Source organism: Amblyraja radiata, chromosome 29 (genome assembly GCF_010909765.2).
Source record: "Amblyraja radiata isolate CabotCenter1 chromosome 29, sAmbRad1.1.pri, whole genome shotgun sequence".
Classification (NCBI taxonomy): Eukaryota; Metazoa; Chordata; class Chondrichthyes; order Rajiformes; family Rajidae; genus Amblyraja; species Amblyraja radiata.
Genome location: NC_045984.1, coordinates 11513636 through 11801993, shown reverse-complemented (window position 1 = coordinate 11801993; position 288358 = coordinate 11513636). Strand labels below are relative to the sequence as shown.

The 288358-nt window shown below is 42.4% G+C and overlaps 2 protein-coding genes and 1 pseudogene across 6 annotated transcripts; 2 read left to right on the top strand and 1 right to left on the bottom strand.

The window, feature by feature from the left end:
* The first annotated feature begins 31086 nt into the window (after window positions 1–31086).
* LOC116989687 lies at window positions 31087–32115 on the top strand (annotated as a pseudogene).
* An 8312-nt stretch (window positions 32116–40427) lies between these two features.
* stk11 (serine/threonine kinase 11) lies at window positions 40428–128800 on the top strand. Of its 5 annotated transcripts, none has more exons than XM_033046541.1 (10): window positions 40429–40880; window positions 68837–68920; window positions 71497–71586; window positions 72697–72829; window positions 78986–79122; window positions 79709–79836; window positions 84839–84896; window positions 87330–87526; window positions 100199–100434; window positions 125802–128800. In XM_033046541.1, exons 1-9 carry the CDS (start codon window positions 40519–40521, stop codon window positions 100411–100413), a joined length of 1404 nt encoding a protein of 467 aa, XP_032902432.1. In that variant the 5' UTR covers window positions 40429–40518; the 3' UTR covers window positions 100414–100434; window positions 125802–128800. The 5 variants fall into 5 exon arrangements, with proteins under 5 accessions (XP_032902433.1, XP_032902432.1, XP_032902431.1 ...); XM_033046540.1 differs by lacking the exon at window positions 125802–128800 and adding an exon at window positions 101873–103572; XM_033046539.1 differs by lacking the exon at window positions 125802–128800 and adding an exon at window positions 101803–103446.
* Window positions 128801–159517: 30717 nt separating this feature from the next.
* LOC116989717 (CACN subunit beta associated regulatory protein) lies at window positions 159518–285577 on the bottom strand. Its single transcript, XM_033047313.1, has 9 exons — window positions 285440–285577; window positions 285045–285128; window positions 272776–272921; window positions 219695–219756; window positions 211121–211283; window positions 202256–202436; window positions 193144–193296; window positions 185525–185746; window positions 159518–161779 (listed from the first exon to the last, which is right to left on the bottom strand). Exons 2-9 carry the CDS (start codon window positions 285090–285092, stop codon window positions 160307–160309), a joined length of 2448 nt encoding a protein of 815 aa, XP_032903204.1. The 5' UTR covers window positions 285093–285128; window positions 285440–285577; the 3' UTR covers window positions 159518–160306.
* Window positions 285578–288358: the final 2781 nt, after the last annotated feature.

Genomic DNA, 288358 nt, shown 5'->3' with positions numbered 1-288358 from the left:
GATGCATGTGAAATTTGGAGACCTAGATATAGCAGGACTGAGTTTGTGATTTGTCTGAACAGGAGTTTGCATGAGATTGAACTCTATTGAATGGTGTAATTGGTGAATTAAGGTGGTTATAATCTTCACATCAATATTGGACACAGTCAGTAAATTTGACAAGTGTCCTTCAAATCCTGGATGGGAGAGTGCAGAAATAACTCGGCTTCAACTTTTGAACTTCCCTGAATAAGTTGGGTTATGCAAGATATTTTATTTTTTTAAATATTAGAAACATAGAAACAGAAAAATAGGTGCAGGAGTTGGCCATTTGATATGATCATGGCTGATCATCTAAAATCAGTGCCGCATTCCTGTTTTTTCCCCCATATCCCTCGATTCCATTACCAAGAGCCAAATCTAACTCTCTCTTGAAAACATCCAGAGAATTGGCCACCACTGCCTTATGTGGCAGAGAATTCCACGGATTCATAAATCTCTGGGTGGAAAAATGTTTCCTCATCTCTGTCCTAAATGTCCTACCCCTTATTCTTAAACTGCGACCCCTGGTTCTGGACTCCCCCAACATCAGGAACATTTTTCCTGTATCTCGCCAGTCTAATCCTTTAAGAATTTTATGTGCCAAAGGGCTGTATCTATTGGAAAAATAAATTCTAAAATAATCTTTGATGAGATGAGCGATTCATCGGATGTTGCCTGGTCTCTCTCTAAATGCCACTTTAGTGCATTGCTCAGAATTGGTAGCTGAGATTTAATGAGATAACTTCATGACTCAGTCTATTGCAGAAAATATTTTACATTAACTAACGTCAAATGAGATTTTATTTCACATGCCAAGTCATGCCACTGGAAAATATCTGCCAATACCACAGGCATAAAACTTTAACCATTTCTGTTGATGGAAGTTGTGAGTATCCCAGGATGTGGCTGGAAATATGATGTATCGTGCTGGACCTAGACCGGTGGGTGAATATCACTTGGGCGAGTAGCAGCTTGAATAAGCTGAGCCTCCATACTGGAGAGTGGAGAAACATATTTAGTCAGAGGGCAGTGAATCTGTGGAATTCTTTGCCACAGAAGGCTGTGGAGGCCAAGTCAGTAGATATTTTTAAGGTAGAGATGGATAGATTCTTGATTAGTATTGAGGTTATGGGGAGAAGGTCGGAGAATGGAGAGATAGATCAGCCATGATTGAATGGCAGAGTGGACTTGATGGGCCGAATGGCCTAATTCTACTCCTATTCCTTCTGACCTTATGGAGAGCTGTTACCCACAGCAGGACAGGCTGGAGGTGGTGGGTAGTGATAGACCTCAGTCCCAGAACTCACAAATGGCCTATGACAGCCAAAAAGTTTAGGATGAGGTTTAGGTTTATTAAGGTTTTTGTTTTGCACACTAACCAATCAGATACTCAAGTACAATCGGTAGAGCATTGAGGAAGATACAGAGTACAGAATATAGTTCTCAGCATTGTAATATGATTTCCATAGATAAAGTCGAATGTCCACAATGGGGAAGAGGTTAATTGGACAGCTCCCTAACTTCTGGAAAGAAGGTTCAGAAGCCTGATAGCAAAGAGGAAGAAGCTATTCCCGAATCTGGTGACACACACTTCAAGCTTCTGTACCTTTGGCCCGATGGGAGCAGGGAGAAGAAGGAATTACCGGAATGGGACACGTCTTCGATTACATTGGCTACTTTTGAAAGGGTTTTAAGTAATACCATATACATTTTAAAACTATTGAATTGTCTTTAAATAAGTAAACAAAATATTTGAAATATACAAAGCAAATATTATTAAAACATTGGAATAACTCAAGCTCTCAGTTCCACTTACCTACTCCCACTGGATCAGCAGCCTGAATGCATGGGATTGTCATTTGATGACCAGCCAAACCCTGCGTAAAGCTGAGAGGATCTCCCTCCACAATGTCAGTGTTCCACTGTTGGGCTCAATGCCGAGTCCACAGCAGCCACTACATCATCCCACCTTTGAGTAAACATTCGCAAACGTCCAAGATAATCTGAGCCACTGTGGTTCCTCACAAAAGTGTAAGTAGAATCACTTTTCCCCCTCAGTTAAATTCTTGAACATAAAATATCACATCAATCTATGCTCATTATTTATGACAACATATCCTCCCGAAAGTCCCCTTCAATCCATGTCAATGGCAGAGTGACCAGAGCACACCTACTTTGAAAATAAAAAATAATTAAAAAAATATATACCAAACTGCTGGAGAACACCGATACTCTGCAGTAAATTGAGGTCACGGGCAAACGAGCTGCAGATGGATCCAATTAATGGTTATTGGACCAATTCATCTGATCCTTGTCAGCCATACCCCATTATAAACTCAGGAGTTACAGCCAAGTCCAACTTACATTTATTGTCACATGCACCAATTGGTACAGTGAGATTTGAGTTGCCATACAAATAAAAATAACACAATACAAGGAGGAGGAGGAGGAGGAGGAGGAGGAGGTTGTTGTTGTTGGTGGTGGTGGTGGTGGTGAATGCAAGTTAGTTTCTGCTTCCCCATTCATGACAAGGGACATTCTAGTTGCTTTTGCTCATTGCTGGGAATCAAACCTATTGGGTGAGTTCAACTTACCATGAGTGCCAGTGTGAGCATTGCTGATCTGGCATCATGACTGATGACACAGCACTTAATTGTTAAATGGATAACATACAGTGCATTCAGAAAGTATTCAGACACCTAAACTTTACCACATTTTGTTACATTACAGCCTTAATCTAAAATGGATTAAATTATATATTTTTTATCATCAATCAACATACAATACCCCATAATAAAAAAGTGAAAACGGGTGTTTAAAATTTTTTGCAAAGTAATTGAAAAGAAATAACTGAAATGTCACATTTACATAAGTATTCAGACCCTTTACACAGTACTTTGTTGAGGCACCTTTGGCAGCGAAAACTGCCTCAAGTCTTCTTGGGTATGACGCTACAAGCTTGGCACACCTGTATTTGGGTAATTTCTCCCATTCTTCTCTGCAGATCCTCTCAAGCTCTGTCATGTTGGATGGGGAGCGTCGATGCACAGCTATTTTCAGGTCCCTCCAGAGATGTTCGACCAGGTTCAGAAGTAACAGAAATAAGCAATTCTTCCTCTTGTCGTGTTGGAGTGTTTGACCAATCCAAACTGAAACCCCATCATGTCAAAATATCTTCCTTTAAATATTTTGGACAAAGGCAATCTGAGTTCAACCCTACAGAAAAAAATATTTATCTTGGTAATTTTCACAACAAATCCCAATTTCTTTTCTAAATGTGAGTTTTTGAGTTATGGCAACTTTCTGGCAAAGAGGCTTGACGAGAGGTATCCAAATTCAGTCGCAACTTTGGATATTGTTCTGTTGGCAGCCAACAAATTAATGTGACTGAGGCAAACTTTTGTTACTTTTAGTCCAGAGTTCCAATTTGGAATCATAAGATTGTCAGCTCAAGTCTCACTCCAAAGATTGGAATACATAAGTCTTGTTTGACACTGGTGTAATGTTGAGGGTGGGTTGGTCTGACAGGGGCATTGTCCTCCAGTTTAAGATGGTAATTTCAGTCTGCTCTCTTGAATCTGATGTTATTTCAAAGAGGAACAGGAGACGTTTCTGGTCAAGACCTTTCTGGTTGGCTCCATCACTGGGCCTTTTCTATGGGTTCTTACAATATTTCTACATTGTCGTGTCAATATGTCTTTCTTTAATTTGGACATCAGTCATGGTTTCCTGAGATCTGCAATAGATGAATTCATACAATAAAAGAATGAGCTTTCCAGTTTCAGCCCATGTGTCATCGCAGATATAATAATACCCTTCGCTCCAACATACACCAATAAGATGAATTTCGAGGGTGACTGACTCTTTGATATCAAAGCAGCATTTGACTAAGTGTTGCATCAAGGAGCTCTGGTAAACAAAGTACATCAGAGAGAAAGTTAACGAACTAGAGACTTGGAGAGGTGGAGCCCACTGGGAAGCACAGTGCTGGTAGAGTTGCTGCCTCAAAATGCCAGACACCCAGGTTTGAACCCAGACCCGTGCGCTATCTGTGTGGAGTTTGCATGTTCTCCCTGTGACTGTGTGGATTTTTCTCCAGTGCACTGCTTTTCTCACACACCCCTAAGACAAGCTGGTTTTCAGGTTAACTGGCCTCTGTAAATTGCCCCTAGTGTGTAGAGAGTGGATGCAGCAATGGGATAACATAGATCTAGTGTGAATGGGTGATCCTAAATTTGGAAGAAACTGGCGAGGATAAAATGAAATTGGTATAAACAATTGCTTGACGGTCCGTGCAGACTCAATGGGCCGAATGGGTTTAATTCTCGGACTCCAGGACACGAGTAGTTCAGTCAATTTTTTTGAGCTACCAATAACCGTCTAGAAATGATGATTTTGATGCTGCAATCCATTTTCAGTTACAAAATACAAAAAAAAACTCAGCTTTGGGCAATTAAATTTCCAGGGAATGGAATGTCTTGAGAGCGATTACAAAAGCTGATGAGCTCACTAATGGGTTAACTCCCCAGTGAATATTCACCAGCAAAATTGGCAAACATATTTGTGCCTTGATGCACGTAATGTGAGCAAGGCAAAATAAAAATAGACCGACAAGAGGGCCCAGGAGAAAAAATTCCGTCACAGTTTACCAGTGCATAAGTGCTTTTCACATTCAATACTTTTTACCAACTGAAACTTCAAGGCCGTTCTAACTATTGACAGTCAAGCAAAAAGTTTGAAATAATCTGGAGCTGAATCTCATGTGAGGTTTGCTTTCTCCATGGCTTCAAGCTCCAGAAAAGTGCTACACCCCCGTATACTCCCAATGTTTATTCAGTCTGCAGCAGTTCACCCATCTTATTACCGGTAATACGCCCAAGTTATATGGGAAGTGTAGGCATGAATTGAAAAATACGTTGCCAAAAGAACCAATGCCTGCCTTTTAATAACCCACTAAAAATTTTAAATATCCCAGGCATGTATCAATTATCATCAGGAGATTTATTAAAAGAATCATAGAAATATATAGCCCATGGGTGATGGTATTGATTTATCATTGTCACATCCACTGAGATACAGTGAAGAGATTTGTTTACGTGCATTCAGAAGGTTCTCGATCCGAAACATCACCGATTCCTTTTCTCCAATGATGCTGCCTGGCCTGCTGAGTTACTCCAGCATTTTGTGTCTATCTTCGGTGTAAAGCAGCATCTGCAGTTCCTTCCAACACAAGTACATCAAGTAGTGCAAAGAGAAAAATACCAGAGGGCACAATATAGTGTTGCAGCATTATAGCATTAGTTACAGAGAAAGTGTAAGTGTATAAAAATCGTCTCAGGTTCATAGTGAGGTAGGTTTGAAAATAATGAACAACACCATAGCTTATGGAAGGACTATTCAGTAGTTTGATAAGAGCAGTGAGGAAGCTCTTCCTGAATCTGGTGGTATGTGCATTCAACCTTCTGTATCTTCTGCCCAAATTGAAGGGGATGAAGAGGGAATGACCTGCTGATCATGGAAGTTCAATTTAAGGTTGGCTGCTTTCCTGAGGCAGACGATGATGGGGAGGGGGGTCTGTGTGATGTGCTGGGCTACAATTTCTTGAGCAGAGCTTTGGCCAAATCTAGCTGTAATTCATGAGACCATTCAACCCATGGTTCAAATACATGATAAAAAATTGGGCTTTAGCTGTCCTACCTGTTCAACAGCCCTATAGGTTGTGGCTCGTTATGGACCATGCAGGTGTTTTATAATGATCTGGAAGGAGAAGTGTAAATGGCCTCATCTGACATTCATTTTAGTAACAAACAACCTATTCGATCCTGATCCATGGTGCTGTCTGTGTGGAGCTTGCATGTTCTCTGTACGATCAGATGGGCTCCGGTTTCCTCCCACATCACAAAGACTTCCAGGTTGCAAATATAAATATGCGAGTGAGTGGGAGAACCAAGGAACCAAGGGTGATGGGAATGTGGGAAGAATAAGGTGAATTAGCAAAGGATGGGCTGTGAGCGAGACACAAAATGCTGGAGTAACACAGGCAGCATCTCTGGATAGAAGGAATGGGTGACATTTCGGATCGAGACCCTTCTTCAGACTGTGACCTAGCACAGACTCGATGGGCAGAGATTGGCCATCTTCTACTTGTCATAAAGAAATACATGGAAAAAGAATACTGTATATATCCAGGTAAAAATTGATGTTTTCTCAGATTAATTTATCTAATAGAGTGTATAGATAAAAAAATCTGGCACAGTGGTGAAGCTGGTAGAGGTGCTGCCTCGCAATGCCAAAGACCCAGGTTTGATTCTAACCTCAGGTGACTGCGTGGAAATTCCACCTTCTCCATAAGGGGCAGAACGGTTGCGTAGCCATGGAGTAGCTGCCTCACAGCGTCAGAGACCTGGGTTCAATCCTGACTACGGGTGCTGTCTGTACGGAGTTATCCCCACACGGGGATCCGGTTTCCTCTTACTCTCCAAAGACATTCAGGTTTGCAGGTTAATAGGCTTCGGTAAAAGTTGTAAATTGTCTCTAGGGTGCAGGACAACGCCAGTGTACAGGGTGATCGCTGGTCGGTGTGCACACGTTGGGCCGCAGGGCCTGTTTCTGCACCGTATCTCCAAAAATAAATGTCCTACCAATCTAGTCCCGATGTCGATAACCTTCTGCAGAGCCAAATGTCTCTTAATGTCCAACTTGACTCCATCGTCTAGAAATCCCTCCAACTCATTTTTAGAGCAGTAAATTGGTCCTGGCCCAAGGAGAGATCCTCTCATCCCTGTGGATTTGTCCATCTGCTTTATACATCCACGGGCATCTTGTTACATGGAAACATTTAATTTCAGGCTGTATACGTTACCAACAACAGACCATGTTTGCCAAGGGACATCATAGGCCCTGATGGTGATTCATCACGAATACTGGGAGTCCTTCCCAAATAACAACCCTTCTCTTTCAATGGTTATGGTTATTTCCTTAAAACTTTTCTCAAAGGACTTACTTTTCAATCTAAATTATGTCAGTAACAGAACAAATAAAAGCAGGAAAAGTAGGCATTTCAGAGAGCAGAGGAAACTGACCACACTGTTATATGAAAGCAAACCTTTTTGCTGCTGTTATAAAGAGTTAGGCCAACACATAGGTAAGATGATGATAGGGTTATTGAGTTCATTTCCAGCTCGGGTTAAAAAATAACTTTAAAACATACAAGTTAACTAGTAAGTATTATGACATGTTAGTTAATGTTCCAGTTGCAGCCATTTTTTGGACCATACTGAAGTCTTGGATATCCAAATTGAACAAGTTAAACAATTGCAATAATGGCTATTTTCACATATTTTAATTGTGCAGTGCAGAATATCAATTAAAAAAGTTGAAACTAGCAGCAAAGGGTCTTAAAATTACATACAAAAAGCAAGTCACAGATTAGAAAACCATGTTTCTTAATAAATCCAGAGTGTGCTCATTTTTTATTTATTGATTATACATAAATGCCAGTATCAATTGTGAGGTGTATTTTGACATCCAGTGTCTCATTTAATCTTAATTTTGCTTTGATCTCTTTCTGTTGCAGCGTATATTTAACACTCGGACACTGTGTCTTTAGACTTTAAAGATTCAGTGTGGTAAACAGGCCCTTTGGCCCATCGAGTCTGCGTCAACCAGCAATCACCCCCTACATTAGCACTATCCTACACACCAGTGTCAATTTACAGTTTCTAGAAGCCAATTACCCTACAAATCTTTTACATCTTTGGAAGGTGGGAGGAAACTGGAGCACCCCGAAAAACCTGCATGGTCACAAGGAGAACAAACAAACGCTCTACAGCTAGCACCCAAGGTCAGGATCGAACCTGGGTCTCTGGCACTGTAAGTCAGCAGCAACTGTGCCATGCTTTGCTTTGAAATATTATAACATGCTTGACAAGTTCCAGTAAAAAGCAAGGTAGATATTTTTCCAAATTACTGTAACTTAAGTGAAGGAAAATGTTCAACACAGGAAAGAGGTTAGGTTAACGATGAACAAAATGTCATCATTGGTCGAGGTATAACATAGAACATAGAGCAGTACATCACAGGAACAGGTGCTTTGACCCACAATATCAATGCTGAACGTGATGTCAAGAGTAAATCTTATCTGCCTGCACATACTCCATATCCTTTTATTCCATGCATATATCTATGTACCTCTCTACAAACCTCTTAAATGCTTCTATCATATCTGCATCCACCACCATCCCTGGCAGAGGGTTCCAGGTACCCACCACCATCTGCGTAGAAAAACCTTGCCACACGCATCTCCTTTAAACTGTGTCCCTCTTTGAGAAGTTAATCTAATTTTTTAGAAAATGTGGAAGAATTGCTTTTACTTGTTCAATTTCAGGAGAGGTTTTGAATTGATTGAATTGAATACCTTTATTGTCATTCAGACCTTACGGTCTGAACGAAATTTCGTGCCTGCAGTCATACATACAATCATACAATAATAAACAACAATAAACACAAATTAACACCACCACAGTGTATCCTCCAAGCACCTCCTCACTGTGGTGGAGGCAAAAATCTTAGGGTTACTGTCTCTTCCCTCCTCTTCTCCCTCTGCGCTGAGGCGATTCCCCACCGGGCGATGGCACAACAGTCCCGCGACTCACCGAACCCCGCAAACGGGCCGGTTCAAACACCGCGGCCCGGGGGTGGTCGAAGCTGCCGCCCTCCAGTCCAGCACACGCAGCCGCTGGCCCGCGGCTCAACCCAGGACTCAGGTCACCGCCGGGAGTGCCGTTCTCCCTCGGGCTGGGCCACTCCGACGGGAGCGCCGTTCCTCCCTCGGGCTGGGCCACTCCGACGGGAGTGCCGTTCTCCCTCGGGCTGGGCCACTCCGACGGGACTGCCGTTCTCCCTCGGGCTGGGCCACTCCGACGGGAGTGCAGTTCCACCCTCGGGCTGGGCCACTCCGACGGGAGTGCCGTTCCACCCTCGGGCTGGGCCACTCCGACGGGAGTGCCGTTCTCCCTCGGGCTGGGCCACTCCGACGGGCCACAGCCCCTCACGGGAAAGTCTCTCAGCCCCTCGCCAGGCCGCTCTCACGAGAGCGCAGCTCCAGCCCCGGGCTGGGCCATCCTCACGGGAGCTCAGGGCGAGTCCTGTCAGCTGCCTCCAGAGTCCCGAGGTCGCCAGCTCCGCCATTAGGCCTCAGCGTAGACGGAGGCAGAGAAGGGGGATACGACAAAAAGGTCGTATTCCCCCGAAGGGAGAGACAGCAAGCCCCGTTTCACCCCCCCCCCCCCCCCCCCCCCACATAAATACGACCTAAAAACCAAAAACGTAACTAGACAAAACGAAAAAAACAACACAAAAAAGTAAAAGACAAACGGACTGCAGGCGAGCCGCAGCCGTTCCCAGCGCCGCCACTTCCGGATGAAATTGGAGAAGTCAATGTTTATACCGCTGGGGAGAAGGCAGGCACGGGTTATTGATAGGGGACGATCAGCTTGCCTTTTAAAACTCTGTCGAAAAATTACTGAAGGCAAAAGTACTTTAACCATATGTTGGTAGACAAAAGTGCTGGAGAAACTCAGCGGGTGAGGCAGCATCTATGGAGCGAAGGAATAGGCGACGTTTCGGGTCAAGACCCTTCGTCAGACTGATATGGGGTGGGGGGAGGGGGCGGGAAGAAGAAAGGAAGAGGCGGAGACAGTGAGCTGTGGGAGAGCTGGGAAGGGGAGGGGAAAGAGGGAGAAAGCATGGACTACCTGAAATTGGAGAAGTCAATGTTTATACCGCTGGGGAGAAGGCAGGCACGGGTTATTGATAGGGGACGATCAGCCATGATCTCAATGAATGGCGGTGCTGGCTCGAAGGGCCAAATGGCCTCCTCCTGCACCTAGTTTCTATGTTTCTATGTTTCTTTCTTAACCATATGTTGTATCATTAAAAAGAAATGGGATCTTATATCTACTCAAAATTACAAATGACATACGGTTATGACATTGTGGCCTAACTGGCAGAGTTGCTGCCTCACGGCGCCAGAGATGTGGGTTTGATCCTGATCTCAGGTGCTGTCTGCATGAAGTTTGCATGTTCTCCCTGTGACCATGTTGGTTTCCTCTGGGTTCTCTGGTTTCCTCCCACATCCCAAAAAAAGTGCAACTTTGTACGTTAATTGGCCTCTGTAAAATAAAAAGCCTATAATGTGTTGGGAGTGGATGAAAAAGAGGGTTAACACAGAACCAGTGTAAAACGGTGATCAATGGTTGGCTTGGACTCAGTGGTCCGAAGGGCTTGTTTTCTTGTTGTATCTCAAAACTAAACTAAACAAATAGAAAATGTATAGCCCTTCACTGCTTGTGTGACTTAGTGTTTGAAACTTTCATTTCTAACTAAAAATCCTTCTCTTTCAACAGTAATGGTTATTATTTTCTTGAAACTTTTTTTAACAGTTTTACTTTTCAATATAAATTATGTGAGCAACAGTACATGAAAAAACAAAGTAGTCCTTTCAGAGAGTTAGTAAGGTGATAGCTCCAACAGCGACCACACTGGCAAATAAAAGCAAACCTTTTTGCTGTAGTAATATAGAGTTAGACCAGCACATAAGTAAGATGATGATAAGGTTATTGAGTTCACTTCAAGCTCAGGTTAGAAAATTACTTTAAAACTAAAGGGCCTGTCCCACTGTACGAGCTAATTCAAGAGCTCACCCGAGTTTAAAAAAAAATCAAACTCGTGGTAAGCACGTAGAATGTATGGAGTGGGTACGTCGGAGCTCGGGACGTCTCTTAGCGGCTTGTAACGCTAACGGCAAGTACTCAGGAAACGCGATAAGCTCGGGAAGACTCGTGAAGATTTTTCAATATGTTGCAAAATGTCCACGAGAGCCCCGAGTACCAACGAGCGGCTATTACTGTAATTCTCCGAGTTCGAATTAGGGGAAACTCGGGAGCACTCTTGAATTAGCTCGTACAGTGGGACAGCCCCATAACAAGTCAGTTAAAGAAAGAAAGATGGAATGTCAGGACATAAAGGTGTTCAGTAGGCAGTTGTTGGGTATCGTGATCCAGTGAATATTTGTACATGAGAAACATCTTAATAGGTAAGGTCGTACAAACATGCTTGGCTGGTCTGTTTATTCAGACGTTAAGAATAGCAAACAGAGAAACCTGCAAAATGCATACTCATGAATAAAGAAGGGATATTGTGTGAGTGCTACATGTAAAATTCACATGCTTCTATTATGCCTTCAGTATATCTTAACATTGCATGTTGCTGATGGGTTAACATAATGGAATCACATAATTAACAGTATAAATGTAATATTTTTTAGAAAATCTAACACTTTCTGAAATGGCTTCTGGGCATAGTCAAAGTTTCAATTCTCAAACTCTCTATATGGGCTAAATACAGGAAAATGGGACTAGCCAACTTGGTCAGCTTAGTCCAATGGGCCTGTTTCCGTGCTGTGCAGTTCAATGACTTTGTGACCCGATGAGTCATTCCTCTGTTCGCGTGAATGCTGCATATGTTGCCTTTATTGTGTGGGACCAATCTCCTTGCGCAGTCTCTGGGAGTTGAGGATGGCTGGGCTTGGTAGGTACTGAGGTGGCTGCTGAGGCTGATGTGGGGAAGGAGATGCTCGATGGTGGGTAGGTTGGTGGGTAGTTTGAGGCAAGGTGCACTCTTTCTGCAGTTTGCTGTGGTTGTCTGTCTGCTCCTGATGAAGTGCCTTGAGGTTCCCAACACCATCCAAATGCTCATTCTCCATTTCAAGTGGCCGTGAACCAAGAAATCCCATTGTCCGACAAATTAAGATTACATGTCCGATTCGTTCTTTTCCCTTATACCCACAGACTTATATTGTTGTTTTGGCACGGACATTGTGGGCTGAAGGGCCTATTCCTGTGCTATACTTTTCTAGAGACACAAGGGACTACAGATGAAGATTTACGTTCTGTTCTATGGCCCTGTATTGTGTTAGAAAACGGATAAGGAAGACCCTGAAGAAGGGAAGAATCCGTCACCTATCCATGTCCTCCAGGAATGCTGCCTGACCCGTTGAGTTACTGCAGCATTTTGAATTTTGAGTCTTTCCAAGATATTTCACTGATTAGATATTAAAGAATTGAATTTATCCAGTCAGAAGCGGTGACAATGAGTTCAACATTACACAGCAGACTAACCACGCCATGACAGTGCTCAGCCCTCTGCAGTTTTACACGGGGCTTGCCCCGGAAACTGACTGCTTGAGATGGTGTGTAGAAAGGAACTGCAGATGCTGGTTTATACTGAAGATAGACACAAAGCGCTGGAGTAACTCAGCGGGTCAGGCAACATTTCTGGAGAAAAAGGATGGGTGCTGTTTTGGGTGGGACCTTTCTTCAGACTGATATCTTGAGATGGTGGAACACTTTCAACATGAAGTTTGTAAACTTGGTAATTAATTTTAGGATAACAATGAACAGAATTGGCACAATTGGTAACAAAAAAACCAAATTGGAATTGATAAACAGTTCCAGATTATTTTGGGGAGTATTTGAGAAACAGGAGCTGCTCCACTTTGTGGCCATGAACTGCTCCTTTGTTCTTACAATCCTGTTTCGCTGTAACTATCTGCTGTATTTTAAGAGTACAGAATCTTTATGTTCCTGTTCGGTTGAAAGGAAACAGTAAAAATTGGAAAGAGCCCTGGTTTTCAAGGGAAATTGGACATCTTGTTCGGAAAAAGAGGGAGATCTACAATAATTATAGGCAGCATGAAGTAAATGAGGTGCTTGTGGAGTATAAGGAATGTAAAAAGAATCTTAAGAAAGAAATTAGAAAAGCTAAAAGAAGATATGAGGTTGCTTTGGCAAGTAAGGTGAAAGTAAATCCAAAGGGTTTCTACAGCTATATTAATAGCAAAAGGATAACGAGGGATAAAATTGGTCCATTGGAGAAACAGAGTGGGCAGCTATCTGCAGAGCCAAAAGAGATGGGGGAGATATTGAACAATTTATTTTCTTCGGTATTCACCAAGGAGAAGGATATTGAATTATGTGAGGTAAGGGAAACGAGTAGAGTAGTTATGGATACTATGAGTTTCAAAGTAAAAGAAGTACTGACACTTTTGAAAAATATAAAAGTGGATAAGTCTCCAGGCCCTGACAGGATATTCCCTAGGACATCGAGGGAAGTTAGTGTAGAAATAGCCGGGGCTATGACAGAAATATTTCTAATGTCATTAGAAACGGGAATAGTCCCCGAGGATTGGCGTACTGCGCATGTTGTTCCATTGTTTAAAAAGGGTTCTAAGAGTAAACCTAGCAATTATAGACCTGTTAGTTTGACTTCAGTGGTGGGCAAATTAATGGAAAAGATACTTAGAGATAATATATACAAGCACCTGGATAAACATGGTCTGATTAGGAACAGTCAACATGGATTTGTGCCTGGAAGGTCATGTTTGACTAATCTTCTTGAATTTTTTGAAGAGGTTACTAGGGAAATTGACGAGGGTAAAGCAGTGGATGTTGTCTATATGGACTTTAGTAAGGCCTTTGACAAGGTTCCTCATGGAAGGTTGGTTAAGAAGGTTAAACTGTTGGGTATAAATGCAGGAATAGCAAGATGGATTCAGCAGTGGCTGAATGGGAGAAGCCAGAGGGTAATGGTGGATGGCTGTTTGTCGGGTTGGAGGCAGGTGACTAGTGGGGTGCCTCAGGGATCTGTGTTGGGTCCTTTGTTGTTTGTCATGTACATCAATGATCTGGATGAAGGGGTGGTAAATTGGATTAGTAAGTATGCAGATGATACCAAGATAGGGGGTGTTGTGGATAATGAAGAGGATTTCCAAAGTCTACAGAGTGATTTAGGCCATTTGGAAAAATGGGCTGAAAGATGGCAGATGGAGTTTAATGCTGAGAAATGTGAGGTGTTACACCTTGGCAGGACAAATCAAAATAGGACGTACATGGTAAATGGTAGGGAATTGAAGAATACAGTTGAACAGAGGGATCTGGGAATAACCGTGCATAGTTCCTTGAAGGTGGAATCTCATATAGATAGGGTGGTAAAGAAAGCTTTTGGTATGCTAGCCTTTATAAATCAGAGCATTGAGTATAGAAGCTGGGATGTAATGTTAAAATTGTACAAGGCATTGGTGAGACCAAATCTGGAGTATGGTGTACAATTTTGGTCGCCCAATTATAGGAAGGATGTCAACAAAATAGAGAGAGTACAGAGGAGATTTACTAGAATGTTGACTGGGTTTCAACAACTAAGTTACAGAGATAGGTTGAATAAGTTAGGTCTTTATTCTCTGGAGCGCAGAAGGTTAAGGGGGGACTTAATAGAGGTCTTTAAAATGATGAGAGGGATAGACAGAGTTGATGTGATCAAGCTTTTCCCTTTGAGAATAGGGAAGATTCAAACAAGAGGACATGACTTCAGAATTAAGGGACAGAAGTTTAGGGGTAACATGAGGGGGAACTTCTTTACTCAGAGAGTGGTAGGGGTGTGGAATGAGCTTCCAGTGGAAGTGGTGGCGGCAGGTTCGTTGGTATCATTTAAAAATAAATTGGATAGGCATATGGATGAGAAGGGAATGGAGGGTTATGGTATGAGTGCAGGCAGATGGGACTAAGGGAAAAAAGTTGTTCGGCACGGACTTGTAGGGCCGAGATGGCCTGTTACCGTGCTGTAATTGTTATATGGTTATATGGTTATATATGGTATCATAAACAAATCCTTGGCTGCTTAAAATCTAAATGGCAAATAGAATGTGTGTGTATTGCACCACACTGCTTTGTCGAGTTAAGATATTTTTCAAACTATTTTCCTTTCACTCCATTCTCATCTTTATCAGATATCAGACTGGAGGACTCCATTGGACCTGTAGCTAAGCCAAGAGTGTTTAACTTTCTCTATTACAGTCTTTGCTGGTTTCTATGCAATTACGATCAGTGCAACATGAGTGCAAGCTCATGAAAGTAAATAGTTTAGTCTTTGGTGCAGTAAAATGCAGCCACTGCATCATAAATCAGAAGTGAAAGCTCACACCAGTTAATTATATACTGTGATACCCACCAGCGGGCTGCTTCTCAATGGTATCCAAGTGCTGCTCTGGATATCCCTTCAGATGCAAAGTTTAATGATGCATTTAATGCAATGCAGAGCTCGCGGGTATTACTTCCAACTTCATCTCAGCATTCGTACAGGAGGGAAGTTCACTGCTCCTATTGTACTATGAAAGGAAGCAAGCCTATGCTGTGGATTAATAAATACAAAAAATTGCAGAGGAATCACATTAGTCAGGATTCCACAATATTCTGTCAATCGCATTGTTGTAGTTCTGAATACTTCATCTAAATGTACTTCCCGATTTCCGAAGCACACAAAAGTAAAATATGCAGCAAAAGTTAGAAACAACAGAATTCTTTGCATGGAGATGTAATGAACTGTGGTTGCTGGAATCTTGAGCCTGACGAAGGGCCCTGACCCGAAATTTCACCTACCATTCTCTTCACATAAACTGCCCAACGTGCTGATTTACTCCAGTACTTTATGATTTGCTTGGGAATTATTTGCATACTTTAATTGGTTTGTGGAGTTATCCCAGAAGTCTCGTCAACGAAGGCAAAGATTAGGGTGTAACCAGGATGAGAAGATCAATAGCAAATTCCCTGTTTCCGCTGAACTATTCAAGTTCACAACATTTTGATGTTGCAATTAACATCGGCAATCTCCGGCTAGATAAGATAAATATCACCAAGAATCTCACTTCTATTCAATGACAATGTTTGGAATGTGGCCATTGGAGGAAAAAAATAGAATCACGTTGCCTAGTTTCCAGACAACGTGACTTGCCCAATCGATGGCATTAAGAACATCATACAGCAATGCCTGTGCTTCTATAGTTTGATTCCATTGACGTCCCTTGCCAAGCATAGGCCAGGTGACTGTTTGGTGCACTCTGTTCACCAAGGCCTTCTGGAGCTCCTCGTTGATAACCATCCTAGCTCCCTTGCCTATTCCCATATTGATCTTTCTGAGCTGGTGGCTTTCTAAGAGTGAGGCCACATGCAAACTGGATGGAGAGTACTTTATATTCCAATTGGGTTAGTCTACATCCCAATGGTATGAACACTGTATTCTCCAATTTCAAGTAATACCCCTTCTCTTTCCCCTTCCTTCATGCTCCATCCTCCACCCTGGTGTGTACGTACCTCTCCCACATTCACCCACCACCCAAGTCATCTAGCTCCTTTCCCCACATATCTCTCTCCCACGTCCCATATTTCATTGTATCCCCCCTTTCCCTTCCCCCTTGTTCCCTCCCATCCACATTTTTCCCTCTGACTTCACATTTCACTTCTCCGATAGAGGGCATAGGCTTAAGGTGAGAGAGTAAAGATTTAAAGGAAACTGAGGGACAACTTATTCACATAGAGGGTGATAGGTATATGGATGGAGCTGCCAGAGCAAGTGGTTGAGGCAGGTGCAATTACAATGTTTAAAAGACATTTTTAAAAGAAGGATGTGCTGGCTCTGGAGGGGTCCAGAGGAGGTTTACAAGAATTATTATGTTAACCTATGATGAGCGTTTGTCGGCACTGGGCCTGTACTCGCTGGAGTTTAGAAGAATGAGGAGGAACCTCATTGAAACATACAGAATAATGAAAGGCTTGGATAGAGTGGATGTGGAGAAGATGTTTTCACTAGTGGGAGAGTCTAGGACTAGAGGTCATAGCCTCAGAATTAAAGGACTTTCTTTAAGGAAGGAGATGAGGAGAAATTTCTTTAGTCAGAGGGTGGTGAATCGGTGGAATTCTTTGCCACAGAAGGCTGTGGAGGCCATTAGTGGATATTTTTAAGACAGAGATAGATAGATTCTTGATTAGTACAGGTGTCAGGGGTTATGGGGAGAAGGCAGGAGAATGGGGTTAGATAGATCAACCATGATTGAATGGCAGAGTAGACTTGATGGACTGAATGGCCTAATTCTACTCCTATTCCTTATGACCTTATGACATTTAGATAGGACAGGAAAGGTTTGGAGAAATATCGGCCAAACACAGGCAAATAGGACTAGTTCGTGTAGGCAACTTGGTTGGCATGATGAGTTAGACCGAAAGGCCTGTTCATGCTATGACTCTTTTCTGAAACTTTTGTGCAAGACTCATCAAGCAGAATAAACATCTTCCTTGCAACCTGTCTGCTGAGCCCAGAGGGTGTATTCAATGCAATCTTCTCTCATTATTCTGGAGAATACGCTCCTAGTCTTCGATCTCTTTTCATGGTGGGAAGCCTTTCATCTCTGGAACCAACCCAGCATATCTTCATTACAACCCTCAATGAATCAAAGTACCACTTCAGTAAAATTGGACACTGCCTGGAGCAAACAAATCTTTTAAAAAACTTCAAAGTGACTCATCCTTAAAGCTCATGAGTGCAGCTGATACCACTTTGATGCTCCCTCTGTATCAAGAATGCTAGTCAGCATTGATGGAAATACTGCATGGAATCGTGTAATAAGGTTAACCCTAGCATTCTTGATAAACGAGGCAGATAAACGAGGCAGATAAATGAGGATAAACATCCTTCATTGGATTGCATGGATTGGGTCAGTGAAGAAGATCCAGCCTGATGTATAGTGGGGAACTACACTAATGATAGTTTACACCAAAGATAGATGCAAAATGCTGGAGTAACTCAGCAGGTCAGGCAGCATCTCTGGAGAAAAGGAAAAGGTGACGTTTCGGGTCAAGACCCTTCTTCAGATTGAGAACCAGGGGACAGGGAAACAAGAGGTATGTCAAGGACCAGAACAAATTGAAGCCAGCACCGATGACTAAGGTAAGGTGGAGCCAACAATGGTGCATTATTGGCTGTGGAAGAGGTGATAACAGTTAAACTTGCAGGACCTCTAGGGTGTGGGAGGGACAGAGAGAGAGGGAATGCAAGGGTTACTTGAAACTAGAGAAATCAATATCATGCTGCTGGGTTGTAAGCTGCCCAAGCAAAATATGAGGTTATATTCAACCTAATTAGTCACAATTCCATTCTGTGTAATAATTTGCAATGTTCACTGTCAACTCCAGAGATTTTCATGGACAATCAAAGGTACAAACTCCCCACAGAATTCTGTAAGCGCTCATTTGCTGAAAGTGATATTACTTGACATATTTTAAACTGAGCACCCACCAGCCTTTTCGGCTGCATTGAGAAAATCACATTATCTGAAAATGATTCAACTCTGATGAGTAAAACAAATTATCTGGCCATTATCTTATTGATTTTCAAGGGACCTTGTTCTGCAGAAAATTGCTTGCAGCATTTCCACATAAACGATAGTGTCTATTGTTCAAAAGTATAGATTTGTAACATTGTTTGGTTACAGAAAAGCCTCGATACATGCCAGGAAGGACACAAAGAACTGGAGTAACTCAACAGGCATCTCTGGAGAACATGTGTGAGAGATGTTTCAGGTCAACACCCTTCTTCATACCGCCCTTCCTCCACGAAAAGTCTGTCAACCAGTTCCACAGTTAGCAACAACGCATCTTTCTTGGGCTCTCACCATATGAAACCAACAATTGGCCTAACAGGGAACTTCCTTGCCTGAGAACATCCGTTGCCAATCCAAATTTGTCCTTTTTTTTTTAGCTTCCAGTCTCCCCCCCCCCCCCCCCCCCCACCCCCCACCCTCACTACAACCAATCTGAAGAAGGGTCTCGACCCAACATGTCACCTCCCCATTTTCTCCAGAGATGCTGCCTGACCTGCTGAGTTACTCTGTCATTTTATGTCTATCTACAGTTCTTTGTTTATACATCCTGTATACATGCCATCTGTTTCTTTGACCAGACTTGATCGATACAGATAAGAAGGCCATAATGTCTTAACAAAGAAAACGCCAAAATGATGTGTGCAATTTGACTTACAAAATGCAGGATTCGTTTAGTTTAGAGATACAGTGCGAAACAGGCCCTTCGGCCCACCGAGTACACACCGACCAGCGATTCCCACACATTAACACTATCCTACACACACTGGGGACAATTAATATTTATACCAAGCCAATTAACCTGTACGTCTTTGGAGTGTGGGACGAAACCGATCTCGAAGAAAACCCACGCGGTCACAGGGAGAATGTACAAACTCCATACATGCAGCACCCAGAGTCGGGATCGAACCCGGGTCTCTGATGCTGTAAGCACTGTAAGGCAGTGACTCTACCGCTGCACCACCGTGCTGCACCATTACTAAGCATCAACAACACTTGCTGAATGTAAACCATGTTATTCAGCAAACTGTCACTCAGTGAACATTTACATTTTCCATGCAGCTGAGCTGTCGATGAGATTCCAAGATGCACAGATATCACACTGTTTGAGTTGTGAGCTTCTCATTGCCGTAGAGTTGATGTCTGAACTGGCAACAGGCCCGGAGAAAGAAACACCCTGGAAAGAATCATTAGTCACCTTCTTAGATCTGCCTGGATGACGCCAAGATTGGCCAAACAAATAGGCCACAAAGAGAAGTGCATACATGTAAAATGTCTACCCCATCACTTCCTCTTCAGCTAGAGGGAAATTGTTTTCATTGTTGGTGTGGAAAGAATCGGATGAGTCACTGATCTTTTCACATCTTGTTTCAGCATTGCAATAACATTTATAATAAGATTTTCTTTTCAGACAACAAATTAAGCTATTGCTATTACAACACTATCTCGATAAATCTGGAAACATTTGAGCCAGGGGTGATTTCATACACACCATTTTTAATCCAAATGGCTAAAGCACCTTGAATTCGGGCCTTTTCCCTAACCTCTATTCACTAATCCATTACACCACCCTGAAGGCATCTGACTTCTCAGATGGAAACATTTCCCTGCATGTACAATGAATAGTCAGTAGATTTTATTCACCCAGATGCACCATTATGCTTAAAGGAGAGCAAATTCACTAAACTGTGTTTAATTCAGGTTGTATTTACATTGTTCTGGAGCACAAAACCAGGCCATGGTTGAGATTAACTGCAGGGACTCCAGGTTCTAATCACTTGCTGTCGTAGCCTTCCCTCCTCCAGCTATTCCTTCAATTGTTTTAAAGGACTTCCGACTTAGCTCGAGGATATAGATGGAGATATGAGAATACATCAGCTTGAGAGTCAGATAATGCTGAGCGATCACCATGCCAAGCATGAACGGCATGAAGGCTCTTTCTGATAATGGACCCAGTGGCCCTGACAGTGAAGAATATATCTTTAGTGTCAGCATTATCCCAGAACATTGAAAACCACATTATTTTGCCATTAGACTCACTGGCGCCAGAGATCAGGAGAAAATAATTAAATTGACATAGCAATATTGTTTTCAGGATAATTTCTAAAAATGATATATTGCTTACTCCTTTCAATTCAAGATAATCTAATCAAAATTATGTGTTTCATATTTTAGAATTCAGAATCTGCTGTATATTTATGTTACTTATTTCAAATTATTGGATAAATCTATTTTCCTTGTTATATAATGACTTACTGTGAATAGGTTGGGGTTAACAGCAAGTGGACCAAGTGTAGCCTATTACTGGGCATTGATTTTCAGGCCACACTCATCAGTCATGTTTCCGGAAGAGGTTTCTTTAATCCCTCGGCAGATGGTGTGCAGTAACTCTGATTAAGAGTCTCGGACTAAAATATGATCTCTGATTCTCTTTCCACCGTTCACCCTGAACTGCTGTTTCCAGCTGTTTCTGCCTTTATTATTAATACATTTACAAAGGCAGAGGTAAAGTCAGAGGAAAAGTAACGAGGCGAAAATGGCCTTCGGTGTTAGATTGAGAAAATATGTCCCTCTGTTTCTTTTCTCTGAACTGCTAGTTGTACAACACTCAGTTAGAATTATAATCTCGGCACTTCCATTGCTTGCTTTTGTTAGAGGATGCTGTTATCTAGTATAACAGGTACGTGTGGAGACGCAAGAAACTGCAGATGCTGGAATCTTGAGTAAAACACAAAATGCTGGAGGAATTCTGTGGGTCAGGCAGCATCTGTTGAGGGAATGGACAGGCGAGGTTTTGGGTCGGGTCAGAACCCAGGCTGTGTCCCGTCTCCCACCTCTTTTCCATTTATCTCCTCCCTACTACAATCAGTCTGAGCAAGGGTCCTGACCCTAAACACTGCCTGCTCATTCCCTCCTAGTGGCTCCCCGGCCTGCTGAGTTACTCTACCATTTTGTATTTTGTATCAGGCACATGTGGTTTGAAGCCTCCAGCAGATGATTTATGGTTCAGAGTTCTCACTCCTGCCTTTGAGGAAGAAGTTTCTAGGTTCAGCAGGTGATACGGGCGGTCAATTCAGTGCCGCTTTGAAGGACAACTGCATTGTCAGAGGTTCCAACGTTAAAAAGAGCTGGTAAACAATGGCCCCCATGTATCATCTCTCTATGACCAAAGTGTTGATTCTGCTCATGGTGCTATTGAGGCAGTTTTCTTGCTATCCCACTAAATCTTTATCTCTCAGAGAATACCATCAAAATGCTTTGTGGGTTCTACAAGCCACTGTCATTTTGTCATTAGTATAATGGTGATTCAATTTTAAAAGTAGTTTACAATGTCGTAAAAGTTAATATGCAAGAATGGAACGTTAATAAAATGTTCACCAGCGCTGGAATGCAAGATAAGGCCAGGAAAGGCACTGGCTCCAACCTGCCGAAAGGTCAGCTGCCGAACAAACTATAAAATGGACGGCCAAGAGACACATGGATCAGCGCATCCTCTGGGTTGTTAGAGAGCCAATGACCACAAGCTTACTGCTCTGTTTTTAGATGTTTTGTGATGAGGATATGTGAAAGAGTGGATAGAATGGACAACTCAACATCCAGATCCTTTCCTCAGGAAGAATGAGTGAGCGAGATTCATACAACACGGAATGAGACCCTTCGGCAAAGTGCTAGAGTAACTCAGCGGGACAGGCAGCATCTCTGGAGAGAAGGAATGGATGCAGTCTGTCCCGCTGAGTTACTCCAGCACTTTGTGTCTACCTTCAATTTAAACCAGCATCTGCAGTTGTTTCCTACTCTATCTCAGCAAGTTCCCTTTGCCCACTTTTGACCCATATCCCTCTGAACCTTTCCTATCCATGTACCTGAACAAATGTATTTTAATGACAATAACATGACAATAACATGACAATAAACTCACTTGAACTTGAACTTAATAGTTGTTATTGTACAAGCAAATAAGGAACTGTGTGACTTCCTTCCTCCAGCTTCTTCTTAAACCCATGCAATGATGGCTCTTGTATATCAGTGTGTTGATACTACATGAGATGCTAAGTCCGACTAAATGCATGTCATTCATGTGCTCTCTATTAGGTGCATATAATTCTATCATACTTTTTTTTCTATTGTTTATTTTATTATCTGTTTCAGCAGCATTACCAAGCACAGCCATGGTACTCGAGTCACATTTTCTACTGCTGTCCCCAGAGTTGATTACTGTGTTCATGTCAAAGTGCGAGTGTAGATATTTGGAGTGAATTATTAACAATGAATTACTGCCTTTCATTAACCACACATATAGATAAATATGAGACAATTGGGTGATGTAATTATTGTCAACAATTATGTACGCAGTAATTAAGATAAAACTGGGCAGCCGTGGAAGGCGCAATGAATTCCTGTTTATGTTACGATACGATAAAACTTTATTTATCCCAGGAGGGAAATTGATCTGCCAACAGTCATACGATATACGAAATATGAAATTAAAGTGACGAGTGGAAAGGATTGCGGATGTGCGAAGATTGGGGAGGAGGGAAGGGGGGAGGGGAGTCAGTTTACTCCACGGCAGAAGGGGGAGGAGTTGCACAGTTTGATAGCCACAGGAAAGAAGGATCTCCTGTGGCCTTCTGTACTGCATCTTGGTGGAACCAGTCTGATGCTGAAGGTACTATTAGTAGCTGAAGCAGCTATTATCTAAATGGTGGCCGACTAGGAAAAGGGGAGATGCAGCGAGACCTGGGTGTCATGGTACACCAGTCATTGAAAGTGGGCATGCAGGTGCAGCAGGCAGTGAAGAAAGCGAATGGTATGTTAGCTTTCATAGCAAAAGGATTTGAGTATAGGAGCAGGGAGGTTCTACTGCAGTTGTACAGGGTCTTGGTGAGACCACACCTGGAGTATTGCGTACAGTTTTGGTCTCCAAATCTGAGGAAGGACATTATTGCCATAGAGGGAGTGCAGAGAAGGTTCACCAGACTGATTCCTGGGATGTCAGGACTGTCTTATGAAGAAAGACTGGATAGACTTGGTTTATACTCTCTAGAATTTAGGAGATTGAGAGGGGATCTTATAGAAACTTACAAAATTCTTAAGGGGTTGGACAGGCTAGATGCAGGAAGATTGCTCCCGATGTTGGGGAAGTCCAGGACAAGGGGTCACAGCTTAAGGATAAGGGGGAAATCCTTTAAAACCGAGATGAGAATAACTTTTTTCACACAGAGAGTGGTGAATCTCTGGAACTCCCTGCCACAGAGGGTAGTCGAGGCCAGTTCATTGGCTATATTTAAGAGGGAGTTAGATGTGGCCCTTGTGGCTAAGGGGATCAGAGGGTATGGAGAGAAGGCAGGTACGGGATACTGAGTTGGATGATCAGCCATGATCATATTGAATGGCGGTGCAGGCTCGAAGGGCCGAATGGCCTACTCCTGCACCTAATTTCTATGTTTCTATGTTTCTATGTACTCCTCAGGTTGACCAACATGTCATCGAGCTGGTGAGCTGTATTGTCCAGGATGCTCCGCAGTTTGAGGCAGACATTAATAATAATAATAATAAATTTTATTTATGGGCGCCTTTCAAGAGTCTCAAGGACACCTTACAAAAATTTAGCAGGTAGAGGAAAAACATGTAAGGGGAATGAAATAAATAGTAGAGACATGACTAGTACACAAAGTAAAGACAGAATTCAATTCAAAACACAATATGAGGCAATTAATGCACAGATGAAAAGGGACGGGGACGTGGGGCTAAGGATAGGCAGAGGTGAAGAGATGGGTCTTGAGGCGGGACTGGAAGATGGTGAGGGACACGGAATTGCGGATCAGTTGGGGGAGGGAGTTCCAGAGCCTGGGAGCTGCCCTGGAGAAGGCTCTGTCCCCAAAACTGCGGAGTTTGGACTTGTGGATGGAGAGGAGACCGGCTGATGTGGATCTGAGGGACCGTGAGGGTTGGTAGGGGGAGAGGAGGTCAGTGAGATATGGGGGGGCCAGATGGTGGAGGGCTTTGTAGGTGAGGATAAGGATTTTGTAGGTGATCCGGTGGGAGATGGGAAGCCAGTGAAGTTGTTTGAGGACTGGAGTGATGTGATGCCAGGATTTGGTGTGGGTGATGAGTCGGGCGGCTGCGTTCTGGACCAGTTGGAGTCGGTTGATGTAGGTGGAGCTGATGCCAAGGAGAAGTGAGTTGCAATAGTCCAGTCGGGAGGAGATGAAGGCATGGATGAGTCTTTCAGCAGCGGGAGGTGTGAGAGAGGGTCTGAGTTTGGCGATGTTGCGGAGATGAAAGAAGGAGGTTTTAATGACATGGCGGATGTGAGGCTAAAGGGAGAGGGTGGAATCAAAGATCACGCCAAGGTTGCGGGCCTGGGGAGATGGGGAGACAGTGGTGCTGTCGATGGTGAGAGTGGGGTTATTGATTTTGCTGAGTGTGGCTTTGGAGCCTATGAGGAGGAATTCTGTCTTATCGCTGTTGAGTTTGAGGAAGTTATGTTACATTCTGCTACATTGTATCTGTTATTGCAGCAGAGATCTAGAGCTCCACATTAAATATCTTGAATCGCCAGTTCTCAATATGTCAATAATTGAGAATGGTTCTAACTGTTCAAAGGATGCAATTTCAAATTGATTTAATAACTTGTGTACTGTTGGGATATCTCAGATCATCGTGCAACCAGTGAAAAACCTCATTCATATGTGAGTCTTACTGAATCACTCATATGCTACTGACAAGGACAGCACTTGGTACTCATCACCAATTACATTTATAATGTCACAGAAGGAGACCAATTGCTGATCGGTTCCATTACTGCTCCCAGCGGAGCAATCTCATTAGTCCCCGGAACTTATTCTCCCCAGCACTTGTCCATCAATTCCACTTTGGTTCTCTTTTTGTCATTAACCTACATCTTGGGGCAACATCCAGTTGCCATTTCATCCAGCAGCTTGTCTTAGGGATGAGTGAGGAAACTGACGGATCTGGGGGAAGATCATGCAGTCACAGAGAGAGCAGGGGAACTCCACCTGGACAGCACGAGAGGTAAAGTTGGAACCCCACTGAATTGTGAGGTAGCTGGTCCACAGGCTGTGCCACCATACCACTCAGTCAACTGAGTTATGGAATCATAGAGTCATATAGCATGGAAATAGGCCCTTTGGTTCAACTCATCCATGCCACCCAAGATGGTACTTTGGGATTCAAACTCACTAATTATTTAAACCTGTTGGTGACTAATCTGCTTACAGAAAGGATTGTGGTATCTCCAAGAACAAGAGACCGAGAGAATGAGGAAATGAAGAATAAAAATTGAACTCTTTGACCACCAGACTGTGGTGCAAATTATGCATAAAAGCCACCATAGTTTAGTTTATAGTTATGTGCACTGAGAGACAGTGAGAAGCTTGTTGTTCAAGAAGGAACTGCAGATGCTGGAAAATCGAAGGTACACAAAAATGCTGGAGAAACTCAGCGGGTGCAGCAGCATCGATGGAGCGAAGGAAATAGGCAACGTTTCGGGCCAAAACCCTTCTTCAGTGAGAAGCTTGTTGTGCCATGCTAAGTGAAAGCTTTTGTCTTGTAGATGCTTCAGCACAATTGCACCACCTCATCAATACCAATTCGACTTTTCACTGTGTGATGATCCTCCAAGAAAATTATTTGATGTCCAAGGACTTTCCAGTTGAGGCTAAAACGATCTGAATTTGGCTTTGCCCACTCTGCTGCGACTACCACCTTCAATTGGGTAGTATGCTCACCGGACAGGAGGACAGCCAACCAATGCATCGGTTGCCAACTCTTTTGCAGATGTTAATGATGTATTGATTTAGCACTTCACCTTTGATGCTTCTCATTCATCAGCATAAAACCCCAAGAAAGAAAAGCTGGCGCGCATGTTCTACTTATTGATCACTTGGACGAAAACAACGGGGAAAAAAATCAATGCTGGGAATGAAGATTGGTGAAATGTTGCAACAAACAATTCCCTCAGAGATTCAATGACAGAGAGCTTTGGTTTTGACATTTAAACCCTTGCCCTTGTATGGGTAGTTTATGATTCTGTAACCATCGGCGTGTTTGCCGAATATCACAATTTTGTTAGAACATTCTGATTTTGAGAGGGGTTTAACTTTGTTCTGATTTTGAAATTACCTCCAAGCTTGCAATTACCCGAGATCCAGAAATCCAGATCTGTGTGTAAACCTGCTCCACTTCAGGTTAAGCCGATTTTTACCATTTTAAAGTTGATTTCTTTGGGGATGTATGAATTAATTTCTAGTTCTTTTGTTTTATGCACCTTGCAAATCTGGACCCAATTATATAAAAGGCATGGTTAAGATATCAAAATACAATGAGGTGTCCATGTTTCTGATTTAAGGGTACAGAGGAAAACTTGCGAACAGAAAGGCATGGTGGCGCAGCGACAGAGTTGATGCCTTACTGTGCGAAAGAACCGGTTTTGATCCTGACTACAGGTGCTGCCTGTACGCAGTTTGTATGTTCTCCCTGTGACCTGCGTGGGTTTTCGCAAGGAGCTCCGGTTTCCTCCCACATTCCAGATATACTGGTTGGTATAATAGTAAATTGTCCCTAGTATGTGTAGGATAGTGTTAGCGTACGAGATTCGCTGGTCGGCATGGACTAGGAAGAAACAAAGCTGATCAAAATTCCCTAATTCGTATTTGAAGAAACATTTGTTGTTTGTTCTGTGTTGCAAGCTTGCCATGCTTTGCTTCCGAAATTTAGTTTCAATGGACATTAGTTCATTGGGCATTAAACTCTTGAATTTCTGAAGTGGAATTCAACATCCCTATTCCATGACCTCATACATTTCGCACAGTCAACACAGGAGAGATTTTCATGTTAAAAGTGTGTTTTTGGTGAATAGGCAATGCATGGGAGAGTGGCTGCATTAAACCTTTTGACTCCCAAATATTGACTTGATATTACCTTTAAAATATGATATACCTTTAAAATTTCAAGTTGAGACTCATGCTTCTGGGTGCTCCTTTAAATTATAATTCTTTGAGATTATCGCAAAGATTGAATTGGGACAGGTTGTGTTGATATCTGTCTGCTTATAAAATAAGTAAACTAATACATAATGTACACACACGCTCATGTTGGAATCAAAAACAAGAATGATTTATTTCCAAGTCAAAGGTCACTGACTGATTTACTGAGCATTTGCGAGAATGAGCACAGCTCATATGCATACATTACAGGGATATTGTCACATTATTTCCTTTTTGACATTTTAGGGTTACATTTCCGACGATCCCAAACAAAGAAAATTTAAACACTTTTCATAATATTACACCGTAGTAATATGGTTTAACTTAACAGAGTAAAACAACTGTTCTGTCTTATTTCACAATTTCAATCATAGTCACACTTGTGACATTTCAATAACATGAACTAATGTTCATATGCTTTCTTCTCATAAGCAAGTAGGTCCATCACAGCAAAACACATTACTTCGTGACATACTTGCCGTACCTTTCCGGCGGTCTGACAGCTCTACCTGCCCTAGTCTTCGTGATGGTGTTTCTTTCAGAAACGTCTTTCTTTTCAGTTGGTACATTCTGTGCATCACTTCTAGTTTCGTCTCTTGTGTCACTTTGTTTTTGTTTTGATTTCTCTAGTGTTAAGAGTTTCATGAGTTGCCTCTTTATCCGGTGATGCATACTGTGTTGGTCTTTTCCATGTCAGCTGAGGTTGCAAAGGTGTCCCAGTCTTCTCCACGTCAGGTGGTTTCTGTGGAGTTATGTATGGAGGTAGTTCTTCGGTCTGCTTCAGATCCACTCGGTTACATCAGATTAGAAGTCCTGACTCTGTCTCGACTTCGTATAATCTCTCATCCAGTCGTCTCTGACCTGTTGCAGTTCTTCCCATACGAGAATGAGCACAGCTCATATGCATAAATTACAGAGATATTGTCACACAGGTCTTTAGGAGATCACATCAAGACATCGCATTAAGTCCAATACTGCCACTGACACAGGCATCTGGTCCAGCAGAGTCCATCATTTAATGTTGGGTGGACACAAGGAACTGAAGATGCTGGTTTAGAAAAAGAAACACAAAGTATTAGTGTAACTCAACAGGTCAAGCAGCATCCATGGAGGACATGGAAAGGCGTTATGGGATAGGCGATATGGGTGCCAGGGAGAAGGAAGAAGAATGGGGTTAGAAGGGAAAGATAGATCAGTCATGATTGAATGGCGGAGTAAACTTGATGGGCCTAATGGCCTAATTCTGCTCTTATTACTTATGATGACCTTAGGATTCAGACTCAAAACATTGCCGATACATGTCCTTCAGAGATGATGCTAGACTTGCTTATTTACTGCAGCAGATAATGTCAGGAAGCGTGAACCATGTCCCCTCCTTGACCCTGGATCCTGGATCACAACTGAATCAACTCAAACACTCCATAATCTTTCATAAGTGAAATCAGATATCTCAGAAATTGAGTCTGGTATCTTCTAGTTTATAAAGTTTCGAAGAGCAAAACAAGGAAGGCACTCGCACAAAATGTTAGGATTATCTGTATGTGCACTGGTATCATCATGGCATTGCAAGGAGCGGATAAGAGCTGATGAATGGGATTAGTAGGGATGAGTACTTGATGATCAGAATGACGTGGGTGGCCAAAGAACTAGCACAAATCTGTGGTTCTAATAATCCGCCTTTAGGAATCACAACAATGTTGTGGTTTGTTGTCAGTCTCCTACCTTAATGTCCTGGTATCCCATAAATCTGACAAAACTAACCCTTAGTCCAAGACTCATGGATTTGACAGGGTTTCACCAATGCCAGCTAGAATGCACTGGATACTCTGGGTCACAACATGGACATGTGGAATGTATTTTGCTTCTGTTCTATTCATATTTGTGGAGTCACGCAGCACAGAAACAGGCCCTTCAGTCCAATATGATCATGGTTGGTCTGTCCTAGTCTTGGTGCCAATTCCCCATTGTCCTGAATTATCTGATCTTCTTACCTTTTAAATGCTCCAATGTTATAGTATGTAGGGCAGAAAATTCCAGATATTCACTACCCTCTGCCAGAAGTTCCCATGCACCTCAAAAGTAAATCACTGCCCCCTAATCTTGTAACTATGTCCCCTTGTCTGAAATTCTCCGAATAGTGGAAACATTTCATTATCCAGTAACCCATCAGGTTTTTATAGCTTTCAGTCAGATCAACCTACACTCCTCCAAACTCCAGAGAATACAAATCTAATTTATTTTGCCACCCATCCTGGGAGTTAGCCCAGTGAATCCCTTTTGAACTACTTCCAGTTCCAGTACATCCTACAAAACTTGTGCACAGTGCACCTGGTGTGGCCTCACCTGTGCTCTGTACAATTGTAACAATATCTCCCTCCTTCTCAACTCCAACCTTCTTGCAATTCATGCACAATAACATTGATTCCTTAGTTCTCTCCTCATCTGCAATCTTTTTCCATTTAGATAGTGGCCTGGTTTTGGATTCCTCTTATTGAAGTGTCACAGTGGCAAAGCTGGTTCAGATACTGCCACACAGCACCAGAGACCGGGATTCGATCCTGACAGCTGATGCTGTCTGGGTGGAGTTTGCATGTTCTCCATGAGACCCTGTGAATTCCTTCCAGGTGCTCCTGTTTTCTCCTACATCCCAAAGACATGCAGATTTATACGTTCTGAAGAAGGGTTTCAGCCCGAAACGTTGCCTATTTCCTTCGCTCCATAGATGCTGCCTCACCCGCTGAGTTTCTCCAGCATTTTTGTCTACCTTCGATTTTCCAGCATCTGCAGTTCCTTCTTAAACAGATTTATACGTCAATTGGTCTCTGTAAATTGTCCCTAGTGTGTAGGGAGTGGATGAAAAAGTGGGATAACATAGAACATAGAACTAGTGTGAATGGGTGACTGATGGTTGGTGTGGATTCGGTGCGCTCCTGGGCCTGTTTCCATTCTGTATCCCTAAACTAAACTAAACTAGGTGCATTACCTCACTCCTTTCCACATTAAGTTCCATTTGACAAGTTTTTGCTGACTCAAACAACCTATCTATATCCTGTTGCAGAGCTCCAATATCTTCATTGCAACATGCCCTCCCACCTTTTACGAGATGGATGAAATCCACCTACTTTCCACAACTTTTGTTAATATGTTTGTCATCTTTGTTAAATAGGGGCTCATCACAAGAAAACTAGAAGAAAAATGCTGTCTTTCTTCTAATATAACCATGTCCTCAAAGATGCACTTCAAATGAATCTCAAAGTTCATTTTTGTTTTGTGAAATTGGCTGTACAGTCAGTACATCAACAAACATCCACTTTCAATTTAGAGTCTGTATTTTGTCTTGCAGATAAATATTAAGCAACCACAAAGTGCTGGCCATATGCTTGGGGAACTGAAAATATATTTACAGAGGAGTGAGTTGGAACAAATTCAATTGACCTCAAAGACTAATTACCAGCGGTGTCTATACTTTGTCACAGAGATTCATGTGTATGTCAGGATTTTACTATTTTAGCTATGGGTATTGCTGAAGCGAACACTACTACAATCTGCAATATTAAAGACGTTGAATCCAATTATAAAAACAGAAAACTGAGGTTGTCAACAGATCAAGCAGCATCTGTGGAGAGAGAATGCTTCAAGTCAATGGCCTATCATCTGTATCAGTTCATAGGATTTTGCTGAACATTGTAATATCCTTCAGTTCAGATCTTTTGTCCTCAAATATCAGCATGTTGCTTTGCTAAGCTTGTGAGCATCATGAGGAAAACAACTTTAACCTTGCACAAAACTGAAGGGCTTTGCGGCGATTTCGGTGGAAGTCCAGCAATTGGCGCTGGTTATGGGACTCCAGCAGTGATTCCTTGACCACCACAGTGGGAGGCGGTTTAGGCGACCTGTTTGATCTCGCTGGAGGAATGGACATACCGTCTGGTTCTTTCGTGGTACCTAAAACTATTTGGTTGCCGGCTGCAAAGGCCAAAGGTCTTGAGATTTCTGGTACATTTTCACGTTGTATGGGTCATATCTATATGGACCTCACTCCGATGAACAAAGCCATGCAAGTAATGTCAGACTTTGCCATCCAGTTTTAACAAAAATAGTTTTGGAATGGTCCCAGCTACTCCCCTGCAGGTCGATACTCCAATTACTCCCAACCAGACCATTGCGGCTTCTCTCCTTTTGCACACAGTTGGTGCAGTAATGAAGATGGATCCTCTCTCCAACCTGCAGGTCACAGTGAAAAATAATACTGATGTCTTCTATTTCAGTTGCCTGTACCCAAATAATATGTTGTTTTTAGAAGAAGGAAAGTTGGATCGACAGATCTTTTTGGCAACATGGAAAGACATTTCAAATATAAAATGAAGCACAATTTCAGATCAAGGACTGCCACCTTAATGCAGATGCCTTCACTGATAAGCTCTTTAATAATAATACATTTACTGTTGCAAAGAGGAATGTTGAAGGACACGATATGTTATATCAGTCTCTAAAACTGAGCAATGGAATCTGGGTTTTAGCAGAGTTATAAGAATCCAACTTGGCAACCCTAACTACATGGATTTGGAGTAATCATTGAAATGCAGAGCTACAGGGGTAACCCAACATCTTTACCAAGCATTTGAAATAATGTTGAAGAATTAAGCAATTTGATGACCTAAATCGGGCAGAAGATCTCGGCGGTTGTGGTGTTTAATTTTCTTTGTTTGTTTCAGAAGCCTACAAGCACTGATAATGGACAGAATTTATAAATGTGACACCTTGGTGCCACTGAAGAAGTTGCGTTATTGTGAAGGGTATTTCTCATATACTCAAGATCCGAGTATACTGACCCATTGGCACTAAAGTCTATTGTACAATCTTAGTATATATAAATCCATTATTCTGCTAATAACTAGCTGTAAATGCAAGATTCAGATATTTGCAATGTTGATTTGTCTCAGAACCCAGTCATATGAATGTAATATAATATCATGACATGGTGATTTGTGGCGTAAGTGAAGGGGCTCTGCTCTGTCCACCACCATTCCAGCTGGAGGGTAATTGTCCTTGTTTAAATGTGTACCTTCCTTCCATGATGATGTGCATGATTTTATGGTATGACATTTTGTGTATTTGTACACTAGTAATATGGTTCATGCTGAGAATAGCTGCATTGGGCTCCACCATTGCCGATAAGGTGTTGATCAGTAGTCATATGAGAAATAAACTGGACTTGTGGGGTCAAAAACTAAAGCTAAAAATAAAAAATAAAATGACACAAAAAGAAAAAAAATGAAGAAAAAAAGGGCGGCATGGTAGCATAGTGGTAGAGTTGCTGCCTTACAGTGAATGTAGCGCTGGAGACCCAGGTTCGATCCCAACTACGGGTGCTGTCTATATGGAGTTTGTACGTTCTCCCCGTGACCTGCGAGATCTTCAGTTTCTTCCCACACTTCAAAGATGTACAGGTTTGTAGGTTAATTGGCTTGGTAAATGAAAAAATTGTCCCTAGTGGGTGTAGGATAGTGTCAATGTGCGGGGATCGCTGGTCGGCGTGTACCCGGTGGGCCGAAGGGCCTGTTTCTGTGCTGTATCTCTAAATTAAACTAAACTAAACAAAGTTAATTCACAGAGAGGCAGCATCTGTGGCGGAACATGCACATAGGATGTTTCAGGTTTCTTTTCTGCTGCTCACTTAGTTTAATCTTGCTATAGGGCAAATGCAGCAATACGTTGAGTTGTATCTAACACATACAAATTAACAAATTACCCTCATTTGGCAATTGACTTTATTTAAGTTAAAATGTTAATTGAGAACATTTTGGTCTTCATTTTTCATTACATTCCTTCTCTTGAGGGAGTTAAGTGGCTTACAACAGAATTATCCCAGCTCGGGAGTTACACTGCGCACACAGATGGTTTCAACAGCATTAGTGAGGAGAATGTTTAAGCCTTGACTGCGCTGACAGTGCCTTACAACATGATCTAGATTAATTTGGCAGATACCCTTTGTATGTTGTGCACTGCACAATATATTCTTACTGTACAGGAGCAACAACACTCCAGGCCCTAGAAAAAGGTTCAGGAGCAATAATATATCTCCTGCAGAGTGTCCAGGAGGTGAAGGAAATATTTGAAACGTCTGACATTGAGGTCAATTCCTACAAAGGATATCAAAGTGTTGAGGTATGAATTTGCTTTTGAAAAAATGGCCAATATCTAATCATCACAGCATTTTGGACACTGCTAAAGCATTTGATATGACACGTGAAAGGGAGAGAGGGCTGTCCCCTGTGTGGCTCACGACTATGTCCGAGATACAGCCTGAACATACTGCGGTCGTCCAGTCATGTAGTTGGTGATCCAGGACACCAGTGGAGCGTCCACCAGCATCGTTGTTAGTTTTCTCCCTATCAGTGCAGGCCGGATGGTGTTAAAATCGCTGGAGAAGTAAAAAACATGATTCTCACAATGCTTCTCGGCTTATCCGGGTGATCATAGGAACGATGGAGCAGGTGGATGATGGCATCCACCACCGCCACCTTTGTTTGGTAAGCAAACTGCAGGGGGTTCAGGTATGGTTTAACCAGGGTTCGCTGGTGAGTGAGCACCAGCCTCTCCAGGGAGATCATGATGTGTGAGGTCAGCACCACTGGTCTGTAGTCATTAGAGGAGTTGGGACGCGTCCTCTTTGGTGCAGGAACCAGGCAGGATGTCTTCCAAATCACAGGAACCCTCTCCAGGCTCAGGCTGAAGATATGCTGGAGTACTCCGCACAACTGGCTGGCACACGCCTTGAGTGACCTCAGGCTGACACCATCGGGACCCACGGCTTTTCCTAGGCTCGTTGGCCCAGTCCTGATTGCTTTCCCTCCCCCTGCAAGTCAAGTCAAGTCAAGTCAAGTTTATTCATCACATACACATACGAGATGTGCAGTGAAATGACAATGCTCGCGGACTTTGTGCAAAAAGACAACAAACAACCAAACAAAGTACGAACAGAATGGAGCAGAATCACATATTCTTTTACATATTAAATATTGCGGGCGGAAGGAAAAAGGGAAAAAAAAACAGCAATTAAAAAAAAAAAAAGCAGTAGAGTGGTACAGTAAAGTTAGTCTCTGGTGAGATAGGAGTTTACAGTCCTAATGGCCTCTGGGAAGAAACTCCTTCTCAACCTCTCCGTTCTCACAGCATGGCAACGGAGGCGTTTGCCTGACCGTAGCAGCTGGAACAGTCCGTTGCAGGGGTGGAAGGGGTCTCCCATGATCTTATTGGCTCTGGAGTAGCACCTCCTGATGTATAGTTCCTGGTCAGCTTGTAGCCTGTAATACTCTTCATACAGCTCCCAACAACCCTCACGTTGTTCTGCTGGAGTTTCAGCTCCAGCTTTCTCCTGTGGTTGTGTTGGTTTTGCGGTTGCAGCACCTAGACTGTGGAACAGCATCCCTCTCCTCATCACAACTGCCCCCCTCCATCGACTCCTTTAAATCGAGGCTCAAAACCTATTTTTACTCCCTAGCGTTTTTGAGGCCCTCTGAGGGGGCGCTGTAAACAGTTTATGTATGTATTGTTAGGTCTGTGTACCATTGTATGTAGCACATTAGTATCTGCACTGATGTACAGCACTTTGGCCAACGTGAGTTGTTTTTAAATGTGCTATACAAATAAAATTGATTGATTGATAGTTTCACCTTCAGGTCTTTCTGCACCAGTTTCACCTCCTCCTTGTCGCCATTCCTGAAAGCCCTCTTCTTCTGGTTGAGAAGGGCCTTTACGTTCCTGGTGACCCAGGCCTTGTTGTTGGGGAAACAGTATACAGTCTCCTCCGGGACAATGATATCCACACAGAATTTTATATAGCTTGTGACACCATCAATGTCCTCTCCATGAGGATTACAGAGTCCAGTCCCATTCTGTGACATTAAAACAGCCCTGTAGAGCATCATAGGCATGGGCGAAAATCCTGGGGGGGAAGGGGGACACACCATGTTTGTCCCCTCCATGTTTTGAGAGGTGGGGGACAATCCCCCCCATGTTTTGTAATCCGGATTTTGACATTCGGTGAAAAGAAATTTATTAAAATCTCCGCTTTCCACGAGACAGTGGGGGTGTCACGGTTAAACGCTTGTCTCCATTAACATCGTATTAATACGATGTGTCACCAATTGTGTTTTGACCTTCAAGTATTACTGAAGGTATTCCCGGAGAATTTCTTAAAGCTGTCTGATGCGGGTACAATTACCATTTGAACTAATTGGATGTATTGGTGGATGGGAAAGATTTAAACGAGTATCGGATTTAAACGGGTCAGGTCATTAGGCTCCGGTCGAACAGGTTTCCTGTCTGGCTTGCAGGTTAGTCTCTCATTCAGGTCACTCACGTTATTTAGTATGTTTTTCCCTTCTCTCTCTCTCTTTTTACCATCTCTCTCTCTCCCCTCCTAGGTTGGTTCTTCTGTTTGCCATTATTTGCTTAAGTCTTATTTGTTTAAGTGTTATTTATCACATTGCAGCTTTTGAAAATTCAAGCGGGTATCAGACGCTTTCTAAGGGCTGAATCGGCCCGTTCGCGGGGCCTTTCATCGCCCGGCGTGACTTAAAATCAAACCGCTGCATCGAGGCTCCCGATGTTGAAGCCCCTGCCGACCGATTTTAAGCCACGCCGGGCGATAAAAGGCTACACCAATGGGCTGATTCATGCCCCATGATTCGGGGCGGACGAAGCTGCTGTTGCTGGAGTTCGGAGTCGGTCACCAACCAGGTCAGCTCCTGAAGGTAGACAAAAATGCTGGAGAAAATCAGCGGGTGAGGCAGAATCTATGGAGCGAAGGAATAGGTGACATTTCGAGTTGAGACCCTTCCTCAGATCTAGTTTGAGGAAGGGTCTGTGGAAGGGTCTCAACCCGAAACGTTGCCTCTTCCTTCGCTCCATAGATGTTGCCTCACCCGCTGAGTTTCTCCAGCATTTTTTTTGTGTGTGTGTGTGTGTGTGTGCGTGCGCACGCATGCGCGTGGCCACCAAGGAATTGTGTGCCCCCCATGTTTTTATAGCAATTTCCGCCCCTGAGCATAGGTCCCCCAGTGACCACGTCCTCACTGACCTTGTGGTCACAGGCAGCCTCTGGGCCATTGGCTTATAGCCAGGTATAAGCTTGTTTTGCTTCTAATCCAGGCAGATCATACCACAGATGAGAAAATAAGCAGAGTAGAAAATATATATTACAGCTACAGAGAAAGTGTAAATAAAAAAAGTGCTAGTGGCTCCAGTGAGGTACTTTGGAGCATTGGGAATTATGCCTTTAGGTTTATTATTGTCATGTGTACCAAAGTACAGTTCTGATTGCGTTAAAGCTTGAAATCTGGAACATCCAGGTTCAGGAACAGTATCTTCCCCACAGCCATCAGGCTATTAAACTCGCCATAAAACAAACTCTGAACAATAACAGCCTATTGCACTTTATCTGTTTATTTATTGTGTATATATATGGTCTACGGTATAGGGAGGTTTCATGGCAGTCGGGTCACGACCCATGACCCGTACTGTTGCTACGCTACACCAAATGGAGTACACGCGATGAACTGCAGGTAAGCACCAACATGGCCGGCCCGTTAAAACCCGCCGAAATTGTCAATTTTTGTGCTGTAAATAATTATGGAAATCAGGATAAGCATGAGAGACATTTAGCCAACTTCAGAATTCCAAGTGAGGAGAAATTACAGTAGATAGAAGCGAGAGCTGAAGGGACAACAACAGCCAAAGTGCTTGGCAAACATTGGCCGTTTGCTCACTGCATTTCATCAACTAAGGCATTATTTGTGTTTTTTCTTGATTCCTTTGGCATCTAAAAAGTTTCAGAAGTGATAAATCTGGCTGTAAATTTTTTAAATCGCCCATTGTTCTCAAGTGGGTTTTTACATACAAAAAGAAAGTGTCTCTGAAGCAAAATTTACAGCCAGATTTATCACTTCTGAAACTTTTTAGATACCAAAGGAATCAAGAAAAAACACCAATAATGCCTTACTTGATGAAATGCAGTGAGCAAACGCGATAATTCCCAATATTTTCAATTCCGATATCTGCACGGCCAATGTTCGCCAAGCACTTTAGCTGTTGTTGTCCCTTCAGCTCTCGCTTCTCTTTACCTTCATTTCGCTTCACTTTTGGAATTCTAAAGTTGGGTTCATGCCTCTCACACTTACACCGACTTCCACAATTTTTTACAGCGCAAAAATTCAACATTTTGCCGTTTTTTCACAGGTAGGAAAGTACGCGTTTCTTGCATTAATAACATATACCGGAAGTTACGGATATCCTTCAGATGGATTGAGCGGCTCCGTGCGTCAAGCCCTATGACCCAGTGACCTTCCGTGCAACCCCCCTATATACACTGAACCTTTATCTCCTGTTCCGTATTATGTTTACATATTCTGTTGTGCTGCAGCAAGCAAGAATTTCATTGTCCAATCTGGGACACATGACAATAAAACTCTCTTGACTCTTGACTTGATGTACTTTCAAAACAATCAAATGTAGTATTAATTTAAAAAAACAGAGAGAACTATGTTTAATCTAGAATGACTGCTTCTTTTGCTGGAGGAATTATCTTCAATCAATCAATCAATCAATCAACCTTTATTGTCATCTTGCAAGCAACAGTTGTACAGTGCAAAATGAAAAGACGTTTCCCAGGGAATACCGGAGCATCGCACATGAAATTTAAAACATTTCACACATAATAACACTAAAAAACAATCCAGTCCCTGATGGAACAGTATAAATAGTTAAAAGCAGGTAAAATAACAACGTTAAAATACAGTAAAACCAATCATAAAAATGTCTGGGGCAGCTGATTTGAGTGGCCAGTGCCAGTTATTAAAGTGGCCAGTGCCAGTTATTAAAGTGTCCGTGCCAAGCCGCAGAATCAGGTGACTGTGAGTACAGAGTGACTGTTTAGCAGCCTCACAGCCTGTGGCAGGAAGCTGTTTAGCAGTCTTGTAGTCCGGGCTTTGATGCTGCGATATCTCTTGCCTGATGACAGGAGGTCCAGGTGTATGTGGAGGGGGTGCAGTTTGTCCTTAGCAATTCTCTGAGCTTTTTTCAGACAGCGGCTCTGGAACAGTTCTTGTACCGAGGGTAGGGAGACGTCAATGATCCTCTCTGCTCCCCTCACTACCCTCTGCAGAGCCTTCCTGTCCGAGCAGTTGCAGGTGGAGTACCACGTATTTATGCAGTACGTGAGTACAGACTCCACCGTACCCCTGTAGAAAGTCCTGAGGATGTTGGTGGGGAGTGAGGCCTGTTTTAGTTTCCTCAGGAAGTGCAGTCGCTGATGGGCCCGTTTGACGGTCCCAGTGGTGTTCCTGGACCAGGTGAGGCTGTCTGTAATTTGCACACCGAGGAACTTTATGCTCTCCACTCTCTCCACTGTGGTGCCACTGATGTTGAGGGGTGTATGCTTTGGCTGCGCCCTCCTGAAGTCGACAACCATCTCCTTTGTTTTGTCGACATTTAATTCTAGATTATTTTTGCCGCACCAGTCCACTAGTTGTTTTACTTCCTCCCTGTACATTGATTCGTCATCTCCGCTGATGAGTCCCACCACTGTTGTGTCATCCGCGAATTTTATGATCTTATTGTCCCTGAATATGGCAGCATAGTCATGTGTGAGCAATGTGAACAACAGCGGGCTGAGCACACAGCCTTGAGCGGAGCCGGTGCTCAGCGTGATCGAGCCTGAAGTGTTCTTGCCAACACGGACTGACTGCGGTCTCTCTGTCAGAAAGTCCAAGATCCAGTGACACAGGGTGGTGTTGAGGCCCAGCAGGGTTAGTTTCTCCACAAGTCTCTGTGGGATGATGGTGTTAAACGCTGAGCTGAAGTCAATGTACAGGATTCTGGCGTATGTGTTTTTGTTTTCCAGATGCGTGAGTACTGTGTGCAGCGTGGTAGAGATGGCATCCTCTGTAGAACGGTTGGGGCGATAGGCAAACTGGAGGGGGTCTAACGATGAGGGGAGGCTGGCAGTAATGTGGGGTTTCACCAGGCGTTCAAAACACTTCATTATTATTGGGGTCAAGGCGACAGGGCGGTGGTCATTTAGGCAGGCAACAACTGGTCCCTAATTTTAAGCACAGGCTTAAATTTTAAGCTCATCAATAGGATATTTCTTCCTCTCTCCTCAGAAACCAATTATTTCCAGCAATGATCCATTATATTTCCCTATTTTCAGCAGCTGTAGTTTTTCCTTTTGCTTATAGTTTCAGTAAAATTTAGCTTGTCAAAACATAACCTGGAAGATAACACATTCTGCCCACTCAGTAGCGGTGGGTTGTCCTTGGGTCTCAGATAAACGGATTTAGTTCACTGTAAAACTTCATTTCTAATTAAGATACAGTTACCTGAAACGTTAATTCAACTTCTGTTGCCACAGGTGCAGACTGATCTGCTGAGTATTTCATGCATTTTCTGATTTCATTTTAGAGATCTAGCAACGCATTAAAAAAAAAATAATTGGTTGCTCAAGGTTGTTTTCAAAATCCACGTGGATACAAGAGACATTACTCTTCAATCCTGCATTGATCTTAATTTGTGGTACGTTTTCTTCCTTTTATTTGCATTTTCCTGAATGTTTGCTTCAGTGTTACACCTCATTATCTATGCAAGTAAAGGTTGCTGACAAAACATTTGAACCCAATTCAAAGTCTGACAATATCAGACATCTAAAAGTAATCCCTTCCATCTCTAGTAGGTATATTGAACCCCTGGACAAGCATCAGACACTGGGGACCAAATATCTTTGCTGGGGACAAAAGTGGACTCTGCATCAGAGTCGCCCTGGGACAGCTTGGAATGTTATCGCAGAGCGCTGATCTGATTTGTTAGTCGGTCGATAATTGACGTACGAGGTACCCAATGAACGCTGTCCATCCTTGCAGCGCCTTGACCAATAACGTCCGGGAACTCCGAGGTGGGCGGGACTTTCCCGCTGGTTGTGAGGTACCGGCGACGGGGCAGATGATTGACGTGTAGTTGGACCAATGGGCAACGGGCGAGGCCGGCGGCCCCATCGCCTGGTGACAATGGCGGTCGAAAGGTGGGGGAGCCAATAGGAACAGAGGACTGCGTCACAGAAGGCGGGACTACAGGTATGACGCACAACGGCAACTCCGGAGTTGTTCAGAGGCAGGTAAACAAAATGGCGGCTGCCTAACAACTGAACTCCTGCAGGAGGGAGGAGAGGCGATGCTGCATGGAGCGGAGCAACGGCAACAGCAGCCGGAGGAGCCCGAGGAATCCGAGCCGATCCTGGCGGCTTTCAGAGACTATCTGGAGATGGACGAGGTGGTTGACTACATCAGTGAGAACGACCTGATGGGAGTGGACACTTTCATCCACAGGATAGACTCTACCGACGTGATCTACCAGCCCAGGAAGAAACGGGCCAAGATAATCGGCAAGTACCTGATGGGCGACCTGCTGGGCGAAGGCTCTTACGGCAAAGTCAAGGAGATGCTGGACTCCGAGACCCTCTGCAGGAGGGCCGTCAAAATCCTCAAGAAGAAAAAGCTGCGGAGGATCCCAAACGGGGAGGCGAATGTGAAGAAGTAAGTGTGGCTGGAAGTGTAAAGACTGTGCACACGATGCGGCCCAAGCAGCCCGCTGACAGCCCGCACTGAGGAGGCCCAGGCTGCCCGGTCACTGACAGCCCGCACCCCAGTCCCTGCAGTCTATTCCTCCCCTCGCCTTCTCTCCACCCTCTCTTCCCTCTCCTCACTCTCCTCACACTCGAGCAATTCTTGTTCATTCAGAAGGGTCATCGAGAGGTGAAGCATTGGTCCCTGCAGTTGCAGTCTCCTTAGATGTTGGTTGGACTGTTACCAGAGGAATGGTGCTGCTTTTGTTGGTCTCTCTTCCGTGTACTAAAAGTGAGAAGGGGCAACGAAATAATGTTCTTGGACAGGACTTTATACAGACAATAGGTGCAGGAGTAGGCCATTCGGCCCTTTGAGCCAGCACTGCCATTCAATGTCATCATGGCTGATCATCCACAATCAGTACCCCGTTCCTGCCTTCTCCCCATATCCCCTGACTCTGCTATCTTTAAGAGCCCTATCTAGTTCTCTATTGAAAGTGTCCAGAGAACCGGCCTCCACCGCTCTCTGAGGCAGAGAATTCCACAGACTCACAGCTCTCTGTGAAAATGTGTTTCCTCATCTCCGTTCTAAGTTGATAACATTTTGGGAATGGAAGGAGCAAATTGTAGGGAAATTGTATTTTGGTCTGATATTTTACGAGACATGTTCATAAGGTTAAATTTGCACCATTTAGTTTTTTATTGAAACATCCACTTTTAGTGAAGTTAGAAAATGAATCATTTCAAAACCATGATTGTCAGATTTTTTTCAGTAGTTTACAGTTATTGTTGCCTTAACAACAGTGAAAGAAATTGGAGAGTAACACTTTATGTTTATGATTTTTTTAATAATAAGTATATTCAGTCACGTATGAAGCAACCTACCATCTTTTTTGGCATCTAAAATATAGTCACTAAATAGCTATTTAAGAATTAATAATGATGCATGTATTTTTTAATGAAATAGGTAAACATTCCATGTGAAAAATAATGTTTTTGATTAGGATAAATGCTATCAAGGTCAATTTGATTTTGTAAAAAATATTTCTCACTAAACCTCCCCCCTACACAAAACAAAAATGAGAACAAAATCTAAGTGTATTTTTTAATATTCATACTTTGGCGTTATTCAAAGCTTTTGATCGATTATTATGATTGTAAATTCGGAATTTACACGATTGCTTTTTGGCAACTTTGATGAGGAATTATCTTTGAGACCCTTTAAAGGCCAAGTAGATGATTTAAGGATGGTGGCAGGGTAGGGATCTTTGCATGTTTTTGCAAATTCGCGGTTTAGTAATCCATTAAATGATTTTATCATGAAAGTTGACCTTTCCACGTTTATACATTTCATATTATTTAACATCTTGCAATACATTTCCTATTTTTGTATTGTAATGCAAGTTAATTCAAATTCCTTTTCCCCCCCCCAAACTCTTGAGGCGATAGATCAGTTTAATTTCTCAAGGTTTGGCAAGCTGAAACTTTCAATTATATTTGGCTGCTTGATTAGAAAGTTAGTTTTTGCTCTGCAGTACAGAATTCAAAAGTGTAGAATTAAATTGTTAAAGCTGCTGGTCAACTTTGAAGATTTTGTTTTGTGTTTCATGATAAACAGGAACATTTAATGCTGTGGCTTGAAGTTAAGTATGTTTGGGATTTTTTAAAGCATAACAGATAAAACGTTTAATATGAGTCAACTACATTTAATCTTCCTTTGCCTCGTACCACTGCTGAAATCCCAACCAGTTGGTTATCTCCTGATGAGAATATTCCAATGTTGTTTGAGCAGCCTCTCACTTTCCACCCTGGACAAACTTCAGTTTGACCAAAGCTCTTGTATTATCATCATTCTCACAGAGTCTTGTTCATTTATCATGTTTAAGCATGTTTGTTTATGTTAGCTCTTGAACTAATATAGACCAATAGTTTGAACTTCATGTTCATCTTTCTATTTAAATCTGGCTGTGGCTTGAACTCTTCTGATCTCTGTAACCTTGCTCTAGTATCTTTGTCTGTAACTACTGCAGCTGTGTCATCCTTTGGCATCTCTGAATTCCTCCAGATCTGAATGGTCACTGAATTTTTTTTAATGCAGTTCTGTTTTTTTTTAATGAATAGCTTCTTCTGTTTAAAAAAAAATCCATATGTTCTTGAATTTGCTTAAACGCACCTCCACTGTTTCTTCTGTCCATTCACACTATTTGTGTGAACGGGTAAATCCAAGATACGGCCTGGAAACGTGCCGATCTTCAAGCACCCATTTATACTAATTCTAAACGGGTCCCATGTTTTCCAAACATTTTCTCAAAATATCCTTTGTATTCTGTCACTCACCTCTACACTAGAGGCAATTTACAAAAGCTGATTAACCAATCGACTCACTTGTTTGAGATGTGGGGGGAAACTGGAGCACTTGGAGAAACTCCTGTGGTCATATGGAGAGTGCAAACTCCACGCAGACAGGGCTGGAAGTCAGGAAAGGACCTGGGTGGCCATAGCTACGAGGCAGCAGCTTTGCTGCATGTGCCACCGTGCTGTTCTTGCATGTTCTGAGCTTACCTATATGTATCTTGTTGCAAAGTTTGTGGTTGTATCCATTGGACGAGTTGGGCTGAAGAGCCTGTTTCTGTGCAGCATGACCCTGTGACTTAAGTTACAAAGGTTCTTATTTCACCTTCTGTCCCCCTTTTTGTTGGTATAACTAGGTACTTTTATCTCACACATCCATTGGTTTCAGTCCTAAATTTCAGTTTTCATGGTTCTCTAAGATATTCTCAAACAATTTTGGCCTTGTTCCATGAACAGGCTTTTCTTTAGATGTGAATGTTGAAAGATTAATCTGGATTGGTTTCTGTATCCAATCTATGATATGTTTAGCATATCTGTGAAAAATGTACTTGCATGCTTGTGTAATAATCGGAATAGTATTTTAATACTCTGAATGGAAGATCTATATTTTATATGCAACTTTTCAATTCTTCTGACTGTATTCTATCCTGATGTCTTGCCGGATAATAGCCATTGAAATTGAGATACAAGATTTAAAAACTACATTAGAGGAAAAGAGCCATCAGCTATTACTGTTGGGGGAAAACCCTTCCTGTAGATTTTTTGGATTTTAAAGCTGTCAGGGTTTTTTTTAAGAGACATGACCCACTCACTTTCACTTAAAGATAGCCGAGTCAGGGAATATGGGGTGAAGGCAGGAACGAGGTACTGATTGTGGATGATCAGCCATGATCACATTGAATGGCAGTGCTGGCTTGAAGGGCCGAATGGCCTACTCTTGCACCTTTTATCTATTGTCTATTAAGGCCCAGTCACTGCTGAGGATTTGCTGCTTGAGACCATGACTGTGGACTTGGATGCAAAGGTCTGGGGAGATAAATCCTCCAAGTCAGCACCGATATGTGTGCTTATGGTATCCTGTTGGGGTACGAGGGCTACAAGGTCGGGCCCTCTGTCACCTGCGTTTACTGCTGTCGAGCACTGTTCTTATTTTGTTAGTTATTTGCCAGAACCTTTGTCTAGTTCTTTAAAATTCAAAAACTGGTGACATTACAACAAAGTATCCTCGTGTTCCTGATGAACTGCTAGCTTGGTGGCTGAAAGGAAACTTTAATCTACTGGTGAAAGTGCTATGAGAAGAATTGACAGAATAGCATTGGTGTGTTGATTTCTAAACCTCTGTTTATTGTGGTTTCCTTGTAAATATATACTTAAGTGGCCTCTTCTGTACATTTTGAAAAATGTTTGGTTAAAAGCTGAATTCTAGGGTGAACAGGGCACATAAATTGTGCACCTTTTGGTTCAGCTCAAGAGGCCATGACATGGTCAAGATGAAAGCACAATGACTCTTAGACTGTCAGATATCCTTATTGCACTTAATGCAGAAATTAGGGTACCATGTGCTGAGAAGTATGGAAATGAACTTCATGGTAATGTTGGCAAGCTGGTGGAATAGGTCAGATAGATGGCAAGCAAAATTTAGTGCTTAAAATATGAACTATTAGATTTTTGGTAGAAAAAAACTAGAACAGATATTGCAAACTAGGAGATATAATTCTAAAAGTGATAGAATAATAGTGATATGAGAATTTAGGAATCAGAGTGTATGTTGACAGTTTATTGAAAATGGCTGGATGGGTTGGGAAAATTATGCAGGAGTCTGAGTGCTAGAGCATGACAATCAGGATGAGCCTTTTAGCAACCGCTGGTTTGCCCCAACTGGAGTACTACATACAGTTCTGGGTACCATTTTCACTGAGGGTGCAAATTCTGTGAAACCGCTGCAGAAGAAATTTAGCATTATGATTCCAGGGATGTGAAACTTTAATTCTGTGGAGAGGTTGGGAATGCCCTTGGAGCATGAGGATGTAAGGCAATCTGATGGAGGAATTTAAAATAAGACAGAGTAGACTGGGGGGGAAAAACTCCCGTTGTTGGAACAAATTAGCAGAGATTTAACCCCCCCCCCCCCCAACAAAGTGCTGGACACAAGCTGCTGCTGCTGCACGTAAGAATTTCATTGTTTCGGTTTGGGATATAACAATAAACACTCTTGAGTAACTCAGTGGGTCAGACATCATATCAGACATATATAGGTTAAAGGTGTTTGACAAAAGAACCAAAAAATTACATGAGGAAAACTCCCCCCCCCCCCCCCCATGGTCAATAGTACGGTTCTGGAATGCATAGTGGCAAATTCCATTGGTATGTATAAATGGCAGCTGACTCGGTATCTGATTTTTTTTTTTTTTAAATTTTGAAAGGGGAGAAATTGTAGGAGCATGGAAGAGTAAGAGTAGTCGGAAGGTTCTTGCATGGTGCTGATTCAGGTTTAATGGGCCAAATTGTCACCTATGTTGTAAATGTTCTTTGATTTTGTTGTCACATTTATTCAATATGTTCTCAATGCAGTGTAAATGAGGAAAATAAGAGCCAAAGTTGCATGTTGTGCTATTCTGATTGTGGTTGTGCAGAAAAATAAGGTGTTGCAAAGTCTTTGGTCTGTGAAAATAATAAACGAGTTTGGTATTCCAAAAAAGGCAAGAAATCATGGGAATTGTCAAAGGTCATTTGTGATAAAGAAAAAGGGATTTGTCAAAGGTCATTCGTGATAACGAAGCACTGGCTGTATAAACTGTATAAATTCTTATCTTTATTCATAATTTATATGTAAAAATATATTTAATCTGAGGAACGGGGCTGCCAGGTAGTGGGAGAGCGAGGTGTAACAGTGAGAGAGAGGGGGCAGATGCGAGTGGGAGACAGGGGGAGAGATTGAACCGGCGGAGAGACATTCTCAGCACCTGAGTTGCTGCATGTGTACAGACCTGCGTTTCATCCGTAGTCAGGGACGAACCCAGGTCTCCGGCGCTGCAAGCGCTGTTGAATTGCTACTGAACCGTCTCTGTCCCCTCCCGAGTGTCCCTTCCCTGCCTGGGGATGGCCGGAGATGTCCGGGGTGATCCTAGACTGACGGGACACCGGCTTGGAGCAGTGGTGGCCCCAGGCTTACAGCCACAGCTGAGAAAACCTATTCCAGCTCAACTCTGCCTGTCCCGCCGGGTTAACTGACAGCCTTGGACTGATGGGATACCGGCCCAGAGCAGTGGTGGCTACAACCATTGCGGGGAAGCGCTAACTCCAGCTTAACTCTGCTCCAACTCCCGAGGAATCCGTTCCCCGACGGGCCGGGGATCGTCAGCTGCACCTCTCGCCTTATCCTGTCGCTGTTGGTTAACCCCCTCGGTGTCGGCGAAAGCCGAGCACCAGTCATCAATGGGGATACACTCAAAATGCTGCAGTAACTCAGCGGGACAGGCAGCATCTTTGGAGAAAAGGAATAGGTGACGTTTCGGGTCGAGACTCTTCTCCAGAGATGTTGCCTGACCCGCTGAGATACCGCAGATATTTTGTGTGTATCCCCGTTGATGACAGGTGCTCGGCTTTCGCCGGCACTGATGGGATTAACCGACAGCCACTGGATAAAGCGAGAGGTGCAGCTCACGGTCCCCGGCTCGTCGGGAACGGGTTCCTCGGGAGTTGGAGCAGAGTTGAACTGGAGTTAGCGCTTCTTCTCCCTGCTGGCGGTAAGCCTGGGGCTGCCACTGCTCCGGGCAAGTGTCCCTGTTCAGTCAGGGTCACACCAGACATATCCGGATGCCCCCGGACAGGGATGGGACACTCGGGAGGGGACGGGGACGGTCCAGTAGCAATTCAACAGCGCTTGCAGCGGGTTCAATCCTGACCGGGATCGATCCTGACTACGGATGAAACGCAGGTCTGTATACATGCAGCAGCTCAGCTGCTAAGAATGTTTATCTCAAGTGACCTATGACCTGGGCATGCGCTGTTGAAATACCAAACTCGCTTATTGAAGCTAATCTTTTTTTGGTGTTTTCCTCCTGGTAATGATGAGAAGCTTTTGAGTGAACGTCCAGTGTTTGATCAAATGGTTTTAATGCAATATAACATTACTGATTAAAAATACATTTTCATTTTAGATTAATTGTTTTCTGAATTTCATTGGAATTTAGTTACGCTCAGAGTATTGAAAAAGACTTGCTTTGCAAAATGCAAGACGAAGGAGCAAAAGAAGAATAGAAAGAAATATCCATCTATGGCACATTTCTTGAGATGCATCTGTGAGATATATTGGTCAAACATTTTCTTGTTACCATAAAAACTGTTTAGTCCAATGATTCGATGCCAGCTCCTAGTAGTCGAATCCCATTCCTGCGCTTTCCACTTAGCCCTGAAAATGTTCTCCTAAGTTTCCTATAACCATTGATCCTTGCTGCCAGTGAAAACAAGGTCATAGCTATTTTGTGTAGTTTTATTAAAAAAGTGGTTTCTCCTCTCATTCCCTTGTCCTCTTACTTGCATGCAAGTGGAACTGCCACAATGTTCAACATTTGCTTGAGAGCTCCTGAAATGTTGGAAGGCCCCATGTTTTTACTGTGTTGAACCATTTATTGCTAGAGAGTGTTGTCATCAAGCAGGGGTGTCTTGGTAGAAGACCTTTATTTTGCAGATATTACTGTAATGATCTCAAATGTTGAATGTGTACTACAGCTTGGTAAGTGGAGGTATAGGTGAATTTGGGCATTGGATGTGAACTGCCTCCTTGTGCCTCTATCGTCTTGGTACACCTAAAGTGCTGTATGTAAGGGAGGTTCAGGTTATAGATCCTGGGATAATGAAGAATGCACATTTATTTCCAAGTGTGTATGGTGTACAAATTGGGAATGGCTGTGCAATTTGTGGGTGGTGGTTTTCCTATGTATATGCTACCCTTGCTTTCGTTGGTGATGGAGGTCTTGGATTTGAGAGGCTGTTTTAAAAGAGCATAGGTGAGTGAGATACATTTTGTCCATAGTGCACACTGCAGCTACATATTGTCAGGTCGCAGAGGATAAATGTTTACCATAGGGGTTTGGGTGCTAAGATGGTGCATTCGATGGCATTGAGCATATTGAGTTTTGCCAGCACTGTGCTCATGCCAGCAAGTTGTGAAGATGCCTTCATGCTCCTGTCTGATGCTTTGGATGCTGGAAAGCCTTCTGGGTGTTGGATAGTAAGTCAATTACTACTGAACACCCAATCACCATTTGCTGTAAATGTCGTTAAAGATCTTTGTAAATCATTGATGCACTTGCTACAAATTAAAAGGTTCAGATAGTTTATCTGTGGTTCCCTGAGCCTGATCTGATCTGTCTTGTTGACATTGAAAGCATGTCTTTATGATGCACGTCTCTTGATTCATAATGTTGGCTGAAGCCCAGTTGGTGTTTTTTTGGATATCAATCAAGAGAGACTGATCTCCATTTGAAGTCAATCATTGAAGCAAGACCTTGGGAAGATGCAGAAATACCCATGTTTTTACTTTGTAGTATAGAACACCACAAAGTGCAGGCCCTTCAGCCACAACGCCACTGTGCTGAACTTGAGGGCAACTAATCTCATCTGCCTATATGTATATCCATATCCATGTGCCTATTTAAAATAGAAGAAGGGTCCTGATCTGAAATATGGTCTTTCCATGCACTCCAGAGATACTTCAGCACTCTGTGTTTTACCCAACATAATAGCATCTACATTTCCTTGTGTTTCCTGCCTATCAAAAAGCCTCTTAAATGCTACTATTGTACTTGCCTCCACCACCATCCCCAACAGTGCATTCCAGGCACCCACCCACCACCATTGATGTATAGAAAAAAACCATACCCTACACATCTCCTTTTAATCTCTGCCCCTCTCACTTGAAAGCTATGCCCTCAAATCTTTGACATTTCCATCCTAGGAAAAAAGGTTCTGCCTGTCGAGTCTATCCATGCCTCTCATAATTTTATATATTTCTCTTGGGTCTCTTCTCAGCATCTAGAGAAATGGTTAATGGCTAATGGTCAGTGAAAACAAACATTCTGGCCACTATTGCAGCAATGGTTGCACTGTTTACTCTGCAAATCTGTAAAAGTGTTTTCCATATTGCAAGAGTACTTAAATGGCTGTTAAGTGCTTTGAAATGTTTCAAGCTGGTATTACATAAATGTTCCTTTGTCAAGATAGATGTCTGAGTGCATGAAGGTTTTATGGAATATAGATGTCTTTGTTTCAGACTTGTAATATATATATTTTAAGGAAATTAATTTTGACATTTCAAAAATCAACGTATTGTAATTGAAAAAATTTTGGACTGTAGGATTTCGATAAAGAGAACTTTATCTTCCAGAGTGATACTTCATTTTCATAATTTGTTATCAGTAAAATACCGACCAGTCACTCTGACACTTAATAATTATTCTACGTTAACCAAACCAGATTTGTCTTCAGCAATGCTGATTACAGTTTCCATTATAACCTGTTACAGATCATACATGATCAGTTTAGCCTTCATCGTTTAATGATTTAAAAAAAAAAATAGACATGCGTTTAACCTTCTTTGACAGCTGTGAAACTGTATTAATGTAAAGCTGATTATCTTTGACCCTGATATTACAGAGCATTGTGCACTGTACTTGAACTGAATAAACTGTTCTTGTTTCACAATTCTATGACTGTATATAAATGCCCTTGTTTCCCAGGTCTACTGTATTTTAAAACAAGTTAAACTAGTTCTATGCAATGTAGTTTATCAGAAGGGAACAATTAAGTATTTTAATTTTGTTTTGCTGTTGTTTACATCAGCCTTCTGATTTTTTTTCAAACTTGTTATTTGTATAGAAACAAGGATGGTTTAAGTAAAAGTTAATATAGGGAAATTTTAAACCCTGGTTGGGGACAGAAGCCTAGGGTGTGCTTGTACTGTAACTATAACTATCATTATTGTTTGGATATACATCAGTCAGCTTTCATATGTGCCAAGCAATACATATTACTCTACCATTTGATACTTGAGCCATAAACATAAACATCCCGAATTCTCTCGTAACTTCTTTGGTTTTTGATTTCAACCAACTCCTTGAGTAAGTACTCGGATTAACCTGGATCTGTTACCACACCATTCTACAAGCAGTTAGATTGCAAATCAGCCATTGAATGTTGGAGCAGGGATGAGGGGCTAAATGGCCTGTTCTCTGCTTAATCCTGAATTTTGACAAAGATTGTCATTTTCATGAGTGCAGCACTGCATGTTTTTACTTCCACTTATTTCACAGCTGCTAGAATATTTGTGCATCTGGTCTTTAACCCCAAAAATTCAGAGTTTCAACCTTTGTTAACCTTTTTGAAACTGATTCGTATTCCCATCTTCATTACTATTTGCCTTCATTTGTTTCCTGTTCCAGTTATTTCAAGAGTTAGATTTTCATATCCTGCAACGTAAATTCCAGCCTGAATCTTTTTCCCTTTATTCATCTGATATCCTTTGCAAGCTCTCTTCAGCCCGCCACCACTGGCAGAAGCTTCATTTTCCTCAAACTACTTACTCTTCACTGGATGATTTTTGGTTCTTTCAAGTGCTTTTAGATGTTGTGTGCTGCTATTTGTACGTTAATAGAATTGAATTGTGGATTAGAATTGCAAGTTGTATTGTTTCAATGGCATTTACTGGAGCATTAATTGCTGAAGGCAGCTGAAGTATTTTCTCTGAAGTGGAAGTGAGCACAATTTTTCTTTTTTATCTTCAGATAACCATGAGATATTATAAAAGGATGAAAAGCCTTTAAGGAGGGGGGGGGGGAGGGGCTATGGGTAAAACTTCTACTTTAATATTTCTTTTAGGTATTGAAAGAGGCCATGTGCCTTTTTGAGTGTGATGGCTTTCAGAGCAATCTCATTCCTCCACTTCCCCATAAACTATTCTATCACACAGGCCCACTAACAAATCCCCACCAGCTGCCAATGCTCAGAATAAATTAGTGGCCTATTAACTTATCAACTAGCACCACTTGGTCATAAAGAAAACATGCAAACTCCACACACTCAACAACCAAGCTCAGAAATTTACCAGATCTGTGACAGCTATCAAACTTTGCAGTGCCACTTTCATAGAATGGTGAAGGTCACTGTCCCATACTTATTTTCCCATACATTCCCCACTGCAGGCAGTTTATCTGACATCCCCATTTGAACATGTAGGGACGACTGAACTATTTTCATACAAGGTATTTGCAGCAGGCAGAGAGCAGAAACATCTGAACAGCTTGGTTGGATTATCCTTTTACAAATATATTTTCTAGCAACAATAAATTGAGAAAGGTATTATGATTTAATGTTATAAATTATTGTGGTGTTGCAGCAAATACACAATAAAAAAAATATTTATAGAAAACATAAGGTGACAAATTGTTTGGCCTTGCCTTGCTATCAGACAAGTGTTAAGCAAACCAAAACACAATGGGCAAAATAAGGGCAGGCTTGAGCATGTGAAATGGAGAATTGGTCTGATAACTGTTGGCTTCAGAAAACAACATCTTCCAAAATGGGCCTCACCCACCTTTCTGATTTCCTCAAATGTTGCACATTAGGTTTTCAGTGTTTATGTAGAGCAATTTGTCAAACCAGGAGAATAATTCTCCCCCAATAAGCCAGGGTATATTGCATGAATCGTTGTACTGCTTTTGCCACTTTTATCTACATCAGTTTGTTAATTTTGGATCTGAAACAAATGCATTCAGATGTTATTTTTGCTTTAATTATTTTTTTCAGTTATGTTAATGTTAAATTAGGCTGGTTTCTGTAGCTTGAATTCCTTGGCCCAGAGACAAACAACCCCCCAAAATAACCTTTGGAATTTGAGCCATAAACATTTGTGATTTAAAAAAAAAGCTCTAGTGATCCCAGACTGCAGGATTACATGATTTGATAATGTTGCCGGTTTGTTTTCAGTGTTTTGTGGTCTTGCAACGGGGAATTCAGAGAGCTTCTGTTATGTTGATTGTCCTTTATACCTATTTCAGGTAATTGGTAGGCCATATTGTGCACACAGTTATTTTGAGTAGAAGTACATGATTATGGTCTGAGTATGTGCGAGTGGAAAGATGAAAATGTGTTTTTCATATGCTCTATTTTCCTCAATGCCAAGATTTGGTGTGGGGTTGATTGGTGAAATTAATATCCTTTTTTAAGAAACAAAGATAAGATTCAGATTCAGATTCAACTTTAATTGTCATTGTCAGTGTACAGTACAGAGACAACGAAATGCAGTTAGCATCTCCCTGGAAGAGCGACATAGAATATGATTTCAGTAAATAAATCTATTTACATGTATACAGACATAGTGTTTGTCCTGTGGGAGGAGTGTCCAGAGGGGGGGGTGATTGGCAGTCACCAAGGTACATTGTTGAGTAGTGTGACAGCCGCAGGGAAGAAGCTGTTCCTGGACCTGCTGGTCCGGCAACGGAGAAACCTGTAGCGCCTCCCGGATGGTAGGAGGGTAAACAGTCCATGGTTGGGGTGAGAGCAGTCCTTGGCGATGCTGAGCGCCCTCCGCAGACAACACTTGCTTTGGACAGACTCAATGGAGGGGAGCGAGGAACCGGTGATGTGTTGGGCAATTTTCACCACCCTCTGCAGTGCTTTCCGGTCGGAGACAGAGCAGTTGCCATACCATACTGTGATACAGTTGGTAAGGATGCTCTCGATGGTGCAGCGGTAGAGGTTCACCAGGATCTGAGGAGACAGATGGACTTTCTTTAATCTCCTCAGGAAGAAGAGACGCTGGTGAGCCTTCTTGACCAGAGTTGAGGTATTGTGGGTCCAAGAGAGGTCATCGGAGATGTTGACCCCCAGGAACCTGAAGCTGGAAACACGTTCCACCTCCGTCCTGTTGATGTGGATGGTGGTGTGCGTGCCGCCCCTAGACTTCCTGAAGTCTACAATGAGCTCCTTGGTCTTCTTGGAGTTAAGGGCCAGGTTGTTGTCAGCGCACCATGCTGCTAGGAGCTGGACCTCCTCCCTATAGGTTGACTCATCGTTGTTGCTGATGAGGCCAATCACCGTTGTATCATCTGCATACTTGATGATGGTGTTAGTACCATGTACAGGTGTGCAGTCGTAGGTGAAGAGGGAGTAGAGGAGGGGGCTCAGCACACAGCCCTGTGGAATGCCGGTGTTCAGGGTGAGGGTTGAAGAGGTGTGCTTGTCTAACCTAACAGACTGGGGTCTGTTGGTTAGAAAGTCCAGTATCCAGTTGCAGAGGGAGGGGTCGATGCCCAGGTTACCGAGTTTGGTGATCAGTTTAGAGGGTATAATGGTGTTGAATGCTGAGCTGTAATCGATGAACAGCATTCTTACGCAAGTGTCTCTGCTGTCGAGGTGGGAGAGGGCGGAGTGAAGTGCCATTGAGATGGCATCCTCCGTACTCCTATTCTTGCGGTAGGCAAACTGATAGGTGTGCGGTAAGATGATGTGAGAGGTAAGATTTGAATGAGAACGATTAGCAAATTTGCTGATGATACAAAAATGGGTGGTTTTGCAGATAGTGAGATGGTTGTGAAAGATTGCAGCAGGATCTTGATCGATTGGCCAGATGGGCTGAGGAGTGGTTATTGGAATTTAATACAGAGGAGTGTGAGGTGGTGCAATTTGGGCTGTCTAACAAGGGCATGACCTACACAGTGAATGGTAGACCTCTAAAGAGTGTTGTAGAGCCGAGTAGTTGTAGAGTAGAACAGAGGGATCTAGCAGTGCAGGTGCATAGTTCCTTGAAGGTCAAGTCGCAGGTAGATAAGGTGGTCAAAAAGGCTTTTGGCACATTGGCCTTCATCAGTTAGAGTATTGAGTATAGATGTTGGGAGGTCATGTTGCAGTTGCATAAGACCACATTTAGAGTATTGTGTTCAGTTCTGGGCACCATGTTATAGGAAAGATATTGTCAAGCTTGAAAGGGTTCAACGAAGATTGATGAGGATGTTACAGGAATAGAGAGTGTGAGCTAGAGGGTTGAGTAGGCTGAGTCTCTATTGCTTGGAGCACAGGAGGATGATAGGTGACCTTATGGACGTGTATAAAATCATGAGAGGAAAGAAATCGGGTAGATGCACAGAAATCCTTGCCCAGAGTAGGGGAATCGAGGACCTGAGGACATAGGTTCAAGGTGTAGGGGGAAAGATTTAATAGGAATCTGAGGGGTAACTTTTTCACACAAAGGGTGGTGGGTGTATGGAACAAACTGTCAGAGGGGGTAGTTGAGGCTGGGACTATCCTATCGTTTAATAAACAGTTAGACAGGTACATGGATAGGACAAGTTTGGAGGGATAAGGACCAAATGCAGGCAGGTGGGATTAATGGAACTGGGACATGTTGGCCAGTGTGAGCGAGTTGAGCCGAAGGGACTGGTTTCATGCTGTATCACTCTATGATTTCTACAGACACACAAGGCTGCAGTAACACAGCGGGACCAGCAGTATCTCTGGAAAGAAGGAATAGGTGATGTTTCAGGTCGAGACCCTTCTTCAATAAAGGTCTCGACCCAAAAGTTCACCCATTCCTTCTCTCTGGGGATGCGGTCTATCCCACTGTTACTCCAGCATTTTGTGTCTATTTTCGGTGTTAACCAACATCTGCAGTTCCTTCCTTCGACATGGTGTCTCCAGAACCCTGTGGAAGCTACCTGGCTTGAAGAGGTATTTATTCTAGGTTGAGTGATTTTATGAGGAATGCCACATGGTGATGAACACATTTTATTGTTAATGAAAGGCAAGAACTCAAACTGAGTAATTTTAATAGTATTTAGAATATTTACTTTAAGATGTAGAAGATTATTTTTCCCCATCCTGAAATCTTCTTTGTATTTAACTATTTACTTGCTTGTAGAAGAATTTTAATTCTCAAGCTTCACTTTTTTTTAAGCAATTTGTTGATCTATTTGTTCTTTTCAATTAATTTTGCAGAAATATTAAAATAAATGACCATAGGATGGGTTTTGTGGACTAATGTTTGAATCCACCTGTGGATTCATCTAAATTTGATAAGAATTCAAATAGCCATCAGACTACTTGCAGCAAGAATAAATAGAGAAATCAGAAAATTGTGCAGGACAGTAGTAATTAATTGTTTACGATTCTTCAGAGCAGGAGCCACTCTGCAAGTGGCTACCTATTCCAAGTACATATGTTATAACTTCTAAAACATTCTCAGGCAGCTCTACAGAATTATTTTGCAGAAAGTTTTTTCTTAATCTTTGAATATAGCTTGAAACACTTTCCTGGAAAGCCTTGGAGGACAAAATAAAACCAGCTTGTTGACTGGATGGACAGAATAATAATGACACTGGTTACAGACCTCTGCATGCATCCCATTTCTATTAACATACAATGACCCCAGTTTGCCATGTTAATTCATACTTTTATGATTATTGTGTAGAGTTAATTTTAAGACGTTATAAATCAGCAGAAGAAAATGTGTCAACTGACCCAGCTTCACTGTCGGTGCATTGTAGAATACTAACAATGAGGTTATTTAAAATCAGTCCCTTGGAGACATTGACGGTATGTGATGCTTTCTGTGGAAAAACAAGTGATGAATAAGCAGCTAAAAATATTTTCAAGCAAAGTATGTAATAAAGTTTATTTTTCAAAGACCCTATCCCAGTTTATTAGTTAATAATCATTGCCATATGTAATTGAAAACCCATCACCTTGACTCAAAGCATGCAAGGATGGTAATGTTACGAAATCCCAAAAAAAACTTCTTTAAACAATATAACAGTACAAACAAAACATGAGAAAATAAACATATTTAAATCAATACCTTTTCCATTTTCATTTTCAATAATTCTCAAATAAATGTAACTTTTTGAAGGGCCTCTGGATGCTTCTGTTTTTTAAATGATCTCCTGGGATCAATGATTGCAGAGACAGGCTATATGAGAATTGTAAACTGCGGATAATTCTAAATATGACCTTATAGCCCAGTAGTTCTAAAATTGTGGATACTCAAACACCATTTCTAAACTTAAATTGATATTTAATAGGCAAAATGCTGGTTTATTTTACTTTTAAAGAGTTACTCGTTTCATAATTGTCGTTGTCCAGTATGTTGGTCAATCCATGACTTTTTCTGAATATTTGTCAAATACTTTGGAATGAGTGAAGCCTTGCCTCTTTTGACTTGCAGATTTGTTTATTTTCAACCCTGTCCACATACAGTTAAAACAACTTTTGATACAGTAATGCAATATAGAAGTGGTCAGAAACTTCCCAAACTAAATACTCATTTAGGTTTACTAGGCATTTATCCTAGTATACCATTTACTTACTAGAATGTTCTTGCAGTTCCAGGATTTGTGACTATAAGTGCGTTTGTTCTGCTGTTGAAATGCCAGACGCCAAATAAACTTGGAAGGTTCTTGACAGCTCTTTAATTTATTTCTGTCTGCTCTTCCCTCTTGAAATGGTGTTGCCCAGCTGGAAGCCTAATTTGAGAACAATATTCAATTTCTCCTTTACGTTGTAATATGTATCAAAAAAAGACTACAATATATTAAGCATGGTGACTTGCAGTTTCTAGGGATATTGGGCAATATGTATTAAATTGTTCTAATAATAATAAATTTTGTTTTCGGGCGCCTTTCAAAGTCTCAAGGACACCTTACAGAAATTAACAGAAGAGAAAAAAACATATAGTCGGAGTAAAAAGAATAATAAGGACATCACCAATACACAAATTAAAGACAGCTCCAAATCGCTCCAAAGACAAAAAATCAAAAAACACAATGTGAAGAGAGAGCAGCGGCAGCTAAAGCGCGCCAGCGTCCGCTCTCCCTTCCGACAGCCATCTTGGACACAGACTAACATGTTTACTTACACACAAAAAAATCATCCCCCCACAGTGGATACCACTGTGGGGGAAGGCACAATGTCCAGTCCCCATCCCCAGTTCACCCAAAGTCAGGCCTATTGAGGCCAACGCTATTGCCTCTACGGAGGCCCGATGTTCCTGGCCGTTCTGGCCGGGTGGTGTTGCCCCGGCGTCGGGAGAGTCCTCACAGCGGCTGGGCCACCTGGAACGGCCGCTTCCTAGCCTGGGACCGCGGCTTCCGAAGCCGACAAGGCCGCGCCGGGTTGGAGCTCCCAGGCTCCCGATGTTTGAGTCGGCGCCGCCCGCTCCGCTCCGCAGACCCGCAGCCCGGAGGTGTTGATCTCGGCGGTCCAGCTCACCGGAGCTCCAGCGCGTCGATCCAGCGCGGCGACCCAGGCAAGGCATCGCCCGCTCCGCTCCGCGATAGCGCTCCAGCGCTGTGCCGCCAACGAAGCCGAGGTGCTGGGCGGTCCCCGCCAGGAAACGGCGCTCCACACCCGCTGGTAGGCCACGAGGACGGGTCGACGGGTCGACGGGGCAGCCCGGAGATAAAGCTGCCTCACCGACCAGGTAGGGACCTAGAAGTATAATTACCCCCTTCCCCCCACATTAAGAAGTCCATTTCTCCAACAGACGAAGAACAAGACTTACTAAAAACTTTAACAACAAAAAAGAATTAAACGGACGGCTGCTGGTTAGCAGCCGTTCACCAAGATGGCTCCAAGATGGTTCTGCACATTCATTTTATGAGCAATGGGACAGATTAAATATAATTGCATTCCCACAATGAGAAGTGTAGACACAGTGCTTGGTGCAAGCGGCATGCTCATCGTTATGATCACTGGCTGCACAGCAGTGATCTTATTTGAAGTAGAATGCTCATTCTAAGTACGCAAGCTTCAGAAATTACATGGGCGTTGATCAGAAGGGCATGTTAAATTTCCTTCCTCACATTAAGTTATGAGGCCCATCCTTTCTTTTGTAGTATGTACAATCCAGTGTCTTTGGGGAGTCTGCTTCTGAATAATCATAACATCCTTTGGATCATTTTCTGTGTTTTTTTTTGAGTAAGTGCCACTTACATTATGGTAGAAGTGCAAGGAGGAGGTTCCAAGAAGAACCACATCCTCATCAGTGGCAGAGGATAACATATAAATGCCAAAGACAGTGGTGAAATATTTCAAACCATGTTGAGTTGAAAGTGACAAGGAATATTTCCTCCTGAAATCTCCACCATCTCAGAAATTAGTCTTCAGTCAATTGGATTCACTCTACCTAATACTAAGAAACTGCTGAATGCACTATATATATGGCAAGGTATAAGAGATCGCATCTCTACTGTACTCTGAAAAATTGTCCATCTGAGCCTGCTGGCATTGTCTTTAGCCAAGATATAACACTGGCATCTGCCTGATAAAGTAGAAGGGAAGTAGAGGGTAGTAATGATCAACTATGGTCATATTGAAAGGCTGGGGAAGATTGACGAGCCTCGTAGTTTATTTGCACTTTTTTGTGTTAATCGTCTGGTCCCAGCACATCTTTGTAGTAGTTTGGTTTGGAGATACTGCTTGGAAACAGGCCATTTTGCCCACCCATTCACACTAGTTCTATGTTATCCCACTTTCACATTCCATTCACTACACTCTAGTGGCAATTTAGAGGCCAATTAGCCTGCAAACAATACAATACAATTATACAATTCAATTTATTGTCATATGTCGTTTCTGCAGCCATACATTACAAAACAAAAAGACCCGAGACACAACACAGTTTACACAAACATCCATCACATCGTTGTGATGGAAGGCAAAAAAACTTATCTCTGCACGTCTTTGGATGTGGGAGGAAACTGGAGCCTGGAGGAAACCCACATAACAGGAAGAACGTGCAAACTCCACACAGGCAGCACCTGAGGTTAAGATCGAACCAGGTCTTGACTCTGTGACAGCAGCTCTAACAGTTTTTGTCACTATGTTGTGCAGTGTGGCTATGTTCCTTCGGATAGTATCCTAGGGCCATTCATCTTTAGTTGCTTTGTCAATGACTTTTCTTCCATCGGTATGATGTTTGCACAGTGTTCAATAGTATTTGCAACCACTTGGAAAATAAAGCAATCTATGACTGCAAGTAGCAAGACCTAGAGAACATTCAAGAATGGGTTGATATTTGGCACTTGTGAGACACAAGTACTACACATCAACCATCTCCGACAAAGACTATGATCACCTTCCTCTCTCAGTTAATGGCGTTGCTATAACTAAGAACTCTGCATCGATGATTAATAGATCTCCAATGACCAGAAACTGAATTGGACAAGCCACAAATCATGTGATTTCAAGGATAGATGCTGAGAGCAAGATTGCGATTTAAATATGTGTGGAAATTCAAAGCTTGCTAGTACTTGTAGGAAGATTTGCCAGAAGTTGCATGCACAACTCCTGGCACTTCCTCTCAAAATCTTGTTCTGTGTGGGTATATTTCATTTTCTGTGTTCAACCACTTGCTGAAACCACTTTGTTATGAATATAGGGAGAATGTTTCCTCTTATGGGACAAATAATCTGTGGGTCACCAATTTAAAAATTATAGGTTTGTTCATATAAGACAAATGAAGCAAAACTGTTTTACTCAATGAAGGTTATGAAAATTTGGACTTCTTCCTAAATGGGTGGTGGAAGCAGAGTCTTTGCGTATTTTGATGTCCGATCAAGGCACATCCATGATAGAGGCAAAGGGTTACCACAGATCGACAGGAATGCAGAGTTGATGTTCCAATACAGTCACCCGTGATTATATTAAGCACAGGCTTGAGAGGCCCAGTATCCGACGTGCATCTAATTTTTATGTGTTTTGCTTTATTATGGTACACTTTATCAGTAAAAGTTACAATAAAATCCATTATTGGTGTTCAGAAATTATTTCTTGCCTGTGTATTTGCAAAGTTGGATTAAAGCCATCCGTTGGCTATCAACAACCATGTGTTTAGGAATGTTGGTTTGGCGCTTGTGCTGTTGAAGTTTTAAGCATAGTTCCAAGTGTTTTATTACTGTAGACAAATGAACTTATTGTTTTGCTTCAAGCGGTAAAGAAAATTGTCATGACCAAATAGGTAGAGTTGCAGTAGAAACCCAATGAATATGTATATTGAGATGATATTATCAAACCACAGACAAAATATTAACCAAGAAACTTGCGGCTGCTTTTTTTTCTCATTTTCTGTCCTTAACCACTCCTCCTATTGGGAAGATTTGAATTCCTAATGCCAAGATAAATGCTCACTGCAAACAATAGTTTTAGATACTGGACCTAGAACAAAGTTCAGTTATGTGAAAACTGACATTTATGTAGTAGGGTATAGTTTTTTGAAAGACTCTATGCATTTCTTTAGCTCTCCATGTTAAGTTTTACAGACTGGTTTTTAGTTTAAATTTTGTTTAATCTTTATTTCATCTTTTTTCTTTGCTTCCATTTTATAATTTTTGGCAGCTTTATTCACCTTCAAGTATCTAATAATAAAACACATGCAGCATTCACCAATTCACTGGTGGTAATAATGGAAATACCAAGTATAAAATACAGTATTAAAGAATGACCCTTGCATTATTTACCTGGAGGGTGGTGTGTGGCATTTTCTACACCTACAGTAAAACTTGAGCAATAAGAATTGTGAAGTCATTAATGTTTTTCACTTTCTTTGCAACAACTTATTTATATACACTGCTACCTTTTTGCAGTTTGTAAACTTTTCCAGCCATTATTACGCAAATTTACTGAAACGAACTAACAGTTGTATAAAACTGAATCAATGTCTGATGTCTACATTGATTTTGTGCTAATAGAATGATTTTCTACTTTGAATGTGATAGAGAGTGAACATTGGTCCAATACACATTTTTTAACATAAAACGTAATGTCTTTCAGCTAGCATTTCATATAGACTGTATATTGCAATGTAATGATGCTTGTCACAATATGCAGATGATCATTTGCAGGGATATCCATTTCGCTTATCACTTGACCTTGGCTTCTCAAAAATGGGCTGGGGCCATAAGAGGATCTCTCCATTAACGGAAGGTTGAGTTTGGCTTAATACAGAAGAAAACAGGATACTTGCAATAGGCTAGAATTGTGCTGCTTGAAACAGCATGGAAACAGCTCATTTGGCCACAGAGTCTGCGCTGACGAACAATCACTTGTACACTGGTTACATATGTCCCAGTATTGCATCCTAAACACTATATCACTTAACCTACAAATTTGCACGTCTTTGGAATATGGGAGGAAATCTGAGCACCTGGAGAAAACCCATGCGGTCACAGGGAGAATGTACAAACTCCGAACAGGCAGCATCTATAGTCAGTATTGAAAGCAACTCTACCCACTGTGCTATCCTCATATGGCCTAAAAATTGAATAAATCGAGAGCTTCTGCTTAATGTTGCAAGTGCATTTTAGTATGTTTTAAAAAAAGCTATTGGGAATCCCTACAAGCTATTTCAACTCAATTTCCAGTTGTTGGTGATGGTTGAGTTACAATATTAAGGTTATACTTTATAGGAGAACCCTGCTTTAGGCTGTTGGAGTTCATGGAAATTTACTCTTTATAGAATTCGCAAAACGAAATATCAACCGTGTATTTTTACAACTTCTTGATGCATTCAGAAGTTGGGAAGCTATTGGAGAGGATTTTTCAGGATAGAATTTACTTGTACTTGGAAGGGAATGGATTAATTCGGGAGAGTCAGCATGGCTTTGTCTGTGGCAGATTATGTATTACGAATTTGAGTTCTTTCAAGAGGTGACAACGGTGATCAATGAGGTTAGGGCAGTGGATATTGTTTACATGGACTTTAGCAAGGCATTTAATAAAGTCCCTCGTGTTGGGCTGATCCAGAAGATTAAGATTCACAGGATCCATGGTGACTTGCTCAGATGAATTCTGAACTGGCTTACTCGTAGAAGATACAGGATTGTGGTGAAATGAGGATGTACTGTGGGGAGCTATGCTCAAATGCCATTTTTACTGTTTTTGTGATATACACGACGGATGTAAATTGAACATAAATGTTAGTGAGTTTTCAAACGGCATCAAAATTGGTGGAATTGCAGACATAGAAACATAGAAAATAGGTGCAGGAGTAGGGCCTACGAGCCGAATGGCCGAAATGAGGAAGGCTGCTATGGAACACTGCAGGATGATCGATCTGATAGACATTAATCCAAACAACTGTGGAGTGTTGCACTTTGGGAGAACATATGTAAGTGGCAGATATATAGTTAATGTATTAACAGTATTGAGGGATCCTGGGATCCAAGTTCATAGCTCCCTGAAAATGTCAAGACGAGTAGATAGAGTGTTAATGAAGGCATATGGTATGTTTGCCTTGTAATAATCTGGAAGTCATGTTGCAGCTTCATAAAACTTTGGTTTACGCCTCAGTTTGAGTATTGTGTGCAGTTCTGGTTGTCCCATTATGGGAGGGATGTGGATGCGTTGGAGAGGCTGCAGAAGATGTTTACTAGAATGGTAGATTGGACAAACTTATTTTGGTCGTTGAAGGCTGAAGGAGACCTGATAGAAGTATATAAAATTATGAGGGGCATTTTATCAATAATGGCATTGATGCTATGATGACGTTTTGGCATAGAGTAGGTTCTCCCAAGATGTAAATGTCAAGGATTAGAGGACATGGCTAAGAGAGGTGGCGTTTAAAGGAAATATGCAGCATATTTTTTTAAATATCGAGAGTGGTGTGTGCATGGATTGCACTGCCAGGTGTGGCGATAGAGGACGATGCAATAATGGCATTTAAAGGGCTTTTGGATAGGCATGTGAATGTGCAGGGAATTGAAGAATATGGATCACGTGCATGCAGAGGAGATTAATTTAACTTGACATCGAGGACCTGTTCCTATGCTGTATTCTTTGTTCACTCATGTATTTTGCTGCTATTACTGTACAGCTTCTAGAATAGGATGGGGCCTCATGAAGGCACGCTTGGTCAGCAGTTCTCTGTGAACCTTGCGACCAGCCTCCAAATAATGCCGAGTTCCTCTGGAGCTGAAGTGTTGCCTCAATACATTATGTTCATCTTCTGCTTTGTATAGCTTGAAGTTGTGAAATTCCTTGTTTGCTTACTCTCCATAATATGCCTGACCTTTATACTAAAGTTACAAGATTTATCACCAGTGGAAAGCTCTTGAGGGCAGAATGTTGGACTGCTGCCCATCCTTCAAGCCTTTTGCAACATTCAAGGGATCACTCTGATCTTGCAATGCAGAAATCTGAGCTTCCACTTTGGCACCTCTGTAGTGTTTATTTATGGTGTGATGGAAGCTGAAGGCTGAAGCTGAAGATTGTTGAATTATCATTGAATGGATGGAGTGGCCCAAAACCTCTGTGCTGCAATGTTTGGGCATGATTGGTCCTGGATTCTATTCATCCTCTTCTAAACAGGCTCATTGGAGCAATTCAGACTTGACATACCTGAAACGCCAGATGTCCAGCAACCCTCTTCATTCCTTCAGCAATTTTGGATAACTATTCTGCAATCACAGCATCATATTCTTTAGTCATTTATCCATTCATCTTCCTCCTCCCAAGTCACGCCACCACCCTACTCAACTCTCCCTGCATTTTTGTTTCTGCCCCTGACTACCCAGTTCTGAAGAAGGGTCTTTATCCGAAACATCACTGTTCCTTCTCTCCAGAAATGCTGTCAGTCCCGCTGAGTTACTCCAGCATTTTGTGTCTACCCAGTTTCTGATGCTGCCCTGATCTGATTTTTTTTTGTTGTTGACCTTTTTGTTTTGTATTAGGATGGGGATACTGTCACTTTCCATAGTTTCAGCGCCATTGTCTCCATAATGGGGTTTTCAGTTTCGCAAAACTGCTTCCCTCTGGGATAGAGATGATATCTCAAATTTTGATCATGCTGGCGAACTGCCAGAGTGCATTGTTTTTCCGCGAAAGAGAATGGGAAATGTTTTTGAGAGAGTCATGGTATTTGGCTGATGTTGTGGTGCAATTGCTGGCAATATATGCAAGATGAAGGTTTAATGACTGGTGCTTTGGGTGGGTTGTGGAAGATATGAATGTTCAGTAGGATTCCGATTTGTGATTGTTGATAGCTGCGAGTGTATGTAGTAAACGGCACAATTCATGGAATTTGGCCCTGTATCCATTAGAGTTGGCAACTTTCTCTTCTGTTATGCATTCCAGTGACTTAGTTTCAACATAAGCATAATGGGAGATGGGCTTCACAAAGTCATAAATAAACAAGTGGAACCGCTTATTTTGAGGAAAGTTTTGGGATTTAGAATCTTGAGTTGTGTCTTTGGTTTTTGTATTAAATTCTCCAAAATGGGTTTGATTGAACAAAAAAAACCCATTGGCAGCGACCACTTCAACTTGGACTGTTTGGTTTGCCTAAATTAGTTGGAAAGGGCAGTAAAGCAATTCAAATAAAATTAGCCAATACCTTTGCAGAAATTTTACTCATCAAGACTCAATACAGTGGCTAATAAGAATAGGAGGAGTAAATATCAACGATTCTGTTTATAATCCCCCTTGAAAAAATATAAGTAGCGTTTAAAGCCAATGCATTGCGGTACATGGAACGCGATATAATGCATGAAATTGTTAAATACCGTATTTCCCGGCAATGAACGCTATTTAAAAAAAAAAGATTTTACCCAAAAATAAGGCACGAAACTTTACCTGCATCTTGGAGGCCGAAGATTAGGTTGTTAGCCAAGAAAGATAGACTTGGCTATCCCTCAGTACAGCAATAACCAAGAACGATGTTGCTGTACTGAGGGATAGCCAAGTCTATCCCTCATTGCTGGCAGCTGATGGGAAGTGGCTGTAAAAGGACAGTGCCACTTTGGGGGGTGGGGAGAGAGCTCGTTTCACAACATGTGGGGAGTCTGGCCCAGGTCAGCATGGCCTGGGCTGCACAAATTGGCTGGGCCGCCAGGGGTAAAGTTGTGGGGAGGGCAGGAGAGTTGCGAAGGAGGGGGTCGGGGATCATGCCAGCAACTCAAAGGTATCAAAGGTATTTTATTAGTCACATTCACATACACCCAGGTGTAGTGAAGTGAAATGCTTTTTGCCATTTTGCAGCACACAAAAAAAGAATACAGACATAACACCAATGAGAGTCTTAAATACATAGAACATCCCCCCACAATGAGGGAATGCGCAAAGTCCAGTCCCCAACCCCAGTTCACCCATAGTTGGGCCCATTGTTGCCTCTACGGAGGCCCGATGTTCCAGGCCGTTCTCGCCGGGTGATGTTGCTCCGGCGTCGGGAGAGTCCTCCCAGCGGCCTGGGAACCCTGGAACGGCCGCTTCCGCACTGGAGGCCGCGGCTTCCAAAGCCAACAAGGCCGCGCCGGTTGGAGCTCCACAACTGGCGTTCTCATTTAGAGATCCCAGGCTCCCGATGTTAAGTTCAGCGCCGCCGCCCGCAGCTGGTCGCTCCACAGTCCCGCAGCTCCGCGATGTTTTACCCGGCTGTCTCAGCTCACTGGAGCTGCAGCGCGGCGACCCGGGCAAGGCATCGCCCGCTCCGCGATAGCGCTCCAGCGCTGTGCCACCACCGAAGTGCCGCCACCGAAGTCGAGGTTCTGGGCGGTCCCTGACAGGAAACGCTGCTCCAGGCCCGCTGGTAGGCCGCGAGGACGGGTTGAAGCTGCAGCCCGGAGAAAAGCTGCCTCTCCGACCAGGTAGGGACCCTGAAAGGTAGTTTCCCCCCCTTCTTCCGCCCCCCCCCCCCCCCCCCCCCCCCCACATAAAAAAAGTCTAGGCCTCCAAACTAACTAAAATAAAAAATAAAAGATGAAGAGACAGACAGCTGCTGGCTGGGCAGCCGTGCACAGGACAGCGCTCCCTGGGAAACTCACTCATCGCTGCCGCGGTGCGGAGCCACCGCGTTGTGGCCGGGGAGGGAAGTAGCTCGTGTGGCTGCGAGCGGCCGACGGGACCAGACAGTGGAACTGGCCGGCACCCCAGTGCCTTCTGCCGGCCCACCTGCCAGCCAGCGACGGTGTCCTTCGGCACAGGCACAACCGGTGGAGATGGTGGTTGGGGGGCAGCTACTGGGGGGAAGGTTGGCTGCTCCATCCCGGGCTCGCTCCTGGGTGCTACAGCCAGTCCCGGGGCTTGCAGGCGACCTGGGAACTATAGCTAGTCCCGGGGACTCAAGGGATTTGGGAACTGAAGCCAGTCCCGGGGATGCGAGGGATCTGGGAACTGCAGCCTGTCCCAGGGCACGCAGGCGATGTTACCGACCCCTGGACAAACCAAACCCTTGATCCTGTCCCGCCATCCATTTCCTCAAAATTTAGCAACTTAAACACAATTTAGCAACGCAGGTGCATCTTCATTGCCGGGAAATACGGTTTTATGAATACCTTTTATGAAACAAGTTTTGTTTTAAAGCAATGTTTATTCAGTTAATTATTGTTTGAGTAGAGTGTTATGTGACTGAACAATGTGCAAAAGCTAAGTTGAAAATAGTGTATTCCAAGAAGAAGCGTATTCTTTGCACCTTTTCCGTCATCAATTCGTATAATTGAATTTATGTAGCTTCTAAACCTACACATTGTTGCACTTGAGCTGCCTGTTGGAAGGTATGGAAGAACCATAGTAACTGATACCATGTTGTTTTAATCCCTTAAACTCCATACATTATACAACCTTGTTTGCATGTATGAGTAAACATGGTATGTGAGACATTTCTAGGGTTGCATCCATTGTAAACTCCATGACTAGTTTAACATTCTCGTGGAATAAGACATTCTGTTACTGCTCTCTTGTGGTATGGAAAAGGAATTGTTGATATTTTTTTAACTGGACTTTATGTATAGCTTAGTTTAAGCTTAAATGTGCATAATTGGCTTTCAAATGGAATGTAGTTCCAGAAAGGAAACACTAAAACATATTTTGGATTGTTACATTTGTTAAGAAAATGTGGGAAAACGCTTTAAATCAAAAACATGTCCATTGCAAGGGAAATAGGCATTTAATACATGTTTTATTTAAATTTTAGCCCATCTATTCCCTACTTTTTCCCTGCACTCAATGGATGGTCATTTAAGGCAATAAAAGTTCAAATATTTGGGTACAGAATTTGGAAATTAGGTTATTTTTGCTCTCTTTAAAATGAAATAGTATTTTTTTTTTTTCTTGAAGATTTACTTCTGAACTTTGCATCATAATTCCTTATCATGGTGAAAATGCGAAAAAAATATTTAACTGTCAATCAACATCCCAATCTGGATAAAGCCTTTGCTCTCAGACACCTTCCTACTCTGCAATCTTCCTTCACATCCCTAATCTTCCTTATCATTGTCCGGATCCCAAACCTTTCCAGCTGGAATGATGATTTGTGCTGTTTTCAATTGGTACACAATTTGCTGTTTCCTCTGCAATGGCAAAACCAAAAAACCATTGACTACTGTGAAGAACATAACTCAGCATTGGTTGTCTATGACATTAATTTTCTGCCTTCATATTCTATTGTGCTCAAATGGAACTCCAAAAGCCACCAATCATCTGCTTGCATGCAGTGCAAACATCGGGATGCAATTAATTTTTTTTTTAAGTTCAGCCCATGGTTTTGCTACTACTACAGTATTTACATCACCTCTTGTCCCATTTGTTTCTTCCTTGGGGCCCTACTGTTTTAGTTTTTTCATTATCCTTTTTAGTTATTTGAATTATTTCTACCTTCTACTGAATCATGGGTGTTGTCATTTGCTATTTCCTCCTGCCTTCCTGTTGCACCCCACTTCCCTGCTTTTTGCTTTTTTAAATAATTTTATCTTTTTGTGGTAACGAAAGGCCAGTTGATTTTGTTACATTTACGATCTACACCGCACTGGCATCATATAAGTTATTGTGAATTCCAAATAACAGCCATTTAGAGGAAAAAACCCCATCATTTATGTACGTCAGTTTTTTTTAGCCAATGCTGCCATAAAAAATCAACTGCTCTTTGAGCTTCCTTATGCTGTACGTGGGAACTTCGGTTTGAGTATATTGCAACAGTAACCACACTTCAAATTGGAGGACTTGAAATGTGATTGCAAAAGCGATTAAATCAGCCTAATTTTTCTGAACAAAATGTGTTGGACCTTAAAGGAGCTTTGAAAAAAAAGTTTCATTGTCTCAAAAGAAAAGAAAACAAAAACATTGAAACATTGATTTTGTGGCAGCATGTCAGCAACTGCTTAAATAATGTCAGTTTTCTACGTAACTGTGAGCAACATTGACATTTCCACATGAACTTGGAAGTCCCAGAATGTGCTCAAGGGTCTCTGTTTTTAGTCATAGAGCAACACTGCATGGAAAGGGGCCCTTTGGTTCAACTTGCTCACGCTGGCCAAGAACCCCCATCTACCTGCCTTTGGCCCATATCCTTCTAAACTTTTCCTATCCATGTCTAAACCTTTCCCATCCATAACATTTGTAAATGTACTTTGATATCCGGTCATCCACACCAGGTAAGTACAAAGTTGGATTGACTCCAAACTGCCTCTACTTGCCACTGACACTGGGTGAATATATTGATACTGCTTTAACATGAAAGGCCAGGAATATATTGATACTGCTTTAATGTGGAAGGCCATGTAAACCTTTCTTTTAAACTTTTTATCTTTTTATTTTCAGGGAAATCCAGTTGCTCAGGAGACTACGACACAAAAATGTAATCCAGTTGGTAGATGTGCTATATAATGATGAAAAACAAAAGATATATCCTTTTTCTACGGCTGAAAGTATTTGGCACTAAATTCTTTGATGTACAGTTAAAATCAAAAGTGTTTTATTGCCATATGTCCTGAAACGGAACAATGAAATTCTTACAACAGCAGTACAATTTCTTACAATAGCAGTATAAACATGCAGCAGGTTGTACATTAAATTAAAAGTTACTGTATCATCTGAGAGATTCTTCAGAGCGGATTCGATCAAGTAATGGGTTTCAATGTATAAAATGATTTTGGAAACCATACAACTATTGCCTCTTATACTTGGAGGTAGAATGATATATGGCTTAATTAACCAAAAATGTCCACTAATTTCACGTGTATCAAAATGACAAATATCATGATACCTTCAACAACTAACAAGGGTTTTTTTTTTAAAAGGTTTGTTTTGTAAATGTGTTCCATTACATTCAATTGATCACTAGATGTTGTTAACATTTCAAAACTTAAAAAAAAAAAAAAAATCAGTTTCATTTCTAAAGATTAATTAAAAAATATACTGAGTATAAATATACAGAGCATGTGCTTTGATGACTAATTGCACAATTTTTCTTTAAAAAAAAACTGATTTTAAAAACTGCATTGCTTTCCTAATTTTTGTCTTTCCTCTGCAAAGCAACTCCATTTCTATTCAAATCAGCAGTGTAAAGATCTTGTGTAAGATCAGTAAGCAGATTCCCAGCAGAAATGGTATGGAATTCCTCCCGGATCCTATTTTATCACTGCACTCCCATATTTGGGAATATATAATGGGGAAATGTATAGTGAACAATTCTGTAGATTTGTGCCAGCAAATTTGGCACTTTATATGTTGCGCTCCTGATCCCCGAACTTTCTAGATTTACTGTAGCCAATTGCCAAGTCCTGTGCAAAACTGCCCACATTTACGGTCAACCTGTGGACGGGCATGAATTTTGTTCTGTAGCAAAAGCAATGATCATCAGATTTTAAATATATTAGAAATCAATGAATGCTGTTTTTCTGGCCTTTTTGAAAAGAACGAACAATCTCAGTTAATGAATGTTATTTTATTGGTGTCCGTTTCATTGGAAACATCACATTTACATTTGCATTTCTTTGTGTGACATTCCATATCGTTTTTTGTAACCTGCTGTGTGACCTAAAATTCAAATTTTTAGCATGAGCATTTTTAACTGCAATTATAATAAAGTATACATGGTTCCTTTGTATGTGTCTTAAGATTTTCATTATTGATCGGGTATGGATAGAATAGATTTTGGCAATGTTTCATTTGGAATCATTACCAGCTGGGAATTCTCATTTAAATGTTTAAAATACACTTAAAAAGCCAGTTTTAAATAAAAAAGCTAGTAATATAAAGTTGCAATGGTAGCAAAGATGGCAAGTGTTGGTAGCTTCATTGTAAAATAAGCAGCAATCTCATGTGACTACGCTTGTGGAGAGAAACCCGAGGTTACTATCTCTCACCAGGGTGTCTTTTTGCACTCTTTGCAGATTATGCTTTGAATATATTTGTAGTTTGATTTTAATTTTAACTGTTTCTATATTTTACTATAGAACAATTAGGCATTTTGAAATATAGTGCAGTTAAGTTAATGCAGCATTATAGAACTGGTGACAATATCTCTGGCCCGAGAAACTCTTATTGTCTAATTCCAGTGTCATTCCCTCAGAACAGCTTTTGAAAATGGCATGTTAGAAATAATTTTATGTTTTTATTTTTCCATTTGTTCTGTACATGTGCCCCAATCTTTATTTTGCATATGGTAGAATAGTTACAAACCTGTTATAATTAGTATTTTTTTGAATCCTAGTGTATTGTTAATTATATTTTTCATCATGATAAACTAAGCAGTAGGCCTGTCCCAGTTACCGGAAGACATGGATAATCTACAGAAGATGCTTTGCACAAGTTGAAACAGTTTAGGGAGTAGGATGCAAATGGACCACACATCTTGGAACAACTTTTCTTTTCAATGTTGTCTCTTCTTGACAAAATCTAATCTGATGTGTAGTTGCATGTTTTCCTGGGTTTGGATAGGACCAGAATCTATGTTCAAGCAGAAAGTGATCTTCCAACGTGCTATGAAGGAAAATATTTCCTCTTCAAGATGCACAACTCTTGTATTTTGAACATTTGTGACTGCCCACTTAGTAATTCACATTTTTCTATTTTTTTTATTTAAATGTGATATTAAGATTGGCCTTGGGTAAGTTTGAAATGGATTTGCGAAGTCTCTTATTGCTATATTGTTATGTTTCACTTTATTTAATATATTTCATATGAAGTGTTCTTTCAATAAAGTTATCCTTTAAAGGTAAATTTTGTTCACTTTCACCTTCCAAGGATTTAAACTAATAGTTAAATATTAAGGATAAGCTTTAAGGAACGAGATATAAATACAGCGCACGCCAAAATAATTATTTCTTGCACATGTGCTTATAAATTTTAAAAAACATTAATTTATTGACTAATGTATATTCTATGCATTTATAACTATTAGCATTTCAATATTGAAGCTACACAAGTTGTTGGTATGTTCATTAAGTTTGTGCCGATCTCTCCTTGACTTGACTAACGTATATGATAATGGAATACTGCGTGTGTGGAATGCAAGAAATGTTGGACAGTGTCAGCGATAAGAAATTTCCAGTTTTTCAAGCTCATGGGTAGGTAACTTTAATCCCATACTATGAATGACTTCTGAATATACAAATTTGACATATCGTTTTTGGAAAAGACATTCCAAATTTTTAGTGCCCAAAAATGATATTGTTATTCGTAGTCCTCTGTTAGTCATATCTCTGTTACATTTAGAAAGTGAAGCCACTGAAAACAATTGACTTCACAGAAAAATATATTTTTCACGATTCATTTTTGTTGCTATTTTAAAACTTCTGTATTCATAACCATATCAAAATTGATAAGAATTCCAAAGTGAAGTTATTAACATAAACATAAATATTTGGTGTTCACTATCACCACTGAAATAGAGGCATCAGTTGGAAAGCATTTATGAGACTTTCAAATTATTAGTTTTCTTGGCTGCCCATTTTTTTTTTGAAGCTTGTAAACTTTGAACTTTAAAACCTTTTTATTTTAAAACTTAGTGCCTGAGTGCAGATTTGCAAAGTTTAATTAACTCATAATGTAGTTGTTTCCAGGTTTTGAGTTCTGCTGCTGCTTGATAATATCGAGTGCCGTCTTGCATGGGGGGGATTAAATCTGCAATTCATTTTATCCCTGACCAGCAATAAATATTGAAATCCGCAGACCATTCTCAAGGTCAAGATTTGAGTCTGTTCTGTCATTACTATTGTTCGAGGACATCTGTTCCTGATACTTCATTTGATATTATCTGGGAATAAAAAAATATTCTCAACGGTTCATTAATTAAATAAACCTTGGTAATTTGTAAATGAGGTTGTGCAATGTTTTAAAAAAAAAAAAATCACAAAGGGTGTTAGATGTTAGAAATGGTAATAATTGATGTTTGAATTTGCTTGGCTAGAATTTGCTTATCTATTATACTTTGCTGTCATGAAACTAATTCAGTCCCAAGTTGTCAATGGATATAGTAAGCAGAAATAAAGGGTCCAACTATTATCTCTTATTATCTCGTATAATTATTCAGCCATTGTATAAATATGTTTTTGTATTAGTAAGTGTTTTTTGTCATTCATATTTAAGTTGTAAAGGCCAAAACATTCTTCATTAGTTCTGCTTGATTTAATTAGCTATCCCTCTGTAACATGTTTCTTTCGTAATAATTTTCACAGGTACTTCTGCCAGCTAATTGATGGTCTAGAATATTTGCACAGTCAAGGGATAGTCCACAAAGATATTAAACCAGGGAACCTTCTACTAACGACAGATGGCACTTTGAAAATCTCAGACCTAGGAGTAGCTGAAGTATGTATCCTTTCTCATATCATATAGTGCAATATATATATATACACACATTGTTCATTTAACTTTGAATAAATGCACGCTGGTATCAATCATTACTTTTTAAAACATGACTACTTCTCAGTCATTGCATACATTTAATGATAGCTCTTTACAACCAATTTTTTTAATCTTCAATATTTTCAAACTCAAGAAAACACTTCCAAACTGCAGACACTCATTAGCGTGAAAAGATGCTAATTGTAAACTTAAGGCTTGCGTATTTCGAAAAAGGACACAAACTGCTGGAGGTAACTCAGCAGGTTGCAGGTGATCACTCTAAGTCGAGTAAGATTGTCCTCTTAAGAAGGACACTAAATGCTGGAATAACTGGGTGAGGCAGCATCCCTCGAGATCGTGGATAGCTGATGTTTTGGTTCAAGACCCTTCTTCCGACTGGCTGTATTTAGCTTTGTCTTTGTAGGGACTGTCAAAACATGAGATTAGATACTGCCCAAAGACATTAAAGATATTTAAAGTTGCAATTTATTCTAAATCTAGGAAACATGGTGAATGTGTGGAGGTGAAGATGCGTCCTTTATGGCAACAAAGCTGTCCAGAATCATAGAATAACAGCACAGCAAGAAGCCCTTTGGTTGTGCTTGTACGGATTCTTTTCAAGAAAGTAGTTTTGCTACCATTTTATAGTGTTATGGTTATTAACCCAGATGCTACAGCTTTAGAGTAAGGAGGACACTCACAATACGTGCACGCTTGACACTTGATGTTTTTTGGACCCTTGGAAGGGTCTTTAAGACATTTGCAATCTTCCCTGATTTTCTGCACACTTAAATCTTGTGAATCTAGGAAACATTCCCCTTTTAAGAATTTGGATAATCAAGAGTGCTTATTTGTCTTAACCACTGTATATGAACTGGAATAATAGTTCTTATTTGCAGTAACTTTACATGCACATAGGATGCAACAACGACAAAGATAAATATGCAATAAATTATTGGTTATTCTTAGAAAACTAAACCATGATAGTGCAAAAACCAAAGTATGTATAGCAGCCACCTATCGTGGTCCGGTGCAGAGGTAGGTTGTGATCAGAGTTGTGCAGGGTGGTTTAATCCAAGGAAATTGTTATTGAACCTGGAGATAACTGTTCTCGGGCTCCTGTACCACATTCCCAGTGGTATTATGCGCATGGCCGGGGTGTTGTGTGTCTTTTAGATTAGCAAAGATCTCGCTCCATGAATTCAACATGTATCACTTTCAGCAAGTTGCATTTTCTTATGCTGTCCCTCGAGATTGAAGTTGACTTGCTTCCACTCCAACTAGTGGGTTAAAAGGTGACCATGAAGTTTGTGTGGTATCTGCCAATTCTTTCATGTGGGTCTGAGGGGCTGGATAACTAGGTAGTTTGAGATGGCATGTTTCTTGCATGCTATCTCAAACTACCCACTTACACCAGACCCCCCTCTAGTTGCATGGACAAGATTCTCGGTGCCATCCTGACCACTGCATCTCCACCTAAAATTGTATAATGCCAAGGATTGCCAGGAGTCGATGTAATGTTTTCATGAACATTTTGGGAGCATTCTTAAATTCTTTCTCCTGGTCCACCTGATAATCTCTTGCCACGATGGAAGTTGGAAGTTGTTCTCTTCACTGACACCAATCTCCCGAAACAGATACTCATCTGTTTCGGGAGATTGGTGTCAGAGAAGAGAACAAAATGGCCTTCCCAAGAACAGACCCAGTGTGGTTAGAGCCTCTGTGCTGTCTGTTGACCTGGGCAAACCATGGGGTGCAGTGTTTAAAGTTTGGCACTTCGAACTGCCCTTTCCCTCAGATGGCTAAATGCTGAGAGAAAAGACAGTTCTGGTCCACTGAATGTGATGGTGAATTTCATCATGCTGTCCACCTTGGCTAGATGGTGGCTCCTAAAATGCAGGAGTACTCCATGTTTTCTAAAGTCTAGTCACATATGATAAGATAGAACTTTACTCATCCCCGGAGGGAAATTGGTCTGCCAATTGGTCTGCCTCATTGTACAAAGGGCAGGTTAGTGGTGGACTGTTATATTGTGAAGTGCATTATCCATCCTCTTCATTGAAAGAGCTGAAATTACTTATGCACATTTAGAGATTGACTCCAATATTTCAGCAGTGAGGAAAGAACCATCGTTTAGATCACAGAAATTTTCACTCGCCACATTCAAATTTTGCTTTTCTACATGCCATCATTAGTTGGAGCTCTTAAGTCTCCAATTGAGAGGCATGGAAACAATCTCAATATGGATCTGAGCATATTGTATGATTTTGCAGAAGGATCTCAGTGAAATAATTGTATTAGAAATATATAAAGGTGTTCTCAGCAGGGATGCAGACTTTACCAGTTCAGTGGCATTGTCTTCTCGCCCAGTGCTTGAAGATGTTTTTCTGCCTGCTCCAATATTACGAGCTGCTTTTATTTTTGTTGCAAGTCCTTGAATTCTGTGCTAGACCAATTTTATCATCACGGCTCCCTTTTTCCATCATCAAAGCCTGTTCCAGGAATTATGTTGAGAATCAATTTCAAAATACTAAAGCAGTTCAAATAAGCTGAGAGAAGATGAATTTTTGGGAACTTTATACACAAGGCATTAATGCTCATTTAATGACTTGGAAGAGATCCACATTTGTTGTTGTGGTGTTTCCTATTGAAGCTCGTGTATAATCATGCTAGAGAACTCCTTTGATTATAAGGCAGAATTACCACAGTATGGAGTTTACTGGAATATTTTACTAGGGAATAGTTCATTCCATGCAGGATCCTAGATTAAAGCAATGCCATTCAGTTTTTGCTTGCTCCACAGATGTGGCAGCTTGGGTTGCTGCTGCCAAAATTGTCCAGAGCTCGAGGAGGCTTGGACTAATGTGTGGTGTCAGGTTAGCATTGGCATGCTAAGCTCCAGCGAGCTCACTGGAGCCCAGCATGTCAATACTAACTTGGCACAGCTTAGGAATTCGTTTCTTTAATTTACTGTCCCTTCAATGTCCTCCGAGTTCATGATCTTCCTTCTTACAAAGTGTTCAGCTACATTGATCGGTTCTGTTACATCCCATTATTCTGTCAGGTCAAATCAAATCCTACCTTGACCAATTCCTTCCCCCTCCCTACTCCTACTAGCCTGGCATAAATCTGATCTTGCATTTTTCCCAGGTTTATCATTTATTTTCTTAACTCTATTGTCTGAACTAATTGTGTCCATTCCTGCTTCAACGCCATTGCAGGTAAATTCTGAGAACTGAACTATACTCTCATATTCTTTCTGTGTCACTCCCTTTCAAAACACCTCCACCAATCTTCACAAATTTCCCATCGTTCATTCCGTTGCACATTTTATTCCTTTTTTTCCCCGTGAATCTATTTACATTATCAATTTTATCTTGCAGATTGAAGAAAGGGTGTAAACAAAAAAAAATAACTGCAGATGCTGGAAATCTGAAATATACTAAGAATGTGGAGAACACGCAGCAAACCAGACAGCATCTGTTGAAGGAAGCAGAATTAATGTTTATGGTTAAAGAGACCAGACAAAGGCTTCTAATGATGTTCCTTCCACCTAAAATTCTTACCTCTTTCTACAGATGCTGCCTGATCAGCTGAGTGCTGCAGGCATATTTTGTTACTATGCTGAGATTGTCCTGTTTATCAATCTAAATTGGATGCTGGGTACTCAGTCTGATAGCCAGGCACAGAAACCGGTGTCAAAACATGGGGGTGGGGACACAATTTCTTGGCAGAGACAGCGAACACACACACACACACACACACACACACACACACACACACACACACACACACACACACACACACACACACACACACACACACCCCCCCCCCCCCCCCACCCCCACCCACACCCACACCCACACACCAACCAACCAACAGCAGCTCCGTCCACACACACACCAACAGCAGCTCCGTCGGCCCCGAATTGAAAGGCCCCGCAAAGGGGCGATTCACCCCTTAGAAAGCGTCCGATAAAGTCTGGATGACAAAACAGGGGGGGGGGGAAATGTGTCCACCCCGTCTACCCCCGGGATTTCTGCCCAGGCTGATAGCACAAAGACAATGAAGAAGTGAGAGATGGTGTGATCATACTGTGTCTGTAACCATGTCCACAGGCAATATCTCCCAGCTATGGAAGAGGAAGAAACCTTACTTATCTCTTCAAAAGCAGGGTTTTGTTTCTGTTCTTACTCCAGCATTGTTTGGAGTCCTTTAAAGTTCCTGACCCTGCTAAAATAAATTTACTAGCTTATGGCCTCAATCAAGACATTTTTTGTAGACGGTAAGGAAGGCTGTCAAAGTATGCAGCAACATTTAAATCATCTGCAGAAACGGGTGATGTTTAATCAGAGCAAATATGAGGTGTTGCACTTTGGGACGACATATGTAAGGGGAGAATATGCAATTAATGGCATGACCCTTAACAGCATTGATGTCCAGAGGGATCTTGAAGTCCATAACTCCTTGAAAGCAGCAACACAAGTAGATAAAATGGTAAAGAATGCATATGGAATAGGGAGAGACTGAGTGTGTCAGGCAGTCATAAAGCAGCTTTATAGGACTTTAGTTAGGCTGGACTTAGGAGTATTTTGGCCAGTTCTGGCTGCCTCATTAAAGGATGGATGTGGAGGCTTTGGAAAGGATGCACGATAGTTTTACCAGAATGATAACCAGGTAGGGAGTATTAGCTACATGGAGAGATTAGGCAGACTTGGATTGATTTTTCTTAGCATGCCAGAGGTTGTGGGGATTCCTGTTGGAAGCATATGATATTATAAGGGGTATAGATAAGGTAGACAGTCAGAACCTATTTCTCAGGGTGGGAAATGTAATATGATAGGGCATAGCTTTGAGGTGAGAGGGGCAACGTTTAAAGAAATGGCTAGTAGGGTGCCGCAAGACTCAGTGCTGGGACCCCAGTTATTTACAATATATATTAACGATTTAGTCTAAGGAATTAAATGTAACATCTCCAAGTTTACGGATGACACAAAGCTTGGTGGCAGTGTGAGCTGCGAGGAGGATGCTTTGAGGCTACAGGGTGATTGGATAGGTTGGGTGAGTGAGCAGATGCAGTATAATGTGGATAAAGGTGAGGTTATCCTCTGGTGGCAAGAACAAGAAGGCATATTATTATGTGAATGCTGTCAGATTAGGTATACACCTGGAGTATTGTGTGCAGTTTTGGTCTCCTAATTTCAGGAAGGCCATTCTTGCTATTGAGGGAGTGCAACAACTTAATTCCCTGGATGGCGGGACTGACATATGATAAGAATGGATCGACTGAGCTTATATTCAGTGGAATTTAGAAGGATGAGAGGGCATCTTATAGAAACATATAAAATTCTTAAGGGACTGGACAGGGTAGATGCAGGAATAATGTTCCCCATGTTGGGGGAGTCCAGAACCTTGGGACACAGTTTAAGAAAAAGGGGTAGGCCATTTTGGACTGAGATGAGGAAAAACCTTTTTTACCCAGAGAGGTGTGAATCTGTGGAATTCTCTGTCACAGAAGGCAGTGGAGGCAAATTCACTAGATGTTTTCAAGACGGATATAGCTCTTAGGGCTAATGGAATCAAGGGATATGGGGAGAAAGCAGGAACGGGGTACTGATTTTTGATGATCAACCATGAGCATATTGACAATAGGTGCAGGAGTAGGCCATTCAGCCCTTCAGGTCAGCACCGCCATTCAATATGATCATGGCTGGTCATCCAAAATCAGTACCCCGTTCCTGCTTCCTCCTGCACCTATTTTCTATGTTTCTATGCTTAAAATGTGCATGGCACAGAGGGTGGTGAGTGCCCGGAACACGTTGCAGGGGTGATTGTTGAGGTACTGCTGTTTTCCATTTTCAATCATGTAACTTTGTTAATTAAGCTGGGAGAATCTATCCTTTTATCAGTCTTGGTTGGATTAAAGGCTCAAAGTGGGGACAGGGCCTTAATGTTGCATTTCGTCAGAGACGACCATAAATTGAAATTAACAGCAAATCGGCAAGTTGCAGGATGTAAAGTTTATGGTTAAAGTTGAAAATCACTAGTTCAAATGTTATTTTCTTTGTCCATATATTATCCTGAAAGAATAACTCCTGTTTTCAATTCTCATTATTTCAGGCACTACACCCTTTTGCAGAGGATGACACGTGTAGAACGAGTCAAGGATCACCAGCATTCCAGCCTCCAGAAATTGCAAATGGACTAGATACATTTTCAGGGTTCAAGGTGGACATTTGGTCTGCAGGGGTGACATTGTAAGACATGTTCTACTTAATTTTTAATGTATTAAAAAAGTAAAGAATTTGCATTTTGAAGGGTAATGTAACAACATTCTTATTTGGGAGAATCCTAAAGCACTCTAATAAGCATTTCACCAACTTTTGATTAATAAAACAGTTAGCATTTCAGATTGACCTTTCTTCAGACCAGGCATTAATGAAAAGTCATTGCTCTGAAGGGTTATCAGTTTTTCTGTTTCCTGAGATGCTGTGTAACTTGAGTATTTCCAGCAATTTTAGGATTCCAGGATCTGCAGTTTTTTGCTTTTGTATAACATTATGTGCCGAATGAAACAGAGCAGTACTGAATTTTGTCAGTGACTGATCAGACGAATCAATAAAAAATAGTGTCCAAAATACATTCTGCAAACCTGGTGGAGACATTTAAAGTTTCAATTCTCGCAATGAAATCATTGTTTTTACATGTTGAAATTAAATTAATCTGCCTATTTCAGAATTGCAAAATGTTAATTTCTTTGACTACACATTCATATAGAAAAATGAAAGGCAACTGAATTTTTATGCATTTTCACCTCATGATGAACTCCCTTAACTTTTTCAGGTACAATATCAGAACAGGTCTTTATCCGTTTGAGGGGGATAACATCTACAAACTATTTGAAAACATTGGGAAAGGGGAGTACGCCATTCCGGAGGAATGTGGACCGTTGTTGACAGATTTATTGAAAGGTGAGCACAGAAAAATTTTGTTTTGTGGAAACTTGTGGAATTTGTAGACATTCATTATCTTCCAGGCTGTTGCAGTCATTAATTATGTGGTTCCAAGCATCACTGTCCTTTTGAGTGATAGCTGTTTTGTAGCTGGTACATCATGAAGTGACATCTCGAATGAAAGTAAAGGAGACCGTGTTCTTGACTTTGAATGTGTTCTGATAACATAATGTCAGGTACTGTGTGCTTCAATTTCTCAGCAAATCATCATTTTGATTAGATTTTTTAATTAAGCGTTTTATTAGGAATAATAAGCAGAAAATTGAGGGCAAGTTATCGACTGACATAGAGAGTTATAAAAACTGCACAGAGCATTACAAACGCTCAACTGCCCTCCTTGGATGATATATATAGGGCCCGATGCTTGCGCCGGGCCATAAACATCAAGCAGGACACATCCCACCCTGCCAACCACCTTTTCACTCTGCTACCCTCTGGGAGGCGATTCAGGTCTCTGAAGGCTCGCACCGGTAGACTAAAAAATAGTTTCTACCCATGTGCGATAAAATAACTTAATTCCAACAGAGAACACTGGGGAAGCAAAATGTAATTCCAAGCAAAATGTAATTCCAAGAAATGCAACATTCTTTTTAAATTCTTTTTAAATACTTATTTATTATTTTTACTAATAAGTGTACATATGTGTCAATGGTTGTCGTGTTTGTATTTTTTAACCGGAGGAGATGCAATGGAATTTCGTTGCACAGTATTGTGCAATGACAATAAACGTATTCATTCATTCATTCATTCATCAGCACTTACCTCAATTTTCTGTTTTTTTATTTCTAATAAAATACTTAATTTTTAAAAAGTTTATAAAGTCATTTGAGGGTATTTTGAAATGGAGAATGAACTGAGTAGTAAATTATTTCCGCATGATAAATGAATCACCAGCTTTGAATATGACTGAACTTGAACGTCTCTCTGGATGATGCTTAAGTGAAGGGTACACTTTAGTGTAGATATTTTTATCCCTCTCTGATTGAATGCAATACCATAAAGTTGCAGTAGGTGGCATGCTCCGTTGATAATACGACAAATGTTTCAAAATATCTAAAATGCGATTACAGATAGCCCCTGCAAGACTGCCTTTCAGGTTACAGAAATTCGCCCTTACAGAATTAACAAATCGTTGCTCAAAATATTTAGTTGTAGAATGAAATGTGAACTTGGAGAAGTTATGTGGAAGAACAAGTAAAAAAATCAACACTATTTTTGACTTGCATTTCTTGACGTGTGTATAGATGATGTGGCATCACATTACAAATAATTGTGAACCTAACCCCCTCCCAGAGATACTGAGAGAGAGATTTCCTTTGAGGGCATCTCTTGACATACTAACGCTATATATTTTGTGAAAGAATTTCTGTAAAGCAAAATCAACAAAACGGTTGTGTTTCAATGCTTGGGAATTTCAGTCAAAGACACCTGAAAACTTTAAACTACAGCGATACAAGAATCCAGAAACATCGATGGGCAACCTAAATATGTCTCCAAATTTTGGGAATTGTTGGCTCATAAATTATTCTGGTGGATTAACATTCGTAGCATCTTGTCGCACATTTTGTATCTTCATTTGTGTTTCTCTTTCTGAGGTTGGTGATTTGCTGACTTAGTTTTTCCACACATTTTTACTGTTAAGGGCCTTCAGCATTTTAAATTATTTTTTGGAGAAAGTTACCCCATCTGCAACATTTGCAAAGAAACTAGTTTATTCCCTTTCAATGTGATTAAAGCTTATCAAAAATTGGTAAATTAATCCAATTGTTTAATAATGTTGAAGATAGACACAAAATGTGGGAGTAACTCAGCGGGACAGAGGCAGTATCTCTGGAGAGAAGGAATTGGTGATGTTTGGGTCGAGACCCATCTTCAGACTCCAGCATTTTGTTTCTATCTTTGTGTGAAAACCAGCATCTGCAGTTACTTCCTACGTGTTTAATAATATCTTTCTCGTGGCTTATATCCAAATGTCAGAGGTGGTAACCATGGGAAGAATGGTAGGTACTTTGTGGTGATGTTTCCAGCATAGACAGCAGTGATTTGATTTTTATATACACTTATGGATTAAAATGCAGATTTACCTTTGAGAACTAAAGAATTAAGGGATACAAGGATTATAGACTTTAGATATGGGCTATTTGATCCAACTAGCAGAGAGAGAGGTGACACTGAACTCTAGGTGGCATACTAATATAATTGACAGAGAGAGACCTATTAGTTAAAGCTGTGTACTTATTCACAGTTGTAAAATATTTATGAATTGTTTGCAAGCTTACAGGAAAAGAAATGCAATTGGTCTCCGATTGTTAAATTTGCCTTTTTATTAACTATTGTAACATTGTACAGCATGACACACTTTAGGCTGTTTGAAAGCGCTATTATCCACCTCTCTTGCTCGTTCTCCATAGCGCTATTAATTGAACATTGAAACAAGTGACCAGGTTCTGGCTGTCCCGGTAGACCCATTGTCTCTGCCTGTTCGTGCCCTACCGAACTCATTTCCACATACCTTGACTCCATCCTATCCCCCTTGGCTAAATCCCTCCCTACCTATGTTCAAGACACCTCAGACACTCTCCGTCGTCTCCGCGCATTCCATTCTCTAGGCCTCCATCCTCTCATCTTCACCATGGACGTCCAGTCACTCTACACCTCCATCCCCTTCCAGGATGGTCTCAAAGTCCTCCGGTTCTTCCTCTACTGGAGAAGCAACCTATACCTGTCCACTGATACTCTCCTCTGCCTAGCGGAGTTGGTCCTTACCCTCAATAACTTCTCTTTGACTCCTCCCATTTCCTCCAAATACATGGCGTAGCTATGGGCAGGCGCATGGGCCCCAGCTACGCCTGCCTCTTTGTCGGGTACGTAGAACAATCCTTGTTCGAGGCGTACCAAGGCCCCATCCCTGACCTCTACCTCCGCTACATCGACGATTGCTTTGGTGCCACCTCCTGCACCCACACACAACTGACTGACTTCATCCGCTTCACCACTAACTTCCATCCGGCCCTCAAATACACCTGGAACATTTCCGACATTTCCCTACCATTCCTTGACCTCATTATCTCCATCGCAGATGATAGACTTCTGACCGACATCCACTATAAACCCACTGACTCCCATGGCTATCTAGACCACTCTTCTTCCCACCCTGCTTCCTGGAAGGACACCATCCCCTACTCCCAATTCCTCCTTCTACGCCGCATCAGCTCCCAGGATGAGGTGTTCCACACCAGGGCATCGGAAATGTCCTTATTCTTCAGGGAACGGGGGTTCCCCTCCCCTACTATAGATGAGGCTCGCACCAGGGTCTCTTCCATACCCCATAACACTGCTCTCTCTCTCCCCATCACCCCCACTCGCAACAAGGGCAGAGCCCTCCTAGTCCTCACCTTTCACCCCACATCACATACAACATATAGTCCTCCGTCAGTTTCGCCACCTCCAACGTGACCCCACCACTCGCCACATCTTCCCATCTCCCCCTCTGTCTGCCTTCCGCAAAGACCGCTCCCTCCGTAACTCCCTTGTCAATTCTTCCATTCCCTCCCGCACCACCCCCTCCCCGGGCACTTTCCCTTGCAACCGCAAGAGATGCTACACTTGTCGCTTTACCTCCCCCCTCGTCTCCATTCAAGGACCCAAGAAATCGTTCCAGGTGCGACAGAGGTTCACCTCCTCCAACCTCATCTATTGCATCCGCTGCTCTAGATGTCAGCTGATCTACCTTGGTGAGACCAAGCGTAGGCTTGGCGATCGTTTCGCTGAACATCTCCGCTCGGTCCGCATTAACCAACCTGATCTCCTGGTGGCTCAGCACTTCAACTCCCCCTCCCATTCCGTATCCGACCTTTCTGTCCTGGGCCTCCTCCATGTGGGCAGAGTGCGCACCACCTAAAATTGGAGGAGCAGCACCTCATATTCCGCTTGGGGAGTCTGCATCCTGGTGGCATGAACATTGAATTCTCACAATTCTGTTAGCCCTTGCTGTCTCCTCCCCCTCCCAGCTCTCCTTCAGTCCTCGGGCTCCTCCTCCTTTTTCCTTTCTTCTCCCCGCCCCCTCCCATCCCCCATCAGTCTGAAGAAGGGTTTCGGCCCGAAACGTTGCCTATTTCCTTCGCTCCATAGATGCTGCTGCACCCGCTGAGTTTCTCCAGCATTTTTGTGTACCCAGGTTCTGGCTAGCTATGCCATTCACTAAATATAAATATAAATATAACTTGGAGTTTGTTGGCCTATCAAAGTTGTGGCTTGAGTTTTACTTGTCTTTTCTTAGGATAGGTCTGTTTCCAGTTCATCAGTAACTGCCCTTGAACTTAGCAGATTTCTCAGATTGCCATTTCGGAGGGGATCTAAGAATTTGCTGTTTTCGTAGGTCTGTAGTCGAGTATTGGCTAGGCAAGGAATTCCATAATGGCAGATATTTCCCCCCCATAACAGTGTTTGTCAACCATTTATACTTGTCTCAAATGACATTGCATCCTAGCTCAGACGCAAAGAAAAGGATCCAATAATTGAAGATGTAACTTTTGATCTGTTATTGCAAATTTTCTCCTGAGCAGAAAGTCAGAATTGAATAAATAAATAAGTCTTCCACAGTTTGATAAATTATTTGAAATTTTATTGCACAAAAGTAGGATATTTAACTCTGCGTACCTTATGCTTGATATCCTTCAACTCTCTTCCCCGTTGTACTTAGCAACCTTACTCTTAGTGAGTTACTCCACACAGCATCCTCAATGATGACATTTATCAAACAGGATTTGTCATTTTTTAAACTAAAATGACTACAGATCACAAACGTTTATTATAATAGTGACCCAAAGATGTATTCTTTCTCCACTAAGTGGAAGCATCCTCTCTATATCGGTAATGCACAAGCACGCTCGCACATGAAGTTCAGCAGTTTTTGAAGTAAGTGGTTGATTTATTTAATATTAAAAATTGTCCTTTGCAGGAATGCTTGAATATGATCCCGTGAAAAGATTCTCAATACAACAGATTCGACAGCACAAGTAAGTTTCTTAAGATCGACAAAGTGAACACTGTATCAATTAATAATTCACACAGGCTTCCTCGAACCAAAACAAATTCTCTATTTTAAGAGTACCCCAGAACCTTTCATGGATGTATCTTCAAATGCAATGAGTCTTGATGGTAATCTCATTGTTAAGACATCCTTTCACCATATTATTCAGCAACATGTATCCTCACTGCCTGTACACCAAGGTAATTCTCTATTCTAATCTTGGGTTTATTAATTGGAGCAAGGGAGGAGGTCATTTATCCTAGTGTCAGTTCTGATTATCTCCCTTGAAGCTATATACCCCAATCTTTTTACATTTGTGCTTTATATGAGAATTTTGCCCATGCTATATTTGGGTGCATCGACCTGAAATTTCGATTGTCCATTTTCCTCCACATGTTGTCTGACCTGCTGGGTTTCCCCAATTACTTCTGTTCCTCTCCACATAATAACTATCAATATACTCTTTTTAGTTCAGACTTTATCGTATTTCACATTGAGAGCACAATCTTTTCCTGATTTCCCCAAAGACATTTTTTATTTTAGTATTTAAAAACATGTGATAAATATTATTTAAGTAGATTGTCGCATTGAATTTTCTAAACTGTTAAAACTTAATATATGAATCAATTTTCAGATAGTGTATTTACAAATTGCAAATCAATAATTCCCACATCTTGTTTCCCCAGTCTCTACCCCCTTCCTTCCAAGAAAAGGTTGAACATTTTAATCCTCAAGCATGCTAGGCTAAAAAATATGAACTTCCATCAAATGCATTCTAGACTGTTGCCCTTTTAGATTAAAGGTGTTTTTTTTTAACCATCTCCTGTGGCTTAAGAATGATTTCCCACTGAGTTGCATATCAGTTAATTGGTTTTCAGAAGCTACAGTTAGTTGACAGGATGGGATGGATGAAATGAAAGCTGACTGACAGTTGCTGAATAATAAATAAGTTGACATAAGTTCTTTCCTTAATTTGCCACTGAGCAATTTTTAGAGCCAGTCTTGTTGTTTACCAGATGGCATATCCGTGTGGGGGGTTGCTTGTACTTTGCAGTCAATAGTACTGCCCACTGAGGCAGCCTGAGCAACCTTTCTGAATTTTGTCAGACTGAGCGTCATGTTTTGACGTGCGGTTTCAAAAGAGAATGGATTTTAAATAAACTGGAATTATTGTTGGTTTTGGATTAATTACGCAAGGGTACATAGGTGGAATTTCAATATCTAGGTTAAACTAAATAAAGGGAAAAATAGTCGAAGAAAAGTATAGGGCATAAACTTTAAAAAAAAAACAACTTGTATTTGGTAAGAAAACTGAATGGGAATGTGAGTGAGAAGACAACCTGTTCAAGTGTTGGAGATGTACATGCATTGCTTACAATATAGTAGAAAAGCATATCCAGCTCCCTAAACCTTTTCTAGCATTTTCTCTATCTCCGTTTATTTCGTGAAACCTTTTACTGAATCACAAAAAAATAACTTTGGCATTTAAAATTGTAGCTAACTTGGCACTTTCAGCCTTCGTGAACTTCCTGACTTTCTGATTGTGTGGACATTTGTTACATAATTCCACTCATAAATGACCTAGCTGCAGTTTTAAGATGACAATACCTTGCCCTGATTTCCTCACCAAATGAAATTGGTTTTCTTATCAACCAAATCTATTCATCTTAAACACCACAATCATATAATCCTTCAACGTTTAAATTAGAAATTAAATTGCAGTCCTTGCCAAACTGTCCTCTGCATACAGCATTTAAGTCAAAGCATTACTCTGGTGTATCTGTTTTGCTTTGTAAAGGCTTGTATGTGCTTATTTTCTATTGCCCAACACTATAATATTTAGATTTATGTAAATTTACCTCGCCATTTTCCTGAAGATGTAGAAACTGGCTGCTGCCTGAGATATAAATGTTTAATTACTGTGTCTATAGTACATTACAAGCCAGCAATTTTACAGTCCTTCAATATGAGAAGCCATCTAAAATTACTGACTTCCTGTGTGAAGAATCTCAGCCCAAGGGTGAAAAAATTAGTTGATGAAGCATTGCAGTGAGAGACTAGAAAAATGTAGGTGTTCTGCACAGGATGTCAAATTAATGTTGGCATTATAAATCAGTCAAAGGTAGTAGGCTTGAGCACTGTAATTTACCCTCCAGGGATTTGCTTTTGCTTCTGACAAAGGTAAATGTTGGAAATACTAATTGTGGACAAAAGATGAAACTGAGCTTGCTTAAAATCTTTATGTATTTGCCTTTTGGCTTTTGCATTATTCATTAAAATTATCCGCACCCCCCAAAATGTTTTTTCTCTTGTAAAATACAAACCTACACTAATATATTGGGTGGGAGGAGGCAAGGTACAAAAACCTGAAATGTCATTGGTTTAACTGATGTAACATTATTTTCTTCCTGAAATATAGTTGGTTTCGGAAAAAACATCCTCAGACAGAAAATCCCGTTCCTATTCCTCCAAGCCCAGAGACCAAGGACAGATGGAGAAGTATGACAGTGGTGCCTTACCTGGAAGACTTGCATGGTTATAATGATGATGAAGAAGATCTGTACAATGAAGATGTGGAAGATGAAATAATTTATACTCAGGATTTTACAGTACCGGGTATGTCGTTACCTCCATAATGTTATCATGCTGAAATTAAGTAAAATAGTAATCTCTCAAAAAAATAGCAGTTTGGCCTGAGTTATTATGATATTGTTTGCACTTTATATTGATAGCCATCGATATGGCAAATTGTTTGCTGAAGTTGCATAGACTTGTACTGCTATTCATGTGTCACTGAAATTATACCTCATCTGCATGAACATTATATTCAAGAACACTCAATAATCAGCCTGCTATTTTTGTTTAATATGGTATTTTAAATGAGCTTGTGCTCATCGTTTTGCAAAAAAAAGTTCTGGTATTTTGCAGCTGGCCAATCCCTTTGTTGGTTGTGTTGACTTATTCTGCCTTTCCCCTCACTTTCCTGGAGAACTTCAAGCTTTTCCTGTACTATTCGTGGTTTAAAGTCAGTTTATTCAGTTCCCAGGCTTTTGTAAATCAAGGCTTTTGATGAAAATCATTTAGAACTGATGAACTGTTGACATCATTGTCACATTTTCAACTTTTTGACTCGTCCAATTTGTTTTGTCAAATGATGGCCCAAGATGATGTTCAGAAGCTGTAAAGAAAATTTTATTTGAAGTTATAGCAAGAGCTGTAAAGCCTTTGAAACCTCCTGGTGGTACATGCTTCATTAAAATAATGCTTTCTTCTCTCTGATTTGGAGAGGTGCTTGGTACTAGACTGATAAATCATGAAGGCTATTTTTGTTTTTGCCATCGATTTAGTAAATGATTTAATCAATGTTTTGATGTTTTTCTCTAATTGTCCATCTTTAAAAATATTTTGCAAATGAATCCAAGTCGTGTTTAGATTGTATTGGACATGGTCCTGAGATAACTATGCCAGTAACTGCTAGGAACCCTTCTGAGGAGTACAGCCATTTATTTGGCTTCTTGGATGGATGGTAAACTCACCGCACTAATAGATATTCAACTCTTTGCTTGATAATACCGATAGTTCATTGAAAATGTGACAGTCGGTTTCCTCATATGATTGAAAATTATGTTTTTTAAAATAAAAAAATTAAAAAATAGTGTCAAATGAGGAAAAAGGGGATAGGTACAAAACAGTTTCAGAATCGCATACTTTCCGTCCCAGAATATTTTGGAAACTAAAGGTCTTTAATAGCTCCAAGTTTATTTTTGTTACTGCAAGCTAAATATACCAATGGCTGTACGTTACATTGTTCAGTAGAGTATCATTGCATGTCAACAGAAGTGATTGCTTTTCAATTTCAATGACTTCCCACAGTGAAACTAGCAGACTGATCTCCAAGATACAATGGTATGTGATTACTGAGGAGAAATCATAGAAGCTTAGACTGTTTGTATAAAGACAGACTTTTTTTTCAGCTCGTCATTTCCAAAGTAACTTTTAAATAGTTTTGTATTTCAGGTTATAACCAATTTGGCCCGCATAATACAAACAGTGTTTCCTAATTCTTCGGTCGTCTTATATCCAATTCGTGGTATGAAAATGTGTTATAGCAGAACTACTTCTATCCGGTCAGTGACAAATTAAATAAGAAAAAATGGTAGAATAGACTTTGCCAGAATTTTTAATGAATCTTATGCCCTACAGTTGGAATTTGATTAAAGTGGATATCTAAATCAAATGAATTAATAATATATCTATTATTCTCAAGAGTCCATAGTGTTTAATTGTCATATGTACTGAAACAAAACAAAAAATCTTTCTTGCAGCAGCACAACAGGTTTGTATAAAGTGCTCAATAGATAACATGATCAACAAATAATAAATAGTTCAATAAATAAAAAAAAACAATATAACAAAACAAAGCCCCAAGTGCAACCAAGGCAGTGTATAGTCTAGCTGCAATTCATAGTGTTCACTAGTTTAGAGATACAGTGTGGAAACAAGCCCTTGGGCCCACTGTGTCTTCGCTGAACAGCGTTCACCAGTTTATTCTACACTAGGGACAATTAGCAGAAGCCAATTAAGCTACAAACCTGCACATCTTTGAAATGTGGGAGGAAACTGATGAACCCGGGGAATACCCACAAGGTCATGGAGAATGTGCAAACTCCATTTAGACAGCACCCGTGGCCAGGATTGAACCCAGGTCTCTGGTGCTGTAAGGCCGCTACTCTCCCACTGCGCCACTGTGCTGCCCATATGATTGATCTCCTTCCTATACTTGAACTCATTATCTGTAATTTGTGCAACAGTCGTGGTGTCATTGGCAAACTTAGAAATAGAGTTGGAACTGTGGCTACACAGTCATGGATATTGGGGACTGAGTGCACTATCCCTGTGCTGATGGTTATCAAGGTGGAAGTGTTGTTGACTTTTTGTTCTGCTAATCTGCTCTGTTGATGAAGTCAAGGGTCCAGTTACAGTGGGATGTGCAGAGACCCAGTTCCCTCAGCTTGGTAACCAGTTTGGAGGAGATGATGTTGTTGAATGCTGATCTGTAGTAGTCTATGAACAATAGCCTGAAGTATGTGTTTTATTGTCCAAGTAGTCCAGTAAGAGCCAGCAAGAATGCTTCCCCTATTGGTCAGATCCTCACCTAGATGCAAATGTAATAAACACACTTCAAGGACACTGAACATAAAAGCTTTGGTTTATTGGTCCACCATTTCTTTACTTCCTGGCAACATGTGTCCTCCAACCTTTCTAACTCATAGTAACACGTGATACATTTAAATATTGTGTCGGTTACCATGACATCCCTTCCTTATCAAACCAAAAGGATATCCACATCACATTGTAAGCTGAACACTCCAGCACCATTAAGGATATGGCATTCGTTACATTGATTACACATTATTTCCACATGTCAAAACATCTCATAGTCCTCGTATCTCTTGGTTGGTCTTCTGACATTTTGATCTGACCACAGCCTCTGTCTGCACTGGTACTAGATTCTGATCTGTCATGTCCTGTTCCACCAGTTCATTTCGATTCTGGTTTTGCATTAGTCGCCACCTCAGACTTGTGCATTCTTGGCACCTCAATTTAGTTTTAGTTTAGAGGTACAGCATGGAAACAGGCCCTTCAGCCCACCGAGTCCGCACTGACCAGTAATACCCGCACATTAACACTATCCCACACACACTAGAGACCCACGCAGTCATGGGGAGAGCGTACAAACCCCGTACAGACAGCACCCGTAGTCTGGATCGAACCCAGGTCTCCGACGTGGTAAGGCAGCAACTCCACCGTGACCGCCCTTTGGTAGTCTTGATCTGATCCCCCCCAGTCTCAACTTCAATTTGCGGTTCCCCGGGCTATCGTAATGGTGATACTTTTTCACATGCGATGCGTTTCTATCATATGTGACTCCTGGCGATTGGTCCCCCTCCCCCCTCCCCTATTGTATTTCAGAGCTCTTATTTGAGGTTGTAGCCTGATGGCTGTAGGGATGAGGACGTTACAGTTTTCAGGCTCCTGTACCTTCTTCCTAATGGCGGTGGTGAAATGATTTGTATCAATATTTTACCATTTGATTATTATCAATATTTTACCTTGGTGCATCAGAGTTAAGGGCCTGTCCCACTTTCACGACCTAATTCACGACCTCTGCCGAGTTTGCCCTTGACTCGTACTCGCAACATGGTCGGCACGAGGTCGTAGGTAGGTCGTGATGCTAGTCGTAGGTACTCTTGGCATCAAGTAGGTCGGGGCATTTTTCTAGCCTGATGAAAAATGTCCACGAGTAAAAAAGGTTGTGAATTAGGTCGTGAAAGTGGGACAGGCCCTTGAGTGGAAAAATTCTAATGGTAACTGATCATTTATGGATGCTTGAACTTGGTTCTGGACTTTGAATCACAAGTTATTGGATATAGAGCTTTCACCGTGAAAATTTGTAAACACTGTAAATTCTTTGTGTTTCTTTGATCAATCTAACACGTTGGTTTAGGAGATAAATTAGGTGGTTTAGCACAGGTGTGCTAAACTTTATTTACAGTGATCTCCATAATGTTTGGGACAAAGACCCATCATTTATTTATTTGCCTCTGTACTCCACAATTTGAGATTTGTAATAGAAAAAATCATATGTGGTTAAAGTGCACATTGTCAGATTTTAATAAAGGCCATTTTTATACATTTCGGTTTCACCATGTTGAAATTACAGCAGTGTTTATACATCATCATCCCCCCCCATTTCAGGGCACCATAAAGTTTGGGACACAGCAATGTCATGTAAATGAAAGTAGTCATGTTTAGTATTTTAATGCATATCCTTTGCATGCAATGACTGCTTGAAGTCTGCGATTCATGGGCATCACCAGTTGCTGGGTGTCTTCTCTGGTGATGCTCTGCCAGGCCTGTATTGCAGCTATCTTTAGCTTACGCTTGTTTTGGGGGATAGCATATAATCGCGTCAGCATATAAAAGGCATGCTCAATTGGGTTCAGATCGGGTGATTGACTTGGCCACTCAAGAATTGACCATTTTTTAGCTTTGAAAAACTCCTTTGTTTTAGCAGTATGTTTGGAATCATTGTCTTGCTGTAGAATGAACCGCCGGCCCATGAGTTTTGAGGCAATTGTTTGAACTTGAGCAGATCAGAATTCATGCTACTACCATCAGCAGTTGCAGCATTAATGAAGATAAGTGAGCCAGTACCTTCAGCAGCCACACATGCCCAGGCCATAACAACCCCACCACCGTGTTTCACATATGAGGTGGTATGCTTTGGATCTTGGGCAGTTCCTTCTCTCCTCCTTTGCTCTTGCCATCACTCTGATGTGTTATTCTTTGTCTCATCTGTCCACAAGACATTTTTCCAGAACTGTGGTTGCTCTTTTAAGTACTTCTTGGCAAATTGTAACCTGGCCATCCTATATTTGCAGCTAATCAGTGGTTTGCATCTTGCAGTGTAGCCTCTGTATTTCTGTTCATGAAGTCTTCTGTGGACAGTGGTCATTGACAAATCCACACCTGACTCCTGAAGAATGTTTCTGATCTGTCAGACAAGTGTTTGGGGATTTTTCTTTATTACAGAGAGAATTCTTCTGTCATCAGCTGTGGAGGTCTTCCTTGGCCTGCCAGTTCCTTTGTGATTATTAAGCTCACCAATGATACAATGATACCAGTGCTCTCTTCTTAATGATGTTCCAAACAGTTGCTTTTGGTAAGCCTAAGGTTTGGCTGATGTCTCTAACCGTTTTATTCTTGTTTCTCAGTCTCATAATGGCTTCTTTGACTTTCATTGCCCTCCATAATGTTTGGGACAAAGACCCATCATTTATTTATTTGCCTCTGTACTCCACAATTTGACATTTGGCACAACTTTGGTCCTCATGTTAATAAACAGCAATAAAAGTTTCCAACGATGATGGAAAGACTGGAGGAAAGACTAGGCACTGAGAGCTCTCTATACCTACATGAAGGAGGCAATTAAACATACCTGAGGAATTCTGTCTTCTGTATCTTGTGGGATGATTATTCTTCTAAGAGGTTACCTACAAATATTTATGAATATTTTCCTTGTATATAGCTTAACGATCTGTCTTTTCCCATTTGTCCTATATTTATTTTGGATAATCGATAAGCCAAATTTGAAAGAATATCCAGAAGTTTAACTGTGGTTAGATCTGACTGAGGTTGTAATAATATTACACTCTAAAAGCATTTTGTAAAGCTCTCCTGCCAGAATATTTTTTTAGAAGAGGATACTTCTCTAATTTGGATTATGTGAACATGTAAATGAAGAATGTTTTACTGAGATGTGTTAAGTTGTATCACATTCCAACATGTACCTCATTACAAAATATGCTCACTTTCAGTATTGAGACGTATAGAATTGGATCTCTTATGTATCCCTTGTATATATGGTTGAATTGTTGACCCTCTATCACGACGAGCGTTCCGAAAGCCACACTGGGCCTTCCTTGATGTTCATATATGGTTTACAGTTATAGAACATGGGGTTGGTAATATAAAGACTTATGAAAACCTTTTAGTCTTTACCTAACCATTGTGTGTACTGCCAAGTAAAAACCTGGGAGCTTCCTGTCCTTTCCAGCTTGCCCACATTCCTAAAATTGGATGGATATTTATTGCTAGTTTGATTTTAAATTAATTTTATTGAAAATAAATTAATGTGATAGTCTAAGTACAGTTGCTTCAGGGTTGATTCATCATTGTTCTAGTCACTGCTGATTTCCATGCACTAAACACTGATTCATCCTCAATGTTAAATATGCAAGCAAATGAGTATAGTGAATATCGTGAAAGTAGGAACTGCAGATGCTAGTTTAAACCGAAGATAGACACACAAGGCTGGAGTAACTCTGGAGAGAAGGAATGGGTGACGTTTTGAGTTCAGACTAGTGAAATTTCATTACTTCCTGTCTTCCCTTTGTTCCCAAGAATCAAAGAAGGACCTAATCTCTATTATCCTGAAATCTCACCTTGTAGGGTATATTTTTAAACTCCTGCCTGTTTTCTCTCATTTGAAAATGAATACTCTTCTGTTAGAATCTTCTAACTTGTGAAATATTAACTGGAGACTACCACCTTGCCTGCATTCTTGCCCAAACGCTTTGAGTTTTGCTGTTTTGGTTGTTAAGGCATCAGATAATTTTAAACAAAGATAGACAAAGTGCTGGAGTAACTCAGCAGGTGGGCAGCATCTCTGGGGGGAAAAGGGTAGGTGATGTTTCGGGTCGGGACCCTTCACGTCACCCATTTTTCTCCAGAGATGCTACCCGACCCACTGAGTTACTGCAGCACTTTGTCTATCTTTGGTATAAAGCAGCATCTGCAGTTCTTTGTATCTGCAGATCATTTGAAACAGATGGCTTAGAGATTTAATAATATTAGTGTCGAGAGGAAGCTGGGTATCCTCGTACAAGAATCATTGAAAGCTAACCTGTTGGTATCTCGGGCATTTTTTAAGGCAAAGAGGATTTTCCTTTTTATTGCAAGAAGATTTGAGTACAAGAATAAAAGTGTCTTGCAGAAATTATGTAGGGCACTTTTGAGAGTGTAACTGGAGTATTGTGGTTGGAACACTGTTGAGAGGCTTTAATGTTTGGGTAATCTCCATTTTCAAAACTGGGACCAGTAATTTTTGATATGTGAGGGAAATAGATTGAAGGCAGTTGAATGCCAGGGCAGGCCTGACTGACTTTTTCCTCATTCTATAACGTATTAATTAGTGCAAGATAAAGTTCTCCTGCTATGAACCTTGTGTGGTTTCTTTTGCTTTTAGACTGATTCTTTTGTTCAAGGTTAGGAAAATAAATTGATTTAAAGAATGAAGATGAATGCAATTGAAGATATCTGACTTTAATATATATTTATTCAGAAATGCAAGTCTGAATTTACTTTAATTCACGACATCATTGGCACCATGAGCATGGTTTCCAGCAAGGCCCGGTGTATGTGGCCATCGTGTACCAGTGATGTAGTCCGTACTTATTTTGCTTTGAGTTTTCATTTAAGATGTTTTTGGATGAGCTTTTTAACAGTAGAGAATTGATCAGTTTGCACCATCGATGGAGGTAATTTCTCATCAAAAAAGTAAATATTTGACATTTTGATCCTGAAACATTAATAATCAAACATTATGTTGCTATTTCCAAACATGTATTCAAACATTTTATTGCTATTGAAAATCATCACTGGAATTTGAACTGCTCTTTTGAAAATAGAAGGCACAGTTTCCTTGGGTTTCTTAAAGTTTAATATATAATTAAGCATAGTTTTTAAACACTGACTAATGCTTCTGATTTAACTGGACAGTGAAGCAATTAACTATAATTTCATTCATTATTAATTGCATATTAAATTACCTTAAATACATGCCTAATCTTGCCAAAGAAAACAAAGCAGTTAATAAGTTTTAAAAAAAGTTTTTCTTACTATTGCTAGTCCTAGTTCAGCAGTTCTACCATATTACTACCCTAGATTTTTTATTACATTAATAATAATAATAATAATAAATTTTATTTAATGGGCGCCTTTCAGACATCTCAAGGACACGTTACATAGTAATCGGAATAACATATAATCGGAATATAACAAGTAATAAAGACATCACAGAGACACAAATTAAAAACAGAATTCAATCCAAAAACAGAAAATCAAAAACACAGTTTCATCAGTTGCTAATGTCGTAGTTAATAATGCATTTCATTAATTTTTTTGCCAGTGTTGCATTCTTTTGAATTTGTTCTTTGCGATTGTTAGTGGAGTACTCCTTGAAATTGGGAGTTTCTATTAACCGTTGAGATGTACATGGGCTCCCTGGGTTACGATGACCTGACATACAGAGTTCTGACTTTCCACAAATTCTTCCGTGGATTTTCAATGTAGTAATAATAATGTTTTGTGGTGTTTATTAATGACCGGATGCAGTATATATTTCAGTAGCTGAATTATGAGTTTTATTCAGGTGAATATTCAATGAAATAGTTATAGCAAATAAATGTAAAGTGGTACAATATGGATAGCTATAAAGACATTCGTTTATAATTTACAGAAAATTTGGCTTGCAGACAGTTCTCGAGAATAAACCTTGCGTAATCCGAAAACTTTTTTTTTTCGTGGAATAATGTCACGTGTCTTCAGCAGATGTCTTTCCATCTCCAGTCCATTGCATGAAAGACATACAGATTACTTACTTTTCTGGCAAGTTAACAAACAGCAATCACAGCGTTGATACAACTGAGACCTCTCACTTGAGTGAGAAGCATGAGGGCCTGCATAGTTTACCAAAAGACTTTGAGGCATGAGTGAAGAAACAAAAATGATTTGTGAGGAAAGTACCACAACGGAGAAGAAGTACTTAAGAACCACAGCCTGCGCTTTCCTCTACACTCAAGAAAATAAACGGCTTTTGAGTGAATGATAAAGATAAGGGAGCTTAATTTGATGTTAGAAGACTTAAAATCCATGGGTTATTAGCTAAACTAAATTGGAAACTCAGTGAACATGTGTAATTCATTAACTTTTTTTGAGATAAACAAAAGCAAGATTTTATGACCATATGGAGTTACCCAGAGGTAATTAAATTTGACAGATTCAAACCCCAGTACACTGCGAGGAGTGCTGATTACATATTTTAAAGATGGATATAGACTAAAAGATTGGTACCTTTAGGCCATAATAAATAGAGGAAGTTGCTTCTGTAGAGTAGGAACAGCAGCTGAAGTAAATCTTGAGGGCTTTACCTATCTGCAACCTAGTTAAACAACAGAACAATTGGAGTAACTACTTCCAGTCTATATTTCATAATATGTTTATCATATTTACATTGTGCATTACGTTTATTAATATTTAGTTAGCCTGCTGTTAATTCTGTAGCATTTCTGTCCTTTCCAGAAGTTTGGTTAGAAATTGGAATAATTGACATTAGGCAATAGGTGCAGGAGTAGGCCATTCGGCCCTTCGAGCCAGCACCGCCATTCAATGTGATCATGGCTGATCATCCACAAAGTAGTAAAGAAGGCATATGGAGTGCTTGTCTTCATCAATTGAGTATAAAAGTTGGCAAGCCACATTTCAGCTGCTTTGAGGCGACATTTGGAATATTGTGTGCAGTTGTAGTCATCGCATTATAGGAGGGGTATGGAGGCTTTGGAGAGGGGACAGAAGAGGTTCACCGGGATATTGCCTGAATTGGAGAGCATCAGCTACGAGGAAGGGTTGTACAAACTTGGACAATGTTGGACATTGTTTTCTCTGGAGTGTTGGAGGCTAAGGGGACGACCTGATAGAAGTGTGTAAAATTGAGGTATAGGTAGGGAAGATGATCAGTCTTTTTTTCCTCCAGGATGGAAATACCAAATACTTAAAGATATAGGTTTAACGCAAGAGGAACAAGGTTTAAAGGAGATTTGCAATGCAAGTTTTTTGTTTTTTTTTACACAGTTAATGCATGAAATCCGTTGCCCAGCGAGGTGGTGGAAGCAACATGATAACAATACTAAAGGGGAATTTATACAGGTACATGAACAGGCAGAAAATGGAGGAGTATGGACATTGTACAAATAAATGGATTACTTTAGATTAGCAGCATAGTGCATGCATGTTGAGCCGAAGGGCCTGTTCCTGTGTTGTTCTTCCCTATGTTCTTTGTCACATCTATCATTGACGTGAGCTGTTGTATGGAAACAGGAAAAAATACGCCTAAAAGATACAGATAAACAAAAACATGGACAACTCAATTTGCTGTCAACATGCGCAAAACAAAAATTTTAAAGAATGTATTTTCTCACACTGCCTTCAAGGACAGAAAATTCCAATCATTTACAGATTTCATTGAATGAATTTGTTCTTTTCTGTCTTAAGTGGCTGGCTCCGGCAGGGGAGCATGGAATTTGGAACATGACCCACGGTGCCAGTCTCCACAGAATGATCTTTCAGCATTAATTATAATTACTCCGGTAATTATTAACTGCCCACTTCAGTCTCTGCAAGGCAAGTAGGGTCAAAATGGTGTTTTTTTTAATGTCGACCATTTTGCGGCACTGGTAAGCAAACCACGCACATGTGACATCCAGCTTTGTGACAATATATCTGTCATGACAAGTGCAATAATTTCTGTACTTAAACCAAAGAAGGAACTGATGCAATGTGAACAATCCCTGCAATGATACAATCCATTGTGCCCTGACTATTGGTTGATTGATGATCTTAATTGTTAGTTAATAATTAATTAATGATTAGATTCAGTCTTCAATCGATTCATGAAATTGGAATTTGGAATGATGTTGAATTATCTTGCACATATGTGATTACAAAAAAATAATTTTGCAGATGACATCAGATATACATTTTTGCAAGTTATTGCCACCTCAAATTCATGTACGGTACTTTTATTTCCTGAGGAATAAAATACAAAGAGTGGAAAGGTTGCGTTAAGTTGAACAAGTTGGAAAACTGGTAGAGTGTTGAACACTTCGTTGTTTTATTCTGGTATGTGATATCCATGCAGAGGATATAGATGTGCTTTATGAACATACTGCGATGACTGGAGAAGTTTAGTTTTGGAAAAAGATGGTCCAGTTGAGATTAAGTTAAGAAAGAGGAGGCTGAGAGGCTTAATCGAGTTGTGTAAAATTATGAGAGGCTTTGTTGGGATGGTGTGGAAGGACCTGTTTACTTCAGCAGTTCATGAGGTGAATGGTCAATATGAAGGGGACATTGATTTAACATAATATAAAACCATGGCCATACATCATGGAACCAGGCCCATTGGGTTTCGCTAATCATTAAGCATCCGTTAATGCTAATTCTGCACTCGCCGTATTGTTTTTATTCACCCCACATTCTCATCAATTTCACACATATTTTACCACATACATACTGTGGGCAATTTACAGTGGCCAATTAACTAACCAACTGTTTAGTTAATTGGTTAACCAATCAACCAAACATCTTAAGGATGGAGATCGACACGTCTAGAGGACATTTAGGCAGTGACGGAGGAATGTGCAAACTCAACATGTGCAGCACCAAAGGTCAGAGTTAAACCCAGGTGACTGGAGCTGTCAGGCAGCAGCTATGATCACTGGCCACTGTCAAAGGGGAGTCCTGGAACTTCATGTAAATCCAAAAATGTGGTGGTTTGGAACAAATTACTAGAGCAGCACAATTCAAAGCATCAAAAACATTGTGAAGTTATAACATATGAGAGGAATGGAATCAATTTCAGTGGGGTTTTTTTGGCTGACAGGCACTAAAAGGTGGTAGAATGACGTACCGTGACATTCTTTTCACCTTACTGTCCAATCACACAATTAGCAATATGGATCTGATTTACTTGTACAGGAAGTGAGCTTTGCTGGCAGCATTGTTTGCCGTTGAAATAAATGCACTTTGAGAGTAGTTAAGAATCAATTGCGCTATTGAGTCTGAAGTCTCAGTTGGGACTGGTCTGAACATGAATAGCAAATTGCTTAACATAAATCAATGAACTTGAAGATTTTAACAATAATGGGTAGTTTTGTAGTTACCATTTAAAAGGTTTATTCTACATTTTAATCAATTGAATTTTCCCAACTGCAATGGTTGGATTAAGTCTCTGGATCACTAGTCCAGGCCTCGTAAATTGCCCGTCCATAATGTTACCTACTTCAGAGACCACACGCACCCAACCCTCTATTTACTTGAAAGGAAATTAAAATGTCTATAATTAGGTGGTCAAATTTGAAAATTGACTTCTATATATTACAATTTCTGCATGTTATTTAGTCTAAATCAATTCAGTTTAGCTTAATGCATCGAGGGTTACCTTTAGGCAAATGTGTGAGATGTATAACTCTTAACTAAATGGAAGTGTAAAATAGTGTTTCATGTGAGTTTCCAATTGCTTTGGATGAGATCCCTGGAGTTGATGTTGGTGTAGATACACTTTGATAGTTAACAGGTTAGATAATCTCTAATTAGAACAGGCATGACATCCTCGAGCTGTTTTGCAGATGCTCAATTTTACAAAGCGGATAACATTAAATTAGCATTTTGCATAGTTAAAGCCTTGCGCATATCCACCTGTCTGCTATTTAATCAGGACTGTGGATATTTCAAAGAATGACTTCATTGTAGTGGATCCCTTGGCTCTTTTTAATTCCACTGCCAATTGAATGGTCCTTTTATTGGTGATTTTTTTTTTCTACCCACAGAAAAAAAAAGCCACTTGGAATTGCCTTTCAGTTCTCAAAAACACATGTATTATTTTCACAGGACAGGTGCAGGTGCCTGAAGAAGAAATTGAGCAAAACGGCCAAAACAGGAGCAAAGGCAGCCACAAAACAATGTGCATGAATGGCACTGAGGCAGGACAGTTTAACAACAAGGTCAAAAATGAACGGAGGTCGAGCTCTTCTTCCAATCCATCCCGCAAAGCCTCCACCAGTAGCAGCAAAATTCGGAAACTCTCTGCATGTAAACAACAATGACCCATCTGTAAACTCTGTGTGGTATGTACTGGAGCTTCCATTAAATTATATTTGAACTGGACTCTATCTTTAATGGGACAGTCCAATTGTGTATATAAGTTTATGAAGGAATGGAGACTCTTCATTGATTCATAGCAATCAGAATAGGGCCATTAGTCTCTGTGAGATATGACTATAATAGTGAGCTTGACTTTAACTGTCACTTCATAGTGTGACAGATGGTTTTAAACTATGTCTTTCCAGTTCAAACATAATAAAGAGGGTACAATTGAACTGTAATTGAATGGAAACCCAACACAGTCACCACATGCCATATTCGTATTGCAATATATAACATTGTAGTATGATCTGATTGATGCTTCGCTGAAGTATATTTGGTCACTCGTATTTTGCACTGGGTTATTATTGTCATATCCTTTGTTCACTTATTTTGAGAACAGTCTTTGTTTCTCTCAGTATTTTTTGTATACTTGAAGGTGTGTTTTATTTTTCTGTAAACAAGCTAATTTTTTTAAAACAAAAATTAGCGATCCCGTTCATTAGTTTTACAAAGCGAATTTTCAGGTAATAAGTATAATTTGTACTTTTACAATATATTAGCGACAAGTATGTCACTCCATCCTCATCCCCAAGTTCCTCTTGCTATTCACTGTAGTTTAGGTTTGTTTCTATGTAAAATGTTATGTACAAAGAGCATCCGTAGTATTGAAAGAACTAGCAAGATCTGTCAATACATTAGGTCAGCAGTATGCCAGAAGCTCCTATAAGGGAGCCAGTATAATGCTTTCCGGCTTAAAGCACCGTTTGAGACATGATGTGATGGAATATAACTTTGTTGGATGGAAAACTATCCATTGAGGGCCAGCTGTCAGTTACGCACCCAGTTTGAGTTTCCCTTTTTTTTTTTAATAAGTGAGAAGAAAAATCTAGCACTATGTATAATGGTGGCAAATTAATGGTAGCTTGATGGTGAAAGATAAAATCTATCCCATTCTATCATAATAGTGTTAAGTACTCTGAGAATTGTTTGTGGCCAAGTTATACTTTAAACTTAACATGTGCCTCTGGAGGATTTGATTTGCAAACAGTGTTCGCTGCATGTGTCCCTTCCAGGAGTAACTCTCAATGCACAAACCCCGAGTGCTGTAACTTGCAGCAGCTACCCAGAAACACAAATAAATTAATCATAACATGGTACATTGGTAGACTTGAATATCTGATTGTTTTGGATCTTGAACATGTAACTGAAGCTTTATGTAAGAACCCGTCCACATTGTGAGGTTACATGGCGTATATTCTCAGAATTCCAATTCTTTAGTGCAGGATTGTAATTTTTTTTTTTAATTGAATGTGTTAAAGGAGCAGTACGTTATTTGTTTTCTTTAACAGATTATCATTCTCCCTTCTCCCTGTAAAACTGTCATTTAATGTCATCTGATTATTAACATCTTTAATACAGTTTCTACACTTGCCCATGGAAGAAATACCATTCTTCTGCACTGCAGCGGGATGACTACAGACATCTAATCTTCTCAAACAAATTGACAGTGCTGAACAAAAAGCCTGCTGATTCTTCCAGTTTTGTTTTCATGAGTGTTGGTGCATTTGACTGATTGTTAGTAATAGCATTAAATGTAGGTATTTTCTCTATCCAACCCTTATCCAGGACATTCTGCTCCTTTAAGTTGGAAAATTGACATTTTTTAAATTATCACTTCGGTATGTTGAAAAATTGTATAGCAAACCAGTTGTTGGTAGAAAATAGTTGGTGATTGAAAGTTCACAGCTGCTTTGAAAACCATTAAAAAAAAAAATTAAATGGAACTTATTTGTAAATGAATACCTTTTTGTTTTTGTATGATTTCATACAGAAATGCCATTGTATTTTACCTTTCCTTTCTATTTATTAACCACAGTAGACTGAGGTGTCATCACCATTGCATATAATGTGTGTTTATATTGTGCTTCCTAAAGGGTTATCACAGTTGTTGGATAGCACACAAGAAAATTTAAATAACATTTCCCCCAGTTTTCTAGTGTTGCACTGTGATAATAGTAGTATGCATGTTATAGTAGCCAAACTCCCAAAAGTCACACCGATTCCAATTTTGTAGAAATTTTGGTTAATACTTTGAGTGATCTTACCGACTATTTCTCTTGTTGCAGGTGTTGTATTGAATTAAATAAAATTATTTGAAAGCCCTTTGCATTCAAAAGCACCCACCTTTGTAACAGCTTAGTGTGTGTGTTTATGGAATTCATTGAAAATATATTTTAAAAATGGACACATTCTGCCTTCATGGCACTGCAGCAAAGTATTTTACCCTTTAAGGACTTGCCTCGTGCAACTAATGAAAATGCAAATGATGTTCAGGGACATCTAAGAGGAATTAAATATTAAGTCAATTTGTTGATTGGCATAGTTGTACTTTCTGTTCATGGGGACCATCAGTGGTAAAGTGGCACATTTGAAGATTTCTGGAATAGACCAAAAACTATTGCCTATTAAATAACTCTGTCAGTGCATCCTAGCCTAGAATTCCAGAAAGGTCTAATATCCGTGGACATCCCAGAAAACCTTTAATGCGAAACCTTTTTTGCAAAAATCAATCAATGATTTAAACCTGGAAGGAATTGTGATATCATTTACCATCCCCTTTAGATGCCCTACATATTGTTATTGCAAAAATAAGTTTGATTTTTTTCCATCAGTTTAGGATTATATTAGTTTTCTATGATTTTGAATTCTATGTAATATTAGTTTTTGTTTTCCCCAAATGGAGTTCAATTTAAACAGCTATGTTTAAATCATAATGTTTACTGTACAAAATGATGCAGCTTGTTGCCATTTATAGTACAGTTTCAATCTTTTTAAGTTTGTTCAGATGTAGGGTTTAATAAAACTGCTTTGATGAATGGACATTTGTATTTTAGAAGAGACTTTATGTGAAGTGATGAGTACAAATGTTGTGACGCAAAAGTTTAATTGGATTTAAATGCCTAATCCTAAAAATAAACAAAACATCATAATTTAACAAGTACTGTGATCGACTCGTTAGTTTTAGTTTTAAAGTTGGCATTGAACGAATGCACATTCTAAATGTAGATTTGTTTAGTTTTGTGCTTTAAACTGTGCAATAAAACATTTCAGTTTTTAAACTGTGGCTGGTGGTGCATGCAGTACTTCTAATAAGCCATATTGAAGTGTAGAGACACAGCCTCTACAAGCTTGTGGTTTTCCTTGTAACTAAAATTAAAGTATGTTTAATTGTTAACTGTTCAGTATGATGTATCATTAGGCACTGCACGGTAGTTATCTCTTGTAGTTGCATATTCAGTATTTGAAGCTAGCTTTGTGTTATTTTGTGACATTTTGCATATCATCTGAAAGCAACTTAATTTGCAAGAAGCAGACCATTGTTATTGCAAAGAGCCTTGGCTTAATTTTGGGGGAAAAAGTATATTAAATTATATTCTCTGACTCAACTTGATAGAGGATAGCTATGCAGGTCTCATTTAAATAAAATGACACTTCAACCCTCCATTAATATTGAACAAAAATTCTGTTGCTGGAAAATACTTTAAGATGCAAAATAAGTTATTGAAATGGAACTTTATGGTTGAATTAAAAAAATCAAAGCAGTTATTCAAGGCATCAGCAATTTGAAAAATTGTTATAAGGAATGAGATCTTGGTCTTTGTTTATTTAGAAGAAAACGTACTTCAATTTTATTAACAGAGTATAAGGAGCCACATCACCTAATAGTTTAAAGATATTCTATATGATGGCTATCAGTGCTTTTTCACTAAATGTAATTTGTGATTTGAATTTATTTTCATCTTTAATTGTTAGTTTGATTTTTGGATGAAGTGACCAACCCATTATAAATTCCAGGGACAAGTTATCAACAGATGACCTTAACAATGGGATGTATTGGAATTTTTAGAGTCAGATTGGTTTTGTTTTTCTGCATTCATAGCATCCAAGTGGCAACCAGATCTGCATTTGAATCTGTATTTGCATAGTGCCTTGTAGAGAAATTTTCCAGCAGAAGCAAGTAGACATTTGAATCATTGAAGTCCTTGAGTTAATGCAGGAGGAACCCCTTTTTTTACTCGCCTCAATCTCAAAGCAACCTGGAGAAAAGGGCAGATTTAAAATTGCCCAGTTTACAGTATTGCAATAATCCAGAAGCAGTTGGTTCAAATTCCTCTTTTGCAAGCTGAATTCAAAAATGTACCCAAGTGTTAGACATGTGCCTCAGGCCCAGTACATCGTGGCTGAAGATGTTAAACTGCTGATGCAGGAGATGGTTGCAGGGTGAGTTTTCCTTCTCTTCCAAGGTTCTATCCACATAGATCAATATTGTCACAAGCATGTAAAGAAACAGATCAGAGGTTTGAGACCATAAGTAACATTTCATTTGTTTGCATCCTTATACCTGTATAAAAACTCAAAGTTTTGCATTGCTTATTTGCTGAACAAGTCCTTGAGAAGGCAGTTCTCTGCAGCCTATCCTATGATTTGTAGAGCATTGGTAACTGCCTTAGGCTGACATTTACCCAGGTGTGCCTTCAATTATCTGGTAGAATTAAAAGTACCATAACAAGGATGCTGGTGAAGAACAATAGACAGTGACAATTAGAATGAATCAGAACCGTGTATACCATGGAGCTCATAGTGTACACCATATCAGCATTTGAAAAGTTAATTGGCAGTCTGACACATTAAGATAAGCTTATCACTTATCAAGTTACAAGTGAAGAAACCCTCAAAGTCTGTGCAGAATTGTTTTGATGTTCCCTGTTAAGGTCAAGTCTTAATTACGTCTAATATGGAATCATGTGCTTCAGAAGTTTAAAAAAAGTAACTAGTTCCACTGTCTGTTCTGAGGGCAGAACTGATCACTTTTTTTACTTTTGAAGCACATGACACCATAGAGATTCAAGAGTTTATTGTCATGTGTCACAGATAGGACAATGAAATTCTTGCTTTGCTTCAGCACAACAGAATATTGTAGGCATAAATAAATTCAGAACAGATCAGTGTGTCCCTATACCATTGAATATATATGTATACACACATAAATAAGCAGATGAAGTGTAATAGGCTATTAAAGTTCAGATTTTTGTTTGAGTTGAGTTTAATAGTCTGATGGCTGTGGGGAAGAAGCTGTTCCTGAATCTGGATGTTGCAAATTTCAGGCTCTTCTACCTGAAGGCAGCGGAGAGATGAGTGTGTGGCCAGGATGGTGTGGGTCTTTGATGATGCTGCCAGCCTTTTTGAGGCAGAGACTGCGATAGATCCCCTCGATGGTAGGGAGGTCAGAGCCGATGATGGACTGGGCAGTGTTTACAACTTTTTGCAGTCTTTTCCGCTCCTGGGCGCCCAAGTTGCCGAACCAAGCCACGATGCAACCGGTCAGCATGCTCTCTACTGTGCACCTGTAGAAGTTCAAGAGAGTCCTTGACCTACCGACTCTCCGTAATCTTCTCAGGAAGTAGAGGCGCATACTAGATATAATTAAGATATTTCATGTTAACAATATTGGTGACTAGACCCCTTGCTGTGCATTAATGCATTAAAGTGAAAATAAGGTGTACTGTCAGAACTATATTGATACCATATAAATAAAGTCAAGTATTGAAAGGTTGGAAAGGCACTGTGCTCTGGGCTTCGCTGATCAGCTGGGAGCTGGCAATCCACCAGAATCTTGTACCTGGGCCCACCACAGGTAAGAGCAATCTTTGAGGGCCGGCGACTGGCAAATTTGGAGGACAATACAGACTGGTATTGAAGTTCCAATGTCAGGACTTGGCTTTGAGATCATTCTCATCCTTTTGTGTTATCGCTGGTAAATGGCTATTGGGCACAATCAATTAGTGAACATTTTGAATAGAGTATGTATATTGATCAATGGAAGAGCCAATACGAATTATTTCATGGAAATGTATCTGAATGTTGGTCAAACCAATAAAATAAGAATCTGCCTACCATGTAATGCATATGGGAGCAGCTGTACCATATGCCGCATAAGTGGTGAAGAAAAAAGCTGCCAGCTATACTTTTTTTTTAAATTGAGCATTAAACCGAATTTATTCTTTACACAATGATTTTACTTGAAGGAAAAGATGGTTCTGAATTGTCAGAAAGCAGAGAGAGAGAGAGAGAACAATTAGTCTCTACTTTTTTCTGCGTACACCTTTTCTTTCAGTCTATTTTCAGGCGGTATTCTCTAGAGAAAGAAACCGTTGACAATTCAGGTCTTTCATCTCTTTTCCTCTTCTCTCTGCTTTGCTCTCCATTTACAGTATCTGCATCTTTCTACATTTTCAAACAGTGGTTATAACCCAAGTGTATGGCAATTGATTGAGTGACAGACCCACCATAGAAATAGGCCCTTCAGCCAATCATCGATTCACCTGTTCAAATTAGTTCTAGGTTATTGCACTTTTCTCACCCATTCCTTAAGCACTAAGGGTAATTTACAGAGGTCAATTAACCTACAAACCTGCACGTCTTTGGGGTGTGGGAGGAGACCATGCTGTTACAGAGAGAACCTTAAGTCATTATCGAACCGGGGTCTCTAAGGCAGCCGCTATACCTGCTGCACCACTGTACTGCAACGATGAACTTAAACAATTCTTCATTACTGTTATTTTTGTGTATAACCAGCTGTTAGTTAATTGCTTCACTGCAATGAGATTGCACTCACCATATTGTTATCTGCATCATCTGAGATGTCTGCTCATTGAAGTGTTATTTCCTGATATTTCATGTTGATCAATGGCTTCAAAGACAAATCCTTAATTGGCCCCACTCGGTTTCTATGTCGAGAATCTACAAAAAAAAGTCAAAATGTTTGTTATTTATCTGGATTTATAGGAGCAAAGTTCAGAAAATTAAGTTTGAGAGTAAAGCCTAAATTACTATGTGATAAGGTATTTGAAAATGCATTTCCCTTCCTAATCCTCCAATCAGCTTTAATAAATATTAATTGATCAATTGCAATTCCAAGAGATCCAGTTTGATGGATTAATTTGAAGTGTCTATTGCCTGGACCAGGAGGTAAAAGGCTGAGTATAACTATCCTCAATAGAGCACTATGCAAGAGTGCATGTGAAAACACTGATGCAATGGCACACATCTTGTCAGAAGTGTAAAATGAATGATCCACTATGCCTTTCTCTTGGAGTCCCTGCATCACTGAAACCAATCCTCAGTTACTTCAGTCACAACAGATGACAATCAGAAGTAGTCGAAAGAGCCCTGCACATGCTCAAATCCATGGACTGCAAAGAGTCACCAGACTTGAGGTGCTGACATTTTGTGTTCCAGAACTCGCTGTGTTTCTCACTAACGTTCGTGCAAATATAAAGTCGGAATCTATCTGATGTTGTGGAAATTACTTAATTATCTCATGCCACGAGTGAAAACAAATCAAGCTTGGCTAAATATTGCTCTTGGTGGTCAATCCATCATACAGTTGGGCAGGTTTGCTGGCAGTATAATCAGGTGACTGAGACTGATCACTGAACTCTGGATTGCATCAGGGTCTCTTGGCTCTAAACCTGATAGCAACCATGGTCCAAAGTGGGGCAAGAGAGTTGAATTCGAGAGATGTTGAGTAAATTACTGTCCTGGACATGGGACTAAACTTGACTTTTGACTATTCACTTCACCACCGCTACCACCAATGCACCACGAGTCCAAGGTGAACTGCAGCAACTGGCGGTGACTGCTAGATGGACTGCAACTTCAATCAATTTCAAGGCCATGGGGAGCAGGTACATGGGAATCTCAGTGCCAGCAAGTTGGCATCTCAATGTCAATGAAAATGGACACTTTTTCTTTGCTAATGCAGAGTTAATATCTTGGTAGTCCCATTGAAAATACTGTGGGGAAATATCCACAAAGTCTGCACAAGCCCAGGCAGATGGCACAACACCATCTACCACAACAGAAAAAAAAAATGGAGATTAAACGCTATGCACATATCTCATTTCCCCTCGATGTTGAGGTACAGTCTGTTAAGTTTCATCGAGGCCATATTGCATGGCTCAGTCGTAGGTAACTGGACTCCCAGGGTTATCATCTTTGCAAGTTTCACAGCAAGAATTTAGCAAGCCAAACCGTAAACACGGATGAGGTCAGAAGTCACACCAAACATGTTGTTGGTGGTGCAATAAAAATCAGGCGCTGGAATTTATGCAAGAATGTGCCTTTGTTCTTGGTGCAGTTTACCCTAAATTGTCATATTGACAAATTTTAAGTGATAATAAGATTAGCACAGAAGTTTAGTAACTTATGGCTTTTGCTTTTGTGTCAACCCCATGTACAAAAACACGAACACTGAGTTGGCCCGCACTTTGAACACTTGTGGAACCCGGGAGATGTTGATTAAATAAGGCTTTTCAGCCGCAGGGTCATTAATTCATTAAAGGTTTGGATTATTTTGTTTTAAATGTAATGAAACTCTTAATAGTTAAGTGCTTCTATATCGTTTAGTCATTTCTAGTTCTATAAACGATTGATTTTGTATGTTTTGATATTGAACAAATTTTCAGCGGTATTAATCAAGGAACACCAGATTATTGTTCGAATATAATTGTGTGTGCGTGTATGTAAGGTAGACGCAAAATGCTGGAGTAACTCAGCGGGCCAGGCAGCATCTCTGGAGAGAAGGAATGGGTGACGTTTCGGGTTGAGATCCTTCTTCAGACTGATGTCCGAGGAGTGGGCGGGACAAAGTTGGAATGTAATTGGAGACAGTAAAGGGCCTGTCCCACTTAAGTGATTTTTTTCGGCGACTGTCACAGTCGTAGCAGGTCACCGAAAAAGCGGTGACTGGACCCCCGCTACGACAACCTACCACCCAGTCGACGTCAAGCTACGGCAAGCTACCGACAACTGGCAACCCAATTGTCGCGACTTAGGACATCCACCTACGACCACACCAGCGACAACCTACGACCACACAGGCGACAACTGAAGTCATCCTAAATCCACCCGCAACAAGCTACGACAAGAAACAACCCTGTCGGCGACAACTGAAGACAATTCAGTCGCCGGTACTGTTGCCGGATGATGTAGGTTGTCGCCAATGGAATTCGCTGAGGTCATCGCCCAGCGACAACCAACGCATCCTGGTGATAACCTACGACAGGAGAAGACTGGCAACGTCAAGTCCACTGTCGCCGAAAGGTTTTGAACATTTCAAAATCCAGCGGCTACAAGAAGAAAGTTATGACACTTGAGGAGACAACTCACGACAATACAGGCATCACTCCACGACTATGTGGCGACAGCCTATTTTCCAGCTGTCGCCGAGAAAATCGCCTAAGTGGGACAGGTCCTTAGGACAGGATGGAGAACTGGGAAGGGGAGGGGAAAGAGGGACAGCAAGGGCTATTTGAAGTTAGGGAAGTCAATGTTCATACCACTGGGGTGTAAACTACCCAAGTGAAATATGAGGTGCTGTTCCTCCAATTTGTGCTGGGCCTCACTCTGACAATGGAGGAGGCCCAGGACAGAAAGGTCAGATTGGGAAATCTACCAATTTGACAATGCTTCGTTTCAGAGTACGAATTTAAAAAAAAACAACATAGAAACATAGAAACATAGAAATTAGGTGCAGGAGTAGGCCATTCGGCCCTTCGAGCCTGCACCGCCATTCAATATGATCATGGCTGATCATCCAACTCAGTATCCCGTACCTGCCTTCTCTCCATACCCTCTGATCCCCTTAGCCACAAGGGCCACATCTAACTCCCTCTTAAATATAGCCAATGAACTGGCCTCGACTACCCTCTGTGGCAGGGAGTTCCAGAGATTCACCACTATCTGTGTGAAAAAAGTTCTTCTCATCTCGGTTTTAAAGGATTTCCCCCTTATCCTTAAGCTGTGACCCCTTGTCCTAGACTTCCCCAACATCGGGAGCAATCTTCCTGCATCTAGCCTGTCCAACCCCTTAAGAATTTTGTAAGTTTCTATAAGATCCCCTCTCAATCTCCTAAATTCTAGAGAGTATAAACCAAGTCTATCCAGTCTTTCTTCATAAGACAGTCCTGACATCCCAGGAATCAGTCTGGTGAACCTTCTCTGCACTCCCTCTATGGCAATAATGTCCTTCCTCAGATTTGGAGACCAAAACTGTACGCAATACTCCAGGTGTGGTCTCACCAAGACCCTGTACAACTGCAGTAGAACCTCCCTGCTCCTATACTCAAATCCTTTTGCTATGAAAGCTAACATACCATTCGCTTTCTTCACTGCCTGCTGCACCTGCATGCCCACTTTCAATGACTGGTGTACCATGACACCCAGGTCTCGCTGCATCTCCCCTTTTCCTAGTCGGCCACCATTTAGATAATAGTCTGCTTTCCTGTTTTTGCCACCAAAATGGATAACCTCACATTTATCCACATTATACTGCATCTGCCAAACATTTGCCCACTCACCCAGCCTATCCAAGTCACCTTGCAGTCTCCTAGCATCCTCCTCACAGCTAACACTGCCCCCCAGCTTAGTGTCATCCGCAAACTTGGAGATATTGCCTTCAATTCCCTCATCCAGATCATTAATATATATTGTAAATAGCTGGGATCCCAGCACTGAGCCTTGCGGTACACCACTAGTCACTGCCTGCCATTGTGAAAAGGACCCGTTTACTCCTACTCTTTGCTTCCTGTTTGCCAGCCAGTTCTCTATCCACATCAATACTGAACCCCCAATGCCGTGTGCTTTAAGTTTGTATACTAATCTTTTATGTGGGACCTTGTCGAAAGCCTTCTGGAAGTCCAGATACACCACATCCACTGGTTCTCCCCTATCCACGCTACTAGTTACATCCTCGAAAAATTCTATAAGATTCGTCAGACATGATTTACCTTTTGTAAATCCATGCTGACTTTGTCCAATGATTTCACCACTTTCCAAATGTGCTGCTATCCCATCTTTAATAACTGACTAGCAGTTTCCCCACTACCGATGTTAGACTAACTGGTCTGTAATTCCCCATTTTCTCTCTCCCTCCCTTCTTAAAAAGTGGGGTTACGTTTGCTACCCGCCAATCCTCAGGAACTACATCATACTAAAGACAGCATCATTTTATTTTAAAAGTAATTGTACTCTAAATCTTTGCCAAATTGGTAGAGTTTGGATTTTGTGATGTGTAAACAAATTTGAAAAGGAACTTTTGAGAAAAAGTTCATTGCGGGAAACTCGGGGAAATTGCATAGGTTGACTCATCTTGTAATGAGAAATTGATTTTTCGCAGCGGGGCTTTATAGCAGGAAATTATTTGTTTCTTGTAAAAAAATAATAAAAAGCAACCTGCCAAGTAAACGTTGCAAGCTCCAAGAATTGTTGGATGCAATAATTTGGTGCAAAGAACTTGTGTGCCCTTCTATCATTGATTTTTCTTTTTTTTTTTAAAGCTGTTGCTTTGCACATTTCTTGTGCTCATCAGCAGCAACATATTGTTGCCAGTTTTCAGCACTTTCTGAAGAATATCAAAGCAAAGTAGAAGTAAGTAAGTTTATTGGCCAAGTATTCACATACAAGGAATTTGCCATGGTGCTCCGCCCACAAGTAACAACATGACATACAGTGACAGTTACGAATGACTCAGAAAACACTAAACATTAATAATAATAAAACATTAATGATAAAACACCATTGATCAAGCATGTGAACCAACAAAATACCAGATCAAAGGGAGGCTACAGATTTTTGGCTGTTGAGTAGAGCAACTACTCGTAGATAAAAACTGTTTTTATGTCTGGCTGTGGCAGCTTTGACAGTCCGGAGTCGCCTTCCAGAGGGAAGTGATTCCAAGAGTTTGTGGCCAGGGTGAGAGGGGTCAGAGATGATCTTACCCGCTCGCTTCCTGGCCCTTGCAGTGTAGTTCATCAATGGAGGGAAGGTTGCACCCAATAACCTTCTCTGCTGATCGGACGATTCGCTGCAGCCTCCAGGTGTCGTGCTTGATGGCTGAGCCAAACCAGACCATGATGGAGAAGGTGAGGACAGACTCTACGATGGCCCTATAGAATTGGACCATCATTGCCTGTGGTAGATTGTGCTTCCTCAGCTGCCGCAGGAAGTACATCCTCTGTTGCGCCTTTTTGACTGTGGAGTCGATGGTAACCCCCCCCCCCCCCCCACTTAAGGTCCTTGGAGATGATGGTTCCCAGGAACTTAAAATACTCCACAGATGTGACTGGTGTTGTTGATGGTGAGTGGGAAATCACTAAGATAATCACTAAGATAACACAGATCATCAGAGGGTTTAAGTTATAACCATAGATTTGAGTAACTGGGTTGATAAATTATGTTATATTTCTAAAATCCTACGAAAGTGTGAGAAGAATTCACAATCTTCCATCACCTACGAAGCAGTAGTTTTCTACACTGACCTTTCTGCCTATTCTCTCCACTGTACTTGCTTCGTATTGTTTTATTCTTTACACATTTACCCATTCCCTTTACTAAAGGGATTGTGAATTATTCTTCCCACACTCACTCTCTTAGGATTTTCGGAAAACAAAGTTAATCCCTCTCCCTTTTTTTTGAGATCTTAAATGTGTGCATCTTCACAATAACTAAACAAAAAGCTAATTTTAACAAGCTAAACCCCTTTGAATTTCAAACATTTTAATCATTTTGTATCAAGATAACCCAGTTACTCAAATCTGTTGTTTTCACGTGAACCCTCTGATGATCTGTGTTATCTTAGTGATTATCTACTTTTGCTTTGATATTCTTCGGAAAAGTAAGTGCCGAAAACTGGCAACAATATTCTGACTGTATCCTAACCAATGAGTTGATTATCTTTCAATTTTTTTAAAGTTTTTCATTTCACAGCGATATTGGTCTTCCCCCTCCAAAATAGGTGGATTTTATTTTTAATAAGTTGGCCAGATATTTTATTGTTATGTCTAGCTTTCTTGTTCAAGCTATGAATAAAAATAGAATGTGATATTTTTTGATAGGTGATATCATCTTGAATAGGCAGCCTTGGAGAGCTCCCAGTGTATGTCCTAGGGTAGGTAGTTTTCTTCCTCTCTTTTGAACAAGGCTTATGGCTGCAGTAAATCATTAGAAATGTGAGCAGGACTACCCTCTCCAGTAAAGCACAGTGCTGGAAGAACTCGGCATGCCAGGCAGCATTTGTGTAGGGAATTAACAGACAATGTTTCAGGTTGGGACCCTTCAGATATAGTTGTCTATTCCCTCCAAATGCTGCCTGATCCAATGAGTTCCTCCTGCACTTTGCGTTTTGCTCAAGATTCCAGCATCTGCAGTTCCTTGTGTCTACTTCTTTAATCCTTTTGAACATGATCCATCATTTAATAAATCACTCCATTCGTTTATTTTCCCACTTGATTCCCTTCATGTCCATACCTTATCAAATTCAGCTTGAGTACAATCAATGTCTGAGCAGTGCCAAGGTTTGCAGCCTTCTGCTAAAGAAAGGTATTTGTACCTTGGCCATAACTGGCTGTTCCGGTGTTGTACACTCTCATTTTTATGCCCATAGTCATACAGCATGAAAACAGTCACTTTGGCCAACTTACCCTTTCTGACCAAGATGCCCATCTGCACTAGTTTTTGTTTTCTCCCGATGTTTTCAGTCTTTTATGCAATACTGTTATAAGATAAACCTTATGCATGCATCACAAATGTTTCACAATGATGAGTGACATTAGATGAATGGGGAAAAAAATGCTCTGCTCTGTGAAAAATATAACTGAATGTTTAGAGTCCATCTAAACATTAGGCAGGTAAGGCCTTGGCAAAAATAGTATCAAATATATAAATGCTGGATAGTTGGGCAGTATCTTGTCATTCTTCTTGCGTATGGCGTGCACAGCCTAAAGTTGTAGGACAACTTGTTCTATTTGATCTTATTTGACTGTGCACACCGGGTTGATTTCATTTGTCGAAACAGGGCGGATCACGTGAAGGTTGCAATCTCCCACCCCGTATCTTGTCATGAGAGCAATGCATAACATTTCAGTGACCTTCCATCAAAATGGTGTGATTTAATGGCTTTAATAAATAGTTTGTGCGAAAGCGAGCATTTATTTGTATAACCAGCATCATTCACGTTCCAGCAGGCCAAAGTTTGCTTCCAACTTTGATCTGCACACTGGGCCATCACATGGCCTTTATTTCCTAAGGTACATACATGCGCACATCCCAAATGCAGCCAAGTTCCCAGTTGATAATAGTCACAGAAAAGGTTCACCCTCTGAGGTTGTATCTGTTCTCTGCAAGGTCAAACCAATGAGTTTCACACTAAACTTGTTTGTTTTGGTTCTTGACCCCGCTATAGAATATTTTGAACTGCATTACTGAAACTTCTCATGTCATGCCTTCCTCTTTCTGTATTCTGAAGCACCAGACATCTGACTTGTGACAGCAGGTTCAATGGAGGAACATTCTGCAAATGTGGCATCTTGCAAATGAAACAGCATATTTTTGCAAACAAAATAAAATGGCTAGTGCTGGAAATATTCAATTGGTCAGGCAGCATCTATGGAGAGGGGGATAAAAGTTATTTGTTTTATTTCTGATATACGAAATGTGCAGTATTTTGATTTTTGAATTATTTATGCCAGACTGGTCCCGCCAAGATGCAGCACAGAACGCTACAGGAGATGCTTTTTCCCTGTGACTATCAAACTTCACAACTCCTCCCCCTTCTGTCATGGGGTAGATTTACCGCTACCTGTGTAATAATAGAAACATAAACACATAGAAATTAGGTGCAGGAGTAGGCCATTCGGCACTTCGAGCCTGCACCGCCATTCAATATGATCATGGCTGATCATCCAACTCAGTATCCCGTACCTGCCTTCTCTCCATACCCTCTGATCCCCTTAGCCACAAGGGCCACATCTAACTCCCTCTTAAATATAGCCAATTAACTGGCCTCGACTACCCTCTGTGGAGAGAGTTCCAGAGATTCACCACTCTCTGTGTGAAAAAAGTTCTTCTCATCTCGGTTTTAAAGGATTTCCCCCTTATCCTTAAGCTGTGACCCCTTGTCCTGGACTTCCCCAACATCGGGAGCAATCTTCCTGCATCTAGCCTGTCTAACCCCTTAAGAATTTTGTAAGTTTCTATAAGATCCCCTCTCAATCTCCTAAATTCTAGAGAGTATAAACCAAGTCTATCCAGTCTTTCTTCATAAGACAGTCCTGACATCCCAGGAATCAGTCTGGTGAACCTTCTCTGCACTCCCTCTATGGCAATAATGTCCTTCCTCAGATTTGGAGACCAAAACTGTACGCCTGTCTCACCTTGCCTCCAGTCAGGGTTTCATTCCATTTTCCGAATTTCTCATTCTCTATTGTATCTATTCTGATGCCTGCACATTCCACACTGTACATCCCGGATGTTGTTGTCTTTCCTTAACCACATTAGAGACATCACAGACATCACAATGGCTTCTCTCCCACCACACTTGGCAGAGCTCAAATTTATCATGTTCATTTTCGTGCTACACACACCCAGCGGAAGAATAGGGTTCCTCTTGTCTAACACTCCACCAGCCTCCGTCTTCAACAGATCATCCTGTTGCTTGAAGCCAGCACTAGGCACATCTTTTCCATTTGCTTCACCCACTCCTGCTTCTCTTCTCACGCAACCTCAGGCAATGCACACCTCCATTTAATTCTCCCATTCTTACCATTTGGGGCTCCAATCACCATTCCATGTGAAGCAATGATTCTTCCACTAGAGTGCCTTACCTCATGTGTTCATGTCATGCTCTCCTCTGCAACAGATGACTGCAGAATATCTACATTAATTTTGCGAGGGTGACTCAGAGCTACTAGTTAATTCTTCAATTCAACACGCCACTCCCACGTTGTCTTTGGCTTCTTGCATTTTTCCAACAAAGTTCAACATGACCTTGAAGAACAATATCTTATCTTCTGACACAACATGTTCTAGCCTTTGAGACTAATGAATTCAATAATTTCATATAAATAGCTAAAACAGTTCATATCATAATTGACCAGCCTAGTCTGAAGAAGGGATTTGTCCCGAAATGTCATCTATTCCTTCCCCAGAGTTGTTGCCTGTCCCGCTGAAATACTCCAGCTTTTTGTGTCCATCTTCGGTTTAAGCCAGCATCTGCAGTTTCTTCCACACATCAACTCTGCTTCTCTTTCCACAGATGATGCTGGATCTGCTGAGTGTTTCCAGCATTTCCTGTTTTGGACTATATTTAACTGTATGGCCATGTATGAAAATGTGCATACAAAAATCATAATTCTCAATCTCAGTAACTCAGAAAAAATAACGAAAATATATGTATTGTTACCCAGGATGGAAATCTGCAATGGTGTTCCTTGACAATGTTAGCACCCAAATGGCTGACCAAGTCCCTCCCCAGAACACTTACAGGCCATTGACAATTGGGGATTCTTCCCTCAATGTCCAACCATGTCTTGCTTGTTGGATATAGTTTCCCCGATGCTCTGGTTTGAAATAAAACCACATTTTAAATAAAACCAATTTTCTTCAAATATGGAGCTCCTACTGAATGTTTGGAGAGAAAAGAGAGATGACACAAATACCACTTAATGGATTGCCGATCAGTTATTATTCCTGCCTTTCCTGAGAAGATTACTTTTAACATGAGAGCCGTTCTTATCTCTACTTGGGTGTTTATGACATGGGCTTTGTGCCAATCAGTGTTTTTGCTAATTTACCTTCTGTCGATCGCCAGACTGGGAACATGAGAGAGAACGCCAGGGAATCTGAATGACGGTACTTGTTACCTATTTAAAGTGATTAAGAATTGATAGTGGAGGGGGTGGAGTGGCGGCAGGGGGTGGGAGCAGTAGGGTAGCTCAGTCCCTTGTTCCTTTGTGTGTTTGATCTCAGGTTTGCCATGCTGTAACGGTCCAGATGGCTCTCGACGTGCAGAGTAAAAGCGAAGGAAATGTATCTGTCGTCTGTGCTTGCATGCACTACTTGTGACGATGTTACTGGAAGCCTGCCACTGCATTGCTCGGCTGTCGAGGATGCAGGGGATGGGGGCAGTCAGGAGGGACTGAGGAACAGATGGAGGGATTTAATTCTCCTGCAGTATAATGTGTCTCCCCAATTTCTCCATCCACATCTTGCCATTATTTCTGCTTTGACATTCCCAATATTGATTCTACATTGGAATTAAGCTTAAAGTGTATTCTTCAGGAACTACAGCCTATTTCTATTCATTTTAATGTTATTTAGTATATATGCACTAAATGCAACAAGTGCAAATCAACATGATGTTAAAGGTATTCTGTTTCCTTGTGTCAGGCACAAAGATGAGGGCATGTTGATTTGTCATGTGTTGTGATTCAAACTACCATATGTCTATAACTATCACTACATCATGATACTTAATAGTTTAAAAACTGAGCTTGTATTGAAACTTAGAAGGTAGACAAAAATGCTGGAGAAATTCAGCGGGTGAGACAGCATCTATGGAGCGAAGGAATAGATGACATTTCAGGTCGAGACCCTTCTTCAGACTGATGTGGGGATGGGGGGGGGCGGGAGGAAGAAAGGAAGAGGCGGAGACTGGGCTGTGGGAGAGCTGGGGAGGGGAAAGAGGGAGAAAGCAAGGACTACCTGAAATTGGAGCAGTCAATGTTCATACCACTGGGGTGTAAACTACCCAAGTTAAATATGAGGTGCTGCTCCTCCAATATACAGTGGTCCTCACTCTGGCCATGGAGGAGGCCCAGGACAGAAAGGTCGGATTCGGAATGGGAGGGGGAGTTGAAGTGCTGAGCCACCGGGAGATCAGGTTGGTTATTGCGAACTGAGTGGAGGTGATGGGCGATGCGATCGCCAAGTCTACGCTTGGTCTCACCGATGTAGAGCAGCTGACAACTAGAGCAGCGGATGCAATAGATGAGGTTGGAGGACGTGCAGGTGAACCTCTGCTGCACCTGGAAAGACTGCTTAGGTCCTTGGATGGAGTCAAGGGGGAGGTAAAGCTACAAGTGTAGAATTTCCTGCGGTTGCAAGGGAATGTACAAGGGTGAGGTGGGGAAGGGACGAATGGACCAGGGAGTTACGGAGTTAGCGGTCTCTGCGTAAAAGGAGAGTATTGAAACTTTATCAACTAGAATTATGGGCCTCTATATATTTGTTATTTGGCTTGTATATAATTTTTAATTAATTGTACAATACAAAAACAGGGACTTTCTACTTAGCTAGTCTGTGCTGACCAGGATGCCTTTTTTCTTTTTGCCACATCCCTCAACATTTTGCCTAGCAAAATACTTTTCCAAATGCCCTTTAAACATTGTAAATTTGTCTGCTTCTACCATCTCCTCTGGCAGTTTGTTCCAGATATTCACAACAACTCTGGGGGGGGGGGAAAACTTGCTCCTCAGATATCCTTTAAAATTTGCCCCTCTTACTTTAAACCTATGTGCCCTATAGTTCTAAACTCCCCTGTCCTGGGAAAAAGACTTTTGCATGTTTATTCTCTCTATTGCCCAAAATGCCTATATAAGCCTGTTTAAAGACATCCCTCCTGCCTCCCATGTTCTAATGAGAATAAATCCATCTTATCCAATCTCTCTGTATAACTACAGCCCCCCCCATTCCAGCCAACATCCTGGTGAATCTCTTCTGCACTCTCCATTCCCACCATATCCTTCCAATAATGGGGCGTCTAGAACTGTACACCGTGCTCCCATTTGTAGGATGGAACAAGGGTGGAAGAATAGGATTGCTGTTCTAGGAGATGAGAGACTTGATGCGTATATGGACTCCAGTACTATACCAATTAATTCATTACATTTGTTTCTATATTCTCCATATGTTTTGCATGTGGCACTATTGACATGATAATCTAATGTCATTGAATGTAATTATGAAATAAACCAATGGATTAAACATTTCAATCCCTTTCATACATTTGTTTTCCATTGGTTCCAACTGCCTTCAACTGTTGGGTAGGTGTAGAGTGCCTGTATAGTTTAGTTTGGAGATAGTGTGGAAACGGGAGCCCTTCTGCCCAGCGAGTCCACGCTGACCGCTCACCCATATACTAGTTAGGCTATCCCACTTTTGCACCCTGCACACTAGGGGCAATTTACAGAAGCCAATTAGCCTACAAGTCTTTGGAATCTGGGAAGAAAGCGGAGTACCTGGAGGAAACCTACACGGTGACAGGGCGAACGTACATATTCCGATCAGACAGTGCCCATAGTCCGGATCAAATCTGGGTCTCTACCGCTGCACCACTGTGCAGCCTTGATTCCTGAAAGATGTGCCTCTTCTTCATTCAACCTACCACACATTGCCCCTGTGCCAGTCTTTGGTTTTCCCTCCCTCGCAATAATCCAACCACAGTTTGGGCCTGATTGCATGTAACAAGCAGAAACGTTATTACTTGAAAGCAAAAGAATCATTTCCAAATGTTAAAGTACTGAGATTAACAAGACTGGGATGTTAATCTGAAAATCAGCATATGATGGAAGCATAATGGGTTTTTTAAAATTACAAGATATGTAACCAGGCCCTTTGGCTCACCGAGTCCATGCTAACCATTGATCACCTATTCACAATGGGGTTCTATGTTATCCCACTTTCACATCCACTTCCTACATGCTAGATACAATTTAGGAGCCAATTACCCTACAAACTCCCAGATCTTTGGGGTGCTGGGGGAAAATGGAGCATGTGGAAGAAACCCATGCGGTCACAGAGAGAATGCGCAACCTCCACATAGAACAGCACCTGAGGTCAATATCGAACCTGTGCTGCCCAATTTTGCTGTCATTAGGTCACTTTGTTTAAGAGAAACAGTAACCTGCTTTATTTAGGAGTAGCTAGCTTGCCCCTTGATAGACACTGAAAGGCTCAACTTTAAGAATAAATACAATTTTACAGGCATAGCATTCTGCATTCCAGGTGTGGACATGAGGCGGTAGCGAGCTATGGTAAAGTATAAAGTGCTAAAATACCAGACTTTGCTCAGTCCCAGGTTATAGGGCACCCAGTCACTCGGTCTGAGGAATTTGTTTATGCTGATGGCAAACATTTGCCACTGCTGGTTAGTGGCCAAGGTTAAAGCAGGTTAAGGATTGTCAGCAGCCTCCATCGTAACACTTGTGAAGAACAGCCTGGTTACAAAAAGACACAAAGTGCTGGAGTAACTCAGTGGGTCAGGCAGCATCTCTGGAGGACAAGGATGGGTGACGTTTGGGTTTGGGTTCCTTCAAATATAGACTAAATGTGGTTGGGGGAAAGGCTGGAAGAGGGGAGGGACAGAACAAAACCTGTTGAGTGATGGGTGGATTCATGCGAGTTGGGTTTTTGATTGGCTGATGGTTGGACAAAGGCCAGTGACAAAGAGACAAGAAGTGCGATTGAAGGATAGAAGAGATGTGAATTAACCATCTATATCTCCTTCTCCCTCGACCTTCCACCTGTATCTCACTTTCCCTCTCCTTTTCCATCTGTATTCCTTCTTCTGGCTTCACAATTCGCTCCACTTTATCCTTATCTCTCATTTTTTTTTTTTGTCTTTTCATCTCTGGCCTTTGTCCAACCACCTGCCTCTCAAAAATCTACCTCGCCTGTATCCACCTATCACTTGCCAGGCTTTGGCCTGCCCCTCCAACTTTTCACCCCCCACCGCAGTCAGTCTACAGAAGGGTCCCAACCCAAAACATTACCTGTCCATATTCTCCAGAGATGCTGCCTGACTAGCTGAGTTACTCCAGCACGGTGTATTTTTTTGTAAATCAGCATCTGCAGCTCCTTGTGTCTCCTGTTTAAAAATAAATTAAAAAAAAAAAAAAATCCCAGAAATCTTGTCGACCTTGTGTTTGACTCTCTAATGACTTACAATTTGTGCTCCATTAACAAATGATAGTGATATAGATATTGATTATTGGTTTCTTTGTGTTCATGTTTTAGGTTTTCCACAACCAGTGCTCTGGATCAGATCCATGAATAAATGGAGCGATGCTTCAAGCCTCATTCCTAATTTTGTTTCTCTCCCAATTACTGGTGGTGTAATTCTTTACAAAGGCAGTGACTTCTTTCGTTGATGCTCTGCCAACAGTGTAATATGATAACTATCCTACCTGTCGGATAGCTCATGATTGGGAAAAAAGTACTCTGTCAGGTGATATTGCTGCATCACGCACAGCCAGGACAAATACTGCATTAATCTCTCTACTCCAGACACTTCTTGGCACAGAAGTATATGCTTTAAAAATAGGGTGCCTCATAAGTCCCTTCGTAAAGTTAAAACAACCTTATGATGAAACTCCATACTTGCCATTTTAAGCAGTTCGCTCAGAAATGATGTATTTCTGGTTGTATCTTTTACATGTAACAGTAATTACTTGGAAGTAGTTACCCAAATGCATGCAGATCACATTCCCCATATACATTAAGTGTTTTACTCTCCCGAAGGGTGAAATAAATTCTGAATATAAATAATATGTGGGTATATATTAGCTGGGAAACAGTACGAGTTTGTCTGCATGGCGTTGAAATAAGAACAGAAAATGAAAGAATCACTCAGTTGTCAGGCAGCATCTGTGGATGTAGAAGCATAGACTCATGCCACCCCTTCACCTCTTTATGCCGCCTATCTCCCCTTTACACTTAGAGGGTAGTCTTGACCCAAATTGTCGACTGTCCCTTTCGACGATTTGTGCTGCCTGGCATGCTGAGTTCCTCCAGCAGCTTGATTTTTTTTATTTTTAGCCATTCAGGTTGACGATCCTTTGTCGGAATAGCAGTAGTAAGTTTTTAGGAGTTTGCTAAGCAGTTTACTTGTTGAAAGTAAAACGTTGGGTGGATTTCTGTTTTTACCCCGAGGAAGTGGTGAGTTCTTGTAATACACGGAGAGTGGTGGAAGCAGAAACACTGGCAACATGTAAGAAGTGTCTGGATGAAAACTTAAATCGCCTCAGCAGAGGAGGCAATGGGTCAAGTGCTGGAAGATGGGGTTAAATATAGTCAAGTCAAGTCACTTTTATTTACATAGCACATTCTCGTTGGCCAAAGTGCATTACATTGGTGGAGGTACTAACGTTACACAACATTGGTTCATAGATTAAGTATATACATAAATACATACATATAGCCCTCACTCAGAATATAAATGGGTGTCCAATGGATGGCAAGGAAATGCTGGGCCAAATGATCTGAAAATTGTAGTCTATAGAACTGATGCACGGCAATACTGAGAAAAATATTCTGCACTCTGTATCTTCCCCTTTGCTTTACTTATTGTGCTTGAGTTTGACTTGATTGTATTTATGTCTGGTATTATCTAGACAGGAGTACTGGAGTAACTCAGCGACTCAGACAGCATCTCTGGTGAACATGGATATATGACGTTTCAAGTCAGGACCATTCTTCAGAAGCATGTGAAGTGTCTGAAGAAGGGTTCGGACCCGAAACATCACCATGTTCTTCAGAGATGTTGCCTGACCCACTGAGTTACTCCTACACTTTGTGTCCTTTTTGTGTAAATCAGCATCTGCAGTTCCTTGTTTCTGTAGTATTATCTGATCTGATTGGATAACAGGCAAAACAATAACTTTTCACTGTCCTTCGGTACACATAACCATTATAAATCTGATCTCTTTCCACGTTGTATGACTCTTCAGTCTGTGACTCTCCTGACCCGAAACGGCAACCATTCCTTCTCTCCAGAGATGCTACCTGTCCCGCTGAGTTACCCTAGCATTATATGTCTATCTTCAGTTTAAACCGGCTTCTGCAGTTCCTTCCTACGCAAATCGGAAGTTTATTTCCAAGCAAGTTGCTCACAGTCATGGTAGTGTTCACATTTGGTTTAATACCTGGAAAATCGAGACTTATCGCACAACACTAATTTTGTTTCTTTCACGATGAGAAGATTTACAAGGATGTTGCCAGGACTCGAGGGCCTGAGCTATAGGGAGTGGTTGAGCAGGGTAAGACTTTATTCCTTGGAGCGCAGGAGGATGAGGGGTGATCTTATAGATGTGTATAAGATCGTGAGAGGAACCGATAGGGTAAATGCACGGAGTTGTTTACCTAGAGTAGGGGAATCGAGAATCAGAGGACATAGGTTTAAAATGATAGGGCAACGATATAATAGGAACCTGAGGGGCAACTTTTTTTACAAAGTGTGTTGGAATGAGCTGCCGGAGGATGTAGTTGAGGCAGGTGCTCTCACAACGTTTAAGACGTATTTAGGCAAATACATGGATAGTTGTTTAAAAAAAAATCGAAGGTAGCCAAAAAATATTGGGGAAGCTCAGCGGGTGAGGCAGCGTCTATGGAGAGAAGGAGTTTGGCGATGTTTCGGGTCGAGACCCTTCTTCAGACTGATGTCGACTGAAGTAGGCAGAGACAGTAGGACTTGTGGGAGAACTGGGCAAGGAGGGAGAAAGCAAGGGGTATCTAAAATTAGAGAAGTCAATGTTCATACCGCTGGGGTGTAAACTACCAAAGCAAAATATGAGGTGCAGTTTGTCCAATTTGCGCTGGGCCTCACTCTGGCAATGGAAGAGGCCCAGGACAGAAAGGTCAGATTGGGAATGGGAAGGGTAGTTGAAGTGTTGAGAAACCGAGCGATCAGGTTGGTTAAGACGGACTGAGCGGAGGTGTTCAGCGAAGCGATCGCCGAACCTGCGCTTGGTCTTGTCGATGTAGAGAAGTTGACACCTGGAACAGCGTATGCAATAGATGAGGTTGGAGGAGATGCAAGTGAACCTCTGCCTCACCTGGAAAGACTGATTGGGTCCTTGGATGGAATCGAGGGACACGTGTTGCATTTCCTGCGTTTTCAGGGGAAAGTACCTGTGGAGAGGGTGGTTTGGGTGGGAAGGGACGAGTTGACTGGGGATTTAAGACGTTTTAAAATAAAAATTCCATGTTGTCAATCTGAGTATCAGAGATTAATCACAATATTTGAATTTGCCTAATTTCATAGGAACTAAATGCCATATTTGTCTTATTAATGTAGATTTTTGCAACACATAGAATAATAATAATAATAATAATAATGGATGGGATTTATATAGCGCCTTTCTAATACTCAAGGCGCTTTACATCGCATTATTCATTCACTCCTCAGTCACACTCGGTGGTGGTAAGCTACTTCTGTAGCCACAGCTGCCCTGGGGCAGACTGACGGAAGCGTGGCTGCCAATCTGCGCCTACGGCCCCTCCGACCACCACCAATCACTCACACACATTCACACACAGGCAAAGGTGGGTGAAGTGTCTTGCCCAAGGACACAACGACAGTATGCACTCCAAGCGGGATTCGAACCGGCTACCTTCCGGTTGCCAGCCGAACACTTAGCCCATTGTGCCATCTGTCGTCCCAAATAATGCCTTCTGGCCTTTGTTTATTAATTTCTGACCCTTGCCCAACGATTTTAAATATTAACCCCCCCCCCCCCCCCATCTCACCTGTGTTCATCTGTTACCTGCCAGGCTTTGTCCTGCCCCTTCCTCTCTTCCATCCCCCACAATCGGTGTGAAGAAGGGTCACAACCCAATTACAACACCTAACCATGTTCTCTAGAGATGCTGCCTCTCTCACTGAGTTATTTCAGCACTTTGTTTCTTTTTTTGTAAACCAGCATCTGCAGTTCTTTTTTTCTGCATTGAGTCTAGGGTTACAAATGGTGATGGATGCTCGAGTTTTAGTTCCGAATGTTAGAATCAAAGCATTATAGGCCATTGGGCCTAAACTGGCATCTGTTAGATTCACCTCAGTCCCATTCCCTGTTTCTGCTCAATAAACTTCCAAAATATTCTCTGTCAAGTACTGTAAAGCTTGGTTTTGAGTAGATCTGTTTAAATCACTCCTACAGACAGTGAAGGTTAGATTGGATATACTCTGTGTAAAATTAACTATTTCAGTCCAGATGAAGGATCTTAACCCTAAATGTCACCTGTCTATTTCCTCCACGGATACTGCCTGACTCGCTGAGTTCCTCAAGCTGATTGTATGCATCCTTGTCACCTTCGCCTCAGCTAACAATGAACCATTCTACATTTCCTTATCATCGTCGGCTATGACCTGTTGTTTTTGCACCTTACCCTTCCATATCCCTTACCCTTACCCTTACCCTCCCCTGACTCGCAGTCTGAAGAAGGGTCTCGACCCAAAACGTCACCCATTCCTTCTCCAGGGATGCTGCCTGTCCCGCTGAGTTACTCCAGCATTTTGTGTCTATGGTCCTCCAGCAGTTTCTCTCGTTAATTCTTTGCGTAATAATTTTTTTTTTTAAAACAAGTTTCTGTTGAAGTCTAATGCAATAAATCGTTGACCAGCTCCAAAGCCTCTCCATGTCTCACACTCGTGGTTCTTTCTCTTAATGTCTTGCAGCGACCACTGACACCGGGGGATTGTGGTGTTGCTGCTGCCTGTGCGCCTGCGTGGATCAGCACTGCAAGCAGGCGACGGAAAGAAGAAAGAAGCGGTGATCGAAAGAACAAGCCCAACCTTCTACCAAAAGAAAACGGCATGCCAACCAACCAACCAATCAATCAACAAATGCCAACTGTTTGTAACAAACCTGAGTTTGAAAAAAAAAAAGTATAACCATGGATGTTTAGAAGTTTGTGCAGAGCCAAGTAGATGCACTTTATGTCTTAGACTTTGTCTTCTGTTTATACTTGCAGTATAGTACACATTGTCATGTGTAAATGCATGCTGTAAAGGGCTTGGAGAAAGGGGATATTATTGTGAAGGGCGATGGGACAAATACCCTTGTGTATGTTAATCTGCATTGATTTTCAGCAGATTCATTAAGAAAATCAAACATCTACCAAATGAAAATGCCTTGCTGCCACTTTTGGTAAGAAGTGTCAGGAGCATCTGTATAGTTAAATGTACCATTTGAGCAGGATTTTCAAATGGGGAAGAGCTAAAAGGAAAGGGGCTTATTTTGCTGAAAGGCCTATTCTCAAGTGTGTTAACTTCCTACTACAAATTTCTTAGTCTCAGTCGCATCACTGTTATAAATGGTTACATTTGCTGGGAATGGCCTCCAGTCACCCTGCCACCTGGTGGGCACACCGACACATGCATTCCTTTTACTTGCGGTGTGCTCCAGAGCTTCATGTCCCTGCTTTGAATCTTCCCTCCCCGCAGCATTCAATTCCAAAATCAAAACACAAAAAAAAATGGTTCTGTGGATGAAGCAGACACACATGGCTGTATCAGTTTGACAGCTGCCTCCTGTTACGCAGAAGACGCAAGCATATTTCCAATGTTCATAGTTGGCAGGGCAAAAATCAATAATTTGCAGTCGGCAAAGAGTATTAGATCTTTTTTGCAGTACTGTTAGATTGATGAGGGACTTGGCAAGATGCTACATAGAAAGCAGTAATGCATTCAGTGCTTTGTGTTGGTGGTGGTAGGAGACAGATCTCAGTAACAGGCTGCCTCACGCTGGTCTTTCAACACAGGCTGCACACATTTATGGCTGTTGCTTCTTGTGATTTCCTGATGGAGCCTCTGCTCACTTTGCAGTGTGGCTGTTTGGTGAAATATTAAAACACTGTTGTGGTACCAAAGCATTATTTATCGCACTGAAGTAGTTGCCAGTATTATTATCACAGAGAGACTGATTTGAATTCTTTACCCTGCGTCCTATTTCTTATTGGTTTGCTCTGGCAAGAGAAGGAATGTACTTAACGTTCACTCTCTTGGAGTCAGTAACCGCAGCTGGAGATATTGAACTGTGGATACTGGGAGCTGCAGATGCTGGCTTACAAAAAACACACACACAAAGTGCTGGAGTAACTCAGTGGGTCTAGCAGCACCTCTGCAGAACATGTAAAGTTGAAGAAGGGTCCAGAACTGAAATGTTATTGTACATGTCCTCCAGGGATGCTGCCTGACCTGCTGAATTATTCTCCTCTCATTTTTGTCTGCCTGCTGAATTATTCCAGCACTTTTATCTTTTTTTTCCAGGTATTGATCTGTTTGATAAATGTAAGAGGGAATTAAGTCAGCTACTGGATAGTAACTACAAATCCATTACTGGTTTAGACTCAGCCTAGATTATAATGTGTTTTTTAGTTTGCATGGTCTGTTGGACTTAAAAGTGAACTTGGTCCATGTTCAAAATCAAATGTAGGCAAAATGAATCACACATTTTTCTTCTTACAAACCTTACACTACTCTGATATTCCACACATTTTAAAATTAGGACGTGCACTATTTTAGAATGGATTAACACATTTGCACTGAATTCACTGTTTGACAATCTTCATGTCCAGACCAACACACTCTGTATCTCTCCATTTCACTTCAAATTTCAACAGAGTTGATGCCAGAGAAGTCTTTCCCATTTAATTTCAAGATAACAGCTGTGCCAATAAGGCCTTTCACAGCTGTCTTTCTCAATCACATTATTAAAGAAACAGAGTGATCTTGGTTATTGTTGCATAGATGTATGCAGCTGGTTTTCAGAATTACTGCCCTGCTTGATTCAAAGGACCCTTGGATTGATAATGGATGCAGCAACATACCGCATGGCCACCATTCTCGAAGGGACAAATTGACACTCAAGCCAACACTTGCAGCCAAGCGCACTGGAAAAGTGCAGCTCATAGCAAGGATGCAGTTGAGGCTATAAAATAGAACTTTCACAGATGTAAACCTCCACTTAGCAGAAGGTATTTGGAGCAAAGCATTTCCGATAGCACCAGTGATTTACATTGTATTAACAGTAGCCACGGTGACTGAAGAAAGTTGGTGTATAAAATCCATTGTTCCTGGATTTAGGACTTTATACAGCTATGCAAACAGAAAGTGGAGGCTTTATAATGGACTGTGTGAGACAATTGCAAAACTGGCTTTCCGTGATCAATGCGTGTTGTGCAACGTCAGCGGCCGAGTTTCTACTTTACTCTTGGTGACTGCGTCTTTTAACCCATCTTTGATTTGTCGACTTAGAGGCAGAAATATATTGAAAGAAAAATTGCAACTAAGCTAATGGGTTGTCAGATTCTGTGCACCAAAGTCACGATTGGTGTTGCTAAGATTCCCTGTCCAACATGCAAAAACAAAAACTGGAATTATTACCAATGGATTTTTACTTGACCCTGACAAGCAAAACACATGGGGATTGAACTTGAAAGCATTAGGAGAGACATGCAGCAACACAGCTCTCTGGAAATCCTTCCAAACTTTAAACGAGAGGACCGAAAGATCTTAAAAGTTATTGGTGGAGTGCTACTGCATCCTATAGTTTAATTTAGGTGTTGAGGATTCGCTTTGGAATACCAGTTAGTACATCTCTTCCCCCAGATGAATCATGCATCATCAGCATGCCATCAAATGTGTCTTGCCACTTGCTATTAAAAATTAAATGCAACATCTTGAAGCATTATGTACAAGTTATATGAACATGCCTACTCCTACCGTATGAAATTGAATGTGGCGGCTTTCTGGAATGGCCTGTAAGCTACTCTTCCTAGCTTGATGAAAGAGTGGGGTTTGCAGTATTGTTGCCCTTTCCATGAATTACCCAGTTGATCAATGCACAAATAGTTTTGAATGCTGGACGCCCTCCGAGATAGCAAGTGGTGGCTCTGTGTGAGTGAGGATAGGCATAATAAAATCATAGTAAAATAATAGTCAATTTACGAGGATTTTGCCCAGACCCAAGGGCCTGAGCTATGGGGAGGGGTTGAGCAGGCTAGGACTCTCTATTTCTTGGGGCGCAGGAGCATGACGCGTGATCTTATAGAGATGTACAAAATCATGAGAGGAATAGATCGGGTAGACACACAATCTCTTGCCCTGTGTAGGGGAGTCGAGAACCAGAGGACATGGGTTTAAGGTGAGGGGGGACAGATTTAATAGGAATTTGTGGGGTACTTTTATCACACAAAGGGTGGTGGGTGTATGGAACGAGCTGCCGGAGGAGGTAGTTGAGGCAGGTACTATTGCAACGTTTAAGAAAAAAATTAGACAGGTACATAGGACAGGTTTAGAGGGATCTGGGCAAACGTAGGCAGGTGGAACTAGTGTAGATGGGACATGTTGGCAAGTTGGGCCGAAGGGCCTGTTTCCACGCTGTAAGACTATATGACTATAATCATACTTTTTTTATAATGCATTTACAGATGAGGGTGTTATTGGCAAGGCCAGGATTTACTGTCCATCTCTAATCACCATTAAGAAGGTGGCAGTGAGTGGCTACAGTTTTCTGCAAATCCATTAATTTTGGGCACCAAAGGGTTTAACCTGATTGATCCCTATTTTAAATTATAATCAGAGTCTGTCCATTACACACAATTGAAATTGACATATTAGCATTTTAACTTTTTAAGCAAAATTCAAGGAATAGAAAGCAAATTCAGAAAAAAATGATATTTTTGCAGCCCTTGTCATGGGAATAATATCTACCCTATCTCTGCCACTCATAACGCTACTCAAAGGCCTAGATAGAGTGGATGTGGAGTGGGAGGGTAGTGAGAGAGTCTAGGACCAGAGGGCACAGCATCAGAATAAAAGGATGTACCTTCAGAATGAAGAGGTGGAATTTCTATAGTCAGAAGTTGGTGTATCTGTCCATCTGGGTATTTTTAAGGCAGATGAGAATAGTGTAGATGGGGAATGTTGACCGGCCTGGGCAGGTTGGGCCGAAGAGCCTGTTTCCACGCTGTATGGCTTTATTGCTCTATGTATATCTTTCCCATGGGGGAAGATATACATTGGTCCCAGCGGGTACTTAACCACCACTTCTCAATGACGGGGAAGGGAATTACAAGCTGGCCTTGCTATGGTGGTGTTTGGGCCTAATGTGTCAAGGAAATGGGGTTTGGACTCTAGACCAGAGTTGATGTGGAACTTCACCCATGATCCGAAGAATGGCAGTGTAGGCTCAATGGGTGGTGGAAGCTAGTTCATGCTCTTGACACTGACAAATCTCCGAGAGGGTCCTGACATGGTCCAGACTGTGCTGTTCCCAAGGATCAGCAATTCCTCATGGATTGAATGGTGGAGGAAAATCGATTACTGAAGAGGATTGAGAACTTCTAGAGCAGTTGTCAAGTGTTGATACCTTCGATATGTCTCCACAATGCACATGTACCTGATGCTTCTGACCATGCACGTTAAGGCTGCTACTGCCACCCTGAGCCATATGAGCACTGCAAAGTAAACAGGGTATTGTCCCTAAGAAAGCTTGCCCTAACAGAACTTTGTGGGATGCATCTTCACTTGTCTCATTTAGTTCAGTCTATAGATACAGCATGGAAACAGGCTCTTTGGCTCACCCAGTCAAGCTAGTGATACATTATCTCACCTTCTCATCCACCTTACACACTAGGGGCAATTTACAGAAGCCAATTGACCTTCACACCAACACTTCTTGGCAACGTGAAAGGCAACCCATGTGGTCACAAGGAGAATATGTAAACTCCACACAGACAGCGCCCAAGGTGAGGATCGAACCTGGGTCTTTGTCGCTGTGAGGCAGCAGATCTACCAACTGCACCACTTTGTCACCCTTTATTTTAGCAGCTGAATGTTAGCTGTCACATGACTCCTTTCTCACAATCCCTCCACCTGGCTTTAACGACTGCCATCCTTGTTGGGTGACTCTTACAATAGTGATCAATGGAGTCAGCTGGGTTTTTGTTGTTATTTCAGGTGAGGACATCTATTTTTAGTAGCTGCTCCTAGCTTGTGTTTAGAATGTTACTCTGGCTTCTATCTCTCTCAACATGATCTCCAGATCATCTTTGAGGAATACAAAATGTGCAGGAAGTCACAAACCAAGCATGATAGCGGGCAACTTGGACTTGCACCTATTTTCTCCTTCCCCTTCCATCTACATTCCTTCCTCTAGCTTCACAATTCGCAACTCTTCAATCCTTTTTCGCACACCTGTCTTTTCATCTCTGGTCTTTGTCCAACTATCAAATAACCCTCCTCACCTGTGTTGCCGATCCGAAAAGCCAGCTATTGCTTTTCTCCATAGATGCTGTCTGGCCTGCTGAGTTACCCCAGCAATTTGTGTCTATCTTTGGCCTGTTACCTGCCAGGCTTTTTCCTCCCCCCTCTCTCTCACCTTCCTCCCCCCCCCCCCCCCCCCCCACCACCACCTACCACTCATAATCAATTTGAATAAGGGTCCCGACCCGAAACATCACCTATCCATGTTCTCCTGACACACTGAGTTACTACCAGCACTCGGTGTCCTCTGATAATGGGCATAATACTTTTTTCTAAAGAGGACCTGGCATATCGAGATGCTGTCTCTGCTCTTCACACCCCATGCCTTCCCTCCACTACCAGTGGCAGATCCTGGTGAAGCAATGCTGTTTAAAAGTTCCAGCCATGACAGCAGGAGGCAGCGGTCCATCTACACGACTACTGAAACTGTGCAAGTGCGCAAAAGGTCACTAATTGTAGTGATTACACGACAAATGCAGATGAATATCTCATCCCAGTTGCTGCATGAAACGTTGGCACAGTGAAATTTAAGCGAGTGAGTGGTTGTGAGTGAACTTGAATTCCTAAAACAAATTAATTTACTCCTCATACTACTTCGGAGTAACACTGAGATATCTGTCAATGTTTACACTGATCCCCAGTGGATGTGCGATTTGTACAATCCTTCATTACATCCCTCGGAAATATCTCAACGTGTTTTTCACACAGTTAATTCCTTCATGAAGTCAAGTCACTGTTGTCGCCTCTTTAGCACCCAGTGTGATCTCCTGACAGCACGGAAAAGGAAATTGAAATTGCCAATAACTATTGTTGTAAATGTACAACATTTGTGGTACTTGAGGTCCTGGAGGAGTTGCTGGCTGGCAATGTCAGGTAAATCACGCGTGACGTTTACTTAGAACCCAGTTTCTGCATTAAAATTAAATGAATTTGGAGGAACCCAGAGTAAATAATTGACTTGAATGTCAAAGTACATAAGGCTGAAATTGCTCAATTGATGAGAAACCTGTCAAATGTTTCACGACTTGTGTTTTGTAAGATTGTCATTGTAAAGACATTTCACTTCATTCACAATAGTTATGGCTGACTGCTAAAGTTATGTGTCAACACTGGTTGCATTTTAATGTTGCATCATTGCGTTAAATTGGTTTACCTCTGAAATGATAATAATGGCTACTTAGCAATTTGTACTGGGTGCTGGAACGTTAATGGTCCAGAATTAAAATATTAATGCCTAGAAATTGAATGCCGTCTGTTTACATTTTGTTCAAAGGTTTGTCTCATCAAAATGAAGTAGAGCATGTGGTTCAAACGCCATTGCAAACACACAATGGAAATTCATTGCCACAGACAGCTGTGGAGGCCAAGTCAATGGATATTTTTAAGGCGGAGATTAATAGGTTCTTGATTAGCATGCGAGTCAGTGGTTATGAGGAGAAAGCAGGAGAATGGGCTTGAGATGGAAAGATAGATCAGCCATAATTGAATGGCGGAGTAGACTTGATGGGCCGAATTTTGGTCCTCGGACTTATGAACATGAATTTATAAAAACAGGTAAGCCTGAATCCGAGCCATTTTTGAGGAAGGTTTGGGATTTCAAGGAGATGAAGGGGGCAGTTAGCCAAAAGGATCATTTTTCTAGGGGAGCGTTTCAGGTTGAGCACCGAGATGTGATACTTGTGGGGTTCAGTGGTTAATAACCCTTCTCTTTGTCTGGGTGGGGGTTGTGTGGGAAACAATGGCTTTACTTTGGGCTTTAGAGATACAGCGTGGAAACAGGCCCTTCGCCTCACCGAGTCCGCGCCGACCACCGACCACCCCGTACACAAACACTGTCATACACACTAGGGACAATTTTACATTTTTTACTGAAGCCAATTAACCTGCACGTCTTTGGAATGTGGGAGTAAAGTGGAGCAACCGGCGAAAACCCAGGAGGTCACAGGGAGATCACGGTATTCTATGATTCAATACACTTGGAGTCTGGAGACTAACACCCAAAGAAACGTTTTCACGTATCATACAGTTTAGTTTGGGTTAGAGATACAACGTGGAAACAGGCCCTTCGGCCCACCGGGACAGTTCTGACTAGTGATCCCTGCAAATTAACACTATCCTACACACACTAGGGACAATTTTACATTAATACCAAGCCAATTAACCTACAAACCAGTACATCTTTGAAGTGTGGGAGGAAACTGAAGATCTCTGAGAGAACCCACACGGTCAGGGAGAATGTACAAACTCCGTACAGACAGCACCCGTAGTCAGGATTGAACCCGGGTCTCTGGCGCTGTAAGGGAGCAACTCTACTGCTGCACCACTGTGCCACACAGTGGAAGTAATCAATATTGGGGTCAGGGATGCTCGGAATCTTGAGCAATGCACACTTGTAAAAATTGTAAAAATGGTCCCTAGCATGTTAGATAGTGCCAGTATGCGGGGATCGCTGATCGGGTCAGACTCAGTGGGCCAAAGGGCCCTGTTTCTGTGCTGTACCTCGAATTTAAACTAATTTCTATTCAATCTTTCCCCCCTCACCTGAAACCTATGTCCTCTGGTTCTTGATTCCTTGTGTGTATCTTACATCTGCAGCATATTCGAGGAAACTGGGCCAAAGGCACCATCATCTCTGATCCGCAGTGGAGCTTGTTACATTTTCATTCATGTTTTGATAAAAATTCTAATCCACAATGCACAAAAATGTGGCACTGTGCAATCTAATTTCCGTGCATTAATTTTTAATGCTGGTAGTATTTTCATATTGTTCTCCCAGTCTTAGTATTTCTTGCCAACATCATCATTTTTCTACTTATCAAGTACCTACAGATTCTACTCCACATTCCTGCATTATTGGACCCTCCTGTTAAAAGTATTTTGGACTAAATGCCTTCATTACTTTCTCTAAAAGCATTTCTAAATTCTCAAATAAAACTTTAATTCGTTCAATGGAGGACTGTTAAGTTGACCTGATTTTATAAAGCTTGTAATGTCATCTACCTGACACAGTTCAACTGCAATTAGACGTTAGAGATACAGCGTGGAAACAGGCCTTTCCGCCCAGCGAGTCTGCACCGATCACCCCGTACACCAACACTATCCTACACACTTGGGACAATTTACAATTTTTACCGAAGCCAATTAACCTACAAACCTGTACGTCTTTGGAATGTGGTAGGAAACCGGAACACCAAGAGAAAACCCACGAGGTCACAGGGAGAATGTACAAACTCCGTACAGACAGCACTCGTGGGCAGGATCGAACCCGGGCCTCCGGCGCTGTAAGGCGGCAGATCTACCGCTGCGCCACTGTTCCATCCTAATTTGAATAGCATTAGTGCCACCAAAACTATTGCTATTCAAGGTAGGTGAAGATATTTTTGTAGTACTAAATTTTTCAAAGAAATCCGACTTCATCTTCAAAAATGCCAATGGCATGAGGTGACCTTGTGAGGGGGGGTTGGTATAATTCAGTGGAAAGGATGGATGCCTTTTCCTCAGAGTTTATTCCCTTGCCTGTTTTCAATTAGTAATTGCTAGAAATGCCATGGGAATCTGTGGTAGATCCGCTGTTGGAATTCTAATATTCATTTTCTGTACATTGGAAATAAAATGACTTGAATCTCATTTGATTACCTTCAGGCATCACGGAGAAATTATTGAGGCTTTTGGAAACAGAATAAAATAGATTGATTTTTTTCAATGTGTCATTCCACAACTGTGGGGGAAAAGAGTTAAACACTGGACGTCACTGTGCACTTACCAGCGTCGGGAAAGGTTAGTGCAGATTAGGAAGGTTAGAAAAAAATGTAGATATTCAACATCTGCAGTACATTTCTTTTAGATTTTATTTTGCTTTATGGATTTCACAGGATATTTTTAGAAAATTCTATTTGATGCTGCAAGTATAATTTTATGAATGAATAATGATACTTGGTTGAAAGTGTGAAAAGGGCTTGCATAACCTCGGAAGGAATGTTTGTAATCTATTGTAACATTTGTAACATATTGTAATCTCAGGGTGACACAGTTTAAGTTAATTTTAGATGTGATTTAAAAACTTCAGCTTTACTTTTCGGATAAAAAAAATTGAGTCAAGTGAAAGATTGGATTGGCCATAATCTCTGCAGTGAAGCAGAAAAAGCTTGAAAACTCTCTTGAATTATTCTTGCCACTATTTCTTTTAGAAACATAGAAAATAGGTGCAGGAGTAGGACATTCGGACCTTTGAGCCTGCACCGCCATTCAAAATGATCATGGCTGATCATCCAAAATCAGTACCCCGTTCCTGCTTTCTCCCCATATCCCTTGATTCCGTTAGCCCTAAGTGCTATATCTACCTCTCTCTTGAAAACATCCAGTGAATTGGCCTCCACTACCTTCTGTGGCAGAGAATTCCACAGATTCACAACTCTCTGGGTGAAAAAGCTTTCCCTCATCTCAGTCCTAAATGGCCTACCCCTTATTCTTAAATTGTGATCCCTGGTTCTGGACTCCCCCTACATCAGGAACATTTTTCCTGCATCTTGCCTGTCCAATCCCTTAAGAATTTTATATGTTTCTATCTGTTTCGTGAATTTTATTCATGCATTGCTCCAAAGATTTGGATTTTGTTCAAGACCCGTGGTGGCTGGAGCGTGTGTTTACTACAAAACAAAGCACTTGAGTGGGACGATTATACTGTGGAAGGTCTAGCAATACTTCTCATGTTAATTGGTAAAATCAAGAATTGTGCTTTTTTTGGCTTTGGACTTGATGACTCATTCCTGCAGTGTTCAGAGAATGAGAGCCTGCCTTGTGAAAGGTTCCAGTACTGCAGTATTGCTGGTGTTCATCTGGTATTTGGTCTGTCTGATTCTTCTCCACGGATTTAAAGTAGTAATTTTCCAGTTCATTACAGTGAAGCAGTCTTCATATTTAGTTTCTTCATATTTAGTTTCACAGAAATGCACAAAGCAATTATTTTTGCACTCATATTGTAATGGAGTCATACAGTGTGGAAGCAGGCTCTGCGGCCTAACTTGCCCCTGCCGACCAACAAGGCCCATCCACACTAGTCCCTCCTGCCTGTATTTGGCCATTTCCCTCTAAACCTATCCTATCCATGTACTTGTCCAAATATTTTTAAAATGTTGTAATAGTACCTGCCTCCTCCAGCAGTTCATTAGATTTACCTACCATCCTTTGTGTAAAAAAGTTGCCTCTCAGGTTCCTATGAAGTCTTCCCCCCCCCCCCCCCCCCCCTCACCTTCAACGTATGTCCTCTGGTTTTTGATTCCCCTACTCTGGGTAAATTTACCCTATCTATTCCTCGCATGATCTTATGCACCACAATGAGATCACCCGTCATCCTCCTGCGCTCCAAGGAAAAGAGTCCTAGCCTTCTCAACCTCTCCACTCAGAAATAAATTGCTAATATAATTATGATACAAAACCAACAAGAAGCAGTTGAAATACAAGTATCTGCAGATGCTGGTTTACAGAAAAAAACACAGTGCTGGAATAATTCAACGGGTCAGTCAATATCTTTGGAGGACAAGGATTGGCGACATTTCAGTTGAGGTTCCAAATGGGCCGTGACCTCCATTAACTTTAATGTAGCTCAGTGGCTGAGTGTACATGGCCGTCCGAAGGGGGGGGGGGGGGTGCGTTGGGTGCGACCGCACCCCCCCTTTTTTCCCCCCTAAGAAAAGATCACCCAAAAAAAAAATCCAAAAAAAATCAACGTTTCCACTTTGGAAACGGTCAGTTCTCTTTTCTCCCGTCGCCAGGCAAGAGTGGCTGAATCTGAACCCAACGGCTGTAACCCCAACACCAGACGCCGCTGCAGCGGAGCCTGCTCCCCTCGCCTCCCCCTGACGCCAGGGCCCAAGCCATCTTCCCCCCACACTACCCCCGCTGATCCCCGCTGGGCCCACGCCACCCCTGCTGGGCTCATGCCACCCCCACTGGGCCCACGCCACCCCCACTGGGCTCATGCCACCCCCACTGGGCCCACGCCACCCCCGCCGGGCTCATGCCACCCCCACTGGGCCCACGCCACCCCCGCTGAGCCCACGCCACCCCCGCTAACCTCCGCTGGGTCCACGCCACCCTCGCTGATCCCCGCTGGGTCCACGCCACCCACGCTGGGTCCACGCCACCCTCGCTGACCCCCGCTGGGCCCACGCCACCCTCGCTGGGTCCACGCCACCCACGCTGGGTCCACGCCACCCTCGCTGACCCCCGCTGGGTCCACGCCACCCTCGCTGGGCCCACACCACCTCCGCTAACCCTGGCTGGGTCCACGCCACCCTCGCTGACCCCTGCTGGGCCCACGCCACCCCCACTGGGCTCATGCCACCTTCATCCCCCCCCGCCCGCTGGGCCCCCGCTACCTTCATCTTCGCCCACCCGCCCCGCAAGAAAGTGGGGGGGATGTGAGAGGGGGAGGGGGAGGGGGAGAGAGAGAGGGGAAAGAATGGACCCAGCACACTCTCCTTCCCATTCACCACTTCACACCTACTTAAGGCAAGACTCCAGTATGAAAAGAGTGGACCCTTTCCCACCCCACTCAACACTTCACACCTACTTACAGCCTGACCTCAGTCTGCAAAGACTGGGCCCTTCTACACCCATCCCACTCCAATCACCACTTCACACCCAATTACTCATTTTTAACCAGTCCCTGCCTGCTTCAAAGTCTCCACTAAGGTAAGGATTACTGGTTTTACAGACTACAGGCCTGTCGCACTGACCTCTGTAGTCATGAAGACCGTTGAAAGGTTTGTGCTGGCCAAGCTGAAAAATATCGCAATCCCTCTGCTGGACCCCCTGCATTTTGCATATTGGGCCAATAGATCTGTGGATGATGCAGTCAATCTGGGCCTACACTTCATCCTCCAGCAGCTAGACCGCCAGGGAACCTATGCGAGGATTTTGTTTTATTGATTCTAGCTCTGCATTCAACACCATTGTGCCAGAGCTACTACGCTCCAAACTTTCTGAGTTGACTGTGCCTGAACCACTCTGTCGGCGGATCACCAGCTTTCTGACAGACAGGAAACATAGAAACATAGAAAATAGGTGCAGGAGTAGGCCATTCGACCCTTCGAGCCTGCACCGCCATTCAATATGATCATGGCTGATCATCCAACTCAGTATCCTGTACCTGCCTTCTCTCCATACCCCCTGATCCCTTTAGCCACAAGGGCCACATCTAACTCCCTCTTAAATATAGCCAATGAACTGGCCTCAACTACATTCTGCGGCAGAGAATTCCAGAGATTCACCTCTCTCGGTCCTAAAAGATTTCCCCCTTATCCTTAAACTGTGACCCCCTTGTTCTGGACTTCCCCAACATCGGGAACAATCTTCCTGCATCTAGCCTGTCCAACCCCTTAAGAATTTTGTAAGTTTCTATAAGATTCCCCCTCAATCTTCTAAATTCTAGCGAGTACAAACCGAGTCTATCCAGTCTTTCTTCATATGAAAGTCCTGACATCCCAGGAATCAGTCTGGTGAACCTTCTCTGTACTCCCTCTATGGCAAGAATGTCTTTTCTCAGATTAGGAGACCAAAACTGTACGCAATACTCCAGGTGTGGTCTCACCAAGACCCTGTACAACTGCAATAGAACCTCCCTGCTCCTATACTCAAATCCTTTTGCTATGAACGCTAACATACCATTCGCCTTCTTCACTGCCTGCTGCACCTGCATGCCTACTTTTAATGACTGGTGTACCATGACACCCAGGTCTCGTTGCATCTCCCCCATTCCTAATCGGCCACCATTCAGATAATAATCTACTTTCCTGTTTTTGCCACCAAAATGGATAACCTCACATTTATCCACATTATACTGCATCTGCCATGCATTTGCCCACTCACCCAGCCTATCCAAGTCACCTTGCAGCCTCCTAGCATCGTCCTCACAGCTAACACTGCCCCCCAGCTTCGTGTCATCCGCAAACTTGGAGATGTTGCATTCAATTCCCTCGTCCAAATCATTAATATATATCGTAAATAGCTGGGGTCCCATAACTGAGCCTTGCGGTACCCCACTAGTCACTGCCTGCCATTGTGAAAAGGACCCGTTTACTCCTACTCTTTGCTTCCTGTCTGCCAGCCTGTTCTCTATCCACATCAATACTGAACCCCCAATACCATGTGCTTTAAGTTTGTATACTAATTTCTTATGTGGGACCTTGTCAAAAGCCTTCTGAAAGTCCAGCTATAACACATCCACTGGTTCTCCCTTATCCACTCTACTAGTTACATCCTCGAAAAATTCTATAAGATTCGTCAGACATGATTTACCCTTCATAAATCCATGCTGACTTTGTCCAATGATTTCACCACTTTCCAAATGTGCTGCTATCCCATCTTTAATAACTGATTCTAGCAGTTTCCCCACTACCGACGTTAGACTAACTGGTCTGTAATTCCCCGTTTTCTCTCTCCCTCCCATTTTAAAAAGTGGTGTTACATTAGCTACCCTCCAATCCTCAGGAACTACTCCAGAATCTAAAGAGTTTTGAAAAATTATCACTAATGCATCCACTATTTCTGGGGCTACTTCCTTAAATACTCTGGGATGCAGCCTATCTGGCCCTGGGGATTTATCGGCCTTTAATCCATTCAATTTACCTAACACCACTTCCCGGCTTACCTGGATTTCACTCAGTTCCTCCATCTCATTTGACCCCCGGTCCCCTGCTATTTCCGGCAGATTATTTATGTCTTCCTTAGTGAAGACAGAACCAAAGTAGATATTCAATTGCTGCCATGTCCTTGTTCCCCATGATCAATTCACCCGTTTCTGACTGCAAGGGACCTACATTTGTTTTAACTAATCTTTTTCTCTTCACATATCTATAAAAGCTTTTGCAGTCAGTTTTTATGTTTCCTGCCAGTTTTCTTTCATAATCTATTTTCCAGTTCCTAATTAAGCCCTTTGTCCTCCTCTGCTGGTCTCTGAATTTCTCCCAGTCCTCTGGTAGGCTGCTTTTTCTGGCTAATTTGTACGCTTCATCTTTTGTTTTGATACTATCACTGATTTCCCTTGTTATCCACGGATGCACTACCTTCACTGATTTATTTTTTTGCCAAACTGGGATGAACAATTGTTGTAGTTCATCCATGCAGTCTTTAAATGCCTTCCATTGCATATCCACCGTCAACCCATTAAGAATCAATCGGCAGTCTATCTTGGCCAATTCACGTCTCATACCCTCAAAGTTACCTTTCTTTAAGTTCAGGACCGTTGTTTCTGAATTAACGATGTCACTCTCCATCCTAATGAAGAACTCAACCATATTATGGTCGCTCTTGCCCAAGGGGCCACGCACAACAAGACTGCTAACTAACCCTTCCTCATTACTCAATACCCAGTCTAGAATAGCCTGCTCTCTCGTTGGTTCCTCTACATGTTGGTTTAGAAAACTATCCCGCATACATTCCTCAGCACCCTTGCCAATTTGATTCACCCAATCTAGATGTAGATTGAAGTCACCCATTATAACTGTTTTACCTTTGTTGCACGCATTTCTAATTTCCTGTTTGATGCCATCCCCAACTCCACTACTACGGTTAGGTGGCCTGTACACAACACCCACCAGCGTTTTCTGCCCCTTAGTGTTTCGCAGCTCTACCCATATCGATTCCACATCCTCAAAGCTAATGTCCTTCCTTTCTATTGCGTTAATCTGCTCTCTAACCAGCAACGCTACCCCACCTCCTTTCCCTTTCTGTCTATCCCTCCTGAATATTGAATATCCCTGGATGTTCAGCTCCCAGCCTTGGTCACCCTGGAGCCATGTCTCCGTGATCCCAACTATATCATAGTCATTAATAGCTATCTGCACATTCAACTCATCCACCTTATTATGAATGCTCCTTGCATTGAGACACAAAGCCTTCAGGCTTGTTTTTACAACGCTCTTACCCCTTATAATATTATGCTGAAAAGTGGCCCTTTTTGATTTTTGCCCTGGTTTTGTCTGCCTGCCACTTTTACTTTTCACCTTGCTACCTATTGCTTCTACCCTCATTTTACACCCCTCTGTCTCTACGCTCACACATTTAAGAAACCCTTTCCCTTTAACTCCATCCTCCACTATCCCATTCGACACCCCACCCCCCTTATTCAGTTTAAAACCACCCGTGTAGCAGTGGCAAACCTGCCTGCCAGAATGCTGGTCCCACACCTGTTAAGATGCAATCCGTCCCTTTTGTACAGTTCCCCCTTACCCCAAAACAGATCCCAGTGATCTAAGAATCTAATTCCCTGCCCCGTGCACCAGTTACTCAGCCACACGTTCAGGTCCCGTATCTCCCTGTTCCTGCTCTCGCCAGCACGAAGAACTGGAAGCAAACCGGAGATAACAACCCTGGAGGTCCTGCTTTTCAGCATTTTTCCAAGCTCTCTAAAGTCACGCTGCAGAATATTCATCCCCTTCTTTCCGACATCATTTGTGCCGACATGCACTACCACTTCCCGATGTTCACCTTCGCCCTTGAGGATTTTCTGCACTCTGTCCGTGACATCCTGGATCTTGGCACCAGGAAGGCAACACACCATCCTCGCATCCCGTCTGTTGCCGCAGAAACCCCTGTCCGTACCTCCCACAATGGAGTCTCCCACTACAATGGCGTTGCCTGCCTTAGGCCTTTTTGGTTTTGGCTCAACAGTCCTATTCGCATCGCAAGCCAGTCCGCCGCTCAGTGTAAACACGTCTTCTGTCCCGACAGCTTCTAAGTGGGTGAACCTGTTCACAAGAGGTACAACACCCAGGGACGTTGGCATTCCATGCTTCCCTCCCTTTCTCACTGTCTCCCACTTTCTCTCTTCCAGTACCTTAGGTGTAACAATCTTACTGTAGGACTTGTTGAGGAACGACTCCATTTCTCGGACGAACCGGAGGTCATCCACTTGCTTCTCCAGTTCCCCAACACGGTCCTTCAGGAGCTCTACCTGGATGCACTTCTCGCATTTGTAGCAGCCAGAGGCACCAGCGGTGTCCTTGACCTCCCACATAATGCAAGCATCGCACTGAATCAGCTTGCCTGACATCTCCTTCTTTCGTCTCTACCTCTCAAGCGTAGTCTCCTCTCCTAAGACTCTCGAGCCAAAGACTCTCACTTCCCTCACAAGGCCGCTCACTCACTGCCGCTCCCTAAGAGCAGTCTTGCTTAAATTGACTGATAAATTGCCTGATTTACCAATTTACAAACCAAATTCCTCAGTTTTCAAATGTTTTCCCGGCACTGACTCACTTCTCTCCTCCCACTCGGGCTAGAGCCAATCAGTCTTATCTCTTGCTAATCTCCTCCTGCTGTTGCTCCCAAACCTACAGCAGTCCTGCAGTTCTGAGGAAGCAGCATGTGAGGCGGGAAAGCATATCTCGGACCCGCAAACCCCCAGCATAGGAGCACCACAAGATGCGTACTCTCCCCTCTCCTCTACTCTCGCCACACCAATGACTGCACCTCCACAGTCACCTCTATCAAGCTTCTCAAGTTTGCGGATGACACATCCCTGATTGGACTGATCCAGGATGGGATCTCTGTACTCTTTTCAGTTTGACATCTTTCCTATAACATGGTGCCCAGAACTGAACACAATATTCTAAATGCGGTCTCACCAAAGTCTTATACATCTGCAACATGACCTCCCAACTTCTATACTCAATACCCTGACTGATGAAGACCAAAGTGCCAAAATACTTTTTGACCACCTGATATACCTGCGACACGACCTTCAAGGAACCATGCAACCATCAACCATTCCTCTGCCCACCTGGCTAATTGATCCAGATCCTGCTGCAATCTTTCACAACCATCTTCACTATCTGCAAAACCACTCACTTCTGTATCATCAGCAAACTTGCTAATCTTGCCCTGTTCTGTGATGTTTCACAGAGTGCTGGAGTAACTCAGTGGGCCAGGCTGAGTATAGAAGTTGGGAGGTCATGTTGCAGTTGCATAAGAAGTTGGTGAGGCCGCATTCAGAGTATTGTATTCAGTTCTGGGCACCATGTTATAGGAAATATGTCATCAAACTGGAAAGGGTACAGTGAAGATTTATGAGGATGTTGCCAGGACGAGAGGGCCAGAGCTATAGGGAGAGGTTGAGTAGGCTGGGACTCTATTTCATGGAGCACAGGAGGCTGAGGGATGATCTAATAGAGGTGTATAAAATCATGATTTGAATAGATATGGTTGAGTCTTTTGCCCAGAGTAAGTGAATCGAGGAGCAGAGGACATAAGTTTAAGGTGAAGGGCAAAAGATTTAATAGGAATCTGTGGGGTATGTTTTTCACACAAAGGGTGGTAGGTGTATGGAACAAGCTGCCAGAGGAGGTAGTTGAGGCAGGGACTATCGCAACATTTAAGAAACAGTTAGACAGGTACATGGATAGGACAGGTTCGGAGGGATATGGATCAAACCTGGGCAGGTGGGACTAGTGCAGATGGAGCATGCTGGGCCGAAGGGCCTGTTTCCACACTGTATCACTCTATGACTCTATCTTTCCCTCTCAAACCCATTCTCCTACCTTCTCCCCATTACCTCTGACACCCGTATCAATCAAGAATCTATCAATCTCCTCCTGAAAAATGTCCATTGACTTGACCTCCACAGCTGTCTGTGTCAATGAATTCCACAGTTCACCACCCTCTGACTTAAGAAATTCCTGCTCATCTCCTTCCTAAAGGAATGTCTTTTAATTCTGAGGCTGTGGCCACTGGTCCTAGACTCTCCCACTAGTGGAAACATCCTCTCCAAATCCACTCCATCCAGGTTTGTACCATGCTGGGACAGATGGCAACAGCTTCACACTGTGTCCCAAAGCTTGTGTCCTGTCCTGTATCACCCAAGGCAGCAGAGATGTTATAGGAGAGGGCAAGCACCGTAACAAAGTAGCTCACGATGGTTTGGGTAACATTCAGGAATGTCTATGCATGGCACATCATGAATATTACTGAAGAACGGTCTTGACCCAAAATATAATCTATCCCATTTCTCCAGAGATGCTGCCTGACCCACTGAGTTACTCCAGCACTCTGTGACATGTCACCTATCCATGTTCTCCACAGATGCTGCCTGACTCACTGAGTTACTCCAGCACTATGTGAAACGTTGCCTATTCATATTCTCCGCAGATGCTGCCTGACTCGCTGAGTTACTCCAGCACTTTGTGACTATTTTCCCTTCACCCATCTGCCCAAGCCCACTCTTCCCCCTCCTTTCCTATGTTCCTTTCCACCCATAAACCTCTCTCTGCCTTTACATTTCACTCCTCTTTCAAATCTGCTCTACTTATCTACATGCATTTTTCTTCTTCACCTTTTAGTCATAGAATGATGCAGTGTGGAAACAGGTCCTTCAGCCCAACTTGCCCACACCGACCAACATGTCCCATCTAAACTAGTCCCACTCACACGCGTCTGGTCCATATCGATCTAAATCTGTCCTATCCATGTACGTGTCCAAGTGTCTCTTAAACAGTAGGATAGTCCCAGCCTTAACTACCTCCTCTGGCAGCTCGTTACATACACCCAGCACCCTTTGTGTGAAAAAGCTACCTCTCAGATTCCTGTTAATTTCTGAAATATTGGTCATAAATTTGGTGCAAAAATGCTCCAAAATAAGGCTCAGAATGCATCAGAGAGCATCTAAAAACCCTGGCATCGAGGGGCTTCACGCTTCGCGCACGTGATGTGCGCAGCGCGCACATTATTTCACATTCAGTTTTTTGTAATCCTGTCATGCCACCCCACTTTTTGAAAAGCTTTGTACGGGCCTGGTGTAACACTCTTCAAATGTATCTCATACCTAACTTTTTAAATATCCCTGATATCTCCAAACACTGGATGGTGCCTAGATTAAGAATCTGATTGATCTTAAGTTTGAATCACAGCATGAGATGTCTGTGGAATTCAGACTCAAATCAATAAATCTTGTGTTAAATGTTTGTATCAGAAAAGGTAACATGGAATGATATCTTCTGTCTTTCCCTGGTTGCTCTAGATGTGACTGTTCCAATGTAGATGATAGTTCTCTGAAATAATCTATCACCTGCCCCAAAATAAAATCAGTCTGAACAATGTTACCTATCCATTCCTTTCACATATGCTGCCTGACCCACTGAGTCACTAAAGCGTGACCTATCAGGCCCTTCAGTTCAAGGTCAACTATGGATGGTCAATAAATGGTAGCCTTGTCAGTGTCATAGTTATTGAGTCAGACAGCATGAAAACAGGCCCTTCGGCCCAATTTCCCTATGCCAACCAAGATGCTCCATCTACGCTGGTCCCACCTGCCTGTGTTTGATCCATATCGCTCTAAACCAATGCAATATAATTGAAAATCAAATGAGATTTAAGCAAGTTTATGGAATATAGAAATACATCAAATGATAAAAGACTACTGTGATTCACTTAGCCATGCCCATGAAATGTTACATCTGATGGTACCACGCATTGCGTTACAAGATACGGTGAAATAATCTTTGCCCCAGCTATCTATCAGCTTCTTTTTTCTAGATTTAGTCCTGTTTTTTTTTTTAATGAAGGATACAGCATGGAAACAATCTCTTTGGTCTACCAAGTACATGCCGACCATCGATCACCCGCTCAGAATAGTTCTATGTTATTCTACTTTCGCATCCACTCCCTACACACTAGGAGCAATTAACCTACAGACTCGCACGTCTTTGGGGTACGGGAGGAATCTGGAGGGAATCCACGTGGTCACAGGGAGAACGTTACGGGAGAAGGAAGGAGAATGGGGTTGAGAGGGAAAAATAGATCAGCCATGTTGAAATGGCAGAACAGACTCGATGGACTGAATGGCCTAATTCTGCTCCTATGTCTTACAATCTGACGAAAGAGCAAACTCCAAACAAATAGCACCTGAGGTCAGGATTGAACCTGGATCTCTGGGGCTGTGAGGTAGCAGGTCTACCAGCTGCGCCACTGTACACTGTGTGTGTTTTAATGTGGAGGCGGCATAGTGATGCACCAGTAGAGCTGCTGCCTCACAGCGCCAGAGGCCGCGGTTCCATCCTGACCTCAGGTGCTGTCAGTGTGGAGTTTGTGCGTTCTCCCCGTGACCGTGTGGGTTTTGTCCGGGTGCTCCAGCTTCCTTCCACATTCCCAAGACGTGCAGGTTTGTAGGTTAATTGGCCCTCTGTAAATTGTCCCTAGTGTGCAGGATGGAACCAGTGTACGGGGGGGGGGGGGGGGGTAATCGCTGGTCGGTGTGGACGATGGGCCGAAGGGCCTTTTTTCCCCACTCTGTATCTCTGAACTAAACTAAAACTAAACCTAGAATCGTTTCCGTCTTTGACTTAATCCTCCCTCTCCTAACATCAATGGAAGGATTCTGCATTCTGTCTGTCCTCATCATTTCCGAGTCTGAAGTCACCAGTCTGAAGAAGGGTCTCGAGCCGAAACGTCACCCATTCCTTCTGGTGCTGGCCCGAAGGGCCGAATGGCCTCCTCCTGCACCTATATTTTCTATGTTTCTTCACTCCAGAAGTGCTGCCTGTCCCGTTGAGTTACTCCAGCTTTTTGTGTCTATCTTCATCATTTCAAAGGTGACTTCACTTTATGGTGACCGACCACCCTCCCCCCCAACCCCCCACGTCCCCCCCCTCCCCCACCCCCCACGTCCCCCCCCTCCCTCCCCGCTAGCAAACACAGAACAAATTCCTATTTTTAGCCGGATCAGGAGAGTGCGAGAGTGAAAAGCACTTTGATTATTATCAGCAAGGAGCTGCTTTACTTAAATAATTGGTCTGACTCATGCTGTGCTGAAGAAGGCAAGGAGACATCATTTCCTGCAAGCTTTGCTGTCACTTCAGTCAGTGGCCGTGACTCATTTCACATTAGTGATTTCCTCCTGTTGGTTTAGTCACCCTAGTCAAAGTGGCTGACGCACGGAGGTTGAAGAACATTACTCCCACTATCATTATTTGCAATCTCCTTCATAATCCATTTCTTGTGAAAATTATCCTTAAAAAAAGCCCACTCACTTTCTTTCAAGCACAAGGAGGAAGCAGCTATCTAAAGAACAAGCCCTCGTCCTTAATTATGAACAAAAATAATGTTAGTAACGAGTTCAATATTTGTGATATGCAATTACCATAGAAATTGAAACCGAAGGAGATAAACTGGTGGCACGGGTTGGAAAAGAGATAGGTTGCGTTAATCACATCTCCCAACTCATCATCATCAGCTTCATGGAAACATTCCTTAAAATGCTATTAAAATAGTCAGTCATTGAATCACACAGGATGTACACAGAGCCTTTGATCCACATCGACCAACATGTCCCATCTACACTTGTCCCACCTGCTTGCATTTGGCCCATATCCCTCTAAACCTGTCCTATCCATGTACTTGACTAATTGTTTCTTAAACGTTGCAATAGTCACAAAAATTTCTCCCACTTCCAGACCCTCTCCCTTTTTTACTCAACTCCCTTTTAATTAACCGCTGATTAACCGATCTAAGCCCCTTAATTATTGAGGAATCTGCAAATGGATATAGATCCTTTGAGCGGCACAGTGGCGCAGCGGTAGAGTTGCTGCCTTACAGCGCCAGGGATCCGGGTTTTATACTGACTATGGGCGTTTGTAAATTCTCCCTGTGACCACGAGGTGCTCCACTTTCCTCTCACACTCCAAAAACGTACAGGTTTGTAGGTTAATTGGCTTCTGTAAAATTGTAAATTGTCTCTAGTGCGCAGGATAGTGCTAGTGTACGCTGGTCGGCACAGACCCGGTGGGCCAAAGGGCCTGCTTCCAGCGATCTCTAAAGTCTAAAGTCTAAAGTCTAATCTAAAGTGGAATAAAGAGTAAAGTCTTTCTGCTTATCCTGTTGGAGTTTTGAATACATAGGGGCGGCACAATGACTGGTAAAGCTGTTGCTTCACAGCGCCAGAGACCCAGGTTCAACCATGACCTTGGGTGCTGTCTGGGAGGAGTTTGCATGATCTCCCTGTGACTGCTTAGGTATCCTCCGGGTGCCCAAAGATGTGAGGTTTGCAGGTTAATTGGCCTCTGAAAATTGCCCCTCGTGTCTGTATCTTTCATCACGTTCATCTTCTTTGGAGGGCATGAGGGCCAATTCAGGTTTCATCTTTCCCAGAACTCGGCCCAGTGACCGAGGAATCTAAATCCTTCCTTCCTGTTATTTTTTCAGCCACATTTATTTGATAGTCACAAGATGGGAACATGCCCTTCGTCCCAACTTGCCCACACCAGCCAACTTGTCCCATCTACACTAGTCCCACCTGCCCCATATTCCTCTAAACCTGTCCTATCCATGTACCTGTCCAAATGTTTCTTCAACGTTGCTTTAGTACCTGCCTCAACGACCTCCTCTGGCAGCTCGTTCCGTACACCTACCACTCTTTGTCTGAAAAAATGATTCCTCAGATTCCTATTAAATCTTCCCCCCCTCACCTTAAACCGATGTCCTCTGGTTCTGATCTATCCTTCTACTGGACTCAGCGTTCTTGGCCCGAGAAATCGTCGTCCTTGCTTTCCTTCCTCTTATTTCTTGTGTGAAATGTATCATTGAACCAAGTTTTGCCCTCTGGTTTGTCGTCAATACTGTGATTTAAATGTACATTACAATAGATTATTGCCTTTTTCACTTGAATCTGTGCTCTTATTGACTCTCAGCGATTATTTTATGTTTAACCACCAAGTGTTAATGACAGTCCTCGCGGTAATCCTTGTGGGGAATGTTTCAAGAGTAGTTACTGCATCTGTCCGCATGAGGCAAATTATTTAACAATATAGTAATACAGTCATTAACCCAGTGTACCTTAGGTGCCATGGTGCCTGTTCAATTAGATCCCACACAGGGGAAGGAATCCACAGTCCCAACCAACACAGACGATGTTCCTACTTGCCTGCTCAGGAAAATCGATGTGAGCAGTAAGAGTAGGTTAGCAAATAGAAAATTAACTCCCAAGTGATCTTGCCTGAAATGAACAAAACATGGTGCTGAATCTTCCTTTGAATGAATGCCCAGACCTGGCTGCACGCGCGCGCTATGTGTCTGATGCTTTTGACAGATTGAGAGGCTTAAATACGAAGGACATACTGTACAAAGATCTGAAATAGCAGTGGCAGTAAGTCATCTGGCCCTCTGAGATTGTTCTGCTGTTCATCAAGATCAAGGCTAATCTTCTGAACCAGTTCTCTCTACACTATCCCCAAAACTCTGGTTCCCGAAGCATCCAGAAGTCTATTGATCTCTGTTTTGAATAAACTCAATGGCTGAGTCTCCATAAGCTTCCTGGATAGAGTTACAGCCATTCACCCCCCACCCCCCACCCACTCCCCCCATTTCTCTTCATCACAGATCTGTGCGATTTACCTCTTTGTTCTGGGGGTATGAGTCTGCTTCAATGGTTTAGTGCTGCTTCTATAGTCACAAGTGTGAAGTGCAAACACACAGTAAAATTATTTTCTTACAAATAGTCCAGTAGAATATCCACAATTAGCAAAGTCTACAGAAATAGTCTACTGATCCGATATGGAAGAGGTACCATTTTCAGAATCCAATCCAGGCTCTGGGTATTCTGAGTGGTGCCCATTACAGGCGAGCCCCAGGCTGCTATGGGCCTCCAGCCATCGCCTTCCCTTGGATGGCACCTCTGCCCTCTGGTGACCTGACCATAGCAGCCCATGGCAGAACATAAGGCATTGTGTCTGAAGGTTGATGTCTGAGCCTCACTCCACCTTCTCACCATTGATGCTTCTACGACATCACAGCTACAGGCATAGGTCTTCTGGACAATGCTTCATGTATGCATGAGCTGCCCAGACATGTGCCATGGCCAAAATTGCATGAAGACATATGTTTGGATACCACCTTTTGTAAAAGTCATTATGCACACCAGCTCCCCAGTATCGTGAGGCAGCCCTTGAGTTTTTTGGACCTACCACCCCTTATTGATTGCAGTTCCGACATTCAACCTCCTTGGGAGACTTCACCATATCAGTTCACTTGGGAAATCAAACAAAACAATTTTGTGTTCAAGTGGACATCTCTGTCATCTGCTTCAACCCTATAATCCTTAGGGGCAGAACACTTGCAGTTCTGTCCCATTCAGTTGTGCTGCCTTAAACCGGTCTGGCACGGTGGAGCAGCAGTAGAGTCGCCGGCTTACAGCGCCAGAGACCCAGGTCCGTTCCTGACTACAGGTGCTATATGTACAGAGTTTGTACGTTCTCCCCGTGACCTGCGTGGGTTTCTTCCCACACTCCAAAGACGTACAGGTTTACAGGCTAATTGGCTTGGTAAAATTGTAAATTGTCTCTAGTGTGTGTCGGATAGTGTTGATGTGGGGGTTGTTGGCAGAGACTCCTGTGGCTGTGTGAAGATCGTGCAAACTCTACACGAACAGAACCCGAGGTCAGGATCGAACCTGGTTCTCTGGAGCTGCGAGTCCACAGCACCATCTGCCAGCAATCTTTCCTTCTGCCTTCCTTTCTTTCAAGATCTCTCTCATTAAACCTACTTCGATGGTCATCTGGTCTAACATCTCCCGTGACCCGGCATAAGGCCCAGTTGGATACCATTGTGATGAAGTCCATTAGGACACAAAGTGCTGGAGTATACTCAGCGGGTCAGGTAGCATCTCTGGAGAAGATGGATAGGTGGCGTTTCAAGTCGGGGCCCTTCGTCAGATGGGATGTTTTGCAACGTTAATGGTAATATGTTGTGGTGTATCAACCTGCTCAAATAGAATCTGTGCAAATGTAAACTGTTCTTCCAAACACTTAAGATTGAAGGAGAAAGAAAATAGGATATGGAATGAAAACAACATTTATTGATATTTCATGACAAAACTCAATGGTGTTTTTAACCACCCTTAACTTGCGGCCTGTGCCTTATGGGGCAAAACAGTTAGAAAAGAGTATTAGAGCTGGGGCCAAAAGGAAACAGATATAAGAACATCGTACATAGTTAACAGAAAGAGTAACATCAGTACAGAAGTCTAAAAGCACAATCAGTCTTCACAGTAAAATAATTGACTCAACCAGCAGCTGAATTAATGAATCGGACTGGAGGGATGCACCTTCCAGTCTTAGTTACACCAAGTTCAACTTGTTGCTGGCTGTCCATTATGGCTCAGATCAGCGACAGTGTTATCTTTGCTCATGCGTCATACAAACACCAATAAGGATTTACGGAAAGGTTCAATTTCTGACGATACCATCTAACCAGTACAATGTGGCGTACGACACCATGTTATAACATCCAGCAATTGTCACAGCACAGTACAGCGGCAGAAGTCACAAAACTCAAAAGTACAAGCACCACAATTACTGTATAATTACTGCCCATCGGCAATAAACAAGGCTGCTGGCTTATGGTAGCTGCATTGGTTAAATCCCTTTTCAGTGAAGGAAGATGGAGGGTCGGCAGCACTTTGGGAACTCTCATCCTGGTCCCATCCGTCTTTTCCCAAAAGCTGAAATCCCAGTGGTCTGGCTGAAGAAATGTGCAGCAGGACGTCCCATGTAAGTACGGACCCGATTCCCCTCACGACACTTTAGTCCTTCTCTTTCCCCGACCTCGCAGAGATGGTAGCCTTTCGGATAGGGAAGGCTGTTAAATGAAAAACTTGCCTGTTTCACAGGGTAAAGCTTCAGCCGAATCGCTGCTCGCTTCCTTCAAAACTCAGCCTAAAGTCAAGGACCTAAGGATGACAAGAATCAGGAAATCAAGATTTACTCAGGAACACCCAGCTAATAGTTGAAGAAATGACCAGTTTTATATGTAAAATGCTCATGGAGAATCTATCTTTGGCTGTGTCATTATTACAGCCCATGGTTACAAATATATAGAAACATAGAAAATAGGTGCAGGAGTAGGCCATTCGGCCCCTCGAGTCAGCACCGCCATTCAATATGATGACAGATCATCCAAAATCAGTACCCTGTTCCACATATCCTATATTCCCCATGCCCTATATTCCCTTAGCCCTAAGAGCTAAATCTAACTCTCTTTTGAAATGGATCTGCATGTTTATGAAACTCCCAAGTATTGAAGCGAATACAGGTTTATCTTAGAAAGAAATGCTTGCATTTACTGACATCTTTTAATGTATCTTTTAATCAAAGTACTTCATCATTAATCGTTTATGATACTATCAAGAGTCAAGAGAGTTTATTGTCATGTGATCTGACAATCTGACTATTATCTGACTATTGATGAAGGCAGTGTGATTAAAGAGATAGAACACATGCTCCTGATTGAATTTATGTTTTAATGTGCTTTATTTTTAAACTTACTTCTGGTTTAATCTTCTCCAAACAGCAGATCAGCCTAAATCCTTGCCATCAAACTCACTGCAAATATTTCAGGGGTTCTTGTCCCCATAGTGTTCCTATAGTGACCAGTAAATCAACCATCTGGCTTTCGACTTTGTGAAACAATGTGTTGAATAAAGTAAAAACCTGACATGAACACAGTGGTGTAACAAAGGTAATAATGACTTCTGTTCAAGAATGTTTCGTGTTTTTCTTCTGATGAAGATGGAATTGAATTTAGGTTTGCGTTTAAGTGATGAGATACAGCGCGGAAACAGGCCCTTCGGCCCACTGAGTGCAACCTGAACAGCGATCCCCGCACACTAACACTATCCTACACACACTAGGGACAATTTACATTTACACCAAGCCAATTAACCTACAAACCTGTACGTCTTTGGAGTGTGGGAGGAAACCGAAGATCTCAGAGAAAACCCACGCAGGTCACGGGTAGAACGTACAAACTCCGTACAGACAGCACCGTAGTCAGGATCGAACTTGAGTCCATGGTGCAGCAATTCTACCGCTGCCGCCCCTATATTTGTTGGGATATAGGGCGCAAATTGTCTAACAGCTCCCTGCTCAGGTACTGAAATACTGAATAGTGTCTAGTTCGTCGTCCACTTTTGTGACTGCCTTTAAATGTGGAGTTTGCTAGACTCCTTGAGACATAGTCGCGTTTTAAGCTTAGAACATAGAACAGCACAGCACAGCACAGGAACATGCCCTTCGACCCACAATGTCCGTGCCGAACATGATGCCAAGTTAAACTAAATTCCTTTGCCTGCACATGATCCATAATCCCTCTATTCCCTGCACATGCATGTGCCCATCCAAAAGCCTCTTAAATGCCACTATCATATCTACCTCCACCATTGCCCCAGGCAAAGCATTCCAGGCACTCGCCACTCATGTAAAACAACTTGCCCCACACATCTCTTTTAAACTTTGCTCTCCTCATCAAACTCTATGCCTTCTAATCTTTGACATTTCTACTCTGGGATAAAGGTTCTGACTGTCTACCCTATCTATGCCTCTTGTAATTTTATATACTTATGTCAGGTCTCCCCTCATCCTCAAGAGAAAACAATCAAAATTTGTCTATCCTCTCCTTGTAGCTAATATCCTGTCAGTATTCTGGTAAAGCACAGTGCTGGAGTAACCTGAGGGTCAGATCTCTGGGGGATTCTGAAGAAGGGTCCCAACCCGAAACATCACCTATCCATGTTCTCCCGAGATGCTACCTGACCCGCTGAGTTACTGCAGCGCCTTGTCACTCTCTCTTGGAGACGTGGATAGATGATGTTTTTGGGTACCGAAACATCACTGTCATAAGGTCATAAGTGATAGGATCAGAATTAGGCCATTCGACCCACCATGTCTACTCCACCATTTAATCATAGCTGAACTGTCTCTCACTCCTAACCTAATTCTCCCACCTGCACCCCATAACTCCTGACACCCATACTAATCAAGAATCTATCTATCTCTGCCTTCAAAATATCCTTTGACTTGGCCACCGCAGCCTTCTGTGGCAAAAAAATCCACAGATTCACAACCCTCCGACTAAAGACATTCCTCCTTATCACCTTTCTAAAGGAACGTCCTTTAATTTTGAGGTCATGACTTCTAGTTCTAGACTCTCCCATGAGTGGAAACATCCACTCTATCCAAGCCTTTCACTATTCGGTACGTTTCAATGAGGTCCCCCCCTCATTCGTCTAAACTTCAGCGAGTACAGAAAAAATGTGTAGGAAGGAATTGCAGATGCTGGTCTAAATTGAAGATAGACACAAAATGCTGGAGGAACTCAGCGGGACAGGAATTCCTTCTCTCCAGAGATGCTGCCTGTCCCGCTGAGTTACTGCAGCATTTTGTGTCCAACCAGCGAGTACAGGCCCAGTGCCGCCAAATGTCCTCCAGGGATGGTGTCTGACCTGCTGGGTTACTCCAGCATTTTGCTGGAAGCAAGATTCCAGCATTTTCAGTTCCTTGTAGCAGTATTCTGGTAAACCTCTTCAGTAATCTGGTAAACCTTGTAGCAGTATTCTGGTAAACATCTTCTGCCCCCTCCCCAAAACTTCCACATCCTTCTTGTAGTGGGGCGACCAGAAGTGCACACAATATTCCAAATGCTGCCTAACCAAAGTCCTATAAAGATGCAGCATCACCCTTATACTCAATGCCCCGACCATTGAAGGCAAGCATGTCATATGCCTTCTCTACCACTCTCTGCATTTGTGTTGTCTGTGAAGCATGTAGAGCGGACACGAGCTAAACTTGCAACCAAGTTATGCCTATAAAATATACGTAACAATATTAAATCCTGATTCCTTTTTCCCCACAGCCTAAACATCCACAAAAAAACAGTTTCTGTTCAGCATTTCATGAAATGAAATCCGGTTCATTCAATAATGGATAGCCTTTGTTATTCATCTTAATTATTGAAATCCTTCTCTCCCCCTAGTGGATATAAAAATTATCCTTCAAATTATGAATCAGAGATCAAATAAAAAAATCAGAGATCTGGTCCCTAAATGGAGTCACCCACCTGGTGTGAAACATGGGCTTGAATGGAGCAGACACTGACAGGTAGTGAGACTCTGTGTGTAGGAAGGAACTGCAGAAGCTGGTTTAGACTGAAGGTAGACACAAAAAGCTGGAGTAACTCAGCGGGAGAGGCAGCATTTCTAGAGAGAAGGAATGGGTGACGTTTCGGGTTGAGACCCTTCCTCAGGTAATGAGACTCTGTTCGATTAAAATGGTAGCACACAACATGAATCCTACACCCTGATGTAAGCCCTACACTCTTCACAAGGTATTTGATGCCAAAGGTTTTGAACCCGTTTCAAAATGCCTCCGATGGTCAGCGACATTGAAAAACATTCAAATAGATTTGAGTAATTAACCTCCAAAAAAAAAAAATAATAATTCACCTACCTTGTTTCCCACTGGGTTGCAGTCCCTTTATTCAAGTGACTAATGTGTACCCGGCCCTACTCTCCAGCCCACTGCGTTTGGAGTCAAGGGACATGCCTAGCCGTAGGCCGGATGTGTCGGCATCTGACCTCCGGCCCATTTGGATCACAGTGTCCGGCTGAGCCAGTGAACCGAGCTAATCCGCAAATGACGGCCAGCTAGTTCAAGCCGTCTATCAGCTCGATTAGGCCCATTTGTTTATTTTGTTGCTTGAAAAAAATTTGGGCCTGCAAACCTTGGATATTAGAGGATATTATTTGAGTTGCTTGGAGATAAATGTAAATTTTAACAATCAAGGTAACAGTGTAGGCAATATTTCCTCTTTAGACATCAGCACTAAATGTACCTGAGAGGATTGGCATGGACATGGTGGGCCAAAGGGAATGTTTTGTGTAGCACAACTCTGACTCTAGTTATAATCACCCTCCTATATTCACTGAAGCACAAAGTGTTGGAGTAACTCAGCGGCTCACTCAGTAGTCTGAAGAAGGATCTCGACCCAAAACAATGTCCCTCCACAGATCATGCCTGACCTGCTGAGTTCCTCCAGCATTTTGTGCTTTGTTCAAGATTCCAGCATTTGCAGTTCCCTGTGTGCTCATATTTAATAATGAATTGTAGAAAGCAGGGCACATACAAAGAACGCCCATACAGCATATACACCCCATCAACCGTCGCATACAGCATATAATCTTCCTGTAGAGACTCTATCCCCTGCTCCCAATTCCTCTGTCTACGCTGCATCTGCGCCCAGGATGAGGTTTTCTATACCAGGTCATCGGAGATGTCCTAATTCTTTAGAAAATGGGGGTTCCCCTCTTCCATTATAGATGAGGCTCTCACTGTGGTCTCCTCGATATCCTGCAGCTCTGCTCTTACTTCCCTTCCCCCCATTCTTAACAAGGACCGAATCCCTCTTGTCCTCACCTTCCACCCCATCAGCCGTCGCATACAGCACATAATCCTCCAACATTTTCGCCACCTCCAACGGGATCCCACTATTAGCCACATCTCCCCTTTCTGCTTTCTGCAGAGACCGTTCCCTCCGCAACTCCCTGGTCAACTCGTCCCTTCCCACCCAAACCACCCCCTCCCAAAGTCCTTTCCCATGCAACCGCAGGAGGTGCAACATCTGTCCCTATACCTTCCCCCTTGACTCCGTCCAAGGACCCTGACAGAATTTTCAGGTGAGGCAGAGGTTCACTTGCACCTCCAACCTCATCGACTGCATCCGCTGTTCCAGGTGTGGACTCATGTAAATTTTAACAATCAAGGCTACAGTTCTAAGCGAGACCAAGTGCAGGCTTGGCGATCGTCTCGCTGAACACCTCCGCTCAGTCCGCCTAAACGAACCTGATCTCCCGGTTGCTAAACACTTTAACTCCCCCTCCCAATCCCACACTGACCTTTCTGTCCTGGGCCTCCTTCAATGTCAGAGTGAGGCCCAGTGCAAATTGGAGGAACAGCACCTCATATTTCGCTTGAGTAACTTACACCCCAGTGGTATGAACATCGACTTCTCTAACTTCAAGTAGCCCTTGCTTTCCCTCTCTCTCCATCCCCTCCCCCTTCCCAGTTCTCTCACCAGTCTTACAGTCTCCAGCTAAATTTTATCTCTGCACCGCCCACTCCCCTGGCATCAGTCTGAAGAAGGGTCTCGACCCGAAACGTCACCCATTCCTTCTCTCCAGAGATGCTTCCTGTCCCGCTGAGTTACTCCAGCATTTTGTGTTTACCAATGAATTAATGGGTAATGAGCAGATTCAGCAACTAACACCCTGGTATTTGTGACTAAATATGACTTGAATACCCATAACTTTAGAAACCACCATGAGCGTTATTTACAAATGAACAAGAAGCACATCCTTCTGATATCCGAAGGTACACAAAAATGCTGGAGAAACTCAGCGGGTGCAGCAGCATCTATGGAGCGAAGGAAATAGGTGACGTTTCGGGCCGAAACCCAGGGTTTCAGCCCGAAACGTCACCTATTTCCTTCGCTCCATAGATGCTGCTGCACCCGCTGAGTTTCTCCAGCATTTTTGTGTACCTTCGATCTTCCAGCATCTGCAGTTCCTTCTTGAACACTCCTTCTGATATCCATTTGCCTGCTGCTTTGACAGAAGCAATGGCTAGGCTCCTGCTACATCAGTTATGTAACTTCATTTCTATTAATGAAAACAAATAAAATTGCAGGACTAGGAAGGAAAATGGGTGTCAACATATTATTATTTTGCAGCAAAACACAAAACAAAATGTGCAAAATGCAGTTCCTAACGCCAATCACTCAGATCTCTAAGAGGTTACAAAATGATTTAGTAACTCAAACCCTCAAACACATCAATGGTATGTACACTGTGAAACATGTTTGGTGTATTGTACAGAGCCTCTGGAGTGAATACGATATCTGACATAATAAGAAATGCATTGGCTTTCTGGAGAGCAAGAGAACAGTCTACATCACCGCCCCGCGCGGCTTGGAATGGCCGCCGGACTCTGCGAGCGCACGCCGGAGGCTCTAACATCAAGAACCTTGCATCACCCGGCGTGGCTTTAATGGCCGCGGGACAATTCGCCATCGCCCGCCGGGGGCTTTGACTTTGACTGACATCGGGGGGGAGAGTGCAGTGGAGAGATAAGTTTTTTTGGCCTTCCATCACAGCAATGTGATGGATGTTTATGTAAATTATGTTGTGTCTTGGGTCTATTTGTTTGTAATGTATGGCTGCAGAAACGTCATTTCGTTTGGACCTCAAGGGGTCCAAATGACAAATAAATTGTATTGGATTGTATTGTATTGTATATTCTTAAACTGTGCTGGATCTTGTTGAGACTAAGAAAGTAGTTCCGTGATGAAAATAATTCTTCAGCAGACGCGGTTGTGTTTTCTTTCCAATGAGGTGAAAACAGAATTAAAAGTGATGACGACTTAACTCCAGTAGTAAATACACAAAAATGTTTCTTACAAAGTCCGGTTAAATGTGGTCCATGTAGGGTATAGTTAATTTGAGAAAATCTGATTATCACCAATTTGCTCAGAAGATCTCTTTTGACACTCTCTTTAAAATAGTAAATTAAACTGGAATAGCAGTTTGAAAAACTGCCATGATTTCAAGTCCTTTTTTAATTCTCAGTAAAAGCACAAGGCACAAAACTCAATTAGCTGGCAATTGTCAGATATTGGTTTTCATGATAATAAGTATGTATGTGCGTGAGAGAGGGAGAGAGAGAGGGCGAGAGCGAAAGAGAGAGAGAGAGAGAGTGACATACAACTCCATTTGATACAAGGGTTTTGGCTTTCAATGTGCTATGTGATGCTGTTTGTTAAAGGACTAAACTTTGAGGTTTTTGCTTTATAGCACAAGTTCATTAGGATGTTACGCCAGCATTTTGTGTGTAAGACTGAAGATGTGATTTTTTTTTCATTTGTTTGACCTTTTCTCCACTACTGTTCACCTGTTTATTCTGCCATTGCCCAAATCACAAACAAGTCATGCTAAACGATCTTTGTTTGAATGAGGAAATAATTTATTTCTTTTAGCAATGGAAACAGAAGAAAGTCAATGATATGATTGTTCAAGGCTGATTTTACAGATAAAAATAAAAAAACAGGAAAAGTGTTTTAAGAAGTTTCATATAGTACCACATAAATACTTTATAAAATTATATTATATAATTATTTAGACCTGTGAATTTAGCCTAAATTCACCACTTAGATATCTAGTCACTGGTATGTCTCGGCCACCAAGTTTGAAATTTCAGTGCAGAATGATTGGTAGGAAACCAATCTATTTGGAAATAAGACTTCCAAAATTAAAGTAATATGAGAAACACTTGTTATTTATTGTGCCCATCCCATCCACATACAGAATAGCATTGTCTGTTTTTTTTTAATAATAATAATAATAAAACCAACAGCAGACATTTTTACATTTTGAAGAAACAAACAATGGTGTCTATCTTTTCATTTTAGGAATTGACATTCTAATTCACAGAACGTAACATGAAGTTATGATCGTAACTTAACACAAAATTGGAATGTCTTTGAAGAGGAAATTTATATTTAATACATTTCAACAAAAAAAAAGTTTCAAAGAAGTTACTTGCATTGGTGGCGATGTTATGATGTGTTGTGCAATCCTGGGGGGATTTTATTTTGAATGATATCCTTAGAATGAAAAGAGAACATGCAAATGGGAGTGATACAGCCAACTCTGGAAACAGGAAGCACTCGGTGTACAATGCTATTCATCTGGGGCTGATGCTATTTCTCAATATTAAAAACATTACAGGGTGTTCTGGAAACAAAATAACAGCCAAACAACTTGAATAGAAAAGCTTTCCCCAAAGTATCAACATCACTCCTTCGTTCTTTGTTTTTTTTTTTAAAAAAGCAAACTATTCTTCTACTAAAACATTTATACCTACGAGGGAATTAATGTTCCACAGACATCTAATCATTCTTTGATGGAGAAACACGAAGCATGTTGTGTACTGTAGCAGCAAACATTGTCTGTATTGGTCAGAAGTGACTAATAGTAAATGGGCAGCATCCACATGAGAAGTTTACAAAAAAAAGAAATCATGAGTCAACCCGTCACAAACAGTCGGCTAAACGGGACTGTGGTCTGGTGAAGCACATGAGACAGCTATCACATACTCGACACTCTCCTTTGATTTTCTAAGGTTGTTATACAGCCTGTCTTCGATGCTAGTCGTTAATTTGTCTTTCGGATCTGCCCCTATCATCTGAGGCCCATACCCGAAGTCTGTTGAGCTATTTGTCTCTGAGAAGCCACTAATATGGTCTAAAGGCTGCTGGAGGTCTGTTGTCTGTTCAGTCTGGTCAACGCCATTTCCTTGCTCTGCCGTCTCTTCCTCGATGATGTGGATCTTTTCCTCCAAGTCGGCGCCCGTGCGCTCCGAGTCTTTAGTGGTGGGTGATGTGATCCGTTCCTGGCTACTGGCCTGCTCCTCCTCAGTGCTGCTCACGATGCGGGGCAGGGTGCTCTGGTAGCGGTGGTCGAGCGGGTAGTTCACGCTGTCGCCTCTCCGAAGGGGCATCCGGTGGCGCTCCAGGCCTGGCGGGTAGCGGAGGCCCGGGTCGCTGTATTGCTTGGTCCTCTGCCACTGCTTGCGCAGGTGGATGCGGGAGCGGTGCTTGGACTTGAGCGGAGAATCATCGAACTGGGGGTCGTGCCGGAGGAACTCGTTGAATAAGGCATCAGTTTTCTCGTCAATGCTGTAGTCCCGCCTGTGCAAATAGTCTTTAGTTACAAACATTTGGCCATAAGGTGACCACCCGATGGGGCTTTCTGCTTCACCCCCGGCAGCGCCTTCTTCCTCAATCTCCTCGCTCAATGTTTTTGCATCAAAACTTTCAAAGACAGTTCCTTTACGTCCAGAACTTGTGAAGAACAACCTTTTCTCAGACGCCGTTTTGTCTTTGGTCCCACTTTCGCCGTCTGTCTTGAGAATCCTTTCCTCCAAGAGTTTGCTCGGCGCCTCTATGGATGCATAACCACTGTCCATCTGAAGGAGCTTTCTGGTGTTCGAATCGCTGTTGCTGCCCCGCTCGGAATCCACGCTGTCCTGCTTTGTCCCCCCTTTGTCCATGGGCGTCTCCTCAAGACCATCTTCTTCGTCGCCCATGTCCTGGGAAAGAGCGCTGGGCGGCCCACCCGTCGAGCACACGCTCTCCGTGTCGCTCCGCACCGAATCCTTATCGTTGCTGCTTGGGTCCAATGATATGTAAAGCTCGAGAGAAGCTCGGAGTTCCCAGATATCCCGGTAGGTCCTCTGATGATCAGAGCTCTCCCTCTTTTCAGCACTTTCACTCCCGCCTGGCAGAATCTCTGCCGCATCTAACCTGAAAGAAAACCAAGCTGATCTCAGGAAAATGTGGGACACAGCATCACAGCATTTACAAAAACTTAACTTCAATAAAGCTTGGTTTCTCGTCACGCTGCTAATTCCTTTGGGTTGCTTTGCTTGGCTTACATGCTGACCCTGCCCACTCACATCCATGGAATAACACAATCGCTGTGGCATAATAAGGAGGCTGTTCAGCCCATCGAGTCTGTACTAGCTCCAATGACAGCAAACCGGTCCGTCTCGTTCAAAGCAGTCAAAATAGTGTATTTTATGCATCCCAAATTCTAACCGGTGATCTACAAAACAAACACTTCCCCAAATGGAGAGATCCTTTCACTTTGCCCCATACTCTGATGTCAAACCAAATGTGGGGGCAGATTGATTTGTGTAAGAAACTAGACACTGCAATCTCTTGTGGGATGTTTTGCTGTAATGTCCAGTGTAATGCTCCAATGCCCAGCTACAAACCTGTTGAAGAAAGCTAAGAAGATGTACCCAATCTGGTTCATCCTTGGGACTTCAATCTCTGCCACCAGTTTGGGAAGAAATATCTAACCTGGGCTAGCAGTCACAGTCAATCAGCATGGAAACAGGCCATTCATCCCAACACATCCATGCCGACCATATAGATTAACCTTGTTGCCAATGTTTGGCCCATATCTCTCTAAACCTTCCCTATCCATGTAACTGACCAAGCATCTTAAATGCTGTTCATATACCTGCTTCAACTATCTCCTTTGGCAGCGCGTTTCATATATCCACAGCCCATGAGCAAAACGTTGCTCCTCGGATTCATTTTAAATCTTTCTCCTCTCATCTTAAACATATACCCTCTGATTCTTGATTCTTCTACACTGGGTAACATACTCTGCATTCACCCTATCTCACCCCCTCATGATTTTATACATCTCTATAAGATCTCTCCTCAGCCTCCTGTGCTCCAAAGAATAAAATCCGGCATGCCCAACCTTTCCCTATTGCTCAGGTCATCGAGTCCTGGCATTAATTTAATTACAGTAAGTTTTGAATTGGACAGTGTGGAATTTAATTGGACAGTGTGGAAATAGGCCCTTCAGCCCAACTTGCCCACACCGGCCAACATGTCCCAGCTGCACTAGTCCCACCTGCCTGCGTTTGGTCCATATCATTCCAAACCTGTCCTATGCATGTACCTGTCTAACTGTTTCTTAAACATTGGGATAGTCCCAGCCTCAACTACCTCCTCTGACAGCTTGTTGCATACACCCACCATCCTTTGTGTGAAAAAGTTACCCCTCAGATTCCTATTAAATCTTTTCCCCTTCACCTTAAATCTATGTCCTCTGGTCCTCGATTCAGCTACTCCGAGCAGGAGACGTGTGCATCTACCCGATCTATTCCTCACATGATTTTATACACATCCTCGTCAATCTTCTCTGTACCCTTTCCTGCTTATTGACATCCTTCCTATAGCAGTGACCTGAACTGAACACAATACTCCAAATGTGGCCTCACCAAGGTCTTGTACAACAGGTATCGAGCAAATATCTATACGTTCTGTCACCCCATTTCTAACAGCAACTTTGCTTCTCTTCCTGTTCAGTAGGAAATGAGAGAAACTTTGAAGAGATTGCCAGTAAGATTAACTGAACGTACACCATCCGTGTGGAGCACCTGAGGAATGATGTCAGTGGGAACTAGGCATTCTCCCTACTACACTTGCTCGAATCTCATGATGAAAACTCAGTGAAGCATGGATGATTCAAGAAGGCATTATGAACACAGTGTTTGGACTTTGCAGCACCTTTGATGGTACAGCCACGGACCCTCTGCTAAAAGGCATTTGTCTTGCACTTTGCTTTGAATTCAAGAACTGTTTAGCTGCAAGATGCAAAGGTCGATTACCAACATGCTGAGCACTTCCAAACAATAGGCTGGTTAAAGTTTACAGCTGCTGTTTTTCAGATGCTTTGCATGGTTGTGGATTAGCACAATACAGTTGACGTAACTATTTACTCCTCTCGTACGACAGATTAAGTTTGGGAATGGCAACAGCAATAAAACAATGGAATGAAGTGAGACATTATTTCAATAACGAACATGAATTCAGTTTCTCTACTCTTCATCGTTGACCATCCTATGCGTTGTCATTAGGCTCTTGTATTACCACCAGCAGCAGCCCCTTTTATAAGTGCATTGTGTTTAGATTGCACACCCTCTTAGAATAAAATGAAAATATGTGGCTATCAGATGTGACACAATGGTGCAGCTGGTGGGGCTGTTGCCCAACTGAGCCAGAGACCCTGGTTCGATCCTGACCCTCTGGTGCTGTCTGTGTGGAGTTTGCACGTTCTCCCTGTGGGTTTCCTCCAGGTGCTCCAGTTTCCTCCCACATTGAGCATAGAACATGGAACCGTACAGCACAGGGATTGGCCTTTCTGCCCACAATGTCTGTGCTGAACCTGATGCCAATATCAACATCCCAAAGATGCAAAGGTTTGTAGAAAATGGGCCTCTATAAATTGCCCCTATTGTGCAGGGAGTGGGTGTGAAAGTGAGATATCATAGAACTGTTTTGAATGGGTGATCAATAGTCAGCATTAACTCCGTGAGTCGAGGGGTCTGTTTCCATGCTGTATCGCTGAACTAAAAAATCATATTTCCAACCAGCCAATGATCAATTTATCAAATTAATTATTAAATGAATTAACAATTAACCATAAAAACATTTCCTTGTCATCGTCTGCTTTGACCAGTTGTTTTCACACCTTACCCATCCATATCTCTAGACGCCCCTTCCCCTGACTCTCAGTCTGAAGAAGGGTCTCGACCCAAAACATCACCCATTCCTTTTCTCCAGAGATGCTGTCTGTCGCGCTGAGTTACTCCAGCATTTTGTGTCCATCTTCAGTGTCAACCAGCATCTACAGTTTCTTCCGACACATTAATTTATTAAAGTTGTTTCACTGTTTAATCCATCAAACAAGGATAGAAATTCAGCCTCAAGTTATTGTGCGATGTAGTAATGTGCATTTTGAATTCTCGTATCTGAAATGTGGCTCTATTAAAATCAACGGAACTAAATGTTACCATGTTGAATTTGACATACACACTTTGTACGCCGCATATTAGTGGTCATTATAGAAAATGTGTTCAGAACGCAGAACAGTACAGCAACAGGTCCTTTGGCCCACAATATCTATGCCAACCATGATGCCAATCTAAATTAATCTCATGAGCCAACACTTCATCCATACCCCTCCATTGTCTATTGTCTATTGTCATTCCATGCCCGTTTATATGTCTGTTTGAAAACCTCTTAAACACTGCAACCATATTCGTTCCCACCACCTCTCCAGGCAGTTTGTTCAAAGCACCCATCACACTCTGGTTAAAGAAAAAATTGTTTTGCAAAGTTCCTATAAACCACTGAATCCACGCATAGATTTGCTCCTTTTGTCCTTGAGTGGACCTACCCTTCCCATAGCCAGCCTCTTGTTCCTAATATATGTATAACATTTCTTCGGCATTCCCTTTAATCCTACTTGCCATGATCTCTTTGGACAAGCTAGAGGCAGGAAACATGTTCCCGATGTTGGGGGAGTCCAGAACCAGGGGTTAGAGTTTAAGAATAAGGGGTAAGCCATTTAGAAGGGAGATGAGGAAATTTTTTTTCACACAGAGAGTTGTCAGTCTGTGGAATTCTCTACCTCAGAGGGCGGTGGAGGCTGTTTCTCTGGATGCTTTCAAGGGAGTGCTGGACAGAGCTCTTAAAGGTAGTGGAGTCAAGGGATATGGGGAGAAGGCAGGAACGGGGTACTGATTGTGGATGATCAGCCATGATGACATTGAATGGGGGAGTTGGCCCGAGGGCCGAATGGCCTACGCCTGCACCTGTTATCTATTGTCTATGGCTCTGCTAATTTCTTGTCAACTTTCTTTGCTGTTTTCTTTATATTCATCAAGGGCCTTGTCTGATTTCAGCTTCTTAAACCTTACATATACTTTTCCTTTTTGACTAAAATTCCCAACCTTGTAATCATTTGTCTTTTGTCCTCACAGGAACATGATGGTCCTGGACGCTAATCAACTGGGCTTCAAAAGATTTTAAAATAAAGAGCGTTTCTACCTTTATGACTCAGAACTGATTTGAATAGCCAGGTAGAAACATGAAACTGCAGATGCTGGTTCACCAAGGAAAGACACAAAATGCTGGAGTAACACACCAGATCAGGCTGCATCTCCTGAGAACATGGATAGGTGGCAATTTGGGTCGGCACTCTTCTTCAGAATAGCAAAACATTGTCTTTGTTCTAAAGTGAGGCTTCTATGCCCCAGGAAACAGCCCGGTCTATCAGGCACTTACTTCAAAGCTAGAATGAAGGAAGCAGACAGAACCAGAATCGTGAAAGTCAAGAACTATTTATGTGACAACATCCCTGTATCTCTGTCATTCGTGCTAAAGGAACTTTTCAAACCAGATTCGTCTAATCAACTATCTCCATACACATCACAACACTATAAGCTGGTTGCCATAGTCTTAGAGTTAAGTTTAGCTTAGAAAGACAGCGTGGATACAGGCCCTTCGGCCCTGTGAGCCCACACTGACCATCAATCACCCGTTTACACTAGTTCTATCTTATCTTATTTCTTCATCCACTCCATAGACATTAGGAGCAATTTTACAGAGGGCCAATTAGCCTACAAACCCATGGGTCTTGGGGATGTGCGAGGAAACGCACACCGTCATAGGGAGAAAGTGCATGCTTCATATCGGCAGCAGCTGAGGTCAGGATTGATCTATGGCCGTCTATCTGCTGTGGATATGTACTGCCCTAACTCAAGGAACGACCAACGATAAACAAGTTCAAGGCTTAACCTTTGCAAGTGTTAGCTGCTATACTTGGTTCCTTGCATGCTTAGTTCTGATAGGGGATGCCCTGTCCAGAGTATTTTCACTCTTTACAAGATTGCATCCTGAGTGCAGATCAGTTTTTTCCTTTGCACACTTACAAGCCTCAAAAAGTAAATCAGCCTTGATAACACATGATGACCAAGGTGTCTTCCTGAGTTCGCCCCATTTGTTTACATTTGGCCTATATCCCTCTCAATCTCTTCTATCCTTATACCTGTCCAAATGTATGGTGGATGCTGTTATTGTAGCTGCCTCAACTATTTCCTCAGGCAACTTGTTTCGTATACCCACATATAGTCTATGTGGACGTCTGCAAGTTCTTTGATAATGTCCTTATAGTAGGCTGGCTGTTGTGGAAGGCTGGATCGCATGGGATCCAGGGCGTGCTAACTAACTGGATACAGACTTGGTTTTTGTGGTAGGTGGTGGAAGGTTATTTTTCAAATTGGAGGCTTGTGACTAGTGGTGTGCCTAATGCTGGGCACACTGATTGTTATCGATTATCAACAATTTGGCTGAGAATTTAAAAGGTGTGATTAGTAAGTTTGCAGCTAAGCTGGAAAGAGTACAGAGAAGATGTACAGGAATTTTGCCAGGATTTGAGGACCTGAGATGCAGTATGAGATTGGGCAGATGAGACTGATCTTGTAGAGGCATATAAAGTTATGAGGGGAATAGATAAGGAGAATGCACAGAATCAATCTCCCAGAGTAGGGGAATCAAGAACTAGGAGGCAGAAATATACGGTGAGATGAGAGAGATTTAATAGTCAAGTTAAGTCACTTTTATTTCTATAGCACATTTAAAAAACAACTCTCGTTGGCCAAAGTGCTTCACGTTGGTGAAGGTACTAACGTTATACAACAGTGGTTCATAGATTAAGTACATACATAAATACATATATATAGCCCTCCCTCAGAGGACGACAAGAAAGGCTTGAGAGTAAAGATGAGTTTTAAGTCTTGACTTAAAGGAGTCGATGGAGGGGGCAGTTCTGATGGGAAGAGGGATGCTGTTCCACAGTCTAGGAGCTGCAACCGCAAAGGCGCGGTCGCCCCTGAGCTTATGCCTAAACCGCGGGATGTTCAGTAACCCCAAGTTGGCCGATCTGAGGGACCTGAAGGTGGTGTGGTGGGTAAGCAGACTTTTGATGTAGGTGGGGGCTTTGTAAACATAAAGGAGGAAATGTATTCGGAACCGCACAGGGAGCCAGTGGAGCGAGGCCAGGATCGGGGTGATGTGGTCCCTTTTTCTGGTGCCCGTCAGGAGTCTCACTGCGGCGTTTTGGACCAGTTGCAGGCGGGACAGGGAAGATTGGCTGGTGCCATTGTAAAGGGAGTTGCAGTAATCGAGGCGGGAGGAGATAAATGTGTAGATGATCTTTTCGAGGTCATCAAACTGGAGGAATTGTTTTATTTTAGCTATCGTCCGAAGCTGGAAGAAGCTAGCTTTTACCACAGCATTGACTTGTTTGTCAAATTTCAATGCTGAGTCAAATATCACGGCAGGGTTTTTGATGTGAGGTTTGAGTAATGGGGTAAGGCCTCCAAGGCTGCCTGCTATCATTTTGATTGAGTCCAAGTGGCCGAAAAGGATGACCTCAGACTTACTCTCGTTTAGTTGGAGGAAGCTCTGGGCCATCCAACACTTTATAGCCTCGAGGCAGTGGATAAGGTTAAGTAGATTTGATCGGTTTTGGGGCTTCAGGGGGAGATAGAGTTGTGTATCGTCTGCATAGCAATGGAAGGAAATGCCGTGCCTTTGAATGACTTGGCCTAAGGGGAGCATATACAGGGAGAAGAGAATGGGGCCTAGGATGGAACCTTGTGGAACCTCGCAGCAGAGGCTAGCTGGGGAGGAGTTGCCCATGTTTGTAGAGAAACTCCTACCTTTGAGGTAGGAGATGAACCAGCTCAGGGCAGTGCCATCAATACCAACCCCGTACCGGAGACGGTCAAATAGGATAGTGTGGTCGACAGCATCTAATGCTGCGCTGAGGTCGAGAAGGAGCAGGGTTGCACTGTCGCCGGAGTCAACGGTGAGCAGGTGGTCATTATGTACCTTCAACAAGGCAGACTCTGTGCTGTGGTGGGCCCTGAAACCTGATTGGAAAGTTTCCAAGATAGTATAGTATCCAAATAGGAACCTGAGGGGCATGTTTTTTACAGATGGTGGTGGATATGTAGAATGAGCTGCCAGAAGTAGTACTTGAGGCAGGTACTAAAACAGCACAGTGGCACAGTGGTAGATTCGCTGCCTTGCAGCCAGAGATCCAGGTTCAATCCTGACTACGGGTGCTGTCTTTGCACAGTCTCTCTGTGACCATGTGGGTGCTCCGGTTTCCTCCCACATTCAGAGATATGCAGGTATGTAGGTTAATTGGCTTCTGTAAATAGTCCCTAGTATGTGGGAAAGAACTAGTGTATGGGTGAATGCTGGTCGGTGTGGACTCAGTGGGCTAAAGGGCCTGTTTCCACGTTGTATCTCTAAACTAAGCTAAACTAAAACATTTAGAAGATACTTGGACAGTATGTGGAGCGGAAACGATTAGCGGGATATGCGACAAATATGGATAAATGGGACTAGCTTGCCTTGGCATCTTATTCGGCATGGACGAGTTGGACCAAAGTGATTCTTTTCCAGCTGTGACTATCTATTATCATTGCTGACCTACATTCAGCTAACAAGAAATGTCTTCCCATCAAAACCAATGGTGTCAGTTTTCTCATTCTCCCAAGTGATTTAAGGACCATTAAGAAGGGTCTCGACCCAAAACCTCACCCATTCCTTCTCTCCAGAGATGCTGCCTGTCCCGCTGAGTTACTCCAGCTTTTTGTGTCTATTTTAGGATTAGCGAGACTTTCATCGAGCATCCTGGAATAAATCTACAGACAGCCCACAGGGTCCAACCCAGCGCCGTCTGGTTAGAAGGCAGCCATTTCCACTCACGGACCACACTGTGGTCAGAATGCAAATGACTATATTTGCATACTGAAATTATTGATATCCAAATTAAATTCAATGAACTCTTTGTTGTCAACTTCACAAAGAAAGTGTATATAGAAAGTAAATGAAAAACAGAAACATTACAATTATTAAAGGATTACATAAAAACGGGAATATAAACCTCGGCATACTTTCCAGCGAGTGCTTTCCTTGAGAATCGAGTTTGCATTACAAATAAGGAATAGTTTCGCTTTTGGCCCCCTCCATGTATAATTAATGCTTCAAAGTTTCAGAATTTTAATTGCAGCTTCCATTCTGTTTTTTCTTCAGCAAAGTTTAACAAAAACATGAATGAAACCATAAATATTTGAATACTCTCCTGCTGTTGCTGAATGTGTAGCATGTCTGTGGCCTACTTTCAGCAGCGCCAGTTTTACATTCACAACATCTGACAAGACTTGAGCGAGTGCAGCGGTAAAGTGTGCTGGATGCTTCCCTGCATTTTGATGCCTTTGCTCATTTTATTCCTGACCACAAAAATAGATTACGCTCCTGCTCATTATTTTGACAAGTGAACTTGCATTGCGGCATATACTGCAGGGTATACTGATTCACAAGTCATTCAGATACAAGGAATTGCAGAAACCAAAAGACTCTTCCAAGGATCCAAACCTGAAACCATCACCTGTCCATTCCCTCCTTTGTGACCCGACCCTGAAGGTCACCTATCCATGTCCTCCAGGGATGCTGCCTGACTACGGGTGCTTGAGTTTGTACGTTCTTCCCCGTGACCCGCGTGGGTTTTCGCCGGGATCGCCAGTTTCCTCCCACACTCCAAAGACGTACAGGTAAATTTGCTTGGTACAATTGTAAATCACCCCAAGTGTGTGTGGGATATGGTAAGTGTGCGGGGATCGCTGGTCGGCGCGGACTTAGTGGCCCAAAGGGCTTGTTCCTGCGCTGTATCTCCAAACTAAACTAAACTAAACCCATGAAACTATTTACAGTACCGCTGCTGGCTTGTCCACAAGTTTGAAATGCATTGCTGGAAGAAACTGCCATTTTTTCTGAAACTGCTCCATGGCTGAATCATGTTGAGATGCACCTCAAACATATAGATCCCACATGCAATACCTGACTGCAGTTTGTAAAGGTGGTTTACAGATTATTAGCAAAAACTACCTTACAGACACATTTATGTACAAATAACGAGTACAAGCTTGGGATGCATGCACACTGAATAACGCTTCTGAAATTTGGTGCATTGATTCTCACAAGCAGAGTTCATCACTCCTTTGTTACCAGATCGCCTGCTTAGCCTATTCGACAGAGGACAAATATTTATCTTCTAGATTTCAGATGTTAGCAGGAACCACGGAATCATGCCATACTTCAACATTACTGTTATCCGGAGTGTATCTGATCTCATCCCAGGCAGATTCTGAATTGTACTAAGCCTCCCTCCCCTCCCCCCCCCCCCAACACCCAAGAAATGGAAGGTTGTTCCGCTCATTGGTCACTGTAAATTGACTCAAGTGTGTAAATGAACGGTGGAACGTGGTTGGGAGGTTGGGAGTTGGTGGAAAAGTAATAACGGACATTAGAGCAGGATTAGTGTAAATGGGAACTTGATGGTTTGCACAAAGAGTCCATTTCCATGTTGTATCTCTTTACGACTCTATACATTTCCACCTGTACCCATTCAGACTTTCTGTGGGGTGGCCATGAATGACCCAGCCTTCTCCCGGAACTGAGCTCACAGTCTAGCCAGAACAATGACTGAGGTTGACGTTAGCCTTTTGCTGAAGTTCAGTGCAAAATCTCCTTCCCTGTGGTAGTATTCTATTTCACGTCTCAAAGACACTACATTTTATGACACTTATTGGGTGGAGTAAAATAATTCATGCTTAAAGTACCGCTGATGTGGCAAACTGTCTCAAGGTTCTTCACAGCTCCACCAAACTGGATTTAACAATGACACATGTGAGAAGGAGATAACCCCCCAAGAGGTTGGTCAAAAGATAGGTTTAATGGAATGACTAAAACAGTGATCCAAAGGCAGAGAGATTCAGAAATAGAATTCCAAATCTTAAGACCTTGACAGCTGGCAGTCTCTCTGTTAAAATTAGAATAAGTCTATTTGGAGACAATGAAAAGGCCAGAATTGAGGGAACAAATATCTCAGAGGGTTAAACATCTGAAGGAGATTACAAACATGGGGGGGGGGATAAAACCATGGAGGATTTGAACACAAATGTGAGAACTTAAGCGTCTAGAAATTCCCTAATCAGATTTTGGATACTTAGAGGATCAGGATGTGCTCAAAACATCCTTTGAAAAAAGCCAACATTCTCACTGAAACTCAGGAATCCCACGCCCATAGCTACTCAAAGTGACGAAGGATCACTAAGGAAGACATAAATAATCTGCCGGAAATAGCAGGGGACCGCGGGTCAAAGGAGTTGGAGGAATTGAGTGAAATCCAGGTTAGCCGGGAAGTGGTGTTGGGTAAATTAAATGGATTAAAGGCCGACAAATCCCCAGGGCCAGATAGGCTGCATCCCAGAGTACTTAAGGAAGTAGCTCCAGAAATAGTGGATGCATTAGTAATAATCTTTCAAAACTCTTTAGATTCTGGAGTAGTTCCTGAGGATTGGCGGGTAGCAAATGTAACCCCACTTTTTAAGAAGGGAGGGAGAGAGAAAACGGGGAATTACAGACCAGTTAGTCTAACATCGGTAGTGGGGAAACTGCTAGAGTCAGTTATTAAAGATGGGATAGCAGCACATTTGGAAAGTGGTGAAATCATTGGACAAAGTCAGCATGGATTTACAAAAGGTAAATCATGTCTGACGAATCTTATAGAATTTTTCGAGGGTGTAACTAGTAGCGTGGATAGGGGAGAACCAGTGGATGTGGTGTATCTGGACTTCCAGAAGGCTTTCGACAAGGTCCCACATAAGAGATTAGTTTACAAACTTAAAGCACACGGCATTGGGGGTTCAGTATTGATGTGGATAGAGAACTGGCTGGCAAACAGGAAGCAAAGAGTAGGAGTAAACGGGTCCTTTGCACAATGGCAGGCAGTGACTAGTGGGGTACCGCAAGGCTCAGTGCTGGGACCCCAGCTATTTACAATATATATTAATGATCTGGATGAGGGAATTGAAGGCAATATCTCCAAGTTTGCGGATGACACTAAGCTGGGGGGCAGTGTTAGCTGTGAGGAGGATGCTAGCAGACTGCAAGGTGACTTGGATAGGCTGGGTGAGTGGGCAAATGTTTGGCAGATGCAGTATAACGTGGATAAATGTGAGGTTATCCATTTTGGTGGCAAAAACATGAAAGCAGACTATTATCTAAATGGTGGCCGACTAGGAAAAGGGGAGATGCAGCGAGACCTGGGTGTCATGGTACACCAGTCATTGAAAGTGGGCATGCAGGTGCAGCAGGCAGTGAAGAAAGCGAATGGTATGTTAGCTTTCATAGCAAAAGGATTTGAGTATAGGAGCAGGGAGGTTCTACTGCAGTTGTACAGGGTCTTGGTGAGACCACACCTGGAGTATTGCGTACAGTTTTGGTCTCCAAATCTGAGGAAGGACATTATTGCCATAGAGGGAGTGCAGAGAAGGTTCACCAGACTGATTCCTGGGATGTCAGGACTGTCTTATGAAGAAAGACTGGATAGACTTGGTTTATACTCTCTAGAATTTAGGAGATTGAGAGGGGATCTTATAGAAACTTACAAAATTCTTAAGGGGTTGGACAGGCTAGATGCAGGAAGATTGCTCCCGATGTTGGGGAAGTCCAGGACAAGGGGTCACAGCTTAAGGATAAGGGGGAAATCCTTTAAAACCGAGATGAGAAGAACTTTTTTCACACAGAGAGTGGTGAATCTCTGGAACTCCCTGCCACAGAGGGTAGTCGAGGCCAGTTCATTGGCTCTATTTAAGAGGGAGTTAGATGTGGCCCTTGTGGCTAAGGGGATCAGAGGGTATGGAGAGAAGGCAGGTACGGGATACTGAGTTGGATGATCAGCCATGATCATATTGAATGGCGGTGCAGGCTCGAAGGGCCGAATGGCCTACTCCTGCACCTAATTTCTATGTTTCTATGTTTCTATCAACGGGGTTGGCACTGAGAAGATTACACCCATACACGCATGCACAGCGTACCTGCAGAAAGCATATGCGGTGACAGGGAGAACGTACAAACTCCATTCAGACGGCACCCATAGTCAGGATCGAACCTGGGTCTCTGGCGCTGTAAGGCACCAACTCTATTGCTGCGCCACTGTGCTGCCCACGAGAAATTACAGATGCTGAATTTTTTTAGTTTAGTTTAGAGATACAGCGCGGAAACAGGCCCTTCGGCCCATCGGTCCGCGCCGACCAGCAATCCCCGCACACTAACACTATCCTACACCCACTAGGGACAATTTTTACATTTACCAAGCCAATTAACCTACAAACCCTTACGTCTTTGGAGTGTGGGAGGAAACCAAAGAACTCGGAGAAAACCCATGCAGGTCACGGGGAGAAAGTACAAACTCCGTACAGACAGCATCTGTAGTCGGGATCGAACCCGGGTCTCCGGCGCTGTGTTCGCTGTATGGCAGCAACTCTACCGCTGCGCCACCGTGACCGCCCTTAATCTTAAGCAAAACACAATGTGCTGGAGTAACTCAGCGGGTCAGACTTCTTCCAGTCTGAAGAAGTCTCCCGACCCAAAATGTCGCCTATCCATTTGCTCACAGCTGCTGCCTGACTCCAGCACTTTGTGATTTGCTAACTTTGGAATTGGTGTTGAACGCAGAGCTAAGTTTGAATTAGTGCATCTCCAACTTCCAAACTAGGAGTTAATTTTCCAACATCGTCCGGAGAATGAACTGTTTGATTATTATCAAACTGGCTGCACTTTTGCAACTGAAATGCACTGCAACGCTTGGGCAATTCATTTACCCCACAAATCTATTCAGTTAAAAACTGCAGGGTTGAAGGTTGGAGAGTCGGGGAAAGATTTGTGATGTGATATTCTGAATGCACTCCATACGTGAATACAATGTTCATCACAATCAATGCCTCTGCGTATTATTTAGTATTTTGCAGACCACGATAAGCATACTTTATATAAAATGATGAATAATATATAGACGTGCTTTGTCAAGGAATGAAGAATTCCAATCTTATTGTAATGCTGTAAAAATACTTGAAAATACGTTAACACTATCAGTTAACCTCTATGGTTAAATTAGACTTCAAATGGTAATATCTGCTGTTTACTGCAATATATTCTCTTTTTCATCATATTTATAAAACCATTGCAATAAATTTCTGTGAAATATTATCTGCAGTGCAGATACCAAGGGAGCACCCATGCCCTTAACAAAAATCTGTAAGAGTTATAATCTTTTAACTGAAATAGAAAGAATATTTGGCAGAATCTGTCACCAGATGTTTGCAATCCTGCCCAGCCCAGGATTTATTTTCTGCACGGCCCTTGCACATTGCTTAATACTCAGAGTCCGACCAAAAGAATACATTCTTATCTTCTCAAGTGCATATGATTATTCAGTGATGTTTAACAGACAATAAAACATTTTTAAAGTTCCTTTTCACGTTGAATAAGTTAAAGATAATTGAATGCCCTTGAGATTCAAAACATAGTGAGGGTGAATTTGAATATGTGCGAAGAGGCAGCCAATTGTATTTAGTTAGGAGCACCCCAATGCCCCAACATTTTACGCACAAAATCAAAATGATTCTCAAGATGATATAATCATTACAAATAAATACTAATTCAAGCAGTAGATCAGATTGCTCTCTGCAGTAATTTTAGACATTGATATCTAGAAATACATTCAGTTGAGAATCTGAGTGGTTCTGAGCACAAACATCACACTGATCTGTTCAGTTTAATAACTATGTATACTTACATGTACATTCATAAGTTCTTGACTTCTAGGAGCTGAATTTTAACCATTCGGCCCAACAAGTCTACTCTGCCATTTAATCATGGCTGATTTATCTTTCCCTCTCAACCCCATTCTCATCCTTCGCCCCATAACCCCTGACATCTGCACTAATCAAGAATCTGTCAATCTCCGCCTTAAAAATATCCATTGATTTGACCTCCACAGCCCTCCGTGGCAATGTGTTCCACAGATTCAGATCCAAAGGGAAGTAAATGAGTGAACTTTAGCACTATTGGTCAATGATTTTCCTTATCTGCATAGCATTAGTCATTTAAGATGGGTTTCTTCATGTTATTTTCAACATTTTTCCTTGTACCAGCACAGATGAATAATCCTTCAAGAAAGACCAACACAAAACTGCTGGAGTAGCTCAGCAGGTCAGGCAGCATGTGTGAAGAAATGGAATAGGTAACGTTTTGGTCGGAACCCTTCCTAAGACTGAAAGATAGGGGGGGGGGGGGGGGTGTAGAAACTGGGGGTAAGAAAAAATCATGGCCGGCAACAGATGACCTCAGGTAGGCTGGAGTCAATAATGACCCTTTGTTGGGTGGGGTGACGTGCTAACGAGAGATACTAAACTCCGCTATAGTATCTTTGGATACAACAATGCAAACAGTGGAACTGATCGGATGACTAGGGTGGGGAGATGGGAAGAGGGGAGGGAGGGAATGCAGGAGTTATTTGAAATTAGATAAATCAACATTCATAATCGCTGGGTTGTAAGGGTTGTAATATCAATTGCTTCCTTAATATGGTTTTGCTTATTGTCATTATGTATTTTTATATTCAGGGAGTTCTGAACCATTTATATGTAAATAAGGAGGCGTTAAATGTTTCTAAACACGTAAGTGTGGATAAATCCCCAGGGCCGGATGAGATCCCTGTCAGGATGTGATGGGAAACAAGGGAAGAAATTGTTGGGTCCTTGACAAGAGATTTTTGCATTTTCATTAACTACAGATAAGGGACAGGAAGGCTGGAGGGTAGTTAGAAGACACAAATAGCTGGAGTAGCTCAGCACGCTTTGGAAGCATCTCAGGAGAACATGGATAGGTGACATTTCAGGTTGGGACCCTTCTTCAGACTGAAGAAGGATAGTAATGTTAATACTTACTTAAGAAGGATTGCAGGTTTAAGGCCAATAGCTGCAGGCCAGTTAGCCTTACTTATGTGCAATGGAAATTATTGAAGAAAATCCTAAAGACCACGATTTCATTTGGAAAGGTGGGGACTAATAACCGTCAGCATTGGTTTGTGAGAAGGGATTCCTGTCTCATTCATTTCATTGAGATTTTTGAGAAGGTAACCAAGGAGACTGTCGAAGGCAGGGTGATAGATCTGGTCTACAAGCCTTTAGTAAGACATTTCACTTGGTGGGCTGGTCCAGAAGATTAAAGCAATTGGGATCAAAATAGACTTCTATGGAGTGAATGCAGAGAGAATCTTTCCACGTGGGAGAATCTGGGATCAGAGGGCATGGCCTCAGAATAAAAGGACGCACCTTAGAATGGAGATGAGAAGAATACCTTTAGTCAGAGGGTGGTGAATCTGCGGCATTCATTGCCACAGCCGGCTGTGAAACACAAGTCTTTGGGTATTTCTAAGACGGAGATTTGACCGATTCTGGAATTTGTAAGGGGTGTCAAGGGGAGAAGGCAGGAGGATGGGGTTGAGGGGGAATGATAGATCAGCCATGGTTTAATGAATGAGTAGATTCGATGGGCCGAATGACCTACCTCTGCTCCTATGACCTCTGAACTATGATCCAAGTGCGCTGGCTAATTGGGTCCAAAATCTGTTTGGTGTTAGGAGGCAAAGGATGACTGTGGTGAAATGTTTTTCTGATTCAAAGTCTGGGAGTTGTGGCCTATATGGGGATTGATGTTGGGATCTTTGCTGTTTTTGATACATAAAATCACTTGGGTGTTAATGTAAGAGATATGATTAGTAGGTTTGATTTCTTGAACTCACTGCCGAGTAGAAGGATATAATTCAGCAAGACAAGAATAAGAAGAATTTATAAGTTTATATGGAAAATCACTTATTCGTGCAATAGAGCAACGCCAATCAAACTAAGAAATTGCAATGACGTTTTATATTTAGGATTTTCTTTTATTTGGGTCTTTAAGTAAACAAGGTAATCTTCAGTCAGCCGAGAATATTACATTCATGTATTTCTGCAATCCTTCAATCTTTCTTAATTTCCTTTCTCAGTGTAGTCAATGGGTGCAGGAGTAGGCCATTTGGCACTTCGAGCCAGCACCGCCATTCATTGGAGGAGCAGCACCTCGCTTGGGCAGTTTGCACCCCAGCGGTATGAACATTGACTTCTCTAATTTCAGGTAGTCCTTACTTTCTCCTCACCTTCTCAGCTCTCCATCAGCCCACTGGCTCCACCTCTTCCTTTCTTCTTCCCGCCCCCCCCCCCCTCACCCTCACATCAGTCTGAAGAAGGGTTTCGACCCGAAACGTTGCCTATTTCCTTCGCTCCATAGACGCTGCCTCACCCGCTGAGTTTCCCCAGCATTTTTGTCTACCCGCCATTCAATGTTATCATGGCTGATCATCCACAATCAGTACCCCGTTCCTGCCTCCCCATATCCCTTGACTCCGGTATCTTTAAGAGTCCTATCTAACTCTCTCTAGAAAGCATATTTGGCCCTTGTGCGTTGTTGCAGGCCTAGCTATTTGTTCTTGTACTTGTTTATATTTATTCATTTTCATGGTTTATTTTCCAAAAGGAACTATTAATTTTTTTTGAAGATAGACACAAAAAGCTGGAGTAACTCAGCGGGACAGGCAGCAGCTCTGGAGAGGAGGAATGGGTGACGTTTTGGGTCGAGAATCTTCAGACTGAGAATCAGAAAGTTCAATTCTATTTGAAGTCACAAAGAACTGCAGAAGAAGTCAGAATCTTGAGCAAAACACAAAGTGCCGGAGAAATCAGTGGGTCAGGCAGTGTGGAGGGGAATAAAAACAGACAGTATTTTGGTTGTGACCCTTCTTCACATCGATTGTCCATTTCTCTCCACAGATGCTGCCCGACACACAGAGTTCCTCCAGTACTTTGATTTTTGCTATCAATTCTTCTCGGTGATTGGAAATTTATAATAGGCAAATGAATAAAATCATGGACATGTTCACCCTTGGCAGGTTGAAAGAAATCCCAGAATCGTGATTTACTTTAACACCCAAATAGATAATACCGCATTAAGGAAAACACTTAGTTTTATTGAAACGAGGAATCCTTCACAACATGAACATTACGCTGCAAAAACAAATCATGCTATCAAATCATGCTGCTTCATTTCAAACCATCATATCCCACTTCTGTTTTTTTGACATGAATCCTGTAACCCTTTTGTAATTCTGTTTTACAATCTATGTTCTGTTCCTGAATGCAACTCCAGGACCATAAGACATTGAAGCAGAATTAGGCCATTTGGCCCGTCGAGTCTGCTCTATGTCTACCAGTTTATCTCCCTGCCTGCTTTTCTCAGCTCGACACAGCTTTCCACGGCAAAAACTAACACAGTACTCCTTGCCGGTTGTGAGACAAAGCTCAAAGTGCACATGTGGGTGACCAAAATTGTAATAATTGCTTTGATATTTCATGACTAACTTCCAGTTTGTTCGCAGGTGCAAGCAGCACTGAGAGCCTTTCATTTCAAATTATGCTCACTTAAATTGTCTAGCGAAACAATGCCAGGAATAGTGAGCTCTCCATTGCACAGCCCTGCGTCTGGAGTGACGTAGAGACACGACCAGGTAAGTGCAGCGGATTTTCGTCTCCATAACAATCTTACAGCCTCAGAGTCCCTAAAGCTCAAACAAGTTATTTAATACCAGATTTAATGTGTTAGTTGAATTGGAATTCCTCAGCTGCTATGATGGAATTTGAATGCTCTACTCCAGATCAATAGCCAAGTCTTCCAAATGCCTTATTTAACTTCTATACTATCACATCTATTGCAACCAGATCAGTCTCAAAACGAACATTTGCACATTAAATGGAAAACCATCAACACTTCAGAGACGGTTTGGTCTATGTCACACAAAGAGTGAGATCGGATCTGAAAGGAATATCTTACAGTAACTGAAAGGTGTCACATTTACCAAGGACTAATTCACAAACTTTGCAATTCATATTGTGTTGTACAAATGGGGGGTCAAAGTTTAACATGATTGCCTGGAACACGGTGGCGCAGCGGTAGAGTTGCTGCCTTACAGCGCCAGAGACCCGGGTTCGATCCTGACTGCGGGTGCTGTGCGTGCAAAATTTGTACATTCTTCCTGTTACCTGGGAGGGGGGGGGGGGGGGTTGTCTCCGAGATCTTCGGTTTCCTCCCACACCCCAAGGACATACAGGTTTGTAGGTTAATTGGCTTGGTATAAATGTAAATTGCGTAGGATCGTGTTAGTGTGTGGGGATCGCTGGTCGGTGCGGACTAGATGGGTCGAAGGGCCTGTTTCCGTGCTGTGTCTCTAAGCTAAATCACAATGTTGCCTTAGTGATTGCATTGCCATTAGGTTAACACCTTACACAGGAACAGGCCCTTCGGCCCACAATGTCTGGGCTGAACATGATGCCAATATAAACTAATATCATCTGCCTGCATATGATCCATATCCCTCAATTCGCTGCATATCCACATGCCTGTCTAAAAGCCTCTTAAATAGCGCTATGACATCTGCCTCCACCACCCTCCATTACAATGCGTTCCATTAACCCACCACTCTCTGTGCAAATAAACTTGCCCCTCACCGCTTCTTTAAACTTTGACATTTCCAGAAAAAGGTTCTGACTATCAAGTCTCCCCTTAACCTCTGGCGCTCCAGAGGTTACATTGCAAGTTTGTCCAACCTTTCCTCATAGTCAATACCATTTACATCCTTCTGGTAAATCTTTTCTGCACCCTCTCCAAAGTCTCCACATCCTTCCTGTAATTGGGTGACCAGAACTGCACACAATCTGCAAATGTGGCACAATTACAGTCCTGTAAAGCTCCAACATGACTTCTAGACTCTTATACTCATGCCCTGACAAATAAAGGCATGCATACCATAGGCCTTCTTTATCGCTCTATTTACTATGTTAGGGGAGCTATAGACTTGGGTCCCCAAGAATCCTCTGTACATCAATGCTGTTAAGGGTTTGACCATTAACTACATACTTTCCCCTCATGCTCAACTTCCCAAGTGCAACATCTAACACTTGCTCAGATTAAACTCCATCTGCCATTTCTCCCCTCGTTTCGGTACCTGATCTGTATCCCAATTTGCAAATCTGAAGTGATGCAAAGGAAACTATGCACTACTCTTGTTAATATCACATTGAAGGATATTTCCGGTCGGGGAAATCTGGCAACATTAAAATGCAGCAACCCCACGAAGAAAGTGACATTTGTCTGTTTCAAATGAGGGCCTACCTACTACTGCAGATCAGCTCTACTGAGCTTGAGGGTTCTCATGAAGAAAGATCTATGACCATTTTCTCCTCCCACCTCATCACTCTAACACTGTCAAACACACCACCAAACACAGGAACATCGGGCCTCCGTAGAGGCAATAGCGGAGGCCTCAATAGGCCTGACTTTGGGAGAACTGGGGATGGGGACTGGACATTGTGCCTTCCCCCACAGTGGTGACCATTGTGGGGGGATGATTTTTGTCTGTAAGTGATTATTTTAGTTTGTGTCCAAGATGGCTGTCGGAAGGGAGAGTGTACGCTGGCGCGGTTTAGCTGCCGCTGCTCTCTCTTCACATTGTGCTTTTGATTTTTTTGTTTGGATTGAATTCTGTCTTTAATTTGTGTATTGGTGATGTCTTTACTATTTATTTTACTCCGATTATATGTTTTTTACTCTGTTAAATTCTGTAAGGTGTCCTTGAGACTTTTGAAAGGCCCCATAAATAAAATGTATTATTATTATTATTATTATTATCTGGAATAAATTCTCTACAATGCACCCACTTATTATTCAATAACAGGGAAGTCTTCTTTATAAAGCTATTGTGGTGATTTTCACGACCATTTTATACCCTTTGGTGTAGCACATGGTAGCTGCCTTGGCTCGTTACTCTTTTCCTTGTATAAGCTGCCGCTAGGAGGAGTTATCAGACAGCAGAATGTAAATTTTCAATGTTTAGACTCCTTATCATTGACTCCATCTACATTTCACGCTGCTTTGGAAAAGCAGCCAATATAATCAAAGACATCCCACCCCAGTCATTCCTTCTTCTCTCCACTCCCATCGGGCAGAAGATAAGAAGCTTGAAAGGGCACAACACCAGGAACAGCTTCTTCCCCTCTGTTAGCAGGTTTCTGAATCAGGTTCCACAAGCCAGGTTACTGTACAATTCATCTCTACCCCATTGTAGACATTGGATGGTGCGTGACAAGCTGAGAACTATATTCCACTGTGAATAGTAGAATATATACTATATTCTATATATAATCTTTACATTATATTATAGTATAAAGAAATACTATAATATAGTATTATAGTATATATTATAGTTTCTAATACAATACAGTATTATAGTATAATACTATAATACTACATAATACTATTATAGTATATAATATTGTAGTATAGTATAGTATACTGTATATAACTATATCTTGTACTTCTTTATACAGATATGAAGATCTTTCTTCTTTATCTTTCCCTTTGCTCTAACTATTGTATTTGAGTTTGGCTTGATTGTATTAATGTATAGTATTATCTGATATGAATGGCTAGTATGCAAAACAAATATTTTCACTTTACCTCAGTACACATGACAATTATAAGCATAAACCTAAATGTTTTTAAATTTGGCAAGGGACCATTTAAAAAAAAAACCGAAAACGGCAGGTTTATTTTGAGCAACCTCAATGAAAGTCATCACTTCAAGGTTTGCGTAGATTTATCCTACAAAAGATTCACTTATGTATTATTGTATTGCATAGTGTAACAAGGTCTTATATTGTATTATGTCACAATATCATGAAATAATATATCATGTAATAATGTTGATAGTATGTATTAACGTACGATGTATGATAGGTGGTATATGGTATTATGCATCAACATTATGCTGTAACACATAACTATTATTATTATTGGATATGTAAAGCCAATTAACAATTGTTATAAACTATAACAAGTGTGGATGGAGAGGTTTTGGGATTGGTGTGTGGGTAGGTGGGTCAATGAGAGCCTCTATGTATGTTATGTCTTGTGCTGTATGTTCTATGTTGGACCCCCTCGAAAACGAGATGACTGTCCATCTCAAGGGGTTATCCATGAATAAACTTGTTCAAACTTATGCTTAACGTAGAAATGAAATAATTGGCTGAATCATCATCACAGCATGTGACGCTACAAAGGCTTGAGTGGAAGAGCGGTTCTGTGGCCCAGTTCCACGCTGGCTTCTTACTGCAGCAGTGCTGGTGGAATTGGTAAGCTCTCCTGACACATCACAGGTCAGAAAAATAAACTAATTCAAATAATCCCCTGCTGAATCTGGCAGGCGTGTTGTGTAAACCAGACCATCCTCGATCCATTTAGAGTAACAAATGCATGAAAAGCAAAGGGGTTCTGTGTGGCACAGCGGTAGAGTTGCTGCCGTACAGCGCTTGCAGCGCCGGAAACCAGGGTTTGATCCTTACTACGGGCGCTGTCTGTACGGAATTTGTACGTTCTCCCCGAGACCTGCATGGGTTTTCTCTGAGATTTTTGGTTTCCTCCCGCACTTCAAAGACGTACAGGTTTGCAGGTTAATTGGCTTGGTAAATGTAAACATTATCCCTAGTGTGTGTAGGATAGTGTTAGTGTGCGGGGATCGCTGGTCGGCACGGACCCGGTGGGCCGAAGGGCCTGTTTCCATGCTGTATCACTAAAGTAAACTGAAATTAAACTGCATGAGGACAAACACGGGTTAGAGGGGGGATTGACAGGGACTGATGTAGACTCAGTGGGCTGCATGGCCTCCATCTCCTTCATAAAACTGATTCAAATCTCCTGCTCAATTAGCAAGTTATTTGTGTGGACGAGCAAATTTATGAAACTTGTCCAGTAATTGGAGACTGACTCCGACGGGACTGATCTAAAGAATCCAAACGTTTAAAGAAAGAACTGCAGATGCTGGTTCTCGCCCCCACCCCCCACCCCCACATCAGTCTGAACATCACCTATTCCTTCGCTCCATAGGTGCTGCCTCACCCGCTGAGTTTCTCCAGCATTTTTGTCTACCTTAAAGAATCCAAACAGTTGTTTGTGATACATATGGTCCTATTTCCCACAGAAAAGGGTAAAAAACCAGGGCCTGCAAGTTTGGGGTCATTGGTGAAATAACCGGATGGAGCAGCAAGGAACTATATTGTTCAGTTACGGAGTTGTGGGGAATCAGAAACTGACTCCCGGACAGTTATAGTGGTGGCAGAAATACTCACTTAAAAATTAAAGGGGCTCCCAGGGTTATGAATGTCCTGATTTACGAAAAACCTACTGCACAATAATGCAGCACCTGGCAGAGTTGCTGCCTTACAGCACCAGACACCCGGCTTCCTGTGAACGGCAGAATCTGTGGAGGGAATGGACAGATGACATTTCGGATCAGCACCCTTCTGAAGTTTGAAGAATGTCCCAACCCGAAACATCGTCTGTGGAGGGAATTAAAGTCTTATGCAACCCTTAAGGCAGCACAGTTGCTCAGCGGGCACAGCTGTTGTCTCACAGCTTCGGAGGCCCGGGTTCGGTCCTGACTTCGGGTGCTGTCTGTGTGGAGTTTGCACGTTTTCTTGGTGACATCGTGGGCCTCTGAAAATTGCCCCTAATGTGCAGGTTGTGGATGACAAAGTGGGATTACATAGAACTAGAGTGGATGAGTGATCAATGATCAGCGTGGACACAGTGGGCCAAATGGCCTGTTTCCATGCTGTATCTCTAAACTAAACTAAACCTGGACACAGCTGTACATGACTTAGCAACTAGAAAGCTACAGGCTGAGGGGGTGGGGAGTAGCATTAATACAATAGCCTTTAGATCCAGTATTGGTATGATGGGCTGAGTGATGTCTGCCTGTATTATAACAATTTATAATTTTACAAACTAGAAAGCTATGGGCTCACAGTGGGGCTGTGGTATTAATGGAAATAGCTTTTAGATCCAGTGTGTAGGAAGGAACTGCAGATGCTGGTTTACACCGAAGATAGACACATAATGCTGGAGTAACTCAGGGGGTCAGGCAGCATCTCTGAAGAAAAGGATTAGATGACGTTTCGGGTCAAAACCTTTCTTCAGACTGAGAATCAGGGGAGAGGAAAACTAGAGATATGAAGAGGTTCAAAGAATAAATGAAGGGTTTGTAAAAAAACATGTTTAGATCCAGTATTGATACGATGGGCCGAATGGTGTTTGTCTGTATCATAAGAGTTTATATTGTACAAACTAGAAAGCTGTCGGCTGAGAGTGGCAGAGTAGGTTTTAGATCCAGTATTGATATGATGGGCTGAATGGTATCTGCCTCTATCATAATGGTTTACAGTTGTACTCAGTTGCAAATTAATTTCTTGCCAGCCCTCTGGTGGATGGAGAAGGGCCGACCAAAGTCATAAGGTTATAAGTGATGGGAGTAGAATTAGGCCATTCGGCTCATCAAGTCTACTCTGCCATTCAATCATGGCTGATCTATCTCCCCCTCCTAACCCCATTGTCCTGCCTTCTCACCAGAGCCATAACCCCTGACACCCGTACTAAATAGGAATCTATCTCTGTCTTAAAAATATCCATTGACTATCCATTAGGGCGGCACCGTGGGGCAGCGGTAAAGTTGCTGTCTTATAGTGCTTGTAGCGCCGGAGATCCAGGTTCGATCCCGACTACGGGTGTTGTCTGTATGGAGTTTGTACGTTCTCCCTGTGACCTGCGTGGGTTTTCTCCGAGATCTTCGGTTTCCGCCTACACTCCAAAGACGTACAGGTATGTAGGTAAATTGGCTTGGCAAATGTAAAAATTGTCCCTAGTGTGTGTAGGATAGTATTAATATGCGAGGATTGCTGGTGGGCTGAAGGGCCTGTTACCGTGCTGTATCTCTAGACTAAACTAAACTTGGCCCCCACAGCCTTCTGTGGCAAATGTCATAGTCAAAGTGCATTGCTTGCTGACTTTGTGATCATCTTACCTCTGGTGTCGAGGCTCAGTGCTCTCTGACTGGTTTCAAACTTCCATTTTTTGATCTTGAAGTAGGGGCTTGCCCCCTCCAGGCTGGCGTGCCGGCGCAGCTTGGTGAAGAACTGCAGGACGCTGCCCTGACTGGGAGCCGCCGCCGGCTCAGTGCCGCCACTGCCACTAGCGCTCCCAGCCACAGCTTCACCCTGCCGAGAGAAGAGTACAAAACACTTGTGAATCCACCCTGACAGCTTGCTCTCTGCTGAGCTGGGGCAAAAGAGACAGGCCGCTCCACCCCACAAGCAATCACAAAAGCAACTAAGTTTAGAATCGAGCCGGATGACATCTCAACCTCCTTCCTTCTATTTTTACATCTTTGTGAAGAAAATGATGGAACATGCTGTGTTTTTCTTTTTGCTGACAGTCTTGTTCCTGCACAGTAAACTTTGGAAACGCTGGCTAAAAATATCGATCAATGTAAAAAAGGATTCTTTAGGCACAGTCGTCACATGGAACGCAGCTCTGTGGGAATAAGTGAGTTACATTCATGGGAGATGATACTGAAATGGCAAGGTGGTTTATCAGAGGCATTAATGGATGGTCCCTGAGAATGGAAGCTGGGATCACAACACAAGATTAATTTATGCCTGTTGATTGCAATGCAGACAATGAGCAACTAACACCAAATTAACCCTGGAGTCTGAAGAGGTGTCCTGGCCCCGAAACGTCGCCTGTCCATTCCCTGCACAGATTCTGCCTGACCCGCTGAGTTACTCCAGCACCATGTGTTTTGTTGACGATTGTAGCATCTGCACTTCCTTGTGAATCAAAATTAGCCCAATTGATCCCTGTCTCCAAGCAGCACAAGCTGCGTGGTTCACAGGCTGCACGTGTCAGGAATGAGCCCACTGCTGTCAGCAGGAAGCTTGCTCTCCCTGCAGGAAAAGCAGCCTCTGCTGCTTCATCAGGAGGCACTAAGTTAGTGTTTGGAGCAGGCCCAGGAAGACGTGGATAGAGAGGACCCGGATCGGGGAAAATAGATGGAATGGTGAAACGATGGAGATGCACCTCTGACGTCTCAGACACTGCACTGGATCAAGGGGAAAGTTCCCTGGGCCACAGGGTCGAGAACGGCCTTTGGATGCAAGTTCAACATGCGGTGGGAGACAATACAGGGCGATAAGACGCGAGGACTTAGCGCATCATCACAGGAAGCCCACTGACCTGACACCTAAGGTTGAGGCCAGTGAAAGCATCTACAAATGCCACGTCCCATCCATTTTGTCAATAGACCATCGTCTACTTGCTTCGTATTGCCCTCAGCACTGCTCCAAACTCACACCCACAACTCACACACTGCACCAATTCACTCACTTCAGCCACTTACACCAGACTGCGCAGGAGTGCTGTGTGACTAGGATTCTATTGACTGCCAGCTCTCATACTGGGAGCACACATGCCTTGGAAGATAGCAGAGAGGAGGAAGCCTAGCCATGAGTTAGTTGCAGCTGATAATATGGGGCAAGAAAGAACACTGGAGATTACAGCTCAGCAGATCATACTGTTGACAATGGTTCACACTCAGATAGAAATAAGGTTGAATTCTGGAAAAATGCTGGGTAGGTATGCACCACGGTGGGTTGGAAAGTCAGTGAGAACGCCCGTGTTGAATGTCAGGGAGTAGGCAGCGCCCAGCAACTTTGCACGGAGCATAGCGGCAATCCTTCAAGCAAGAAGCTGTGACCAACTCTGACAAACCATTGACATGGGTGGTCTGGAGTGTCGGATTGCAATTTTGATTGCAGAACAGCAGCCACCTAATGCTCGGATTCTGAGGTGCAAAGTCACCTACAGCTGCACAAGATCAACTTCTGCTGCCGTCATGGCTGCAGGTCACCTTGGTCGGCCAACACAATGCTCCCTGCCATCTGGCCAACAACCGATTATTGGGATCATTGAGATGTTGCCGCCAATGCTGCCGAGATAATGCTGTGCGCGGCCGAGACCAGTCCCAGAGCTTCTCAAGGGTGTCCTCTGAGGACAATTCAGCTGAAGACCAGCAGCTTCTCACTAGTTATGCTCTGTCCATAGGGTAGAAATACACTGGGGCGCCAGGACAACCTAGAGCACTTGCAAGACAGTTGCCAAGGGAATGCTGACAGCCGCCATGAGTTGATTTTCATATTAGTTTTAGAATACTTCTTCAGCAGTAAATGGATATTCTTAGGGCCAAATGGATGTTGTATTGGTCCGTGATGGAGAGAAGGAGTTGCGTGGTTGAGGAAAGAGGAAACTGGGGTTGGAGTTACCAGTATCACCTCCAGATGATGCTCCGTGGAGAGCCTGGGCAGAGAGCAGCTGCCTGGGTTGCCACCTCCTGCGCGTTTCTCCTCTCCCCCTTTGTCAAGCTCCTTCTCTTCCGCGTGTTTCTGCTCCCACCAGACCACCATGTGGCTGGCGGCAAGGGCCAGTTTGTGGGAAACAGATGATCACCAAAATATCACGAGCTGCTCTGCCCAACTTTGCTAGCTCTTCTGCAGTGGTCTGGGCGTAATTGGCATTGTTTCAGCATGCCACGCAACTGCTCCATCGCACTTTTAGTTTAGTTTAGTTTAGAGATGCAGCGTGGAAAGAGGCCCTTCAGCCCACTGAGTCCACGCCGACCAATGGTCACCGCTACACTAGTTCTATGTCATCCCGGTTTTGCATCCTACGCACTATGGGCAACTTACAGAAGCTAATTAATCTACCAACCTGCATGTCTTTGGAATGTAGGCGCAAACCAGAGCACCCGGAGAAAACTCACGGGGTCATCGGGAGAATGTACAGACTCCATACAGACAGCAACCATAGTCTGGATTGAATCCGAGTCTCCGGCGCTGCGCCACTGTGTCACCCTAGTAGGGGCTTGGCTGTCAATCTCTGCTTCGTGTGGGTAAATGCGTGTGTGCAAGTGTGTGTGGGTGTGTGTGTGAATGTGGGTGTGGGTGTGTGTGGGTGTGTATGTGTGTGTGTGTATGTGTGTGTGTGTGTGTGGGAGTGTACAAGGCGGACTAAGAGGTCCGAGGTCAATTGGCAACATGCTGCTGGGTCACCCAATAACTATCCTGGGGTTAGGAGCTGGTTTCTCGTCAGGGTCACTGGCACTGACCCACCTGATCAGTGTGCCTTGGTCGAAAGTGAGCTGGACACCAACCAGAGCGGAGCTGACCTGTGGCTCCTGCAAAGACCATCGGCTCCCTGGCACCCTGTACCAAGTGGAGTCTACGTTCAATGCTACCCCTGCCTGCTGCCCCCGGCAACAGAGGTTGAAACTTGTTACTTCCTTTCATCACTGAGCCTCTATGACCTCCTTCACACACCATTTGATGGAGCAACTGCAAAATGTTGCAAATATCTCTACCTCCAGAATAGAAGAAAGCAGGTTTAAAAACGTTGATCACCAAAATCATCTTGACAGCTATAGGCATTGATGTGCTCCGTGGTTGCTGAGTTATGGCTGAAGTGGGTGGCATAATAAGGCATGCATGACGCACACGTTATTCTTTGCTGAAGTTCAGACTTGCTCTGCGAGCACTTTGAAAGGACATGCACTACGATCAGCAGCCTTTTGCTTCTCTCTTCCAATAGTTGGTTCTGTTCTTTATTGGCTCTGATCATTCATCAAGTCTGCATTGAATTGAACAACAATGGTCAAGAATAACTCTGGTGAAAGGTTGGGGGCTCAAAAATATTTTCCAACGTTACTTTTCCAAAGTTGATCAGTCTGTGTTGAATGGTAAAATAAAGAGGATGTCAATGCACTGTGAAAGAGAACATGTTATGATTCCTTGCATTATATTTGAGTCTTAGAGTCATACAGCATGGGAACAGGCCCTTCAACCAAACTTTCCCACAACATGTCCCAGTTACAGTAGTCCTACCTGCCTGTGTTTGGCCCATATCCCTCTAAACCTGTCCTATCTATGTACCTGTCTAATTGTTTCTTAAACGTTATGATAGTCCCTGCCTCAACTAGCTCTTCTGGCAGCTCATTACATACACCCACCACCCTTTGAGTGAAGTTACCCCTCAGATTCCTTTTTATCTTTTTCCCTTCACCTTTAACTTATGTCCACTGCTCCTCAATTCCCCTACTCTGGGCAAGAGACTCTATATGTCTACCCTATCTATTCCTCTCAAGATTTTATACACCTCTATGAGATCACCCCTCATCCTCCTGCACTCCATGAAATAGTCCCAGCCTGCTCAACCTCTCTCTATAGCTCAGACCCTCGAGTCCTGGAAACATCCTCGTAAATCTTCACTGTACCCTTTCCAGCTTGATAACATCTTTCCTGTAACATAGTGCCCAGAACTGAAAATAATACTCTAAATGCAGCCCAACCAATGTCTTATATATAGTCAGGATGTTTAGGCACTAAAAAACTCTGAAATAGGCAGGCAAAAAGGCATAATAAAATTACAAAAAAGGCATTTAGGACAAAAAAAAAGGCATTAAAAGGCATATATTTTCACCACCAAAAGATGGTTAAAAATAATAATTATAAAGGTATATTTCATTAAATGACCAAAGTTGCCTGATTGCACATAATTACTAGCATATTTTTTTCAAATTATCTGGTGTTAAACTATGCCGTCTGTCAGACAGAGTATACTTCAGTTGTGAAAAACTTCTTTCTACCCCAGCTGAGGTCACTGGTGCAGACTCGAAACAAGCTACCGACTATATTCATGTTGATATCTTGTGTATTACAACTATCTTTGAGAACTTTAGTTATGTTTTGTATTTCTTCAAGATCTTTGTTAGCTAAAATCACTCTCTCACATTTTCCTTGTATGTCTTTACCTACATCGTCAAGAACTTCACGAATATTGTCAGTTGCTTTGTTGAAAACCAGCAAGTTATTCACTAATGTTTCGCCACAATTCTCAAGGGAAGTGATAGCTTGTGGGAAGTTTGCAAAATTGGAAGCAATAAACACAAGATCGCGGTGGTGATACTTTTTCTGCATTATTTCATTGACGATCCAGACTGCAGCAGATTCTTCTTTTTCAATACAGTTGACGATTTCTTTTATCTTTTCAAAATTTGCAGCATAATAGAGTACAGCAGAGAGCCATGTACCCCAACTAGTCAAAACAGGCTGAGGAGGTAGCGGAATCTCGGGTGTCATTTCCTTGAACAACTGCATACGTGACGGTACTCTGACGATTTTCTTAACATTGGAAACTAGGCGATTAACATTTGGAAACAAGTTATGTATGTGCTTGGCAATTCTATGAAGTCCTTGAGCTAAGCTAATGCAACATTTTTGGGAATAAAACTTTAAGTAACCAACAGAAGAATATTCTCGTGTTTTATACCTTCTGGCTAAAGTACAGCAAGTGAAGATGTAAACAACTGAGCAATAGTTAAGCTGCTTAACTTCTCCAATACTTCCGATGTCAACAAATAATCCTTTGATGGTTGACCTGCCTCCAGTGTACCGATTACCACGTTCGCAACATATCTCCCCACAGCATCGGTTGTCTCGGCTATTGAGATCCATATTTTGTTGCATGCAACTTCATCTCTAATTTTCTGCACAACAATGTTGAAGTTGCTGTCAACATAATTTCCGTAATGATGACTCGCTTGGCATATGTTCCTTTGTCTATTTCTCTAAAAAACCTCTGAGAGATTTGTTTTTGAATTTCCACAGTGGAATTCCAGCATCAATGAATGCCTTGCAATGAATCACTCGAAAACTCAGATTTGCGACTGGATCCAGCAGTAAATGTAGTGAGGAGACGAGCTTGGGTATTCCGCATGGGTAGTCTACATCCCAGTGGTATCAACATTGACCTCTAACTTTACATAGCCCTTGTCTTCTCCCTCCTCCCCCTTCCCAGCTCTCCTTCTAGTCCTATTGTCTCCGCTTCTTCCATTTTTTTTCTCGCCCCCCCCCCACCCCCACATCAGTCTGAAGAAGGGTCTCAACCCGAAATGTTACCTATTCCTTCTCTCCATATATGCTGTCTCACCCGCTGAGTTTCTCCAGCATTTTTTGTCTACCTTCGATTTTTCCAGCATCTGCAGTTCTTTCTTAAATAGATCTTGGAGAATAGTGAACCATCGGGCAGCGGCACGAACAAATGAACGACCATCGGTGGCGCCCTGGTTTTGCACGGTGGTGGAAGTTTTCTTTTAAGTTATACTATGATAACACGTTAATAATAACATTAATATTAACATGTTAACATAGAAAACGTTATCACGACACAACAAGAGAAAATAGCACAACCTTTTAGTAAAACGGCAAAAAAGGCTGATTTAGGCACTCGATCTTGAAAAAGGCATTATCCTGGTGAAATCATCAAAAAAGGCATGAAAAGGCACATGGCAAAATCCTGGCTCTACTTAAAGATGACCTCCCTACTTCTATACTCAATACTGACCAGTGAAGGCCAGTATGCCAAAAGCCTTTTTCACCACCTGATCTACCTGCGACACCACCTTATTGTTCCTGTATCTGCACATACATGGTATCTTCAGAAGGGGTGGCTACCATTTTAAGAGGCTCCAAGTGAAACAAGAGTGTGCACAAGTTAGGACAAGGATGGTCAAGACCTGCTACACCACTGCCTGAAGCAGCTTGTAACTGACACAATCTAAAGCATCAGACATGCGCAGGTGCGTGGTGGGCGGAAACTCACCATCATCTCATCTGGCAGCAGTGGCTCCACTTTCTGAGGAATTGTGAACAAGATTAAACATTTCTGCATTTGTGTGTGTGAATAGCCCCACAATTGAGCATCTCATGACAGGGAGATCATAAACTGACTAAATCTCAATTGCCTTTGAGAAGGTGCCTTCTAGAAGTCATGCTGTCTATATGGTGAAGGTAATCCCAAGCCGCTGTCCGTAGAGAGTGCAAGGATTTTGAACAACAACGAACAAGCAAAGAGACATTTCCATGCCAGCTTGCCGTGCAACTTGGATAGAAGGTTGCAGCTGGTGGCGTTTCCATTCCCCTGTTGTTTTGACTTTTGGTTGTTAGTATTGGCATCTTGAGATTTAGCTAAACAATCCTTGGTGAGTTACTGCAAAGCATCACATCCAGTGCTGATATTAATACTCTAAAGAATGAGGGTCTGTACAAAATGCATCGCCATTGACATGACTCCTCAAAGGCAAGTCCGGGAAAAGTTGAGCAGACTGCGTCTCCTTTCCATGGCGTGGAAGAGATGTAGTTGAAGACTTTAAGATCAAGAATAGTTCGTCAGGATGGATAAGGTGTAATGACAAAACCATTACAGTGGGATATTATTTATGAAACAGCCACTAGCAGATCAAGTAAAGAAATTAGGAGGAATTTCTATACCAGAGTGTGGTGAGAATGCGGAACTCACTGCCACATGGAATGGTTGAAGCAAATAGCAATGATGCGCTGGAGCGAAGGCTTGATATGTACATGAGGAAAATGTGGATGGACGAGACATGGTCAAGTTGGAGAGAGGTGATCAGCATTGGCAGAGGCCCTGGCGGCATAGCCCAGTGGGGTCAAATGGTCTGTTTCTTCGGTGGAGGGTCTATTTAATTTGATGCATTTTTACTTACCACACTACCTTCTCCAGAATCGGCAGGTGCAGGAGCATTTGCATCAACAAAGGTGGTATTAACTGATGAATTGATTGTATCCCCAGGCAGGGCTGAGCTGGGGTTGACTGAGAGGCTTGTCAGAGCTGTTTGTGGCAGTGGACTTAGGATGGGCTGCAAACAAAATTAGAAATAAGCTAAATTCACAATTTAAGAGCATTGTCAGAGAATAGCTCTAAAAAAGGTGTGAGCTTCAATAACCTTAATCATTACTTCTCTAAAGCTGGACAAGTCTTTTCTGAATGGCAAAATTAAAAACAAAAAGATGTCAACAAACTGCGAAAACAACATGTGATAATTCCATACGTTATTTTTTTGTTCCTGCGCCCACACAAACAGATTTCCTTTCAATAGAACGGGCCTTCCTGTTTCTGTAACAAAGTGTTGTATTGCTTGGATTAGCTAGGAAACATGTTTTCCATTCATTCGCACAACGTCACTGATACAGCCTCTGTTTATTTCCCATCCACACATTGCCAATTGCACTAAGTTATTCTCTAGATCATTTTTGAAGAGCAGTCAACACTTAACCAGTTTGTTGTTGTGGAGCTGGTGGAGAGCGGCCAGCATTTGTCCTTTACTGGAGTGAACCAGATGGATTCTTGTGACAACCTGGTAGCTTCACGGAATACTTGTATTTTAATCATCCAAAGTTTCATGTTGAGATTAGAACTCATGCCTTCAGATCTTTGAACCAGCTGGCTGGATCACTAGTTCACAGCCGCAACCATGATGCCCAAATGATATCAAGGTCCCAAAAGACCATTTGTGGAGAGCAAAAAATGAGTTAACAATTCATATCTGTGATATTCGATGTCATTAACTTGAAATGTGAACATGGTTTCTCTCCACTTATGTTGTCTGACCTGCGTCACAGCATTTCTTTTAGTTTTTCTTGTTAGTTTTCTCAGTTCCTAGGATATTTTGCTTTTAGCATAATTCGGCTGTTTACAGATGGAGATGTACTTATTGGTGCTAAGATGAGGTATAGGAGGTGCTGTCATAGCATTGGACAATGGGTGGTGAGGCTGTGCGTCTTCTACTTCCATTGCTGGGAATCTGCATTGTCCTCCTTATCTGGGACAGGGCAGGACTGCCAAAGACCACAGTCAATGCTGCTTTTGATGAACTCATTTGATTGTTCCAATGAACCTTCTTCCTCTCCTCTTGGTGAGCTATCTAAAATTGGGAAACATCCCAAGGAGGCAACCAGAGTGTGGGCGTCACCCAACACTGGAATCTCCCAGTAGAAGGCAAAATCTCTGCTGTGAACCTAACACGCTAAACCCTGAGGTCGGCAGTGAAGAATTATCATCTTTAAAGTGAAAAGGCCGCAGGTATATTTCAAAAATATAGTGGTCAAGTTCTGATTTATATGAATATCTTAGCTACGAAAAGATCAGACTTTTCCATGCATGACTTTAAGGCTAACATGGTAAATCATTAAAAAGTAGTTTTCAAGTCAGAAAGCATATGAGCTAAAGACATTAACACTATTGACGCTTTGCAGTGCTAGCTGTGGTTCATTGTGTAAGATATCTAAATCAAAATGTCATTTTGATGGAAATTATTTGTTTAATAAAAAGTAGAGAAATATTTTGCAACATATCAACGGGAGAATCTTAATATGCTAATGTTTTAAGATAGGGCTCCTGGATTATTAGTTATTAGCCAGGGTTTTTGTTGAGATTATATGAAGATATGAATCAGGAGCAGGAATAGACCATTCAGCCCCTCAACCCTAATCCACTATTTAATATAATCTCGACCCAAATCTGCATTTCTTGATTAGAATGGGTGTCAAAGGTTATGGGGAGAAGGCAAGAAAATTAGATTAGGAGACAAAGATCAGCCATGATTGAATGGCAGAGTAGACTCGATGGGCCGAATGGCCTAATTCTACTCCTTTAACTTGTGAACTTCTGCATTCATGCCTCTCTATGGTGACCTTTCATCCCTTTCTTACAAACTATCTATCAACCTCTGCCTTAAGTCAAGGCTTGCCTTTTGGCTTTTACAGGTGTTCAGGAAATCAGGTATTTATAATCATTAAAATAACTTCACTCCGAAGTGGTATCAAACTTTATGTCTGTGTAAAATTAAATTAAAATAAATAACAACACCCACAGAGTCAAAGTCATACTGACAGTTACATTTCACATTATCTGCCAGGCCATTTATTTCACTCATGTCACTGACCAACAGACTGACAGATCCAACATATAAATGAAATGGCCAGTGGAATAAGCCAGTAGTAGTCAGTAGATTTTGTTAGTATTGGTCAATGGAATTGGTCAGCAGTGGTACTGGTCAATAGAATTAGTAGTCAGTAGAATTAGTCAGTAGCCATTATTAGTCAATATAATTGGTTAGTAGTAGTTGTTAGATTTTGTTGCCCTATTACAATCATTGTGCCGTTGGAGAGTCGGTTTGTCACGGAGGACTCTCTCGAACTTCTACAGGTGCACAGTAGAGAGCATGCTGACCGGTTGCATCGTGGCTTGGTTCGGCAACTTGAGCGCCCAGAAGTGGAAAAGACTGCAAAAAGTAGTAAACACTGCCCAGTCCATCATCGGCTCTGACCTGCCTACCATCGAGGGGATCTATCGCAGTCGCTGCCTCAAAAAGGCTGCCAGCATCATCAAGGATCCACACCATCCTGGCCACTCACTCATTTCCCCGCTGCCTTCAGATAGAAGGTACAGGAGCCTGAAATCTGCAACATCCAGGTTCAGGAATAGCTGCTTCCCCACAGCCATCAGGCTATTAAACTCAACTCAAACAAAAATCTGATCATTAATAGCCCATTACACTTTATCTGTTTATTTATGTGTGTGTGTGTATATATTCATTGGTATATGGTCACACTGATCTGTTCTGTTCTGTATTTATTTATGCCTACTATATTCTGTTGTGTTGAAGCAAAGCAAGAATTTCATTGTCCTATCTGGGACACATGACAATAAACTCTCTTGAATCTTGAACCTCTTGAATCATTACACTGTTTGTCAGTAGAATTAGTCATTAGTCAGTATTAGTCAGTAGAATTGGCTGGTATTGGTCAATAGAATTGGTCAGCAGTATTTGTTAGATTGGTCAGTAGAATTAGCCAGTAGTCAGTATTGGTCAGTAGAATTGATCAGTAGTATTAAGTATATTTTGTTACCCTATTCCCCTATTAAAGTCGTAGTAGTTAAATATCAATTGTGGTAGATAAATGTCATTGCACTTTTACCCACATTACCTTATTGATCAATAGAATTAGTCAGTAGTAGTAGTTATGTTTACCATCATCTCCTTGGTCATTGACCCACATATCACTGGCCAATAGATCCCAAAAATACATGAATTGCTCAGTAGTCTCAACGTATGTTTACAATGTCATTCTTAAAGCAGAATTGTTGTGAATATACGTAAATGCTGGATGGTTAACATTTCTCGCTAGTATTTATACAAATAGAAAAACAAATGATTCTTCCAAGTTTGTCTTCTTTGGTGCTTCTATTTTTGTTTTTACTGACTAAAATTCAGAAAATCCAACCCTAGTTATCAGTTGTGTTGGAAGGAACTGCAGATGCTGGTTTAAATCAAAGATAGACACAAAATGCTGGAGTAACTCAGCGGGACTGCAGCACCTCTGGAGAGAAGGAATGGATGATGAGACCCTTCTTCAGACCCGAAACATCACCCATTCCTTCTCTCCAGAGATGCTGCCTGTCCCGCTGAGCTACGCCACCATTTTGTGTCTATCCTAGTTATTTGTTACGCATACCAGTCTACATGATGGCAATTGTGACAATATGCTTCTTCAAAGATAATAGGCTGATTTACATTGTACAATAGATCATTGGGGACACCGTTTAAATATCAGGCCTTGCTTTAGTAGTGATATTTTATATAATATTCACCTGCTATTTTTGATCTATTTCCAGTCGTATTCTACATCAGCCGACTGCTATTTCATTGAGAAATGAACAAGGGCAGATGGCATGGAGATATCTGCCCAGATGACATGGAATATTTGGACTACCGGTGTTGGAAGAGTGAGTAAAAGCCTGTGATTGAAATAAGCTGATGCAAGGGAATGCAGCCAGAGCAAAGATCTGTGACAGGTTTAGAATTCTATTGCTTATAAATGTGCACCTTGGAACGTGGCACCAGAAGTGAGTTGAAATATCAACATATACGGCCAGTTCAAGATAAAATATGATGGGGCATCCGGTTTAATTGGCTTGACCTCACACTGTAGCTGTCCAACATTTCACCTACTTGTACCATTGACACCCACTACATAATCAAGCTGGCAATAGTCCATGAAATTAGTACATTATATACTGTATAACTATATATACTACGTCTCCTTATGTTATTTATTGTTTCTAATTCATACCATCTGTAATCCTCTTGATCCTGAGCTCATTAGGTGCACAACAGCGGTCTTGAGCTGTTATATCTCAATCCGAGACATATTCTGATACATATACATGCATCGGATGTAAAGATGTAAAGCTTGATTTCAGTATTAATTGTCAGAAATACTTAAAATCTGAAATACTTTCCGGTGTAATGACTATGGATGCAAATCATATGACTAATATATACAAACAAATGATGATATCATTGATAACAAGCTATTGAAATGATTGCCAGTGACACCGGTATTTGAGCACCAGATGTGAATACTTGAAATTGTGAGAAAGGCAACAATGACAATTGTGAAAATATGCTCCTTCACAGACTGCGTGGTGAATTAAAGTCTACACGGGTTCACTGGGGGCATTGTGATGTAACGGACTTTGTTTCATTTGTGGCATTGTGCCGTAAAAGATTCGCCTGCCGGTTCTAATTTACTTCCAGCTGCATTCCACCTCACAGTATTTCACTGAGAAAGCAATAAGCACACGTCAAAACCCACGGCTTCTATTTTCAGGTAGTCTTTAACCCATTTGTGTTAATTTGATTAATGTCTCCGCGAAATAGGGCACAAAAGAATGGGCTACAAATCTGCTCCGAAATTTTCCACGAACATTGCAACAACTATTTCACTCCACGATAGATGGCAATCGTGCTACTTTCTTGAACAGACTGAATAATTCTACCAAAGAGCCAGTGGCATTACAGCAGAATATTGGTCACTACGCAAGAGGGCTAAGGAATTATAAAACCTGAAACTATTATTGAACTGCTTTGCCTAATTTATCTAGTCATTTATTTACTTATGCAGTTATATAAGACGTTGGTGAGGCCGCATTCAGAGTATTGTGTTCAGTTCTGGGCACCATGTTATAGGAATAATGTCGTCAAGCTGCTAAGGGTGCAGAGAAGATTCACAAGGATGCTGCCAGGACTCGAAGGCTTGAATTATAGGGGGAGGTTGAGCAGGTTAGGACTCTATTCCTTGGAGCGCAGGAGGATGAGTGTTAAACTAATAAAGGTGTACAAAATCATGAGAGGACTAGATCGGGTAAATGCACAGAGTCTCTGGGCCAGAGGTGGGGAATCGAGAACTAGAGGACATAGGTTTAAGGTGAGGGGGAAACGATTTAATAGGAACCTGAGGGGTAACTTTTTCACACAAAGGGTGGTGGATTTATGGAACAATCTGCCGGAGGAGGTAGTTGCGGCAGGTTTCTATCACAACGCGTAAGAAACATTTGGACAGGTACATGGATAGGACAGGTTGAGAGGGATATGGACCAAACGCAGGCAGGTGGGACTCGTGTAGATGGGACATATTGATCGATGTGGGCAAGTTGGGGCGAAGAGACTGTTTCCACACTGTATGACTCTAAGACTTATTAAATATATTTGAATCACCCAATCTTTTCATCTTTTCTTGATTTATAATTCAGATTTAAAAGGTTTTTACTTTCTGCAAATTATCCTCTACCTTGTATAGATGACTAAAATCCTAACATTTCACCTGAACATACTGCGGGTGCTCGATGAGATGTATGTTAGAATTCATTCTTTGCCAGCGGCAGGTCATGTTGTCCATCTTTCTACATTTGTATTCCATCACTAATACTTCTGCTCAGCGTGGGTGGGAATGAGACAAACCAAAGCAAATGAAAATCTCCTCTGATCTAACGTTAAAAGACTACATAATATCAACAGATTTTCAAGCCATTCCAATCACTGAATACAAGTCCTACAGCTTCATAATTCTTATTAGTGCCACGATGTTAGATTGATTGAGTCGCTAAAACCTTTGCCTCTCAGTTAGCTGGTCTGAATTCTAATCCAGGAGTTAATCAGGTTTCTAAAGCTGGTGAAGTCTTGATTCACTTCCGTGGGCGTTCTAGACTTATGGCCGATCTAAAGGGAAGTTTATCTCAGCATGTGTTAATGATGACTCAGTCCCATTACTGCTGCCCTGAAGAGAATCAGATATATAGTGCAGAAACAGGCCCTTCAGTCCACTGAGTCCCTGCTGGCCATCATTGAGTCACAGAGTCATATAGCACAGCAACAGGCCCTTCAGCCCAATGAATCCCTGTTGCCCATCATTGAATCACAGTGTCGTACAGGCCCTTCAGCCCAATGAATCCCTGTTGCCCATCATTGAATCACAGTGTCGTACAGGCCCTTCAACCCACTGAGTCTCTGCTGACTATCACCCATCCATTCACACTTACTCAACATTAATCCAATTACCTATTGCCCTGAATTTACCTGATCCAGTTCCATATGGCCTATCTTGCTGGCTAAGGCTATGGTGGAGACAAGTGATTAGGCTCTAGTCTACACGTGCCCTGCTCATTGTGACTGCCTTGTCCTGCTCTCATACACTGAGTTCCTCGGGAAAACGGTGGTGCCATGGCCTAGCTTTTCCACTGTCAAAACTGTCAGTTCCCATTTGTTTTTTCATTCCCTGGCATTCAGAGATATTAAATACTAATGTGAGAATTAAATCATTAAAAATGCAAATAGCATAAAAAATTATTTTAATAATTAAACCCAAGAAAGCATATGCAAAAAACTTTTAAAACGTAACTTACCTCATTGTTAAGGTTCTTATGGCGGCATAGTGGCGCAGCTGGTAGAGCTGCTGCCTCACAGCGCCAGAGACCTGAGTTTGATTCTGATCTCAGGTATTGTTTGTGTGATGTGTGACCACGTGGGTTTCCTCCGGATGCTCCGGTTTTCTCCCACATCCCAAAGACATAGGGGTTTGCAGTTTAATTGGCCTCTGTAAATTGCCCTTAGTGTGTAGGGAGTGGATGTGAATATGGGATAACATAGGAGGAACGGGTTGGTAAAACCTTTGCCTCTCAGTTAGCTGGTCTGAATTCTAATCCAGGAGTTAATCAGCTACTTAAAGCTGGTGAAGTCTTGATTTGCTTCTGTGGGCGTTCTAGACTGATGTCGGATGATGACTAAAGGGCAGTTTATCTCAGAATGTGATAATGATGACTCAGTCCCATTACTGCTTGGGTCTGCTGCCCTCCAAAGATTCATAGATATACAACGCAGAAACAGGCCCTTCAGCCCACTGAGTTGCTGCTGGCCATCATTGAGTCACAGAGTCATAGAGCATGAAAACAGGCTCTTCAGCCCACTGCATTTCTGCTGCCCATCATTGAATCACAGTGTCATACAGCACAGAAAGGTAGCAGCATCTGTGGAAAAAGATTCCTTTTTTTTTGTGGGACTGAACAACAGCAGCATTTGTCGCTGGTCATGAAATTTCCTTGAGTTGAAGGCGCAGTAAAGATTTGGTGGGTCACATGAAAGACAGGGAAGGACAGGAGACCTCCTTCCTTGAAGCACATGAGTGAACCGACTCCACTAGTTTCATTGTCACCCATACTGAGACCAGCTTTAATTCCATTTGTAGGACCCCAATATCATGTTGAACTCCACATGCTCTAAGTGGGTGCTGAGCAGCTAAAGTCCAGCAAGGGGCTTTGACAGACCATCCCAAAGCCAAATCAGTCTCTTAAAATGTTTAATATTCCACCTACTCTTACTGCATCGCTCCAATCCTACAGCGCCAAATGTCCATTATAGAGCCCTGAACACCTTGCACCAATCCTCCTTAAAATGAGCAAACGTCCAGCTGCGCAGAGCACCGGAAGAATCGATAGAGGCACCACACACCACTCCTCACTCTACCGATCGATCACCCAGTCTGCAAACACTCCAATGGACGCAACAGTTTCGAGGAATTATGTCAATCTTCAAAATGCCTGCAGCTTCTTGGGCAGATGCCATAGTTAAACGCTACTAAAACCGACACACAGTGTTGTGCGCATTTCATTTCCATATCTTATCCATCCACCGTACATGGCACATTACTGGCAATTTACTCTCTATTTCTGAATGCCCTCAGACCGAGAACTGAGAATAAACCATATTCCCCTTCAGGGCAGTGAGGGCATGGGTGACAAATGTCCGCCACCGAAGAACATTGGTGAGCCAGATTTTTCTTTCATAACCCAGCAATTTCATGGTAAATATGATTATGTTTTTTTGAATTCTGGATTTCTAAAACTTGAACTATTTGAATTGAACTCACCATAGTGGGATTTGATCTCATGCCTCTGCTTTGATGGTTTATAACTCAATCTGCCAGACCATAACCTGGCAACTACAGACTTCGATCCCGACCTTGGGCATTCTCTGCTTGGGGCTTTACCTGTGAATGGGTGGGCTTCCTCCGGGTGCTCCAGTTTCCCCCCACATGACTGAGATTTGAAGAATAGTCGGTGAATTGCCCTTTGTACTTTGCCTCAAGTGAGTGAGAGTCTGGGGGAAGGTTGTAGATTGAAAGTTGATGGGAATATGGGTAGTTTTTTTTAGAATAATGCATTTAATGATGGGCTAAATTAAATAGATGGTTGATGTAGTTCGAAGGGCCTGTTTCCATGTATATCTCTCCATGACTGTAACTTACCAATAGCATTGTATTATTATGTAAAAGAAAGTAAATAACTAGCAATTTTCAATCCATAACTTGAGCCAACTGAAGCAAAATGGACACTTTCCATTCACAGCCATCTCAGCTTAACAACGCACGCACACCAACGATTAGCAACGTCTGGGAAGATGAGAATGAATTGGTACTTGCCTGGAAAATGGAAAGGTTGGTTTTGGAGGACGATGGAGTGTGGCTTCTCACTGCTAAGCTGTTATTCTCGCTGGATTCACACTCATGAATTGTTACTATTTTCAGTGAAGGCGGTGAGATATGCAAATGAGTCAATCGAGCATTCTTCAAATGGTGAAAATCCCCTTCGGTCAGAGTATACCTAAACGAAGAAAGAAACAAGAAAAGTGTTCATGGCGTCTTGCCCCAGGGCCATTGATTCCCACGCAGCTTTCTTGATTTACCTTTTGGCTGCTCTATTATCATATTGCTTGGAGCTATAACAGTAGCTAAAGATAACAGGATAAATTTCACACTCCTGTTCTCTCTACAGGGAAACCTCTCACAGGAAAGTTGGGTTGAAAAACTAGCTGCCTGCTTTAACTCGAACCTGTGCCAAATGACAGATCCCAAGTAAGAATGTGGATTGAATACATGATCTGGATCAGATATTACTCATGATACACCACACTGCAAGGCATCTGGAAATAATTGGTGGTACACAAAAATGCTGGAGAAACTCAGCGGGTGCAGCAGCATCTATGGAGCGAAGGAAATAGGTAACGTTGCCGAAACCGGCCCGAAACGTTACCTATTTCCTTCGCTCCATAGATGCTGCTGCACCCACTGAGTTTCTCCAGCATTTTTGTGTACCTTCGATTTTCCAGCATCTGCAGTTCCTTCTTGGAAATAACTGGTACTTGATACTGGTTTGACAAATGTTTAATGCACTCAAATGGCCTTCTACTGATTGCTATTATAGTCATGGTTTTATTCTGGTTGTCTGCAAAATGGACAAAGAGTGCAAAGTCAATTAAAGAGTTAAGCATCTCCCTGTTGATGCCCCTGAACTCGGGAACTCAATCAATATCAGAATTGAAATAGTGGATATATGAACTATCAGTGGATATATGAACTACAGACACAATAATGACATTCATAAGGCTTTTAGATAGGCACATGGATATGCAGGGAAGAGAGGGATATGGATCATGTGCAGAGATTAGTGTATCTTGGCATCATGTTCAGCATAGACATTGTGGGACGAAGGACATATTAGCGTGTTATACTTTCCTATGTTCCATGTTCTATGTTTTGAGTTGGACAAATGTTGTTTCACCTTAATTCAAATGCCTTCCCAATCCATTGCAAGGATATACAGCACCTGAATTAAAGAATGTTCTGTGTACACTTAATATATTCATGTCAATCGTGTTGGATGAAACAGCTGTCAATTGCATTACCAAATGATCCCTTAAAAATCTGTTAGTGTAGCCGTCAATTATGGTGGTGTTTCCTCTAAGATTGGATTGGCACTGTTTTGGGTAATTAGTCAGAAAATGAAACTAGTTGTTCAGCCAGCAATTATTGTTTCATTTTAATATCATGAAAGATAGTTAATTCTTCCAATCTTTCCCAGAATCTTATGAATTATTTTGTAGATTGCTTTAAAGGTGTATTACCATTTCACAAAATGCGCGCAGCACAATTTTAATCAAACTGTGAGCTGCGTAAATCAATTAGCCGGGGGGAATAAGAAATTGCTTATAAATTCAAGATTGCATTTATGGTTAGACAATGCAATATTTTCTGTGAATGCAACTTCTTGTTAAACCTACAGGCTTAAATAAGGCATAAACATGGCTGTGAAAATTGTATCACACCTTCACCCTTGACTTAGCTTTGGCAGTACAGACACTACCCGACTTACGTAAGAGTTACGTCCCGCGAACCCATGCATAAATCTGATGTTACGTAGGTCGGAAATGGAAGTGCTACTTCACATGTGTAAATTTACTGTTCGAAGCGGAACTGCATGGGAGCTCCGAGGCAGAGACCAGGTGGGAGCTCCGAGGCAGAGACCAGGTGGGAGCTCCAAGGTGGAGACCATGAACTCTGAGGCGGAGACCAGGTGGGAGCTGCAAGGTTGGAACCAGGAAGGGGTTCTGAGGCGGAGACCAGCTAGAGACCAGGTGGGAGCTCCAAGGCAGAGACCACATGGGAGCTCCGAGGTGGAGACAACATGGGAGCTCTAAGATGGAAACCACTTAGGAGCTCTGTGGTGGAGACCATGTGGGCATCAGTGGGCTTAAAGAATTGCTTACGAAAGTTCAAGTTTAGGTAAGTCGCCTATTATGTAAGTCAGGGAGTGCCTGTATTCCAAGATGTCTGCTCGATGATTGTAGGAATCTGTAAATGGCCAAAAAAATTATACTCAGCAATCATTACTTGTGGATGTTTACCCTGAATCAGTCCACACTCATAATCTCTGTGAAACACGTGAGCAACAAAGGCACATTTTGTCTCTTATACTTTTCTATGTTTAATGATCACCAGCCTCCATCCAGCAAGGGCAGTTGTGACTGTGAAACACATGGTGCGTTGAGCAATTCAGTTAACTCATTCAAGTAGAATTCTCTCTTTTATTACTGTTCCAGATAAGTTTAAACAAATGAACAAAATGTCCCAGAAATAGTTGTTATCATGTTTCACACAGAACAAGTTAATTTCTCCAGAGATGCTGCCTGACCTGCCAATTTACTCCAGCATTTTGCATCATATATCACATCTCTAGACTCTAAGCTAAATTCCCTTGGTTATTCCTGAGCGATCCTGCTTTTCCCAGCTTATCCTCTTGTTTTTAATATACATATAAAAAGCTTGGGATTTTGAAAAATCCAATTTACCAACAATAGCTCCTTTTGGCATTTCTAATCACCTGCTTGAGTTCTAATTTAGATTATCTCTTAGGACCCAGTGGCGGCATGATAGCACAGCAGAAAAGTTGTTGTCTTACAGTGCCAGAGATCCGGGTTCGATCCTCACTATAGGGGCTGTCTGTATGGAGTTGATACATTTTTCCCATGACCCCGTGGGTTTTCCCCGGTTGCTCCAGTTTCTTCCCACACTCCAATGACATACAGGTTTGTAGGACAATTGGTTTCAGTAAAAATTCTAAATTGCCCCAAGTGTGTTGGATAGGGCTAGTATATGGGGATCGCTGATTGTTGCGGACTCGGTGGGCCGAAGGGCCTGTTTCCACGCTGTACTCAAAACTAAAACTAAACTTAATATAGACCTGGTTATTTATTCCTCCAGTCACCCATACCAACTGCAGGAACTATTCAATAAAACTGCTGTTAACAGCCATCGTATGGCATTTCCCTGGGATGTTATTTGCTTTATTGGTGGGAAATCAGGAGAATATTAAAATGTGAACACCTTGTTCTAAGTGGAGTGAAACTTGTGACAGCGGCTGCCTGCAGTCCATCTGTCTTTTTCTTTCTTTTTGTCTTATCAGGAGTATGTTTTTGGTTTATTTTTAGCTGTGTATATGTGGGGGGGCGGGTGGGGGAAACTTTTTAATCTTGTCCCTGAACAGGGACGCCACCTTTTCCTCGTCGAGTCCCCGTTGTCGTTGGGGCCTAACATCATGGATCTGGCGGCCTCCAACCGGAATCGACCTGAGGGCTCCAGTTGTAGAGCCTGCAGACTCACCATCGCGGAGCTGGCTGACTTTGGAGCTGTGGTGGCGCTGCGGCTGCAGCTGACTCTGGAGCTTCGTCCGCAGGCCCTGTGGACGATGACATCAGGAGCTCGCCAGTCTCTGGTCGGAGACCGATTTTCGGGAGCTCCCGCAATGGCAACTTCGCCCGCCCCGAATCGAGGGGTTTGAATCGGCCTGGAGCAGGGCCTTACATAGCCCGGCACGGCTTAACGGCCACAGGACTTACCATCGCCCACCGGGAGCTTTAACATCGGGGGACTCGGTCACCTCGATGTTGCAGATTGGCTGCATGACCACGGGAGAAGAACAAAGGACAGGGAAGAGATAAGACTTTTGCCTTCCATCACAGTGAGGAGGTGTTTGGAGATTCACTGTGATGGATGTTTATGTGGAATTGTGTTAATTGGGTGTTTTGGTTTATTTTTTTGCTGTTATACTGCAGGGATGAAATTTCGTTCAAAACTTGCATGTTTTAATGACAATAAAGGGCAATTGAATTGAGTAATCACACGCAGCAGATGTGTACAGCTGTGTGGTGAAGATGAGGCCACTTTAATGCTTCAAAATTTTCTGCATTTGAAGGGTTAAAATTAAAACTGGAGGAAACTTGTCCGCTAGTTTTGATCTTCAAGTCCCAGGCTAAAATAACCGACGTTGTAATTTATTACACCAGACAGTAGACAGCCCGGCATCTCACTGTGAAGAATGGCATTGCTGTACCCTTCTGCTTCATCATGTTATCCTTTTGCTTCCGACAGCTTCACAGCTTCAGCGGGAGGTCCAAGTGCTGGTGAATCATTTGTAATTTACAATTCCCATGAATAAAAAAAGGTGATATATTAATGGCAAGACTTTTGTGACTCGCACTGTTTGAAGTTGAACACTTCAGTTCCCATTAACTTCCTCTTCATGAAGCCAAATGAGGTCAGGTTGTACAGATTTTAAATCTAATGAATAATGCACACCGAGTCTTGGTCAGCCAAGAGGGGAAGGAAGTGTTCATGCAAATAAAGGGAAAGGGAAGCAGCAAAGGCACAATTCGTCAGGAGATCCATGAGAAAACTGTGATTATCATTGTATAATGAGGAAGATGATGGAGGCGAGGGACATGGTCAATGCCTCAGTTTAGTTAAGTCCTGGAACGAGTAGACGGTAGTGAGCTTTAGACTTGAAAGATACAGCGCGGCAACAGGCTCTTCGGCCCACCAAGTCCACGCCGACCAGCGATCACCCCGTACACCAACACTATCCTACACAACAGGGACAATTTACCATTTTACAGAAGCCAATTAACCTACAAACCTGTGCGTCTTTGGGTTGTGAGAGGAAACCGGGGCACCTGGAGAAAACTCACGCAGTCACAGGGGGAACGTTAAAAACTCCGTACAGACAACACCCGTAATCAGGATCGAATCTGGGTCTCTGGCGCTGTAAGGCAGCAGCTCTACTGCTACGCCACTGTGCCAGCCCATTTTAGACTTTAGCTGTAGGATGACAAATAGTATTCAGAACATTCGTGATGTCAGAGGGATCATCAGAGAGACAAATAAAAATAAAACCATCCCCTTTCTTGGAAATTGCTGGGGCTTCTGAAATATTCTGAGTGTGAAATATTCTGAGTGTGGCGGCCTGTCTTCTGGAGGTTGAGGGCTTGCCAAGTTGCTTGCTAAGTCAGTGTGACTTCCATCAAACTTGAGAAATAGGCATGTAAATGAGTTTCTATTCCAGGATCACTCAAACAGGTTTGAGAAGTATTTAATTAAGAGTATGAGTGAAAGTTAATGTAATAGAAAATTATAGACAGCTATTGCTTTAATCGGCATTTGATAAATTTGGATTGATCCTACTTTTGTTACTGCAAACTGCATGACAGTAACTGGCGGAGCTTTTCAAACCCATGACATTCATAATGTGGAAGGACATGAGGCAAAACATGGGGCAAATGGACTCTGACGAATGTGAGGTGTTGCACTTCGCTAAGTCAAACCAGGGCAGATTCTACACATTAAATGGCAGTGCTCTGGAGAGTATAGCAAAGAGATTTGGGCAAGGTGGCGCAGTAGTACGGTTGCTGCCTTACAGTGCTTACAGCACCAGAGACCCGAGTTCGATCCCGACTTTGGGTGCATTTCCTCCCACACTTTAAAGACGTATAGGTTTGTAGGTTAATTGGCTTGGTATAAATGTAAAGTTGTCCCTAGAGTGTGTAGGATAGTGTTAATGTGTGCGGATCGCTGGTCGGTGCCATCTCGGTGGGCCGAAGGGCCTGTTTCCACGCTGTATCTCTAAACTAATTGCAGACAAATGAGGCTAGCCTGATATGCCAACTTAGTCGGCATGGATATGGTGGGCCAAAGGCCCTTTTCCGTGCTGTATGACTATCACTACCAGTCTGACCACCTTTTCATGTGGCATTTAGGGTTCACCAACAAAAACCAAACAGCTAAAAGATGCCATATCCTGTATAGAGGATCGGTCACAATGACTCCAGGTACCTGTTTCATGTGCAAGTGAAATAATAAACAACAAATTCCAATCTCCATAATTAATTTCACCACAGCAATTATAAGAAGTTATATTTTGGAAAGATTGCAATAATTATATTCCAGTTTTGATCATGCCCTACCCTAAATCATCCCTCTAATGATTGCTTCAGTAAAATTGCTTCTTATATTTCAATGTATCTGTTGTTTCATAAGCAAATACATTGCTGCTTCCTTCTATATTATGTACAGTCCAGAAATCCATATATTCATCATTCCTGGATTATCAGGGCCAGCCACCCTTGGGATTGTTGTATATATAGAGTTCTCCCTCATGACATGTCCTATAAAGCCTATTTGTTGAAAGTGGAAGGAAAACCAGAAATTCTTGTACCAAATATACATTTACTATCCCACAGCTTGAAATCAGGAAATTATTTCCCTCTCTTTCCCATAATATACCGTGGGCAATACAGTGGTGCAGCTTGTAGTGTTAATTCTGGTCAAATTGGAGATGCCAGGACACTAAAATTGAGTAAAGGCTTCTGTGCTGTTAGGCCATTTGGTCAATTTAAATGTGCCTTCTGCAGAAATGGGACAAGCTGCAGAATGGTGCCAGGTTTGGAGCTTAGATAAGAGTTGCAGGGAAAGAATGGGACATCTGCAGATTCTTACAATTAGGTGTAAATTGCATGAAACGGATTGGGTAAATGTAAACCAGACATACACATTGTAAATATTGTTGCAAAGCTTTACTTTGCTGGATGCTGATTGGGTTAAGTGTTGAGCCTTGTCTAGGTTTCTTGAATATCTGGGCAAATGTTGCTATGTTTGCTTTCTTCCAGAAACTTCGTCAGATGCATTGTATTAGTCACTGTATTATTGGGTTAGGGAAATGTCTATCATGTACTGTGTTAATCGATATCTGTTATTGGACTGTAAAGAGACCATCCCCATATGGTTCGGCCCCTCAAGGTTCGGGGACCTATAAAGGTAGCTCCCACAAGGTCTTGTGTCGATCTTCTGGGAGAATGCGCGACCTTTTGGAGTGTCTCTGCTTGCACGAGGCTAGAAGGGCTTGGCCAAGCAGATACAAGGATCGAACCCGCGGTGGTTAGCGGGGGACTGTTACTGTGTCTTTCCAAAATAAAGTTTAGATGCGCAGGTGCTTGACAGTATTTTATTGACTGAAACTAAACTGGGGGGAAGCTTAGAACGAGCTATTTACAGTAGTTCTAGTGACCTGGGTTCAATCCTGATCTTTGCTCCTGTCTGTTGTAGTTTGCACGTTCCCCCCGTGATGGAATGAGCTTCTGCCAGTTGCTCGGGTTCCCTGTCACATCCCAAATACACACGCCTTGGTCGGTTAATTGACCACTGTAAATTGCCGCCAGAGTCTAGAGAGGGTAAACAACATGTAAACAGGCGCTGTGACCTAACTCATCCACACCAACCAAAATGCCCATCTAAGCTACTCCCATTTGCCTGTGTTTGACCCATACCTTTCTAAACCTTGAAGATAGGCACAAAATACTGGAGCAACTCAGCGGGCCAGCCAACATCTCTGGAGAAAAGGAACAGGTGACATTTTGAGACCCTTCCTTCCGAAACACCACCTATTCCTTTTCTCCAGAGATGCTGCCTGTCCCGCTGAGTTACTCCAGCATTTTGTGCCTATCTTTGGTGTAAACCAGCATCTGCAGTTCCTTCCTACAACTTTCCTATCCACAAGCCTGTCCAAACAACTTTAAAGTATCATCATTCTACCTGTCTCAACTATTCCCTATGGATACAAAATACTGGAGTAACTCAGCGGGCCAGGCAGCATCTCTGGAGAACATGGACATGTGACTTTTTGGGTCGGGAGCATCGCTGACCCGCTGAGTTACTCCAGCACTTTGTGCCCTTTTGTGTAAACTAGCATCTGCAGTTCCTTATTTCTACTTCATCTGGTGGAATGGTGCAATTCGGGTGGAGCTGATGGGAACGTTGGAAGGGAAAGTATAGATTAGAGTAATGTTAGTGTAATTCTATGATTGATGGCCAGTGTGGACTTACTGGGCTGAAAGTCCTGTTTCCATATCGTATCTCATTCTATAACTCTTTATAGTGGTCCATCAAGTTTGTCCAACCTCTCATTCCCTCTCGTTCAGGCAACATTCTGGTAAATCTCTTCTGCACCTTCTCCAAGGTCACCACATCCAAGTCAGAACATGAACATCTAAAGGTTCCAATAATTTGTGTCCGTGTAAACAAATTACTTTCCCAACTCTAGACTTTATTGTGTCAGTGTAAATGGTTTACGTTCCTCTTAGCATGTGGATCTGACTTCACTCCTTCCTTCAACTCGGGGCGGCACAGTGGCGTAGCGATAGAGTTGCTGCCTTGCAACGTCAGAGACCGGGTTCGATACTGACTACAGGTGTTATCTGTATGGTGTTTGTACGTTTTCCCCGTGACCTACGTGGGTTTTCTCCTGGAGCTCCAGTTTCCTCCCACATTCCAAAGACGTACAGGTTTGTAGGCTAATTGCCTTGGTATAATTGTAAATTGTCTCTAGTGCATGTAGGATAGTGCGGGGATCGCTGGTCGCCTTGGACTCGTTGGGCCGAAGTGCCTGTTTCCGCTCTGTATCACTAAACTAAACTAAAGGACTCCTTGGTCCTTCTCATGGCAAATTACTGACTTACTGCCAAATGCGTTTAATGTCATGCCTGCTTTCTTGATAGTTTCAAGTGAAATTTTAGCCAATGTGAATGATTGAAAATGACCTAAGTGAACTTAATAGACTGATAACTTAGTTCTTCTGTGTTGAATATCAAAACCCATGACCATCAGCGACAGCACATGCACTACCTCCGTCCTTTCTCCTGTGTTTTCTTCCCATGGTCGAATAGTGATGCTTCATTGAAAGAAACCCTGCGGCCAGTTGAACAGGTGGAGAGGAACCGTTCTGTTTCCAAGTCATGATAGCTGCCCGTTGATAAACACTCGGAATCGTCGATTTTGATGGTAATTTCTGTAAGATCGAAAATGATTACAGATTACAGCGTGACTGTACATTTCAGTTTTGTTTTTCAAAAAATCTGCCGTAGCGCTTTTGGACACAATAAATTGTTTCCATAGCAACGGTACAATAGCCGGTGAACACAAGAGAGGCAAAGATTAGCTTGAGAGGCTGCATTCTCTTGCTGTAGATGCTGGCCTTGAGAGAGGCTCTGTGTGAAAAAGCAGCCCTCAGTTACTGCTTCACAAACTGTTCAGCGTGACTATTTTCCAACAATTTTTCTGCTGCATCACAAAAAAATGTCACGATAAGCTATTAATTCCATTCGAAAACCATTTTAAATAACTTTCATTACAGTTCAATGAGAGCTGGCAGACGAGGATGCTCTTCAGGATTCAAAGAGCCTCACCGATCATTGAAAATATGTAAATTGTGAGCTTGAAACTGCAGTAAAACAGTTTAGTTTAGTTTAGAGATACAGCTACACTACACTACCCACAATTACGGACAATTTATATTTATACCAAGCTAATTAACCTGCAAACCTGTACATCTTTGGAGTATGGAAGGAAACCGAAGATCTCGGAAAAAACCCATGTGGTTTCGGGGAGAACATACATGCACCGTATTGCCATCCACCCACTGTCGGGATCGAACCTGGGTCGCTGCCGCTGTAAGCGCTGTAAGGCACCAACTCTACCGCTGCGCCACCGTGCCGCACAATTGTTCTAGAGTTCTACCTAGAACTCTGCCCGTGTCATGCTCGCCCTTTCAGGGGTGGTAAGTGCAATTGGACTCACCTGACCTTTCCATCTCCGGCTATAAAAGTAGTACAAGCCAACGGTCTCTTAACATTGAACCTCTCCTTTGCTTGTCTGGCAGGAAGCTCAGCGTGACCTTGCACCTCATTATGCAACTTCTCTGTCCTATGTTTCTGCACACTTTCCTCAGTTGAATAAAGTTTCCCCATGCCATTTACCTTGTTATATTTGCACTGCATTTCACTGTGCTTGGTGCTATCCCACACGCATCACACTGTCCAGGGCTTCCCCAATACCTGGTCAGATCTGCCAAGGTTCCCTCTGGTCTTCCGGTGGATCAGCCTGTAAATGGACTGATCCCAGCTATAGTCTAAACCCAGGCCTCTGCTTAATAGAGTCTTGGCCTTGAGACAAATGTGCTGCACTAATGTCAGACAGTCAAACCTGTGCTGTTATAGGAGCAGAATTAGGCCATTTGACCCATCACGTCTACTACACCATTCAATCGTAGATGATCTATCTCTCCCTCTCAACTCCATTCTCCTGCCTTCTACCCATAACCCCCGACACCTTACTAGTCAGGAATCTGTCAATCTCGACCATAAAAATATCCATTGACGGCCTCCACAGCCGCCTGCAGCAATGAACTTCACAGATTCACCACCTTCTGACCAAAGAAATTCCTTCTCATCTCCTTTCTAAAAGTATGTCCTTTTATTCTGAGGCTATGGCCTCCCAATAGTGGAAACATCCTCTCCACATCCAGTCCATCCAGGCCTTTCACTATTCGGTAAGTTTCAATGAGGTCCTCCCTCATCCTTCCAAAACTCCAGCGAGTACAGGCCCAGTGCCGCCAAATGCTCATCATATGTTAACCCAAGTGAAGGGAGGAGGTGGGGATGGAAGGTAGGCAATGGAGGCCTCTCTGGATGACCATGGAGGCCCCTCCGGATGATCTCTGACCATCAGAGATGGTTAGACCCTGGCCTTTTGGAAGGGTATGAGCTGGAGGGTTCCTGACAGAGAATGGAACAGTGCAGAGCTAGTGTGGGCCGAAAAGCCGAAAGGTAAGTAATCTATTCCGAAGCAGCGTAATGCCTTGTAGATCTAGCTAATCCAAGAGTCACAGCTCCCAGGCATGTGATCTCCGCCCCCTCCAACACTCCAAAATTCCTACTAACCCTTACTAATACTAATTCTTACAAATTCCTGATTAGAACGGGTGTCAAGGGTTGTGGGGAGAAGGCAGGAAAATTGGATTAGGAGGCAGAGATCAGCCATGATTGACTGGCGGAGTAGACTCGATGGGCCGAATGGCCTGTAACTTGTGAAAATGTTCAGTGCATTAGCAATGGCATTACCCCATGTCTGGCAGGCACAAAGGTTTGCCCAGCACACCAAAGCGAGTTACACCATGAAATGCCCGTCTGAATTTCCAGCATGGTGCAAAATGACACATAAATGATTAATTACACATTTCACTTCAAAAAATGGAACTGATTTTTAATTGCTTAATGTTTAAGAAAACATTGACTGCACCTCCAAGGAGCAACAACAACAATTACTCAGCCCACACTGAGTCACTGATGGAAACCAATTGAAAAGAAAATTGGGTGTAGAGTATAATTTCAGACCAATTTAACATCACCAGTTTTACAATATTATCCAAATTTAAACTCCCACATGTGTCCTCCTTTGGTTTTCGAATGATGCACTTGCATGTTAGCAATGGAATGAATAGGTCTTGGGTTAGTCTCAAATGCGGAGAGGGAGCAGAGGGTTTGCTGCACTGAGAGAACATTTTTCCACCTCCCACAACATCCGAGTTCGATTGCCCAAATGTAAAATTTGGGTAATGTCTAATGAAGCCAAAAATGGAAGAGCTTTGTTCTTGGCCTTAAGCCCACTGGTTTATAATTATCCAAAAGTACGCAGACTTTTATTTCAATATAAGGTCAGATATTCCTCCTTCCCATGCTCTTCCCTCCCTAACACTCAGCAGCCCCCTGATCTCCTGCCTTGGGCCATTTAAATAACTCAGAGGCCCTGGAATTAGAATAGGTTCAAGCAAAATTTCACATAGAATATGGAGAAATGCAACTGACACATTGTTGGCACCCAAGGTTGAGGTGATGGGGACCTTGTCTTCGGGGTGGGCAGTGGGAGATAGTTACCAATTTACTTGGAATCACATTATAGTCAGGAAATTACATAAACAGGAAAGGCTTAGATGTGCCGGAAGGAACTGGAGGTGCTGGTTTAAATCGAAGGTAGACACAAAATGCTGGAGTAACTCAGCGGGACAGGCAGCATCTCTGGGGAGAAGGAATGGGCGACATTTTGGGTCGAGACCCTTCTTAGGTCTGAAACATCACCCATTCTTTCTCTCCAGAGATGCTGCCTGAGTTACTCCAGCATTTTGGGCCTAAATAAGATTTAGATGGATACAGGTTAAACAGACAAATTGGAGACTAAAAGACACAAAGTGCTAGAATAACTCAGCTCGTCAGGCAGCATCAATGGAGAACATCGTCAGGTGTCGGGACCCATCAGACTCCCTCCGAGTCCACAGTACCTGCTCCGTGTCTCCCTCCACTCCTCTGCCCTCCACAGGGCCTAGTCCTTATCTCTGATAACTTCAGTCCTTATCACTGTTCTTTTTACCCCCCACCCCCCTTGCCGACCTCCCGCTTTCCAATGCAGAAAAGTCAGTCCTTGGCAGAGACCTACCTTTGTACCCCTACACCTTCACGAGTTTAGTTTAGTTTGGAGATATAACGAGCAAACAGGCCCTACGACCCACCGAGTCTGCACCAACCAACGATCACCCACACACTAGTCCTAGTTTTGCCTCCGACACACTCGGGGCAATTTACAGAAGCCAAGTAACCTACAAACCTGTACGTCTTTGGAATGTGGGAGGAGACCGGAGCGCCGGGGAAAAACGCATCACAGAGGGAACGTACAAATTCCGTCCAGCCCATACCCGTAGTCAGGATCAAACTCGGGTCGCTGGCGCTGTAAGGCAGCAACTCCACCACTGCGCCACTGTTTCGCCCATGTACCACTGTGCTTCCCATCAGGTCTGAGCCGGTCAATCTGAAAAAGTGTCATGACCCGAAAAATCCCTTATCCAGGATCTCCAGAGATTCTGCCGGACCTGCTGAGTTACTCCAGCACTTTGTGGAAGGGCCTGTTGCCATGCTGCATGACTCTATGAGTACACTTGGAACCACATCGAGGCTTCTATGTCCAACCAGTAGTGTGGCAATACCAAATAATGGCTCTGGTCCTAAACTCTCCCACTATTGGAAACCTCTCCACATCGACTCTATCCAGGCCGTTCATTATTTGTTAGGTTTCAATGAGAACTCCCTCATCCTTCCAGCGAGCACAGGCCCAGAGCTATCTAACGCTCCTCAGATGTTTGGCTCATATCCTTGAAAACCTTTCCTATCCATGCATCTGTCCATGTCGTTTAAATGTTGTTATTGCACATGCCTCAATAACTTCCTTTGGCAACTTATTCTATATGCCCTGTGTGAAAATGTTGCCTCTCGGGTTCTTATTAAACCTTTCCCCTCTCACCTTAAACCTATGCCCTCTAGTTCTTAATCCCTGTGAAAAAGACTCTATGGTTAATCCTATCTAGGCCTTCATGATTTTGTTCACCTCTATAAGATCACCCCTCATCCTCTTGTGATCCAAGGAATAAAGTCCGAGCCTGCCCAACCTCTCCTTTTAACCCAGGCCCTCGATTCCTGCAACATCCTCATAAATCTACTCTGCTCTCTTTCCCGCAACTGGAATTTTGTTTCCTGTACGCAATCTTGCGCAACCTTGCACAGTGCAGGGGAACAGATGAATTCAGCAATGATCTAGGCTTGTAGCCCTATTCCTGCAGGGTTGCCTACGCTGTCTTCCATGCATGCACTACAATCAGAGTGAGAGTTTCAATAAAAATAAATTGTCTGCAAGAAAGCAATTGAAAGTGATTTTTCAATAAACTATTTGTAGCAAATTTGTGAGGATTTTTGTTTTACAACATTCCAGTTAAAATTCATTATTCTCAACCCGAGCAGTACATCCATTCCTCTCTTTAAAACTGTAGAAGGGCCTTGGCCCGAAACATCACCCATTCCTTCTCTCCAGAGATGCTGCCTGTCCCAACTGAGTTACTGCAGCTTTTTGTGTCTATCCTCTCTTTAAAACGTTGGCTTGAACCAGAGCTGTGGTAGCTTGGGCACCTTATGAAGAAATGACCAAGGAGCCATCCTTCTGCCTGGGAATAGATTGTGGGTATTAGGGGGTTGCATCAATGGACTGGCACTGACAGCTGACCACAGTCCCAGAGGAACAGCCCCATACTCTCCAGAGGAATTGGGCGTTTTTTTAATCTGATGGGGAAAGAGCAGGAGAGTGGGAATAATTACATTGTTTCTGTGAGGAGTTAGCACGTGCACAATGGGCCAAATGGCCTCCTTCAATACTGTACAATTCAATGATTTAAAGCCCTGTCCCACGGTACAAGTTCATTCCAAGAGCTCTCCCGAGTTAAAAAAAAAAATCTAACTCATGATAAGCACGGAGAATGAACGTAGCGGGTACGTCGGAGCTCGGGGACGTCTCTTAACGCTAACGGCAGGTACTCGGGAAGACTCGCTAACGGCAGGTAAGCACGGGAAGACTCGTGAAGATTTTCAACATGATGAAAAATGTCCACGAGAGCCCCGAGTACCGACGAGTGGCCATTACCGTAAATCTCCGAGTTCGAATCAGGGCAAACTCGGGAGAACTCTTGGAATGAACTCGTACCGTGGGACAGGGCTTTGAGTCAAGAGGTGTCTCTTTTAAATCAAGTCAAAAACATAGGCAGCTTTAAAATTTGGCTTTGGCTGGGATCTTCATACTAAACTTACTTAATGATACAAAGTTAGAGATTTTACCATACTATAAGAGTCAAAGAAGATTGCTACTGACCAGAAAAACTCTAGTGGTTTCTATCTGACAAGTTTCACTAAAATTACCTTGTAGACTGTTGTGGAGGGAGCCGAATTTAGAAATGCATACGCTAGGAATCAACTTAATGCCATCAAACCTGCAGAATTCAAAATTAAACAAAGGCAGGAACTGACTTGAACAGAAGCACATTCACACTTGCGAGTCTTTATTTTCCAAGGAACATGTAGCCTGATTTTCCCAGAAGCAAAAAAAAAATCTGATCTCCTCAACTGCAAAGCCCCTGATCTACAAGATTCTAGACTCAGCGTCGCTCTCCCTATTTCACCTTTCTTACGAAGTAAAGAACAGCAACATGCCTGAACGGATTATAAAGTGCACTTAACCAGAAAAATAACCTCAAATAAAAATGAGTGAAGTCAGACCTTCCAGCAAAGAGTTTGTTCAGGGCCTCACAGGAGCCATGGCCCATCATCAACGTTCAAATGCGCAATCCATAAACTTTGGGAACTGCTCATCTATCAGCTTGCTGCCATGCTGTAGGTTTATTATTCTTAAAACCCGATTCCAGCTCGCTCAGGCACACACATCCAACTGTTCACACTATTGTTAGAGATTTCCCCTCCCACAGGACTAACCCCAGCTGCATTCCTCCCTTGTGCATATCACCACAGCTTCATCATCTGATTTCATTCTCAATGAGGCAATTGGTATTAATCCAAAGATAGGCACAAAATGCTGGAGTAACTCGGTATGTTTAACACTAACAGAGCGGTGCAGAGTTAATGCCGCAGACTTTGTTGGCCAAGTACTCCATTGGCCAAAGATAGACACAAAATGCTGGGGTAACTCAGCGGGTCAGGCAGCATCTCTGGTGAAAAGGAAATGGTTGACATTTCGGGTCAAGACCTTTCTTCAGACTAGCCAAGTCATTCACAGTATCAGCTTTTATGTGCTGTGTACATTACGAGCATAACACCACTCTATCTTTAGTTTGGATGTTGGCTCCAAGTCCACAATAACCTTTACTGTTTCTCTGGAAGCCTGAATTGTTTTATTCCAAAATGGAATGGATGAAAAGCCCTTGGAAGTTGACCTCCCACTCTTTTCTGTCGAGTTGCCTGGTAATCTTTGTGGGCGCTTTGTTTCCACTGTGGTCTCCTCATCAGGGCAATTATATCACGTAATGTGTACTGATCTCTATGCAATCGCACTCAATTGCAATAAGAAACCGCTGAACAAATTTAAGCCAGGCATTACTATAGACCTGGGGCAAGAAAATTGTCCGCTCCTGTACGAAGATCCAATGATGAGAAGAGCCTAACATTGTCCTTTGGAAGGAGAAATATTACTATGAACAGTGGCGGACTGGGTCTAAAAATATTGGTTGCCAGGAGACAAAGGGGGCCCACTTCATCAGGGGCCCACTTGATATAGGGAGCCCACTGCATATCCATGTGCCTACCTAAAGGCTTTTTAAACATCACTATCATATCTGTCTCCACCATCGCCGGTAGCAGCATGTTCCAGGCACCCACCACTATCTGTGTAAAAAATATGCCCCCGCACATTTTCTTTAAACTTTGTTCCTCTCGCTTTAAAGCTATGTCCATTAGTAGAGGTAATAACCTAATAACAACCCTGTCATCTCCATGAAATTAAGAGATGGAAAAAATCCTTAGCTAGTTATGAATTCTTGAAGAGGCTCAATAAACTATTTTCTCAAATATAAATTAAAAATTGTGAACAGAGAAAGATACGCTTATTCGTGCTTTCAATGGAAAGGAATACTCCGAGTCTTTCCCCCCCATAGGGTGACACAGTGGCTCACCAGTTCGTTACAGCTTCACTACTCTAGGGATCAGGGTTCAACTTTGACCTCGGCTGCTATCTGTGTGGAGTTTGCACACCCTTAATGTGATTGCAAAATTTTATTCTTGGTGCTCTGGTTTATTTCCACATCCTGGCAAATTAATTAGTGATTTTAGATTACACTTTACTGTAGGATGGAACTGACTCTCAGTCTGCTGAAGGGTCGCGACCCGAAACGTCACCTATTCCGTTTCCCCAGAGATGCTGTCTGACCCGTTGAGTTACTGCAGCTTTTTGTGTACACCTTACTGTAGGTTGGTGGCAAAAAGAATCAAAATGGAGTTGGACGCCATCCTAGAGCCATGAGCCCCGCGTGAGAGAATAAATTGCAGTACATGAGAATCATGGGACTCGCGGGATTGTGTCTCACGAAGCTGGCAAGGTCCTCAAGCTTACAATGTCAAGTTACAAATATAACAAGCTGAATGGCCGTCATCATATAGACAACTGAAAGTATTTCTTTCCTCAAAAAGATTATTAAAAAAAACAATTAAAATTTAGGCAATGGAGGTAAAGATGGGAAATTATTGATGGCTGAGAGAGTGACCAGTCGCCAGTGAATGTTGCAACCTCTGGTGAGATACTAGTTGTGACATTACTAATCCTGGGTCTCTACTTAATCAATCCTTCTGAACAATGGCGCAGAGGAACATGCAAAAGGAACAATTAGAAAGTGCGACAGAATTGTTGCCTTGAGCGGATGTAAAATCTTGCAGCAAACAGGACAAGTCACCGGACGTTTGATAAGTATGGATGAACAGTTTGAAACTGCTAATTACATATCAAAAGTGGTAAATTTGTAGCACAAAGCTGAAATGGCAGGCAGCTCACCTTGTGCTGGCTGAGATTCTTCCAAGTAAGTGGTGTTGGTTTTTTCAGGATCATCGTTAGCCCTAGGAGATGAGATTTCAGAGATGTCAGAACTTCTGGGAGAAACAGAGACACTTTGAAAGTCACACTTTGAAAGCTAATATTATTCCCTCCTTACAAGGATAGTTCAAGATCTTTGCATGGGATATATTGTTAATCCCCATTTTATAAACTCTATCTTTTCTAGTTTAGAAAATAACTCTAAACTAAACTAAACCAAACGAGTCTAACAAAGCACAGCTTAATATCCTGCAGCTCATCGGCTGGATATATTTAAAATAAATAAATAGTGAAGGCTGCATTCATGCCAAGTTCCTTTTGTCTGGGATAATGTCCAACAAAAACATCCTGATATCAACATATACCTACTTTTGAAGAAGCAGCCACCATTATTAGCAGCAATCATCCTGAGACAGCGTGGTGAGCCGTACACCATTTTATGCCCCATAAACACTGGTAAATTTACCCGAGTTTAATGTTAATCATCGGTATACTTAAGTCCATTGATTCCATCTACACTTCATGCTGCCTTGGCAAGGCCACCAGCGTAATCAAGGACGAGTCTCATCCTGGTCACTCCACTTCTCCCCTCTCCCATCAGGCGAGAGGTATTGAAGAGTCACAACACATACCATCCAGATTCAGGGACTGTTTCTTCCCCACTGTTATCAGGCAACTGAACCATCTTACCAACACAGAGAGAGCGGTCCCAAGCGACTATCTACCTCAGTGAAGACCCTCGGACTATCTTTAATCAGACTTTACTGGGCTTTATTTTGCATTAAATGTTCTTCCCTTTATCATGTACCTGGACACTGTGGATGGCTCGATTGTAATCATGTATAGGGCGGCACAGTGGCTTAGCGGTAGAGCTGCTGCCTCTCCGCGCCAGAGACCCGGATTCAATCCTGACTACTGGTGGAGTTTGTACGCTCTCCCTGTGGCTGCGTGGGTTGTGCGGACTCAGTGGGCCAAAGGGCGCTGTATGTCTAAAGTCTAGTCTTTCCGCTGACTGGATAGCACACAACAAAAAGCTTTTCACTGTACCTCGGTACATGTGACAATAAACTAAACTGAACTAAACTCAAGCCTCCAATTTATTGTAATCATTGTTGAGATTTTGCTTAAGGTGAAAAGGTATTAAACTGGTCGACAGAGGAGGGAATTTCTGCTCTGGTCATGAACTTAACGTGCTGGCGCATCCACCATTTGGACAGCTCTCTCCCTAAACTGAGCTCGTGAGGTCAATACAGCGGATGTATTGGGGGTGAGTACTTTAGCACACATTTAGCACTGTTCACCTTGGGTACATTTCTGCTCCTCAGTTCATTGTCAGACCCCTTTCCCCGGCAGATGGATGGTCCCTTTGGAGCTATACTGATGTAAACAGCATGCCATTTTTATTGCTACTTGCTGCAGAATGATCTATTACAATATGATAGCATGTCAGACCAATTCCCTTTTCTATTTAAATGATCAAATAACATGTAATCTATTTCAATAGCTTCAAATCAATCTTTCACATCATTTGATGATATCACAACAACAAAAAATCCATATTGCCAATTGTCTTGCTGCAAAAATGTTTTTTTTATTTTTTATTTGCTTTGTTACATTGATTTGATTGCAATATGACAACAGTGCACTTTTAAGTTTTATTATTGGCCCAAATTCTATCGCTAAGCTCAAATTGTCGCAAGCTTTTGACACCTTGATGCATCCCATTGATGGAGGCACTGCCAACATCTGATGCAAACACAGGAACACACCTGATCCAATGCATGGGTCCCGCTACATTCAGGCCCAAATGAAAATGGTGATGAAAATGACGGATGACAGAGTGGAGACCCAGAGTCTCGTTAGACCAAGCTGAAGAGCTCTCTACAATATTAAGAATTATTCTGTGTCAGTACAATGAGGACTGCATCCTGTTTCTACTGGCACTGAACTCATCCAAGAACACAAGTGCAAAGTGCAGCATCAAAGATGTTGTTGCTAATGATTTATCTCCCTAGGCGGTTTGACAGTAAGATTTTGTTTTTGTAAACACACAATAAATATTTGTGTTGCATACGCAGACCACATCTTGCTGTGGATATTACATTGTTGGCTCCTCCAATTTAATTAAAGCATGTATCAGTTTTTAAGAGCATCAGTTTGGGTATAAGGGTAATCTTTTACCAGTTTGTCCATGAGCACATAACCAGACTATCATATCATCCCATCCCATTAAACACACGAGTGTTTAATGGGTACTGATAACGGAATAGGTACTGATAACGGAAAAAAATTGAATTCTTACTCACTGCAGCTTAACAGACCCATGACTGCAATAACACACAGATAAATATACAATAATCAATAATACAATCAATTCATAACCCTAATAATAGGTAACTATAATAGTGCAAAACCAAAGTCTGTAGTGCAACCAAACACACTGTTCATAGAGATCATAGTTGTTGATGTTGGAGTTATGCGGTGTCCAAGAGCTGGATGGTTGTTGAGAAGAAACAGTTCTTGAACATAGTCATGGTTTTCAAGCTCATGTACCTTCCTCCTGACAGTAGGAACAAAATGAGCGCCTAGTCAGCGTGTGTGGGTCCTTGATGATATTGCCTGTCTTTATGAGGTTGTGTCTCCTGTTGATCCCTATGATGGAGGGGAGTTCACTACCTGTGATGGACCGAGCACTGTCAAACACATGAGTGGAATATCACAAACTATGGTATCACAACATCAACAACTATGGATTTAGGAGATTGAGGGGGGATCTTATAGAAACTTACAAAATTCTTAAGGGGTTGGACAGGCTAGATGCAGGAAGATTGTTCCCGATGTTGGGGAAGTCCAGGACAAGGGGTCACTGTTTAAGGATAAGGGGGAAATCTTTTAGGACCGAGATGAGAAAAACATTTTTCACACAGAGAGTGGTGAATATCTGGAATTCTCTGCCACAGAAGGTAGTTGAGGCCAGTTCATTGGCTATATTTAAGAGGGAGTTAGATGTGGCCCTTGTGGCTAAAGGGATCAGGGGGTATGGAGAGAAGGCAGGTACAGGATACTGAGTTGGATGATCAGCCATGATCATATTGAATGGCGGTGCAGGCTCGAAGAGCCGAATGACCTACTCCTGCACCTATTTTCTATGTTTCTATGAGTATGGGTAGAATAGTTGCTCAGATATGCTGTACATTCAGTAAGCTAGCAATAAACCCAGGTTTGGAGAATGGAGGTCACAGTGAACCATTTCATCCGCATGTGAAGGAACCTCCATGACTAGTTTATTTGACAACTGTTCCTGGCTATTCCAGAAAATAATCCTACCAAAATCATAATGCAAGTTTATGAACGGTGTGACTCAATTAAATATTGCAAATGATTAAATTGGGCTGCTTGGTGGCGCAATGGTAGAGTTGCTGTCTTAGAGCTAGAGACCCGGGGTCAATCCTGATTGCAGGTGCTGTCTGTAGGTGGGAGGAAACTGTACGGGTTTTTACGTTCTCCCTGTGACTGCGTGGGTTTTCTCTGGGTGCTCTGGCTTCCTCCCGCATTTCAAAGACTTGCAAGTTTGTAGGTTAATTAGCTTCGGTAAAATTGCCCATAGTGTGTAGGATAGTGCAAGTGTACGGGGATCGCTGGTTAGTGCAGACTCTGTTTACCATAGGGCCTGTTTCCGCACTTTTATCGTGGAAGATTAACTGGAGGGTGATGTGAAACTGGGATCAGTCTGGTTGTGCAAGACTATCCAACACCAGTCGCACTCTGTGCAGCACCATGCACCTGTTCATCAACATGCTTGTAAGATCCAGCCAGCACTAACGGTGATGCTAAGTTAATTAATACCCCAGAGACCCAGAGCTCTATGGAGGTAACACGGTAACCTATACTATATAAAGGTATTTCTTAAAGGGGAAAGAGAAATAGATGTAAGATCAAAAGAAGACACAAAGTGCTGGAGTCGTACAGCGGGTCATAAGGGATAGGAGTAGAATTAGGCCATTTGGCCCATGAAGTCTACGCCACCATTCAATCATGGGTGATCTATCTCACCCTCCTAACCCCATTCTCCTGCATCCTCCCTATAACCTCTGACACCTGTACTAATCAAGAAAGTATCTATCTCTGTCTTAAAAATATCCACTGACTTCGCTTCCACAACCTTCTGTGGCAAAGAATTCCACAGATTCACCACCCTCTGACTAAAGACATTTTGCATATTTGTCCTCAAAGAATGTCCTTTAATTCTGAGGCTATGACCTCTGGTCCTAGACTCTCCCACTAGTGGAAACATCCTCTCCACACCCACTATATCCAAGCCTATCCAAGGGTCATGCAGCATCTCTAGAGAACATTGACAGGTGACCTTTCAGGTTGGGATCTTCCAGTCTGAAGAAGGATCCCGACTCAAAGCATTACCGATCCATGTTCTCTAGAGATGCTGCCTGACTCGCTGAATTACTGCACCACGATGTGTTTTTTATAAATCAGCATCTGTAGTTCCTTGATTCTAGGTGTAAGAGCAAATGTTGGTTTCATGGTACAACACATGGGAAGACAGACTCAACTATTCTGACAATGGCTGGAGGCATTGGTTCAGGAGTTGGAGGGAACAGGGGACCTCTAGGTAATTTTGATGCAAGCTGTAAGGGCAGGAGCGGAGTGCACAGAGTACCCACAGTGCCAATAAACAGTATTCAATGCCTGTCTTTAGTTATCAGCGTATGCCAATCTACCGCTCATTTGGAAAAGGGCTAATTTCTCTCTCTCTCTCTCTCTCTCTCTCTCTTGTATACCCACAAATTCAAATATACATAGGTAAATGTTTATTAATGTTTTTGCAGACTTTATTGGATGCTTAGATTTACATGCAGCCGTAAAGGAACAATATTCAAAGCTTTTGAGTTTGAACCATCAGTCGGCCAAATATGCTTTCAATTCCTTGTCCTGATTAGCTTTAGCTTTCTCATCCATTGTCCAACGTAATGCTAAATAACAGGAGCTTAGAGTGCGCACTGCACAATAGAGTGACGATACCTTTTGTGGAATGGCAACGTTTTTTTATGACGTTAGCAAGGGTGATGTTATCCAAGCCTGGCTGCATTGTTTGCTTCAAGGCTCAACCTCAATACAGGACCTCCTGAGTCGGGGGGATAACCAGCAGGTCAACATGGGGGAAATCTGCAAAAGGCAAGTCCACAATCTTTTGTGTGTCGACGGCTCGACAAGTGACAGCTACTTCCGGCTGTACATTGTGTGGCTTTATTGTCATTCACCTGTCCTCACACTAGATGTCAGTATTGCTGGCATGCACTCTCACTTGTATAAAGTCAGTCAAACCTGCAACATTATGGCATTAAAGCTAAAAATAGCTGTAGTTTGAGCTTATTGCCCTGAAACTGTGGAGCTCAAAGTTAGAAGCACAAAATCAACTTGCAACATAATGGACAAAGCACTTATAACACATGGGAGTAGCACAGTAGCTCAGCGACAGAGTTGCTGTCTTACAGTGCCAAAGCTCCGGGTACTGTCCCGACTACAGGTGCTGTCTGTATGGGGTTTGTACGTTCTCCCCGTGACCGCGCGGGTTTTCTCCGGGTGCCTCCCACATTCCAAACACGTACAGGTTTGTCCAAGAAATTCTTATGGGCAGAATGCACCTTGCTTTTCGTAATAGCAAAAACTCCATTCAAAAATCAATGACAAATAGCTAAGGAGTCAATGGCATGACAGCTAAAATTTGTAGATCAAATCAGAATGTAAAATCTGTATCTCTAAACCAAACTAAACATTAGATTAGTACCTGTACTCCTTTACATTACTGATGATGTCACAATAGTTTTGTATTGCTAACGCTGCAAGGTCAAACTGCTAAAGTTAAACACCTTGAGGGTGTGGGAGGGGCCAACGATGTGGGGAAAGAGTATTTCAGATATTCCTTGGAAGGGAAGAAAGTTAAAGGTTGCATCTCAAAGGCCTTAAGAGGAAATTCACAATGAGTGAACATACCACACAGAGATATCAGAGACACAATGAACTGCAGATGCTGAAATATGGTGTGAAACACAGAGTGCTGAAGGAATTCAATGGGTCAGGCAGCATCTGTGGAAGGAATGGACAGATGACATTTTGGGTCTTGGCCCGTCTACAAACTGATTGTAGTAACGGGAAGAAAGTTGGAAAAGAGGTGGTGGAGGTGGCTCAAAAACTGACAAGTGAAAGGTGGATATAGGTGAAGGGAATTTGATTGGCATATTGGGTGGACAGAGGTTTGGGACGTAAAGGAGATACTGTCAGATAAGAAGAATGAAATGCAAAGCCAGACGGAGGGATACAGGTGGAAGGAGAAAGGGAGGGGTGAGGGAAGAGGGGTGCGATACTGGGGGTAATGGATGTGCACCTTGGTACAGGAGATATCAGATTGTCCTCTGGTCAACTCTTAGCTAAATGGCAGCCAATTAAGTGAGCAATCGGATGTCTAGTGGCTTCCACAACAATCTCTTCCGTCAACATATTCACTGCCTTCAGGAAAGGAATAGAGGTTGAAACGTAGGAACATTGAAAAATAGGTGCAGGAGTAGGCCATTCGGCCCTTCAAGCCAGCACCGCCATTCAATATGATCTTGGATGATCATCTAAAATCAGTACCTTATTCCTGCTTTTTCCCCATATCCCTTGATTCCTTTAGCCCTAAGAACTAAACCTAACTCCCTCTTGAAAACCAGGAACTGCAGATGCTAGTTTAGAAAAGCTCAAAGTTCTGGAGGAACTCAATGGGTCAGACAGCATCTCTGGAGAACATGGGCAGTTGATGCTTCAGGTGTCGGGACCCTTCTTTCACGAAGGGAGGTTATGGGAAAGAAAACTAAAATTTAAAAAAGGGCAAAAGTAATTGAGAAACAAAAGTGTGATAGTTGAGTAACCATTAGGGCATTATCACAGCTAATTATAAAATAGAAAATGTACACTGCTGGTCCACTGAGTTAGCCGATGAATTTTACAGCCCCAAAAAACTAGTTTTGAGGAGATATTCATATGAAACATGGATTGAGGTACCTCCAATAAGTTTTCCAATAATTTGGTCGAGTCCTCTTTGATACCTACGTAACATTCTCGGCACAAGGAAATATTCAAAAGTAAGAATTAAAAGCATTTAACGCCACATTGACGTAAAATTCAAATAGGATAACGGAACAAGGTTTGTAATGGAGTTGGCAGTATCGATCTGTGTTGTGCCTTCCTACTTGAGAAGGAGTACCATCTGTTAAAGCAAGATGTGCTGCTCCCTGTATAATAAACAGTTCAGTGTGCGGAGGAAAGAAGACGTTAATGATTGTAATCAGCCTGCTCTGCTGGTGAGGCAATCGAAATTGATTATGCTGGCTGGCTCTATTTTCAATCAACCCGTATGGGGGTGATTGTATGAAGTGCTGATGGTTCTTCTAGATCTATATCAGCAGGACAAGTTTTACAGAAGACATTAATCAGACTCGGTGCCTACGCAACTGGTGAATCACAGCCTGCGGAGAGGAGTGCATTCCCCAGTGGACCGCTTCCAGTCATCATACTTCACATGACATCACTGCGCTGGTGCGTAGCGTGGAGCCACCCCCACAGATTTTTCTCAATTTGGGAAAGTTAAATCGACTGAAAATCACCAGGGGACACAAGGAACTGCAGATGCTGGTTTACATCAACAAAAAAGGACACAAACTGCCGGGGTAACTCAGCGGGGTCAGGCAGCATCTCTGGCAAACATGGATTAACAAAAAAGACACAAAGTGCTGGAGTAACTCAGGGGGTCAGGCAACATCTCTGGAGAACATGGATTTTAACAAAGTGCTGGAGTAACTCAGTGTTTCTCTGAAGAAGGGTCCAACCTAAAATGTCGCCCATCCATGTTCTCCAGATATGTTGCCTGACCCGCAGAGTTACTCCAGCACTTTGTGTTTTTTAATGAAAACAACTGTAATCTTAATTAAAACAGGAGCCAAACAATGCCTGACCCGCGGAGTTACTCCACCACTTTGTGTTTTTTTTTAACTGAAAACACAATGTCCTAACTTAACAGAAGCCCCAAAATGGCCTTGATAGCATGATGTCTCAATGGGATGATCACTGCTCATCAAGTTTACAAGCATCATTCATCTAGGCCTGTAATCCTTGATGAGGCTCATTTCTTTTGTTTATTCTGCATGATTACAGCAAGTGATTTGTGTCAGCTATGTGCGGAGCAGGTACCACTTTCACTGCCTCTGGGACTGCACAATTGCATGGTTCTTGCGCAGATGATCTTGCTAAATGCAATAAATGTTGACATTTCTAGGACATGTCACATGGTGTTGCCTGGCACATCAGTATCTTGTTCTGAAGACAATTCATTTATTCTTTGGTGTGCCTCTAGAATGTACTTGTGACAGAAATATAGAGATCAACTGACTAAAGAGTTTGAAAAATGTATTTAAAACTAAGGTCATGACCAGCAGGTGCGTGCGTAGGAATTTAATGTTGAATGTGATTGTGAGGGCACTGCCCTTATATAGTTAATGAAGCCCTCAGTCATGCTGGTTCCCATTCCCCAAGTTATTGGAGGAACAGCACCTCATATTTCACTTGGGCAGCTTACAACCCAGCGGTATGAATATTGATTTCTCTCAATTCAAGTAAACCTTGCATCCCCTCTCTCTCCATCCATCCGCCAGCTAAGTCGTACTAGCTTCAAAGTCGTCTTGTTGAGTCTCATTGTCTGTAACTCGTTTTCACCTAACCCACAGCTCACAATAGCCTGTTTCCTTTATCATTGATACTTTTCTTGCATATCTTTCATTAATTTGTTTTTAAATCTCTCTATATCACCGTCCATATCTCTCGTTTCCCTTTCCCCGACGCTCACTCTGAAAAAGGGTCTCGACCCGAAACGTCACCCATTCCTTTTCTCCAGAGATGCTGTCTGACCCGCTAAGTTACTCCAGCTTTTTGTGTCTGTCTTCGGTTTAAACCAGCATTTGCAGTTCCTTCCAGCACACAAGGTCCACAATACTGGTATATCACTTGCTTTGTTCTTTTGTTACTCAGCCTGAAGAATAGAGAGAAACTATTTCCTCTTGTGGATTGGAAAATACAAGTGGTGGTAGCTTTAAAATCAATGCACCATACGTGTGTTTATAAAATCATGTATCTGAACACGAATATGAATGGGAATTAAACATGACTGCTTTGGGAAGGACACGTTATATATATTATACGTAGACTTGTCTGCATGCAAGTGATTAGCATGTTATTGTTCTTGTTCTCCTACACTCCAAAGACGTACAGGTTTGTAGGTTAATTGGCTTGGCAAAATTGTAAATTGTCCGTAGTGTGTGTAGGATAGTGTTAGTACATGGGGATCGCTAGTCGGCGCAGACACGGTAGGCCTAAGGGCCTGTTTTCCGCACTGTATTTAAACAAAACTAAACTAAACCTCGTCAATAGCACTGATAAGTGATCATTGACTCTGGGGTTATTCCGTTTCCCTTTCTCCTCACATGCTGCCTGGCTCACTGGGTATTTCCAGCATCTCCTGCTTTTAATCTCAGACTTCCAACATCCACAGTACTTTGCTTTAGAACAACATCGGGGAAGTTATTCAATACAGACACATCGCAAGAGTGGGAAATAACACAACAGAGGCATCCTTCTGAGCTTTAGGCAGAAGCATTTACTTCACATTAATTGAGGAGGTGTTCCCAATACAGCAACATGCCCATATATGTAATAAATCTAATACCCCCACAAGTTCACAGGGTGGTTTGTTCACACTCAGCTGCAACAAGAGTTTGGATAATGATAAAAATCAGCACCTCGGCAGTGCAAGTAGAAAATAAACAGGGAGTGGGTGGTGTAATGGGAAATGTTGTATTCAGTATCTGACATCACAAGTAGGTTTAGTTTAGTGTTTAGAGATACAGAGCGGATACAGGACATTCGGCCCAACGAGGTCACATTGACCAGCGATCCCCGCACACTAACACTATTCTACACACTCTAGGGACAATTTAAAATTATACCAAGCCAATTAACCTACAAACCTGCATGTCTTTGGAGTGTGGAAGGAAACCGGAGATCCCGGTGAAAACCCACGTTGGTCACGGGGAGAACGTACAAACTCCATACCCGACAGCACCCGTAGTCAGGATCGAACCTGTGAGACTGGTGCTATGAAGCAGCAACTCAACCGCTGCACCACCTTGCTGGTCTCTTTGAAGGAAAAGCATTAAATTTCTTGAAAACGGTAACAAAATCGCTGATGCTTATTGTTGTAGCATCAGTAGTTGCAACAACTCACTAGGTGACCAGATTACCACGCCTACACTCTCCACCTTATAATAGGACCTGATGTATTGTTGATCTAGATGAAGAACTGCACTCCGCCAGCTCTGGCCCTGAATGTAATCACGACAGAAGGTCTTTTGGGTTCACGTCCACTCCAGATGCTCGAGTACAGTAACCCAGGCTGACTTAAGATGTAAAGGTGAGACTTGGGAAGGAACTCAGGGGCAACTTTTCAACTCACAGCTTAGTCAGTGTCTGGAATAAGCTGCCAGAGGAAGATAAAGAAGGGGATAAAATTACAATTTTTAAAAAGACATTTGGGCATATAAGGTCATAAGTGATTGGAGTAGAATTAGGCCATTTGGCCCATCAAGTCTCCTCGGCCATTCAATCATGGCTGATCTATCTCTACCAACCCCATTCTCTTGCCCTCTCCCCATAACCTCTGACACATGTACTAATCAAAAATCTATTTATCTCTTCCTTAAAAATATCCAGTGACTTGGTATTTTTAGCCTTCTGTGGCAAAGAATTCCACACATTCACCACCCTCTGACTAAATAAATTTATCCTCATCTCCTTCCTATAAGAACATCCTTTAATTCTGAGCCTAGGATCTCTAGTCCTAGACTCTCCCATTAGTGGAAACATCCTCTCCACATCCACTCTATCCAAGCCTTTCACTATTCTGTATGTTTCAATGAGGTCCCCCCTCATTCTTCTAAACGCCAGCGCGTACAGGCCCAGTGTCGACAAATGTTCATCACAGGTTAACCTACTCATTCCTGGGATCATTCTTGTAAACCTCCTCTGGACCCTCTCCAGAGCCAGCACATCCTTCCTCAGATATGGTGCCCAAAATTGCTCACAATATTCCAAATGCGGCCTGACCAGCACCTTATTGAACCTCAGCATTTACAACCCTGTTTTTGTATACAAGCCCGCTTGAACTAAATGCTAACATTGAGTTTGCTTTCTTTACTACCAATTCGATTTATGATCAACTTTTTGGGAATCCTGCACCAGCACTCCCAAGCCCCTTTGCACCTCTGGATTTCTGGATTCTATCCCCATTTAGAAAATAGTCTACACCTTTATTCCTACTACTAAAATGCATGACTCCACACTTTGCTACACTATATTCCATCTGCCACTTCTCTGCCCACTCTCCCAACCTGTCCAAGTCCTTTCACAGAGTCCCTGCTTTCTCTACACTACCTGCCCTTCTACTTATTTTTGTATAATCTCCAAACTTGGCCACAAAGCCTTTAATCCCCTTGTCTAAATCATCAATATACAATGTGAAGAGTAGCTGCCCCAGCACTGACCCCTGCGGAACTCCGCTGATCACTGGCAGCCAACCTGAAAAAGCCCCCATTATTGCCTCCCCTCTTTGTCTTCTGCCATCCAGTCACTGCTATATATATGGATGGATATATGGCCCGTATATATGGCCCATACATATGAATAGGAAGGGTTTGGAGGGCTATGGGCCAACACCTATCTTGCCAACACCTTAACTCTGCAATTCCATCCCCACACTTTGCCTCTGTACTTTTCTTTGTTCCTTTACGATCCTTTTTGATAATTTATCATCTGTCCGAAACATCAGTTGTCTCTCCCAATACCTCCTTTTGTAGTATGGCGTGAACTGAATTTTGATAATAATAATAATAATGGATGGGATTTATATAGCGCCTTTCTAATACTCAAGGCGCTTTACATCGCATTATTCATTCACTCCTCAGTCACACTCGGTGGTGGTAAGCTACTTCTGTAGCCACAGCTGCCCTGGGGCAGACTGACGGAAGCGCGGCTGCCAATCTGCGCCTACGGCCCCTCCGACCACCACCAATCACTCACACACAGGCAAAGGTGGGTGAAGTGTCTTGCCCAAGGACACAACGACAGTATGCACTCCAAGCGGGATTCGAACCGGCTACCTTCCGGTTGCCAGCCGAACACTTAGCCCATTGTGCCATCTGTCGTCCCCAATGTGATAATGTGATATAAGTGCTATACAAATGCAATATGTTGGTGTCGTTGCTTGCTGCACTGCTGCACTGTAGCACTGAACCACCAAAATGCACAAGCTTTTGTTTCCATGCTCTCCAGTCAAAGAAAAAAACTGTACATGAATGCAATCAAGCCGTCCTCAGTGCACAGATAAAGGGTAAACGTGACATTTAGTGCAAAGATATAACATTGAAGTGTGGTAAATGCAATGATGCGTGTTCTCACAATGAACGCTCATAGTCATTCTCACACGGTAGAGGATTCTAAAATTGAAGGGCATAGACTTTAGGTGAAAAGGAGAGACTTGGGACGGACCCCAGGGGCAAACTTTTCATTCGGTGTCATCCATGTCCAGAATAAGCTGCTAGAGGAAGCTAAAAAAAAGGGGATACAATTACAACTTTTTAAATACATTTGGACAAATATATGGATAGGAAGGGTTGAGAGCGCTTTGGGCCAAATGGGATGAGCCCAGTACGGCAATGTGGTCAACATTATCAAGGTGGATCGAAGGGCCTGTTTCCATGCTATATAGGTCTATGAGTCTATGACTCAGTTTACTGTGGTGTTAACATTTATTTATTATGGAAATGATCGCAGTACTGAACTTCAGGGATTGTGACATTCGACAGCATGCTAAAATCAAAGACACTAGTTCTGAGGCAGATTGGATGGAAGCTGCCTCATTCTGTGCCGTGCACCTTTTCGATTTTCAGTGCTTATTAAATGCAGTCACTAATTGAAGCCTGTGAACCATTAACCATTAACTCCTCCCACGCAAATCCCGGCTATAAACTGAGGAACAGTTCTTTTGTGCGTGCCGCTTTTTGGTGACTGATGTGCCATGTGTCAAACTCGCCCACAGATGCTATGTGAAAGGAATCAGGTCTTCCACAGCCCACCATCCAGTGGCTGCAAATAAACAGCAGAGGGGCAATTAAAAACGTTGCTATTTTGTGTGGAACAGCTGCGAATAGTGATGACAATGTGAAGGGCAAACGCCACGTATCTAAACAGATTAAAGAAAGAAACTTTGCATTTATATAACTTATTTATATAACGCATCACTTTGCCATTGAATGTTCTCGTTCTCTTAGGATGCCACTTCCTAGAAATGTTTTTTTTTGGACAAGTGCATGGAAAGGCAAGGTTTATAGGGATATGGGCCAAAACGTGGGCAGGTGGGGCATCTTGGTCAGTACGGGTAAGTTGGGCCGAAAGACCTGTTTCCATGCTGCATGACACTATGACACCAACTCCATCCCTTTTAAACTTCTCTAGGGACTTTACAGCCGTCGAAATACTTTTAGAGGTGGATTCATTGTTCTAACATGGGAAATATAGGCTGCCTATTTGCACATGTTCATAGAAAGAGCAATGTGAAGATAACACAGAGTTTTTGGAATGCTGAATGAGGGACAGATATTGGCCGGGTACAAGGAGAAAATCTCGGCCCCTTTATCTTTCCTTTCGGACAAAGACCATATCATCTTTCGCGTTAGCCCAAGTGAACAAGCATGGTTTCAGTTCAACGTTCAATCCAAATTCCTCATCTCCATCAATGGGACACAGGGTGTCCTGCCTGAATCTACATGCTCAATGTTCTGAAGTGGAATTTGAACCTTCAAACTTCTGCCCAGCGGGTGAAGTTGTTACGAAGTAGGCCAAAGCTGATGTTGATTAGAAAATATTTAGATTTTTCGGGGGGGATCAAAAACGAGGGGGGGGGGGGGGGGGGGGGGGGGCACAAGTTTAAGGTAGGAAGGAAAAGATTTTTTAGGGACTTGAAGGGCAACTTTTTCTACACAGAGGGTGATGGGGATATGGAATGAGTTGCCAGAGGAAGTAGTTAAGGCAGGTAAAACAACATTTAAAAGATATTTGGACAGGTTTCTCAATTTCTCTCTCCCCCACGTCTCTCTCTCTCTCTCTCTCTCTCTCTCTGTCTTTCTCCATCTGTCACTCTGTCTCTTTCTCCGTCTCTCATTTTCTCTGTCTGTTTCTCTCCGTCTCCGTCTCTCTCTCTCTCTGTTTCTCACTCCGTCTCTCCATCGCTATCCCTTGCTCAATCTCGCGCTCTCTCTCCTCCGATGTAAAAGCCTGATACAGCACAAGAAAGGAAAGGCAGTTTTCCATCATAGTAGAATTTGTTTCCTTTCTACCAACTCACAATATCTTTGTGAATCCAGGTGTATTTTGTCAATTAGAAACAGCAGTGTTGCTTGGTATTTCTTGCAAACTGACAGCACTCCCCTGGCTAGTTCCTGCTGTTTCCTCTCTTTCATTCAATTCCTTTGCCACCTCCACCCTGTGGTCAGGATACGCACTGTGAGACTTGATCAGCGATTTATTGGATTTTAGATTCATTTTGTCGTTGGGCATTCTCATTCTCTTGGGATTCCACTTCCGAGAAACTAATCAAAGACTGGATGACGCAGAATTCCATTCCTTCTGGAAGGCATTGCCTGACCCTCTCAGATGCATGAGCCACAAGGGAGGAACGGAAGCTGAAGCTAATTTCACACTGAATACCAAACATGCATCAGACAATTCTTTAAAAAAAATTCAATCCTAAGTGTCGTCTCGAGTTCTTTGAACTGTTAAGACTGTATTGTCTCCAGTCTCCAGTCGAACAACTCTGAATGAATGTAGACACAAGGAACTGCAGATGCTGGTATATAAAAAAAGACACCAAAAGCTCTGGAGTAACTCAACAGGTCAGGCAGCTTCTCAGGGGAACATGGATAGGTGACCATTCGGGTCAAAATCCATCTTAATAGTCATAGGCTTGTGATAGGCTTCATCAACATCTCAGAGGTGGGTTACTATTGACCAGGAACTGAACAGGATCAGTCCTATAATTACAGGCATCACGGTAGCATAGTGGTTGCGCCTACGGCCTTACTGTGCCAATGACCGGGGTTCGATCCTGACTATGGGTGCTGTCTGTTTGGAGTTTGTATGTTCTCCCCGTGACCTACATGGATTTTCTCCGAGATCTTCGGTTTCCTCCCACAGCCCAAAAACATAGGTTAATTGGCTTGGTAGATATGTATTGTCCCTAGTGTGTGTGTAGGATAGTGTAAGTGTGGGGATCGCTGGTCGGTGGGGCCAAAGTGGGCCAAAGGGCCTTTTTCCGTGCTGTATCTCTAAACTAAATTACCTTGGGGTCATGAGTGGATCAGAGATTGGTTATCGTGCACAGAGCGCGTCCCTGTAACTGTGGCACAATCTATATGGCATCAAAATTAGAAGTACGTTGGGATATAGACCGCATCCCTCGAACACCACGCAAGATTCAGGAAGTAGTAGCTAACTGCCACCAACAAACTATCCACCACCAGTTTACTTTGGTCAAAGTGTGTGCCATCTACTAAATGCCAGGCAGTTTCTCATCAAATAACGACAGCACCAGCTTCCAACCGCAATGTTGGCAGGCAAGCAGAAGGTCAGCAGGTATATGTGGACATCACCACCAGCAAATTCCCTTCCCAATAGTTTGTGTAAATGAGCTTCTCTACACTAACATTTCCGTTTCTACAATGTGGATAACCTCATATAACAACAGTCTGCCACATTTTGGCCCATTTGTAAAGCCTTTGTTTATCTACCTGCACCCGGTTGATGCTGTTTTGCCCATTATTTTGTTACTAGGAATCTAACATACCATAAATGCCATACAGTAATCCCTCATAATAACAAAGCATAATGGGGGGGGGGGGGGGGGGGGGGGGGGGGGGAATGGCTTCTGTTCTTGTCGATTGTTTGCTGTAACCAAGTAAGGTATTATCATCGTCCGTAGTTGAAACAGAGAATTACAGATGATGGTTAATACACAAAAGGACACAAAGTGTTGGAGTAACTCAGCAGGTCATGCAGCATCTCTGGAGAACATGGATAGGTGATGGCAGCATTCCTCTTCTGACTGTTTCGTTCTGCTGAGTTACTCCAGTACTTGTGTCACTTTGCCTTAAACTAGGTGCCGATGCCACTAGCCTGCGAGCTCTTCTTCACCCACCGTTTGATGCGCCTGTTGTTGTGGCTCATGTTGTAGCCCCTGGGGAGAGCGTTGTCTTCAGCCCGCTACTACTGACAGGACATGCTCGGTCACCCTGTTGAACTCCCTCCCATCACACCTGCTGCTGCTGCTTCCTGTTGGCCGTCGCTTTGTCCACTTCCCACTCTACTGCCCCCTCTACCTGTCACTTTGGCCACTCCGCCACTCCCTCCTTCTCCCTGGCAGCCACCAACGTCTTCCAACGAGGAGCATGTCGGCAACTCGGGGGAGGCAGGAGGAGGAGGAGGAGAGCAGCAGAGCAGACAATGCGACGGGAGGAAGAGGCAGCAATGGAGGAGTGGTCAAAGCGATGGCCAACAAGATGATGCGGCAGCTGGTGGGCGTCCCGCGGTGACTGAGCGCGTCCTGTCGGTGGCCGCGGCCTTAAGAAAGCACTATCCCCACGGGCTACAATGTGAGCCGTAACAACAGCCACAACAACCTGTCGGTGAAGAAGGGCTCGCTGGTGCACCTTGCAAGCCAAGGTGGCGCTGGGGTTGTAAGTGGCTGGGGAGTGGATGCGAGCCAGGGCTGGTGTCGGCAGGTCCATCCTATAACCAACATCCATTATAATGGGGTTCTTTAAAACAAGGGTTTACTGTTTTTATTTTGAGATGGTGTAGTTCATCTTGTTATAACCAGCAAAAACTCTTACATTGGTGTTCAAGCTATTTTTTGTTTATTTTGTTCTCCAGTTATCCAAGTGTCAGACAGCTAAAATCCCAAGCGCACTATGTCTGAGGGAGTTTGTGTGGGGAAAGACCTCTTTATACTGAGATATATTAGGCTGATCAAACACAGAGGGTTAGTTGGGCTTAGTGAGTACAATGCAGACCTGTTGAAAGCCAGAACATGTTTAGATCTTCGCCAGAAAGGAGGTAACGGGAATACTGTTTTCAGTAATTACATTTTTCAAATTATTTTGTGGGATCTGGGTGTTGTTGGCAAGGAATGTCCTTCCTTCATTGCCTTTGAGAAGGTGGTGCTGAGTGGTATGCTTGAAGCCTTGCAGTCTTGTCTTCCAGTGAAGACTACTCCCACAGAGTATTGGGATGGATTTCTTGGATTTAGACCTATCAATAATAAAGCAGCAATATATTCCCCAGTCTAGATAGTGTGCAGTTTGGACAGGAACCTGCAGGGGTTGCACTTGCTGCTCTTCTCCTTCTTGGTGTAGAGCTTGCGTGCCGGGAGGGTGTTGTTGGACCAACCTGGGCAAGAAACGAGTGTGCACTTTGTAGATGGCAACCACTGGTGTGGCTGGAATGAATGTTTCTTGCGATTGATGGAGTTGCAGGCAAATCGGCTGCCTTGTCCTGGATGGTGCAAGGCAAATGAAGAGCATTCAGTCGTTCACATAACTTGAGACTTGCAGGCAGAGGAAAAGGCCTGGTGTGTCTGGACGCGAGTCACTCGCATGAGGATGGGCAGCTCTGACTTGCTCTCGTAGCCCGACATTTGTAAAGGGCCTGTCGCACTTTCACGACCTAATTCACGACCTTTTTTACTTGTGGACATTTTTCATCAGGCTAGAAAAACGGCCCGACCTACTTGATGCCACGAGTACCTAAGACTAGAATCACGACCTACCTACGACCTACCTATGATCTCGTGACGACCATGCTGCGAGTACGAGTCAAGGGCAAACTCGGCAGAGGTCGGGAATTTGGTCGTGAAAGTGGGACAGTCCCTTAAGGCTGGTCAGGTTGAGTTTCCATTCCATTGCCCGTGGCAGTCATTCAAACCGCATGACCTCCGTGAATTGGTGAGGCCATTGGACACATGACTGTGATGTGAAAATGGGGAAGGTTTGCGGTAAAGGAAGATGATGATGGAAGTTTCCTGAGGAAACTAAAACAGGCCTCACTCCCCACCAACATCCTCAGGACTTTCTACAGGGGTACGGTGGAGTCTGTACTCACGTACTGCATAAATACGTGGTACTCCACCTGCAACTGCTCAGACAGGAAGGCTCTGCAGAGGGTAGTGAGGGGAGCAGAGAGGATCATTGGCGTCTCCCTACCCTCGGTACAAGAACTGTTCCAGAGCAGCTGTCTGAAAAAAGAGAATTGCTAAGGACAAACTGCACCCCCTCCACATACACCTGGATCTCCTGCCATCAGGCAAGAGATACCGCAGCATCAAAGCCCGGACTACAAGACTGCTAAACAGCTTCCTGCCACAGGCTGTGAGGCTGCTAAACAGTCACTCTGTACTCACAGTCATCTGATTCTGCGGCTTGGCACAGACACTTTAATAACTGGCACTGGCCACTTTAATAACTGGCACTGGCCACTCAAATCAGCTGCCCCGGACATTTTTATGATTGGTTTTACTGTATTTTAACGTTGTTGTTTTACCTGCTTTTAACTATTTATACTGTTCCATCAGGGACTGGATTGTTTTTAGTGTTATTATGTGTGAAATGTTTTAAATTTCATGTGCGATGCTCCGGTATTCCCTGGGAAACGTCTTTTCATTTTGCACTGTTGCTTGCAAGATGACAATAAAGGTTGATTGATTGATTGATTGAAGATGATGATCAAAGCTGGCTAGATATCACATCTTTTGAAAAGAGAAAACTTTTGAATCCCCACTGCTGTGGTCCAAGCCAGTTGCCTTAACATTCCCTGTAACGCTTTGCCTCCAGAGTTATCTTTGGGAGAGGTTCCAGGCCACAACCCAGGGGTCTGAAGCTCCAGATGTAGCCCACAATTATGAACAATGGTCAGTGACCAATGGAAGGAGATGAGGAGGAATGTATTTTGCCAGAGGGTCGTGAATCTGTCAAATTCATTGCCACAGAAGACTGCAGAGGCCAAGTCAGTGGATATTTTTAAGGCAGTGATAGGTATATTCTTGATTAGTATGGGTGTCAGGGGTTATGGAGAGAAGGCAGGAGAATGGGGCTAGGAGGGAGAGATAGATCAGCCATGATTGGATGGCGGAGTAGACTTGATGGTCCAAATGGCCTAATTTTTCTATCACATGAACATGAACTTAAGATGACTCTATATTGTGTCTATGTGGGTCTGAATGCAGGAACTCGAGAGTCCTCACTATCACCTTTACTTTAGAAACACACAAAGTACTGGAGTGATGCAGTGGGTCAGGCAGCATCTCTGGTGGGCATAGATAGGCAATGTTTCGGGTCGGGACCCTTCGACCATCTCATGGCCTAAGAAAAAAACATTGGAACTGCCTATTCACAAAGTAAAGTGCTGGAACAACTCAGCGTGTCAGGCAGCATCTGTGGAGAGAATGAATAGGCGATGCTTCAGGACAGAACTCTTCTTCAGACCGAGGAGCCTCAGGACCTGAGGACTCGTGATCCTCAATCTGAAGGAGGGCCCCGACACAAAATGTTACCCATTCATTCCCTCCACAGATTCTGCCCGGCTTCAGCACTTTGTGTTTTGCTCAAGATTCCAGCATCTGCAGATCCTGGTCTCTCCAAGAAATTTGGGAGCCCAGTTGAGACCTGATCCATTCAGATGCACATTCAGCTTCAGGACATTCTGCAGAAGTTTGCTCCAACACCCCAAAAATCTTTGAGCTAGCATCATTTCAAGAGACTTGTTTACTACTAATACTTACAAAAAATTATTTTGTGGAAGCAAATGGCTGATGTATTCAGAATTTACGTGAGAGGGCCCAGTTGCAGGTGAGTCATTGAGTTTTGTAAGGTGATGAATATTGATACTTGCGTTTGAAGGGAACAAGGGAATCGTGACAAACAGCAGCAACAGAGACATGAAAAGGATCAAAAGATAGTGGGCTGCAAAGAGCAGCTCAGGAAACTCCTGGATGATTTCAAATTCCTTAATATGGAAAAATATCATCATCTGCATTGCTCAGAGGCACTTGCCTGCAGTACAACTGCTTATGTTTCACCCTTACATGGGTAACAGATCTGCTCATCCACAAGGTTTAAGAAGGAACTGCAGATGCTAGAAAATCGAAGGTAGACTGAAGAAGGGTCTCGACCCGAAACATTACCTATTTCTTTCGCTCCATAGATGCTGCCTCAACTGCTGACTTTCTCCAGCATTTTTGTCTACCTGCTCATCTACAATAATCACATCTAATTACAGACCATGAGCCTCATAATATTTAATATTCCACAAGGTTATTTTATTACTAATAATTCAATTTGATAATGTTATTATTTCATCTACTTGGGTTTCCTTCCACTGTGACTACACAGAAGAAACATTATACTTAGAGTCATAGATACATACATACATAGAGCCACAGGCCCTTCGGCTCAACTTGACCACACTGGCCAACACGTCCCAGCTACACTAGTCCCACCTGCCAGCATTTGGTCCAACCTGTCCTATCCATGTACCTGTTTAAGAAAGAACTGCAGATGCTGGAAAAATCGAAGGTAGACCAAAAATGCGGGTGAGGCAGCATCTATGGAGAGAAATTGGCGATGTATCGGGTCAAGACCCTTCTTCAGACTGACCAACTCCCTCCTCTGGCAGCTTGTTCCATACATCCACCACCCTTTGTGTGAAAAATTTACTCCGCAGATTCCTATTAAATCTTTTCCCCTTCCCCATAAACTTATGTCCTCTGGTCCTTGATTCACCTACTCTGGGCAAGAGACTATAAGAAATATTTAGAAAGGCACATGGATAGGTCAGGTTTAGAGGGATGCAGGCCAAATGCAGGCAAGGCAATAATTACCTCCAACTAAGGAGACTCTAACCATCTCTTCTTTAGACTCGACTGCATTGCCAGTGTAGATTCTTCAAATATTCTTCAAATCTGGGTACTTCTCAGCAGGTGACCCCTCTCTTGACTGACCAAAGGCATTCCACTTTCTCCAAGTCAGAAGTTTGATCGTCTGATTGTCTGGATGACTACCACGCTGGCGAGACTCAAGAAACTCAATACCAACCCAGGGTGAAGCAAGCCCATTTAATCAGGTCCCATCCACCATGTTAAACCTTCAATCCTCCTACTAATCATGCACATTGGCTGCATCGTAAACAACCAGTGCTTTGCTGTGTGACGATATACGGCGGTATAGCGTGCCGTCACCTTTAACGTGATACTTATGTTTAGTAATCATGCTTAGCTAATGGATAATGCAAGTGAATGAACAAGAACATCTATTTGTTTGGACTATAAATTCAGTTAATATATTACAACTTTTTTTTTTAATATTTTATTTTATTAGAAGTAAGTACAGTCATACGGCACCAAAGTGCCTAATATATATTTTCATAATACATTTTATGTACAACTTCTTTTTTTTTTTTTTTTTTGTTACACTGAAAAAAGATTAGATTAAGAAAAAGAAGTTAGATAGTAAAGGATAGAAAGATGTGAAATATATAGTGTGTGAAAAAAGAAAACGAGTAAATGAAGAAAGTTGAGAGAGAGAATAGAGAGAAGAAAAGAAAAAAAGAGGAGATCATTATTTATAGTCTTGACCAACCCTCGTCCAGTCCTGAAACAGTTATTTTTTACAATTGTGTTGCACCATATGATTCCAAAAAAACGACGAATGGAGACCAACTCGTTATGAATTGGTCTGATTTATCCATTAGGAGGAATCGCATTTCCTCAAGATGAGCGGTGTCCAACATACTTGCAATCCACATTTTAAGCGTTGGTATTGATGTACCCTTCCAAAATTTAAGAATTAATTTTTTTGCTATTATTAAACCATAGTTAAGGAATAGATTTTGAGATGTGTTCAATTTATTCCCATCTTCCATTACGCCAAATATAATCATTTCAGTATTAGGTTCCATTCTTGTCTTGAATAATTTTGTAAATATTTCAAAAATATAATTCCAAAATCTATAAAGTTTTATGCAGGAGACTAAGGAGTGTGTTATAGTTGCCTTTTGGGCTAGACATTTATCACAAGTGGCGGATATATTTGGATAAAATTTGTTCAATCTTGTTTTTGAATAATATAATCTATGTACAATTTTAAATTGAATTAAATTATGTCTTACATTAATTGAACATTTGTGAATATATATCAGGTATTTTTCCCATTTAACCTTCGTAATTTTTATCATTAGTTCCCGTTCCCACTCTTCTCTAAGTACCTCTGTCGATGGTAGGTCTATATTTAGAATACTATTATATAAATATGATATTAATTTTTGTGAGTCAGCTTCAATATTCATTGCCTCTTCCAATAAGTCAGGAGTTACTTTTTGATATCCTTGTATATATTTTTTCACGAAATCGCAAATCTGAAGATATTTAAAATATTGGTTGTTTTTCAATTTAAATTTTAATTGTAATTGTTGGAATGATAGTAAGTTTCCCATTTCATACATATCCCCGATCCTTCTAATTCCGAGACTTTCCCATTGGTTATATGTCTTATCAATAAGAGATGGTTTAAATAAAGGGTTATTCGCTATTGGCATTAACAGTGATAGATTTCTTAATTTTAAAGATAATTTTATTTGTTTCCAAATTCTTATTGTACCATATATAATTGGGTTCTTCTTATATATTGTGTTATTCAGTTTTTTTGGGGAGAAGAGGATCGTTCCTATATTACTAGGATGGCAATCCTCCTTCTCCATTTTTATCCATTCTGTCTGTTGGGTAGAACTATCCAACCAATAAATCATATTCTTAATATGCACTGCCCAGTAATAATACATAAAATTCGGAAGTGAAAGTCCCCCGACCTCTTTTGGTTTACATAAGTGTTTTTTTGTGATTCTATGTGATCTATAGTCCCAAATATAATTAGTAATATTAGAGTCTAATTTAAAAAAAAGTATTTTGGTATATATACCGGTATAGATTGAAATAGGTATAGTAATTGTGGTAGGAAGATCATTTTTATTGCATTTATTCTACCTAATAATGATAAGGGAAGTGTTTTCCAAAATTTAATCAACGTATTAAGTTTATTTAATAAAGGCATGAAATTAGCATTGAATAATGCTTTATATTTTCTAGTAATCTGAATACCCAAATATTTAAATTTTTCTGTTGCGATTTTAAAGGGGAACTTCAGTAAGTGTGTAGGTTCTTGAGGTTTTAATGTCATGATTTCACTTTTATTCCAGTTTATTCTATATCCAGAAAAAGACCCAAATTCCTCTATTAAGTTTAATAAATTTGGTATGCTCGTTTGTGACTTTGTAATATATAAAAGTATATCGTCTGCATATAATGAGATTTTATTCTTTGAGTCTCTGGTATTATAGCCCTGAATATTCGGATGAATTCTTATACTTTCAGCCAGGGGTTCTATCATAAGGGCAAATAGCAGGGGTGATAGTGCACATCCCTGCCTATTACCCCTTGATAGTTGAAATTTTTGAGATAACATGTTATTAGTTAAAATTCTTGCCATCGGTTTATCATATAATAATTTTACCCATCTTATAAAATTCTCTCCCATATTAAATTTTTGTAGTACTTTATATAAGTATTGCCACTCTACCTGATCAAATGCTTTCTCTGCATCCAAAGAAATAATTGATATATCTTCTTCCTCTACTTTATGCGAGTACATTATATTAAACAGACGTCTCAGATTATTAAATGAGTATCTTTTAGGTATAAACCCCGTTTGATCAGGGTTTATCAATTTACTAATATATTTGCTTAATCTTCTTGCTAAAATCTTTGCTAAAATTTTCTGATCTGTATTTAAAAGTGATATAGTTCTGTACGAGCCCGGATCTTCTAAATCTTTATCTTTTTTTGGAATAAGCGTAATAGTTGATTCTGTTAGTGTTTCAGGTAGTTTGTTTTCTTTAAAAGCATGGGAGTATAAATTAAATAAATAAGGGGTTGTTATCTCCTGAAATTTTTTATAAAATTCATTATTAAAACCATCTGGTCCCGGTGTCTTACCATTTTTCAGCGATTTTATTGTTTCACCTATTTCTTTGATTGTAATTTGAGCTCCTAATTCCTCTTGTTCCAAAAGGTCCAGTATTGGAAGATTACAATTATCTAGAAAATTTTTTATTTTACTATCTTCTCTTTTAATTTTAGATGTTTTGGTAAAATTGGGCAAATCTATTATTAATATCTTTAGGTAGTATTAGTAATTCACCTTTCTCTGATTTAATTTTGGTTATAGTATTTTCCTTTTCTTGTTTTTTCAATTGGCGAGCTAAAAGCTTATGTGGTTTGTCACCAAACTCAAAATGTTCCTGTTTTGTCATTTGGAATAGTCTTATTACCCTTGCCGATAAAATTCGATTAAGTTTAAATTTCAGTAATATTATCTTATTGTGTTTATCTGTCGTGGAATCTTTGGCATTATCCATCTCTAACTGTCTGATTTCTTGTTCTAACAACAATTGTTCTGTCTTATTCTTTTTATTTTGAAAACTTTGATATGAAATTATAATTCCTCTCATAAATGCCTTAAAAGTTTCCCATAATAAAGAAGGCAAAGTACCTGGTATATCATTTGTATCGAAAAAAAGTTCCATTTGTTGTTTTAAATATTGATAGCCTTGCACGTCATTTAAAATATGTGTATTAAACCTCCAAAAAAAATTTTTGCCCGACATTCCCTCAAATTTTACTGAAAATGTCAACGGAGAGTGATCTGAGATACTACTAATGTGGTATGTTGGGTTGTTTGTATATGGCATTAATTTCATATCCACTAAAAAATAATCAATTCTTGAATAAGTTTTATGCACCGAAGAGTAAAACGAGTATTCCCTTCCAACTGGATTAGCAGATCTCCATACATCTATTATATTCGTATTTTTTATATATGTATTTAGAAGTTCGCTAGTTTTAGATTTTAAATTACTCTTCTTTTGTTTTGCTGATTTATCTAGATATGAATCTAAAACACAGTTAAAGTCCCCCCCTATTATCACATTTTGGTAATTAAACTCTGATATTATGTCAATAATTTTATCAAAAAAGTGGGGGTTATCAAAATTCGGAGCATAAATATTTATCAAAGTTAGTGGGGTTGCATAAATTTCACCCGAAACTATAATATATCTTCCCTCTTTATCTGATATGGTATTCTTTTGGCGAATTGGATAGGCCAAACATACTACTCCTCATTTACTTCTAAATCTAGGGGTACAGCTATTCTTATTAGGAAAGGTATTCCTTTTAAATATATTACAACTTAAAGTGTCCCAGAGGTATATTGATGGAAAACATTTGTCTGTAAAACAGCACTACGTACAACTATAAAATATATAGTTAGTCACTTCCATCACAACACTTCCCAACGCTGTGACCTCTACCTTCCAGAGAAACTGGGGTAGTAGTCCTTTGGCACAATACTGGGTCAGCACGGTGGCGCAGCGGTAGAGTTGCTGCTTTACGGTGCCAGAGGCCCGGGTTCGATCCAGACTATGGGTGGTGTCTGTACGGAGTTTGTACGTTCTCCCTGTGACCGCGTGGGTTTCCTCCCACACTCCAAAGACGTACAGGTTTGTAGGTTGATTGTCTTCGGTAGAATGGTAAAATGTCCCTAGTGTGTGTGAGATAGATTTGGTGTGCGGGGATCGCTGGTCAGTGTGGTTCGGTGAACCGAAAGGCCTGTTTCCGCGCTGTATCTCTAAACTAAACCAAACTGCCTGCACTTCTTCAATTCACACACTATCGTGAGTTGGATGTAAAGCCTGATGGTCGAGCACTTCACAAATAAGTGAACTTCACACGGAGTAATGGCACAGCAGAAGGGCAGGGCACAGAGAGTATGCAGAGATGTATTTTGTACAATAAAGGCACCTCATCACCATAACTTCTCAAGGGAAATAGTTGATCAATAAATGCTTGTACCCCAGGTGCAGTGTACAAATGAAAACAAGGTGAAGACAGCACAGTCAAAGAGATGTAACACATGGAAAAAGGCCCTTCGGCCCATTCTGTCCATGCTAAATTTGGCATCTTGGGCTGCTCCCATTTCCTTGCATTTGGCCCGTCTCTCTCTCTCTCTCTCTCTCTCAAACCTTCTTATCCACATATAGCAACAGTTCCTTAAATAAAAACAAACTAAATGAACCATGAACCACTTTCAGATTTTAAAAAAATAGTGATATGAGTGGGTTAGCGATTTCTGCTTTATTCATTTGTCATGAAGGTGTTCCTTTTTTTAACTTCAGTCTGCCTGTGCAAAACATATTTAATTTCAGTTGAAAACTGTTTTTTTTTAATGTATAATTTACTGCATCTAACATAGTCCGTAAATCCTCAGCTCTCATCGAATGTATTCGGTGGAAATCTGGTGAAACACTCTTCTAAGCCAAATGCGAAGTAGACTCGATGGGCTGAATGGCCCAGTTCTGTCCCTATATGGTCAAGCGTCCCAGATTACAGAGGTTTAGGTTAGTTTAGAGATACAGCATGGAAACAGGCCCTCCAAGTCCGCACCGACCTGTGATCCCTGCTCATTAACACTATCCTACACACGATAGGGACAATTTACATTTATACCGAGCCAATTAACTTACAGACCTGGGAGACACACAATGCTGGAGTAACACCAGCATTTTGTGTTTACCTTCGATTTAAACCAGCATCTGCAGTTCTTTCCTCCACAACTTACAGACCTGTAAGGCTTTGGAGTGTGGGAGGAAAGCAAAGATCTTGGAGAAAACTCAAGCAGGTCAAGGAGAGAACGTAGAAACTCCATACAGACAGGCACCCATATTCAGTTTCGAACCTGCGTCTTTGGTGTTGTAAAGTAACAACTCTAATGCTGCGCCACCGTGCTTCCCACTTACACTGAAACCAAAGATCCTATAAGACTACAAGATAGACCACTCCTTCTAAATGCAATGGGTTGACGTGTAGATGGGCCTTTTCCCCCCCATCCTTTTCAGTAACCCGACCCGACTCGCAGTGTAATCAACGTTGCGTGGGAAGGAAGAAGAAGGGTTTTGGCCCGAAACGTCGCCTATTTCCTTCGCTCCATAGATGCTGCTGCACCCGCTGAGTTTCTCCAGCATTTTTGTGTGCCTTTGCGGGGGAACAGTTTGTGTTAATAAGTTATAATTCTGAAAATGAGGAGAAGATTTTTACCAAATAACTTTTAGTTTTACGAGGATGTTTCCGTAACCGGCTTCCGTCTCCGCACTAGTTATCTTTGCTCCACTATGGGATCTTTGGTGTGGCCGAAAATTACCTATGAATCTGCCCATGACCGTACTACGTCTTTTTCATCGAGTGATCTATCTTGCTTGCTATAGGATCTTTGACTGAAACTGTAAGCGGGGGGGGGGTAATGTCACTCTTATGCTTAATGCCCCCAAAACAGTGATTTGCAGTGATACATCCTCCATGCTATGAGATCTCACAAAATAACTTACATATAGGAATCATGCTAAACTGTCACTCCCCAAGGGACCACCAATTCTCGACTGCAATGCATGCCATCTGCAATCTGCAGATGCACTCTGGATTGCACATCCAGAACCTGCAACCATTTCCTTCTAGAAATGATATCAGGATCATTGAAGAACTCTTCTAGAAATGATATCAGGATCAGAGGAAGAACTCTTAGCTAAGGGGCATCGATGACCAGAGCATTTGGGAGCAAATCTTCCATCTAGCACTGATTAAGGAATAGTTGCCGAGAAAAGAATTGATAAAAAGTGCTGAAGAAATAAGGAACTGCAGATGCTGGTTTAGAAAAAAAGTACACAAAATGCTGGAGTAACTCAGCAGGTCATGCAGCATCTCTGGAGAACATGGATGGGTGACATTTTGAGTTGAGCCCCTCCTTCAGACTCCCAAGCATAAAGAGCTCTTATTTATGTGTGAATGATGTTTAAACAACATAGCGTTTTATGCATGTTTTGAAATGTTCAGGCCCAAATCCTCATGAAGTTTGCTCATTGGGCACTTAGTTGTTGGGATTCAAGCTGATGGGAGCGCCATCTCTCTTATATCGCAAGCACATGACGATACAGTCAACGTGTACACCACTTCCCCACAGGTACTTGATCAAAAACCAGACCTAAAACCTTTGTTTATATCTATCAGTGAAACAAGGAGTACTTCATGTTCAAAGCAGTCAATCATGCATGATTTATAACGTTCCCGTTGTGACAGCATTTTACATTGCGCTACACGTTCCCAGTCGCTTTAATGTGTTTACGATTCATTTACAACAGTCTGGTGCACAAATCCATGCACCCATTCACTGGTACCTTCACTTTAATTCACCATCCAAATTCCCCTCTCACCTTTCAGTCGGAGTCCTCCTGCACCATTATAGTACAAGCTCCAGAAACAACAACCCTTCTCCCGCCATCTCCCTAACCCCCAGTCACCCTGCTTCATTTTCCCTTCCTCCATATGCTCATCTCCCATCCCTTTGTCCCATATTGCCCTCTTATCCTCCCTTTCCCCCCCCCCCCTCCTCTCCCCTTCCACCCATGTTCTTCCCTCTGGTTTTATATTTCACACCTCCTCTACTGTCCTTATCTGACACCCTTTTGTCCCTTCGTCACATAGAAATATAGAACATAGAAAATAGGTGCAGGAGATTCTTCGAGCCAGCACCGCCATTCAATATGATCATGGCTGATCATCGAAAATCAGTACCCCATTCCAGCTTTTTCCCCATATCCCTTGATCCCATTAGCCCAAAGAGCTAAATCTAACTCTCTCTTGAAAACATCCAGTGAATTGGCCTCCACTGCCTTCTGTGGCAGAGAATTCCACAGATTCACCACTCACTGGATGAAAAAGTTTTTCCGCATCTCAGTCCTAAATGGCCTACCCCTTATACTTAAACCGTGACCTTGGTTCTAGACTCCCCCAACATCGGGAACATTTTCCTGTATCTAGCCTGTCCAATCCCTTAAGACACGTTTTCACGTTAATCACCTTTTGCCTTTGTCACTTACAGCATTCATCTGCCAGTATTTGCTTTGCCTCGCCTACACCTACAAATATTGTCCGGATTTGCCCCCAGCCCCACTTCTCTTTACCACCTTTCTCCCCCCTGCTCCGTCAGTCAGAGGATGGGTCCCGTCCTGAAACGTGGTCTCTCCATTCCCTCACAGATGCTGCCTGACCCGCTGTTCCTCCACCTCTTGTGTTTTACTCAAGATTTCAGCATCTACAGATCCTTGTGTCTCCAAACGGCACTTTACCTATTGCATGAAGACATTGCAGCCTGCGGGACTCAACGTCAACTCTCCAACTTTAAATAGCTCGCATGCTCTTTCATCGTATCAGGTTTTTCTATTTTTAGCTGCCATCCCCTTTCCCTTCTTCAGTTTAGTTGAGTTTAGATGTGCAGCATGGTCCATGCTGATAATCGATCACCTGTTCACACTAGTTCCATGTTGTCTCACGTTGACATCCACTTCCTACACATTGGGGGCAGTTTACAGAAGCCAATTAACTTACAAACCCGCATGTCTTTGGGATGTGGGAGGAAACCCACGTGGTCACAGGGAGAATGTGCAAATTCCACCCAGACTGCACCTGAGATCAGGATTGAACCTGGATGTCTGGCGCTGTAAGGCAGCAGCTCTACTAACTGTATCGATGCGCCTCTCATGCCAGGCAAGTCAGTCGCCAGACATTACAACATAAGCTACATATTACGCAGATTACACATATTTCACCGCTCCTGACCCGCCACCTTCATTCACCCTGGAAGAAAATTTCCCTTTGCTCCACCCATTGCTTCCCTCCCTTCCCCTCCCCTCCCTTCCCCTCACCATCTCCTCCCCTGCAACGTAGGCCATTTTATTTCTGTCCTTCTCAGCACTGATGTACGGTCCCAAACCCGAGACAATAACTGTTTCTCTTTCCACAGCCACTGCCCGACCAGCTGAGCTTTTCCAGCATTCTTTGTTTTTATAATGATCTTCACTGCTGGTGCTTCATGTGCAACTCCCCACTCACATGTCAGCACACAAATATTAGAGTCATAAAGCTGCTCAGCACTGAAACCGGCCCTTTGGCCCATCTTAATAATAATAATAATGGATGGGATTTATATAGCGCCTTTCTAATACTCAAGACGCTTTACATCGCATTATTCATTCACTCCTCAGTCACACTCGGTGGTGGTAAGCTACTTCTGTAGCCACAGCATCTTGTCCATATTGGGCCATTCCCCCTGTAGCTCTATCCATATGTCTTCTCAGTCATAATCGAATCCGCATCTACACCTAACTCTGGCAGCTCATTCCAGATATGGACTATCCTCTGAATAAGAAGGTAGACAAAAATGCTGGAGAAACTCAGCGGGTGAGGCAGCATCTATGGAGCGAAGGAAATAGGCAAAGTTTCGGGTCGAGACCCTTCTTCAAACCCTTCTTCTTCCTCCGAATAAGAACATTGCCCTGGATGTCCCTCTTAAATCTTGCCCTCTAGTTTTAGAATCTTCTACCCTGGGAAAAAAGATAACCATATAACCATATAACAATTACAGCACGGAAACAGGCCATCTCGGCCCTACAAGTCCGTGCCGAACAATTATTTTCCCTTAGTCCCACCTGCCTGCACTCATACCATAACCCTCCATTCCCTTCTCATCCATATGCCTATCCAATTTATTTTTAAATGATACCAACGAACCTGCCTCCACCACTTCCACTGGAAGCTCATTCCACACAGCTACCACTCTCTGAGTAAAGAAGTTCCCCCTCATGTTACCCCTAAACTTCTGTCCCTTAATTCTGAAGCCATGTCCTCTTGTTTGAATCTTCCCTATTCTCAAAGGGAAAAGCTTGTCCACATCAACTCTGTCTATCCCTCTCATCATTTTAAAGACCTCTATCAAGTCCCCCCTTAACCTTCTGCACTCCAGAGAATAAAGACCTAACTTATTCAACCTTTCTCTGTAACTTAGTTGTTGAAATCCAGGCAACATTCTAGTAAATCTCCTCTGTACTCTCTCTATTTTGTTGACATCCTTCCTATAATTGGGCGACCAAAATTGTACACCATACTCCAGATTTGGTCTCACCAATGCCTTGTACAATTTTAACATTACATCCCAGCTTCTATACTCAATGCTCTGATTTATAAAGGCTAGCATACCAAAAGCTTTCTTTACCACCCTATCTATATGAGATTCCACCTTCAAGGAACTATGCACGGTTATTCCCATATCCCTCTGTTCAACTGCATTCTTCAATTCCCTACCATTTACCATGTACGTCCTATTTTGATTTGTCCTGCCAAGGTGTAGCACCTCACATTTATCAGCATTAAACTCCATCTGCCATCTTTCAGCCCATTCTTCCAAATGGCCTAAATCACTCTGTAGACTTTGGAAATCCTCTTCATTATCCACAACACATCTTGATATCATCTGCATACTTACTAATCCAATTTACCACACCTTCATCCAGATCATTGATGTACATGACAAACAACAAAGGACCCAACACAGATCCCTGAGGCACCCCACTAGTCACCTGCCTCCAACCCGACAAACAGCCATCCACCATTACCCTCTGGCGTCTCCCATTCAGCCACTGTTGAATCCATCTTGCTACTCCTGCATTTATACCCAACAGTTGAACCTTCTTAACCAACCTTCCATGAGGAACCTTGTCAAAGGCCTTACTAAAGTCCATATAGACAACATCCACTGCTTTACCCTCGTCAATTTCCCTAGTAACCTCTTCAAAAAATTCAAGAAGATTAGTCAAACATGACCTTCCAGGCACAAATCCATGTTGACTGTTCCTAATCAGACCCTGTTTATCCAGATGCTTATATATATATTATCTCTAAGTATCTTTTCCATTAATTTGCCCACCACTGAAGTCAAACTAGCAGGTCTATAATTGCTAGGTTTACTCTTAGAACCCTTTTTAAACAATTGAACAACATGCGCAGTACGCCAATCCTCGGGGACTATTCCCATTTCTAATGACATTTGAAATATTTCTGTCATAGCCCCGGCTATTTCTACACTAACTTCCCTCAATGTCCTAGGGAATATCCTGTCAGGACCTGGAGACTTATCCACTTTTATATTTTTCAAAAGTGTCAGTACTTCTTTTACTTTGAAACTCATAGTATCCATAGCTACTCTACTAGTTTCCCTTACCTCACATAATTTAATATCCTTCTCCTTGGTGAATACCGAAGAAAAGAAATTGTTCAATATCTCCCCCATCTCTTTTGGCTCTGCAGATAGCTGTCCACTCTGTCTCTCCAATGGACCAATTTTATCCCTCGTTATCCTTTTGCTATTAATATAGCTGTAGAAACACTTTGGATTTACTTTCACATTACTTGCCAAAGCAACCTCATGTCTTCTTTTAGCTTTTCTAATTTCTTTCTTAAGATTCTTTTTACATTCCTTATACTCCTCAAGCACCTTATTTACTCCATGCTGCCTATAATTATTGTAGATCTCCCTCTTTTTCCGAACAAGATGTCCAATTTCCCTTGAAAACCAGGGCTCTTTCCAATTTTTACTGTTTCCTTTCAACCAAACAGGAACATAAAGATTCTGTACTCTTAAAATGTCCCCTTTAAATGTCCTCCATTTCTCTTCTACATCCTTCCCATAAAACAAAATGTCCCAGTTCACTCCTTTTAAATCATTTCGCATCTCATCAAAGTTAGCCTTTCTCCAATCAAAAATCTCAACCCTAGGTCCAGTTCTGACCCTCTCCATAATTATTTTGTAACTAATGGTATTGTGATCACTGGACCCGAAGTGCTCCCCAACGCATACCTCCGCCACCTGTCCCGTCTCATTTCCTAACAGGAGGTCCAGCACTGCCCCTCCTCTAGTAGGTACCTCTATGTATTGCTGCAAAAAACTATCCTGCACACATTTTACAAACTCCAAACCATCCAGCCCATTTACAGAATGTGTTTCCCAGTCTATGTGTGGAAAGTTGAAATCTCCCACAATCACTACCTTGTGCTTTCTACTAATATCTGCTATCTCCTTACATATTTGCTCTTCCAATTCTCGATCCCCATTTGGCAGTCTATAAGATGATGTGCATTAACTTTTTATATGCTTCTCGTGATCTTGTGCATCTCAATTATGTCACCATTTACACTCTAAAATGTCCCAGCATATCCAACCTCTTCCTATAACTCGAGTCCACAAGCCCGGGTAACATCCTGGTGAATCTCTTCTGCATCCATTCCAAATTCTTTAAGTATTTTTAAATCGTGTAAACCAACAGCCAAAAAAAGGCTCACATCTAAACATCCACCAAATTCAGTCATTCCTCCCTGTCACTATTGTCTAATCTGTAGTTTCTAGCTGACAATGACATAGCTATTTGCTCGTCAAGGATTTTTGACAGGACTATCATTAGAATTGTGATTTCTTCCGCACCAGTGCACATTAATTCCTTCCTCTACAAGATTATAGAATATATTAAAACATCTCCCTCAGACATTTTAATACTGGCAAAGGGAAATTTTTGAAATTAAGGCAACATTTTCTGGCGCTCAGCATTTTGAGAATTGGTTTATCAATAGTTACCCGTTGACAAATTGGTATTTGCTTCTTTTCAGAATCATGCTTCAAAAGTGCTGCTCCTTGTGTTCAAATCAATAAGGAGTCAATCGGAGCTGGATACTGAAGAAGGAATTCATTCTGGACAGAGATAATGAACACCCTTCTGCCATCCATTGCTTGATATTCAGCTCCGTTAAATTGGACGGATGAAGACCTACACATTCAGCACAACTAGACAAGACCTGTGTTGAACAATTTAAAAAAAAATCTGCTGGAGGAAGTCAGTGGATCAGATAGAATCTGGGTCATAGAACAGGAACGCAATGGAAATCTTGCAGGGGAGTAGTGAGAGAGGATCTCACAGAACTCCCTTCAAAGAGAGACGGAGAACTTCTTCAAAGAGGGCATAGTTTGAAGAGACTTTGCAGTGGTGACTTGTAAGTGTAGTTGGAGCAGAATTTGGTTGCACAGTCGTGAGTGTATAGGGAGTATAGCGAGGGTCCGAGAACGTATCCTCGTGGGGCACAAGTGCTGAGAATGATCCTGGAGTATGTTTAGTCACCTAACCCTACTGATTATGTTCTATGGGTCAAGAAGTTAAGGATCCAGTTGCAGAGGGTAGAGCTGAGTCCCAGGTCTAAGAGTTTGGAGATGTGTTCGGCTGGAGTTATGGTTTTGAAGGTGGAGCTGGTGTCAATAAATAGGGGTCTAACATAGGAGAGGCAGAGATGCAGTAAGCAGGCACATCAAGGTTCATGCGTGAATAATGAGCACAGCTGAGGCATGGCCAGAATCTGTACTCAAAGATGAAGGAGACATTCAATTAATAAAGAAAAAAAGAACAGTGAATGCCCCATTGTAAACAAGCAAGCAGCAAATTGAAGGAAAATCTTTACGAAGGTGAAATTATCAATTTAAAAAGTTGCTCGATAGGTTAAGTGAAAAGGACAGGTTAATGCTTCGGGTGTTCAAAGTCTGTGTGTATTTCTTGCCCTTCTCCTTTGTTTTGTACTTCAGAGAAATTGCCACTGGATTAACTGGATGACAAGCTGTCAAATCCATGAGACAAACAAGAATGGATCATTCTCGAGGCTCTGATGAAATACTACTTAGTTGACTGTTGACAGTGATATCGAGCTGGTGTGAAGGCTGCAGCTCCCATGTCTCAAGTAGCCACTGCAGATTTTTCATGTTTCTTAATTTTACATTAAACTTGAAGCGTCTACCAGGATCGCGAGGATGGAGTGCTTCAAAGCATCATTATGCACAATCCACTCCTGCTTCCACACGTCTGACAAGCTGCCTTACTGGTTGTCAATGCCAATTTGAGGAATAACAAAATACGTGGCAAAATATAATTGAAATATATATATATTGTTGATAACATATTAATAGAAGTCTTCATTGCTTCAAGTCATGAAGTGTTGATCCAAAACCACCCGTGGACCCCTGCACCTCTGTTGGATAAGCAGGTTTCAAAATTAATCTTGTTTATTTCCCAGAGCTGGAGCACTGATTTCTAAATATGAATTTTTGAACAGGACCAATTTACTTTGTCATTTAGTGTGGAGTTGTGATTGTTTGGTGAGATCACAGGGTTGCAAAGATAATGAGTGTAATCAGCTTGAAAGTGCATCACACTCCTTGTCACCGAGTGCTTTTACATTCCTTTCATAGAACAGTCTCCTCATTACGTTGAATGCCACAGTGGTGAAGATTGAAATGTGGTATCAAAGATATGGGAGCCAGCAGAATGATCCAATCCATCATTGTTTCAGATATTTATGTAATTTTTCATCCTTATTTGGAGATATTTAAATCAGGGTGGCATAGCGGTAGAGTTGCCACCGTACAGCGCCAGACCCCGGGTTCGATCCTGACTATGGGTGCTGCCTGTATGATGTTTGTACATTCTCCCAGTGACCGTGTGGGCTTTCCCCGCGTGCTCCAGCTTCCTCCCACACGACAAGGATGTATAGGTTTGTAGGTTAATTGGCTTCGGTAAAAATAGTAATTTGGCCCTAATGTGTCGGATAGTGCTAGTGTACGGGGATGCCTGATCACAGTGGACCCGGGGGTTCGAGGGCACTGTATCGCTGAACTAAACTAAAAATTTGTAACATTCTACAACATTTTAATTATTATTTACTTCAATATTAATCCAGTAAAATTCTGATAATCTGGCATATGTTTAGGAATAGATATCACCAGCATTTTGGTCTGGACCAGCCACATCGAAGCTATGGGCAAGAAAGCACACCGACTTCCTTAGAAGGCTTGGGAAGATTGGCATGTCTCCAACAACCCTCACCAACCTTTACAGATGCGCATTTCATCGGGATGCATCACAGCATGGTTTGGGAATAGCAGAATTGTGGACGTAGCCCAAACCATTACGCAAACCAACCTCCCTTTCTATTGACTCGATCTACACTTCACGGCAAGGCCACCAGCAAAATCAAGGATCAGTTTCACCCCGGTCACTCTCTCTTCTCCCCTCTCACATCAGGCAAGAGGTATAGAAGATTGAAAATGCACACCTCCAGATTCAAGGAGTTTCTACCCATCTGTTATCAGTCAACTGAATTGTCTTCTCACTAGCTGGAAAGCAGTCCTGACCTCCCATCTACCTCATGGGAGAGTGAACAAATTTTAATCAGATTTTAACTTGCATTAAATGTTGTACCCTTTATCCTTTATCTGTACACCGTGGCCAGCTTAATTATAATCATGTAGTATTTTCTTCGACTGGATAGCACGCAGCAAAAGCTTTTCACTGTACCTCGGTACATGTGACATTTAACTAAACTAAACTATGTATGGTTGTTTGGATCTAGATTGCTGTACTTGGGACTTCGGTACTGCTTTACTATCCACATTATCGGATCTTAGTACACTACTATTAGTACACTAACATGCTTTTATTTGGGGACAAAAGTCCAAATAGGGTGGCACGGTGGGGCAGCAGTAGAGTTGCTGCCTTGCAGAAAGTAGATGCAGGTGCTGTCTGTATGGAGTTTTACGTCCTCTCCGTGAATGCGTGGTTTTCTCCGAGATCTTCGGTTTCCTCCCACACCCATAGACGTACAGGTTTGTAGGTACATTGGCTTGGTAAATGTAAAAAGTGTGTAGGATAGTGTTAATGTGCTGGCCAGCACGGACTCGGTGGGCCAAAGGGCCCGTTTCCACGCTGTATCTCTAAACTAAACTAAACTCCAGATACTCGAATCTTGAACAAAAAAAAGTAGAGGCACTCAGCGGGTCAGGCAGAATCTGTGAAGGGAATGGACAGACGATGATATTTCAGGTCCGGACCCTCGTCAGAATTTGAAAAAAGGAAGAAGAGTCCAAAGATGGGTGTTGACTGTGCATTCACTCGACAGATTCTGCCTGACCCGCTGAATTCCTCCAGCACTTTGATTTTTGCTCAAGGTTCTGGCATCTGTTTCTTGCGTCTCCAAATAAAACATGTTTGGGTACTAATGTTTGTTAGATTCAATAATGTGGAACATTTGATAGCAAAGCAGAACCAAAGTCCTGAGTAGTGCAGACTGTAGATGTTGCTGAGTGCCAAAGACTGATAAAAGCTGTTATTGCTAGTTTTGGTTTCAGCGATGTCTGGAGGGATTCTTTAGGGCAACAATGGACCACCAGTCAATGCTGACTACTTCAGGCCAATGATGATGACCTTCCAGAATCAAAACAAATAAGGGTATGGGAAGCCTATGAGAACCATCTCTAGACAAGAAGGACCAGCTTAGCAAGAACTGCCTATGTTTATGCCACATTCAGAAGATGAATTACTGGTATGATGAAACAAGGAATTTGGAGGTGGTGAGCATGGAGTGGGTAAGGGAAGTAGAGATGTCAAGATGGTAGATGCCATGCTGGCCGTTGGAAATATAAAGGTCCAGAGAGGGTAGAATGCTGGCGGGGGAGTACAAAAGGAGGAGGAATGTTCAAGTCGGGAAGACAGGAGAAGGGGTCATCACTGGGAGGTGAGAATTCCTTATCGGAGAAAAAAGCCCAGAGGCGGAGGCAATAGAAGAAGTGCTCTGGATCATGGCGGGCCCGAGTCTGAAGCACTCCAGCACTTTGTGTCTTTTTTTCTAATTATGTTGAACTGTTTTCAATTTGTCTGCAATAAGTCTGTTTGTCTGCAATAAGTATGGATTCAAATCCTAAAAGTCAGAGTTATACTGCATGGAAACAAGCCCTTTGGCTCAACTTGCCCACATCAACCAACATGTCCCATCTACACTGGTCCCACCGGCCTGCGTTTGGCCCATATCCTTCCAAACCTGTTCTATTCATGTACCTATTTAAATGTTTCTTAACCGTTGCGATAGTACCTGCCTCAACTACCTCCTCCGGCAGCTCGTTCCATACACCCACCACCGTTTGTGTGAAAAAGTTACCCCTCAGGTTCCTATGAAATCTTTTCCCCCTCACCTTAAAGCCATGCTGTCCTGTTCTTGATTCCCCTACTCTGGGCAAGTTGACCCATTTCTCTCATGAGTATTACAAGAATTTGTTTTAATTTCAGAAAATAAAACCTAATGAGCACGTGTTGCACTTCCATCAAATGTTAATGGCCTGTCTGACTTGAAAATAGTCCAGTTTATTTTACCACGAATGGGAATGGGAAATGATAGCTAATGATTAAGCAATTGAATTAGTAATTCAGATGCTTGGAATTATGATCTGAAACTGGAGTTACAGTAAATCCCATTTGGGGAATTTAAATTCAATTAATTAAACAATTCTGTAATATTAAATAAATTAGGAAAATGCAGAGTGACCATAGACTTACTGGACTGTCAAAGGACTTTAGGATTCAGAGCAAGAGTAGGTTATTTGGCTTATAAAACCATGCTTTACCATTTGTTAAGTTCATGGCTGATCTCCTTCCTCAGTGCTATTTTCCTCTGTTATCTTTGTACCCAAACTTGGCCACTTCAACTAATCCTCACCTCAATCGGCTGCGACAGATAAATCTGCACACAAGTCCATAAGATCATAAGGAATTAATCCATTTGGCCCATCAAGTTTACTCCAACATTCAATCATGGCTGATCTATTTCTCCCATCAACCCCATTCTGTTACTTCTCTCCGTAACTTTTGCCTCCCTTACTAATCGGGAACCTATTAATTTCCGCTTTAAAAAATCCAAATATCTTGGTCCCCACAGCCGTCTGTGGCAATAAATTGCACAAATTCACCACCCTCTGGCTAAAGAAATTCCTCATTTTAAAGGTATGTCCTTTTATTCTGAGCCTGTGCCCTCTGGTTTTAGTCTCTCTCATTACTGGAAACATATGCTCCATCGAGGCCTTTCATTATTCAGTAGGGTTTCAATGAGATCCCGTCATCCTTTTTCTTCAGCATGATCACCACAATAACCTTGAAGACTTGAAGTTCTATCTTCATGCCAAAGGCATCATACTGTATGGCACCATCACTTGCTAAATAGAATAAATTCAATACATTTCATAATGTTATAGTCCAAATTAGGCCTAATCAATGTTTTGTACAACTGTAACATGATGTCCCAAATCTTGTACTCAATTTCTCAGCAGATGAGGGCAATCACGCCATACGCCCTCAACGCCATCCTGTCTAACATTTTCAGGCAACTATATACTTGTACCCCTTTGGTCTCTCTGTTCAACAACACCTACTAGGCTCTTCCATTCACTGTATATATCCTGCCTTGATTCATTTTACCAAAATACATCACTTTACGCTTGCCAGAATTAAATTCTGCCTACCATTTTCTAGCCCATTTTCGCAGATGATCAATATCCCACTACAAGATCAGACAGCTTCCTTTACTGTCTCATGTACCATTAATGTTGGTGTCATCTATAAACGTAATCATATCACCCACATTCTCATCCAAGTTATTAATAAATATGTTAAAGAACAGTGAATCCCTGTGACACACCACTGATCACATGCATCTAATCTGAAAAACAACCCTTCACAACTACCCTCTGACATTCCACCAAGCCAATTTTGTATCCAATTGAGCGAAGGTATTCCACAAAACTATCGGCCAGTCTGCGTGTGGTCTGGCCAATGTATAAGAGTCCACATCTTGAACAATGGATACAGTAGATGAGGTTGGAGGTGCAAGTGAACTTCTGCCTAACCAGAAAGGATTCTCGGGGTCCCTGGACAGAGTCGAGGGAGGAGGTCTCCATGGGCAGAAATCCTGGGGGGGGGGGGGGGGGGGGGGAAACACACACACACACGTCCCCCCAGGCTTTGAGAGGTGGGGGACAATCCTCCCCATGTTTTGTAATCCGGACTTTATCAGACGCCTTCTAAGGGCTGAATCTCCCAATTCATCGCCCCTTTCATCGCCCCGCACAGCTTAAAATCAAACTGCTACATCGGGGCAATCGAGGCTCCCGATGTTGAAGCCCCCGCCGGCCGATGTTGAAGCCCCAGCCGGCCGATGAAAGGCCCCACGATTCGGGGCGGACGAAGCTGCTGTTGCTGGAGTTCGGAGTCGGTCACCAACCAGCTCAGCTCCCGATGTTATTGTCCACAGGGCCCACGGCCGAAGCCGTGTGTGGGTGGCCGCCAAGTACTTGTGGTCCCCCCATGTTTTGATAGCAATTTCTGTGCCTGGGTATAGCGACCGGTGTTGCATCTTCTGCAGTTGCAGGGGAAGTACCTGGGGAAGGGGTGGTATGGGTGGGAAGGGATGAGTTAACATAGAATCATAGAAAATAGGTGCAGGAGTAGGCCATTTGGCCCTTCAAGCTTGCACAGCCATTAAATATGATCATGGCTGATCATCTAACTCAGTGCGGAGGGGCGGCGCCAACTTTGTCATCGGGAGCCTGGGAGCTCCAAACCGGCGCGGACTTGTCGGCTTCGGCAGCCGCGGGCTCCAACCAGGAAGCGGACGTACCAGGTGGCCCAGCTGCCGAAAGGACTCTCCCGACGCCGGGGCAAGACCACCCGGTGAGAACGGCCAGGAACATCGGGCCTCCGTAGAGACAATTGCGGTGGCCTCAATAGGCCTGACTTTGGGGTGAACTTGGGGTGGGGACTGGACATTGTGCCTTCCCCCACAGTGGTATCCACTGTGGGGGGATGATTTTTTTGTCTAATTGTAGTCCTGTAGGTCTGTGTCCAAGATGGCTGCCGTGAAGAGAGAGTGGACGCTGGCGCGCTTTGGCTGCCGCTGCTCTCTCTTCACACTGTGTTTTTGATTTTCTGTTTTTGGATTGAATTCTGTTTTTAAGTATCCTGTACCTGCCTTCTCTCCATACCCCCTGATCCCTTTAGCCACAAGGGCCACATCTAACTCCCTCTTAAATATAGCCAATGAACTGGCCTCAACTACTTTCTGTGGCAGAGAATTCCACAGATTCACCTGGGGAAAAAAGAAATTCTCATCTCGGTCCTAAAAGACTTCTCCCTTATCCTTAAACTGTGACCCCTTGTTCTGGACTTCCCCAACATTGAGAACAATCTTCTTGCATCTAGCCTGTCCAACCCCTTAAGAATTTTGTAAGTTTCTATAACATCCCCCCTCAATCTTCTAAATTCTAGCGTGTACAAGCCGAGTCTATCCAGTCTTTCTTCATATGAAAGTCCTGCCATCCCAGGAATCAGTCTGGTGAACCTTCTCTGTACTCCCTCTATGGCAAGAATGTCTTTCCTCAGATTAGGAGACCAAAACTGTACGCAATACTCCAGGTGTGGTCTCACCAAGGCCCCGTACAACTGTAGTAGAACCTCCCTGCTCCTATACTCAAATCCTTTTGCTATGAATGCTAACATACCATTCGCTTTCTTCACTGCCTGCTGCACCTGCATGCCTACTTTTAATGACTGGTGTACCATGACACCCAGGTCTCGTTGCATCTCCCCTTTTCCTAATCGGCCACCATTCAGATAATAGTCTACTTTCCTGTTTTTGCCACCAAAGTGGATAACCTCACATTTATCCACATTATACTGCATCTGCCATGCATTTGCCCACTCATCCAACCTATCCAAGTCACCTTGCAGCCTCCTAGTATACCTCTCACAGCTAACACTGCCCCCCCAGCTTAGTGTCATCTGCAAACTTGGAGATGTTGCATTCAATTCCCTCGTCCAAATCATTAATATATATTGTAAAGAGCTGGGGTCCCAGCACTGAGCCTTGCGGCACCCCACTAGTCACTGCCTGCCATTGTGAAAAGGACCCATTTACTCCTACTCTTTGCTTCCTGTCTGCCAGCCAGTTCTCTATCCACATCAATACTGACCAGGGGTCCTACCACTAGCCATATCTTCACACCTCCACCTCTTTCCACCTTCCGCAGAGACCGTTCCCTCCGTAACTCCCAGGTTACTCCAGATTTGTGTCTATCATTATGAGGGCTTATTTGCAGACCAGAATTAATGGTAATAAGTCCCAGCAGGTGACACTTTCTTATTAATGATAACCTTATACTATTTGCTCATATATATATTTTTTAAAGAGATGATAATTAATATTTGAGGCAATATGACAGACATTCGTTGCAGCATTCATGGGGCCTATCAGCTAGATATGCTGTGAGCCCACATTGACGGATATATCCGGGACAGGACACACTACTAACCAGCCTTTAACTTAGCTGGAAAGGGTGCAGGAGATATTCACCTGAATATTGTCTGGGCTTATGCTGCAGGAAGAGGTTGGATGGGTTTGGACTTTTCTCTTTGAAGTTTAGGAGCCTAAGGGGTGACGTCAATGAAGTGTACAAGATCATAGGGGGCACGGATAAAGTGAACACACAGTCTATTTTCCCCAGGGTAGAGGATTCCAAAAAACTAGAGGGCATAAGCTTAATGTGAGAGAAGTGGATAGATTTCAAATAAATTTCGGAAAGATTTGGACTTTACTGCACCTCTTTCTCCCTCTGTCCATCCTTGCACCATTCTCTCTGTATCCACTCCCCCACTATCCCAGTCTTATTCTCCTTCTTCCCTCTCGTTCTCCCTTTTAACCATCCCTCCTTCCCCTGCCCAATCCGGTCTCTCTTCTTACCTTCTCTCTCCCACATTTCTCCCTATTTCTCAGTCCTCCTCCTCAACAGCAGTAGTCCCTGTTACACACAGCCTTAGATGTTGGAAATCAAGCCTCCCTCTATTTGAAGGGATTCCTACGAGGTTTCCGGGCGAGGTGTTACTTTGGGACGGGAGGCAGGAGTGGTTCCTGTGCCAACTGTGAATCTAGGACATTTTACATCCAGATATAGAGCACTTCCCGGAGGGTCGGCCCCCAGACAATGCGGACGAATGGCTCTCCGTGACATTAAACTCTTCTACTGGTGACAAAGCCATGGGTCCGCCTAACGGAAATCATTACCATGAACTGTAGATGATAGGACGTGGTAGATTGAAGGCAATACGTTAAGTTCGTAATATATCAAAGTATTCAAATGTATCAGTTCTGAACAATCGTTATATTTATCTGCGCATCATAGCCAGTCATCAGCTCTTAAAAATACGCCATAAACGCTGGCGTCTTTCATTTTGCCACACATTCAAAATCCATTAAGCTATTCTTTTTAATAATGCCTTGAACTTTAGAATTCCAGAATAGTCATTATTTTCAATCATTCATAGTTGATTGTGGCTTAATCTGTAGGTAAATTGTTCTTTTCTTTCCCCCCATATGTATTGAGCCAGGACTATTTTGAGAAATACACTTGCATTATTATTGCTGTGCAAAATCCAGCCTGTTTGAATTTGAGAGCCAATTTAACAGTAGACTCTGCTGCGAAATGTCAGTGTGGGGCCTGGAGCAATGAAAATATTTCTGATCATGTGCTGTTTATCATTTTGTTATTGAACACAAGGTTTTACTTGATGACTTTTGGCCAATTTCACAAACTGAAAGGTAATCAAATTGCCACGCACCGATTCCGAACTTGGACCAATGCCAGAATAAACAATATGGATTCGGATCAGCCTTGCCAAGTATTAAAGGACTAAAGCCAGGAACTGGACCATGCTCCAGTCATTCCTCAAAAACACAAGAAACAAAGCTCACACACTCAGATCCTGTGCTTGCTATGTCATCTGCAATGATTTTTCGACCAATGTAAAACGCTCTGGCATTTTAAGCCCATGTTGTGTATCAGGGTTACTTCTACCCAACAGTCTATTCTTGTGGACTGTAAACCAAATGATTTTGAAGAACTCCATCAAATCAGAGCAGGTGGGGTCAAAGTGTTGTGTTCCACCTACAATACTGGGAAGGAAGATTTGATGTGCCAATGGTGATGTCATAGCAAGGGGGTGTTCATGGTTCAAAGATAGACACACAAGGCTGGAGTAACTCAGCGGGTCAGGCAGCATCCCTGGAGAAAAGGAATAGTGGACGTTGCAGGTCGAGACCCTTCTTCAGTTTGAGAGTCAGGCAGGGGGAAACTCGAGGTATGGAAAGGTGCAGAACTAAGCAGAGCCTGCAACGCGCTCAGGAAAGGTGGAGCCCACAATAGTCCAATGTTGGCTGTGGTAGTTCAGCTGGAGTAGACTTTCCTTCAAGGCTGGAGTTCAGGTCAAAGTCCAGAGACCTAAGCATAAAAGTCTAGGTGTACAATCTTGTGCTGCACCTTTGACTGAGACACCTGGATGAGTTGTTGAACCAGGGTCACATGTGCTCTCTGTGAGAGGTTCCATGGTACTGCGGGAGTCTGTATGGACTCAACAAGCTGAATGGCCTCCTGTTGTATCATAAGAGTCATACAGCATGGACACAGGCCTTTCGGCCCATAGAAACATAGAAAAATGGTGCAAGAGTAGAATATTGAATGGCACTTCGAGCCATTCAATATGATCATGGCTCATCATCCAAAAACAGTACCCCATTCCTGCTTTCTCCCTGTATCCCTTGATTCCATTAGCCATAAGCGCTATATGTAACTCTCTCTTAAATATATCCAGTGAATTGGCCTCCAATGCCTTCTGTGGCAGAGAATTCCATCGAGACCCAACTCATCTATTCCCACCAAGATGCCCCATCGAAGCTGGTCCTAATTACCAGGCATTTAGCCCAAATCCCTCTAACCTTTCATATTAATGCACTTATCCGAATGACCTTTAAATGTTGTTAAGCTACTTGCCTCAACTCTTTTCTCTGGCAGCGCATTCCACTCTGTGTGGAAAAAAGTTGCCCCTTTGTGTCCTATTAAATTTCCCCCCTCTCACCTTAAACCCATCTTCTCCAGTTCTCGACTCCCCTACCTTTGTGGTGGTGGGGGGGGGGGGGGGAGACTGCATTCACCCAATCTATCTCCATCTTAATTTTATGCACCTCTGTTAGATCACCCCTCAGTCTCCTGCTTTCCAAGGAATAAAGTCCTAGCCTGTCCAACCTCTCCCTGTAGCTCTGACCCTCGAGTTCGGGCAAGATCCATGTAAATCTTCTCCGCACTCTTTCGTTTAATGGATTCTTTTCATAGCCGGGTAGTCAAAAGTGGGTAAATACAGTTTCCAAATTTCCTGGCCAATACTTATTCTTTGCCAAAGATATGGTCATTTACAACAAGTGACATGCTCCTCACAAGATGGATCAATAGTGATTACCCTTCAGAAGTACTTCATTGGCTTCATGTCACCTTGTTAAGTTGTGGGGTCATTTGGAAATTCAGTAGCAGCTTATTAATTAAGTTATTGAGTTAGTACTCCAAAGCTTGGGCAAGGCAATCCTTTGGAATCAATCAGTCTGAAGAAGGATTCCAACCCAAAATGTCGCCTATCCACTCCTTTCACATAGGCTGCTCAACCTGCTGAGTTCCTCCAGCATTGTGTGTTTTGCTCAAGATTCCAGCATCTACAGTCCCTTTCGACACCTTTGGAATTTTACTGGCTGCAGAATTTTAATTCAGGTAATTAATCTAGAATTAATAAGAGAGTGACAGAGTTTATGACCTTGAAATGATTGACGTAATGCATCCGATTCATCAATGTGTTTTGGGGAAAGGACTCTGACATTCTTACCCCTTTTGACACATATCTCATTAGCAAATAAAAAAGACACATGTACATAAGCCATGTCTTTCTATAATGTAATGAGAGTTGCCTTAGTATACGTTTTTCATCTGTGACCTACAATATACACCATTGCTAAAATGTGCTCCAAAATTTAAAATAACTTGTTGCGGTCTTTAAAGGTGGCCTCCCTTATCTCTATGGTGGATGTAATCTGAATTGTGATACATTATTATCACTTATTCAGACATTTTTAAATCAATATTTGCAATTAGCTGCTTTTGGTACTTCTTTTGCACCAATCTGTTTAATTTCGACTGAATTTCAGTCTGAAGAAGGGTTTCGGCCCGAAACGTTACCTATTTCCTTCGCTCCATAGATGCTGCTGCACCCGCTGAGTTTCTCCAGCATTTTTGTGTACCTTCGATTTTCCAGCAGGGAATTGTGTTGAGTTGCTAAGCTACACCTTGAGCTAGAACAGTCAATATTCTTTTTGTGAGATATAATATTTCACCAAAATTGCATTATTGTTCTGAAAACATTGCATTAGAATGCTCCCAATATGAAGACTGGCCTTCCCTTTTGTTCTTCCTCTCACTCTCCTTATCCTCTACAACGTAACTTTTCATTCATCTCTAAAATTTTAACACTTCTGATCATCAACCTGAAATGTTAACCCTGTTTCAATCACCACGGATGCTGCCTGAACTGTTGAATATTTTCAGCATTTCCTGGTTTTAATATTAAAGTCCATATCTCTCCCAAATCAGTCATAAAATTATGTCTTGGCCCTACCACAAACACCACCCTTTCTCCATTCTTACAGCATGGGACGGGACATTAACACAGCTAGTAGAGCTGCTGCCTCACAGCGAGAAAGACCCAATATTGATTCTGATGTCGGGTGCTGCCTGTGTGGAGTTTTCTGTACGGAGTCATGTTCTACCGGTGACCACGAGGGTATCGTCCGGATGCTCTGGTCTCCTCCCACATCACCAAGGTGTGGATTTGTAGGTTAATTGGCCTCTATAAACTGCCCCTAGTATGTAGGTAGTGGATGCATGGGATACTAGTGGGATACATAGAAACTAGTGTGAACGGGTGATTGATGGTTGCCATGGACTCAGTGGACTAAAGGGCCTGTTTCCAGGTTGTATTTCCAAACTAAACTAGGCTCCACCCTTCCTTGGTCATCTGTTGCTGGCCCTGATTTGTTCTGGCCTTTTCCGACCTCTACTTTCAGTCTGAAGGCGGCTTCCAACACGAAACGTCACCTAATCCTTTTCTCCAGAGATGCTGCCCGACTCGCTGAGTTACTCCAGCAATTTGTGTCTATCTAAGACAAGTAGGAAGTGGAATTCACTCAATATAACATGCACACGCTCTTTTGCATGGCAGTACTTATTGGTATTTATGACCGTCTTAATACTTACGTCACATATTTGACTTAACCTGCAGAGATACAAGGGAATTGGCAATAGTAGAAATGAAGAGATTTTGTTTGGAAACAAAGATGTCACCTGCACTGCAGTACAGGTTACTGTGTCAAAACTGTGTTCCCTCTCTCAAGAGGGGAAGTACAAAGAGACCAGAAAGAACATTTTTCAGTTAAGCATAGGGGGAAAGCTCTTTGAAAAGGCTCCAGCACAATTGGCCAATTTTCCTGCACTGCTCCATTCAACCAGTTTTAGACTGTATGAGAAAGGCTATTAGGAAGAGAATTCCAAAGTGCAAGTTCATAGCTGCTGAAGGTTTCAGGCAACAGATAGTGTAGGGCACAAGACTGGATGACCTAAAAAAAAAAGAGTGCAGAGCACCTAATGGAACACGGAGTATTTTTATTTATTTTATTTTTTATTTTATTATTTATTTCGAACAGAATAAAACGCAAGTGTGAAACAGCATACAAAAAACAAGAATATATATAAAGTGTCATAAACAATATCTATAAATAAATGAAATCGTATGTGTCCGAAAAGGAGCAGGAAGAAGCCAAAGCTTATTAATTCCCACCCCTTATTCAACTGCTTGTAATTATCTTATACAAATTTAGCAGCTATATGTACACCATATGTACACCAGCCACTATATGATAATGATAGTGTGAAGAATGGTAGTGGCGGACTCTCAAGGCAATGGATTATGATGTTAGAAGTCAATGGACGCGGATCAGTAGATCAAAGAGGTTCAGCAAGACCATTGGAGCAGTGAGCAGTAGAGTTCTGGATAAAATGTTGTGGATGAAGGTAAAGAAGCTATGGAACAAAGCCATAGATACAGAAGGAATGAGTGGGCACTTGGTTTGCAAACTGTGATGCAGGCAAGTAATATTCCCAGACAAAGAGAGCCACATGATACTAGACCAAATGTGGACCTTGACGCTCAGATTAAGCAGATTAAGAAAACCAAGCACAATCCAGTTTCGCCCGAGCAAGCAGCACAAATAGTTTCATCATCAGAGCACAAGGTTAGTCGTGGGAGGACACAATGAGCTACCCAATGTTAAATCATCAAAGTAGTTCCGACACAAAAATTCAGGTTCAAACCGGCAGCGTACAACACGCACACTTGGTGATCGATACAGCGGAAGTTGGTTATTTACGACCGTAATGCTCAGTAGAGCAGTCATCTAACCAAGTGTTGTACCTGTACCTAATATGAAGATTTCCATTAGCAATGATCACTGTGCATTTAATAGCCAATTCATCTTCTATTCTACTCTTGAGATTGGACCAAGAGTCCCTCAGGTCTATCAAATCAGCACTTAGTGAAGACAAATTGATATTGCCACTAAGCAGAATGTGAAAGGAAACATCGAACAAAACAGAGATGTGCAAAGATACAGGTTTTACACATATCCCAACGTGCCTTTTTTATTATGATTAATAAATCAACCAAATCGTACGCCATCTTTGCATAGAACAGTACCACACAGAGGCCCTTCGGCCCACAATGTCTATGTCAAACATGTCAAAAGTCATCAGTATTTTAGTGTCATATATTCCAAAACAGAATAATACAATTCTTACTTGCAGCCCTCATAACAAATGCCGAGCTGTAGTCTATGATCAACAGCCTGAAATGTGTTTTTATTCTTCAAGTGGTCAATGATGTCAGGACCAACTCTTATTTGCCAGCATGTAATCCATTTCCCTCCAGCCCTTGCAAATTCCTGTGCCTATCCAAAAGTCATAAATGCTACTTACATATCTGTCTCTACCACCACTTGGCAATGTGTTCCAGGTACCCACCACCCCCTCAGTAAAAAAACAACCTTTAAACACAAGTCTCTTTTAAACTTTACCCCTCTCAACTCAAAGCTATGCCCTCTAATATTTGATATTTCCATCCTGGGGAAAATAATCTTACGGTCAACCCTATTTATGCCTCGCATAATTTCATATACTTCTATCATCTCCCCTCAACCTACAGCATTCCAGAGAAAACTGTACAAATCTGTCCAAACTCTCCCGGTAGCTAACCTGTGAATCCAGGCATCTTTCAGGTAAACCTACTCTGCAGCCTTTCCAAAGCCTCCTCATTCTTCATATAAAGGGGTGACCAGAACTGCGTATAATCTTATACTCCAGCAAGCAATCCTATACTGGATCTTGTATTCTCGCGTCAGACAGATGGCACAATGGGCTAAGTGTTCGGCTAGCAACCGGAAGATAGCCGGTTCGAATCCCGCTTGGAGTGCATACTGTCGTTGTGTCCTTGGGCAAGACACTTCACCCACCTTTGCCTGTGTGTGAATGTGTGTGAGTGATTGGTGGTAGTCGGAGGGGCCATAGGCGCAGATTGGCAGCCACGCTTCCGTCAGTCTGCCCCAGGGCAGCTGTGGCTACAGAAGTAGCTTACCACCACCGAGTGTGACTGAGGAGTGAATGAATAATGCGATGTAAAGCGCCTTGAGTATTAGAAAGGCGCTATATAAATCCCATCCATTATTATTATTATTATCTATCAATTCCAAGATTCTAGGATATAAATCCAAAGGCACACCTTTTAGAGGACAGAAACTTTAATTAAGCTCTAAATAAGGGGAATTAACAACCTTTTGTACAGACACACAACACCTGATGAATATTTGGATTTTAGTGTGAAAGACCCTCACAAGTGGCAGGGCCAGATTAAATTTGTTGATATTTGAATTTTATTTTTTAAAAAGGAAACATTTTTAAAATTTCTTTGTACGGCTTGCTTTCAGGGAGAGAAAGGAGTTGGCAGAATTACAACATGGGATTTCTGGGCTGTGTTTTTCCTGTGTCTCATCCACTAATAGCATCATCACGGCTTCCAGGGATTGAAGGGATTTCTCCGAGCTGGCTTAGACTTAATGGGCCAAATGGCTTCTTTCTATGTCTTAAGGAGATAGGAAAATTGTTTCCCCTGTGATTAAGTTTTAAATTGAGGAAATCCTTGGTGAATTAGAAATTTCTGAGCTTATTCTACTTTAAAGGATTTGAAAACTATTGCAGTGATTGGGGAAGATCAGAGATGACCTGCTTTTACTAAATTAATACATATCCAAAGGATTTAAAAATCAAATGCTGTTTATCGTGAAATACTTAATGGAGAAGCAGAATTCAAACAGATCAACTCCTTAATAGGTTCTAAATCAATTCATTTGATGTTTTCAAGATCAATTGAGCAAAATGTTTTGTGGCAGTTGAAATAATTAATCACTTTTCTCATCTTGTATGTCAAGCTTGCCAATCACAGTGAGCTGGTAACTTCAGGGAGCAAATTAAATAAATTCCTTTAACACATCACCCAAAATGCTTTTCAGAAACTTTGTGGAAAAATGGTGTAAATGAAAAAGTGAAAGTTGAGCAGAGCACAAAGTGCTGGAGAAACTTAGCGGGTCAGGCAGCATCTGTGGTAGGAACAGACAGATGACGTTTTGGGTTGGAACCCTTCTTCAGAATGAAATTCACAGAAGCACCCTCTGAGTTCCTCTCGCACTTTGTGTATTGCTCAAAATTTCGGCATCTGCAGTTTCTTGTGTCTCGATGAAGTAAAAGGTCCACCATACACACACACACATATATATAATATTCATATTCATTAAGGCGTGCATATTTTATGCATTTTAGCATAGAGGGTACATATCTAAGAAAATTCTCTTGTCTATTGCTCCAGCTTAGTGCAGTTATCCAAACCCTGAAGAGGGAGGTACACAAAATTGCTGGGGAAACTCAGCGGGTGCAGCAGCATCTATGGAGAGAAGGAAATAGGCGACGTTTCGGGCCGAAACCCTTCTTCAGACAGAGGACTGAGTCCCACTTGAGTCTTCAGCACATCATGAACATCTGATGCTGCAGATGCTGTGGTTGTCATTCAGTTAAATGTAACAGATTCTCAATCATACTTTGAAGAGCTGAGGGCATCCCTTTGCATCCAGCCCCATGTTCTTTCCTCCACCAGATGCCCAAAACAGCTGATCGATATAGCTTGTGGAACCGTGCTGTGCTGTGTTAGAGAAAGCCCATGAACGCATCTACTTCCTTACAAGATTGAGGGGATTCTGTATGCTGACGAATACTCTCTCAAACATCTATAGGTATACTGTAGAGACATGGTTGCATCATGGCCTGGTTCGGCAACTCCACTCACGCAGGAATAAAGGAGGCTCCAGAGTGGTACAGACATTGCCCAGTCCACGGAATTCCCCTCCATCAAACGGAACCATGGGAGGCAATGCCTCAAAAAAGGCAGTCAGTGTCAAAGACTCTCACCATCCTGACCACACTCTCATTTCACTTTGCATAGGAAAGAAGATAGTTCTGAAAACCAATGACCACCAGATTCAAGAATAGCTTGTTCCCAACAACCATCAGGCACTGAACACACACTAACCTCAACTATAAGCAATGGACTGCCTTTGGTTGTACTAAGTAATGTGTTTTCTTTTCATTAGTATTGGGGTTATTAATTTATTGAATTTTGGTTTATTGAATATTATCTACATGCATTATGTTTACAGGCATGTTTACGTTGAAAGCACTGCAAATTCCACTACTTGAAAACAATTTTGTGACGTCCAGCTGCAATAATGCTGCTTTATCTCCCAGGTTATGACTCAACATGGGTCCTGGTGTTCTTCCCAAAACAGAAAATCACACTCCTAACAGTATGGCTTCCGTTGTGAGATTACACAACTCATGCTAAATTCTGGGCAGCTTTGTGCACTCAGTTTGTTTGCACTGAGAAGCACATTTGGCCTGCAGACACATTTACCATGCAACAACCATCAATGAAAGGAGATTTCCATCAGGTTATGAACTCAGCATGCAGCTGCTCCTCAATATCTACTGATGTATATGGACACATTTTTCTGTTTTGTAGTAAATGCCTACTATTTTCTGTGTGCTTAAGCAAAGCAAGAATTTCATTGTCCTATACAGGGACACATGACAATAATCTCACTTGAACTTGAACTTGTACCTACCAGAGGCATCACTGGTTATTTTGGCAACATCTCCGCGCAAGATCGTAAGAAATTGAAGACAGTTCTGGATGTAGCCCAGTCCAACATACAAACCAGTGAGTCCACCTTCACTTCCCGCTGCCTCGGGAACGACAGCCAACATAATCAAGGACCACTCACACCCTGGTCATGCCCTCTTTTCTCTTCTCTTGAAAGCATGCACCACCGGATTCAGGAACAGCTTCTTCTCCGCCATCATCAGACTAGTGAATGATCCACCAATAAGGTAGAGTGAATTCCCAATCTCCCAACCTACCCCGTTGCGGCCTTGCACTTTTTTTATTTGCATTTTCTCTGTAAATGTAATCCTATATCCTGCACTCTGCCATTTTGATCTTTGCATACCTGTTGTACTGCTTGATTGTACTTATGTACAGTATGATTTGACTAGATAGCAGGCAAACGGTTTTAACTAAATCTCTGTACACGTGACAATAATAAACCAATACAAATACTATCCAATCTGAGCTACAATATAAAATTGAATCGATTGCCCAATATCATACGTAAATAGTATTATCTTTCAATATATTGTTTTGGTACGTGCAAATACATCGCCTGTAATCTCATGAGTAGATTAGTATTGCATCACAAATTAATACATAAAAATACAAATTATTCAAAAATCCTGTTAAAATATTGGATAGAGAATATACATTTTCAATGACTGAGTTTTCTGGCGATACAGCCAGTGAGCAGATGCAACTAAAATCTTGCAGTAGATAAGCAGAACCATACTAAGCACAGCGTACCTTACCTTGAATATCTCCGATCTGTTTCACAGCATCTCCTACAGATAATCAGGATGCCGGACAGAAGGACTAAGGTCCCGCCAATGAAGACCGAGACCAGAACGAGCAGTAGAACATAACCATCCTTAACACTAGGATCTTTGGGAATAGCCTGCCGGAAAGCAACATAAATTAAAAAAAAATGTTAGAGCTGTAACGTTAGCAAAAGAATCATTCACTATTTCTAATGGCGAGAACAAATATCAAGATAGAAAGATATGCACAGCCCAGATATTTGAAAACTATGGTGTTAGAACTGCACAGATGAGTACAGCCCAGGAATTTGAACATTATGATGTTAGAACTAGGGACAGCGAGAGATAACCGTGTCAGTTTTACTTTTGTCTAAGATAAAGAAATAAATCCAGATTATTTATTCTTTGTCACGATTGAAACAACCTACTCATGCCTCAATGATGCCTTCGGAGCAAAATTGTTTCATTTTATCTAATCCTTTGAATTAAGCCATATAATTAGTATCAAATCAGCGATTACCTAATTAAAACTTAAGTTTCACATAACACATCAGATAATGCGAATTAAGAGAAGACAGTGGCACATAGATTACTACTGACATAATGATAAGAAAACCTTGTTAAACAAGAACAAGATATGCACATGGTTCTTCCTTCTGTTTTAGCATTTCTTATTTAAAGTGTAAGTATAATGAACTTAATTTTAAACAACTATTATTCTTGACTTTTCTGTTACTATGGAAAGTGTTTCTGCACTGTTTCACAGGGAGCTGGTGGGAAAAAATATCATTATTACAGTTCCATTGCCTCTTTCTTCACTGAGGGAATTAGAACACGATCACGCTGTGATATTTAATTAACACGCAAGTTTATTATGTTACGTAGCGATATTATAATGGACGCACACTCAAATATTTTTCTGAAAGTGCGTTAGGATATTAATTTCATTACAGTCGGAGAGCAAATGGTTTGCAGCAGATGTTTGTATCATTCCACCTCAATCACTAAGACTACAACCATAGGCAGCACAATAGCACAGATGCTGCCTCAGTGCTGGAGAACCAGGTTTGATCCTGACTTCAGGTGCTGACTGTGTGGACTGCACGCTCTTCCTGTGACCGTGTGGGTTTCTTTGGGTGCACCGGTTTTCTCCCATATCTCAAAGATGTGCAGATTTGTAGGTTAATTGGCCTCTGTAAAAATTACCCTCAATAAATCAGGAGTGGATGAGAAAGTGGAATGATATAGAACTAGTGTGATGGATGGTTGGCATGGGGTTGGTGGGCCACAGGGCCTGTTCCCATGCTGTATCTCTATACTAAAATAAACCAGAGCCTACGGATTTCGATAGATCTAAATTAAAAATTTGAAATTAAAACAAAATTAATCAACCAACACCTGGTCGGCATGGATGAGTTGGGCCAAAGGGCCTGCTCCTGCACATCACATCTCCAACACTGACTCTAACACAATCTTCTGCGCATTTTAGGATGCATAGTTTGGCATGAACTTCTCATGTTGCTTTAGGGTGAATAGAAATCCGACTCGCTTGGGTGACATTTTGATTAATTTTGACAATGTTTTAATTAATCGCCACAATACGCTTTCAATTTAAAGCAAAACTTTGTTTGGGTCACTTTATTAATTATCTAAGTTTATTTCACATGCTTTTAAATGCCTCTCATTATCAGTGATGTTTGCAAGCAGTCAAAAAGGTTTTTGAAAGCACGAGGTCTCAAAAGGGTGGAGTGGGGATGAAGCCTGAGGTTAAACCCCCCCCCCCCCCCTCCCTCCCCCCCTCCCTCCCCGAGGTCCAGTCATCGCTTGCGATGGATTTGCTTCACACGGTTGTCATGGTAGTGAAGACTGGAACACAAATGATACTGTCCACATTGGATGTCAGTGGGGTTTGCACAGGGATGCCAATAGGTTAGGTCACAAACAATCTAGCAGATATAAACAATGGAATCCTTAATTGCATTTGCTGTTTTTCTTTCTTTATTTTTTTTATTAAATGGTTGACATTTACTAAAATTAGTGATATAGTTTTACCAAAGGATGGCGGTGTGGTTCTCGTGCATCAAAATGCAATAGAATGGATGATCGATGGTTGGCATGGACTCAGTCGGCCATGGGGCCAGTTTCCATGTTGTATCTTTCAATCAATCAGATAGACTAAAATTACAGGAATCCATCACAGTGGAAAGAAAATAAATTTTGAAACACTTAATCTCATACAAGTCTTGTTCATCGTAGTTTGTCAACAAGGGTTTTTTTTAATATATCAATTCCCTTTTAAAATTATGAACCACTTTTAATAGTTTTTGCAAATATCAATCAGATATTTGGACTGTTATGTGGATAGGAAGGGTTTCAAGGGCTATGGGCCAAATGGGACCAGCCCAGTATTACAGCTGATGATAGACATCCCTTCCCCTCAGCCAACAATGAACCATTCTACATTTCCTTGCTCATCACCTGCATTGATCTGCCGTTTTCACACCTTACCCTTCCATTTCCTCTCACCCGACTGTCTGAAGAAGGGTCTCGATCAAAAGCATCACCCATTCCTTCTCTCCAGAGACGCTGCCTGTCCGCTGAGTTACTCCAGCATTTTGTGTCTATCTTCGGTGTAAACCAGCATCTGCAGTTCCTTCTTACACAACAGTCAAATAACCAATTTCCATGCTGTACAGCCCTCCGATTCTATCAATTACACGTCCACTAAGAAATTGCATTTAAGCCTCAAAGGATTTCAGTTCACCTCTTGCCCGCCACAGTTGCCCTACTTGCTGATGTGATTAGATCTTGCCGTGGATCCCTGGATGTGGAGGGTTAGCAAGAAGGGGCCTGTGCATCCAGGACCAGTGAAATGTGGGCAAATGGGCTGGATTCTTCAGCCTATTGTTCCACCTGGATTAGTCGACCCACATAAGTCTCCATCTTCCCACCAGATGGGCAGTAAAAGGTGTTACTCTTTCCCATTCATACAAATTATTTTAGTTAACAACAGAATCTAGACAATTATTATTATAATTGAAAACGTTAGCGACGGAGTGGTGCTGGTTTCCGACGGGTGATGGACGCACTACACATTTCTGTCCTCCATGCAGCTGGGCAAGCTCTCCTTTTATCTCTACACATGCTTCTTCCATCAACGTCTTCAGCATAGTCTTGATTGGCCGCCCCGGGCCATGTCTTCCATGGGTGGGTTCCCACAGCACAACCTTGTTTGCTGGTGCTTCTGGGTGGCGGTGGCAGTGACCAGCGAGCCTCATCCTTCTCCACCTGATCTTCTCGGTCAGAGGTGGAATCTCCCCATAGAGCTGGGCGTTGGTGATGTGGTCCCTCCAACTGACATTTTGAACTTTTCTGAGCATTTGGGTGTAGGTACCATGGAGAGACTTAGACAGTGCTCGAGTGAGAGTCCATGCCTCACACCCATACAATAATATGGTCCTGAGAGTTGCATGGAAAGATCTCAGTTTGAGACCCTTAGACATCCGAGATGTCCAGATTTTCCCCATGTTATTGAGGGCTTTCCATGCGAGTGCTTTCCGGACCTTGATGTCATTCTCCGAGCTCTGCATCCTCACTCCCAGGTCCTCTACTTCCTTAAGGGATGCACCGCCACTGATCTTGAGAGGCTCATGGTCACCAACGTTGAACGCCATATACTCCGTCTTCTTGCCTCTAGCGTGTCCAAACCCTTAATAATCTTATATGCAGCTAACAATGGCCTGTTTCCTTTATCATTGTTACTTTTTTTGCATATCTTTCATTCATTTATCCTGTATCTCTCTATATCACCGTCTATATATCTTGTTTACTTTTCACTTGACTCTCAGTCTAAAGAAGGGTCTTGACTCAAAGCGTCACCTATTCCTTTGCTAAAGAGAAAGCTGGCTGACCCGCTGAGTTACTCCAGCTCTTTGTATCTACAGTATCTGCCCCATCTAAGTCAGTCCCATTGGATTGCATTTGGCCCACTCAGCGGGACGGGCAGCATCTCTGGAGAGAAGGAATGGGTGACATTTCAGGTCTAAAGAAGGGTCTTGACCTGAAACATCACCCATTCCTTCTTTCCAGAGATGCTGCCTGTTCCGCTGAGTTACTCCAGCATTTTGTGTCTACCTACCTTCGATTTAAACCAGCAACTGCAGTTCTTTCCTACACCCAGTGTATCTGCTTCTACAGCTTCCTCTGGTGTTGCCAGATGAGGCTGGAGTCCAGAGGTCGCCTGGGGGGCCACCAAGGACAAAGGGGTACCTGGAGTGGAGGGCCATCGAAAACAAAGAGGGGGGGGGGCGGTGTCGTATTATGGGGAACCGGGCACTTTAGGGGCATAAAAAGGGGTACTTTGTAATTTTGTCGACTCTTTGTAAGCCTAAGTATGCAAAACAAAGCATCTCACTGTAGAAACATAGAAAATAGGTGCAGGAGGAGGCCATTCGGCCCTTTGAGCCAGCACCGCCATTCATTGTGATCATGGCTGATCGTCCCCAATCAATAACCCGTGCCTGCCTTCTCCCCACATCCCACTAGCCCTCATGATCTTGTTACACCTCCAAAGAGAGAAAAAATAAATTTCTTTGAGAAATGGAATCTCAGAAAAGTTGGTTAAGATGTACAACAGAAGATTTCTGGAAGCAAAGAGAAAAATTCAAGCACTTAAAATGTCAGGACTCCAGGGGCAAATTATTAATAAGATTGTGCTTCAAGTCCAGAGGCCTATGGAAATATGATCTCTGATCTCTGCCTCCTAATCCCATTTTCCCGTCTTCTACTCATAACCTTTGACATCTGTTCCAATTAAGAATTTGTCTATCTCTGCCTTAAAAGTATCCACTGACTTCGCCTCCACAGCCCTCTGTGGCAATGCCTTCCACAGATTAACTACCCTCTGACTAAAGAAACCCCTCCTCACATCCTTTCTAAAAGAGTTCCCTTTAATTCTAAGGCTATTACCTTCTGGTCCTAGACTCTCCCACTAGTGGAAACATCCTTTCCACATCCACTCTATCTATGCCTTTCATTATTCTGTAAGTTTCAATGTAGACATCTCATTGTGGAAAGGACACTGAAGTCACAGATATACATTCATTTGAATGTCACCAGGAAACTTTGTGGCAAGTCACAGCCTTAGATATTAGGACTATTTCTACCCACATAGAAAAGGTTGAAAGAAGAACAAATAAAGTTTCCCAAAGTCATGAGGACTTCTTTAGGATCATTGGAATGAGGAGCCAGTAAAGCAAAAAGCAAAGGTGCCGAGGGAACTCAGCGGGTCAGGCAGCATTTGCGGCAGGAAATGGGCAGATGATGTTTTGGGTCGGGACTCTTCTTAGACTTCAATGGAAAGGACCAGAGTCAAGGGGGAAATATCTTTGCACCGAGAGCAAAGAATGCTCAGTAATAAAGATTTGTTCACGTTTTACAAGAACTGTGGATAAATATTTGAAGTAAAGAGGAATATCAGACGAGGGATAAAGCCAGCCAGCAAGACTTACAGTGGATTGATTACAAAAAAATACAGCAGTCACGATGAATCGAATGGCCACTTTCCTTGCGTGCTCCACATCACTTAAACTTGCATAGAATCCCTTAATAGCCCTAGCTGTTCCATAGGCCTCTCTTTCTTCGGGTAAAAAGAACATGCAACATTTCTCTCTCAGTCCGTCATCTATTTCTTGGCAATCGACCAAAATGTACTTTGTTACCCGATGGTTCACAGACACAATTCCAGTGCCATATGTGAAACCCTTTAAGGGACTGAAGTTTAAGACCCTTAAAGCAAGCAGCTTCTAAGATGCAAATCCAGATACAACATTGCGTAAATGATATTGCAGACAGCGACTTGGGTAGATGGACATGACCACGAGTATTAAAGTATGGGTTTCCTTAGGGGGAACCCATCCTGTAAAATGACAGAGAGATTCATTCAGCGCTAGTGCTTTCATGTTTAACTCGTAGAGATTGAAGTTGAAGGGAAATGACCCCGATGCAGCTGTAACCCTCAATCGATCTTTGTTCCTCAACTTTAGTTCCTCACGGACGCTGGTACTCGTCCCCAGTCCTCAACATGAATTATTAACCTCCGAGATAAGTATTAACAGGGATACGACTGTCAGAAGCAACTGGGAGCCTCACAAATACAGAGCCGTCAAAGTTTGGGTGACAGCCGTGATGGGTTTTAAAGACGTTTTGATGTCCTTGCTGTAATGTGGCCAGTTCTTGATCCCGCCATAACATAAATGATAGGAGTCAGGACATTGCTATTCTGAACACCCAGTAAAGGACTACTTCACTCCAGTAAGAGAAACCTGGGGGGAGAACTTATCGCGTTTAAACAAGACAATTTTACAGCAGTCATATCTGGGGTTTGAACTTTAAAGCATTTTACTGTCTAGCAAATGCTAGTCAGTAAGGCAAGTCCTGTGCAGGCTGCTGTAAACCATCTCTGGGCTTTTGTTTCTTGTGGTCCACTCGACGTGTACATCTACATACATTCCAAATATCAGCCAACTTGCAGAATTGGCCAGCCCTCGGGTTTGACCCGACCCTCCAAACCACCTGACGTGCCAGCAACTCACTAAATTTAAACGATCGAGGCCCGATCACCTGGTGTGGTCCACATAAATAGGTGTGGACCTTGTAAAGCAGAATACACCACACAAAGCGGCGTGGATCACACCAAGTGATGCGTATCTCCCTCTTCTCTTTTGGATGAACACAGCACACGCCCTGGCCAATGTTCGCTTGATTTAGCTTCAATTTGAAAACTGGCCCCATGAAAAAAAAGAATAATTTTGCTTACTGAATTTTTGAAAACAAATTTTTAATTCTCTCATTCCAGATAACCCACAAAGATATCACTAGGGTCTATATATTTTGCAATATTTTAAATTAAAAATATTGGGATTACCAGGTGCCCTGAATTTAGCCAGAGATTGTTTGGACTCTCCAGTCCTCTCACGCTCTGTGGTTGAAGTGCACAGCCCTGGCAGATTTAAAGAGAAATTGGATATTCCTACAGTCTATATCCTTTGCAAAATCATTTACAAATGTGTTTGAAAAGTAACATGTGAAAGCATTTGAGCGAGATGAGGAATTCATTTATTTATTTTTTCCCCGCAGAGGATGGTGGGCTCTGAGATTTGCTGCCTGGAAAAGTGGAAGACAAATTATTTATCGCATTTAAAAAGTCCTTGGATGCGCATTTAAAAAGTACTTATACTTGGGGGTGGGGAGGCATACAAAGAAAATCTTTCTTGCAGAATCCCTGGATGACAATTGGAAGTGTTGTCTTTCCCTAGTCTGTATATCTCAGACACACAGACGCTGAAACAGATTTAAATGCAGCTTGGGATTATTCTGCTGCATTTGATTCTGCTAATCATAGACAAATAATGCTATCCTGGATCATCTGTACGTTGCCAGGGGTGAAGAATTATAGTTACAAGAGACCAAGATAATCTTGATCCAAACAAAGCGAATAAGGTCACCTATGATTCTCTTTTCACAGATGCTGCCTGACCTGCAGATTGTTTCCAGCAGTTTCTGTTTTTATTGAAGGGCAGATGTATAAAATGATAAGCCCTGGACTGTATAAAAAGAAAAGATCTTCTTCCCTTGGCAAACTAATTGCAGGTCAGAGATTTAAACGCTTAGTAGAAGTATAAGGGAGAGAGCAAGGAGAAAAACCGTCTCACACACAGATTGATGGATATCGAAAAATTTACTGCCTGAAAGGAAGATGAAAGCATAAATCCACTTCATATTTAATAAGGTATCCGAATGAACATTGAAGAGCTATAAATTACAAGACGTTTTAGTTGAAGTGTACAAGATCGTGAGGGACATGGATAAAGTGAACGTCCACAGTCTTTTCCCCAGGGTAGTAGGTTCCCCACCGTCGTGAGGGGGGAGGTGAAGAACGATGGAGGACCCGGCATGGTGGAGGGGGGGGGGGGGGAACCGCCGTGAGGAAGGTGGGGGGGGAGAACAATGGACAATGGGGGGGGGGGGGGGTAAAGGACAATGGCCTGGCGTGGAGGCGGGAAACAAAAGGGGGAGCCAGCATGCTTTGTAACTTTGTCAGCGCCGTAGGTGGCCGCTATTTATATGTAATCAAAGAATCTCACTGTGCCTTGTCACATGTGACAATAAAGTATTCCTTCCTTCCTAAAACTATGGGACAATTTTTGAAGGCGAGAGGGGGAGAATTTAAGAGAGACCTCAGAGGCAACTTAGTCACTCAGAGGGTGGTCCATATAAGAGTCATAAAGTGATAGAGTGAGGAAACAGGTCCTTCGGTCCAACTTGCCAACATATCTGAGCTACACTAGTCCCACCTGCCTGCGCTTGGGCCATATCTCTCCGCACCTGCCATATCCATGTATCTGTCTAACTGTTTTTTAAACGTTGGGGATAGTCCCAGCCTCAACTACCTCCTCTGGCAGCTTGTTCCATACACCCACCACCCTTTGTGTGAAAAGGTTACCCCTCAGACTCCTATTAAATCTTTTCCCCCTTCACCTTGAACCCATGTTCTCTGGTCCTCAAATCCCCTACCCTGGACAAAACATTCTGTGCACCTACCTGATCTATTCTCTCATGATTTTATACACCTCTATAAGATCACCCCTCATCCTCCTGCGCTCCAAGGAATAGAGTCCCAGCCTACTCAACCTCTCCCTATTGTTCAGACCCTCTAGTCTTGGCAACATCCTTGTAAATCTTCTCTGAATTCTTTCAAGCTTGACAATATCTTTCCTATAACACGGTGCCCAGACTGAACACAATATTCTAAATGCAGTCTCACCAATGCCTTATACAACTGCAACATGACCTCCCAACTTCTATACTCATCTGGAATGAGCTGTCAGAAAACGCTATAGAAGGAAATATAATCACAACCTTTAAAAGCCATTTTGACAGATATATAGATAAGAGGTCTTTGGAGAGCTATGATTGAAATGCAGGCAAGTTGGACTAGCCCAGTACACCAAATTGTTCTCATGGTGTACATCTTTAAGACTCTATGGCCACACACCAAGGCCTTGGAAATAAGGATAATTTGTAGCGTTCTATTTTTGGGTTGAATGGTCTCCTGCCCTGCTGTGTTCCCATTTATTTTCTTTATATTATGGGTGTAGCAAGTTCAACAAAGTGTGAATAAATAAGGCAGGAGTTAAGGAACCAGAGCATCTTATATATGAGAAAAGAAAATGTTATTGATGGGTCCTCTTAGCGATGACATTGGAAGATGAAGAAATAGAATAAAAAAAGCCTAAATTAGCATTGGTGTGAATAAACAGATCACTACCAGAAACAGATGAAAGGGGAAAGAAACACGAGACTCCTAAAAAGATACAAAACAGGGAAGCAAAAGAAAATTGATTGAAAGTTTAAAAGCTTTCACCACTATTTTAGCATTTAATAGGTGAACAAATGGAACACACACATTTAAGTTTAAGTTTAGAGATGCAGTATGGAAACAGGCCCTTCAGCCCACCGAGTCCATCACCCATTCACACTAGTTCTATGTTATCCCACTATTGCATCTACTCCCCAAACAGTAGGGGCAATCATTACAGATGCAAATTATCCTACAAACCTGTACATCTTCGGGAAGTAGGGGGGAAACCGGAGCGCCTGGAGGAAACCCATGCAACCAGAGGGAGACGTGCTCACTCCACATGGACAACAACCGAGGTCAGGATTGAACATGCCTCTCTGATATTGGGAGGCAGCAGCGATATTTAAAGGATTATACAGGAAGTTGACAGCATGTACCTTACAATTATTTAGAAACAAGGAACTACAGATGCTGGCTTACAAAAAAGGACACAAAGTTCGGAGTCATTCTGCGGGTCAAGCAGCATCTCTGGAGAACATAAATAGGTGCTGCTTTGGGTTGGAACATCTATTCATGTTCTCCAGAGATGCTGCATGACCCACTGAGTTACTCCAGCACTGTGTAACCTTACAATAATTTGGTCATTGAAAGGATACTTAGGCTGTTAATAGCTAGCCCAAAATACCTGTGCAGGCTTAAGAGTAGATAGAAGTAATAAACCACAAGGCCCTCCATTCCTTGCCTCCCATTCAATGGATCCCGCATGGCTAGTCCACTATCCTGCCCCAATCCTCCGATCAGTCTTAGTTTGGACTGTGCTGCATGACCAAGCACTCCTGGTCTGCTGAGGTGTAGAGTTCATATCTTCCAGCCAAATGCAGTAGCTTAATGGCATCCAATGGTCATCAAGGCAGCCAGTGATATCATTATACTAATGGATACAACAATAATAACTATTTTGGGATACGATAACCTTGTCTGAAATCTTGAACCATTTCAACAACAGTCAGCATCACTGTTGGTTTGGCAACAAAATCTGCCTCATTAAATAATGTTTTTTTTTGCCAACGAGTTACTAACTGTCACATCCCATTGAAGGTAGACACAAAATGCTGGAGTAACTCAGCGGGACAGGCAGCATCTCTGGGGAGAAGGAATGGGTGACGTTTCGGGTCGAGACCCCCTCTTCAGACCCATCACATTTAACAAAGAAAATTGCAAATTCTGTTGCATGTAAAATTCCTTATAAATATTCAAACTTCTTTCTGTTAATATTTCACAGTTGCTATTCAAAACTTGTTCTATGACCCTAGAGACACACTGGACCCTTGAGAAAAACACAGAGTGCTGGAGGAACTCAGTGGGTCAGGCAGCATCTGGGGAGCGAATGGGCAGGTGACTTTTCGGGTCGAGACCCTTCTTCAGACTCAGGCCCCCGACTTAAAAAGTTGTCTGTCCATTCCCTCTCCAGCTGTTGCCTGACCTGCCGAGTTCCTCCAACACTGTATTTTGTTCTACGATCCTATTTGATTTCCGATCTCTCTTACATATACCCACACATCAATCACACCCAATGCAGTAAGTTCAAATTGCCACAGTATGGATGCTGTGATGTGTAGGAAAGAACTGCAGATGCTGGTTTAAACCGAAGATAGACATGAAAAGCTGTAGTAACTCAGCGGGTCAGGCAGCATCTCTGGAGAAAAAGAATAGGTGATGTTTCGGGTCGAGACCCCTATTCAGACCGAGAGTCAGAGGAAAGGGAAACGAGAGATGCAGATGGCACATAGAAGAAATGAATGAAAAATATGCAAAAAGCAAGGAGCCCACAATGATCCATTATTGGCTGTGGGGTAGGTGATAATGAGTTATACAGGCAGTGGATGCTGTGAAGATTGGTTTTAGTAACTCAAGTCACTCACACCCCAGATGCAAGGCCACAGGCTTTACATGGATTGCCAGAATTTTTTACTGAAATTTAGCCACTATCAACACGTGGCTCATCCTCAGAGGAATATATATTCACCTAGGCAACGGCACAACGGAAGAAAAATGGAGCTGCTGTCTCCGATGTACTTGGCCAAAGATTATCATTAAATGCAAAAATAATCTAGTGGGTTTTTTTTGCAAACATGAAAATAATATTTCCAAGATAATAAAAAAATGGCACCATTCATTTGTAAATTCTGTTGTGCATCACATAAGTATGTCACTCCACCGTTGCGAGGAAATGGGGAGCAAATTAAACAGCCTCTAACAAAATTGAATTCAATCTCAAACCGAGTGAAGACACCAAGTCAACATACCCCAAGATGCATATAATCAGGACAATACAGAAGAGAGAAAAGGAGGCTCTTCCACTAGTTGCTTATTAGGAAATTATATGCAGGCATCATTGAATATAAAACCTCGTTTCAATACAGCTGCAAAATCGTCGTCGCCCCCCCTCCCTCCTCTCCTTTCCCTTCCCCAGACCATTGCAAGATTTGTAGAGCGTCGCTTCTGTAACAAGGGCCCATCTACTACCTCCGGCACTGATAAATGTACGGATTGCATCTAACTGCACTTCACATATTTCCACTGCAAATACGGGAATGAGAAGGCAAAAATCTCTTCACCATCTATCGACTTCAACGTTACTGAAATGCATCCGAGTATATCCAAATAGTCGTTATTAGACAGCGGTCTACAACCAAGTCTTTGTATCAACATCGTTACAATGCACAGACTAAATACATCATTGAACTGAACAAAAGAATAGGAACACTCACAAGCAGACTGATAACGGGCCGCCCTTTGATCAACCATCACTCAAAATGCACTCTCCCCGTTTTATTTCAAACGCAAGTGTCTCGTTCTAATAGCAATGCTGATTTAGCTGCCAGTAAAAATCACTCACCGTCGCGTTCTCAGTTATGTACTTCCATGCGGGGAAATCATTGCTCATGGTCCAGTTCGTCGGAAGGCAAGCTAATTTGTCTCCCTGCGGTGGAAGAGAAGACAAAAAGGGGAAGAAGAAGAAAAGAATCACATTTTAGCCGCTGGATGTGTGCACAGACAGATGCTTTCTTTGCGCGTCGGAGTGCCAATGGTCTGATCAGCTGAGTTCAATGCACAGAAAGGGTGTGATCTCAATTAGACGGGAAGCAAGTGATGGCGTTAATACCGAGCGTTCTTTTTTGTTTTAAGTTCCTGGGTTAGTGTGTGTGTGTTGGGGGTGGGGGTGGGGGGAGAAAGGTGCATCAATTCCCCCCCCCCCCCCCCCCCCCCCCCTCTCCCAGTTAGTGCACTCACTTGCAGAGCAGATTATGACAGCGCCTCTTCTCGGGCGCATTCATACTAAATGGCAAAGGAACGGCGTGAAGACTCGCCTGGTTTGGCTTCCTCCGAGCGATGCTGGAATAAAGAAAGGGGGGATGTGTGCATTGAGAGAGAGAGAAGGAGAGACCATGCCAGGAGCCCTTGCCCTGATCCCAGATGTGCCGTCTCCCCTCACCTGCCCCGCTCAGACTGCTACCCCCAACCCTCCCTGCTCTGCTCGCTTTGTTTAGCGCCATTGGCTTTAAAGTTAATTTTTAACCTTTGCACTTGCATGGCGACGTCAGTTAAAGCTCAGTTTGTCAGCCGTCAGCTGGGCAAAGCTGCCTCCTTCCTCCCCGCAACTCCCTCCCTCGCCGGGACGCTGTCTGACTGCACTAACAGGTTAGGAGAAGATTTGTCAGGCGTGTGGACGGGGGCTGCGGACGGAGGGACTGTCAAATCAAACATCCAATATAACCAGACATCGCCAATGTCTTTGGGGCTATTAGCTGGGTAGCGAATAGATGTTGGGTGGGAGAGAGAGATTCGCCATTTATTTTCACTCTAACAAGCATAGCACACAAAGGCAGCTTGGTCGACCATTCCTCCAATCTGCCCTTGCCTCTTTCCTTCCAACCTATGTACCTAAACGATTTAGTTCTTTTTTTTCTGTTGGGATCTGATGCAAAGGATAAGGTGGTGTGGTTTTGGTTGACTTAAGAGGGTAGATGGAGACATCGCCATTTCCTGGTGACACTGCTTAATATATCTGCAGCAAAACACTGCAGGAACTCAACTGGTCATGCAGCATCTGTGGAGGGAATGGATAGATGACAGTTTGGGTCGGAGCCCTTCTTCGGACTGCTTGTAATAGGGTGGAGACAAAACCTCGCAAGTCATAGGTGAATATAGACTTCAGACTTCAGATACAGCACGGAAACAGACCCTTCGGCCCATTGAGACTGCACTGACCAGCGATCACCCCGTACCGCAATCACTATCGTATACAAGAGGGACAATTTACAATTTTTGCTGAAGCCAATTAAGCTACAAACCTGTATGCCTTTGGAATGTGGGAGGAAACCCACACGGTCACAAGGAGACCATACAAGCTCTGGACCGCCAGCACCCAGAGTCAAGATCGAACCTGGGTCCCCGGCGCTGTAAGGCAGCAACTCTACCGCTGCGCCACTCTGCTGCCCCAGAGTGAAGGGGGCTTGATTGGCCAAAGGGTAAAGTAAGTGACAAAGTGACAAAGGGATGAGGGGGAGGCAACGAGGTACCCAGATAAGGTGAGAAGAGAGTAAAATGTAAAAGCCAGAGGGAAAGATATGTGTGATGGGGACGCAGAGGAAAAGGAGGAGGTGGGATAGTTGGAGAAACCAGTGCACACTGGGGAGGACACAGGAAATGGAGAGGTGATGGGGAATGCATTACTTAAAATTGGAGAATTCAATGTTCATACCCCTGGGTTGTAAGCTACAAAAATGGATATGAGGTTAGGTTCCACCAGTTTGTTTGTGGCCTCAATCTGGCAATGGAGGAGGCCAAGGACAGAAATATCGGTATATATCAAAATGGGCCCCGTATCTGAGGTAGTTGGAGAGGGTCCAGAGGAGGTTTTTTTACGAGAATGATCCCAGGAATGATTAGGTTAACATATGATGAATGTCTCTGACAGCACTGGGTCTGTATTCATTAGAGTTTGGAAGAATGAGGGGGGGACCTCATTGAACCTTACCAAATAGTGAAAGGCTTGGAAAAAGTGGATGTGGTGAGAATGTTTCTACCAGTGGAAGAGTCTAGGACCAGAGGCCTAGCCTCAGAATTGAATTTATAAAGGGGGTGAGGAGAATTTTTTTTAGTCAGATGATTGTGAATCTTTGGAATTCATTGCCACAGGCAGCTGTGGAGGCCAAGTCAATGGATATTTTTAAGGTGGAGATTGACAGATTCTTGATTAGTAAGGATGTCAGGGGTTATGGGGAGAAGGCAGGAGAATGGGGTTGAGAGGAAAAGGTAGATCAGCCACCTCTCCAAGACAGAAGTGAAGCTCACCGTCTGACCTGTTTTTACAAAATGTTAAATGGTCAGCTCGACATAGATTACAAAACGTACACCAAACCCAAACCAATTAGGAGCAGACGAGGGCATTCGATCCAATTTGAGATTCCAGCTACCAAGACAGATGTGTACAGCAATTCGTTCTTCCCCTGCACAATTAAAGCATGGAATAATCTTCACCCTACCACAGTTACCCAACCAGATACAACTAAATTTAAGGTAGCTCTTTCTTCCCAAAAACCCTTTCTGGCTTAAGTCTTCCCTCCACCACCTCCAGTTTAAATTCCATTTGGAATATTTTGGAGGACCAAGAAACTAAGAATGGCAGAATAACCGAGGGGGCAAATGGCCTAATTCTGCTCCTATAACTTATGAACCTATGGATGAGAATGGGAATGTAGGTTAAAATGGTTATCAATCAGGAGATTCAGCCAGCCTTGGGAGACAGAGTATAAATGTTCAGTTTACGCTTGGTCTTGTCGATGTAATATTTGCAGATGAGTTGAATTTTCCTTTCATGCATGAAAGTAAGGTATGTTGGAAATACTAAGTAAATGCAGCTTGACCTGACAAAGGACAAAATGGATTAATATTTCAAATGTTTCTTTTTGGTTACGCAGCTTTCCGCTCTTGTACTGTCAGCATTTTCTGTTTCAGATTCCCAGTATTTGCATTTTTCATTTGATCATCTGGGTGACACTGCTTATTTACATGCATTTGCATTTCTGTTTGAATTTCAGAGTAATTTCTACTCATTTGAGAGTCTGACTATTTTTACCATGGACAATGTAAATGGATGAGGAGTGTGCTACTTTCTCTAGTTAAAGACTTTCCAGAGATCAAATACAC

Excerpts from the sequence above, each read along its gene's own strand:
- LOC116989717 (XM_033047313.1), bottom strand. The coding sequence starts at position 285,092 with ATGAGCAATGATTTCCCCGCATGGAAGTACATAACTGAGAACGCGACG. Across the intron at positions 272,922-285,044 it reads ACATAACTGAGAACGCGACG|GCTATTCCCAAAGATCCTAG; the intron begins GTGAGTGATTTT and ends GCTTTCCGGCAG. Across the intron at positions 202,437-211,120 it reads ACACAGGAGAAAGGACGGAG|GTATACTCTGACCGAAGGGG; the intron begins GTAGTGCATGTG and ends TTCTTCGTTTAG.
- stk11 (XM_033046541.1), top strand. The coding sequence starts at position 40,519 with ATGCTGCATGGAGCGGAGCAACGGCAACAGCAGCCGGAGGAGCCCGAG. Across the intron at positions 79,123-79,708 it reads TGGTCTGCAGGGGTGACATT|GTACAATATCAGAACAGGTC; the intron begins GTAAGACATGTT and ends TAACTTTTTCAG. Across the intron at positions 84,897-87,329 it reads CAACAGATTCGACAGCACAA|TTGGTTTCGGAAAAAACATC; the intron begins GTAAGTTTCTTA and ends CCTGAAATATAG.